The sequence below is a fragment of the Podarcis bocagei genome (genome assembly GCF_964188305.1).
Source record: "Podarcis bocagei genome assembly, chromosome: 7".
Taxonomy (NCBI): domain Eukaryota; kingdom Metazoa; phylum Chordata; class Lepidosauria; order Squamata; family Lacertidae; genus Podarcis; species Podarcis bocagei.
Window position 1 is genome coordinate 37,465,475 of NC_138132.1, and position 220,769 is coordinate 37,686,243.

At 47.4% G+C, this 220,769-nt stretch overlaps 6 protein-coding genes and 1 long non-coding RNA gene across 24 annotated transcripts; 3 read left to right on the forward strand and 4 right to left on the reverse strand.

Moving 5' to 3' along the window:
* The first annotated feature begins 15,383 nt into the window (after positions 1–15,383).
* Positions 15,384–57,764, forward strand: ADGRG1 (adhesion G protein-coupled receptor G1). Of its 8 annotated transcripts, none has more exons than XM_081203667.1 (15): positions 15,408–15,492; positions 27,301–27,409; positions 36,839–37,036; positions 38,216–38,668; positions 40,539–40,677; positions 42,617–42,764; positions 43,296–43,439; positions 45,508–45,633; positions 46,639–46,684; positions 47,403–47,506; positions 47,608–47,726; positions 48,380–48,648; positions 50,044–50,152; positions 51,110–51,369; positions 53,860–57,764. In XM_081203667.1, the coding sequence occupies exons 3-15, from the start codon at positions 36,997–36,999 to the stop codon at positions 53,976–53,978; spliced, it is 2,076 nt and encodes a 691-aa protein (XP_081059793.1). In that variant the 5' UTR covers positions 15,408–15,492; positions 27,301–27,409; positions 36,839–36,996; the 3' UTR covers positions 53,979–57,764. The 8 variants fall into 8 exon arrangements, with proteins under 8 accessions (XP_081059797.1, XP_081059793.1, XP_081059792.1 ...); XM_081203666.1 differs by having other exon boundaries at positions 15,487–15,621; XM_081203665.1 differs by lacking the exon at positions 15,408–15,492 and adding an exon at positions 15,499–15,621 and having other exon boundaries at positions 27,186–27,409.
* A 1,215-nt stretch (positions 57,765–58,979) lies between these two features.
* Positions 58,980–73,715, reverse strand: LOC308592317 (uromodulin-like). 2 transcript variants are annotated; one of them, XM_081203692.1, is made up of 9 exons: positions 73,520–73,715; positions 67,373–67,444; positions 66,564–66,734; positions 65,024–65,229; positions 64,554–64,714; positions 63,287–63,532; positions 62,250–62,409; positions 59,457–59,592; positions 58,980–59,133 (listed from the first exon to the last, which is right to left on the reverse strand). In XM_081203692.1, exons 2-9 carry the CDS (start codon positions 67,440–67,442, stop codon positions 59,042–59,044), a joined length of 1,242 nt encoding a protein of 413 aa, XP_081059818.1. In that variant the 5' UTR covers positions 67,443–67,444; positions 73,520–73,715; the 3' UTR covers positions 58,980–59,041. The 2 variants fall into 2 exon arrangements, with proteins under 2 accessions (XP_081059818.1, XP_081059817.1); XM_081203691.1 differs by lacking the exon at positions 73,520–73,715 and adding an exon at positions 70,292–70,698.
* Positions 73,716–73,768: 53 nt separating this feature from the next.
* Positions 73,769–97,376, forward strand: DRC7 (dynein regulatory complex subunit 7). Of its 3 annotated transcripts, none has more exons than XM_081203659.1 (18): positions 73,769–73,787; positions 76,397–76,575; positions 77,946–78,120; positions 81,895–82,020; positions 83,013–83,207; positions 85,611–85,769; positions 86,387–86,605; positions 87,489–87,617; positions 88,351–88,423; positions 89,632–89,760; positions 90,198–90,326; positions 91,835–92,061; positions 92,460–92,675; positions 94,264–94,374; positions 94,834–94,944; positions 95,820–96,014; positions 96,337–96,476; positions 96,782–97,376. In XM_081203659.1, the coding sequence occupies exons 2-18, from the start codon at positions 76,436–76,438 to the stop codon at positions 96,873–96,875; spliced, it is 2,568 nt and encodes an 855-aa protein (XP_081059785.1). In that variant the 5' UTR covers positions 73,769–73,787; positions 76,397–76,435; the 3' UTR covers positions 96,876–97,376. The 3 variants fall into 3 exon arrangements, with proteins under 3 accessions (XP_081059785.1, XP_081059784.1, XP_081059786.1); XM_081203658.1 differs by lacking the exon at positions 73,769–73,787 and adding an exon at positions 73,790–73,901; XM_081203660.1 differs by lacking the exon at positions 73,769–73,787 and adding an exon at positions 73,844–73,862.
* A 2,039-nt stretch (positions 97,377–99,415) lies between these two features.
* On the reverse strand, positions 99,416–100,200 carry LOC308592355. Its single transcript, XR_014010481.1, has 2 exons — positions 100,071–100,200; positions 99,416–100,036 (listed from the first exon to the last, which is right to left on the reverse strand). It is a non-coding gene; the product is annotated as an uncharacterized lncRNA (long non-coding RNA).
* A 10-nt stretch (positions 100,201–100,210) lies between these two features.
* On the reverse strand, positions 100,211–113,894 carry LOC308592314 (cell adhesion molecule 2-like). Of its 4 annotated transcripts, none has more exons than XM_081203681.1 (7): positions 113,605–113,894; positions 110,380–110,706; positions 108,441–108,761; positions 104,356–104,658; positions 103,503–103,706; positions 102,927–102,973; positions 100,211–100,735 (listed from the first exon to the last, which is right to left on the reverse strand). In XM_081203681.1, exons 1-7 carry the CDS (start codon positions 113,645–113,647, stop codon positions 100,592–100,594), a joined length of 1,389 nt encoding a protein of 462 aa, XP_081059807.1. In that variant the 5' UTR covers positions 113,648–113,894; the 3' UTR covers positions 100,211–100,591. The 4 variants fall into 4 exon arrangements, with proteins under 4 accessions (XP_081059807.1, XP_081059808.1, XP_081059809.1 ...); XM_081203682.1 differs by having other exon boundaries at positions 103,503–103,664; positions 113,605–113,889; XM_081203683.1 differs by lacking the exon at positions 104,356–104,658 and having other exon boundaries at positions 113,605–113,893.
* Positions 113,895–125,421: 11,527 nt separating this feature from the next.
* On the reverse strand, positions 125,422–144,163 carry ADGRG5 (adhesion G protein-coupled receptor G5). 5 transcript variants are annotated; one of them, XM_081203947.1, is made up of 15 exons: positions 143,635–144,163; positions 143,356–143,445; positions 141,929–142,054; positions 140,480–140,595; positions 139,524–139,656; positions 138,921–139,068; positions 136,736–136,870; positions 135,270–135,386; positions 133,833–133,875; positions 133,066–133,175; positions 132,712–132,833; positions 131,213–131,481; positions 129,442–129,541; positions 127,665–127,939; positions 125,422–127,560 (listed from the first exon to the last, which is right to left on the reverse strand). In XM_081203947.1, the coding sequence occupies exons 4-15, from the start codon at positions 140,538–140,540 to the stop codon at positions 127,469–127,471; spliced, it is 1,605 nt and encodes a 534-aa protein (XP_081060073.1). In that variant the 5' UTR covers positions 140,541–140,595; positions 141,929–142,054; positions 143,356–143,445; positions 143,635–144,163; the 3' UTR covers positions 125,422–127,468. The 5 variants fall into 5 exon arrangements, with proteins under 5 accessions (XP_081060073.1, XP_081060074.1, XP_081060075.1 ...); XM_081203948.1 differs by lacking the exon at positions 141,929–142,054; XM_081203949.1 differs by lacking the exon at positions 141,929–142,054 and having other exon boundaries at positions 140,480–140,618.
* A 6,974-nt stretch (positions 144,164–151,137) lies between these two features.
* Positions 151,138–188,432, forward strand: CCDC102A (coiled-coil domain containing 102A). Its single transcript, XM_081203675.1, has 9 exons — positions 151,138–151,854; positions 168,349–169,276; positions 173,042–173,268; positions 173,364–173,472; positions 174,052–174,168; positions 175,647–175,856; positions 177,806–177,976; positions 179,322–179,425; positions 185,789–188,432. The coding sequence occupies exons 2-9, from the start codon at positions 168,674–168,676 to the stop codon at positions 185,913–185,915; spliced, it is 1,668 nt and encodes a 555-aa protein (XP_081059801.1). The 5' UTR covers positions 151,138–151,854; positions 168,349–168,673; the 3' UTR covers positions 185,916–188,432.
* Positions 188,433–220,769: the final 32,337 nt, after the last annotated feature.

A 220,769-nucleotide genomic window follows, 5' to 3' on the forward strand; every position in this document is an offset into this window, starting at 1 on the left:
AGCCCAGCTGATTCCTCCCTCCCCTGGTTAGAGTCATTTCTTGTGCATTCACATGATTTGTGTTCATGATGAGATTGGGGTGCTGGTCACATGTGACCCTGTTTGCCCCTGCAAAACGTTGCTCCATTTCTGGTCAAGGCAGACCTCTTTCTACTGAAATCCTATAACTTTTCACACCACAGACATTCAGTTTTTGCTGTTGTCCTGCTTTTGTTGCACTATAGCCACTCCAGACAGCAATAATGTGGCAGGATTGGAGAACAAATAATAAAGTAGAACAGAACAAAGCCACCACTGATACGCTAGGATTGTGTCAAGAACATATTGCAGAATATACCTGCAGTAAGTACTTCAGTGTGGAGGTGCTCAAAGCAGCATGAGGAGCTGCTTCTCCCTTGAGAAAGCCTGCTCTTGCATCTATGCTTTTTAGCAAATGCAACATTGGAGCCGGATGTCTCCACAAAGAATATGCATCTCCATCCTAGGAGTGAGAAATGATGGTCTTTCTGAACTGGAGAAAATATGGACAAAACAGTGAAGTCTCTGTCAGGAGTTCAGCCTACACTCGAGTAGGACCCTGGTAGAGACACATGCCTGACTGGCATGTTCTCTCCCTCCTGGTCAGTCATTCAGGAGCTTCAAAGGCTTTCTTCAGCCCGAACATCACAGTGACCGATGCCAACCAACACCAGCACACTTAGGGATCTGCAGAGTTTGTGCATCTTTTGCGTAACAGACCTCAGCAACTCAGCATTTTGGCTAATCTACTTTATTTACATATAAACACACCCGGAGCACTGCAACATGGCTCCCTCTCTCTCTAGCATCAGACAGCTAAGAGAAAAAGAACAAAGGACAATAGTCCCACTTCACGGAACACAGTAACACAAACATCCTGCCTCCGTCACGTCCCATACTGTGGAGTCAAAACATACCACGTCATGTGAAAGACAAAAATCCCATGACTGCAATCATGGAGCAGGAATTCTAAAAGTCTCTGTTTAGACAATCTGCAGTGGGATCTTCTTCTGATCTATAGCAAAGGTCACAACATGCGAAATATGAATTGAATCATCTATATTCTGCAAGAGATGAATTCAAACTGGCATATTTGCAGCAGACATAATTGCAGCAGAGCTATTAGGAGAGAGGCTGGGTATAAATTTGGCTTACTGCTTATAGTAAAAAAAAAAGAGAGGATTTTTATTCCCTTGATTAATGATGAATGTAATATGGTATACAGTATACAACACCAAAAGAAATAAAATTAGAATGTTAAATGATACAGGAAGCCTAAGGAGCCTATCAGGTGTGAGTTTGAAAAAACATTTCTTGAAGCTGGTTCTCCTGCACCTAGGAAACCCTTTTAAAACCACGGTAGTTAAGCCAGCTGTAGAAGAATTGCTGATAAAATTATTGGATCTGGCTGAGATGGCAAAGTTAACATGTTTAATTAGAGAAAAGTCATTACTGGCATTTGTTAAGGATGTGACATTTCATATGAACTGGTAATGAAAATGAACTGGTAATGTCAGGATTTGAATATTGAAAGAATACTGGTTTATAGAAGATGGAATGGTTGTATTTTAAGTTGTTCTAGCAGAAGCCACCGAAGCCACTGCCTGCTGCTTCTGGCTTTTCAGGCAAATGAAGTGCTTTGAGTCTGCTGGTAGCACTCTAGCAAAGGAAGTGGATTGAACAGGTGGCATTGCTCTATGCAAAGAGGCGGTTCCTCTGAACTCTCCACTAGAGCAGTTATTTTTTCTCTGGAAATTGCTCCACTTGTTTCCTCAAAGCCCTGGAGTGAATCAAAAGACAACCAACAACCCCAGGCAGAGTTAGGAGTTAAGTTCTTAAGGGGAGGAATTGGATGGGCACCAGGGTTGGGCAAATCTGTCAAGTTCGCTTAAAAAAAAAAAATCCTCATAGGAATTCTTCAGCATTTTAGTGCAAATTTCTTCTAATAAATGTATTGTTATTATTTATTTATTTATTGAATTTCTATACTGCCCTTCACCCAAGAAGCATGGGGAAGTTCACAATATACAAACACAAAAATACATAGCATAGCATATAGGGCTGCCATACATCTGGATTTTCCCAGACATTGTTGGGATCTCAAAGGCGAAACTGACATCCAGGAAGAATTTCTGAAAGGTGGCACTTTGTCCTGGATCTTAGGTAAGTCAGTAGAAAAAAACACAGGTTTTTTTGTTTTGGGGTTGTTGTTTTTTTGCATTTTTGTAAGAGAAAGCTCAACAACCTTCGGGGTGTCCTGGTTTTTACTTTTTGAAATATTGCAACACTAGTATGGTAACAAACAAAATCAATACCCGCCCTAATAGTTTAAAAGGCCATACTGTAGATTAATTGGTCAAAGGCCTGGGGGAAGAGAAAGGCTTTTGCCTGGTACATAAAGATTTGAAAGGAAGGCACCAGGTGAGCCTCCCTGGGGAGAACATTCCACAAGCAGGGAGCCACCACAGAAAAGGCCCGTTCTCATGTTGCTGCCCTCCACACCTCCCGTGGAGAAGGCACATGAAGAAGGGCCTCAGATGATGATTGCAGGATCAGCTCATAAAGTATTGTGGTCCCCAGCCACTTGATATACACATTTTTGCAAGCGATTTCTCTCAGTACGATGAAATGTCATGTGCTACTTTTCGCTAGCATATTTATTTTTATGCACACTTACCCACTAATATGCATTTTTGTATACACTGTTCAGTTTGAGAACTTCATTGCAAAATTCAGATAAGTGTGAATTTTGACGGATGACTACATTTGGATCTTGCATTGTTTTGGAAAGTGTGAATTTGATTGATTTGACCTCCAATGTGAACTGAATCCAATTTCTCTCCCCATCCCTAGCCTCACATACCTGAAAGACTGAATACTCTCATATAGACCAAACTGGGAGGTAGAGAGCCTCTGCTGCCCCCAGAGGCTGGAGGGGAGGTTATCCATAGCAGAGACTTCTAACTGGTGGCCCCCCAAGCTCTGCAACTCTCTCCCTCTGGGTGTGAGTCTGAAGAGCATGTGCCTTTCCACCCATGCATTTGGGGACTGGTGAATTTGAGTTTGTTCTTTTGTGTATCTAAGGCTGCATTGTTTTGTTTGAATAGAGATTTATGCTCTTAAGTTTTGGATACAATTGTATTCTTATTCTTACTGCCCCCTTTTGTGTAGGGCAGGTAACAAGCCACATTCTGCAGTGGAGATTGTGATAGCGATGGTGAATTACTGTTTACATATCTGAGCTCTCTAGGACACCTGATTCTGGATGCAATGCTGAAATCCGTCTCCTGAGAGTTGGCAGCAACCATTCCCATTTCAAAAGGCTAAGAACATAAAACACTTGTATTTACCTTCCTCAGAAAGCTATAGCCTTAGTTCCCTTTTCTTCTAGACTGACTTCTCCACAAACCTGTTTCTGACCACCATTATGCTCTTCCTCAGCCTCATTGCCTGTCATTTCAAAATATTTAACTTCCCAGTTTCTTTCAGACAAGCTGAGTCTCTTTACATTTTCCAGCACCCCTTCCCTGGGGGGGGAGGGGTCCCTGACCCTTCTCAGGGCTCATCCCTAATGTTGCTTAATGTGGTGAGCTTCCTGCACCTTCATTGATTCTCTGTTGTCCATATGAAGTCCTCCTCCAAGTCACCACATTTCCATGCTTCTAGTTCCTTTTCCAAGCATCCCTGGTATTAGGCTATCCAGATTAGGGAGGGGAAAGTGTGGGAAGGCAGTGATTTGGGGGAGAACACCATATTGTTTTGTGCTACCCCAATTTCCAAGCGATGAGAGACTCCTGGGGTTCCAGGCATTTGCCCCGGTTCAGGTTCCTTGGAATGAAGGTCTTATGAGACTGTGCTGTCTTTAGGATAGATGGTTTTATTCACACATATACCCAACCTGAGCATAAGATGGAGGGGCTCACAGCATTGACACCCCAGCAGATCTTGCTTCCCCATCAGTCACAGCTTCGGATCCAGCACAGATCAAGCATGGCTCTATGTCTCCAGCTTCTGGCCTGCTTCCAGTTCACACACCACACTGGCTATTGTTCTTCTACCTAGCAGTTACGGTAGGTGTTGGAGTTGAGGAAAGGCCCATTCAATAGCCTAGTGGACACCATCACTTAGCTATAGCTCTTGCACCCTAATTTGTTCTTTTGCGGTTGCTTCTTTTGAGGGAATGCAACCTTTCCCCACCCCTGTAGAGCAAGCCCATCAGATTGATTTAGGGCAGCAGCAAAATAATGTAGGCTACCTCAATGCCCCTGACTCTACAGCTTTTGGAGCATTTTCTTTTGCCTTCTGGTGCAAAATCAACCTGCACTCTCACTTCCTTGCTTTCCTTCCCTCTTAATTCTTACAGACTCTGACTCTCTCTCTCTCTCTCTCTCTCTCTCTCTCTCTCTCTCTCTCTCTCTGTGTGTGTGTGTGTGTGTGTGATGGGGGTGTCCCTGGCAGCCCCCTCCTTCCCACAGGCCAGCCTGTGCCCCTCCCTTCCAAGTCAAAGTGCATTGTCCCCAAGGCCAGTCAAGTTATTTTGGCCAGAATAACCTTTCCCTCCCATGGCTTCTTTGGGTAGGATATAAATTCAATTATTAGCCTTGCACTCAAAGGCCCATTCCCAGTTTTCATTTTAACAGCCTGATATAGCTTGGGAAAGGCATTTCACTGCAGCTATGAAACAACTGGGAGTCAGAAACTCTTGCTGATCTTGCTGATCTACTGCAAATTGGTCTACTTACTGCTCACCCGTCATGTATGGTGAAGCTTAAGGCTGTCTGCAAACCCTCCATCCATTTACTTGGGGTGTAAAAGCTGCATTGGACAAAGTGAGACTTACTTCCCAGTCCACATATGTAAGACTGGGCTGTAGGATTGCCAGCCCCACCCTTGGCTGTGTAGGTTAGCAAACAGCAGATCTGCAAGGCAGAATGAGGAAGACAAGTTCAGATGCGGTGCTGGTGTAAACAGAACCATCAAAGTCAGATGGGTCTGCAGGCTACACCATGCTTTGTTTTGGCCCACAGAGATTTCAAGGCTGAATAGGGGAGCTTTTCTCAGCTGGAAGGCTGGACAGCAACCTCATGCCAGCTCATGGTTGCTAGGAACCAGAGACAAAGGAAGGGGACACAAGGCATCTTTGTTGGTTCCCCTATTCTTGAGGCATCCGGGTAGACCCACAGAGCTTGCTCAGAACTGAATGCAGAGCAGCAACACGTCAGACAGAGATTTCCAGAAAAACCTCAGAGCCTAATGCAAAAACACACAAATACCGCTGACAAGCAAAAAAAGGGAAAATGTCTATTTTTGATGCAGAACAGGCTCACACTTTTAAGAGCAGGTTTTGCTTATTGAGTTTTCAGACATAACAACATACAAGCAGAAGAAACGGTAAGGAAACAAAGAATAGCAACTATTTGGGGAATAGCAACTATATTGCAGTAGGGATAAAACAGAGCAAAAAGTTTGGTACACTTTTGCAGACATTGTAATGAAAGAGTCCATGAAGGGATGTTTCACTTCCGAAATGTCCCTTGATAGACTTTGTTTCATTACTATGTCTGCAAAAGTGTACCAATATCATATCAAGTGCACCAGTATCAACATATCAGTAAGGCAGTCTCACAGTAAACAGAGACCTGTGTCGTTGGGGGCTTCTGCCGCACTCTGTTTTTATTGATAAAGGATATAATCAGAAACCATACAATGTTTGGATCTAGGTTTGATTCTGCTATCCCTGCATGGATTTTTCCTAATTTCCCCAGGTGGCGTAATTTATTTTTAGATGTCCAGATGGGACAAATTCCCCCCTGCTTTGTGCCTGTGGTCTGCCAGGGAGCAGCTGTTGATGCCAGGAGACAGGCAAAGAACATGCCACCTGCTAGCATTTGCTGCCTGAGTAGCGATGAATCTAAGGAGCCCAATGCACTTGTGGCTGTGGTGTTGTTGCTGACACAAGGTGCTGGATGGATGCATCATAACATGCGTGACTAAGATATACAAGAATACTTAAGGTTAGGTTTCTCTTGAGATATCACTTCCTACCCCACATTTGCCAAGACTCCAGTTATGTTCAGGTGGGAGGAGACATCAGCGGGGATGGAGTCACAGGGAGGAATCCCTTCACCTGCCTGTGGATTCTATCCTGCACAATAGTGGCTGGTGCCTGCTGGGACTGGCAGAACAGAAGACAGAGTGTCAGGGAGAGCTACTTGCTGACCACAGGGTTGGCCCAGGATGCTTTGCTGCATGAGGGAAACCCCTGCTGCTACCTCACGTTCTCTGCCTCCTCCTGGAGGCAGCCTGGCTTGCTGAAGACAGTGAAAGGGAGAAAAGGAGGCAGGCAGCTGTCTTTGTTTGCAGTATCCAATGCTGAATAATTGCTGAAGCTAAGCCAGAGATGAGAGTCTAACTGGGCCATGGTTCAAATTCTTTCATTTATAGCTGTTTGAGTTGCCATCTCTATGGTTCTCAGGGTCTTTTCAGTGATGACCCCCAAATAATGAAATGCTTGGGGAAACGGCAGATGTCTTGTTTTAAAATATTTTTGGTGTTTTCTTGCTTTTTTAAAAAAAGTTGCTGCTGAATCCTAACCATGTCTGCTCAGAAGTACGCCCTATTAAACTCAATGGTTATTTCTGCTGAATATACTCATCAGACCTGGGTTCTATTTCTGCCTTGTTTCTGCCTTCCAATTTGCGTCTCACGTGACCGGACGGTGCTAGCCATGATCCTTGTGACATCAATGTGGTTCTGAGGTTGTTAGAGCTACGGTTTCGGTTCTGCTGCTATGGTTTTGGCAATGTCTATTCAGGGAGATGCTTTGTAGCTCTGCTTGAATGTTGGTCTCTATGCTCTGTCTACTATGACAAGAACATGAAAGTATAAGAATAGTTGGCAGGATCAGGCCAGTGGCCCATCTAGTCCAGCATTCTGGTCTCACAGTGGGAAACCAGCAAGCAGGACCTGAGCACAAGAGAAATCTCATCTTCTGCAGCTTCCAGCAACTGTGAAGGCAGAGCACAGCTATCATGGCTAGTAATAGGTTGATGAGTTGACAATGAATGCACATATCTCAGTTGGTTTCCACAAACAACAGGTGTTTCTGAACTAGACTGGATTAGACTCCAGGTGGGGACAAATAAGGATGTTATTCCATGAAATGAAATAAAAATCTGGCCTAGCCTTCCCCCACCAACCTAGCTTTGTGTGCACGTGAAGCATTCAATTATGCAAGGCCCCACCTGCACTCTGAAGTACCCAGATATAGAACTGGATCCAACTAGCCCCACTGAAATTAATGAACCTAACCAAGGCCACATGCACATCACACATATAAAACACTACAATACTACTTTAAACAGTCGTGCTTCCCAAAGAATTCTGGGAGCTACAGTTTGTGAAGGGTGCTGAGACTTGTGAGGAGACCTCTATTGCCCTCACTGAGCTACCATTCTCAGAGTGGTTCAACAATCAAGCCCTCTTCTTTTCAGGGAACTCTTGGAATTGTGTCTCTGTGAGGGGAATAGGGATAACTCACAGTACCCTTAGCAAATTAAACTTCCCAATATTTTCTGGGGGAAGTCATGTCTGTTTAAAGTGGTCTCATGGCGCTTTAAAGGTATGGTGTGAATGGGGCCTTGGTCATGCTCATTAATTTCAATGGGGCTACTCTAAGTAGAACTAGCATTGGATACAACCCATAGCTTTTGACCTTGAAGGGGAATTAAGCCTGCAAGTCAAGCCAGACATGGCAGTTTCCAGGGTAAGGTCCGAAGGACCATGAAACCACTGCCTAGCTGATGGGTCTGGTCAACATCTGTAAGTGCATCTGCTTATGCCATTGATAGCCTTCTGCTCCAGGAGTAAGCTGAAATAAATCCCTTTTAAACCTGGAAGTGAGAGCTGGACCATAAAGAAGGCTGATGAAGGCCAAAGAATTGATGCTTTTGAATTATGGTGCTGGAGGAGACTCTTGAGAGTCCCATGGACTGCAAGAAGATCAAACCTCTCCATTCTTAAGGAAATCAGCCCTGAGTGCTCACTTGAAGGACAGATCATGAAGCTGAGGCTCCAATACTTTGGCCACCTCATGAGAAGAGAAGACTCCCTGGAAAAGACCCTGATGTTGGGAAAGATTGAGGGCAGAAGGAGAAGGGGACGACAGAGGACGAGATGGTTGGACAGTGTTATCGAAGCTACCAGCATGAGTTTGATCAAACTGCGGGAGGCAGTGGAAGACAGGAGTGCCTGGCGTGCTCTGGTCCATGGGGTCACGAAGAGTCGGACACGACTAAACGATTAAACAACAACAAGTTGCTGGCCATCACTACAGCTTATGGTAACGAATTACAGGGTTTAATAAGCATAGGTAACAAAGCCACTGTGGGGTCAACAATACTGCTCAGTACATTTCCAGTACAGTAACTGCAGAGTTTTGACAAATGTGCAAATTCATGCAAGCAGTTTTCATGTGCAACTTACATCAGTGTATGCACTTGAACCTAACGTATACTTTCTCTTTTTGTACACATCATTTGGTTGGAGAACAGCATTGCAAAATTCAGGGAAGTGCAGCTTCCTAAGGAGAGCTGCATTTAGTTCAACAAGTGCAAATCAGGTAGTTTCACATCCACCGCCCCTGCATAGCACCCACAGACATAAGTTACTCAACTGACAACTCTTTTGTCTTCAGACCAGATCTTCCCATTATTTCCTCATTAAGAGTGACAGATGCTCATGGGAGAAAGTCCGTACTTCAATGGTGCAATGATTTGGTATCTTGTTCTCTTTCTCTTTCTCTCCTCCTTCCTCCCCTCTCATCCTTTCCCATGGAAAAAGAAGAACCAAAGACAGAAGTTTGAACTCATTCAAGCACAGGTCCTTGTGAGGGAAATGTGGTGCATTTGGCAGCATGCTTTAAAACAGTTTTTGGAAAGAATGCTTCCTGCACTGGGAAGGAGGAAAAAATAAGCTGTCCCATATTAAACAAGCTGTACCTGCACTGTATGCAGATAGTGAGGGGAGAGCAAAACCTGAGATGAGAATGGAGGACAGCAACCCTGTAATGTAGGCCAGGCTTATGTCCGCCACGCTGTAGGGGGGCTGGAGATGTTTATGACAGGGGTCAGCAAACTTTTTCAGCAGGGGGCTGGCCCACTGTCCGTCAGACCCTGTGGGGGGGGGGGCGGACTATATTTTGAAAAAAAAAATATGAACGAATTCCTATGCCCCACAAATAACCCAGAGATGCATTTTAAATAAAAGGACACATTCTACTAATGTAAAAACATGCTGATTCCTGGACTGTCCGCAGGCCAGATTTAGAAGGCGATTGGGCCAGATCCGGCCCCCGGGCCTTAGTTTGCCTACCCATGGCTTATGACAACCTTGCAGTGCAGTTTACTGTTATTATCCCATATATTGTGGTGGTGACAGGGGGAGGAGGGAGGGCTAGAGCTGAGGGAGAGTGACTCATAATGACAACCACATAATGTGCTGTAGTACAGACCACCATTAACAACCCCCATATTGCAGGTTGCAGGTGTGAAGCATCTTACACATGGGTCCATCTAGCTCAGGATTGTCTACACTGACTGGCAGCAGCTCCCCAGGGTTTCAAGCCAGGGTCTCCCCACAGCTTACCTGGAGATGCCACAGGGGCCATCAGCATGTATAGCAGCTGCTTGGTGGGATGGGGCAGACAATGAGAGACAGCGGCTTGTGGTGGCGGCTAGGGTTGGTGGCAAAATTCAAATCAGTTTGCTTTTAAAGGCAAACATACTGAAACACAACCACAGCAACAGCCCTCCTCCAAACAACACCTCAGCCCAAGAGTGTGTTCAGCAGCCTCAACCTTTGTAGTTGGAGTCAGTCAGGGTCCCACCCTCCCAAGCCAGGTGGGAAAAGACCTGTAAGGCAGGGAACACGTCTTCCAGGACTCGCAGCCAAGATTCTCTTGCAGGTCAAGGTTGCCCACTGAGGGTGCCTCATTTGAGCAATGTCAGAGACAGCAGTGGCAATGATGCAGCTATTTGGCTCCTCCTTCCTCTGGTCCCTGGCACAGTTGCTCCCCTTGATCTCTCTCCATGTGGACTTGACCCTCAAGCATCGTAATCAGAGGCACAAAGGTCCAATTGTACCCAGAGTGGACATGAAAAGCCATCATGTTGCATTCGTCAGTCTGTTTCCACATTAGGCCATCTGTTCAAAGGAAGATGCATTATCCACGGTCAAGCTCCATTTCTGGGTGGGGATGTGTGTGTTTTTTCGGTCATGTTCTTTCAGCCGCTGTGTTCTGCAAATCTGCCCTCAATAAATCTCAGCAGGGGCTGGTTCTTTTTTCCCGTGGGAACAGAAGCATTAAGTTGGCACTAAGCAAGCAGCACTGCCAGACCTCAACTCGAGGCGGGCAGGTGTGGGGGACTCCCTGGTCCTGAATGGGGTAACTGTGCCCCTGAAGGACCAGGGGCACAGTCTGGCAGTCATTTTGGACTCACAGCTGTCCATGGAGGCACAGGTCAATTCTGTGTCCAGGGCAGCTGTTTATCAGCTCCATCTGGTACGCAGGTTGAGACCCTACCTGCCCGCAGACTGTCTCACCAGAGTGGTGCATGCTCTAGTTATCTCTTGCTTGGACTACTGCAATGCACTCTATGTGGGGCTACCTTTGAAGGTGACCTGGAAACTACAAGTAATCCAGAATGCGGCAGCTAGACTGCTGATTGGGAGTGGCCGCCGAGACCATATAACACTGGTCTTGAAAGACCTACATTGGCTCCCAAGTATGTTTCCGAGCACAATTCAAAGTGTTGGTGTTGACCTTTAAAGCCCTAAATGGCCTCGGTCCAGTATACCTGAAGAAGTGTGTCCACCCACATCATTCTGCCCAGACACTGAGGTCCAGTGCCGAGGGCCTTCTGGTGGTTCCCTCGCTGCGAGAAGCCAAGTTACAGGGAACCAGGCAGAGGGCCTTCTCAGTAGTGACACCCGTCCAGTGGAATGCCCTCCCACCAGATGTCAAAGAGAAAAACAACTACCAAACTTTTAGAAGACATCTGAAGGCAGCCCTGTTTAGGGAAGCTTTTAATGTTTAATAGACTATTGTATTTTAATATTCTGTTGGAAGCTGCCCAGAGTGGCTGGGGAAACCCAGCAAGATGGGTGGGGTATAAATAATAAATAATTCTGATTATGATGATTGGGGGGGGGACTTATTCTGTATTTTGTGTTTTTATACTGTAAACAGACCCATGATCTTCAGATGAAGGGAAGTAAATAAATTTTAACAGCAACAACAGATGGGATGAAGTCTCTTTAGTGCTAGAATCCCACACTTTTACTTGGGTTCTTCTGTAAAAACAGCATGTGTATTGATGTGGCAATTTCAAAATGCTTTGCAGCTTCCTGGAGTATTTTTGCCCCATTGAAATGATCTTTTTAATGCTGATAATGCCTCTGGTTTGCTTTAATGGAGGGCTAGAGAAGTGTGTGTGTGTGTGTGTGTGTGTGTGTGTGTGTGTTGTAGAAGCTAGCCTGCTGCAAAAAGGTAAAAAGGCACATTTATTGCTCCACCCATTTTTGCCTCTGGCACTGCCACCCACTGGCATGTGGCCCTGGGAGGTTGCTCTGGACTGGGAATCTGGCCTTCAGGCTGAAAAAGGTCCCCAGGCCCTGTTTTAGAAATGAAAAGGTGAGGTTTTTGGTGTAGAGTTCACATTTGGTGCTTGGCTCCGTAGAGAACCACCTGCTCTGCTGCTGGTGGGAAAACTCACAGCAACCTCCAAAGACTGTTGAGGCAAACTGTGTGGCTTCAGGCAACAGGCACTTGCAGGTGTGATATCAAAGGATGTTCAGTAGACCAGTGTGAGCAACTCAAACAGGCATCCTGCAAAACAGCGGCACTGAGCAGTGAAGGCCCCAGGCCCCCAACTGTAAAACAATGGATCTCTACACATGTGTTTTGGGAAGCAAGTCCCATTGAGTTTAGCGGGTCTTATTCACAGATGACTTGGTATATGATTGTAACCTCAGCATATCTTACTGCATTTGCTTGCTTTCATCTTTGGCAGCAAGAGCTGAAATCTGTAGTGCCAACCTGGTGCCCTCCAGATGTTTTGGACTGTCCCATCAGCATCTGTAGGGCACCAGGTTGGCGAAGGCTGATCTAGCAGAGTCACTTGTTAGAAGGATTAAGAATATGAGAAGTCCCTCCATATTAGCTACTGTAAGAATCTGGTGTGAAATTGAAAGCAGGATATATGTGGGTCTATTGCCTTTAACTTCCCCATTTTATAATGAATTTCTAAATCTGGAATCAACAATAATGGCAAATTTCCAGCAACGGCAAAATACTGGTTTAGAAAGCATAAAAATTATTCCACAGGGTCAAGTCATGGAGAGAAGGAAGCTTCCACTCTTCCAATGTTTTCAAAATAGAGGTACAACCTCCTCTCCTACACAAAAATTTGGGGAGGTCAGGAAAGTGAACAAATAGTTAAACTTGGATATCTGAGAAAATGGGTGTGAGATTTGGATCAAAGAATGACCAGGAAACAATGGACTTGGATTTGGGACAAGTTACATTCTAATATATTCTCAGCAGACCTAAATGATAACTACTTTATAACCATTTATCAATGGTATTTAATTCCTTATAAACTGAATTGGATAAATGTTGGAGATGTGGTTTAAATAAAGCATACATATATTTTGGAATTGTTCTCCAATAGAGATATTCTAGAAACCCATTCAGGCTTGGATATGTTAGGATATCATATACTGTACCCCTGGAACCTAAAATATTTCTGCTTGGTTATCTAAAAGTCGTTATTCTGGAAAATGATCAATAAATAGTGTTCAACCTTATAACTACTGCTAATATTACAATAGCTAAAAATGGGTGGAGCATATCTCCTACTACATCTGAATGGACTGAGAAAATTTAGTTCACAATAACTATGATTAAACTAATTTATTATAAAATATACATATAAGCTAGCCTAACAGGTTTATGGAAAAACGGGTATTTTTGTAGTACTTTGGAACACGAAGATCAGTGATAATGTCCAAAGTTATGCTGCTTTCAACCAGCTGTAACATTATTTCTTTATGCTCTATCTTTCATTTATTTTGTTTATTATAGGGACACCGGTGGCATTGTGGTCTAAACCACTGAGCCTAGGGCTTACTGATTGGAAGGTCAGCAATTTGAATCCCTGTCACGTCAAAGTGCAAGTAGATAAATAGGTACCGGTCCGGCGGGAAGGTGAACGGCGTTTCCGTGCGCTGCTCTGGTTTGCCAGAAGCGGCTTAGTCATGCTGGCCACATGACCCGGAAGCTGTACACCGGCTCCCTCGGCCAATAAAGCGAGATGAGCGCCGCAACCCCAGAGTCGTCTGCAACTGGACCTAACGGTCAGAGGTCCCTTTACCTTTACTATTTTGTTTATTAATACAATAAAATTTATTAAAAAGAAAAATGGGGGTGGGGAGAACATGGGAAGCATCCTGCTGAAACAGGCCAATAGCCCATCTAGTCCAGCATCCTATTCTCATAGTGGCCAGCCAGATTTCTATGGGAAGCCTACAAGCAGGACACATGGACCACACAGAGAGAAATCTCCTACTCACAGTCCCTCAACAGCTGGTATTCAAAGGCACACCGCCTCCAATATTCGCCTTCCATAAATTTGTCTAATTCCCTTTTAAAGTTGTCCAGTTTGTTGGTTACCGCTACATCTGGGTAACTGTTTTAAGACGTACTTTGTTGTGTCTGTCTTGATTCTCTCACCATTCAGCTTCTTTGGGGTTTATACCTTGACTGATCTAAAAAAACCCTCAAACATTGCCACCTTATATTGGTAGTTATTGAGTCCTCACAACCACAGGACAAAACCAAAACATTCTCACCTTAATCTATTCAGAACAATTTCAGCAATTAAGGAGGTGTCTCCAGTCATACAGGCAGCAGGTTTGTATATATATATATATATATATATATATATATATATACTCAATGTATTGATGTTTTTAATACGAGTACTTGTCAAATCATTTTAGAGAAGGAATCTTCTCTCAGATAATTTTTATGTTGCTAGTTGGACATCACATGTACTTGAGAAACCATGCTTCCCTCCCCTATCAGAAATGTAGGGTTTTTCCCCCCCCCCCACATACAGTTTTATTCATATTAAAACAAGTCATTAGTTTTTTTAAAAAAAATTCCCTCACACAATTCATTAAATATGTGTGTTCTCTGAAAGTGGGTCATTCCCCCGCTTTGCTTAAACCCTTCTCCCTCTGTCTTGTCTTTCTTCACTGTAGAAATTAAAATTGTAAACTCTTTGGGGCAGGGACCTGCCTGTTTGGGGTGAGGTTGTTTATGAAATTTTGCAAAGTGCTTTGTTCACTGATTGAGCAAGGAATGCATTAAACGTACCAGCCAGCCAAGGATGTTCTCTTGGGCAGATCTTGCAGAAAGAAACCCCTTGACTGAACCTCATCCCTATTGTGCGACGGGCAGGGAAATGCACTCTGCACATGCTTTGGGAGCATGGATCTATTCTCATTTAAAGCACGGGGCCGTTGCCAGTCTGCACTGAACATGCCTTGCGTTGGCTGAGCACAGTGGCGTAGCGTGGGTTGTCAGCACCCGGGGCAAGGCAAGTAATTTGCGCCCCCTAACCCGTGGATTTGCGCCCCCTAACCCTAACCCCCAGATGTTGCGCCCGGTGCGGCCGGCCCCCCTGCACCCCCACGCTACGCCACTGGCTGAGCATCGACCATGAATTTATTCCCACTAGATGCGTGGGAGGGCGGAGAACGCAGCGCACCCTGCACTGGTTCCAGAGCAATTCACATTGATTCTTACATTTAAGGAGTCGGAGGGCTGACAGAGCCAGCACCCGGGGGTCATTTTAGATCCTGTAATCTTACGGGGAAAGGGATTGGGGGCTCTTCCCTTCCTCCGGCACTTGAGGGCCTCCTCTCTCAATCTCCTTTCGTGAAGCTCCCAAACCCTGCTGGCCCCACTGCACTCTGCACATGCTCGGCATTGGCGCTCTACTTTCGCAAGTCTGAAAAAGCCCGATCAGTGACGAGCGAACACGCACGGGGATCGAGTGCCCCCGGAGGGGGAAACATCCACCCAGACGCCGCCGCCGCTGCCACCTCCGCGGCCGCCGACGAGTCATCCTTTCCCCGTCAGCGAGGGACCTTGTTCCACTCCCTGCGGACGAGAAGAAGCGCGTAAGAGGAAAGTCCAGCCCCGGGACGCGCGGAGCAGGAGCAGCAGCAGCCCTAGCGCAAGGAGACGCGCCAGAGCAGGTGGGCCGCGGCTGCTGGAGACGCCTCTTTCTCTCTCCGAAGGGGCGGGCAGGCGGGCGGCTTACCCACGCCGAAGAGCGCCGCGCCCAGCGTCTCCTCCGCCTCCTCCGTGCACCCTTTGCGAGGCGCGTCGCAGGCGGGCAGCAGGTGAGCCGGTTCAAGGGGGCGCGCGCTGGACGTCGGGGACGGGCTGTGTGCGCGCTTACTCGCTGGGGTTCCGCGCTCGCCTTCTGTCAGGCTTAGGATCGGGTTGCCCGGTGCGTCTGTTTCAGTGGGGTAAGTGCGCCGAGCCCCTAATTGCGTGCATTGCAGTTAATTATTCTCACCCCCCTTTAAATTAATTCTCAACCCCCCCCTCTTTAAATGGAAATGGCAATCGCGGAGCAAACCGAGCAGGGGGGAGGGGTGGCGTGCTTGATTCGTCCCCACCCCACGCCACCGCTGTGCTTTGCAGCCGAAGAGAAGCCTTCAAATCCCGGTGGAAACGGAGAAAGGTGGGTGGGTGGCATGTTGAATTTCTCTCCAGGTCACACCCACCTTGCCCTTGCCTGTGCTTGCATAAGAAAAGCCGTTCAGTTTAATTGCGCGCAGCCGTGTAATGATTAAGCCGTGCCCAAGTCTGTTTTGATCCCAGAGCACCTTTCGCCACGCGAAACCTGGGGAATTGTTCTCTAGGAGGCTGCGTTATGCTTTGAGCAGCCTGATCCTGTTCCTGTTGTCTTGGGTTCCGTCGGGTTTGTTCCCCAAGTGGATGGCAGCCTCGCCACTGCGACCGTAAAGTCTCTGGGATTTGGGTTGATTTTAATTTCTGGTTTACCTCCGATTAAGGGTGGCAGGCATCTTGGAATGTCGTGGGCAGGATCCAGCCAAAGTAGGGCTTTGAAAGCCTCGTTTGGAAGTTGAAGAGGTGTGAGTGTTTTAAATGTTGAAGTCCTAGGCATGCTTTAGTTCATAGAATTACATAGAGTTGGAAGGGGACCCCCCAAAGGACATCTAGTACAACCCACTGCAATACAGGAATCACAGCTCAAGAAGCCCTGACAGATGGCCAACCAACCTTGGAAAATGTCCAGTGAAGGAGAGTTCACCTTTTGAGGGAGTCTGTTTCGCTGTCAAACAGCTCTTACCACCAGACAGTTCTTCCCAATGTTGGGAGTCTGCATAGGATTATGGTGCATTTCTCGCCCTTCAAAAAGAAATGTCGTTTCAAAATGTTTAAATACTTGGGGTGGACCATGTCCTTATCAGTATTCACCAGCCAGACAACGAATGCAAACTGGTTTCCATAGCTACACTAGGGAAGGACCAATCACCTTGTGATGTGGTGGTCAGAACAGGAACTCATTCATGCCTCAGCCTAAAGACTGTAAGTAGCCTCATGGCCAATTTCATTGTGAAATCTGTAGTCTATTTTTATATTTTAGTGGGTATGTTAGGGACTTTCTTTTCTTTGTTTTATACAGTTGCGGCATCTCCTGTTTTGTACCGTTCTAATCCTTTGTAAACTGCTTTGGGTCTTTTTAACAACAGCAGCAGCAGCAAATTAATCGGGATTCAAACAAATAGTAATAACTTAAGACAGCCCTCAAGGTGGAGCAGGGTGAAATTCTAAATAGATAAGTAAAATAAATGGGGGTGGGAACCTAAATAGGATTATTCAGTCCTATGGAGGTAGTTGCTTCAATTTCAGCTCAGAACTGCTCTTTGTTTGGGTGTGTGAGAAGCCAGTCATGGCATTATGAAGCAGGGAGACGAAAGGACCCCCCCCCACGGACCCCCCTCAATGTACACAATTGCTCTCCTCAGTTGATTAATGCAAAATTCATGTGTGTGAGTCCCGCCCCCACTCCAATTTTCAATTCTTAATCACTAGCATGGCATTCAATCCCCACTGGTCTCATAACCTGCATTGTGCAGCTGAGGTCCGGGCGTTCTCTGCCAAAGCGCCGGCAATTGTTCATACGGTGCCGGGAAGTGAGCTAAAGAGAGATATTTGACTGTTTTACTTTAGCACTGGGGAAAGTGACTGATGATATGCGTAATAAAGGGAGACTAAATGGGGGGGTGCGGCGGGGGGGGGAGAGATAGGAAGACCCTGAATCCAGATCAGAGACCCTGGGTAACCAATTGCTACAGTTACAGGTAGGTAGCCGTGTTGGTCTGCCGTAGTCAAAACAAAATAAAAAAAATCCTTCCAGTAGCACCTTAGAGACCAATTAAGTTTGTTATTGGTATGAGCTTTCGTGTGCATGCACACTTCTTCAGATACCATGCACACGAAAGCTCATACTGATAGCAAACTTAGTTGGTCTCTAAGGCGCTACTGGAAGGAATTGCTACAGTATATGCCTCCCAAAGGACCCCCCCCCCCCATCTGCTGGTCTATCCAACATGTAACATTTGCTGTGCTGGGCTGTGTTTGCTTCTTACATTCAAAATATGTACCGTATTTTTCGCTCTATAAGACACACTTTTTCCCTCCTAAAAAGTAAGAGGAAATGTGTGTGCGTCTTATGGAGCGAATGCAGGCTGTGCAGCTATCCCAGAAGCCAGAACAGCAAGAGGGATCGCCAGTGGCGTAGCGTGAGTTGTCAGCACCCGGGGCAAGGGAAGTAATTTGCGCCCCTAACCCGTGGATTTGCGCCCCCTAACCCTAACCCCCAGATGTTGCGGCCGGTGCGGCCGGCCCCCCCTGCACCCCCCACGCTATGCCACTGGGGATCGCTGCACAACGATCCCACTTGTTGTTCTAGCTTCGCCGTGCGAAGCCTCTTCAGGGCAGCAGGGAGCCTTCATCCTGCTGCCCTGAAGAGGCTTCGCGCGGCTATCCCAGAAGCCAGAACAGTGAGAGGGATCAATCCCTCTTGCTGTTCTGGCTTCTGGGATTCAGAATATTTTTTTTTTCTTGTTTTCCTATGGTCTGCTGCTTCTTATAGAGCGAAAAATACGGTATCTTGGGAACTGTAGTTTACCCTTCACACAGTTGCAGTTCCCAGTGCCCTTCGCAAACTGCAGCTCCCGATTCTTTGGGGGAAATCATGTGCTTTAAATGTATGTTGTGCGTGCAGTAATTAGTACAGTAATTTGCAAAATCAGAATTGCAGAGTAGGAGGGATCCCAAACTTCATCTAGTCCAACCCTCTGCAGTTCTAGAATCATAGGTAAGGACTCTCTGACAGATGGCCACCCAACGTCTGCTTAAAAACCTCCAATTCCAACCAGCTGTCTTGGCAAGAGGGCCACATCTCAAGTCCAGAGTCTGAGACCATGCTGTTCTGGTTAGCTGGTGCAGTGTAGTGAATTGGTTAGAGTCTTTGACTACTGCATCCACACACTTAGGTCTGCGTACACACCATACATTTAAAACCCATTACTTCCCACAAACAATCCCGGGAACTGTAGTTCACCTCTCACAGAGCTACACTTCCTAGCACCCATAGCAAACTACATTTCCCAGGATTCTTTGGGGGGAAGTAAATGTGCTTTAAGTGTTTGCACACAGCCTTAGATACAGGTTATGCTCAGTGACCAGAGTGTGGTGAATGTTGACATTTGTGTCTTGTGAGTCCTAGATGAACTCTAGAAGTTCTACAGACAGAGAGGTGGTTCCTTGCTGCTCGATCATAACAGTGATTTTAAGCTGACAATATTTAGGTCACCTGAGTATCTATGAGTTTTCAAACATTTACAAAGACTGTTTTGTGGCTGTCAGCTTTCACCACCATGTGTGAGAGAGACAAGCACACACACACTAAGTGTGGTGCATTCTAAGGACTGGATTAGATGTGATGAGAGCAGACCCCTGAGTCAGAATTTGGTCAATGCTGATTCTTTTTGAAGGGGGTGGGGTGGGTGGGGGCTTGCAAAGCACAGCTTGGTTGAACGCAGGGGCAGCTGAACTCCTTGCCTGCATCACCCCCTCCCTCCAAAAAATCTGGTTTCCACCTGGTTGAGCTCCATAATTGAAAATAATGTTTAGGCGGAGAAAAGTTATTTCAGCTCAACTCTCCCCTCCCCCTTGCATCCACTGGTGCTGTGTTTAAAGTCCCTCTTTCCCTTCTACTTTTATAGGTATTTGCCATAACCAACCTGGGTCATGCTCCCAACACCTCTAGTTATGCCCTCTTTCATACATTACATTGGGCAAACTATGTTTCCCCAAATGGGTACCTGCCACTTGATACCTGAGTTCGTTTGGCATCCTCCGTGATGTATATTGCATGTGTCATGTGGACCTCAGTTATGGCACTGTTAAAATGCGCAGTTCTGTGTACCAACTAGGGGCTGTGCCCCTGCTCCCTTCCCTCATCAACTCCTCTACCCCCACTTGCCAGCCCCCCTAGCCTTTGCTCCCCCTTCCCTCTCTTTTCCACAGTAACCCATTGACCTTCCTCATCTCACCTCATGCTGCTGCTGCCGCCACTACCACCACGGATTTCAAGGCAGCTGCCTGAGGCAGAAGTGAGAAAGCCACCAAATCAGGTGCCTCTGAGCATTAACAGAGTGCAGGAGGGAATGGCTTGAAAGGCATGAAGGATAGATAGAAGCCTTCTTCCTCTTAGACCTTCTGCGAAGGGATGTGGTGGCAGGAAGTCCAGGTGAGCTGCAGAGAAGCCCCCTCCCCACACCTTTTAGACCTTTTCCTGTGAGAAGGAGGAAAGTGGGACAGCTCAGGTGAGCTGTGCAGAGCCTCTCCCTTTTAAATCTTCTCCTGTGAGGAAGATGGAAGCGGCCCAGGTGAGCTGCGGAGGAAGAGTGGTGGCAGGTAGGGACAGCTCCTCAGCAGCCATCCTGATCATAGGAGAGGGCTAAAATGATGGTGTCAGTGAGCTGGGTGGGTTTCTGAGGAACTGCCCCGGCATATTGCAACTCTTCCTCTGTGGCTCACCTTGGCTGACTGCCACTGCCCTCCAACAATGGCCCAGCAACTCTTTGAAGGTTGTCATCATGCTGCATTTCACAGTGCCACCTATCTGTAGCCAAGCAAACTGCAGCATGATGACACTCTTACATTTTTTATTATATGGTAAGAGAAGATAGTCAACTGCCAAGCTTTATAGGAAGGAGAGAAGCTTTTAGCCTTTCTGAGTTGGTCAAGCTGGGCCTGGATTGTACCACTTCAGGCTGCAGGTGGGGCAGGTATATGATGACATGCACCTCGGTACAAAAAGCATTCACTTCATGTAGAAAATTGGCACCTTCTCTCTGCCATCTTATTCCTGAATGTGCAGGGAGGCGGGAGGGAGGGAGGAGGAGCATTCCTAGAGTTGGCCATCTCACTGAGAACTGGAACATAGCTTGACTGCATCACTGAAAGCTATAATTTATGAAACATGGGCCAGTGCTCCCTCTTGTTGCAGAGGGATGAGATCCTCCAGCAGGAGACCTGACTGTTTGATGTTGGGCCTTTCCTGTTCCTGTCATGAGGAGTTTCAGTACCTTCCCTAACTTTTGTGCCCTAGATGCACTGGGTCATGCTGGCTGGGGCTTCTAGGAGTTGTAGTCCAAAACAACTGGGAAATACAGCTGGCAACTGGCAGCCCATGAACTCAGTCTGGCCCCTTGAGAGATATTTCATTGATGTGCATCTTCAAACACAGCGGGTGGAGGAAGAGGTGGACAGGAGTGGACAAGAAGAGGAGAGGGACTTCTTGCCCCATCTTCCTTAACCCAAGTCTGTTTCCTTGCTGACTTGTACTTCAGGGTTTCCCTTCGTCACTGTGACCAGTGGGTTGAGTGGCTGACCTTTGCCTTTTCCAAGCAGCAGACGTTGACCATAGTGGGTGCCAACCACATTGTCTGTGTGACACAAGGCATGATGTCAGCCTCATCCTCCCACACAATGTTATGTTCCGCTCCTCAGGAATGTCTCCTGAAGTTCTGGTTTGACAAGTCCAGCACTGCACTTGGCTCAGGAGAAGCTCCCACACGTGTGCCCTGAAGTGGCTGACATGGAGTGGGAAATGGAGCAGGGTCCATCAGCCTCCCCTTTCATTGCCTTTAGATATGACGAGAAATGTGGTTTGTGTTCCTTTGGAAGAAGAATAGTCCCATTCGCTCCCAGAAATTGTACACTGAAGTTGGTCTCCTGTTGGTTGGTTCTTGTTGGTTCTTGTGCCTCCCCCCTGCAGTTTTAACCCTCTGTTTGTAGTTATTGCCTCTGCTTTTGGCGAGAGCCTGCTTTCCTTTTTTTGTCATTTTGCTATTTTCAGACAGCGTGCTAGCAAGATCATTCTTCATGCAGCTGAGATGTGGCTTCCTTCTAATGCAAGATGGTTCAATGCACTTTGTTTCCGACTCCTAGATGCTTTCACGAGAGTGACGTGTTGGGCTTGGTGACACGGCATTTCTGTGATGTTTTTCTGTGACGCTAACAGAAAGTGTCACTTCGTTTCCTAGCAGAGCAATTTGTCACCCCAAACAAGGAGTCCATTCACCTCAACCCTGGGATAACGATTCATTTGCAAGGCAAAAGGTTGCCAAAATATTAAAGAATTAGCATAATAATTTCCCAGCAGCGTGTTGGACAAGATTTGCTAGTGCATTGTGAGAACCAAATTTAATTAATAGATCATATCCAACCAAATTCCCCATGCCCAGAAGAGGCTGCCAACTACACCCCTGTATGGTTTGTTGTTCTGGCTTTGCCTCCTCCCGTTCAGCACTCACCAGGTGCCAAGTATGACTTGGAGCATTCAGTAACGGCCACAAAGAGGCGACAGAATTAGTCCTAGGAGGCTGTCTCCTGTACCTCTGAGAACTGCCGATCTTACTCCAGTTGAAGGAGATACTTCTTTTGAGTTGCAAATAAACACAGGTCCTTGGCTCCTTCGAAAGCAGACAGCCATTATATTTTAAAAGTTAGAACTTTTTGGGTGTCTGAGTGGAGCCTGTCTGCAACTACAATTAAATAGATTAAATAGCAGAAGTGTACTCTCTGCTATTTAAAAGTTTGGCAAAAACTAGGTCACGGCTTGATCAGCCTGGGATGGGAGCCAGTACCAAGTCTGAGATGTGTGGTATCCACTGTGTGGTATTACTGATCTAAGTAGCTTCTTTCAGCATGGACCAGCCCTCCCCCAGCTGTTACCTTCCAGATGTTTTGGACTACAACTCCCATGCTGGGGGAGGTATCTGCTTGGAGAAGTCTGCTGTTACTGGTAGAAATAATTTCAACAAGAATTAGCGCTTATTAGTATCTAATGAATTGTGTTGCCCTTTGCTGTGAGCCTTCATTGTGGGCTGAATATTACAGTGGCATAGCGTGGGTTGTCAGCACCCGGGGAAAGGCAAGTAATTTGCGCCCCCTAACCCGTGGATTTGCGCCCCCTAACCCGTGGATTTGCGCCCTCTAACCCTAACCCCCAGATGTTGCGCCCGGTGCAGCCGGCCCCCCCTGCACCCCCCACGCTACGCCACTGGAATATTATGTCAGTTGTCTGCGGCAAATAAATAAATAAATAACCGTAATCAGATGCAGCAGAAAGGCCCTGCTGGATAAGGGCAAAGGGACCCCATGATGTCCAGCATCCTGTTCTTACAGTGTGGACAACCTGACACTCCAAAGGGGAAGCCTGTAAGCAGGACCTGAGGGCAACAGCTTGTGAATCCCAGCTACTGGCATTCAGAAGCAAGCTTCCTCCGACAGTGGAAGGAGAACATTGCCATGGCGGCCAGTAGCTACTGGTTGCCTTATCCTCCATGAAGTGAGCTGGCACCCTAGAATTCCTGCATTGCAGGGGGTTGGACTGGATGACCCTTTGGGTCCCTTCCAACTCTACAATTCTATGATTACATGCTGTGCAAGTAACCCCGCTTCTGTCTTGGTGCCTGGCAGGAAGAAAAGGGCAGTGCTCAGTTGGAGATTGCGCCAATAAGTTCCTTTCTCCCAGCTGCAGTGGAGCCCTCCTGTCTGCCCTGTCTGCAGTTTCATTCTTCCTTTCTCAGCTTTGTGAGAAAAGGGGTGTGTGTGTGCTTGCAGAGAGAGGAGCTAAGGAGCGAAACACAGTGACAGGCCTCCTCTTCATTTGCAGTTACTCTGAAGAGGGGATTTTCCTCTGGGCGTTCAGTCCGAGGTGAGGGAAGCAGTTCCTGCTGGGATTCCCTTTCCTGCTCCCCCCCCCCCCACTGCCGCCACCGCCACTTTTCCTTTGTATCTGGTCTCCCAAGAGGGCATCCTGCCTGAGGCACTTCCTTGCTGCTTCCCTTCCGAAGGCTGTCAGAGAGGGCAAGTTGACAGGAGCCCAAGAGTTGCACATGCAGCCTTCCTCACCTCGCAGCTGCTGGGCAGCCACCCGTGCAGCGTGGTTTGGAGTGGGACTGGGAGCAGTGACTGCTAGTCGAGGCAGCTGGGGAATAGGGGAGGCTGTGTGGTTGTTTTCTAAAATAGCTCTCCATCTAGAACCCAAACATCGAAATACCACTTGATCTAAAAACAAACACAGCTGCAACTTCGACATGAGAGGAAGGCACAGTCCCATATCTGTTTAGCACAGGGCCCTCCAGGAATCTCTGTCTGGCCCTTGGGATTCCCTGTAGGCTAGACTTTGCTTTTCACCCTCCTTGAGTGCTTTTGCAGCCATAAAGGTGTCCCTTTGGATTTTGTCTGCATTCAGGTAGTGTCCTCACATCTCTCTCCCTGCCTCCCCCCAACCCCCCAATTTATTCTCCCCCCCCCCATCACTTGCATGCACACACTAGCACAGGCAGGCCCCACAGCTCTTGCACAGAATAGTCTGTGGCTGCAAAATGTTACATATTTGGTTGTGATCCAGGTTTTCAGCGAGTGCTTTGAAGGGAGAGGAGGGGGCGGGGAGGTCGGGATGCAGCAAGGCTGCAAACAGCCATAGGGTGGGAGGGTCGCAAGAAGCCTCTCCTCCACACAGTCCTGCTAAACCGTGTAGGGATTCAAACCCAGGTCTCCCAGGTCCTAGTCCAACACTCTATTTTTTTTTTTATAAAATTTTTATTGGTTTTACAGAATTTTAAAGAACAAACAAACACTTAAAAAGAAATACAAACACGTATAATTTCATAACATTTTTTCATAAACCTCTTTTCTAAGACTCCCCCATACCCCCCCTTTCTGCATCCCAATGTCCATAATTTTATAGCAACTCCCAATTGTTACTTTCATCTAGTCCAACACTCTAACCACTACACCACCACTGGCCTACTGTTCCGTTTCAATTTTCTGCGAATCTCAGGGATGGGGGATCCCATGCCCTCCCACATGCCCGGGAGGTAAACCTGGATGCACGTCTTTTGGGGCTGCATTCTTGGGCAAGTCATGTGACTTCCACGAGAGCATGGCACCCTAAAACACATGTCTTTCAGGGCCATGCTCTTGTGGGAGCCAAAACGGGACATCCCAGGAGCCAACTGGAAGCCAGGGTGTCTTCTGTAATTTCTAGGATGTTTCGTTTAAAATGGGCCAGTTGAGGGGTATGGGATCCTCAGGTCCAAATGCCACCTTCCAGGCCTCTCTGTCAGAATTCCACCCAGAATTCTACACACCTCACCAGCCCTACTTCACTGCCTCCCACCTAGTCTTTGCTTGGCTGGAATATGTCCCTGAATTCTGACTATGCTTCTTGCTTGGCCTGGAAGGAAGAGAGGAAGAGCTCTCTCTCTGTGTGTGTAGGTGTGTGTAGAAACTAACTACTACACAAGGGTAGAATTAAAAATAATTGGTCTACCCGCCTCTGGCATGTGGCCCTCAGAATGTTGCCCAGAAGGGAGTGTGGCTCTCTGGCTGAGAAATGATTCCCAATCCTTGGCTTTATCTCTCGCCCTCTCTCCTAAAAGGGTGCCTGGAGCACTCCCCAGGTGGGTTTTTCCACAGGGAATGGCCATGCAGGATGCAGTTGCCAGCTTCCCAGCTGCCCCTCAGAACAGCTGTCATGTGGCAAGCGCCTCTGACCGTGGTCACCCAGCAAGATGAGCAACATTTGGCAGGGAGGGTGCCCCAAGTCTTGCTTGCTTTGTGAGCAAACCAGTTGTGGCCACTCCTTGGTGCAAATTGCGCACAGGTGTCTTCAAAAGTTCAGTCTTCTATTATAACACTGCGTGCAAATCGGTTTATCCTGAAGGAGGAAGGCTGAAACAGGCAGAAAATCAAGTGAATGGCAGAAGGTAGGGACTCCCCCTCCTCTGCCTTTTCTTCAGAAGCAGAATTTCACACTGAATATGGTATGGATTGCAAGGCGTGCTGTGGGGTCCTGAGACCCGTGGCTTTCATTTACAGCAGAAGAACTGCTGGAGAAGTTAGGAAGAACAGGCAGAGCATTCATGCCAAATTCCCTTAATTCTGTGTGCTTTTGTGACTGCCCTGCAGCTGAAGAAGAAGAACGATGGAGATCCAAAAGTATGGTGGGCAGTCTCACTTTTTATCTTTCAACAAAGAATCTCCCATTTAAATTGAACCTCTGAATTTTTCGTTAGGAGGGAACCTGCCCTGCCCTCGTTCTTCTTTCAGCAGGATTCTGTCAGTCCAGAAAGTTATTTGGCTAGGGAGGGGAGTTAAGTTGTCTTCAAGCTGGGTATGGGTGTGCGGGAGGTTCCTTGACATACGTTTTCTTTTATAAAGAGAGTTTTAAGGTGGGTAAGGGAGAAAATGCAGTTGGAAACGGGGTGGTGGGAGTTGCAGTCCAGAATATCTGGCGGGCAAGTCTGCATTCATGGGCTCCTCCTTCAGCGATGGGCACTTCACTTTATTTCATTTGTTGGATTTATCTTCTGCTGTTCAACCTCAAGGCAGTATATAATATAAAGGCACAAAATAGTACCAAAAAAATTCCACAAGGCCAGCAATCTCAAACAAATACCAGAAAGCAAAATACTGAATTATCCAATTGCTCTCTGTTAGGTGAAGGAGAGCAAGGGGAATCTGACAGGGACAGGCTTGTCATGCTTCAGCACTAAGAGATGAGGAGAAGCTGCATTTGCCCCCAATTCCTGAGGGTTCTGGGTACTGGCATGCCTGCGGAAGCTGATCCCCTCTGGTTTTGTAACAGAGGATTGCTGGGTTTATCCTCTTGTAATGGATGTCATTGATCCTACAGATTTGCCCCTTCCTGGTGCCTGTCCAGCTCCTCCGTGTAACTCTGCCTGGGATCACACAACAGAGAGCAATTTGATAGTTTGATGCCCCATGCAAGCAGACAGTTCCTCTGACCACCTCTCCACTGGGACAGTTCAATTTTCGCTGGAAATTGCAGCACTTAAAGCCCCAAACCCTAGAAGAGAATTATGGGGAGGAATGAGTGGGGGACCAGGGATGGGCAAACTTGTCCATTTTGGTTCTCTCTGTTTCCTAATATTAAGCCCAGTTCTCCACATTTCTGCAGCAGTTTGCTTGTTTTTTTAAATCATGAAAATTCACACCCTTTTAGTGCTAATTTATCCTAATAAACACATATTTGTAGCAGTCTTTCCCTAATAGAATGCATTTTTGTATGCTATTTTCACTGATAATGTGTGTTTTCATGCACATCTCCCCTAACACTTGCATTGCAATATTAGTAGACATTTGAATTTCCAAGGATATTTGCATTTCCGTTCAAATTAGGTGGTTCCTAGTTTAAATGCAAACATGGTCAGATTCCTCCTCCCACCCTCTTGGGCATCCTGGCCGGCCCCTGGGGCTTCCTGGGGCTTTACCTGCTGTTTCCAGAGTATTACATCATGGGAGGACAGCTCATAGGGACCGGAAGGTGGGGGAGGCAGGGTGCCATTTGCAGCGGCATTCCCCTTGCTTATCTAATCCCCCTGGGGAGCACTCAGTTCTCTCTCTGACTAAGCAGAGACTTCTTTTTATAATGTCCTATTGTTCTCTTTAGCACAGCCCGTTGAAGTAAGGGGCTGGCTGGTGTGCCTTCTAAATATACCCCAAGGCCTGCTTGGAACAGCCTGCTTAGGGTGGAGATAAGGCTGTTTGTTCTGCGTCCGTTCCAGGATGTGTGGCTGCAGAAAATAAAGAAATGGCCAAGGAGGAAGCCATGCCTGACCTTCTGAGATAAGACTGCTCCCGCCACAAGTGTGTGCCTGCGCTTCTGCTGCCAGGGTGAGTTTTGACGCATATTGGTCTGGATGCTGTTTGGTTTCTAAGAACAGGAAAGCTTCTAGAAACCACAGCGAACTGGCTGGCACAAGATATGATGTCCTCCTATGACAGCTGCCAATGGTCTAGCTTGTGTGGTATGGCCCCAGAGGAGAGTGGCACTGGAGCAAATCTGCTGGCTGCCAGAAGGAGCCTATTCCAAGAGCTTGGGTACACACGATTTTCATATACAGTGGTACCTCTGGTTATGTACTTGATTCGTTCTGGAGGTCTGCTCTTAAACTGAAACTGTTCTTAACCTGAAGCACCACTTTAGCTAATGGGATTCCTGCTGCTGCTGCTGCGCCACTGGAGCACGATTTCTGTTCTCATCCTGAAGCAAAGTTCTTAACCCGAGGTACTATTTCTGGGTTAGCGGAGTCTGTAACCTGAAGCGTACATGCAGAACACTTGGAACCGAACCCCCGTGTAAGATGTGGCCATATTATGCTTCCTCCTGCCTGCTGTCCTACCAGGAGCAGTGAGCATGTTTTGACTCTCTTTCTGTGGCTTTGTCCCATTGATGCAGGAGGTTAACCCCTTCCCTGCCTTGGTGACTCACAAGGATGGAGCCTTCCTCTCCCTGCCCATCTCAGGCCAGAGTTCTCTTCCACACACACAACCTGCCCCTTTGGGCTGTTTCTTGTGGTTCTCCCCCATTGCGCCTTGCCCACAGGCTCCCTCCTGAGCATGGTTGGCCCAGGACACTTGGATCCATGAAGGGGAGCCGCGAGGAAGACCACCCACTCAGCTCAGGCTGGTGCTTTGAATGGCTTGCTTGGTTCCTCCCCTTGTTTTCTTCTGCATCTCAGGACCAGCTGTCTTGGAGCCCTGGCTTGGTTTTTGCACCCATCATGGATACACATTGCCTCCCACAGCCTTCCCCAACTTGATGCCATTCAGGTACTGTTGGACTATGGATCCAATCAGTGCTGGCTGTGGCTGGTGGGAGTTGCAGTCCACAACTTCTGGAGGGCATCGGGTTTGGGAAGGCAAGCATACTTCAGCAGGGCAAGTATAAAAGAAAGAAAAAAGTTGTTACAGGAATGATAGACCCTGCATGGAATTATTACACTTGAAAAGAGTCTAATTGAGTTTGGCTGGCAGGCAGTGCCCTGATTGCAGAGATCGACTCAAGTCCTATTTTATCCTGACTAAACTGCAAGGACTAGTTTGTGCAGAAAAGTCCTCTTATCTGCCGAACTCTTGCCTCTTCTCCCCACCCACCTCTTTTCTCTCTTCATTTGACATTTCTGTCTCCGAATTTATGCTTTTCTGCTGGGTGAGGAGGAGCTGTTTGCTCCAGTTTCAACAGGAGTTGCTGGCTTGGTCCTTATTTAGAAGGCCAGGGATGCAGAAGGGATTAACACTGAGTCTTTGCACCATGAGCTCAGCTAGGTAGGTGCAAGCAGAGCTAATGCAAGGCTGGTTGGAGACAGGCAGAGGCAGAGGGTGGGGGAGATGAGAAGCTTGTCCAAGTCCTTAGCCAGAACTTCGCTTACCTGCACTAATGAGCGTCATCCACCCCAACCTGCTCCTCTTTTTCACCACGTTGAAGGAGAAGTAAAACTGGGTACTCCGCACACCACCTGAACTCCTGTAGGATGCACAGCCCAAGAGATTATTTTCCAGCTCTTCTGGGGCTTGAGCTTTCGGGTGTCTCCCCAGATTCTCAACCATTTTCTCTCATTGCTCATACATTCCACCTTCCATTGAAGTAGACCCTCAGTTGTTCTTCTGGAGAGGACTATCCCAACTTCTGAAACATATCGTGGGATGGGCAACCGGTGGCCTTCCTGGTGTTGCTGGACTCCTAGCAGCCTGCATGACCAGTGATCAGGGATGACAGGAGTTGGTCGGCCTTCTGGAGGGCCTCAGGATCCTCATCTCTGCTGAACTTGGTGCAGGGCCGGCATCACTACTGCCGGTGTTGTGGTCATGTGGCTTGCTCTCAGCCCCCGATTTTACCTTGCTGGGGTGTAAATAGGAGCAGAAGAAGCTGCTTCCTCCAGAGTTGTACAGAGCATTGGCCTGTCTGCAAGAGAGGGGTGCTTTGTTCCACAGAGCTGTGGCTTTCTTCTTCTGAAAGCTGAGTAATGCAGTCCTGCATGCTGACTCCTGTAGAGAGTCACCGCTACATTGGCAGAAGCACTCAAGCTGCTGACGCCATTTCTTGCATGAACCTCTTCCTTCCCATGGAGATTCACTAGAGTTCAAGGATGCCAACTTGAATGAAATATTGCGGGGGCCCGGGTAACCCCCGCCCTGCGTAATCGATCGCATGATACAGGGCACACACCATTTGAAAGGGAATGCCCATCAACTTTGTGGGGGCCCAGCCCCCTCAGATATTTTATTGTGGGGGCCAATGGCTCCATGGCCCCTGGTGGTTGACTCCTATGCTAGAGTTCAAAAGAGAGCCAGAGGCCTGCTAAGATGGGCACTAAGAAAAACAAGACCTGGATGATGAGAATTTGGTTTGAATCAGAGAATGAAGAATGGAGGAATCTCCCTATGGGGAGATCTGAAGACCTATGGATTACAAATCTGATCAAGGCGAAAGTTGGAGCTTTTGGGACATTTGGGACATTTGGACTTAAAAGGAACAAGAAACAAGATTTGGGCTCCACTTTTGAATATGGAGGTCTGGTTGGAAGAAACATAGACCCTATTGGGACAGAGCTTCTCCGAGACTTGATGTCTAATATAAAGGACTACCAAAAAAAACGGCAGAGAGGGACTGAGAGAGATTTGAGGGCCTCGGACGTGAGATCTCCAGGCTGATAGGTGACAGACTGAGGGACATTTTTTGGGGATCGAAACCGGGAAAGGGGGGGTGAGAGTTTTGGAATCCAAAGGGTGTATAATTATATGTTGTCTCTCTGTTATTTTGTTTTGTAATTAATATAATTAATTAATGTAATTAATATAAAAATTGGGAAGGGAATTTGGGTCGACCTTAGAAAAGGGTGTAAAGAATGAGTATTGTTGTTTAAATTGAGGTCTATAAGTTAAATTTGGTTAATTAAGATGAATAATAATAAGGTAAAAGTTGGGGACAAGAACTTGCTGAGCTAATTATTGGAACTGGAATACAAGAAGGGGAGGTGTGGGGAAGTCAGGGAAAGATGTTAAAAAAATAAGGATCCGAAATTATACTTGTTATTTGTGTTGTGTTTGTGTTTTTGTGTTTGTTTAAAAATTTGTGAAACTTTAATAAAAATGTATATATATATATATAGAGAGAGAGAGAGAGAGAGAGAGAGAGTTCAAACCTTCCTCTCTTCAGGAAGCTCTGAGAGAAGACCTTCTCTTTAGTCCTAGCTAGGAATAGTTGCCCCACTTGAATGTAAGAAATCTGATTTATGCTTAGTCAGTCTTTTGTTCCATCTGACTCAATGTTGTCTACACCAGGGGTGGGAAACCTCTGGTTCTCCAAGCATTCTGGGGCTCCCAACTCCCACCTGCCCCAGCCAGCATGGCCAGTGGTTAGCGATGATGGAGGTTGTGGTCCAGGAGCATCAGGAGGACCATAGGTTTCCCATCCCTGGTCCAGAAGAACATTGTTTTTTGGCCTGTTTCTTCAGCCGTGCTCCCTTGGTTTCTATTTCAGGTCACTTACAGGAAAAAGGACTGAGATAGCTGTCAAGGGGTACATGCCAAAATTCTGTGTCCAGAGTTTGCAATTCCAGGACTTACCTTAGAACAAGAAGTTGGTAAACATTCTCCTCTGGAGTTGCCCAATCGCCTGCTGATAACAAGATCTCTTCTCCTGAGATAGGAGAAGAGAATCGCTTGCAAGGAGAGCAGCAGTGGGGCAGGCATCCAGCCCTCCTCATGTGCTTGCAGTATTGGCGCACATCCTGCAACTGTGAGGGATCACTTAAGTGGCCTTCTTGTATGTGCATTTTGAGCAATTATGGGGGGGCACATGTAGTAATGTATGTAGCAATTATGCCTGGTTGTTTTAAATCATCACTCAGTGCTTAATGCCACAGATGTGCCTACAGGGTCCCCTGGATTAAATTGTAGCAGTTTTGGTTAATTCTTCTTGATTTTTATTTATATTATTTTGTTACGCTCAGTTAATTAGTTAACTAATTAAACAGAATTTGTGTACAACTGAATGGTGAAAAACCTCTAAGCAGTTTACATAAAATGAAATATACATTAAAATTATCAATTAAAGTTAATGGCAAGTTAATCTCCCCCCAAGAAATATCAGTGATGATGATGATATAATATAATTTTATTATTTATACCCGCCACTTTGGGTGACTTACAGCATATCTAAAAACATAATAAAAACATCAAGCCTTAAAAACTTCCCTCAACAGGGCTGCCTTCAGATGTCTTCTAAAAGTCAGATAGTTGTTTCTTTCCTTGACATCTGATGAGAGGGCATTCCACAAGGAGGGCGCCACTACCAAGAAGGCTCTCCACCTGGTTCTCTGTAACTTCACTTCTCACAGTGAGGGAACCAGCAGAAGACCCTTGGAGGAGAACCTCAGTGTCTGGGCTGAACGATGGGGGTGGAGATGCTCCTTTAGGTATACTGGACCGAGGCCGTTTAGGGCTTTAAAGGCCAGCAGCAAATAAAATCAAAAGTTTAAAAATATTCATTATAAAATAATACATGAAAATATATGCCAACTTTACATATCTCTAGGTGTGCTTGCCTAAACCAAAATAGTTTTTAGTCGGGGTGAAAGCTGCACAGCCTTTTCCACCCCATTTGTCGCCTGCAAAAGTCTAATTTGTTTGCCCCCACTTTAGTGCTGCTGGGGAAACCCCAGCTTCTTTTTGATGTGGTTTTCACTTGTTGAAATCTGACTCTTGAGATCATTACATTGCTGGAAAGCCCTGAGAGGGGACTCCTGTTCTTCCTCAGCACCCTTCTTCCTTCCAGCCTTTGGGTTTTGTGATCCATCATGGGGCATTTAGCATGTGCCCCAAATTCAAATGGCAAGTGAGCCCATGTGATTTAGCAGTGCTCTAGAAAGCCGTGGGAAAGTAGTGGGGGAAATGGGGAAACCAGCCTCGTGACTGAAGCGTTATCGCCTGCAACCCGTTTGTGGGCACCTTTTTGACAGGGCAGCACTTGCAAGTGAGAAGAAGGATTTCCAAACAACAGCATGAAGAGAGGGCATGTGAGTTCTGACAGTTAAGCGAGGGGTTTCCCAACAGCAGCAAGAAGTGAGGGCACCTGACTTCTTGCTTGTGGAATCCTATGAACTTGAATGGATCCCCACTTGTTAAAATAAGTCGTTCCTGTTGGCTAATCTTTCCATACATAATTTTGTCAACATATGCTCAGTATCTTTATTTCTTATTTATGGCACAGTGTTTCTAGAGTGAAACATAATTGAAAGGGCAGGGTCTCTGCCACACAGGTGCTACAGTCTGAAGTTTTGAGTGAGGAAGAGGCCAAGAAAGAGAGGTCAACAGACTCTGAGGTTATCAGTGAACGCAGTTGCATAAGTGGATAGAAATCAAAGATGAACCCAAGAACCTCTAAAGAGGGGCAAAGGGAAGCAGACAGTTGGGTCCAAGCTGGTGATCCACACAAGTTTGCTATTTATGGCTCTGTGAGGAATTGAGGGGCCTGTGCTTACAAACTGATGCTTAAGCAGACATCAGGATAGTCAGGATGCAGTGCCGAGGGAGGCAGGGATGAGACTGTGAAATCCCGCTACAGTCAAACTTTGGTTGTCAAACATAATCCGTTCCGGAAGCCTGTTCGGCTTCCAAAATGTTCGACAACCGAGGTTCGGCTTCCAATTGGTTGCAGGAGCTTCCTGCACTCAAGCAGAAGCTGCATCGTACGTTCGGTTCCCAAAAAATGTTCAAAAATCAGAGCATTTACTTCTGGGTTATCAGTGTTTGGGAGCCGAAACGTTCCAAAACGGAGGTGTATTTGGGGTTGTTGGGTTCTTAATGTCTTAAGTAGAGAAGAAAGTGCTGTTGACTTTTTAGAAAGCCACATGCACACCTAATAACTGGCAAGTTGAGGAAACTTCTATTTTAGTCTTGATCAGAGAAAGTGAAGAGCCCAACCAAGAAGCTGGCAAGTGATATGGGTTTGCATTAACCATGGTTTCCATTGGTGCACGTGTGACATGAGATTAATCTTGCAAAGGGAGCTGGGTTCACTTCGGGGACAGAACAGGGAGGGAGGGAGCGAGCGCACATCTCCATGACTGACTCCCAGTTTGCTGATGCGCTTGGCAAGGTGCCAGCATTGCACCTCCACTGGTCCCACAAATGAACTACATCTGGGTGGGAACAGTGCTCCAGGATGATTAGAAGATATACAATGAGCTTCTGATATGTTGCATGAGTGAACAGTTAAAAGACCAAGTTTTGCTTAGCAAAAAAGTGATGGTGCATTCTGAGTCGCTAATGTCTAAAGTTTCACTGACATGCTTTCATATCAAATGATTTGCATTCATTGATGGCAGTAGAAGCTTGGGAAATTCCTGTTGCCAACATTGCAGCAGCAAGAAAATTTCCCACACCCACAAATACTCTATTTCTATGTGCCAATCAAAGTGAGAATGTCTTCTGAAATTTATGAAAAATGTGAAGTTTCATTCTGATACTGGGGTAGGGAAAGCAAGCAATAGGCTGCATTCATTACTAACATCTAGCCAATTTCTATACAGGCTCTATCACCTTGTGAAACAATGTTATGTATGATCTGCTTTTAGTTTTGCCCACAAACACCATTTTGAAGGTAGCTGTATTGAACAATGCCCCTGTTTCTCATCAAGTCAGTATTGCAAGGAGTTTATTATTCTGACGAAGTTATCTTGGCCTTAATGAATGAGAGAGCAATCCAGCCAGATTGCTTTATGATATGCAGGGGGTTGGACTTAATGGCCCTTGGGGGACGTTTTCAACTCCATAATTCTATGATTCCCTACCAGGGATCTCAAGAAACCAAAGCTGTTGCAGTCCAGCAAACACAGATAATACAGAGAGGGATTCTTGTGGCTTCATCCTCCATCTCTAAAGCATCCTTCTTCTGAATATCTGTCAAGAAATTATGAAAGCTTTTCTCCTGGTTGTTGACAATTACATGCAGAATAATCCTTATGGAATGGTTTCATCAACTCCTTAGTGAGCATATTTGCACATGACGTACTTCTTGATGCACGGACACAGTGTGAGATGGTCACACATCCAAGATATGTGGTGAATAAATAGAAAGAATCGAGTGGATCCAAACTCTTGCACCAATTTAAATTACCATGCTAGCACCAGGGGGGCCAAAGACTGGGTGAAATGGAAGGTTAGAAAACAGAGGACATCACACACCTCATGCAAACATTCGTCCACACTGTTCCAAACCTGTGCTGGAAGTCTAGTATTGACCAAGTCTAGTACTACTGAATGCAGTAGTTTGTTTATTTCAGGGAATGTGTGTTTTCCCCGAGTGTCAAATTGAAACATCACGTTTCCCATCAAACTGGGTACACATTTTTGCTTTAGTTATCTTCTGTGACATAATCTGTAAACCTTGGGATGGCTCAACCGTTGGTTATATAACATTTCCCAGACCTGCACATCCCCTTTGGTTGATTCCCACAGGAAACTGGAAGCTTGCCAGCAAGGAGCTGAATCTTAATCTCAGATGGGGGTGGATTTGGTTTGGATTTGCATTTTAATGTGAATCTACCTAATTTGCACTTCCTGAAACAATTCAGAAACCAAAACACTGCAATGTTTCATATTTGCACTTCTTTGATATTTGTGGCGCAGGCCTCCAGCCAAAAGTGTGTACGAGAATGCATGTATTGATGCGTTATATTAGGCAAAACTGTATATAAAAATCAATTTTAGGAGAAATGTGATGTAAGATGCTGACAAACTTTTGTGAAGACTTATTTTTTATAACAACAACAACAACATATTTATTCCCCACCCATCTGGCTGGGTTTCCCCAGCCACTCTGGGCGGCTCCCAATAGAATATTAAAAACACGATAAATACATCAAACATTAAAAACTTCCCTAAACAGAGCTGCCTTCAGATGTTTTCTAAAAGTCAGGTAGTTGTTTATTTCATTGACATCTGTTGGGAGGGCGTTCCACAGGGCGGGTGCCACTACTGAGAAGGCCCTCTGCCTGGTTTCCTGTAACCTCACTTTTCGCAGAAGACCCTCGGCGCTGGACCTCAGTGTCTGGGCTGAACGATGGGGGTGGTGACACTTCTTCAGGTATACCGGGCCAAGGCTGTTTAGGGCTTTAAAAAGCACAAACTGCTGCAGAAATGTAGAGAGCTGAATTTGAGGTTGGAAACATAAGCAACTGCACGAAAGCTGGTTTGACAGATCTGTCCACCTTAACTCTCAGCATGTTAACCACTGCTGTATATTTGCACCCCAGGAAGTCTTTGATCACACCTGTCTGCATTGCAAACGGGGTCAGGGTGGAGATTGTGGGGCCAGAATGGGAGGGGGAGGCAGCCCCAAGGAACAGTGTACAAATCTCGCTCCCATTGCACTGATGTTGTCATTCCATGCACAGTCTGTATGGCTGACTCAGACTGGAACCAGACAGATTTCTATTTATTTGTAAAAGCTGCCTACAGCTTCCATAAACTTACTGCTAGTGTCTGGTGGGGCTAATGGAAGGATGCCCTTTGACAGTGGGTGGGGAGTTGAAACGTGGGCTCCTGGTTCCAAGTTATTCCAAGACTGGGCATGGTTGACATGTTATGAAAGAAGCTGAAGTGTGTTTTTGGAAGGGAAAAACTCACCTCTTGGATGCATCCCTCAGTCTGAGGTTCTCAGCATGAGAAGGGCTGCCCTGATGGAGCAGAGTTGAGGAGCCTCCAGCCCTATGAACTGAGGGGAGCCCCTGCGACTGTATGGGACTGTGCCAGAATTTCCAACCTGGTGATTTCCAGATGTTTTGAACTACAGCTCCCAGTAACCCCCACCCAGCACAGCTGTGCTAGCTGAGGCTGATGGGAGTTGTAGTCCAAAACATCTGGAGGGAACTGGGTTGGGGAAGGCTAAACTATACTGACAGCGTAATTCTTTATATGCCTCCTCAGAAGCAAAGTTGTGTTGAAGTTCAGTGAGAGGAAAGTTAGTGTACTTGAGGAAAAGCCCTGTGGAACTCAGTGGATCCCATTTCTGTGGTGACATGTTTAGGATTTCAGGGTCAATTCATAAAATTAACCCTCTGCATGCATTAAACACGCATCTAGATTATAGTGCCACACACCCCTGCTTCCATGGAAAGGTTAAGCACCCAATGTCAGTGGGGATTGAAAGCACTTAACTGCATATTGTGCCAATGAAGCTACCAAGAGCATCATTTTAAAAGGGTGTAGGTAATTCCAGAACCCAGAACTCTTTACAATGTTCCCTTCCCTTTGCAGACTCGGGGCAATGAGTTTTTAACTTCCACGATTGCTGGCACTTCCAGCTGGGCTGAGGAAGACAAGAGTGTTCATGGGGCCGCATGGAGAAGCTTGAGGGGAGCCCTCTGTCGTTGTAAGACCTTGACTGTGAAATAAGGTCTTCAGAATCACTCAGAATGCTGTTCTTCTTGTTGCCTCTCCTCTTCCAGTCCCAAGGTAATGTATATGTCTTGTTACCACTATTCATGGAACAATCAGGCCGCACCCCCCCTGTCCTCACAGTAAAATGATTCCCTGCATTTGTGTCAGGGTTCTTCCTGGGATTCTGAGGCTTCTTCCAATGCTGCTATTTTGGAGGAGGGGGTTCAATCGCATCCCAGCAAATTCAGGTTGTGTTAGTTAAAAATAGATATGGGACTCTGGTGCAACAAACTTGCTCCCTCCACCAAATCAGGTGTGGGGTTTTTGTGATCAGGAAATGCACTGGAAAGTGCTTAATGCAACATCATACAACCTCTGCTTTAATAAAAAATCAGAAGGAATGCTGGAAAAAATCTGACATTTTCTAACCTCCCCACAAACTTGGTGCAAAGAAATCAGGATGAAGGCTTGGTAAACAGGTCATCCAGAAGTGTCCTAAATTGCTAATGCAGAAAGTCCTCTCCAGAATGCTGCTGGTTGATGTAACTGTGTAACTGAGGGCTCATCCAGACTTCCTTTTGTGCTGTGTTTCTAGGCACAGGTCTGTGTTTTAAAGTGTCATGTCCAAGTGTCCCCCATGCCACCCCTCGCGTTTTCCGCATAAAAACCCACTCTTTAGTGATGAATCTGAGCAAATGGCATTCCACGGAAAACCCAAATTGCCGTTTGTTCCATTTCAGCGTCAAAGAATGGCTTTTGTGGAGCAACAACAAAACACTTGGACATGGTGCTTTAAATCATGGACCTATACCTAGAAAGTGCTGGGGAGAAGCTAACTGTGGATGAGCCCTAAGAATCCCTTGTAGGGCTGGTCGATATCTGGCTTTCAGCATCGTTATATGTCACTGGCTAAACAACACAATATACCAAAATATCATGATGTCTGGATTAAGGATGTAGAAGCATTGACTGGCTTCACAGTCTTTCCCACATTGTGATTTTTGCATAGCATAAATACACATCATGATTCATGATAAGCTGCCAGGTCAAAAATTATGAAACTGATATCACAATATGGACTTCAAACTGGTTTGGGATGATAGATGGATATATTGTCCAGCCCTAATCCCTTCCACATTCCTATATAACCTAGGACTTCTGTTTTAATAATACAGTCAATGCAAATACTTCTGGGAGTTTTTCTCATGTCCTGATACAATGTCTTGTGTTGTTTGGCGGATGTCTGTGATGCAGGTATTTGTGGGATCAGCAGCGATGAAGGAGACTTCCAGTTTTGTGCAACCAGGAATCAAACAAAGAAAAGCAATATCAGCTATGAAATCCAGAGCGATGGCATCAGCATTATAAACAGTGCAGAGAAACTGATCCTAAGGGCACCTTTCACTCCAGAAATTCAGTGTGGACGTTTTACAGGATCCAAGGAGTGTCCTCTGCCACAACAATTGGGGCCTTATCGCATCTGTTTGCACTGGTTTCGGCATGCCAGTCTTTTGAAGATCACCTATGGGAAGTCCCAAACGAATTTCAGCCTGACTAGCCAGGCATATACCTTGTACTGTCCCATTACAACTGAAAATTCTTCTCAATATGGCCCAAATGTGCTTTATAGGGTCTCCTATGCCTTTAATAGGGGTGTCCACAACACATCCCTTCCGGACATGCCTGCATATCATTTCTACTTCACAGGTAAGCTTGCTTCTTTTTAGAAGATGTAATTGTGGAACCCAAAGGTCCAGCAGGCCCAGGCCCATTCTTGCATGGCAGCACCTCCTCCCCAGAAAACCAACTTTGCAGCCCAGAGCACAGTGGGCCACAAGCTGGTGTGCAGCTGAAAATTTCTTGGTGTCTCCAGACTGTCAATATTTTCTGGGAGGGATTCCAAGTATTGGAACTTTGGGTTTGCACAATTAAAGTGGATTATCCCTAGTGTAACAAGCCACTTAAAAAAACAACAACAATTTTGTTGTTGTTTGGAAAGTAATTCATTGAAAAGTGAGGGATGAAGGGGTGATTAACTGGGAAACTTCTAAACAGCCTTACAAGCAAATTGGGATGAATTCAGGATGAATGCTCATTGTCGTATAACTGCATCATGAACAAATAATAATAATAATAATAATAATAATAATAATAATAATAATAATAATTTATTTGTACCCCGCCCATCTGGCTGGGTTTCCCCAGCCACTCTGGGCAGCTTCCACAAAGACCAAAAATACACTAATATGTCATTCATTTAAAACTTCCCTGAACAGGGCTGCCTTAAGATGTCTTCTGAAGGTCAGGTAGTTGTTTATCTCTTTGACATCTGATGGGAGGGAGAATGCTCAGTGAAGACCAGATATAGTCTCACTGTCACATAAGCTTTGTATAATCAAATTGGGGTGAATGCTGAATAAACCAGCCATCTAGAGGAACCCACCAATAAGCAATCTTGGTTATATAGCCATATTTCATAGAAGAGTTTGGATTTTATATCCCGCCTTTCACTCCCCTTCAGGAGTCTCAAAGCGGCTAACATTCTCCTTTCCCTTCCTCCCCCACAACAAACACTCTGTGAGGTGAGTGGGGCTGAGAGACTTCAAAGAAGTGTGACTGGCCCAAGGTCACCCAGCAGCTGCATGTGGAGGAGCGGAGACGCGAACCCGGTTCCCCAGATTACGAGACTACCGCTCTTAACCACTACACCACACTGGCTCTCCGCCACCTGTTCACCAATTCCTCGATTTGCCAAAGCCTTGGCTATAAGCTAGCCCATCCATGTCTGGAGAGCAGGAGGGCATGGAGACCTGAAAGATCTTGTATGGGGAATCATAGGTGGAAGTACTCATTTCCCCTAATTCAAATTCCTCCCCCCCCCCCACTCCCTCTATCATCTCATGGTCCAGCGGCTTCTCCTCTGGGTATACCAGGCCTGTGCGTGGAACGAACGCTGAGGGCAGGTGGTGGGCTGTTGTATGCACCTAGAGGGGGGAGAGAGGAGGAAAGAGGTGGGTGTGCATGTGCAGGGACGTGCATCGAGCAGTCCTATGGCAGGAAGTGGAAGGGGAAGAAGGCAAACCAAATACGACAAAATGATGAGTTTGTTAACCAAGGAGAAGTGGCGGTGGAGGTTTGTCTTAAGACACACAATGATCAAAGCTGTCTAATGAGCTACTATAACCAGGGCTATATGCACTGCAAAAAGAAAATCAGCATGCCCTTTCCCCAAAGAAAATAACCATTCCCAATTATCCAGAGAAATCCAGCTAAAGTATGGATAATTTATTCTGTGGACAGAGAGCTGTGCAGGACATTGAGGCCCTGCCTCCCTTGACCACTGGAAACCTTCCTGGACCCCTGGACTCCTGAGAGTTTGTGAGGCTCAGGTTATGTTTCTGGACATATGTTTACATATGAAAGCTGGGACCTTATTTTTAAAAAACTAAACCCGAGTTTATCTGGATGCAGAATCCGTGCCTTTTCTGCTGCTTTCACAGTGTGAGTAAGGAGTCCTGTAGCCTGGAATGTAGTCCCTAATGAGGCTGTTCCTTTTTTGTGTTTGATTATGGGAAAGGTGATCAAGGAAAGACGCCTGTTCGAGTATGCGATATGGAAGGAAAAGTTAGGAGCGTAGAAGAAAAGCTGAAGACCCTGGAAAAAGGTGGGAAGCTTGGCAAGAATGGCAGGAACGGCCTTCGGCCAAACCCATTTGAGTAAGTATTCATGAGCCAGTCAACATTCTCTGCTGGTGAACTACTTATTTAATAAATCTGTATGCCATCCTTTGTCAAAAAGCTCCAGGGCAGTTTACAGTGTCACAGCATAATAAACAACGTAACATACATACACCGCACAATAGCCATAAATTACAAAATAATAAAAAACAACAGTGTCAGATTATTCGCAATGTCAACCCAGCAATAAACTTCACAGCTCAGTCCCTGGGAAATGCGACAGTCTAGAAACCTGTTATCATCTACTCCTGTCAGGTGCAACTATAAAAAAATTCTGTGTGACTCTGTGAATCCCCGCTACAGCTTCTCTGTGGCAAAGTGGGGGTGGTGGGGGAGCAATGTGTACAAGCCACAGGAAGTGTACGTGTGTGTCTGTGTCACTCTTCCCACACTTGAGGAGGCTTTGTATTGTCTGCATTTTTAACCAAGCAGACCCTGATTCACACAGAGCAAAATGCCATTCTCCTTAGCTTTTGCACATCTCCAAATGTTGTGATACCAATGCTCATTTCTGAAAATTCACAAAATGTGTATTTTTAGGTTAAAATGCCTACACAAATACACATGTAGAAAAATGCAGTTCCAATACTTTCAAAAATAATGTATTTTTTCAAAAAATAATAAATATTGGATTGATTCACAAATGGGGACTAACACACCAAACTCTGAACTAAGGCAACCAAAACTGACATGGACAGGAAATAACCACCTGTCACTCCTGTTGCTCACTGTGGCTCCCTCCCCATGCCCAACATAGAAGATGTACACCTGGGAATTCCAGGTGCAGGGAAAGGCTAAGCAATCTCCACCTGCTGCTCCTCTTCAGGAATGGTCCCTCTTCTCCTTATGCCCAGCTGCTTTGCAGGGAGAATTGGTGAAGACTAGATTCCAATTTGTGTGTTTGCCACCGAATGCAGAGATCCACTTTGAGTGAATCCCATTCCTCAGCTCAGCACACTTTCCCAGCAGGTCACTGTAGCTGTGTCCCACCCTCCCCATGATCTTCATCAGATGCCCCTCACCCACTGTTTACACTGGAAGCACAGCTTTACCTTGGAGCTTTTCATCTGATACGCATAGCAAGTGCAAGGCCCCAGACTGTGATTTGTGCAGTATGGAAAAGGGTTACTGCCCCCTACTCCCTGGCAGGGTCTGATCTGGCATGGGTTCCCTGCACCTGCAGACTCAGTGAGCAACAGGTGTGATGTAGCAATATTACAACCAGACCTCAAAGTAGCACCTGCAAATATTGGAAATGTGCCATCATTGCATAGGCAGTCTACTCTCTACTGCTGCGTCATCTTGTTCAATATTGCTTATGTTTATGTTCACCTTCACTAATCTGGCGCTGTCCGAATGTTTTGGACTACAGCCCCCATCATCCCCGACCAGCTTGGTGACGGCTGGGTTTCCTGTATGGGTTTTTCACCTATCTAGAGGAGCCAAAGACTGAACCTGGGGACCATCTGCATGCGCTGGTCTTCAGATCCTGACTATGTCCAGATACTCTGAATATTGTGGTTTGCCAACTATGAAACATATCAGTGACTCAATACAGTTCCATGCTTCCTATCGGGTACAGTCAATTCTGAAACAGTGTCGCATGCCATTATGCAAATGTTGAAACCACACCTTACCAGCTTTCATTCACTGACACCAAATATTAGCTGAATATTAATCAAAATGCAAACATTCAGAAAAATAGCCTGTGATTATTTGACAGCAGCCTTTGACAAGGTTTCTGGGAGCAAATTTGTTTTCAACTCTAAAAGCAAAAGTCCACAATACCAAACAGACTTGAAGGCTAATAAATGACCAAGTTGTATCAGCTATTTTCCTTGCCACATATAGTTACCCAGGAAGTAGCTGTGTGGACCCTGGTATCTCCAGCCATACTCAGTTAACCTTTTCCCGACAGGTTGCTCCAGCGTTTGGAGACAGAGTTGGGAGAAGCAGAATTCCAAGGGAAGAACAAGACTTTTGGGAAGGGAGCACTGCTACATGCAAGTGTCTGGAATTTCCAGTCCTTAAGTCATCAGAATATAACTTTTGGACCCAAACTGGAGGTGAGTAAAGGGAGAAAGGGCCATTTTAAATTACCTGCTGTACAAATTATTGCTCCATCCTTACCTCCCCATTGCAAGAAGTTTCCTTCTCTGTAGGGGAGAAATTCAGTTCAGTTTGCAGTTAACACCAAACTTACCTCATTCACATTTTCTGACGCAGCATGAAAACCGAAATGCAGCCATCCTTCACAGCCCACACTTTTCCAATTTTTGCCAAGTAATGTGTACAAAAGTGCATATACCAGGGCAAAGTGTTCATAAAAATGTCCATCTTACTGAAAATAGCACACGCCAACATATTGCAGAAATTGCTTTGCAGTAAGTTCACATTAAGCAAAAATGCATACAAGCGTGTACATCGGGATAAATTAGCACTAAAATTCTGATTAGTTTTCATTATGATTTTTAAAAATTGCAAATTGAAAGGTGGAGAACAGAACTTAAAGCTGGGGAAATGAGAAGCTGAGAGAAACCCTAATGGACCTGCCCCCCTTTTCCTTTTCTACAAAGCATTTTATTTTATTTTTGCAGGAGGACAAAGAGGTTCATGGCTTTGAAGTGATGCTGCCCAAAGCGGTCCTGGACAAAGCCGTCCTTGCAAAACCCAAACTCGGGCGCAGGCCTGCTACACCGAGAGCAGTGCTGCTGGTGGTTTCAAGCTCCACCCTCTTTCAGGTAAGGATGTGCAGAGAGGCTGCGGGTACGTTCTCCGAGGAAACTCACCTATCAGGCACAGAGATGTGAAGCTCCTTCAGGGGTGAGTTTCTGCAGCAAGAGCACCAGATGCTTCAGCACCATTTGGCAAAACAATTCCTGCCCAACTTATTGAGGTCTTTCGTGAACTAGATGGTGGCATCTTTAAACTATAGGGTTTCTTTTTGGGGTGGGGTGGGGAATCAGTCTGTATGATGCCCTGAATGCCTTCCAATTTTTTGGTTTCTGTGAGGGTAGACAGTATGGGGACAAGCCTGCTAAACCAGCCCCTTTCTCTAGGAAACTGTAAGACAATGGCCGTAGCTGACTGCTTAAACACCATGATGAGCACAACAGATGAAGTCTGTGCCAAAGGGCAAATGGGTGGGCCTTTCCCCTCAGCTGCCTGGTACTTAGAAACCAGGGTAGTTGTGCGAGAACTGAGCAGCAAGAAAGCAGGCTGAGGAGCTGGACACAGACCCATGCTTGATTTGTGCTTGCATCCAAGGCAGTAACGAAGGGAAAAGCAAATTCTCTTAGGGTGTAAATACACTTCCATCTTAGGCTCAGGTTGTATATATGTGTAAATAAACCATATATCCAGTGCTTTTTTTTCAGAAGGTACTCAAGGGTACACAGTACCGGCACCTCTCTTTTTGTTGTTGTTGTTAAAAAGTGTGGCACTTACTGTAACAACTTCATGGTGAGTACTGGCACCTATTTTTCTAGAAAAAAAAGCACTTCATATATCCTAAAGGCACCACAAATCTCAACCAACCCTCATTCAAAGAAAGCCAAAGCTGGGTAAGTGCCTGGAACCCCAGGAGTCTCTCACTGCTCAGAGATGGGGGTGGCGTGGAACACAATGAAATTTCACCCCCTTCTTGTTCTGTTATATCTCATCCTGGCCCTCCAGACTACTTTTGCAAATTATCTGCTGGTGCGACAAGGAAAGCAGTTGCTGCTTTGAGATTCTGCATGATGCCCATGCTTATCTATGTGGGCTTTCATTCTGCTTGGTTGGTTGTATGTCGCTTTGGGTTGTCTTGGGCTTGATAAAATGACTAACAAATTTAATAAATAATAACAAATAATAATAATAATATGTTGAGAGGGAGGATATGCTGGAGTACTTTTAAGTGGCTGTTTATGCACTTGTGGCCAGGGAGAGGCAGAGAGTGATTTTTTTCACCAGGTATTATAGTATTCACTGTATAATTCCCCTAGGGGGAACATAGACATTCTCCAGACAGTTTATTCTTTTTGAACAGTAGGCTGAAAATCTGCTGCCTAATGGTTGATAGGGCTAAATATGTTGCATATAAGGTTTCTGTGACCTGATTTGTGCACACAGTAAGCCAGTCTATGGCTTAGCAAGACCACACAAACCTGCAAGCTATCAGGGACAAGTTCACAGCTACTTTGTTGCTTTCTAGTCTTTTTTTACTGTTGCACTGCACTGAACTAATAGCATGTTGTCCAATTTGGAATTCTCCTCACTAGCCAGGAACTGTAGCCAGAAACATGACCTGCTTGCCTTGAAGTCTCTAGGCCCCATCCCCGGCTGATTTCCCTTGGGTCCAACTTGTATGCTCCTGGATGAAATATGGAGCACAGGAAGCTCCAGACTACAAGGGAACAGACTGGTCCTGCCAATAAAGCATCACTTAACTGAAAACTGAGCAGTTAGCTTCCTCCTTTAGGGCATCAACTGAAACGTCTTCCAAGCCAGGGATAAATTCCAAACTTGCAGAAACATCAGCTGCATTCCAACAAGCTCAGGTCATGGCATGAAGTTCTTGGGTTCTGCTGCTGTTGGGAGAAAGAGACTCAAATTCTGCATGTGATGGTGGTGACTGTGTACAGGCAGGATCAGGTCAGCATGGAGGGAAGGTTGGGCAGAACCAGGTTTCATGAAGCAATACTGCCCCAAGAGGACAGACATGCAGGTGGACTTTGGAATATCTTGGTATGCACAGACTACACAAATGGGCTGTAAAAATGAGGTGACTTGGGTGGTCTCAAATGCTCTGATCTTTATTTCCTGCAGGACCAAAATTCTTCTGACCAGATCCTGGGTGGGAAAGTGATTGGCCTCTCCATCTGGAAGACTTCAGTCCATGGCCTGCTCAGAGAGGAGCGGGTGGCACTCACTTTCTGGCACAACAGTCTTCCGGTAGGCCCTGAAAACCTTCATTCCACTCAGAAGATCACGGCATCTGCTGGTGTCCCTTCTGATGTGACTAAATTCTCCCTAAAGCTCAGCTGTTTTCCAGTACGAATTTACAACTCAAGTTTTAGCATTGCATGTGGAACCTTCTAAAAATCTTGGCCTGGTCACTTTTGCAAAGAGAAAAACACCACCAAGTGACAACTTCCTGTGCTGAAATTATACTATGGTTGCTTGTTCTTGGAACTGAACCCCTATTTTCCAATCTCCTCCCTACAGTCAGGATTCTGTGCCCACTAAGCATGCCCAGTCCTCACAGCGCTATTTTTACTCCTCATCCTAAACATTTCTTGCACTCTTGCAAAAACTGTGCTTCCTGCAATGTAGGGAGTTGGACTAGATTGGTCCCTTCCAACTCTTTGATTCTGTGAAATCCTTTTGCACTTCTGTAACCTGCTAATTCCTGCCTCCTGTGCAGATTTTGCCTTTTGCTTCCATAAGGTTTCACACGGAACTGAGGTTGCTATCACTAGGAACATAGGGGGCTGCCTTATACTGAGTTAGATCATTGATCTATTTAGCTCAGTGTTTCCTACACTGACTGGCAGAAGCTATTTATGTTTTCAGGCAGGAGTCTCTCCCAACCCCACCTGGGGATGATGATGATGATGATGATGATGATAATGTTGCTCATCTGGCTGGGTTTCCCCAGCCACTCTGGGCAGCTCCCAACAGAATATTAAAAACACAATAAAATATCAAACATTAAAAACTTCCCATGGGGGATTGAAACTAAGACTTTCTGCATGCAAAGCAGATGCTCTTACTGCCTGTTTCCCAAAGTATATTGCTCCTATCTTTCTATCTCTGCTTCACTGGGTGGAAGTATATTTAAGAGAATGTGTAGTTGTGAGGAAGCTGTAGGGACATCTCACTTAACAGCCATGTTTCCCTGTTTTGGCTTTTAAATTAAATCACCTGTGTTAATTTCACCCTCTGGTATTCTTTCAGGCGAACGTGACTCCCCAGTGTGTGTTCTGGGACACTGGCTCTGAAGGTAAGTTCCTACAGTAGCTGGGGTGGGTGAGATGCTTGGAAGGAATTCCCCTGAGACCTCCTTCCACATTCCCTGTACAGTATTTGGTTGCTCCTTGGGAGCATGCGAAACCAGGTGTGTAAATCACACCCTCCCCCTGCAGTAGCCCACATTAAGGACGGGCTATTTGCACCAGAGTTTCCAAAATTTCTGAGAGCTGAAGCAGACTTTTCTCTGTGTTAAAAATTGGAGGGGCCCTTTTTCCACCTGAAATTATGTACCTTGGCAGCATGTATGAATTATCACTGTCTGGAATTTCTGCATGAGTCACAGTTCTGGACATGCCTCTTGCTCAGAAACTGGTTGAGACAAAAGCAGTTCAAGTTTCAGAGGCCTGCCTGAATAAAAAAAGCTTTTTGGGAGACATCTAGGAGCAAGCAGGGACGATTCCTAAGAAGCCTCCACTGTCACGAGTTCCACAGGACAGCAGTCCTGTCCACAAAACCCTCGGTCCCTAGTAAAGGCCGACTGAATCTTACAGGTGCAGAGAACTTTCTGTCTGGATTAGTAGAACCCAACAGACCTCTCCCACACTGTATATGTTGTAGAACCATAGAACTGTAGAGTTGTAAACGACCCAAAGGGTCCTCTAGCTCCACCCCTTGCAATGTATGGCCTTGCTCACTTCCTTTATGTGGGGACACCCACCTGCAGTGAGGCTTCTCCTTTTCACCCCTAGCTGGCCACCCAGGCAAGTGGAATTCATCTGGCTGTGAAGCAGAACGAGGAGCGGACCGAACCATCTGCCGCTGTGACCATCTCACCTTTTTTGCTGTGCTAATGGTGAGTACTGGGGGCTCCCATGCCAGGTAGACCTGCGCAAAGATTTTCCTACCCCGCCCCCCATTCTCTGCCCTTTTTAAACCATCTCCTTCCACCTTCAGGTGTCCTCCCCAGAAATCGACCGCAGCCACCAGGTCTACCTGACCTTGATCACTTACATTGGGTGTATTGTTTCGGCCGTGGCATCGTTCTTCACCATCTTCTTCTTCCTCTGCACAAAGTAAGGCAGATAATTTTTTTTGCTCCAAATAGGGCAGAAGTCCTGGGGGATTGGGGAGACAGCCCAGGAGGAAGACCTGCTGGATCCTAGAAGGAGATCCAAAAGGGAATCATGGACTGAGGGGGGGGGGGAGAATAATCAACAGAGGATGAAGGAGAGATGCAGTGAAGGTGAAAAGTCAGAACAGGCTTCCACAACCTGGTGCCCTCCAGATGTTTTGCACTGCAACTCCCAACAGCCCCTTAGTTCAAGGAACCATGGCTTTGTGTTATGTGCGAGCCAGGCCATTGTCTCACTAGTGAGCTTGGTTGTGTTTTTTACTACATTGATCTCAAGCCACCAAAATAGAAGCATGGAAGAGGTGTATCCCAGGAAAAGGCGAGTAGGTCTTTCCTTGGGAATACCTAGCTTATGGCAGTCTTATTCTGGCCACCAGCTGACGCATCTGTGGAGGGGGACACCATGGAGAAAAGCCTATGGACTGCTGGAGCCAGGTGTGCATATGACAGACATGTGTGGCTTGTATTGAGAAAGAGTATCAAAACTTTGATTGAAGCCATATCCTGGGAGACTTAGTGTATGGTTTGACTGAAGCTTGGGGTAGGGATCCCACACACGATTGGGAAAGAAATATCACACTCTTTTCTCCCCAGGAGAAAGCAAGGGGACAACATTGTCTACGTTCACATGAACCTCCTCTGGGCCATCTTCCTCCTCGACATGAGCTTCCTCATCGCAGTGCCTCTGGCCCCTACCGGTGGTGACGTAGCTTGCAAATCTGGCGCCATGTTTCTGCATTTCGGGGTGCTGGCCTGCCTGACCTGGATGGGTATCGAGGGCTACAGCCTGTACCTCCTTGTGATCAGAGTCTTCAATTCCAACATCAAGCACATGCTCCTTAAGCTTTGCCTGGTGGGCTGGGGTGAGTGGCCAGGGGTCGCTGGGAGTGGTGCAGGTCTCTTGTGGACATAGCCAAAGAAGTTTGTGACTAGGTCCATTAGGAAGCTGGGCTGCAAGAGAAGAAGACCGATAAGCAGAAAGAAAGCATCTGATGCAGTGGAGTGGCTCAGAGTGTGGCCAGATTGCTGGGAAGCCCCCAGTTCAAATCTGGCCTCTATCACAAAAGAGGCTGGTCCATTTGGCTCAGCATTGTCTATGCTGACTGGGTGTGGGTCTCCAGGGGCTGGTATTCAGCTGAGTCCTACTCAGAGTAAACCCACTGAAATTAATGAGCTGAAGGTAATGCTGGCCATTAACTTCAGTGGGTCTATTCTGAGCAGGACTAATGTTAAATGCCACTCAGGGTCTTCCCTATCTCTACCTGGGGATGCCTTTCGGTATTGAACCTGGGACCTGATCCAGCCATTGGCCTAATCCAGCAGGACTCTTCTTAGGTCAATTGACAGGAAGTAGCTCTTTTTTTTTTACATAGGGGAATATTCAGAAGTGGTATCCTCTCCCTCTGCTTTGAACTGGAAACTTTTATCTATGGTAAAAATTAAATAAATTCAGGTATAGTGCCTGAAGTTGGGGTGGGAGTGACCTCATAGAGCAGGGATGGGGAGCCATTTTCAACCCCAGGGAACCCTTCCAGGGAACTTCCCAGGGAACCCATGTCAGTTGCAGATGGGGGCAAAAGTGGGCAGAGCTAGAAATGTGCATTTTGCCTTTCTGCAATCTGCTGGCTTCCACGCACAGCCCTCCCTTTCCTCCATTCAGTCTAGCAGAGTTGAAGGACACATCCCAGCCAGGCCAAGCCACTGTGGAAGGGTGTGGCTTGGGGAGAGTCCTGAGGGCCAGTTAAGAGAGGCTTCAAGGGCAACATTTGGCCCCCGAGAAGACTGAGGCTTCCCATACCTCTTCTCAAGCTTGGGGAGCAGCTGCTGCCCCTTTTCCTTGCTCCACCCCAAGATACATTTCTGAGTTGTGGGACATGGGAGGGCATTCTGTCTTTCCAACTCTGTTCCTGTTGACCACTCACAAAAAGAACATTTGGCCCCCTTCAGAACCCCTTGGGTCCAACAGGAGGGCAGAATCCATCCTCATTTTGGATCCACTCATTTTCCTGTCTGCTGTTCAGAGTGATTTCATTCTGCTGCTTGTGGTTGTGTTCCTTTTTTTGCTTTTTTACTGGTTTGAAATTTTTATCTAGCATAGTTCACTTTTGCCTGCTTTGGAGATTTTTGTACGTGACTTGCAAATACTTAGAAGTAAAATGTATGTGTGCATGGGGAGGCAGGGGGGTGGATGCAGGTGCCAAGGACCACCCAGGGAAGTGGGGTATAAACATTAATGCATATTGTCCTCTGCCTTGCAGGTCTTCCCCTATTCATTGTTCTGCTGATCTACGTGATCAACCAGTCGCATTATGGACATTTCCCCATTAAAGTGTATGAATCCTCTGGGGAATATACCGATACAACAATGTAAGTGGCTTTTTTGTGGGGGGTGCAAGTCCTCTCACAGCCAAGTTGATTCAGATAGCTGCATTCACAGTTTAGCCATAACATAGAAGTATAGAAGCCTTTTCCTGGTAGTGGGCAGGGCAGAGACAGGAGTGGGTTTTCTCTCTCTCTCTCTCTCTCTCTCTCTCTCTGTGTGTGTGTGTGTGTGCCACCCTATTTCTCCACATTTCCAACCCCTGCGTGCTCTGCTCCTGATGGTTCCTCTGCAGACACAATGTGCATTCAGCCCATTTAAATTTAGTGTCGCTTGGGCCCGGGGTGGGATCCACCTATCAGATGTGGCCTGTGGAGGGTTGGCCACCATTTGATCTGGCCCCAGGTGGTTTTCCTACTCCTGCCATCCATGTTCCTGCTCCACACAGGTTCCACACCAGCAAGGTACCAGCAAGCACCAGGCAGCTTTGTCCCTAAGGGGTGTCAGGTAGTTGGGCTGCCTGCAGCTCTCTTCCCGGTGGCAGCACTGGGTGGGTGGGTGGGCGGAGAGGGTGTAAAATGGGCTTTCTTCTGCCCTGAGATGTTTAGTGAACTTTGAAAGTCCCACAATGGATTGACAAAAGGGCATCCTTTTGTTGTGTCCCTCACCCAAGCGGATGTCTCCAGAGCGCTACAGTCTGGTCCCCAAAATGTTCTGACAAACACACCTCACTCAAATTTTTGATTAGCAACCTTCCAAAATGCAAGCATGGGTGCCCCTATTTCAGTTATTTCTGATCTCAGAAGAAGGAGGAAAGAACATTCTAAAGTTCCTAAGCTTGTTTCTCTGGACTTGATGTTTCTGGTCGGCCACTGCGTGGTCAGGATGCTGGAGTAGATGGGCCATTGGCCTGATGCAACAGGGATCTTTATATGTCCTTATGAACATGCTTTGGGACACTGTGCCACATCCCTCATGCCTGCTCCCTCCCTCTTCTTTTCCAGCTGCTGGATCACCAAAAAAGAGATCAACAACTTCCTGAATCTGGGCTTTCTAAGCCTGGTGCTCTTCTTCAACATCATCATGCTGGGCGCGATGGTGCAAGCGATCCTCAAGCTGCGATGTCAGTGGGGATATGTCATGATGCTCCTGGGGCTGAGCTGTGTGCTGGGCATCCCTTGGGGGCTGGCCTTCTTCTCCTTCGCCTCTGGGACCTTCAAGCTGGTGTCCATGTACCTTTTCACCATCATCAACTCACTCCAAGGTCAGTGGGTGGCAGCTGTTTCCTCCCTTCACTTATTTGGGTTGTCATTTTGTCACTGTTTCTTCTCTCCACTGGAATTTGGTCTATTAGGGTGAACAGGCCACTGCCCCACCAACCTTAGTCTCTACCTGGCTGCCGCCTTCATTTCAACCAGTCCAAGGGGTGGCTCTCCTTGTCGTTGGCTCTAGCGCCACCTACTGTTGACCCCCTCGCCTATTGCCCTATACCAGTCCCAAAGGGGAACCAGCCGCAATCAGTGCCGGATTTACATAAAAGCTAAACAAGCAATAGTTTAGGGCCACACTCTCTTGCCCCCCCCCCAAAAAAAATTCACAATATACTACTTCTTAATTGTATTTCAGTTCAACAATTACTTTGATAAAATACATATTTTGTCATGTGCAAATGGCTTTAGATACCTATTAGGTCCATAAATTACCATATAGCATAGATTCACCACAAAAAACAGTGACAATTTGTTGTTGACAAAGGACAGTTGGACATATAAAGGGACCCATTACCTTCAATAGCTTAGGGCCTCATCAAACCTACCGTATTTTTCGCCCCATAAGATGCACTTTTCCCCCTCCAAAAATGAAGGGGAAATTGGGGTGCGTCTTATGGGGCGAATGCCTGCAAGCCTCGCGCGCCCGGCAGGAGGTCCCACCGGGTGCGCGAGGCTTGGGGCGGCAGCCTGTCGCCCGAAGCACGGGGAGCCCTCGGGAGGGCTCCCCCTGCTTCGGGCGAGTGTCTGCAAGCCTCGCGCACCCGGCAGGAGGTCCCACCGGGTGCGCGAGGCTTGGGGCGGCAGCCTGTCGCCCGAAGCACGGGGAGCCCTCGGGAGGGCTCCCCCTGCTTCGGGCGAGTGTCTGCAAGCCTCGCGCACCCAGCAGGAGGTCCCACCGGGTGCGCGAGGCTTGGGGCGACAGCCTGTCGCCCGAAGCACGGGGAGCCCTCGGGAGGGCTCCCCCTGCTTCGGGCGAGTGTCTGCAAGCCTCGCGCACCCGGCAGGAGGTCCCACCGGGTGCGCGAGGCTTGGGGCGGCAGCGGACTGCTTGCGCGCACCTAGAAGCTTGGGGCGCGCTGAGCTCAGCACGCCCCAAGCTCCTGGTGTAGCGCAGCGATCCGCTAGCCCTGGGAGAGCCCCGCGGCTCTCCCAAGACTAGCGGACTGCTTGCGCGCACCTAGAAGCTTGGGGCGCGCTGAGCTCAGTACGCCCCAAGCTCCTGGTGTAGCGCAGCGCACCTGGGGGGGAAATAAATATTTTTTCCTTTATTTCCCCCCCCCCAAAATCTAGGTGCGTCTTATGGGCCGGTGCGTCTTATGGGGTGAAAAATACGGTAAATCCAGCCCTGGCTGCCATTGAAATCACATTCTTCGGCTTGCAGTTTATTTATCACCAGGGCAGCATCTTCAGAATCAGCCCCAGGGCCAAACTACATGTGATATTAGTCAATAGGGTTGTGGATTTTGTTTTGTTTTTTTGACATGGGGCAGGGAGACAGATCTTAATATGGAGGCTTAGGGTTTTTAGCTCTTTTCCTCCCTTGCTACAGTACTGGTGCAGATTGGGGCCTTCACGCTTGCAGTTTGCACTGCATAAAAGAAAAAAAGTCCCCCTCATTTCAGTGGGATCTTGTTTGACCACAAAATTGCAGGGTGTGGGTGGGTGGGTGGGTGGGTGTGGGTGTGGGTGTGTACAATCCAAAGCAACTCTACCAAAAGAAGCAGAGGGCTTCTTAAAGTCCCCTCTACCCTCCATGTTAGGGTTCACATTAGTAGGAGCAGAGGAAGCTGCCTCATTCTGAGCCCTAGAGCATTGCTGCAACCATCACAGCATCATCAGCACTGACTGGCAGAGGCTGCCCAGGTTTTCAGGCAGGGACTTATTCTCAGCCCTACCTGAAGATGCCATCAGCGATTGAACCTGGGACATATTTCATGCAAAGCGGTCCTTTAGCCCACCTCTGCTCCACACTGACTGGCAGTGGCTCTTGGGGGCTCTCCAACACACAGTCCTTCTCAACCCTACCTGGACCTTGTACCTGGGACCTTTTGCCCTCTGGTGGCTGGTCCATTGTGATGCATGGGGCTCCCTTGGAAGGTGGTGGACGATCCTTCCTTTGAGATTTTTAAGCAGAGGTTGGGTGTTGTTGAAGTTGTGATTCCTGCATTGCAGGGGGTTGGGCTAGATGACCCTTGGGGTCCCTCCCAACTTTATAGTTCTATGTTTCTAACCTTAGCTTTCCCCTCACTTGCCTGCACTCTTGCAACCAGTTGTCTCCACCTCTTGCTGGCCTCCCTGCCTCTCACTAAGCAGTCTCTAGGGACACCACCCACTGCTGCTTTTGCATGCAGAGTGTGGGCTCTGTTGCTGAGCTGTGTTCTTCCCTGGCACTGCCACAGGGGAGGTGCACACAGGAGGACAAGTCTTGGCATGCTCTCCAACTCCTCCTTTCATGTTTCCCTCTCCTCCTTCTCTCCCCACAGGGTTCCTCATCTTCCTTTGGTACTTGGCAAAAACCCTCCAGTCCCGCAGGTCTTCCTCCTACTTCTACAGCACAAATTCCAGCAGTATCAAGCTACAGCCGAGCAGCACCAGCATATGACCCAGTGAGGAGTCACATTCTGCTTGGATGTCCTGCCTTGCCTCCTGTGGAACCAAAGGCCTCATCCCTACCTGCATCGGAAATCCAGGCTTTCAGGGATCACTTTGCCCTTTCACTGCTCATAGCTGAGTGGTTGGCGTACAGGCTATTTTAAAACCTGGAACCCTCCATGCCTATCTCTCCCCTATTTATCAGGGGTATCCTCACCTCTAACCTCCGTCTCCATGGAAAGTGCTCATACCTGTTGAGCATGCACAAGGGAACTGTTGCAAAGAGGAAACCACGTCCACAAATGGTTTAAATGCAGTATTTCGTTCTATATATATTTATGTAATTTTTTTAAAGGGGAACTCTTTTTTTACTCCTTTTCCTAACAAAAAAGGACCGCTCTCCTTTTCTGCCATCGGTTATGAGGCATGTCGGGGTATGTGATGGCAAAAAAAATTTGGATAGGTATTGAGAGCATGGATAAAAAAAGACCCTGCAGAAATACAATGGAAACAAGTTAGAAATTATTCTGTTGCCCAATCTCCGAGCACTGCGAAGTTCCAGGCACTTACCCAGGATTCGTGTTTCCTTCACAATGGGGCATGTGTAGACTGTGGTGTCTTTGTGATATACGGTTTATTTACACACATCTATACAATCTGATCCCATGATGGAGGTGCTCACAGCATTAACATCCCAAAAGGATCTTGGATTCAAACAGACATCAAACATTGCTCTCTGACCCTCTTCTGGTTTACATCACAGCCCCCAAACTCTACTCCAGACTCTGGCATTTGTCCTTTTCACTATCTGCAAGTTGAAGGAGGAGCCCTGCCTATTTGTCGTCTCGCACAGAGCTTCAGTCTCTTAATCTGGAAGCCTCATCTAGAAACTAGCCTGGCATATATTTTAACACATGCTGGATCCAGGCATTAGAGGGATCTGGTACCTCCGAACTCATAACAATACTATAATTTCCAGAAAGAAAGAAAAAAATCCTTTAAAACAACTTTAACTCTCACTAACAAAGCAGAAGCGGCCAAGTTCACTCCCGGACTTGCAAATAGGATTAAAAGACCTAGCAGAAGGCGTGGAAAACTGGAAGGAGTGAAAACAACCACTTTGGAAAAACAAATGCAAGAAGGCCACAGGACTGCTGAGTGGGCTGACTCTCTTTGGATTTTCCTGAGCACAGAGAAAGTCTAGATTTATGGAGGCTAAAGTGTGGGACAAAAGTAGCTGAAGGAGAATGTTGCATGGGCGAGGCGGAATTAAATGGATCACAAGGGGTGCAAAATCCACATTCTGCCGAGGTGTGGACAGACCCCGAACAGTCCTTTCTCTGTGTATAAGAACAGCAGCCCTGTGGTGTGTCCAACCATACAGGCATTTTCATCCTGAAACAGTAGCTTTTTTTCTCTCTTTTTTAAAACTGTAGTGTGGAAAGCTGATAAAACTCCTTTTGTAATTCAAAATGCATTTGTTAGAAATCCTTTGCGGCAGATGCTTTGCTTCACTTCACCTGGATCAAGTAACTCTTTCAAGGGTGGGGTCCCTCCGACGATACATTCCTCCCTGGGGGCTGCTCTTTGAAAACACCAGCTGCTGCAGAACTAGCCCAGCAACACGCCCCCCCCCCCGCCGTTCCCTTACTGGCTGTGCCCCACCCAGAGCAAGTCCCAGCAGCACTCTCTCACCAGCTTGCAGGCTTCCTGTTCCCTTCTGGGCACAATTCAGAGAACAATAAAGCCATTTTCTTCGGGATCAGAAAGTACTGACCAAAAATAATCGTCATTCCGTGCCATTTGGCAGGATAAAGGAGGAGAGGTGGGGAAAGCAGGCATCAACTTACGTCACAGGACTCCAGAATGATCGCACTTGTTTTTAGTACCAAGATCACACAATATATTGGGGGGGGGCACCCTTCATTTTTGCTTTCTCCCAGCCTTCCCTAACCAGATGCCCTCCAGTTGTTTTGAACTACAACTCCCATCAGCCCCAACGAGGGGCTGATGGGAGTTGTAGTCCAGAACAGCTGGAAGACACCTGATTGGAGAAGGCTGCTTTTATCAGAATATAATGTGATAGCCCAGCAGGCTTTTCTATAAAAGTAGGCCATACATTTTGACATCTTCAGTGGGAGAGAACAGCTTCTCAACTAAGTCCCAGTACATTTCTGAGCACAATTCAAAGTGTTGGTGCTGACCTTTAAAGCCCTAAATGGTCTCGGCTCAGTATATCTGAAGGAGCGTCTCCACCCCCATCATTCTGAGGTCTTCCTCCCAGGGTCTTCTGCTGGTTCCCTCCCTGCAAGAAGTGAGGTTACAGGGAACCAGGCAGAGGGCCTTCTCGGTAGATGTCAAGGAAATAAACTACTATCTGACTTTTAGAAAACATCTGAAAGCAGCCCTGTTTAGGGAAGTTTTTAGTGTTTGATCTTTTATCGTGTTTTTAATATTCTGTTGGGAGCCGCCCAGAGAGGCTGGGGAAACCCAGTCAGATGGGGGGGTATAAATAATAAATTATTATTATTATTACTAAGAAAATAGAATTGAATGTATTGGTAAGGGAGACTCCAGCATGAAACAGTTGACCATTATTTATATGCTGTTGGAAAATTAGACTTGTAGTGGCAAAGCAGAGTCTACAACCAAATTTATGCCACAAAAATGTAAGCACATAGCAAACCCAATAGGCGTCTTAGGGCAAGACTCATACAGCTGCCCTGCTGGACAGTTTTGTTTTGTTTTTTAACATACAAAAATTATATTTATTGACCCATTTATAACTAGGGGCTGTGCCCCAGCTCGCACCACTTGCCAGCCCCCAGCCATTTCCCTCACAGATTGACCCACTAGATCTTCCCACCACATTTCTGGAGCTACTTTTCCATTCTGCACCCCCATGCACTAGCCTCACCCCCCCTTTTGTGAAACTGCACCTTGCACACAAACCGCCCCATGGTAAGTTGTATCTCCCTCCCCCCTTAGAATAATAGAATAGTAAGTTGGAAGGGAATCAGAGGGTCATTTAGTCCAACTCCCTGCAATGCACAAATCCTGCCCATAGCTGTCCCTGGGTGGGCTCCAAGCATCAACCTTCTGGTCAACAGTGACCCATTGCACCAGCAACCAAGCACCCTTTTCACCTTCTGCCCAATTTTGAAGGCACCACCTCTCCAGTTCTTTTGTCCATGCTTTCATCTTCAACCCCATTTCCATGCCTCCTACTCTTTTTTTAGCCCTCTTCGAGCCCTCAATTCCCCATTACTTTTCTCAACTCTTCCTTGCACACAGACCCTCCCCCTCATTCCCATGCTGCTTTTTCTCCAATTCCACAGCCCCTTTTTTCACGCTCACCAATTCCCCCATGCTGATACATGCTACTGTATCTTTAAGACAAATAGACTCTTAAGAGCAAGCTTGTCAGTTAGTGTGTTCAGTTACAGAAGATTAAGTTCTGTTAGATGGCTGGTGTACACCTATGGATGCTTGGTTGTTAAAAAAAGAAAAGTATTAACAACTGTTTTGATTGTTTTTTTGTGTGGAAAAAAATCAAACAAGTTGGTAAGGCACAGAGTATCTGAAAGGGGCCATTAGGGCCAGCAAACTATACAGGTCCATACAGTTTCATAAGGGGTATTCAAAGTGTGTACAATGAATGATTCCTAAATAAGCAGGACCAGCCTGTTGTATGGCAGTGCAGAAGGCGAGAGGAGCTATTGCCCCTGTTAGCACCTTGTATGAGAGGCTACCGAGACTCAATAAAGCTATCCACCTGGACGATTCCTTGACAAAAGTCTATTTTGTTGTGTCAGTTTCTCTGAAAGAACCAAAGACCATGATCACTAACCACCTAGTGTGAAACGCGAGTTGTGTTTCCCGTGTGTAAAAGAAAGAGTAGAAGTGATATGTGAGTTAATTGTGGCAGGTCTTGTGGGGAAATAGATAATGTAGCTAACTGAGGAGAACGTGGAAAATCCTGGTCCAAAATGATGGTACAACTGGACATAGCCACCAGCACATACTGTATGGTAGACAGCCCCAACCAAACAGCACCCCCAGCAGCAGTCTTCGGATTGGGAAGGCTCCCTGTGTCCTAGTTTAAGAAGCTTCAAATGCCACCCTTGGCCCTCTTTCAGCACAGATTCCAGCAGGGGATGAGCTCAAGCTCAATTCTCCGGCTGCCAGGTTGCTCCAGGAGTCACACCTGTGCTCTAACCTTGCGTTGCTGCAGCACTGCACATGCATAGCAAATGATGGGGAGAAACTGGGCAACCTGATGGCTTTCCCCACCACCTGTATTTGCCCCGCTCCCCTTTCAGACGTTAATGGAGCAACGTGCCAGGATCAAATGACAGGCTCCCATGCCGCTGTTACAGCGCATAAGCCAGGCTGCAACGTGCAAAGGTTGGGTGTGTTTGTGAGATCTGCTTCCACTTGCATTATAATACTGCAGGGCCTATGCAGCCCTTACTTGTTGGATTACAACACCCAGCAGCCCCAGCCAGCATCACCGATGGTCAGGAAGTCAGAGTCGTGGTCCCAACAACATATGGGGACCCCGGTTGATGCTAATTGGATGGAGGGTAGCATATACATGGATCAAATAAATACATACGATGGTAAAATCACAAAATACCTGGTAGTGGCTTATCTACATAGTGAACTGGCCAAAAGATGCTGCTGATTGATTTAAACTATGCTGTCTCATTTAACCTTAAGCTAGGAATGTCTCATTACCTTTCACCGCAAGCCTGTTGGACCAACCTCTCTTGCTATGTTGGCTAGAAGGTATCTGGGTCCCTGAAGCTCCCTTCTTGGCCCTGCAGCCTCCTGCCACCCAGGAGATAGTCCCACAGTAGTATCTCAACCCAAAGAAGTTATTTCACTGCTTGCTTTGTGTGTGAAATGGGACAGCAAAGCTGAGAACAAAACAGTTCCATCATACATCGTATCTCTCACCCCTAAATTGACTCCCAGAGTCAAGCAAGCTAGTGAGTGAGACACCACATCTATTTGCAATTGTATTTATTTGGAATTCTGCTGCTGCCCCCATTTGTTTTTACAACTTGCTCATTTCTTCATGGCTTTTGCAACAGCAATCAAAATGATGGCGACAGCAATACTTGCTGAAACCACGGCACCAGGGATCCACAGCTGCATTTCTGAGGGGAGGAAAGAGAGAGTCAGGCAGGTTAGTGTACTGGGGATGGGGGCTGTGGCAAGAGAGAATGACCAAGACTGGGTGGGAATGATGGGAGATGGAGTCCAGCAGGGGCCCAAGGCCAAACACCAGTGGCCCAGATCAACCTTCCCCAAACTGGTGGTGCCTTCCAGATGTTTCAGACTACAACTCCCATCACCCCTGACCATTGACTGTGCCAGCTAGGACTGAGTGAAACTGTGGTCCAAAGTATCTGGAGGGCACCAGGTTGGGAAAGGCTGGTCTGGGCCATTCATGACCTGATCCAGGAAAATAGGTACATACTCCAGATGAGCTGCTGGTCTTCAGCATCCCGCACTTCCAGGTGTGATGAGGCCAGGAAACGGATGGGACCATAGGAGATGATCTTCTGGTAGTCATCAACCAGCTCCCTCTTGCTTCTTTGCTTGCTGGGACATTGCTGCAGTCAAAAGCAAGAGGGGAAAGGTGTGAATCTTACTCCACTGCTGAATGTGTACAAAGATGCATCATCTTATATAACACAGAATTATAGCCACATAATGAGCCATCTCTGCAAGCCCATCAACCTGCGGTTTTCAAAGACCATTTAAATAAATTAAAACAGATCTCCTCTTCCCTCCCAAGGGCCACAAGGAAGGATACAATACACAAGCATCTCATTTGACCTTTTGCAACAAGTCTTGGGAAAGGGAAGAATCTAAAAAATTTGTTGTGCTGGATCAGCACATGGGTTACTGTAGTCCAACATTTCAGTTTCCAGCAGTAGACAGATCAGCCAAGCTCTGCTCTGGGTCACTTTCACATGTTCAATCGTTAGTCTGTCCTGCCCTGTTTGTGCATTACTCTATTACAAATGACTGTGCAGATTTTTATTTTATTTTTTTAAAGGTTGAAAGAAAGACTATATACACATCACACATTTAAAGCACAAGACTTCCCTGCTGCAAGAATCCTGGGAGCTGTAGTTTGCCAAGGATGCTAAGAATTGTAGCTCTATGAGGGGGTAAATTACAGTTTCCGGGAATCCTGGGAGGGGTGGGTGCTTTAAATGTATGGCATACCTGCAGCCAAAGTACGTTTAAATGTTTATTAAATTACTAAATTACTATTTTTGTTTAATTGCCATTTTTTAGATTATTAGTCTCACAAAGCTGTTTACAAGCGCTAAAATATATCAAAAATTATTGTTAAATTTTACCTCCCCCCCCCCTAGAAACAGTTGTTTGTTGGGCTATTAATATCTTAAAAATTGATTATTTTATTACTTGACTAGTGCATAAAACATAAGATGAGTCTGCTGGATCAAGCTAATGGCCCAAGAAGTCCCCTTTTCACAGTAGCCAACCAGATGCCCATTATGGGAAAGCCACAAGCAGAAGCTGAGCACAACATCACTCTCCACCTTTGCAACTTCCAGCAACTGGGATTCAGAAACATTACTGCCTCTGACCATTGTCGTTAATAGCCACTGATAGCCTTCTCCTCTATGAATTTGCCAAGCCTCTTTTAAAGCCATCCAAGTTGGTGGCTATTACTGCCTCATGCACGAGAGAGTTCCATATACTTTAACTTTGCAGTGTGTGAAGAAGTCCTTTATTTGTCTGGAATCTTTGAACATTCAGCTTCACTGGATGTCATCATCCCACTCCACCACCACCACCTCCCCGCCCTGCAACCTTGACCTTAGTATTTAGCTTTGCATGTGCACACATGCTCCTAAATCTAGTCCTTCTCAATCCAGGAGTTTAAATTCCCTGCCCTTTCTTTTCTCATCCTTCCTACCCTTCTACAAAATTGTTTGTTGTTCTTTAATAGTTAAGTAAAAGGTAAAAACAGAAAAAGTAAAGGACTCCCCACCGCAGGAGTACCTATTTATCTATTTGCACTGGTGTGCTTTCAAACTGCTAGGTTGGCAGGAGCTGGGACAGAGCAATGGGAGCTCATTCCATCATGCGGATTTGAACCGCCAAACTTCTGATCGGCAAGCCCAAGGGGCTCAGTGGTTTAGATCACAGCGCCACCCATGTCCCTATTAGTTAAGTACAATACCCTTGTCCCCACCCATCAAGGGGCATTAGCTGTCTTCTTTCCTCTGAAGCAGTGGCTGGGTTTTATACCGTCGCCTCTCCATCCTTTCATAATATTTTGCTAAATTGTATTTTAAAAAATTGTATCTACTTTAGCATATACCTCTGCTGTTTGCTCACTACTGTACTGGGCATCAACAGCAGCTTCATAGCTTACAATTTTATTTTTAATTTCCAGTCACTGGTAAGCAAATATCTCACCTCTAGCAGCCTCACCCTTGCCAGTGGGTTTGCTCTGCTTCTACCCACTAAGCAAGTGCATTTCAGAATTTCCAACCACTCTATCTCACCTTTGCACTAGCAACCCCACCCTGACAATGGTTTGCTATACTTCTATATACAGCTGCAGCAGCAGCAACCACCAACTAATGGGTACAGTTATATTTTTTGCAATACCTCATCTTTAAGAGTTGCACCCTTATATGCATATATTTTTTGCTATACTTCTGGGCATTAGCACAGCCTAGTGGACAAATGTTTGTTTTTAATTCCCCAACAACTAGATCTCTCAAATTTAGTATGCCACCAGCAATTATTCCTTTATTATCAAAATTGTGGAGTCAGACCACAACCCCTGCAATGCAGGGTTATTACTCGCTTGCGATACTTTTATATACCGGGCATAGCAGCAGCCTAGCAGATTACACAGTTCTATTTTTAAATTACAGTGTCAAGTTTAGTACACCAGTAGCAATACCCTTATTCCAGTTTACAATCCTTTGTTTTGCTCTTCTACATTTCTTTGGTGTGATTGTACACACAAAAACACACATACACGTCATTATAAAAGAGAGGCACTCATTATAAAACGATTTCACTGGTGGTGGGGGTGGGGAGAGGCTTCCATTGACTAAAGAAGATATTTTCAGCACAAGGGAGGGAAAGGTCGATGGGACCCTGCTAGCATCTGAGGGTACATGCGAGCCCAGGAGCACCACAGTGGTGACCTACACCCTACAGAGATGCAGAAGAGTGGCCAATATCCTAATGACACACAGAGAGAGGTTACCTTGGCGCAGGGCTCTTTGTTCTCCGGTACACAAAGGCGCACTTGGCAGTGCAGGTACACCTCCTGGAAGTTTTTGAACTGGAACATCTGAAAGCTAAACTTTGCCACAGTGCTGTTACCAATGGCATTGAGGAAAGTCAGCGTCTTGTCGTATGGGCACCTGGAAGAGACCAAGCACAAGCTTAAATGCCCAGGCTCCCAACTTAACCCAGGCTGTAAGCATTCAGTCCTGGAACATAATTTTTTTAGAAAAAAGAGTGCATTTGATAATGTGCAAAGTGCCTTTCACCCCACTGGTAACCACAGGCAGCTTTAGGAGCATCGTTGGTCATACCCTGCATTGGCAAGGCTCATTTGACAACGGTGAGAAACCGAGCCTCCAGTGTCATCGGCTCAGTCCAGTGGAACTCTCTGCCAATGGAGATTCAATAGGCGCTTTCTGTGCCAGCTTTTATTTTTATTTTTTATAAATGATTTTTATTGGTTTTACATATAATCACATTACATAACATCGTATCCTCTTGTTTTATCTCTTTGGATCGACTGAGCCTAACAACTTCCCTCCCTCCCATCTGATGGTTTACAAAATTAAACTTTACATCTTTACATTTCGCTTCAATTCCTATCCTTGTTGTATCATTACCTAAAATATTATATGACACATCCTGAATAGGTAGCAATTTCACCTTACAAATCCTCAGATAATTCTGTGCCAGCTTTTAAATGGCTGCCGGAAACATTTCCCCTCCACCAGGCCTATGCAGGCAGTTAAGAATACATCTTTCCCCAATAGTTAACTGATGCCTGCTTTTAATTTTTTTTATTGTATGGTTTTATGTTTTCATTGCTGTAAACCATTTTGATATTCTTGTTTAGGATATAGTGGTATGAAAATATATTTTTTATAAATAAATAATGGAGGGGGGAGTTTACTTGTAAAGCCCGCAACTCACTTGCAGAGGCTTTGCAACCCACAGGTTGGGGAAAGCAGATATACAGGATCAAACCCCTCAACAAATGCCATGCCAGACTCTCACCCCTTCATGATCAGGAAGTACTTTGTGCTGTCCTGTGGGGTAGCTGTCGGAGTGCCCCAGCAGTCCTCCATGCCGAGGAAGAAGTACTTCGCCTGATCCCGCCCTTCTATTTTCACGAGGACGTAGAGCATGTCTGTTACGAGGAACGTCAGTTGTGACTCGGGATAGGCACGAACATAGCTGGCGTTTTCATACAGCTGCATGTTGACTCTGAAGTCCCCTTCCTTGACCGTAAACTGGACAATCCTAGGAAAAGAGGCAGCCACACACAAACCCCGCCAGAGTCAGTCAGGGATTCACCTGGACAAACCTAACCCACCTGCCCATGCTTATCCGCTCTCCCACAAGCACCACCTTTCCCCACCCAATTCTGGAGTCCCAGGACAAGATACAAGGAAGTTAAGTATATCTAATAGCAAACACAGGTGATGAATGCCAGAAGAAGCAAAGACAAAATGAGAAGAGGGAGATTCCAGCATGCCTAGGGAGAACCCATTTTCAGAAGTACCAAATCAGACTATTGGTCCATCTAATTGGCCCACTTCCAGACCGGATTGTCACAATAATCTCCATGTGGGGCTGCCCTTGAAGACTGCTTGGAAACTTCAACTAGTCCAAAATTCAGTGGCCAGATTACAACTGGGGATCCATTTAGATCTCATATAATCTGGTACACTGGTTTCCAGGCCCAATTCAACAATGGTGTTTAAAGCCCTAAACAACTCAGGTCCCAGATACCTGAAAGGCCCCCTCCTTCCCTATAGACCCCCTCAGGCATTAAGATCCAATTCACTTCCAGCAGGGTTTAAAATATCCTCATGAAAATTCACAGCATTTTAGTATGATTTTCTAATATACATGTATGGAATTGTGTCTCATATACACATTGTTTTCAAAAACATTTTCTCATTATGTATTTTTGTTTCATATTTTCACTTTCCATTTCTACGCACACTTTACCCTAGTGCATGCGGTTTTGTACACATTACTCGGCTGGAGAACTGCATTGCAAAATTCGGAGAAGTGTGAATTTTGAGGGGCGGCTGTGCTCTGGTTTGCGTCTTGCTTCAGGAAGTGAAAATTAGATGGGTTTGCCTTTAAACTGAACCAAAGTTCTCCCCCACCTCCCTTGGCCAGCCCTGCAGCACATGCCACAATGGAGCAAGGATGGGGGAACAGGCCAAAAGCTGTGGCTATCAGAGGAAAGCCCCTGGCCAGAGTCATCACAACAACAACAACTACTACTACAACAACAACCACCACCTACTTGTCCACAGGCCTGAGTCCGTAGCCCAGGCCAACCACCTGCTTGGAGGCATACATGCAGGAGAAGTGCAAGCGGATCTGGACGCTCCTGGTGATGATACTCTGGTCGTTGTCACTGCCGGACTCAATCACATTGGTGTAGGACACATGAGTCTCATTGATCTGAAAATGGACCAGAAACTGGATTAGGGGGTTCAAAACCACATGTGGATAAAGAGGACAACAATATAAAATCTTGCCACAGTACTTCATGCATTGGTTACTTCAAGATTGAATTTCTGTAATGTAATGGATGGAAGGAGGAAGAGGAAAACGAACACGAAGAAGAGAAGGAGGAGGAAGACTATCAATGGCAGTGAGCATGTCCATATATTTTTTGTGAAATTGCTCCAGATTTGTATATGAAATAAAAATAAGTAGTTGCACACTTGTGTGGATCTTCTTCTTTACGAACTGCTCCAGAGCACTTACATTAGTGGTGGAGCCACAGGTGGTGTGGTTCTCCCCAGTCAGCTTTGCACCAAAGTAACTGACTCCGTCTTGCCATTGCTCGGAGACCAGGCAGGTACGGCTACTCAGGTGGAGAGAGGCCAGGGGGATCTTCAGCATTTCAAATGCTTCCTTCCTCACCAGCATCCTCATGAACTCTTCCATGCATTCCAGTTTCACCACAATTTCTGGGAGAGAAAATCCATCAATTAGAGTAAGTGGGGAACCTCCCTACCTCTGAGCAGTGCATGCAGTGGTGGATGGGTGCTTGTGGGTGCATGCCAGTGGGCGTGGCCAGTGCTGGAGATAGGAGGGGCCATTAAGACCACATCCACACTGTACATTTAAACCAGTATCATACCACTTTAATTCTAATGGCTTCCCCCAGAGAATCAGGAGAACTGTAATTGTTCGGAGCTAAAATTCTCAGAGTGGTTTCACGGTAAATTCCTTTTTGCAGGGAACTACAGTGGTACCTCGGGTTAAGAACTTAATTCGTTCCGGAGGTCCGTTCTTAACCTGAAGCACCACTTTAGCTAATGGGGCCTCCTGCTGCCACTGCACCGCTGGAGCACGATTTCTGTTCTCATCCTGAAGCAAAGTTCTTAACCCGAGGTACTATTTCTGGGTTAGCGGAATCTGTATCCTGAAGCGTATGTAACCTGAAGCATATGTAACCCAAGGCACCACTGTATAGGAACTGTACCTCTCTGAGGGGAATATGGCATCTCCTAACAACTCTCAGCACCCTGAACAAACAATTCCCAGAATTCTTCGGGTGAAAGTGGTTCAAAGTGGTTCAAAGCGGTTCAAAGTGATATGAAACCATGGTGTGCTTTAATTTTATAGTGCAAATGGGGCCTACAACACACACACACACACACACACACACACACACACACACACACAGTTTTATCAGGTTGCTAGGGTGGGCAGTTAAGCACTTCAAACAATTCCAGTGCAGCCCAAATTTGCTGTCCTGTTGCTGCAGGGAACTCTCTAGAGTAGCAGGGCTCTGTATGTGCACATCTGTGGGCTGAAAAGGTTTGGGTGTGTGAAAGAGTGTAGACAGAGCCCTGTCCTATTACAGCTCTGGCCCCGCCCACTACTGGCATGTGGCCCCACAGAAGGCTGGTCTTAAGCAACCATGGCCCTCAGGCTGAAAAAGGTTCCCCACCTCTGCTTCAGAAATACCCCGGAATCCTTCGTAATGTAAAATATGATTTGGCAGATCCTTCAGGAGTTTTTTTGGCAAAGTGCTATGAAAGGAAGGAACTGTGAAAGCCTACCTCAGAAGGCAGTGGACTCTCCTTCACTGGAAGCTTTTAAACAGAGGTTGGGTGGCCATCTGTCAGGGATTCTCTAGTTGCAATTTTCGCGTTGCAGGGGCTTGGACTAGATTGCCTTCGGGACCCTTTCCAACTCTACCATTCTATAATTGGGACCAACCACACCCAGGGATGCAAGGGGAACGGGGAGAGAAAGAAATACACTTCCCCACAGCACAGCAGACCTGTGTTACCTTTACAGCGCAAGCCAGTGAACCCTGGCTTACAAGAGCAGCTGGCATTGTTCCCAACTGCAGTGCAGTCTCCCTGGTTCCAGCATGGGTTTGGGAAGCAAGGCTCTCCCAGATTCCTCCGAGGACGTGGGGCAGCTTCTCCTCTTGCACTGGGAAGCTCCGTCAGATGACCTACAGCAGAGGAAAGCCGTCAATCTCTTGGCCAGTGGAGGGGTGGGAGGTCAGGTAACCTACTTTGCAGAGGACAGTCCTCAGTTGGACGGGCTGCCCTGTCCCCAGTCTGGTCCTGAATGGGGTAACTGTGCGAAGGACCAGGTGCGAAGGACCAGGTGCACAGACTGGGAGTAATTTTGGACTCATAGCTGTCCATGGAGGCACAGGTCAATTCTGTGTCCAGGGCAGTTGCCTACCAGCTCCATCTGGTATGCAGGCTGACAGGGCCGTCTTAAGCATATCCGGCACTGTGGTTCAAAGATCTCTCAGGATCCCCCTTTCCCAGAGTTGTCGACCTTTCCCCAAGCCTCTGTGGGGATCACTCTCCTCCCACGGAGGCTTGGGAAGGAAGCTGCATGCCTGCCAGCCATATAGTTGGTGGGGCGCAGCTTCCATCCTAAGCCTCTGCAGGGATCGCTCACCTCCCACGGAGGCTTGGGAGGCAAGCTGCATGCCCACCAGCCATATGGTTGATGGGGCACAGTTGGCAAACTGTAAACTCAGTTTTCAATGACACATCTGTGCCATCTTATCTATTGCCCTGATGACGTTCCAGCAGCCTCTTTGTTTTCCAGGAAGGCCATCAGGAAACTTACTGTGATAAGTTGTCTCAGTAGCAGGCAGGAGGAGTACCAGAACTAGGAGCAACAAGCACTTCATGGCCATTTCTAAGGGGCAAAGAGAAAGAGAGAGAGACCTTGGAGTCATAGGCGATATTGCAAATATGTCAACCCAGTGTGCAGTGACCATGGGGGGAAAAAAGCAAATTCCATGCTAGAAATCATTAAAAAATGAATTGAAAATAAAACTCGCAGTATCATACTGCCATTATGCAAGTATATGGTGTGACTGCATTTGGAATATTTTGTGTGGTTCTGGACGTCTCACCTCAAAATGGATATTGTGTAGTTGTGAAAGGTTTAGAAGGCAGCCCTGCTTAGGGAAGTTTTTAATGTTTGAAGTTTTATTCTGTTTTTAGTGTTCTGTTGGGAGCCGCCCAGAGTCTGGGGCGTAGCAAGGGGGTGCGGTAGAGTGTCCCACTGAGGGGGGTGACAAAATGGTGGGCAGCACTCACCGCGGGGCCTGCAGTGCTCCTGAGCCACATGTCTCTCTGAGGAGTGACACGGTGGCTTGGGCACCCACAGGCTCCGCATTGCCCCAAACGGTCCACCTGCCACCTCATCCTCAGCGGTAGGGCGGCTGAGTGGGAAGAGGCAGGCAGACTCCTCAGAGGCCCCTCTGTGACCCTGTGGGCGGCTGGCCCAGTCCCTGGGTGCAGGGCAGGCGCGCCACACCAAGTGCCTGATCGGCTTGCTCCGCCACTGCCCAGAGTAGCTAGGAAAACCCAGCCAGATGGGCGGGCTTTAAATAATAAAATGATGATGATGATGATGATGATGATGATATAATGAAAAGGGCAAACCAAATGAACAACTCCCCTGTGAAAAAAGACTGCAATATATGGGACTTTTTAGTTTAAAGGTGAGGAAGAGGCAACATTATAGAAAGGTATAAAATTATGCATAGCATTGAGAAAGTGGACAGAGAAATATTTATCTCCCTCTCTTATAGCACTGGAACTCAGGTACACCGACGAAGCTGATTGTTGGAAGATTCAGGACAGATAATAGAAAGGACTTGTTCATGCAGTGCAGAGTTAAACCCTGGAATGCTACACCTTGATGGGGCTTGTTGCATTTTTAAGGTTGGTTGTTATCATGCTGAACAGGTGTGAGCAGAAGGATTTAAAAAACCCTTGGCTAATTTTAAAGTCAGCCAATGACCAGGGATGATGATTGCAGTCCAACAAGGTCTGGGGAACTGAAGTTGAAGATGGAAGGGCTGTTCAGTGTGGTAGAAAGTCTGGTTTAAAAATAAGGAATCCTAAGGAGGAAAGTATGGGTGGAGGGGTGTCTTGAAATAGCCAACCAGCTGTGAGCAACAGGACCCGAGCAGGTACTCAGGTCAAGAGTTTTCCCCTCTATGGTTAGATATATGCATTTCTATTTAAAATATAGTAAATATTTCTAAATTTGAAAACATTATGGAATTCTATGTCCCCTTTTGTCCCCATTTCTGATGACACCTCTCCTGGTTTGGCAATGTGTGCATGCCCCCCCCAAAAAAAATCTACCCACCAACAAACTGCAGCAGCTTGTTGTAGCAATTGTGATGTGCAGTGCTAGGTGCTGTATGATTTCAGCGGCACTTTATTGATGCTTCTATTTCTCATACATTGCATTTTATTGCATTCAGTATAATTTATAACACAGTATATAAGTAATAAAGGAGACACATTAAAATACTATTAAAAAATGAATATGCTATGGATGTGCCATCTTCCATCTTCAACCACAAATCCAAAGACACCATGCAGATAACCTGAATGAAGCTAAGGGAAGACAGTTTGGGAACCCCTGGGAAATATTAATGGGTGGGGAGTGGGAAACAGTGAAGGAGCTCTCCAATACTGAGGGGATGTAGAGTTGGAGAAAGTGCCACACAGGTACCAGAAAACCAAAATGGCATTGAGGGATAGATGGGAGGCTGTCTTAAGGGTAGCAAGAAAGAATTGTAGTAAATAATACAATAGGGTTATCCACAGAACTGGTTCTACAATTATTATTTTTAAAAATAAATGATTAACCAAGCAGTTAAACTTCCACAGTCTCCTTCATATTATAAAGGGGGAAACAGACTGTTTTGCCTAGCAGTGAATAGAACCTTTACCCAGTTGTTTGCAAAATTAGCAACTTCAGAGAACTTGAGATTCAAGCTTAGATAGGATTGCCAACTTTTTTTGCAGCTAAGATACCTATGCCTTTAAGAGCTGCATCTCACAGGCAGATGTTGGGTGGATCTAACTTTCTCAACTAAAATGTGTTTCAGGCACCTGTTAAGACATAGGATCCCTGACTGGGGAAAAAATTGCAAACAGACATGGGAACAATTATATTCTACATTTAGAATGCCAGTTTCCAAAATTGTATCACCCCGGCATACTTTGGGGGGAAAGCAAAACAAATTAGCTATCAGTATCACCATTTAAACACCAGCATCTCAAAGACATTTACCAAGCCTTTTGACTGCTCATTGCTTGGGAATACATATTAGGGTTGTCATATGCCCAGAATTTCCCAGACATAGCTGGAATAAGGCAGTCAGAAGCAGTGTCCAGGTGGAAATCGCTGAAACGTCTGGGAAAATCCGGACGTATGGCAACCCATGTCAGAAGTCAACAACTTTGTCCCCCACATAAAAACCTCAACAAACTCACATTTTGAAATACAGCAACTCTCATATATATTTATATAACATTGCCTTCTAACATAGCAGCTTGAGAGAAAAGAAAACAGAATTGAGACTTTTTTTCTGAAGGGAGCACTTGAAGACAGAGATAGGATACTGCCAAAACTAGTTAGAGCTCTGTGCAGTCAGCCTAAAATGACAAAACAATGATAATACAACACATCCCTTTCCAAAGCTTTTAAGGGTACAAGCCATTGCACACTTACTTGAAAGTAGGCCCCTTTGGCTAGAGATGGATAAAGGATACCAGGCTGCATCCACAACTTCGCTGCTCAGTCTCTTACTCGCTTTAGCCAGCTTCTTGCAACCTCACAGCTCCTCCTCAGCTGCCACACAGACCTCCCTTTCACCCACCCAGCTCCTTATATTATCTCTCAGCAGCTGACCCTCTTCCAATCCCACCAAGGCTTCCCTAGAGATTGTTTTTGTGCCATTTCGAGGTCTTCTCATTGCAGCTGCCAACAGAAAGTTTCATCTTCCTGCTTTTAATTTCAGGTCTCCATCAACCGTCACCCAAGGTCCAAAACAACTGTCCGGTTTTGCTCTTTATGTTATTTTATTATTTTCTGCTACACATTTAGAGAATTATTGGTATCCTCCCTCTCCTCAACTGTGCTTTGAGAAAAGTGCTTTCTTTGTGGGGGGGGGGTGTTCCAGATGTTCCTCATAATGATCATTGAATGGAAACATTGCAGGTGTTTAACTACATCTTTGCTTTTATATCTAAAGGGCAGAAGCAGACACAGATAAGATTTCTGCATGAGTTTTCCTCCCCAAAGCAGTCAGAAAAATCTCACGCTTGTACTGAACTGGGGGAAGAGGCAAGAGAAAAGTTCCTTATGAAACTGATTCCAAGAGCAGCAGTTGCCCATTATCTTTATTAAGACCAACTGGAAATCTCAAAACAGTTAGTTACCTTTCATTCTGCACACCTGTGGTCCCCAGTAAATGGTATTCAGTAGCAGATGAGGCTGGTGGAAGTTCCACAGGGCTGTGATTCAGTAGTAGAGCACATGACCATTGGGAGAAGCGCAGAAAGAAGATTTGCCATGGTATATCCAGGGGCGCAGGAAGAGGGCAGTGGGGGCAGACGGCCCCAGGTGTCAGCTGAGGAGTGTGTGACAAAATGCCCCCTAGGTGAATCGCTGCTGTGCCAATCGCCGCCCCCCCCCCAGTGCATCGCCACCATGCCGATCGGCCCCCTGGGCGGATTGCTGCGGTGCCCCTGTGCATGAATCGCCACAGTACCCCCATGGGCAGATCGCCCTGCCCCTGCTGCTCCGGGTGCCGGAACAGCAAGCTACACCCCTGGGTGTATCTGTAGCAGCACAATCAGATGCCTTCATCTGCCCCAGCTGCAGCAAAACATCTCTCTCCTGCATTGGTCTCTACAGTCACAGCAGGCGCTGCGACTGTCCAACTGCTTGACCTCACCCGCAAAGGCACATTCCTCCATTGTCTCCCAAGACAGATGGATGCCAACCATTCCATGTTTTGCATGTAGCAAGACCCAGCTACAACCCCTGATTCCCTGGCACCTCCAGATAGACATGGGAACATCTCCTGCCTGATATCCTGGTATTCAGTGCTAGTCCTACTACTCAGAGTAGTTCCATTGAGATCAATGGACATGTCTAACTTGGGTTCATTAATTTCAGTGGGTCTACTTTGAGTCAAATACCACCCACACTCTTCAGCTTCATCGTGGCTTCCGTTTTCTAATTGGATGAAGACTGGTTTGAGGGGAAGCAAATAAAACTGGAGTGTGTCTCAAGAAGCTGGAGGATACCAGTGGACTGTGGCTAACATCACTGGTACTCGGCTTCAAATACCAGAGGTGGGAGCTAGGGGTGGGGAAGAAGTTCGGCTCACATTTAAAGCCTAATTTATCAAATTCACACTTTCCTAAATAATGAAAAAACGAAACACAGCAAAATTCACACTTATCTAAATTTTGTTATGCTGTTCTCCAACCAAATAGTATTTACAAAAATGCATAAGATATACATAAAATGAATATATTAATGAAAACACAAAAATGCACATTATTAGGAGGAATTGCTTGCCAAACAAATATGTTTAATAGGAGAAATTTGCACTAAAATGCTGAAGAAGTTTCACAAGGAAGTTAGAATAAGTGGCAATGTGTGCACAGTCCAGCTTCCCACAACTGGCTTCTGCATGTTCCTTGGGAAAAGGTGCCATCTTGTCTTGCACCTCAGGCAGCAAAATAAACTGAGCTGGCCCTGCTCCTGCTTGACTCTTAATGATAATTAACACCACTTGAAATAATAGCAGCAGTTTTCCATTGAAAAGCACCCCGGTACAGATTAAGTGACAGGCAGAAATTCAACTTATAAGGTATCAGGATGAAGAGTGTTACAGTTTTGTAGGAGCAAGGAGTGTTTAGAGTTGCTGGTTTGCATTGATCACGTTTGTATCTGTGAAATGAACTTGTAACTTTTCTTCAGGAAACAATAAAAGTTATTAACCAGAAAAAAATGAAAATCAAACCAATATCATTTTCCCCACGAGTGCATCTCTCTGTTTTGGGCATGCTGTATTTAGTCATTTATTTAATGGATGGAATGATGGAATGGATGGAATGATGGAAAGAAAACCTCAAAGCTGTTTACAGAAATATGGAAGAAAACATTATCTTTATATATAGATATATATAGAGAGAGAGTTTTACAAAACATATTTAAATTCAAACAAAACATCCACCTCATCATTTAGGATTCCCAGAATCCTTTGACTCCCCTCCACCCTTCCATGGTTACCATTATCAATCTCCCTCCCCCCAACTGCTTCCCTTATTTTCTCTTTTTTTCAAAAGAAAAAGAATCCATATTTACCATAGTTTTTCATACATTACAAGCATTACTCAAACCCTGCCAAAGTTTTTAGTTGTTTTCAGTGTTCTTTTAAATACATTATAAATTTTTCCCATTCCTTCTTAAAATTCTTCTCTTCCTGATTTCTGATTTTCCCAGTCAATTTCGCCATTTCGGCATAGTCCATCATCTTCATCAGCCATTTGTCTCTGGTCGGAACTTTTTCTTCTTTCCATGTCTGGGCCAGTAGTATCCGTGCTGCTGTTGTCATTTACATTATCAATAAAAACAGGTATTTAAAATATAGGAAAGTTGATGAAAAACAACAGTAGCTAAACACATGTTATATTCTGCATGTCTGGATAGGCTGGCCTAAAGAAAAATGTTTTAAGTAGGTGCTGAAAGGGATAAGGTAACCTGCCTGCAGGGAGTTCCTAGAGCTGGAATTGTGGGATGGAGTGGCCGGGGGAGGGGGCTTTAATGTAACCAAAAAGCCCCACTGCCTGACTTTCCCCAGTTGTAGCTTAATCTTAAAAATAAAAACGCAACTAAGGGAACCATCAGAAAAACCATCAGGCCCCCCAATAAATTACGCACTGGGGAAGCTGCGCCAGCTGGGTTTCTGCCTGTTAGGTTTTGCATTCTTCCAGAATTGAAAAACATGGTTCCCATGCTAAATTGTTGGGGGCGCGTTGCCCGTCGCAAATGTGCTCTTTCTTTGCAAACTTGGGAAGAAAAGACAACTCAGAGGTAGTTTCTGGACGAGGAAATGGACACAGACGACTACAACTCCCAGAAACCTCAGCTTCCAAGGAGGTGGTTGCCATGGAGACAGAAATCAACAGACCCAGGAGAACCTGGCGAGGTGAGTAAGTGGGAAGGGCGACCGGTCTGTGCGGCTGCTGCGTGTGCAGCTTCAGAAAGGGAAGAGAAAGAAAGTGTGCGCACAAAAGCTCATCTACACAAACAGGACGTTTTGGTAGATATTCTATCCCTGGCTTAGCTCCCCAAAGAGGCCGGGGTGTGTGTGTGTGGAGGGGGGGAATGTTAGCTTGAATTCTTTGCGTAATGCGCACTCTAAACCTCCTCTCCTGGGCTCCCCTTCAACTGCTTTTCCAGTGTCATTTACATTTGGCAGCCAGGACAAAGCACTAAAGCAGTGGAGCAGATCGTTTAATGGCTGCTCAGTGGATAGAACAGATAACTGACTTGAAATGAAACCACTTCCGATCTTAACCACCTGGCCAGCAGTATTTCGTTGGGCCAAGATTGTGCCATTGTTTCTAACTCAGCTCCCCAGAGCCCCTGGGTATACCCTGGAAAGGTAAATCATCTGAAATAAAAATGAGGTGAAATAAAGTTAAATGGGGCAGGTTTCAAAATGCTGAGTGTTCAGTTGGGATCTAGGTTTGTATGATGGAGAGGAGGTTGAAGCGGGACGCAGTCATGAAATCAGAAACCATTATGTGACATTACGGATGAACTGCCTTTGTGTGTGAGAGAGACACACAGAGAGAGAGAGCGCACACTACATTACCAATTCTTGGTCAGATGATGGTTGTCTGTGCACAAAGCATTTTCCTTTGCCTGTTACATATTTTTTATATTTTCTGGCAGTATTTAAACTTTTTTTGTTTGTTTAAATTCACGCTGATTTCTATTAAATTGTCAAACTTTTATATAATCAATGTTCATCAAGCAAATATCTTGCTATTGGTTAACTTCTATTTTGTCAAGACCATGTTAATCAAGTAAATAAATTCTGCAGCCATTAAAAAAACACACATTGCCAGTTCTTTGGCTTAGTTCTGAGCAATACTAGATGTCCTCCACCTACCCACGCAAAGCATTTCAGGGGGCAATCCAGATGGCCTTCTGTCTTGGTAGGGCTTGGTTGAAGGAACAAACACTGACATGTCCTTGCATTTATCTGTGTGCATAATTCTCATTCTTTCCCCCAAAACAAGTGGAAGTAAAGGGGATGTACAAGGTCCTATTGTCATTTGGTTATCTGTGCCGAGCACAAAAACAAAATCAGAGAGCAGTTTCCCTTGTCGGCCCTTCTTTCTCTTCTGCTCATTACCCATTTTGTTTACATTCTTGGAATTGCCTCTCTAATAAGAAATTTTTTTTGGGAGAATGGTGACAGGGGGATCAGCATTCCCATAGTTCCAGGGCTGAAAAAGTGTCTTTTCAACTCAGTTTCTAATTTAGGGCTGTGGAATTTCCATTTCACAATCTGTCCAGGGATGTTTGGGGAAGGATATGGGGAACATCCCCCTTCTCCCCGATTGTAGGCCATGCATGATGGAGCCTCTCTGATCCTGGCCAGCTCATCACTGCAATTCATGATGGTTTGAAACAATTGAATGGACCAAGGTAAAGCAGAAACTCCATTGATCTCTGCTGACAATCTTCTCATGTTGCACTGTAAGGATGTATGAAAGCAACCACAGCAGATGTTCATAACAAATGCACTCTCTCTGTGTCTGTGCATGCTCACACAGTTCACAGTGCAATCATATGAAGTCTATTCAGAAGCAAGTCCCATTAATTTCAACTGGGTTCATTCCTAGGTAAGCAGGTATAGGATTCCAGCAGATGTCACCAACCTTTTGGAGCGCATTTGTGGACCAGAGAAACTGTTGTGGACCTCACACACACAAGCACACCCTGTAATCTCTTCTATTGGCTACATCAGAATGCTTCTTTCCAGCCCAGTTTGAGCAGGAGTGTGTGCCAGAGGACCCAAAGAAGGCCTCTGTGGGAGTATGTGTGCCACAGCTCACTGGTGGAGGAACAGGGGTGCGGGGGAGTGCCCTGCCCCTGGTGGCATGATCTCGGTGGGGTGCCACATCCCCAAGATGCGCACCACGCCCCTGTGGGCAGCACGCCATGTACCCAGGACACACGCCACGCCCCTGCAGGCAGCATGCCACACCCCGGGACTCGCACCAGTCATGCCCCTGCCTGCTCTCCACCCCACCCCCGCCGGAGCTCGAAGCTCCGCCACTGCCACAGCTGCCACCTTGATGACCCCTGGTTCAGAACATGCTGAGCTAGATGAACCCATGACATAGCCCTGGGTAAAGAGAGCATCCATCAGGCCATGCCAGCCTGAAGCTCTGATGTCCTTCAGTGGGTCTTACACAGGACAAGTTTAATGGGCTGCACTCATTGGATGGAATCCAAATGAAGTTGGACTTGTCCAGACAAGTCAGCAAGACTTGTCTAAGGCTAAGTTAAGCCCTGTGGATTTCACTGCAGTGTTAACCCCATTGATCCTCAATTCAATAGGATTGACTTCTGACTAGACGTGGTTAGGCTTGGACTCTAAAGCAGCACTAAGAACCTCTTGATCCAGCGTGTTGGCCTGCAGACATTTTGTATTAAGTGGCAGATAAATAGAAATAATATTGGTAATAATGCAAGAGGTAAATTATTTTTAAACACTTCCCTTCATTACTGCCCTAGGTCTTCTAAACGCCGACGTGTGCAGCCTCTAGGAGCAGGATGGAGAGCAGTGAGGGGAGCTACGTCTCATCAGGAGAGGAGGAGGAGGAAGAGCTCTCCTCTTTCCAGCTCAGCGATGAACTTCAAGATCTAGAGAAGCAGCTGTCCCACATCCAAGTCCATATTCCTGAAGTTGTATTGTAAGGCGGGTCTTAAAGTCCATCTCTGTGTGAACATGGAAACACCAGCTTCATCCACACCTTCCTGGCTTAGTCTTTGCTACAGAAACCCCAGCCCAAAGCAAAAGATTTTGCATTCTTCTAAATCAGATGGGGAGCCTGTGGTCCTCCAAATGTTGATGGACTCCAACTTCCATCATACCCAGGCATTTGGCTGGGGCTGATGGGAGTTGTAGTCCAGCAACATCTGGAGGGCACCAGGTTGGGTAGGACTGGAATATGTAGACAGTAACTGAGCTAGATGGTTCAGTGGTCTGGCACAGTGTAATTCAGCTTCCTATGTTCTTAAAGCAGGAGAGGGGAACCTCTCACTATCTGGCCCTTAGGACTCACTCCAGGCCACACACCCTCTCCACCCACACCTCTCACCAGCCTTATTTCACATCCTCCTTGTGTGATTTTGCCTGGCTGGGATGTGTCCTTGTGGGTGAATGACTAAGGGACTTGGGAACAGTTGAGGGAACTGGCTGTGTTTAGCCTGGAGGAGAGGAGACTAAGAGGTGATATGACAGCCACCTTCAATTATCTGAAGGGCTGCCACATGAAAGATGGAGCAAGCTTGTCTACTCCTGCTCTAGAGGCAGGGGCCTGAGCTGTGGATTCAAGTGGCGAGAAAGGAGATTCCAACAAAACGTTAGGAAGACTTTTCTGAGGGTAAGAGTTCAACAGCAGAATGGACTCTCTTGGAGGTTTGATGGCCATCTGTCAGGGATTCTTTAGCTATGGTTCCTGCACATCGGGGTTGGACTAGATGACCCTTGGCGTTCCTTCCAACTCTGCAGTTCTATGATTCTATGAACTCCTATGATGCCTCTTGCTTGCCTGATGAAAGGATAGAGAGGGGTGTGCCAGTGTGTGTGAAACTAGAGTACTGTAGAAAGGAAAAATGTTCACTCTTGAGCCGACCCCACCTGCCCACCCCACCCCACCCCAAAGTTGCCCAGGAGGGAACATGGCCCATGAGCTGAAAAATGTTCCCTGCCTTTGTCCTAAAAGAAGGAGCTTGCTTGTACAGTGGTACCTCTGGTTACGAACTTAATTCGTTCTGGAGGCCTGTTCTTAACCTGAAACCATTCTTAACCTCAAGTACCACTTTAGCTAATGGGGCCTCCTGCTGCCACCACGCCGCCGGCGCACAATTTCTGTTCTCATTGTGAGGTAAAGTTCTTAACCCGAGATACTACTTCTGGGTTAGCAGAGTCTGTAACCCTAAGCGTTTGTAACCCGAGGTGTTTGTAACCCGAGGTACCACTGTATTGAATGCTGCAAGGATGGTGCTAACCCATTGCTCTACAAATGGCCCATTTATCCACTTGTTCTTCTGCATACAGTGAATTTGACTGGAGTTCCGTTGACACCAGCAACCTACCTGAGTCCTACAAGACAAACTCTCCCAAGGAGCAAATGCTGCTGCAGGTGGCTGACAATTTTCACCAACAGTATGCGCATCTCTGCCCAGACCGCGAGCCTCTCTTCCTCCACCCTATAAACGAATGCCGTGTGGAAGTAAGTGGAAGGGCTGGGATTGGTCCAAGAGCTTTACTCAGCTTACAATTACAATTACATGGACAGAGTTTTGCATGAGGTAAGGCTCACCATGCCTTAGCTAACAAGCTCTTTTCAGAACCAGCCTCAGACTCTTACCTTCACTTACCACATACTTCACTGGGTGGCCTTCCAGATCTGGGACAAGGTTACTTTGCATTGTTTCTGCATACATCCTCCCTGTGTAGAAAATAAAATTCTGTTTAGACATTTTGAGTTCTCACAAGGAGTCCTGGGAAATGCAGTGTAGTGAGTTTCCCAAGCACCCGCCTTCACCAGTTACAGTACTCCAGGAAGAAGGACTCATAAGCCAGTTTAATACTGTAATGGAGATATGCACATATTTGTGCTATACCTAGTGCTGGTGCCAGGCAAATTTGCACCCTCAGCAAGGCTAACTACTTGCACCCAGGCTCAAAGATTGCTCACTTCAATTTTCAGAAACGTATGTCTTGTATAAAAAATGAAAAGGACATAACTTGAAGCTGCTAAATTTATTTTAAATTGCAAGAATAATTAAAACAACAATCTTTGATTGTCTTTCTCAAATACAAAAGAAAATGTAGCACGCAAATCATTTTGAATAATCCTGTAGACCACGGGTGTCAAACACAAGGCCCGCGGGCCGAATCCGGCCCGCCAGACCTCATCATGTGGCCCGTGTAGCTGCCAGCCCGCTTCCCCCTGCGAGGCGGCGCGCTGTGGGCGGGGATGGGGGGCTGGAAGGCGGACGGTGGAGAAAGCGAAGGCGCTCCCTTCCCGCGCCGTTACTCGGCCAGCCTGAGAGAAAAATTCTGAGGCGGCGGCGGCCTTCATCCAGGCTCGGGGGGCTATGGCGGGACTTTGCCCTCTCGGCGGCCTGGAGCATCTGGAGCTGGGGCGGCTGCGGGACCCGCCAGGCAGCAGCGGCGGCGGAATCGCCGCCACTTCTTCTCCTTCTCCTCCTCCTTGCTCGCCGTTGCCGCCGCTCTCTTCTTGCTCGAGGCAGGCCTGGAGCCGGGACAACCCGGGGTTCGAGCCCAAGGAGGAGGCGGGCGAAGCGGCCAGGGCGGCTGGCGGGAGCGTGGCGGCGGGGGCCATGCTGCAGATGGGCGTGGTGGAGTGGGGTGCCTTCGCCCTCAGAGCCCAACGCCCGGGAGGGCCTGCCGAGAGCGGGAGGCAGCGGAGGTGCAGGCGGCGCGGCGAAAAGGAGGAAGGTGGGGGGGGGAGGCAGGCCAGCGGCCTTGCTCCGCCGGAGGCGCCCCGCCGCTGCCGCCGCGTTTCCCTCACGAGGAGACGGGCAAGGAGATCGCTGAGCAGCCGCAGCCGCCTCGCCTGAGCCAAAGGGATGGCGCACCGCCTGCGAGGTGAGTCGCCGCCCGGCCGGGCCCTTCTGTCGCCCTTCCTGGCTCGCATCTCTCCTGTTTCACCTTATTACTCGCGAGTCTTCTGCTCTGAAGACAGATGCAAGTAATCCGTTCAGCTCCTCTGCAACCTCCTTTCCCACCTTTAGCACACTTTTGATTCCCTTGTTGGCCAAAGGCTCTACCACAGACATGTCCAAAGTCCATTTCGGGGGCCTAATCCGGCCCCTTCGGCAGTTTATGGGGTAAAATCCTCAAAAAACCCCTCAACAACTTCAACCCTAAAAAAAAAAGCTCAACAATTTCAATCCTAAAACTTTGGTTGGCCCTCACGGCCCTTCACTTCATCAAATCTGGCCCTCCTTGAAAAAAGTTTGGGCACCCCTGCTGTAGACTGTGGTGTTAAAATTTAAGGCTCTTAAAAGTCTCAGTTTCAGGCACGTCAAAATCTTACTTTACATGCCTTTTCCTATGCAAATTTTGTCACCAATTCCTTCAGGTCGAGTGCTGATACTTGGGCATGTTCATTTGATATACAGGTGACTCCCCACTTATGTGGGGGCTACATTCTGAGCCCCACACATACATAAGTGAAATTGTATAAAGTGGGGAGCACCCTCTATACACCCTTTAAACGCCCTCTCTGCCACTCTCTTCAATCTATACCAAAAATACTGTGTCCAAAAATATCCACAACTAGAATTGAAACCCTGGAGCTGGCAAAATGCTGGAGGACATACAGGTAAGCTGCTACTACTGCTGTGCTACCCCCACACCAGCTGTTAGGCAGGGAGGCTGGGCAGCATAAACAAAGCCCTGCTGCATCTCCAGTCTCTTTGGGGCTTCCTCTGCCCACAGTGACATCCTCTTCAGGCTCCGGGGAGGGTCTCCTTGCAAGCCACAAGGACTCTCCAGGTCTCTCCTACCATTTCCAAGTTTGAATTGAAGTACTGTATTTTTTGCTCTATAAGACTCACTTTTTCCCTCCTAAAAAGTAAGGGGAAATGTATGTGCGTCTTATGGAGCGAATGCAGGCTGCACAGCTATCCCAGAAGCCAGAACAGAAAGAGGGATAGTTGCTTTCACTGCACAGCGATCCCTCTTGCTGTTCTGGCTTCTGAGATTCAGAATATTTTTTTCTTGTTTTCCTCCTCCAAAAACTAGGTGCGTCTTGTGGTCTGGTGCATCTTATAGAGCGAAAAATAGGGTATTTCATTGTTTTCCGGCGCTGCGCATATATGCAGTGACGTGCGAGTCGATTGCACGTAAGTGGGGGAACATCAGTAGCTGCTAAGTCAATTAGTCCCTTTTGCCGCCTTATTGAGCATATGTAAGTTTTTCATAAATTTCAGCTTTGAGAAATTGTGTTCACCACTCGCCACTGACACTGGAAATGTGAGAAGGATCCTTACAGAAACAGAAAATAAAGGCACATTATCCAGGAGTTTTTGTACTTGTAGCAGCATAGACTTTGGAAGTCTTTGAGCTACTGCTATAAGTTCACACCATCAATATGTTTTGTTTCCACTGTGCATCAGTGATTTTTCCAATTTCTTGCAGGCCTTTAGTACATCTTCAGTAGATGTTTTGTTGATAGTGTATATATCATACAGGAAGCCAAACAGGGAATTGTGTTGTAGCAGCTGGAATCTCCCTTCAACAGATTGTATAGCCATGATCTAAGATAGCATAGTAGAAACCTACTTCGGATTTCTACTTTGAATTTCAGCTGTAGCTCACTAGAATAATGAATACATTTTCTAAATTAAATTAAGATGTGATAGTAAGATTTAAAATTAAATGAATTTTCACTTTTTATGTGGGTGTGTGGGTGTGTGGGTATGTGTGTGTGAGAGAGAATAAAGTTCTGTGCAATACATAGTGCAACAGTTGCACTAGCAGAAACTGGTTGTGCATAATCTGCATATCATTTGCACAAACGGAGAAAATCCCAAACAGCAGTTGGTGAGTATATGTTTGCTTTGCCAGATGGTCATTTGGAAATTATTGATCCAAATGGGGAATTCCTCAAATTAGTCCCCCCCCCTCTTTTTTTTTGGCTTTTAAATGATTGATTTATGTATTTATTATTTAAATGGCTTAATTGTTTTGCAGAGTGTGTTGTTTGTCATACCAACCACAAACGAAGAGAATATATTTTACTGAAATCAACATGCTTAGGACTAGAATATAGAAACTTTTTTTTAAGTGAAAGCTGTGATTTTCACATATGCAGAAGCAGCCACACAGCTGTGCTTCCAGGGCCATAAGTAGCCCTCTGCGGGGAGTGGGGTTGGAATGTATTGCTCTCTGCTGAAGCCCAGACTCCTTCCTTGTGATCAACTTTTCTCCTTCCCTGATACATCCACAAACCGGTGCTCTTTTCTTGCAGAAATTTGTGAGCACCACTGTGCGCCCAACTCTGCTTCCTTACTCAGAGTTGTACAACTGGGATGGCTGTGCCCGCTTTGTGGCAGACTATCTCACCATGGAGCCGCTTCCATCTCCTATAGCGCCGGTAAGAAACAGGGCCTTTTGGCATTATTTTCTTCACTCAGATTCTTTTAGGCCATGTTAGCCAACAACACTAGGGTGTGTGGGTTCTGCTGAGGAATTTCTCAAGGTCAGAGCAATGCAAAGAACAATTCCGGATGCTGGTTTTGACTTGGGATCAAGTCAGACAGGATGCTAAGCGTGTCATTAACAACCCTACCTGCTTCTTCTGGAAAATTAATAGCAGGTATGGTGTGGGTGGGTGATTTTCACCAAGGTTGCAAAAAGAAGGAATGTTTAATCCTTTCCTCCAATGCAACAACCCATTGCCAGCTTATATTAGCCCCAGGTAGCAGGAGGAATGGAGGAATCTGTCAGTTTCTCTCTGTTTCTCATTTCTTCCAGTCTTAAATTCAGTTCTCCACATTTCTCCAGCAATTTGCATTTTTGAAAATATTCTCATGAAAATTCACCAGTATTTTAGCGTGAATTTATCCCAATGAACACATTTCATATGCAGTTTTGCCTCACATGCTCACTTTTGCAAAGCAACATCTCCTGATAGAATGGGTTTCTGTATGTTATTTTCATGAATCAATGCATTGTTAAACGTACTTTCCCCCTCGTATATTGCATTTTTGGGGAGTCACTGTAGGATTGGCAAGCTGCATTCAAAAATTTGAAGAAGAGAGTTTCAAATGATATCTATGTTTCGGTTCTCACTTTGTTTCAGAAAGTGTGAATTTGACAAATTCAGCTTTGAATGTGAACCAAAAGATACTCTCCCCATTCCTGTTCAGTATAAGGCAGCTTCCAACAACAACAACAACAACAACAACTTGTTGCTTGTAACCTGCGCATCTGACTGGGATGCCCCAGCTACTCTGGGCAGCTTCCAACAGAATATAAAAGAACACATAATGCATCCTGTGTCCCTAACCCTTTCCATGGCTATTTGGGCTGCAGGAATAATGCAGGGGGCTATTCCATTGAAAACATGGTCTTTTGTCTACACAGCCCAGTTACCTGTACTCCCCGACTACGATCCTGCGCTACCAGCGGGGGAACTGCTTTGACTTCAGCATCCTGCTGTGCTCTCTGCTAATTGGTGCAGGTTATGATGCTTACTGCGTCAATGGCTATGCCACCCGGGAAATATGCATGATGGATGAGTCCAGGGAGGTGTGCCCACTCTTGAAAAAACCAGAAGAGGTGAGAGCTGTGGGTGTTTTCAGAGCCAAGCAGTGTGTGAGGGGCTTTAATTAGGATCAGGGGGTGGGATTTGAAGGGCCAAATATCAGTTGACTCCTTGGCCGTGGCTCAAAAAAGCTTTGCTAACTGTTCTGCTGATACTCTCCCAGCAGATGGCAACAGGAGCCGCTAGGAGGCAGCAGAGGCATAATTTTAATGGGCATCAGAAAGATTTTCTCTCTGTCTCTTGTGTATATGTTGATTACTTCTCTATATTTCTTTTTCAAATTTATAAATTTTATTTAATCATCCATATACATCCCTGCATTTCAACTGCATATTCTTAGGCATATCTAAGATATCATACCACATTTATATGCTTATATAGAAACATGTAATTTGCACGTGGTCTTTAATATATACCGTGCATAAATACCACATGCTACTTACACATTTCATCAGTACGTTTGCTATACTATGAAATGCCTAAGATCCTATTTGAAAAGGTATAAAAACTGAATATTGTGTATTATATAATAATATGTAAAGACTACATGTGTGCATGTTATGTATTAACTGTGGCATAATTAAGAAAGATCAATAAATAAACAAATGAATGGTGTATCAATGTTCATGTAAGAGCACACAAAATCATACTCATAATAACATTAAGTCAACCCGAATCCCAAAAAGTTAGACTAATTTTTTTATATTGGTGTCTTGCCAAATGCAAGGGGGTTCTTTTAATGAGATTCAGAAGCAATACAAACAAAAGTGAGCGAGAAGATTAAAGATTTTATTCTAAACAGCAAGCAATATATACATTACCAAGCAAGCACTTCAATCTGCCACTGGGAAGCCCTCAAGAAGTGGCGAGGTGACCCACAGGTAACCTCAGGTTGCACGAACCTGCAATCGATCAGTCCATGTATGAGCTTCTCAGAACTATGCCCCAAAACCATCCGATTTATTGATAGCTAACTTGTTAGTTTACATGCATTGCCCAACTAGCTAGCGCAGATTATTAATTGGCTATCCTCCTCTTCCAATACCACACATTCCTCCAAACAATGTCGAACAGAATGTACCCTGCATTATCACTGGCCTAAGAAGGTCAGAATGTACCCTGCATTATCACTGGCCTAAGAAGGTCAGAATGTACCCTGCATTATCACTTCCTTCCAACAAATTAAAGGTTCTCAGCCATCAAAGAACAGAACCAAGAGATAGAGAGGGGAAGTAAACAGAGGCAGGAAGAAATGACCATGTCAGATCACTAAGTTCCTCGAAATACAAATATCTTCCGGAAAAGATTGCCCCTACAATCTTTGTTGACTGGAGCAATTCTGGGAGCTTCTGTGGGCAAGGACCCTTCTCTTCATGGAGTGGAAGGGGTTTCATTTCTCCAGGGGTGGGTTGGCCACCCCTTCCCCCAACGTTTTAGTCCCATAGGTTCCTACATCAGCTGATGAGAAGCAATTTTCATCTTGGGAGTCTAAGCATCTGCTTGCTTTCTTGCTTACTTGCTTCTTCTGCTTCCCTTTTAAACATACCTCTGCCTTTCCTCCAAAGGACTCATGGCAGCATACATGGTCCTTCCTTCCATTGTCCTCCCAGCAGCCCTGCAAGGTAGGCGAGGCTGAACAATTCTGGCAGGGTTGCCCAGGTGAGCAAAGATTTAAACCCAGGTCTCTCCAGACTAAGTCAGACATTTCCTTTCCAGTATACCACATTGACTTATACAGCAAGATCTTTGCTCATAGTATGGCAAGTCCCATACCTATCCACCCCCACCTCTGGCTCATTCATGAATTGTAATAAGCCCACACTCTTCACACTGCCAGAGACTCCCAAATAAACACACACAACCTTGCCCAACTGCATACAGGCACCCTCCGCTTAATGGCAGTTCATTTAATCTGAGGGTAGGCAGAATGTGATTGTAATATTCTGGCAGATGAAAGGCAGTGTAAATGAATGAATGAATGAATGAATGAATGAATGAATGATGTAGCAGCTCAGTGGAGGCTGCTGTGATTGACACAGGTAGGAGGGAAGGCAGGGAGTCCAACAGTAGGTAGTGCCAGAGCCAATGATAGACAGAGACAACTAATTCTGGTCTTGTCCCCATCCTCCTCCCTGCTGAGTTCTGTAAGGGCAACACAGACTGAGGAGCATAGCTGTCAATGTTTCCCCTTTTTTAAGGGAAATTCCCTTATTCCGAATAGGATTCCTCACAAGAAAAGGGAAAAGTTGACAGCTCTGCTGAGGAGGAGGAAGTGCTTTCATCAGAACTCAATGTAGTAAGAAGGCAAGGAGTGTGGGGCTGGCCAGGAGGAGGGTCAGCACAGAGGGTCAGCATCCCACTTAACTGAAAGGACTTGCCTCCACTGGAACACCTTCCTTTTTGATTTATGACTACAGGTCGCAGTAGAGGCTACAAAACAGAAGCCCAAGAAGTACGCCATCAAGCCCCCCCGGGATTTAAGCAGCAAATTTGAGCTGCGCCAGGAAGCCAAGCAGGAGGCAATTGTGCAGGCTGCTCTGGAGAAGAAGCGGAAGGAGGAAGAGGAAAAGAGACTGGTGAGCAAGGCTTGCAGAATTCTGTCTTGCTGCAGGCACACAGCCTGGATGCGGAGAAGGACATCCACCCCCTGGGAAGAATCCTGGGTGCTGAAACATTGTTCCCCCCAAACGTTTTCATTTTTGCAAAAATCACTCTACACACACACACACACACACGTTTGTGCATTCATTAGGATTGCCCTTCACTTGATCTTACTCAAAATTGCCTTCAGTGACATAATCCTCATTTAGCGACAGCATGGTTTGTCTGAGCATCTGACCTCAGCCCAGCCAACTAACCATGGTTAGTTTTCTGACAACAAACCATGATGTGAAGCCATGGGTTTTTTTGCCAACTTACAAACCATGGCTAAGTTTACCCAACAGCCCAACAGCCTTGTTCAGCTGTGATGATTTCTTTGGCCACCTCAAACATTCATCAGACTGCGGTGGCACAAAGCAAGAACAGCTAGAAAACAAACCAGGTTTTGGAGAAACAAACAATGGCTTGTTTTTTCATCTCTTGAACAAACCATGATTAAAGTAAACCATGGCTCAGTGATGTGTACAAAGGGGAAGTACAATTGCTTTTAGTTGTATTATAGTCATTGCTCTTCTTTGTTTCTGTGTGGCAGGAAGCTGAGAAGCCCCCGCCAGACAATCTGTATGGTCTCCGGGTCCATGCCTGGGTTCTGGTTCTTTCAGGCAAGCGTGAAGTGCCAGAGAGTTTCTTTATCGACCCTTTTACAGGGAAAAGCTACAGTACCACAGACGATTACTTCCTTGGTATTGAGAGTGTCTGGAACCACCGGAATTACTGGGTCAATATGCAGGACTGTTGGAATGCCTGTAGGGTAAGCCAACGGAATGACTGGCTGGGTCTGAGTGTGGAACAATTAATTGCCTTCTGGCTAGAGGGGAAATGTTTCCCTTCACCAGATCTAGCCTGAATGATACCCTCTAGTCGTTGTTAGACTACAACTCCCATCAGGCTCAGCCCACACAAGTGATGGCCAAGGATGATGGGAGTTGTAGTCCAATAGCATCTGGATTTGTAGTGGTTGGCTATGTAAGCTTGGTACCACTGACAAATGGAAGCTATCAAGCAGTCTAGGAGTGTTGAGAAGTGGGATGGGGAATCCTGCAGGCCCTCCAGATGTTGTTGGACTCCAACAGCCACAGCCAGCAGACCAGTGGTTGGAGATGATGGGATGTGTAGCTCCTGAAGCCCTCCTTGGATCCATCACAAGGCACATACCTCTCCAACATAGTCCTGCCTTCGGCACACTCTTCCCATTCTAAATCATGGATGGCCAAAACATGGGTTGTGAACACCACCAAATGCAATTAAACCATGACACACAGGTGGCTGCCCCCTCTTTCCACCCTGGCAAAACAGAAGGGGTGTTCACACATTACATTCAATGACTGTACAATCCATTGAGCTGCACCCCCCTGCAGTGATTCGTTCAACAAATGTTCAGTCTGCGTAACTGTGAGCATGATAGCGGAGCTGCCCAAATCAGAACGCGTCCATGCATAGAGACAGCTTATTATACCTGTCTTTGGCGCAATGTGTGAAGGAGCCTCCAGGGAAGGAAAGGGAAAGAGGTGGAAAAGAGCAAATGGAGGACAGGGTGGGGGCACAGTGGCAGCGTCTCTGAATGATCTGGACTCAGAGCATCCCTTGCAAAGTTCCTGAGATCTGATTCCTTTGGCAACTGATTGTTTTTCCAGGATCTCCAGTTTGACCTCGGGGACCCCGTGCGGTGGGAATTCATGTTGCTTGGCACTGACAAGCCCCTCCTGTCACTGCCAGAAATGGAGGAGGAAGAGGACCTTGCGGAGGACGAGGTGGATGACATGGTGAGCCATCCCACCTTCTTCCTTGCTTGCCCCTCAGTGGCAGATGATTCTGTGCTGTGCACTAGCTCTTCCTGAGGATGAGCTCATGCCTTCCAGCAGCCTTCCCCAACCTGGTACCCTCCATATGTTTTGGACTACAAAGACCATCAACTCTAGTTAGCAGGACTGTGCTGACTGGGGCTAATGGGAGCTGTAGTCTGTTGACATGATGTCAGCTATTTACATAGGATCAGAAGTCACTTGAGCAGCAAAAGATCCTAAGAATGCCCTCAACCCCCCAATCCTTTCTCCTACCTCAGAGCAGGCTTGGTGAGTTCGTTGTCCCCATGACATGGACTCAGATTATCACTGAACTTTCATCGTCTCAGTTTCCAAGAGCTTACACTCCTGGTAAATGGGGTGGCGGGTTGGACCTGAAGTGATGCTACATAGCTGTGGTTGATCCCAGGAAATGTTCTTGCCTTCCTTGTTGGACCAGACAGCAGGTGGGTGGCAAAGGGGAAAGAAGATAACCTGAAAGATTGTTTGGTGTTCAGCAGCACAGGATCAAATAGAGCAATGCAGGAGATCAGGAAGAGGCTGGCTGACTCAGTGGCAAGTCAAGACAGTGATTCCTTGCTATATCAGACATAGAAAGTAGATGGGGTTTGCCCAGATGAATATGAGGGTAGGTGTTTTGGGCAGAGCAGGATTCAGCCTCCTAATGGCTTCTTCTCCTGGGTCTTCTTGATAGATGAAGGAAGAGGAAGCAAAGGGCTTTGACATGCCTGCATCTTGGGTGGAGCAGATCCAGATATCTCCAAGAGGTATTCTTCTCCCCACCATCACCGCCTTGACTGTGTTGTGAGTGGCCAAAGTATAGATCACTGATGCAGCTCCTCGGTGCTTCAGGGATTGCTTCTGGAGAATTTAAGAGCGAGGCCATTCAAAATTGTATTATCCTCTTCCTCCTCCCTATTATTCCTGAGGCTGAGAGAGCTTGAGAGAAGACAAAGGTCCTTGGATGTTTTTAAACAGAGGTTGGATGGCCACCTGTCAGGGATTTTTTAGTTGTGATTCCTTCATTGCAAGGGGTTAGACAGATCTTGGGGTTCCTTCCAGCTCTATGATTCTGTAGGTCCTGCTGGCCTCAGTGAACAGTTGGGAGCTCATGGGTTGGGGAAGGAAAAGAGCAGGAGGATCAGCTGGGGATCAGGAAGCAACAAAGGATGAAAGGACTACAGAAGGTTCAGACCAGGCAGAGTACAGCAGGCACTTCAGGCAGCAGATGAAGGGGCCGAGGAGCAGCAGCAAAACATTGGAGGATGAAGCTGTGTATATCCATGGCCTGACACCCCTCTCCCCCCCCCAAAGACAGCTGCTTGCACTGTAGTCAGGCGCAGCTGCCTGTCCATTTGGCTTCTGTACATGGAATGGGAGGGCCACCATCTTTGCTTCAGGCAGCAGAATGTCTTGGGCTGGCCCTGTGAGGGGGCTGAGAGGAGCCACAGCAATGTCTAGGCTGGTCTCTGGTGAGCAAGTGAAGATGTGAAATCCAAGGAAGTTGATCAGCTGACTGTTGAGGTGTAGCACCTTGCATGGAACATTAGAATTATAGAATTGCAGAGTTGGAAGGAACCCCAAGGGGCCCTGTAATGCAGGCAGAACTAAAAGACTTCAAAACTTTAACACCAGCTCTTGGACCACCTAATGTAGCACTACAGATAGTGTATTCCAGTGAGAAGTTTAAATGGGGATTTGTTTATTTATTTAGAGCATTTGTGCCTCACTTTTCAGCCCAAAAAGGCTCCCAGAGTGGTTTACAGGCCGTCAGTTAAAACTAGACAGTCCCTGCCCCTTCAGGCTTACAACCTAAATGACATCCAAGGAGAAAGTGAGAGAAGGAGGCAGGGAGACGAGCTCAGGTGCCAATTCTTAAATACTTACTTGTTCTTATGATTTGCAGAGCATTTTGTACCATTAAAATGCATGCTCCATGGCCAATGGTCATCTTTGTTCGTCTTCTTGCTCCTAGAATTCGAGACACGTTGTCCCCAAGGCAAGAAGGTGATTCAGTACAAGAACGCCAAGCTGGAGAAATGGGCGCCGTATCTGAATAGCAACGGACTGGTCACCCGCCTCACCCTCTTTGAAGATCCAGACCGTGAGCCAGCTCTCTGGGGTTCTGGACAGGGGTCTCTCCCAAGCCCACCTAGAGATGCTGCCAGCGATTGCACCTGCTGGGGGACATCTGCATGCAAAGCAGATGCTGTACCCACTGAGCCACCATCTTGGCATTGCCGAAAGTTGCCTGAGTTTATGGGGCTGATAGGAATTGCAGCCCAACACCACCTGGAGGGCATCATGCTGGGGAAAGCTGGTTTTCACAACACAATCATTTACACCAATCCTTCATTGGGTTCTCATTTACTGTAGTCAAGGTCTGATTGCTCCCAACACCCTTCTAGCATAGTCCACAAATGAGTGGAGGGGTTCATTTATTATTGCACTTATATCCTGCCTTTCTCAAGCAGCAAAACATCCAGGGCCACCCCATATGTAAGCCGCCATTGCCATGGATTGTTCTCTTCTCCTCCTAAGGCACCAAAGTGCTGGAAGTGAAGGAATGGTACAAGAACCGGGAAGACGTGTTGGATACAAGAGAGCTGAATAAGAAAACGGAAGTGACGAAGGAGTTCTTCATGCCTGGACATGTGCAAGGCCTCAAAGGTGTGTGTTTTTGTATTGTAATTTTATGTTGTGAACTGCCCTAAGATCTACGGGTATAGGGTGCCATACAAATTTGAATGATAACAATAACAACGGTAGCCAAGCCTTTTCTCAATGTCCTGGTTCAGGCACTGAAGTCTGGGGCTGTTTCTCCAGCAGCATCTCATTCCTGAGTCTCAGCTTCCTTGGTTCTCTGCCAGGTCCTGATCCAGGCAGGCACTTTCACAGCCTTCTCCGTCCTCTGAGTAGACTCACACACGGCTGGCAAGGCTCTTCACCAGCAGATCCAAAGCGCCTGCCTAGGGTCGCAGCTTCTCTGCTTGTGTGGCCCTGCAAGTGACTGGCAGGAGCATTACAATTCATGGAGGAGAGGGCTATCAATTGCTACTGGCAAGAACTGCTATGCTCTGCTCCACAGCTGGAGGCATCAATGCTGCTGAATACCAGTTGCTGAGAATCACAGGAGGGGAGAGGGCTCTTGTATTAGAATACTGCTTATGGGCTTTCCATTGGGGCATCTGGTTGGCCACAGTGGACTCGGTTGGCCTGATCCAGTGGGATCTGTTGATGTTCTTACTGGCAACTGAGCTATGCTTCCAGAGCGGTTGTGCTGCTGTGCCAGTGGAGGGGCCCTTTTGCCCCATCCAAAACTCTCTCAACTTGCTTTCTGTTAAAGTGTGTATGCTTCAGCCCACCAATTGCAATAATCATGAATGTGTTTGCCGGTTAAGATATGCCCCCAGAGGCTCTGATCTGGTTACCCATCAGTAGCCCTGGGGAGTTACTGAGATGGGGCATTTGCAGTGGAGCTATAATAATTATAATAATTGTTTATTTATACCCCGCCTATCTGGCTGGGTTTCCCCAGGCACTCTGGGTGGCTTCCAACAAGAGATTAAAATACAATAGTCCTTCAGATATTAAAAGCTTCCCTAAACAGGGCTGCCTTCAGATGTCTTAAAAGTCTGGTAGTTTTTTTCTTTGACATCTGGTGGGAGGGTGTTCCACAGGGCGGGCGCCACTACCAAGAAGACCCTCCATCCCCAGATGTGTTTTGCTGGTGTCTTCTCTCTGCTATCCTTTAGGCTGTAGGAGAAAATCATCCCATCCTTTAATCAGATCATCTGTTGCTTCTCAATTGGGCTCTTAATTGCAGATTTTATTATGCATAGAACTGTAGAGTTGGTAGGGAACCCAAGGACCATCTTTTCCAACCACCAACAATGCAGGAATCACAGCTCAAGAACCCCTGACAGATGGCCATCCAACCTCTATTTAGAATTCTCCAATGAAGGAAGAGTCCACCACCTTCCAAGTGTTACGATATTGAAGCAATGCAGCCTGCTGGTAGCTTGAAAACAAAACATAATGGGAATGTTGGGACTGTTCCGTGGGAAACAGAGGGACAGTCAATTCACAGTGCAGAGGTAACACATCAAATAAATAAAAATAACACACCTTCTTTACCTGGCAATTCACCCTATTGGGCTTCTGTTTTGGGTTCCTAGCACATGACTACTTGACGATGGACCCCGAGACAGATCGCACCATGGAGTTTTATAGCGAGACGCGGGTGGATGGCCTTCAGAAACGGGTTGAAACTCCCAATGAAATGGAGGAGTATTTTGAAGGACGGTCGGATTTCCTGTATTACCGGCACGCTGAGTTTGGCAAAAGAATAAAGAAACCAGGCAACGCTGCGGCCATCACTGAAAGCAATGCCCGACCTATACTGGTAAGTGGAGCACGGGGGCTCCAAGTACAGCTGGGGTAGCACAGTGCCCCCGAGAAACAGAGCTGCAGATCAGGAAGCCCTTGATTGGCTCTGGTGCCACCTACTGTTGGCCTCCTTCCTTCTTCCCTAACAGTCCCAGTGGGCACCAGCCACCACTACACACAGGTTAGCCCTCCCATCTCTTTGCCATTGCTCCCAGCATCCACTGACTCACTCTAATGCTAGAGCCAGCTCAGTGTGGCATAACATCGCCAACTGCTGCTGTGCCAAAAACTTGAATTTCCTCCTCTCCCTCGCTCTCTCTCCCTCCACCCACCCACCCACTCCCTCCTGTTAACTTGGTGGCTAGGAGTTTGATTCCGGCTGACACCCTTTTTCTCTCCACACGTTCTTCCCAGAAAATCACTGAGAGGTTCCACAGGAACCCACAAAAACCAGCTGACGAAGATGTGGCAGAGCGCATCTTTTCGATAGTGGAGGAGAAGATCTTCTTGACCTACCACTGCAAGGAGAACTACATCACCCCCTCAAAGAGGGACTTCAACAAGCGGGCAGATGTGGACAGCATGGGAAATAAGATCATCATGACCCCTGAGATGTGCATCAGCTACCAGGTAAAAAATAGATGGGGAGATCTGATTGTTGCAGAGAGCAACTAGAGAAGCAGCTGAGATGGGGCAGAGAACTTAATGGGTCGTGGCTGGCAAGGAAGCCACTGGCAATAAACCTCAAGGCCTGGTCTTGTTTTTGTCATAGAATTAACTTCAGTGTGTGCATTTGGGGACATGTATTTAAACAGATTTCTTTTTTAAAAAATATGGCAGCTAATTAGCTGGGTAAGAGCCACATGGACTACCACTCACCATACCTAACAGCAGGGCTGGCCTTTGTCCTCACATACTTCTTCCTCCCCTTCCCTTAATGCACTGTGATTCCCTCCCTCTTTCTTCATACAAGGCAATCCATGGTTTCGCGTTGCATTCAAATAAGGGAAACAATGGTTTGCTATCATTATAATGATTACTTTGATTTCTTACCCCTTGTTCACCAGAAGACCCCAGGGCAGGTTTCAACCATTTAAAATGCAATATTAACAACAGTTCAAAACAAGTGACAGTCACAGGAATAGAGTGAGTCCTGAAAATAGGTCGCCCTGAACATCAGGATTGGAAATCATGGTAGGGTCGTGGTTTGCAACTTGGGACATGTGTGTGGCAATCTCAGGTTTCTCTCAAAACAGGAAGCAGAGGAAGAGAGAAGAAAACAGTGTGTGAGGGGAGGTGTGAGCTTGAGGCTCCTGGCAAGGTTATGCTCTTAGTGCCCAGCTGTGGTTTGGTGGTGTATCTCAGTGGTGTATCTCAGCTGAACTCATGTGCTGTAGCAGATTGCCTGTTCAATGGCTGCCAGCTGGGCTATGAAATCCCAGGTGGGTTATGAAGCCCTACAAGTGAGCTTGGGCCAGCCAACCATTTCTCAGCCCATCCTGCCTTACAGGGTTGTTGTGGGGAGAAAATGAAGGTGACCCTCCGTCCCCCACAGCTACTGCAGCTTCTTGAAGGAAGGGCACTGTGGAAAACTAAGTAGTAATAGGATTATATTTTAATGCTGCCGCTGGCTGACCTTTTTTGTATGCTTATCAATGACTAACTTTTAGGTTAACTTTAAGCTCGTTAGCATCCTGTTCTTACAGTGGCGAACCAGACGCCCCAAAGGGAAGCCTGCAAAGAGCTCCTAGTGCAACAGCACCCTCCTGTGAGTCTCACAACTGGTATTCTGAGGCATACTGCCTCCGACAGTGGAGGGACAAGTCACCAGGAAATTGTCTGATCCTCTTTCAAAACCAGTGAAGCTGCCTTTTTGAGGATCCTGGACATATGAGCGAGTTGATGTGCAATGCCAGAATCATATGCCTTCAATGCCTCTAAGAGTGACCCTACACTGTTTTGAGGTGGGGGGGGGGAGGTTTACAGTCAAGTGGTCTATACATTTTATGAAAGAAATAACTCTGAAATTAGCTGCGATTCCTGCATTGTGGGGGCAGGGGGCCAGATGTTGCATTGGGTCTCTTCCAGCACTGTGGTTCTGTGATTCTGTGTGCCATCTACACCTCTGAGAGTGACCCTCCCTTAAACCCAAGATGTCTTATGTGTTTTGGAAGGGCTGGCCATTCCTCCCCTTCCTCACAGGCTCCTTTGCCTTTAGGCAGGGTCCACGGAGAAGGAAAAGAAGCTGTTCCACCTGTATGAAATGATGATGCACCTGATAGAGGACGAGAAGAAATCCCGGCACCTGGTGTGGGAGTCAGAGATGGAGGTAATGGGAAAGGAGTGGAAGGCGGGTCATAGCTTAATAGTGGCTAAAGGCTTTGTCTACAAGCAAAATAGCTTGCAGAGCAGATTTGGGAAAGACCCCTGCCTGGGGCCCTGCAAAGCTGCTGCTAGTTTGAGGAGGCAGAGTTGGGTTTTTAATACATTGCGTTCATTGCTCTGCTCACCACTGGCATATGGCCCTCAAAAGATTGCCTAGAAGGAAATGTAGCCCTCAGGATGAAAAAGACTCTCCCCGCCTCTATTCTAGAATATAATGTGTGCCATTAACTATCACATTCGCTAAACACAAAACCACCTACTCTCCTTTTTCAGATGTGGTGGATCTTTTGTTTTGTTTATTTCTAAGCTCCAGCGATCTCTCATGCGCAGAGTGTGCTATACGCACTGGCCGAAGGGGTGTGTTGGCAACAAGGTTATTGCTAACATTTCTATCCCATCAAAGGTCCTGGATATTCTGAGGATTCGAGAGGAAGAAGAAGCAGCCAGCAAGTTGACCGTGTCTATTTATGATACTGAGAGGAACGAGAAGAGCAAGGAACAGCGAGAGGCAATGGTAGGTGATGAGGGTCATCTTTAAACTCAGGAACATTTATTCATTCATTCTTTACATTTATATCCCACCTTCCCTACAAGGAGCTCAAAGTGGTGTACAAAGTTCTCCCCATTTTATTCTCACAACAATCCCGTGAGGTAGGTTAGGCTGAGAGGCAGTGACTGGTTCAAGGTCGCCCAATGAGCTTCATGGCCAAGAGAGGGTTTGAACTCTGGTCTCCAAGGTCCTGGTCTGGCATTCTTAACCACTGCATTCCCTCTTCCCAGGGAACCCTCCCTCTGCTAGCGATGGGTGGGGCCAGAGGCCAAAGTGGGTGGAGCAATGGATGCCACTGTGCTAGGCTCATTCCGGCCATGCAAAAGTAAAAGGTTTCTGCACACACAAACCCAGGCAAGCAATTCTGACAGTTCCAGCTGGCCAAAGCACTCAAGGTGGTTGTGGAGCAGGGCGGGGAGGGGGGTGTGGCTTGTGGAGCATCCAAGGGCCAGAAAGAGAGCTCTGAATGCTTGAATTCTGCCCCCAGGCCCCTGACATGGAACATACAAAAGGCCCCCACTGAACATACAGAAGGCCCCACTGAACCAGGTCCTGTTCTCAGGGTAGCTGTGACTCATAAGAAAATAAAAGAGCTTCCTGGGTCAGGCCAGTGGGCCATCTACTCCAGCATCATGTTCTCACAGTGGCCACCCAGATGTCTCCCACCCAGGTGGGAAACCAGCAAGCAGGATTCAAGCACAGGAGCCCTCTCCCCACCCTGTGGTTTCCAGCAACTGGTGTTCAGAAGCATTGCTGCCTCCAACTGTGGAGACAAAGCACAGCCATTGTGGCAGCAAGTGTAGTAGCCACCGGCTCGCTCTTTTTATCCCCTCCTCCAGGAGCGCCAGCTGCAAGAGGAGCGCCAGCGGCAAGTGGAGCAGGATCTGGACTACCTGGCGCCTTTCCTGATCCAGATTGGTGGCATCGAGAAGATGACCAAGTGGCTGGCTTTGCGCCTGAAGGAGGACTGCCTCAGCGATTTCAAGCACCGTCTCGTTGACAAGGCCAACCTCATCCAAGCACGTTTTGAGAAGGTGCCTCCTCTTTCCTCCACCCTTTGGCTATCTAGGGGGGAGGGCCAAAGCCTGATGAGCTTTTACTGCCTCTTTGGGGCAGAGAAATTCAACTCGGTTCACTTTTAAAGGCAAAGGTACGTAATCCACAATTTCCGAAACAACCGAACCAGCACAGCTTGTTATGGACCACACCTCAGCTTTTGGTCCAAATGGATTGACAGCCAGCTCCTTCTCCTCCAGACCTAAGCTGCCCAGTGCCTGACCCTTGCTAAGCCCTGGTACAATGCCCCTCCTTTCCCTCTCTCCACAATCCTTTCCCTGCCTCTCTCTCCCTGCACAGGAAACTCAGGAGCTCCAGAAGAAGCAGCAGTGGTACCAGCAGAACCAGCTCAACATGACCCTAGAGGATGAGGATGCCTACCTGACCTACTGCTCGGATGCCATGTTCCGCATACGCATCCTGGAGCTCCGCCTCAGCAGGTACAGCAAGCAGATTTTTATAGATGAGTTGTATGAACCTGCCCAATGGTTAAGGTCTGCCTCAGAGTCCCTGCAGGTGTGCCCGCCTGCTAGCTCTATGCTGCTGGCAGGCACAAGGGTCGGGGGCTTTTCTGTGGTGGCTCCCAGGCCTGTAGAACTCCCTCCTTGAAGATGGGTGCATGGCTCTGAAGCAGTAGGCTTTAAATCAGGCACAACATCCCAAAGAGCATAAATGTCTGCACCGTAGAGGATTTGCCTCTATTTTCCTCATCTTCTTCTTCTTCTTCTTCTTCTTCCCTTCTCAGGCACAAAGAGAGAGCTCCGCTAAAATACATAGCATTGGAAGAGAAACTATGCAAAGACCCTCGCCTGTCTGAGCATCTCAGATTTTATCTGTGACTTTGCTCCAAATTTGCACAACCGTAGCTGGGAATGACCCCTTGATACCTCTTGACGGCTTCCTTGATCTGCCAGTGCAAAGTATAATGACCAAAGAAGACTTTTATTCTATATTGTTTACCATTGGCCTTCCTTTTCTTCCTCCTCCTCCTCTTCCTCCTCTCACTCTCTCTCTATCCCTTTCTCCCTCTCTCCCCCCTCTCTCCCTCCCTCCCTCCCCAGAAAACACTGGGAGCTTCCAGCCATGCAAACACCCAGTGAATTGTGGTTTTTTTTCCTTTGGGTGTAACTACAGCTAGCAATTCTCAGTTTGGTCAGGTGAGCACAGCTGCCCCTCCACACCAATCACCGCTGACCGCTTACAGGCCCATGTCTGTCACAAAAGCCCACTAGCGGCAGTATGGCTCTTCTTACATCTGTATTCATGTGAAGTGTCTTTAGGCTCCCTTCATGCCTGTTTCATTTGCCAAATGCGCTCCCAGTAAATGTCTTCCTCTGGCATCTTTTGTTCCGCATCATATAATTGTAGAGTTGGAAGGGGACGCTGAGGGCCATCTAGTCCAGCCTCCTGCAATGCAGGAATCTAAAAGACCATACAGTACTATTGTTTAAAGGTTTCACAACTCTTCGCTGAACCCCTAGCTGAGGGCTCAGGGTGCTGGTCTCAGCTCCACTTTGCAACCCTCAGGACCCACCTACGTATTGCAGTCCAGAAGACCTCATAGTGGTGAGCAGAAACTTCAGAGCAACAGGAATTTCCTCTCTGCCCTCCACATGCCTCCAACGCACACAGAAGAGATAAGTGAGAAAGTGGTCAGGGCCAATGACAAGAAGGCAATGCATGGGCATATTTGTGTTGTGTCTACGGCAGTTGTAGGAAGCTTGAGCAGCCTTGGGACCAGGGCAAGGAGGAGAAGAGTGGAGAGTGGGGTGGGGAAATTTCTTTGTCCCCCTGTCAGTAAAAATAACCTCTCAGAAGCTCCTATTTGCATTTCAAGAGAAGCCTCAGTTACCACCACTGGAGAGGCTTCCCTCCAAATGCAAATAGCAGCCTGTGAGAGGCAATTTTTACTGGCAGGGGGGCAGGGAGTTAAATTTTCCCACCTCACTCTCCACAGCTGCTCTATAACTAACAACAGTCATGCATAGTAATTGCATTCAAGCAATTAACATCACAGCAACATCGACCCTGAGTCTGCCTTTCGGCTGCAAATTATCATGCCCTTCTACTTGTCTGTATCATCGAACCAAATTTAAAGGTCCTTGGGTTGATGGCATTATGGGGGCCTTCTACTTGTCCATATCATCGAACCAAATTTAAAGGTCCTTGGGTTGATTGCATTATGGGGGCCTTCTACTTGTCCATATCATCGAACCAAATTTAAAGGTCCTTGGGTTGATGGCATTATGGGGGCATTGCGGTAGATGAAGAGTACAGGCAGGTTGCTTAAACCAGACAGAATAAAATCAGTCAGACCTGAGCAGCCAGACAGTGCAAAGGATGTGTGGCTCTGTGGCTTGATCAAGCTAGCTTCTAGGGCTGCATGTGTCATTCCTCTCCTCTTGTTTGAAGAGCCAGGGCTGCACCAGGTTCACAGACCTTGAAAGAGCGCACTCAGCTGTGCAAGTGGGCTTCCTCCACTTTCCCTGTCTCACCCTCCCTCCTTTCCTGCCAAGAAGGTTGATGGGTGAAGCATCTGTGCACACAATCTCAGCTACTCCAAATAAACTTGGATAGGTGGGGGTCATGGGATGCAGATTATCTATATTGGGGGGGGTTCCAAAAGGAGGCAAAAAGGATCTCCTGGGCTGGGTGGTGCAATTGGGTGTAATTTCAGACTATGGACTTGGTGGGGTTTTTTTTTCTTTTGGGGGGGGATCTTAATAGGGTGCTACTTCAAATGTCTTGAGCCAGCCTTGCTACATTTGAAGACCCTGCTTCTCATTCTGCTCTGCAGGCCCTGGATGTCTGCCTCAAAACTCTGCCCTGAAGGCACCATGGTCTGGGGGAGGGGGGCAGGCAGGGTGTTGTCAAATATTTGAATACTCCCCTCTGGAAAACACTGTACAGTGGTACCTCAGGTTACATACGCTTCAGGTTACAGACTCCGCTAACCCAGAAATAGTACCTCGGGTTAAGAACTTTGCTTCAGGATGAGGACAGAAATCGTGCAGCGGCAGCGCAGCAGCAGCAGGAGACCCCATTAGCTAAAGTGGTGCTTCAGGTTAAGAACAGTTTCAGGTTAAGAACAGACCTCCGGAATGAATTAAGTACTTAACCCGAGGTACCACTGTATGTACATTAAAAGACTGGATGACGCTGAAGCATACCCTGGCCTTGACACACTATGTGTGAGAAAGGGTCGCTGTTGGTTTTCTAACATGAGGAAGCAATGAAACGTGGTTTTCCCCAGCTGCAGTCTTCAGTGTTTACAGTCCTATGAATTCTGGGTAATGTACAGTTACTGTGGCATGACTCTGCACAATATATTGTGACAGCAGAAGGGCTTCTTCTGAACCAAGGTAAGACACTTAGGTGGTTGGCATTAATAAAACTGCAGCATTTAAACACTTTCATTGCAAATGAAGAGGACAGGGAGAGAACCGGACAAGTGGAGGCCACACAACTTGTATCCCAGCAGAGAAGCAACTGTGCCCCTTCTGAACCAAAGGAAAACATTTTCCAGTTTAGTTAGGTGCTAACGATCTGTAAAACAGCAATGCTTAAGTGTCCACAATATCTTTGCAAGGGAGGGAGATGGGGAGAGCACACCAGAACTTGGCCATGTCCATGACCTCTAGGCGGCAACACCCCATGTCTTTGTGGCCCTACTAGATCCAATAAGCGCCAGCTGCCACTGGCTGTACCACACAGTTGTCCATTGTCTGAATGTGTACTTCAGTGCATGGCTCTGGCAAATGAGAAGCAGAGAGCTGGTAGAATCGTACAAGTGTTGAATTAGAAGGCACCCCAAGGGCCATCGAGTCCAACCCTGGGCAATGCAAGAAATCATTGCTCCTCATTTGACATGACCCACAAATCCAAGCCTCTTCTAGTTGATAGCTCCCTGGCCTTGGGGATGGAAGCTCTTGAGAGCAAGAGGGGAAAGATTATATACGGAGAATTTCAGCCGAGATCTCCAGTTGCTTGACAAAGGCTCCTGTCGCACTCATTCATAACAGCATTGCAGCCACTTCTCTGCAACCAGATCAGATGCACGGTCTCTCTCACACACCCAGTTGTTACATTTGCTTGTGGCAGTTGCGGGAGTATGACCCACGCAATTGGCCCCCTCCCACATGGTAAATGTATTCACAAATCCACACGGCAAGGGACCTCACCCTAGTCAGTCACCCTCTATGCAGCAGCAGCCACCACATGCTTCCTACACCTGCTCCTTTGGAAGGAGGGAGATGGCTGAGATGGCAAGGGTCAGTGATGGCGAAAGCCAATGATGGCTTCAGCAGCATCCCAAGAGGCAGACATCATGACCAAAGATTCAGGCTGCCCAGGAAAAGATGAGGAAGAAAGGTGGATGAGGGCGTCAGCAAATCTTCCAGAATGTGGGTCGTCAAGGCAACAGCTCCGTTGTTTCTGAAGGGACCAGGAACAGTGTCATAGGGAATGGGTTTCAAGGGCTTTTGAAAGGCAGCTCATGCCTTGCTCCCATCCTGTTTCATTTCCTCTAGTGCAAGTGGCTTGGCTGGTTTGGAGGCTAGATCTGGCTGTTGCCAGCTCGCTGTTTCGGTTTTGTTCGTACTTCCGCATAGATCACCCCAGCATCTGGTTCCACTTCCTTTTTGTTGAAACGAAGGCTGGCATAGGTCAACTCTTTCTGCCGGCTGCTTAAAGGAAGATGCTGTTAAGAGAAAGGGAGGGGACGGGGAACAGAAAGTTTGTTTCATTCTGTCTGTGGTGGTCTTGAAAGCATATTGTCTGCAGATGGCAAAAGAAGCTGCAGAAATAAATATATACATCGGGAGCTTTGGAGCAGGCGAGAGGGGAAATGGATACAGTAAGCAAACTTTTGACAACCTGGTGCCCTCTGGATGTTGTTGGACTGCAACATCTGGAAGGTACCAGGTTGGCAAAGGCTGCCCTTCCTCAAAGAAATAGAAAGAGAAAATTTCACCATCCTGGGGAGGCAGCACCACAACAGGTGTATCGCCGTTTTACTCCCCCTCTAATAGTGAATTCGTGTGATAAGTGCAAACAGAACTAGAATCAAAACCAGGCCACAAAGAAACAAGAGGGGATGGGAAAGGTATCAATCAGCATGTTTGGGGGAAACCCAAGGTTTGCAGAAATACATTTCGGGGTAATTTATCAACACCCTAAGGGATCCTTAGGGTGATAGATATAGATATAGATATAGATATAGATATAGATATAGATATAGATATAAAAGACTTAACACAAATCACAGTCCAGTGATGACTAACCACAGTGGGTTTTGGGGGGTTTTTTAAAAATGAGTTGCCACTACTCATATCTTGATTAAAGTGCCAAGGGTGACAACTTAAAATGACTGCCCTGGGCAGGAAAAAAAAAGTGACAGTACTCCATAGCAGTGAGTAATGTCACCCAAAAAAACCCACTGACTAAAAATATTCAGTAGCTACAGAACACTGAATCTTAATTGAGAGAGAGAAATGAAATGAGGGGGAATAGAAAGGTGAGTCTGAGGACAGCATGAATGGGCTGATGAGCTCTCTGCTGGAAGAAGGAGACCCAGCGGCCAGCCAGATGCCTGTGGGAAAACTGAAAGCAGACCTTATTATCTCCAGCTCTGTAGGCAGCATAGGTGCCAACTCCCTGGGGCCCTGGGTGCCTGCGCACCCACAAAATTCCCCATGAAGGGGCCGGGCACCCACAAATTTCAGTGCCAGGGCCAGTCATACTGCATGTCACCCATGGCCCCGGGCACCCATGGTTGCGGGGCCAAGTTGGCACTCCTGGTAGGCAGAGCAGTTATCATGGCTAGTAGTCATTGATAGCCATCTTTGTGGGAAATTAGTAGCCAAATCTAACAATGTGTATTCTTGCTAGTTAGCATGTGAAGGGGTTAAGACTATAGAGCTGTACTGCTGATAGGCAGACCCAGGCCATAAAAATGTATTGGTAATTGGTAGAGAAGGCTCAGTGTGATGTCATTTCCCTGCCTCTCTTGAGTAGGAAGGAGCATAGAGTATTTCCTGTTCCTTTCTCTCCCTCCTTTTCTCTTTGACCAGCAATGGAAGCAAATGGATCTCCAATTGCCCCGGTCGAGGCACATGCATGAGGCTACTTTTACTGTAAATTCAGTATTTTGCCTGCATTTATTTTACTGCTGTTGCTGCTGAGAACAAATGCGTGACTATGAGTGAGTAACTCATATTTTAAACTTACTTCTCAGTCTGTTTTCTGATTCTTTGCTAAGTGGGGTAAGAAAGGGGTGCCAGCTTATTTTGCAATTGAATTTCAATAAAAGAAGGCTTCACAGCCTGATTCCTATGCTTCATTTTTCTTCTTCTACGGATGGGGCTGCATTTTAAACAAAGCAGTAAGCTGATCTCTTTCTATGTCAAACCCAACCATGTGAGCACCTAAATTGCAATTATTACGTCTTCTCTTACCTATTTAAACCATCCAGAGTTCCAGAGTTTAGCTATTTCCCAGTTGGGAAGTGATAGGATGGTAGGGAAATGCAGGAGTAAATAAAGATGAGCAGGGGTGAAACAGACTTGTCCAGGAGTGGGATGAACCCAAACTATTCCAACCAAACTCTAGAGTGGATAGCAACATGTGGAAAAGATCCTATGATCCCTTTTAGGGGTGTTAGGCTGCCCTGCACAAGAAAGTGACACCTAGTGCTCCCCACTGTGAACAGAAGGCCATTTGGGCAGACAAGATGACACTCAGGGTGGACAAGAGTGGACATCCCAATGCACCAGATACCTCAGAGCAGGTGCGGGGAGAAGCCTAGAGTGGCCCTGGCAAAGCCTAGCACAGCCTGGGAATTTATAGGAGCAGGATATGTGTGTTCATTATGTAACAATAATCCCTCTTACCGTTCCTGCTTCTTTGGTTGAAGCACCTTCTGTCTCTGTTGTGCTTTCTGGAATGGAATGATGAAGAGAAATTTGAAAGTGGTTAAGCATTAAAGAATCCCAAGAGTGAATGAGTCAAGAACACATGTGATTGATGACACATTCCACAGAAATTCCTTGTTAACCATCCTGGGTGGAGATGGGCACTAATTTGCATTTCTGAGACTTCTGGGGGATGGCTGTAGTCAGTGCTTTTTTTCTGGGGGGACGCAGGGGTACGCATCCCCCTAAACATTTTGTGAATCTAAGTTTGGGTACTGTTCTTCATCATAAGATCTCAGGACAGTTCACTCAATGAAGGACTCTATCTGTGGAACATTGTACCTCATGGTCATTTATTTTTTCCTCCTCCCAAGCTATCCCTTTTTTGTGTTGTGTCTTTTAGAATTGCAGTTCTTCCCTATCACAGTTTGCAACACCTCCCTGGCATGCCCAGGGAAGCATTTGCAAATGCACATTGTGGGAGCTAATCCGTTTACCTCCCATAAGACCTCTCCAAGGTGCTTGGCTTAGATCTGTCAGGGGAGAGAGCCTTACCTTTAGCCCTCTTCTTGTATCTCCATGCTAAGACACTGAGCAGCAACAAGAGGAGGAGGATTCCTGTGGCAGCTCCAGCTCCAGCTCCAATTCCGGCTCCAATTCCAGGTCCAATTCCAGCTCCAGGACTTCCACTATCAGTTTCTGGCTGCTTGTCACGTTCTGGTTTAAAAGGAATAGGAAAAGGAAGACCCCCTTGGTGGTCTGTGGAATGAAACAGGCAGGCAAGATTCTGCTGCTGCACAGGGCTTCATTTGAGGGTATGGCTGACACCCCAAACTTTTGCTCATGCCCAGGTTCCAATTTCAAGAAAATTAGCATGGATATAGGACCAGTGGGTAGTGAATCATCAAGTTGTTTTGATAACTGGTCACTAAGTTGTTTTGTATTTTATGGCTTTGCTAGCCACTTTGAGACTTGTGGGAAATGATGGAGGTTTTATACCTAGAAAGTGGAAGTGGGAGCAGTGGAGACACATTCACTGTCCCTCAGTCTTTCAAAACATCCATCAACTCATCAGCGATAACAGAGCTGAGTCCCCAGAAACAGCTATTTATTTGTTATGTATGAAACTGAAAATAGAACTTGCAACCTGCTGAGAAATGTTCTCTGCTCCCTCACAACAGTGGGGACTTTGAGCAAGAAGGGGGAGGGCAGAGGATGGAGCAATTGGAAGCTCTTAACATCTGGTTTGGGTCAAAAGTGACCAGGAATTTCTATCTTTCTACAACTGGAAAATTTCCTTTTCATTTTCTTTTATACCCCTGTACATTTCACACCTATCAGTTCCAAACACCTTTGCATCTCATTCTCTGCAGAAAGGAAATCAGGGGGGAAAAATGATTCTGTTTACCAGAGATTGTCACCATGGTCCCATTTCCTCGGCCATTACTACCGACAGCACATCGGTACATTCCAGAGTCATTCCTTTGGACACTGGGCAGAATGAGAGAAGCCAGGCCTGTGGTTGCGCTCAGAGTCCTGCCTGCACCTATCACCTCCTCCTCATGTCCATCAGTGCTATTTTTATACCAGGTGACACTGTACGGGAGGAGTCGCACATTCTTGGCAACTGCAATGCTACAGTTTATAATGAGTGTTTGCCCTTCCATTCCTTGGATGAAAGCAGGTGACTGGATAACTGACAGATTAGCCGCTGTGGAAAGAGCAGAAAAAGCATTTGACAACTTCAGTGTGCAACCTTCAAATTGCCAGAGGAGATAAAGTCTGCATCTGTGAGACTGGGCAAATAATGCCAGATTTTGTGGCTTTGAGTTAAATACGCAGCCATGGAACTTGTGCATGAACGATTGACTTCTTTGAAGTTTGCGTTCTTGGCTTTTCTCTGGATCTTTGTTGGGCTGAGTACTGAGGGTGCCAAATGGCTTTAGGAGCGGCTGTGAATGCAGCCTTCAGTGTGGGACAGGGAACAGCCCTCCAGTTGTTTAGGACTACAATTTCCATCATCCCCAGCTAGCACGGCTGCATAGCGTTGGAGCTGATGGGAGTACAGTTGCGCAGGCTGGGGTTCCCGAGAGTTGTAGTCCAAAACATAATGAAGGTCAGCAGGTAGACAAATGGAGAATGAACCTGTTGGAGTGCTATTGCTGAAGTCTGAAGCTACATGAGGCAGACAGAGAGAGATTCAGATCTGTTTCATCACAACTGAATGCAAACCACATTTGCACTTCCCCCAAATATATACAGACCCAAATGCAGCTACATGTTGAAATTCACACATAGGCGCCGACTCCATGGGGCTTGAGGGGGCCCGAGCCCCCTCAAAAATTCGTTTGGGGGGGCTCAGCCCCCCCAATAATCTCGGGCGGCGGTGGGCGCGTCCGCGGCTTTTATAGGGCGCCCGGCGCGCACCAGCTCAATAACGGGCACCGGTGCGGCGGGGGGCGCCGGGCCGGGGGAGGGGGCGGCCGGCCTGTCTCCTTGGCAACCCCATTGAGCAGCGCCGGCTCCCCCGGGAGGGCCATCCCCCCGCGCCGCCGATCGCCAACACCGCCGACGCTGTGGCTGCCCGAGCCCGAGCCCGAGCCCGAGCCCGAGCCAAAGCCAAAGCCAGAGCCCGAGCCCGAGTCAGAGCCAGAGCCAGTCAGTCAGGAAGGAGAAATGGGGAGGGAGACGAGGGAGGAAAATTGCGCGCAGGGTGAAGAAAGGAGAAGGGCGAACGAGACGAGCTTCCAACCCAAAAAAGGGCTGGAAGACTGGGAGGATGCAGGATCGGGAAAGAAAGCGACGCCTTCCCCGCCCGCGACGTCGCCCGCTTGTCATTGGCAGCGCAGCGGGCGCCCAGAGGGGCTGGGCACCGGCGCAGGGCCGCTCCGCAGCCGCGGAGGACAGCTGCGCGGCTAGCAAGGTGCGCCGCGTAGAGCGCGGCCCTTGTGTGGCCCGGTGGCCAGGCAAGCTCGGGCGGGGACCCCCATGCGAATCTAAGACGGGAGAAGAGGGCAGAGCAAAGGGGGTCCCTTCCCCAACCTCCGGCTCTGAGACTTCCCTGCGCCCCAGAAAAGCGAAAGGATTTTCTCTTCTTTTTTTTTATAAATATTTTATTAAGTTTTCAAATACAAAGTTAGAAACATACACTGAAGAAAAAAGTAAAAGAACAAGAAAAAGAAAAAAAGAAAAAGAAGAAAAGAAAACCAACCATTCAACACATTTTTTATATAACTAACTGGACTTCCTCGCATCTCCCTTACCCTGCATTCTTTATAATAAAGATATCAGCAAATTATTACCTTGTTTCGTACCTTATTTTGTACTTTTCAAATACTATACCTCTAAATTTAACATACTTTTCATCAGTTACTTATATCTTAAATTAAACATAGTATTACCTTAGATTTTGACCTTTTCTTACTTAAAATATAATTTCCTGTTTCCCAAATCTAATTGCTGAAGCTATAGTTTCCGAATCGTGTAAATTTTTAACATTCATACAACTTATATTGTTTTTGTAAATAGTCCTTAAATTTTTTCCAGTCTTCCGTTGTTTCTTCTCCCAAATCTCGGATTCTGCCAGTCATTTCAGCCAGTTCCATGTAGTCCATCAATTGCGTCTGCCACTCTTCCAGTGTGGGCAAATCTTGTGTCTTCCAATATTTTGCGATAAGTATTCTTGCTGCTGTAGTTGCATACATAAAGAAAGTTCTATCCTTCTTTAACACTTTCTGGCCAACAATGCCCAAGAGGAAGGCCTCTGGTTTCTTGGGAAAGGTATACTTAAATACCTTTTTTAATTCATTATAGATCATTTCCCAGAAGGCCTTCACTTTTGGACAAGTCCACCAGAGGTGAAAGAATGTCCCTTCAGCCTCCTTACATTTCCAACATTTATTATCAGACAGGTGATATATTTTTGCAAGCTTGACTGGGGTCATGTACCACCTATAAAACATTTTCATAATATTTTCCTTCAAGGCATTACATGCCGTGAATTTCATTCCGGTGGTCCATAACCTTTCCCAGTCCTCAAACATGATGTTATACCCAATATCCTGAGCCCATTTTATCATGGCTGATTTGACTGTCTCATCCTGAGTGATTTTCTCTTCAACCTGCCCTCCATCCTCTTGCAGAAAACTCTTTGCCTGCCCTGCCCGTATCTCGTTTTTGCTTTTTAATTCCACACACGCACCCTTCGGACTTCGTGGCAATCGGGCGCACGGGTGCGTTTCCTAAGAGAGTGAGGACCCCCGCCTCCTCCCCACCTGCTCCCTCGCCAGCCAGCCAGCCGCGCGCCCTAGCCGGAGAGCCCCGGCCGTCCCTGTCGCGCAATCGGCTGGATCTCCCTTCAGCAGGCCGTGCTCACAACTCGGCCCAGGGACCCCCAGCAGCGGATCTCCGGCTCAGCTGAAGAATCCGGCAACAAGCCCCCTCCTCCCCAATCGCTCCGCCGAAATACGCTCCAAAACCCCCCAGATAGGCCGCCGGCCGCCAAGTCTAGTGGCGCCCTGAGCGAGGGTCTCTCCCCAACACCGCCACCTCGAACTGCGTTCTCCCGGCTACCCGAGCGAACCAGCGGCAGGACCCCGGTATGGGCCCCCCCAATATTTTTTATAAGTCGGCGCCCCTGAATTCACACGACCCCAAATTTGGCAAAGCAGTGCTCCAGCGATATAGTGTCTACAAAAATGTGAACATTAAGGGGGAAGTGTATACAAAGATGCATATATGTGTGAAAATAGCATAGAAAAACTCATTAGGATAAATTGGCACTAAAATGCTGACAATTTTCGTGAGGACTTCAAAAAAAAAAGTAAACTTGTGTGAAGATGTGGTGAACTGAACTAAAGACTGAAAAAATGAGACACCGAAAGAAACTGAAATTGAGGGATCTTCCTGCCTTTAGCACAGAGCAGAGGATTTGATGGCCTGTGGTGGACCAAGGAAGATCCAGTCTGTGCCTGATGACTGTGAAGTGTCAGCCTGCCAAACATAGGGTGGAGCTAAAAGCAAACACTCTATGGTCCACATGCTGAATTTAAAGCACATGGGTGCCCACCGACGCCCCCAGAACCTTGGGAAGTGTAGTTTGTTAAGGGTGCTGGGAATTGTAGTTGTGCAAGAGGTAAACTACAATTTCCATTATTCTTTGGGTAAAGTCATGTGCTTTAAATGCACAGTGTGGCTGTGACCTATATGCTTCCCCCTTAAATCTGGACATTTACCCTGTGATTTTAATTTTTTCCCAGGAGACCATGTGAAAGGGATTGAATGACTGAAAAATTGTGTCAGCTTCTGACAGCTCAGGCTGTAAAAGGTTTCCTACCTCTGCATTATGGAACAGAAATACAGACTTGGGTCTTGGAGGGACCTACAAGGACCTCTGAGATGCTTCAAATGGAGAGTTACTATCCTCTGGGGTGCTTTCCTATAACCTTCTCTGCTCATTGCTTAATAACCAGATAGAAAGTTCCCAGCACTTACTTGTGATGACAACATGAGATGCAATTCCTGATGATTTTGTTTGATTTCTTGGTTCTCTCCCAACGTTACAGACGTACAACCCTGAATCACTCACAGTAGCATTTGTGAGGGTGAGAGAAGCAAATCCTGCTGTCAGGTTCTGAGTGATCCTGTACGAGTCTGTCTTGTTAGCCTGCTCAACCGCAAGCCCATCTTTGTCCCAACTGACATACATGCTGCTGTTCCTGCCGACTGTCCTGAAGCGACACTCGATGGTGACATCCGCCCCTTCCACTTCATGGATGGATCCAGAAGTCTGGTTCACCTCAAAGTCGGTAATTTCTGCATGAAAGAGATGTCATAATCTAGACCCCCTACTGAAAGCATTGGATACTGAGAAGGTAGCTAGAGTGGAAGAAGAGGGATTGACGCATTCAGAAAAAGCACCTTGGACAGTCCTAGGACTGGACTGCTTTGAGGAAGAGATGGATATCTCTCTCTCTCTCTCTCTCTCTCTCTCTCTCTCTCTCTCTCTCTGTGTGTGTGTGTGTGTGTGTGTGTGTTTAATTAATTATCTTTTTAATTAAGATAAAACAACTATGTACAGTCAGAGAATCATCTCTGGATACTCCAAAGAACTCTGCCAAAGTATATATGCTAGAATCATCACAATCTTAACAAACACAACATTATACATAATAACCTCCATTGCTTGGATTATTGCCCACAATTAAAAAGATATATTGCATCAGCAGCAGTCCTAGTCTGCAGAGTTTATATACAAAGGCAGGAGGGGAAAATAAAAATAAAATATGTGCTTCAAGAATGCCAAACTGTGCTGTAGACCATAGGCACCATTCTGCTATATGTATCATTGTTTATATGATCCATAAAATTGCCTCAGATTGCATAAAAGTTATCATAGTTCCTCTAACCTCTTGCTGTCTTCAATTTCCATGTCAGTTTTTTCAATAATGCTACGTGCCAGATTGCTCTATACCGCTGGTCCATGGTCAATAATTGCAATGATTTCCATGCCCTGGCAATGGCCGTTCTTGCTGTGGTTAACATCCAAATTCATGGCGTAACCTGACAGGTTAAGCAGAGCCTGTCCTGGGGTCATGGGTACTATCTGACTTGTGATCAAAGATATCTCTGTAAAAACATTTCCCCAGAACTTTTCAATTTTTGGACATGCTCACCACATGTGTCATTATGTCCTTATAGTGGGACACCCTCTCCAGCATATGGGAGAACTGGTTTATAAAGGCGAGTCAGCTAGGTGTTAAGTACCAACCATGTATGGTTTTAATGGATCTTTCTCTGTTTGTTGCTAATACAGTATAGATTTAGGTGTCTATGTGTTTGTGTGCTCTGCAACATAAGAGAGGCAATGGGAGAAAAGGGGCCTCTGCATCAGCTCTGCTGAAAACTGGCAACTTTTGACTGCTTTTCTCATTTTAAATAATCACAGTAAACAAGTTTATGGACCACAGTGCAGCACAAAATGATCAAAGCAGTGAACACAGCAAAAACAGGATAAAACACAGGCATACGAGCTCTAAGAAAAATAAAATGAATTGATGAGAATGGGTATCAGATGAGTGAAAGTGTGGCAATGCTGTGGCTCTGACTTTACCCCACACTTTGTTTCAGAAGACTTTTTACTCACATGGCGCCCCCTCAAATGTAATGTGTGAAGGACGCTTTCATTTTGCACATTTCAAAGAAAAATGGACCCCACTGATCAGTTACTGGAATATTCCCGGTGCTCCCATTAGACTAGAGAGGCACTGATTTTTATCTAAACTATTGTCTTACTTTGGAAAGCTAAAGTGGGTTTTCTGAAAAGTGTTGAGCAGCCTCAAATCCCCACAAACATTCTCCAATCCACAAACTATACAAGTGGACTGAAGCTACCCTGTTAAAACAGATTTTGGAAAGAAATTCAAGTATTTACCAATGATGGTCACTTTTGTCCCATTATTGAGAGGTTGAAAAGCTGCATCGATGACAACGTTACACAGATAAGTTCCTGCATCCTTCAAATCCACAGATTTCAAAGTGAAATTACTTAATTTGTCTTTTAGATGTGTAGATATGTAAATTGGGCTTGAGTTAAGCAATTCCACCTTTTCCTTGTCTTTAACTTTATACCATTTAATAGACCATTTGGTGCTGTCTCCACTGAACCTGCACTGCATATTCAGTGTTGATCCTTCCTCCACAGTCACAGTGTCAGGTGTTTGACTCACTGAAGAATCTGGAGTAGCATTCATAATAGACCCTAAAATGGCAAGGAGAAAAACGGTGTAACAATATGAAAGATTAACCTAAAAGCACAATATCTATCATTGAGCCACAAACTTCCCAATGAAATTGCATCCTGAAAATTGCATGCATGCAACTGCAAAGTGCATGTATGCATTCTGCATATCTGCAAGGAACACAAGTCTGTCTCTCTCCTGAGACATGTTCCCCTCTGCTTTGATCTTCTTGCAACAGCACATGGTTGGGCTAAATTCAAAATTGCAAACAGTTAAAGCAAAATACCATCACAGGAATAGGGCGGTTCCTGAAATACACCTTCCAACTCTATGAGCCTATGAATACTGGAAATGGGCTGCTGAGGGGAAGGTCCTTAAAGTAATGGAAAGCGGCAAGATAAGGTTGGAGACAAATGAGAGGTCCCTACTTTCCACATTAGGTGTCACTAATGGAATCTGTGATTATTCCTTCCCTCCTCATTTGAGCAAGATTTGTATTTTTAAGGGAAGTTTTCTTGCCTTTTATAGCTGCCTTGGCTAGGCTCATTAGCCACAATGGCATGTTTTTTGACACTATATACATTTAAGCTCAGCTTCTATAATTCTAGTTTGAAATAACCTCCAACCACCCTGAAGAGACCTGACTTTTCCAACTCCCTCTCAACTCCCTTCTAATGACTTCCTTGAAATTTGTTGAGATTTTTCAGCATTTGCTCTTGTGAAATAAACATGACCTTGCTGAACTTCCTGAGGAACCTGCCACATGCAGAATTGGTTAATATGAAGAGAACTGTGGCCACTGGTTCCGAAAGGTCAAAACGACTTACAACTTTCACAGGATCCTGGACACCGCTCAAGATTAGGTACATTTTGTGTGTAGGTTTCCCCCCCCCCCCACTGGGGAGATACCACAGAGGGGAGAGTTTGGTTTATTGGATCTGGCTTGTGACAAAGAGCTTATTACAGGCACACATGACAGGAATGAAGAAGAATGGACAAAGGGCAGGCTGATCAACTTTCAACATAAAACAGGACAGGGGATTAGGTACAAAGTTGTACCTGATTAAGAAGAATGGGCAGAATTAAGAAGAATGGGGTGGGCAGAATGTCCTTGGCCAATCACTGTCTGGTTTGCAGTACAATGGAAATGATTCCCATCCAGTCATTTGCTGAGCATTCAGCTCTATGGATGAACACAGTGTGTGGAGCCAGATATACTGGCCTCAGTCCAGTATATCTGAAGGAGCTTCTCCACCTCCATCGTTCTGCTGAGGTCCAGCACCGAGGGCCTTCTGGTGGTTCCCTCACTGCGAGAAGCCAAGTTACAGGGAACCAGGCAGAGGGCCTTCTCGGTAGTGGCGCCCGCCCTGTGGAATGCCCTCCCATTAGATGTCAAAGAGAACAACAGCTACCAGACTTTTAGAAGACATCTGAAGGCAGCCCTGTTTAGGGATGCTTTTAATGTTTGATGTATTACGGTATTTTAATATTTTTTGGGAAGCCGCCCAGAGTGGCTGGGGAAGCCCAGCCAGATGGGCGGAGGATAAATAATAAATTATTATTATTATGTTCAAAAAATCTGTCATTACTATGCATATGACTGTTTCCCCCCCTATTTTCATATCCTATTATCTATTTATGTAAAATATTTATTAACCCCGCCCCCTCCCCCAGCTCCCTTCACTAAAAACTCCAGGTCAGTGAACAAAAGTGTCAGAGGCACCAACTTGCGCCGAAGATTCTCCATCTCCTTCATTTTGTGGGCTTGCTTAACTGTCCTGGGCAGCTGGAGCTCTGGAAAGCCCTCCCCCAGAGGCTGCACAGGACAAATGGGCTGGTTTCTGCTATGCCAAGAAGGCACTCTTTCCAATTGCTTATGGACTCCTCTAGAATCATTCCAAAATGTTGCCCACACATTCTGTGTGGGAAATGTCTCTCGGAAAAAAGAAACTTGCCCATATGCAATAAAAGCCGTCTTGTGTACTTTTGTACTGCTGTTTCTACTACTAATATCACAAATGGCAGTAAGTTTTTGACCTGCTAGAGCAGCCTTTCCCAACCTTGGGCCCCCAAGGGCTGTTGGACTACAACTCCCATCATCCATAGCTAGCAGGAGAAGCAGTCAGGGATGGTGAGAGCAGTAGTCCAACAACTTCTGGGAACCCAAGGATGGGAACGGCTGAGCTAGAGACTCTCATGGCCTACACCATATCTGCCTCCCTACCTGTCTATTTTATTCCATTTCCTCCAAGGACCTCAAGGTGGCATAGCCAGTTCTCCCTCATTTTATCCTCACAAACATGTTAGGCTGACAGGCAGCAACAGGCCTAAGGCGAGTTCTGGTGGGCTTCATGACCAAGTGGTGATTAAAACTCTGGTCTCCCAGGTTCTAGTCTGACATTTTAATCACTATACCACCCTGACTCTAATCTATCAAGCTATCTATCTAAGAAGTCTTGTACCTGGCATTGCCAACAACACAGGAGTCACTGTAGCACCATTTTTTCATGAGTCACCAAGGCAATGTGAATATCCACTCTGCAAGCCAGTTGGCAGAATGAGAATGAGAATGAGAATGAGGAGATGGTCTGAACCCAGCCTGTTCCCTTTCAGGTTGTAGGGACAGGAATCATATTTCTGCCTCTGGAAAAGTTAGCAGGTCTGAGAGGGAATATTCAGCATCGTTTTCTGCTTCTAGCTTGCTACAGACAGGGTTTTATATGAATATATATTTACATGGAGGTAGCATCCACCACTATGCCCCCCGCCCCCCCCCCATTACGATATGAAGAAAGCACAGCCCAGAATTCTACAACCTCAGTCTACTGCATCTTATTCTGCATAATGTGCCAATAGGCTGTTAGAGGACCCGGGTTTTCTGAAAGCAGGAAAAGACATCTCTTGGAAAGGAAACTCACCCACATGCAGGAAAAGCAAAAACAGCAAGCATGGCAGCCACATTTTGCCCTGTTGGAGACTCCTCTTCTTGCAATCTATCTTTCCAAGCGGAGATCCAACTGCTAACTCCACAATGCCAGGAATCCACCATGTGTAGTTGGCCGGTGGTGATTTCCTCTCAGTCAGACCCACCCTGTAGGGAAAGAGAGGCTGCTAGATTGCTGAATAACCTCTTTCTACTGCACCACTCCCACCCTCTGAACATAGTTCCTCTTTATTCTCTCTCTCTTTCGCTTTCTCCATCTCCATTCCATCCATTTTGCAAACTGGTATCTGTTCCCTTTTACATTTGCCATTTGTTCAGCTTCAGGAACAAGAGGAACACAGAGGAGACATGTTTAATAATAATAATAATACCTTTATTGTCAATGTACAACCTGTGTACAACTTCCTTAGGGAAGTTTTTAATCTTTGATGTTTTGTTGTGTTTTTAATATTCTGTTGGGAGCCGCCCAGAGTGGCTGGGGAAACCAAGCCAGATGGGCAGGGTATAAATAATTTGTTGTTGTTGTTGTTGTTGTTGTTGTTGTTGTTGTTGTTGTTGTTGTTGTTGTTGTTGTTACTGGGTTGGTATTTTTCAGGGACACTCCCTGAAATAACCTCATGGTGGAGGAGATGGGGGAATTATCTTCCATACTTCGTAGTTTCATGCAGATTTTTGCTAATGCTTTTGAAAATCAAACCAGATGTGCACCGTTGCCTCAAAACAATCTATTTGCAGGCCTCCAACAGATCTTTGATTGGCTACAGTGAGAACAGGATACTGGAGTCGATTTGCTCCCTTTGGCCTGATCCAGCAGAGATGCTCTTATGTTCTTACAAGTCTGAGGAAAGTCAGTGAGAAGACTAGGGGAAAGAGGGAGGGAGATGACTCTCCAAAAGCAAGAGGCAATAAAAGTTGACTGTTCCTGACAGCACTAATAAAGCAGACAAGAAATCAAGGGCTCATCCAGAATTCTTTTGTGTCACGTTCCTAGGCACAGATCTGCATTTTAAAGCTCTGTGTCTGAGCTAAAAAGTTGTAACATCACTTGGGAATTCAAAAGATGTTTTTATTAAATTAATATAATTTATTATTGCTTGGTAAATAAAATTTGTGTAAAATTGCATAGAAATAATTAAAAATGATTGCCAAGTACTTGCAGTTATATTATATATTAACATTCTACACACACACACACACACACACACACACACACACACACACACAGTGCTTTTTTCTACTAAAAATGTTTAGGGGTACTCTCATTTTCCTACTCATATTGAAATACTGCCCCTCAATGAGGCCAAACTTATTCACAAAATGTTTAGGGGTATGCGTACCCCTGCATCCCCCCAGAAAAAAAGCTATCATCTTTCTATCTATCATCTATGTCAGAGCTGCTTCCAGATCCTAGCTCACAGAGGATCACGCTAGCCAGCGATCATTTTGTAAAAGTCTTTATTGAGTTACAGTTTCCATTCTCAAGCTGCTGCGTGCAACTCTACGTCTTATGGGTTAGACCGGCGAAGCTCCGTCTGAGTCTCCGCCCCCTGTGCACCAGCTTACTAACCTAGCCTTACTCCACCTTTTCCGCCTGACCGTTCTTCTCTGGGTCCCTCTGCCCCCCGGGGTCTCTTCCTTCCGGGATTCTTCTGACGCTGACCCCCCGGACCCTCCTGTCTCCTTGCGCCGGGCTTTAGGACCTGGCTCCCTTTCCGGGCTGCTTACTGCGCCACCTTCCTGTGCATTTGAACTTGGCGCGCGCGCCCAACCTTCCACTTTCCGCCTGACCGTTTCTTCGCTCCCCGATGGAGGTGTGGCCACTCCTGACTCGTGCCCTCCCTCCTGTTGTGAGCTGCCAGCGCTTGATACCTGGCCCCCTTCCTCTCCCCTGCTCTCTGTTGGTGATGCTGGTCCCGATTTCCAACTGCTCCCCTCTGAGTCCCCTCTGGCCCTTTCTTCCTGGGGTGTCCCCCTAGGCTCCCCCCTTGCCCTGGCCACTGGTGCTCCTTTCTGTGAATCTTCTGATTCACTGGAAAGACTCGGAGATCTCGGGTCATCGTCATCACTCATCTTTTCTTCTGCCTCCTCCCCCTCACCTCTGTTTCCTCCCTTGCCCTTGCCTCTGCTCCTGAACCCCTGAAATCCATCCCCCCTCGAAGCCCCCCCTTCCCCCCTCCCCTCCTTCCGGTGCGGGAGCTGGGTGCTGCCGTGTCAGGGGGACGAATGTCGGATACAGTTCGCTTCCCGTGGCGGGCCTCCATCTGAAGGCTTCCGGTTCTTCCTCCCTGCTCTTGTCGACGACGGTCACCTCCGCTTCCATCTCTGTGCCGCCGTGCTCGAAACCCGGGTCGTCCCCGAACACGTCCATGTCCGTCTCTCCCTCGGTTCCTTCTGGGGACGTTGCTCGTCCTGGACCCTCCAGCCACTTCGTGCGCCACTGCTCCTCTGGTCTATCGTCCCACCAATACGAGGGTTCTGAGGCAGATCCCGAGGGTGACCCCTCCGGGGAACGGGCGTCTCGTGTCGGTTCCTCGTCCGAGTCGAACCCCTGGAACGTGCTGGCTGAAAGCGTGGGCGTGAAAAGCCAGTCGTCGAAAAAGTCTGGTGGCATGGGCCTATGTGGGAAGAGGGCATGAAACTCTTCTTTGAGCAGAGGTTCCTCTAAAGCGTAGCCCGGCACCCAGCTGTTGGCACTGGCCGGGGTGCCCTCCTTGGCTAGAAGGTATTCTACCCCCTCTTCCCCCCATCTGGAGTCCAAAATCTCTGTGACTTCGTTGATGTGCTCCTCCTGTGCCACTCCCCCTTGCTCGGTTCTCTCTCGGAGCGGACTTGGTGCCGTTCCTGGTTCCTGAAATCTGTGAGGTGCCTTGTAGGGAGTGAGCACCGATCTGTGGAACACCGGATGCATCCTGGAGCCCTCCGGAAGCGCCAGCCTGAAAGCCACCGGGTTGACCTGCTCTTCGACTTGGTAGGGCCCCAGTTGTTTATGCCCTAGTTTCTTCTTCGCCAACGACCTGGCCGGCACTGCGTGGGCTGCTAACCAGACCCAGTCTCCCGCATGGAGCTCTTCGCCAACCCTCCTGTGTTTGTCCACTTGTACCTTGTATGCGTGTTTAGCCAGCTCCAGGTGCCGCCGAAGCTGATCGTGGACTTCCTGCAACTCCGACGCGAACGCATCTGCTGTCTGCGGCTCCGCCTCCCCCATTCTGTCCAGTCCCGGGAAGGTTCTGGGGTGCCTCCCGTTGTTGGCGAAGAACGGCGTGACCCCTGTGGACACGTGCTTCGTGTTGTTATAGGCGAACTCGGCGAGAGGCAGGTAATCCACCCACGTCGCAGGCTGTTGATTCGCATAACATCTCAGGTACTGCTGCATGATGGCATTGACCCGCTCCGCTTGCCCGTTGGTCTGCGGGTGTCTAGCCGAAGCCAGGTTGATCTTGACGTTCAGGAAGCTCATCAGCTTCTGCCAGAAGTTCGAGATGAACTGCCGCCCCCAGTCGGACAGTATAGACCGCGGCAGACCGTGAACCTTGAACACGTGATCTATGAACAGTTTGGCGGTTTGTTCCGCCGTGGCCACCTTCGCACACGGGATGAAATGTGCCATCTTGGAGAACAAGTCCACCACCACTAGCACTGCCGTCTTGCCCCTCGAACTGGGCAGATCCGTGACAAAGTCCAGGGCCACTCTCTCCCACGGTTCGAACGGGGTTTGCAGTGGTTCCAGCAGTCCCGCCGGCGGTCTGTGTACTGGTTTGGCCCTCTGGCAGGTGTCGCACCTCGCCACGTAGTCCGCGACCTCCCCTCTCATTCTGGGCCACCAGAAGTCCCTGGCGACTAATTCTATCGTCTTCTCCTTGCCAAAGTGCCCGGCAGTGGGTGCGTCGTGCAGCTGCTGCAGTACCTTGGCGTGAAGATCGTCCCCCAGCACGTAGATGGCCCCTTTACGGAGGAGTAATCCATCGCGAACTTGGAACTCGCCGGTCGCCGCCGTGCCCCTTTGCGCCTCTGCCATCTTGGCTCGCGCGAAGGTGTCGCCCTGCAGCGCTCTCCTCACCGCATCCAGGTCAACTGTCGCCGAAGCGCACGCCCACACCGTCGGTGCGAAGATGTGCATGGCAGCCGCTGGCGTCGCCTCCTCCAGGTACTGTGGTTTACGGGATAGGGCATCCGCCATGACGTTGGTGTCCCCCGGGACATACTCTATTCGGAAGTCGAAGTTCGCAAAGAATTCGGCCCAACGTATCTGCCTCTGGTTCAGGAACTGCGCCGTGCGCCAGTGCTCCAGATTCTTGTGGTCCGTGCAGACCTGCACCGTGTGCTTGGCGCCGATCAGGAAGTGCCTCCACGCCTTGAAAGCTGCATGAATGGCAAGCAACTCCCTGTCCCAGATGGTGTAGTTCTGTTCAGACTTGCTGAGCTTCCTGGAGTAAAACGCTCCCGGCCTCCAGGCCCCCTGCGGGTCTTGCTGCAACAGGACTGCTCCCACGGCTCTGTCTGATGCGTCCGTCTCCACCCTCATAGGCCTGCTGGGGTTGACATGCAACAGCTGCTCTTCCGACGCGAAGAGACGCTTGAGTGCCTGAAAGGACTGCTCCGCCTGCTCCGTCCAGATGAATTTCTTCTTCTTGGAACTGAGCGTGTCTGTGATGGCCGCTGTTTGCATAGCGAACCCCTTGATAAACTTGCGATAGAAGTTCGCAAAGCCAACAAACCGCTGGACCTCCTTCCGGTTGCGCGGGCTCTTCCAGTCCAACACGGCACGAACCTTGGCGCTGTCCATGGCGAGCCCCTTGTCTGACAACCTGTAGCCCAGGAAATCCACCTCCGTCACGTCGAACTGGCACTTTTCCAGCTTGGCGTAAAGCCTATGCTGCTGTAGTCTGCTCAGCACTTCCTTGACGTGTCTGTTGTGATCCTGCTGCGATTCAGAAAATATCAGGATGTCATCCAAGAAGCAGACGCACGTCTTGTAGAGGAGCCCCGCCAGCACGTGATGCATGAAAGCTTGAAAACAGTGGGAGCCATTTTGCAATCCAAAAGGCATAACTCTGTATTCGTAGGTGCCCAGGGGCGTGAACATGGCTGTCTTCCACTCATCACCCTCCCGCATGCGAATGAGGTTGTACGCCCCACGCAGGTCCAACTTGGTGAACACGCGGCCCTTGCGTACCGTCGCGAGGAGGTCGTCGATCCTGGGCATGGGGAAGTCCGATGGCCTGGTCACACTGTTCAAGATCCGGTAGTCCACTACAAGTCTTTTTTGGGGCGTGTCCTTCTTCTTAACAAAGAATACAGGACTGCCTCCCACCGCCTTGGACTCCCGGATGAAGCCGCGCTCCAAATTATGATCTATGAACTCCTTGAGTTCCTGTAGTTCGTCCTCTGACATGGAATACAGCTTCCCTTTGGGCAGCGCCGCCCCTGGCAGTAGGTCAATCTTGCAGTCATATGATCTGTGGGGGGGTAGCTTATCCGCTTCCTTCTCGCAGAAGACCTCCAAAAATCCCGCGTATTTGTGGGGGATTGCTTGCAGCGTCCCCAGCTGCAGCTGCGCTTCCTCCTCCTCTCCCTCCTGCCGGGGCAGGATGCAGTGTTCAGCGCAGTATGAGGAGCCAAAGACTAGCTGCCGCTGGTACCAAGCCAACGTCGGACTGTGTCTGTCCAGCCAACTCATGCCCAAGACAATAGGCGTGTCCGACAGTCTGGTGACATTAAAACTGATGATTTCCCTGTGATTTCCAAGTCGCATCACCATTGGTGGCGTTTGCTTCACCACCTGCCCCCCTAGCAGCTCCCTGCCATCCACCGTGACGACCTGCAGGAGCAGCGTGGCAGGCAGCAGCTGTATAGCGTGTTTATCGACAAAGTCCTGCCCTATAAAGTCCGCATTGCTTCCTGAGTCAATGGTGATTGGCACGTCCATGGTGAGTCCATTGGGTAGCTGGAGCGATGCGGTGAGCCTCACCACTGGTTTGGGTGGGAGGGGGTCTGTGGGCTGCAAAATCTCTGGGGACTGCTTCACTGACACGTCTGGCTGGGCCCCAGTGCCTCTCTCTCCAGCCAGACTCCGTCGTTTCCCTGCTGTGGTTCCCCTTGCTGAGTTGCTGCAGTTACCATTGCTGAGGCTGCAGTGTGCTTGTGGAGCCTCTGGGGACACTCTTTCGCCATGTGCTGCGGATTTTCGCAGATGTAACACTTCCTGTTCCCTCTAGGAGGCTTCGCTTTGACTGCTCCCGGTGCTGTGGCTCTGGTTGCTGACTGAGCCCTGGCACCGCCAACCTCCATCGGTTCCGCTCCCCCTCCTGGCGGAGGCGTGGATTGCGCACGCGCAGCTTCCCTGGGAACGAAGGAGAACCCTCTCGCTGGTTCGCGCCCTCCACGTCCTTCGTCCCTGCTCCATGGACGTTCCTCCAGCCGCACTCCCACCGCCAGCGCCCTCTGAACGACCTCCTGCGTGGTCCGGGGTCTCTCCCCCCTTGCAATTTCGTCTTTAACTGCACTGTTCAAGCCTTCCCAAAATAGATCTCTGACTGGAGCTGAATCTCTGTCCCATTCCAAGGCACTGACTAATGCAAAAAAGCGGGCATGGTACTGTCTTACGCTGGCCCTCCCTTGCTTCAGCCCATGCACCTCCTTCCGGGCAAGATCCACGTCTATGCTAGATAAAAAGCACCCATCCATCGCTTTAATAAAGGCATCCGTGGTTTGGAGTGCTGGATCCTTATCTCTCCACAAATTGTGCAGCCATGCTTTAGCATCTCCATGCAAATGGGACATGATGAACCCCACCTTCTCTTGCTCATCTCTAAAGTCTTTGTCCAGCAGTTGCAGTGCACACTGTACATCTGCTCTAAAGTTGGGGTACAGTTGTAAATTCCCATCGAAGTGAGAGACTAGACCGCCTGTTCTTCTCCCCAACCCAATCCCCTCCGGTTTGGGTGGCAGTTGCCCTTGCTTCGTAAGCACTTCCAACCTGACCTGGAGATCCCTGTAGGCGGCAGCTGCGTCCTCCTCTCTCTTCCTGGATGCAAGTATTTCGGCATTCAGACGTGTCACTGCTTCTCTGAGTTCTCCTATCTGCTGTTCGGCCGTCATATTGTCTGCCGTTCGTGAGCTGAGTCGTAGGCACCCTCCTTCTCCTCTGTCCGCGAGGCTGTAGATGCCCACAACGTGAGACGGAGCTTACTGTCAGAGCTGCTTCCAGATCCTAGCTCACAGAGGATCATGCTAGCCAGCGATCATTTTGTAAAAGTCTTTATTGAGTTACAGTTTCCATTCTCAAGCTGCTGCGTGCAACTCTACGTCTTATGGGTTAGACCGGCGAAGCTCCGTCTGAGTCTCCGCCCCCTGTGCACCAGCTTACTAACCTAGCCTTACTCCACCTTTTCCGCCTGACCGTTCTTCTCTGGGTCCCTCTGCCCCCCGGGGTCTCTTCCTTCCGGGATTCTTCTGACGCTGACCCCCCGGACCCTCCTGCCTCCTTGCGCCGGGCTTTAGGACCTGGCTCCCTTTCCGGGCTGCTTACTGCGCCACCTTCCTGTGCATTTGAACTTGGTGCGCGCGCCCAACCTTCCACTTTCCGCCTGACCGTTTCTTCGCTCCCCGATGGAGGTGTGGCCACTCCTGACTCGTGCCCTCCCTCCTGTTGTGAGCTGCCAGCGCTTGATACCTGGCGCCCTTCCTCTCCCCTGCTCTCTGTTGGTGACGCTGGTCCCGATTTCCAACTGCTCCCCTCTGAGTCCCCTCTGGCCCTTTCTTCCTGGGGTGTCCCCCTAGGCTCCCCCCTTGCCCTGGCCACTGGTGCTCCTTTCTGTGAATCTTCTGATTCACTGGAAAGACTCGGAGATCTCGGGTCGTCGTCATCACTCATCTTTTCTTCTGCCTCCTCCTCCTCGCTCTCTGTTTCCTCCCTTGCCCTTGCCTCTGCTCCTGAACCCCTGACAATCTATCTATCATCTATCTATCTAATACTTTAGATTACCTGACACTTTTAGAAGGCAAAATTAAAATTCTTCAGTTTTCTGAGAGTAATTTATTTGCTTCTTAATTTAAAAAAAAGACTTACCAAGGTAAATGTCTTCCAATCACAAAAAATTAGCAGATTTGAATTCCTCACTCCCAAAAACATATTCTTAAGACCCCTTACTGAAGAAATTTGCAAAAATTAAGTTTCATCCTCTAAAATGACACACCCTAGTGGATGAGCTCTAAAGGAAGTCAAGTCGGATACACAAGTAAGAAGAGATAAGAAAAAAATTCAGCTCAAATTAGACACAGAAGTCCTCTCTACATATTCTTATATCCTCTTTTTGATGTTGCATTTCTGATAAAGCATAAGTGGCTACAGTTATATTGTTTCAAGCACTGTTTAAATGTTTCTGTGAGTGGTGGGGGGAAAAACATAAAAAGCAGGGGAAATGGAACGGAGGATCTGGAAAGAGCAGGGAGTGGTTAATTTTCTCCCTTCATGTCCAGGGGAGGCTTTTCTCTCAGTCTCCAAATTGTTTCAACTATGATATTAAGTTTTACAGCACAGAGAGCAGCACAGGTACATCCACCATTCTGTAAGGCAAATCTGTAGAGAAAAGCACCTGCCATGTGGAACGCCCTCCCACCAGATGTCAAAGAGAAAAATAACTACCAAACTTTTAGAAGACATCTGAAGGCAGCCCTGTTTAGGGAAGCTTTTAATGTTTAATAGGTTATTGTATTTTAGTGTTCTGTTGGAAACTGCCCAGAGTGGCTGGGGAAACCCAGCCAGATGGGCGGGCTATAAATTATTATTATTATTATTATTATTATTATTATTATTATTATTATTATTATTAACCAAGTTCCCTTATATCTTAGTATAGGACTTCTGTAAATAAATTTCCCCTGCATACTGAGGAAATGGGTGGCGTGTGGGTTGTGCTGGAGACCCCACAGGATTCTCAGATTCAAATCTGCCATAAATGGTGGTAGTTCCATGAGTTCCTGGGGAAACCCAGCCAGATGATGATGATGATGATGATGATGATGATATCTCTTCTGGGGTTCTCTCACCAAAGAGTACTTGACCCAAACTTGGAGCTTAGCATCCAGGTATTTTCCTTTTCATATCTATTTTTATTCCTGAACCAACAGGAAGTTCTCCTTAGATGGGAAGTGAATTGCAATTCTCTCCCATCTCTGTTCGCAATGCCCTCTCACCTGGCATGCCTAGAGAACTGTTTGCCAATCCATACTGAGTGAGTTAATCCATTTACCGTATTTTTCGCCCCATAAGACGCACCGGCCCATAAGACGCACCTAGTTTTTTGGGGGGGAAATAAAGGAAAAAATTTTTATTTCCCCCCCCCAGGTGCGCTGCGCTACACCAGGAGCTTGGGGCGTGCGGAGCTCAGCGCGCCCCAAGCTTCTGCGTGCAGGCAAGGTCTCCGCTAGCGTGGGAGAGCTGGGCGCCTCTCCCAGGGCTAGCGGACCCCTGCGCTAATCCAGAAGCTTGGGACGAGCTGAGGTCAGCGCGCCCCAAGCTTCTGCGTGCGCGCAAGCAGTCCGCTATCCTTGGGATAGCCGCGGGGCTCTCCCAGGGCTAGCGGATCGCTGCGCTACACCAGGAGCTTGGGGCGTGCTGAGCTCAGCGCGCCCCAAGCTTCTAGGTGCGCGCAAGCAGTCCGCTGCCGCCCCAAGCCTCGCGCACCCGGTGGGACCTCCTGCCGGGTGCGCGAGGCTTGCAGACACTCGCCCGAAGCAGGGAGAGCCCTCCGGAGGGCTCCCCGTGCTTCGGGCGACAGGCTGCCGCCCCAAGCCTCGCGCACCGGGCGGGACCTCCTGCCGGGCGCGTGAGGCTTGCAGGCATTCGCCCGAAGCAGGCAGAGCCCTCCCCAGGGCTCCCCGTGCTTCGGGCGACGGGCTGCCGCCCCAAGCCTCGCGCACCGGGCGGGACCTCCTGCCGGGCGCGCGAGGCTTGCAGGCATTCGCCCGAAGCAGGGAGAGCCCTCCGGAGGGCTCCCCGTGCTTCGGGCGACGGGCTGCCGCCCCAAGCCTCGCGCACCGGGCGGGACCTCCTGCCGGGCGCGCGAGGCTTGCAGGCATTCGCCCGAAGCAGGGAGAGCCCTCCCCAGGGCTCCCCGTGCTTCGGGCGACAGGCTGCCGCCCCAAGCCTCGCGCACCGGGCGGGACCTCCTGCCGGGTGCGCGAGGCTTGCAGGCATTCGCCCGAAGCAGGGAGAGCCCTCCCCAGGGCTCCCTGTGCTTCGGGCGACGGGCTGCCGCCCCAAGCCTCGCGCACCGGGCGGGACCTCCTGCCGGGTGCGCGAGGCTTGCAGGCATTCGCCCGAAGCAGGGAGAGCCCTCCGGAGGGCTCCCCGTGCTTCGGGCGACAGGCTGCCGCCCCAAGCCTTGCGCACCCGGTGGGACCTCCTGCCGGGCGCGCGAGGATTGCAGGCATTCGCCCCATAAGACGCACCCCGATTTCCCCTTCATTTTTGGAGGGGGAAAAGTGCGTCTTATGGGGCGAAAAATACGGTACCTGCCACATGAACTCTCCAAAGTACTTGGCTTAGTTTTGTCAAGGGAGAGAGAGCTTTACCTTGAGCTATCTTCTTAATCTCCACACTAAGACACTGAGCAGCAACAAGAGGACAAGGATTCCTGATCTGGCTCCATTTCCAGCTCCAGGACATCCACTGTCAGTTTGTGGCTGTTTGTCACATTCTGGTTGAGAAGTGAAAGGACATGCAAGACAAAATCAAAGAGGAATTATATTTACCCACTTAGTGGTCTGTGGAATGAGGTAGGCAAGTAAGATTCTGCTACTGGACAGGGCTTCATCTGAAGGTACGGCTGAGATCCCAGACTTTTGCTCAGGCCAGACTTCCATTTTCAGGAAAATTAGCATGAATTTAAGACCAGTGGGCAGTGGATCATCAAATTGTTTTGATAACTGATCTTTGAGTTGCTTTGTATTTTATGGCTTTGTTAGCTGCTTTGAGACATCTTCTTGTGGAAAATGATGAATAAATGTGAATGATAATTATGATAACAACACAGAGAGAGCAACCTTCTGGGACTTCCTTTTCAGAGGAAGAGTCATTATACTGCCATGCTGGTTGGGGGAGCTGATGGGAGCACAGCTGTGCTGGCTGGGGGCTGGGGGGCGGAGTTTAAGTCCAAAACATTTGGCGGGCACCAAGCTGGAGAAAGCTGCCGTAGTGAATGCCTGGCACAATGAAATCACACTCAGCTTCTCTCTGCCCACTGCAAATAACAGCCTGGAAGGTGGAGTGAGAAAGTGCTCAGTGGGTCTGAGTTCCAGGGAGTGGAATGGATGTGTAGTCCAAGAATGGTAGCCACATTTTGCCCTGCTGGAGACTTCTCTTCTTCTTTCTGATGGAAGCCCCAGCTGCTAACTCCACAATTCCAGGAATCCACCATGTGTAGTTGGCAGGTGGTGGTTTCCTTTCAGTCAGAAGTGAGTTGCCCAACCCACCCTCCCTGTGGGGGACAGAGAGAGTGGTGGATCACTGAATAACCAGGTCTTTCCCCCTCTTTCTACCTGACCACTCCCATCCTCTGAATATACTGTAGATCCTCCTTTCTTTCTTTCTTTCTTTCTTTCTTTCTTTCTTTCTTTCTTTCTTTCTTTCTCTCTCTCTCTCTCTCCCTCTCTCTTTCTCTCTTTCTCTCTTTCTCTCTTTCTCTCTTTCTCTCTTTCTCCATCCAACTTGCAAACTGGAATTTGTTCCCTTTTACATTTTGCTATGTGTTAAGCATTGGTAATATTGTGGAAATCAGAACACAAAATAATCATTTGAAACATATGCCAGCGGCATCACTTTATTTTTCTGATATGCATGTCAGGAGAGTCACCTTGAACATCTGTGCCATTGGTGCTCTGAACATTGTACAAAGTGCAAAACATTTCTACAGTAGTTGGCACACAATGAGCATAAGAGTTACTTCCTCAAATATGTTGGAAGATTACAAAAATTGAAAGAAGATTTCAAGAAGTTACTAAAATAGGTTTGTCCTTTTAAATCAGCTTACATAGCACTTGTTTTGCTTTACTGGAAGTTTGAAGTGAGAACATTTTTGCTGATATCACTAACAGAGCAGACAAGGAACGAAAGGAAGTCAAGTCAGATATAAAAGTAAGCAGAGATAAGAAAACTGTCCAGCTCAAAGCAGGCACAGGAGTTGAAGTCTACACATTATCTGCAGTGCAGCCTTCAGCTAGATGGTTTACTTTTTGGCAATCATGACAAATCTTTCCTATAGGAACATAGGAATCTGCCTTATACAGAGTCAGATCAGGCTCTCCTGGCTGCAAATGAGGCTGTCCTTCATTCAAATCTCACCCTTGCTGTGAACTCCCAAGGTGGCCTCAGGCTTGCCACCCTCTCCAGTCCTATATAAGGATGCTGCCTGCCTGCAAATCCTACATACAGGTAGGACAAAGAGAGAGAAGCATGCTACAAGTTGGAGGGTGGAAGTCTGATGTGGTGAGTACAATATGGGATTCAGCAAACAAACACATATTTTTTCCTGTGTTCACCATTTTTCAGTAGCACCCCATACCAGGTTGCAGAGTATCGGCCTTCATAATCTCCTCCTTCTGCCATTTGACATTTCCTGCTAGCTCACTGGAGCATGTATTCAACAATGTCAACACTAACTTCACTGGGTAAGAAATTTACAGGAAGGAGCTCTGAGGATAGGAAATGCTTCAGTGACTCTGATGCATCTTGCCTGAGCAATGGCACAAACTCATGAGACAACCCCAACACTCTACAAATAAGTGTGTGTTGCTGGAAAAGATGGCATTTGTGCATAGGTTCATTGCAGTTCAAAGCAGGGTGAAGAGGAAAAAGGTCATGAAGCAGAGGTGGAGTGCCTCCAGGTGGGTGTCTTATGACAGCTGTATGCAATGACCATCCTTTTACTCTCACAGTGTGGATGGGGATGGATTTGTACTTGACCCTCCGCTGCTCCATCCACCAAACCGGAGATGTGTCATTTCTGCCCCATGGGCTCAAGCCACCCGGAGGAATGCCTGTTTGCTTGCCTGGTCTTGAGACTCCACCTGTTTACCATGCTAAAGACTGTGCCCACCCCGTCCTTCAAAAACTTGGTGCAGGGGCCATGTCACCTGTTGGATCAACATCTTAAGCGTGTGCTTGCCCATATTTCTAATCCTTTTGCATAACTACTGAACCTTTCAACTGTTGCCTTGATTTTGTACCGCTCTGATTTATGTTTCTTTGGTGGAAACCAAGCTTTGAGTCTGAATTCTTCAGCTGACAGTGAGGGCCAAGACAAGTGTCCCCTGCAGCTATGTAGGATTTAGATCAGGGATTGAGAAACTGTGACCCTCCAGGTATTTATCGGTTGATTATGTATTTATCCCACCTTTCCTGCAAGGAGTTCAAGGTTGTGCACTTACTTCTCCTCCCCATTTTCTCCTCACAACAACCCTGTGAGGTAGGTTAGGCTGAGGGGCAGTGAATAGTCCAAGGTCACCCAGTGAGCTTCATGACTGAGTGGAGATTTGAACCCTGGTTCTCCCAGGTCCTTGTCCAGCACACTGACCACTACACCACTCTGGCTCTCTGTTTCTGGACTACAAGTTCCATCATCCTTGACACTGGCCATGCTGGCTGAGGCTCATGGGAGTTGGAGTCCAACAACATCTAGAGGGCAACAGATTTCCAATCCCTGATTTAGACCACATGGATAAACTTGCCTTCCTTCCTCCTCCTATGAAGATTCGCTTTTGGAAGGCAACACCCACTAAATTTCCAGAATTTGGGCATCCTTTCGTTCCAAGGCTTCGCCAGTCATGTGATGCTGCAGTCACTGAGATGAACGAGATAAACGAGAGCCCGTTGAGATGTTGTCCTGCGAATGGGACCTCAAGGTGCAGTACCAGAGGCAGATGAAAAGCCCTGTGAGCAAAGAGAGCAGCTTCAGTAGGCTTGGAGGGGCTGCAAATTGGGAAGCATTAAGGGAGAGAAGCATTGGCTCCCAGCAACATGCTGAGCTCACAAACCTTGAAGTGAGTTGAGGACAGTGAACAGGAAGATCTGTGGGACTGAGAGCACCCCGAAGGAGAAGAAAACCGACGCCCAGGTGGCACCCAGGAGGCAAGTCAGCCCCAGAACTGTCACCATGTCCTTACAGGAATGCTCTTTCCCCTGCCGAGGACTGGCTCGGAGCTGCCTGAGCCTCCAAACCACCAAGGTCAAGACAGCCATATTGAAGACTATGGTGCCACTGCAGTAAATCAGGTTGAAGTAATGCACTGTGGGAGAAGTGACCCAGCACCTGCAGGAGGAGAGAACTCAATGAGACACTTCCAGATTCTCTTTCTTCTTTTCATATGGGTGGGGGGAGAGAATACAAGAGGAGATTAGCCCCAACGCTTCCCACAGCCCTCACAGGAGGAGGCTACAGTGCAGAAGGTCCTGTGTTCAAACCCCAGTATCTCCAGGTAGGGCTGAGAAGAAGCAGATTTAGGAGAGTGCAACCGTTTCAGTCACAACTGGGCACAGAGCCTCAGGGGCACCATAAAGGATGCTGCAACAATGATATAGAATGGAAGATGGGAGGGACTCCATATTTTCAGTAGTTAGCTGGCTATCATGGCTCTCCTAGTTCGAATTAGGATCTTTATTCAGCACACACAAGGAACGAACACACACATGCTTAAGGACAGGTATCCTCTTTTCTTTCTCTCTTGCTCACTCTCTCTCTCTACACATACACACAAACAAAACAAAACAAAACACTATTGCTTAACTTACTATTAGTATGGGATCTCTGGCAAAATTGCCAGGCCCACATTGAAAATGGTTAGGGATTTTTCCACTCTTTAGATCAAGGTATGTGCATGTTGCTGTGGGATCTGCTGCCTGCTTAAATTGCAATTTTGCCGTCACAAGCAGCACTTATATATTCTGTCACTTTCATTCGTTCTTTCTTTATTCCTTCGTTTGTAAGAACTTCTCGAGGGCATAGAGTCAAGGGCAGACACATATTCATAAAAGGATGGACGTCATAACTCCAGCAAAAGACCCCAAAGCTCTTGTAGGGGTGGGTTCAGGCACATACTGCAACAACTGCACAACTGAGGTAGGTGCTGACAGAGGCTCTAAAGTGCAGATGAGTTCCAGCCCTCCTCCTGAACCTGGAGCTTTGGGGGGGGGGGGCAGAGCAGCAGGGGAGGGTCACCACAGAGGCACTGCAAGTGAAACTAAGCCTAAGTGCTCATAACTGCATTTCCCCACTAGATATGTGGCTGGGAATGATAGCAGCCTAAACATCTGGAAATCCCCAAGTAGGATAAGACTGCTATATTTACTCACATGAATTCCATCACTTTTGCTTCTCCCTTCCCTCTCCTCATCACTTCCTCTCAGATTGTAAGCTTTGTGAGGCAGAAACCTGGTGTTACTAAATAAAGAATGGGCAGGCAAACTAAGGCCCGGGGGCTGGATCCAGCCCAATCGCCTTCTAAGTCCGGCCCACGGACGTTCCGGGAATCAGCATGTTTTTACATGAGTAGAATGTGCCCTTTTATTTAAAATGCATCTCTGGGTTATTTTTGTGGTATAGGAATTCGTTCTCCCCCCCCCCTCCAAAATATAGTCCAGCCCCCCACAAGGTCTGAGGGACAGTGGACCAGCCCCCTGGTGAAAACGTTTGCTGACCCCTGAAATAAAGCATCCCACTCACTGATGGCACTACATAAATCAACAATACCCACATAATGAAATAATTTGCTACCAAGACCATTGGTCCACCCCGCACCCCACCCTGAAACTCACATGGTACTGTTGCGGTGAGCAGAGCTGGTTTTGATACCATAGCGGCCATAAATTTGGCTGTTGCTCAGGAAGATGATCACCACTGCTAAGCCAGGGAACCCTGTTGGATCCAAGAATGCACAGTGGTAAAGGCACAAAGAAGATTCATGAGCACTGCCGTCCTAAGCACAACCACACATACAAGATAAAAGGCACACTCGTTGCATGTTCTACAGAGCTCAAGCCTATCCAGATCTCCTGCTACACAGCCTATGCCCGGAATAAATAATGTCATTTCAATGTCTGTAGCCATAAGAGATGCTCAAAGCCAATGTAAGTTAAACCAGCCTAAAGTTACACCAGATCCAAACTCTGCTCAGCAGCAGGGCTAATGCTGGGTGGGGGAAACAAGCCTTGAAAATAGTGTTTGGGTTACACCACCCTTTCTGCTGGTTTAACTTACATGGGGTTGCCAGGTCATGTGGCCGAGATGAATGGGCTTAGGATCCAGCCTCTGGCCTCCCACCCCTCTGGCCACGCCCCTGCTACACCCACAGAACGCTTGTGCCAGCTCAATCAATCAAATCTTTATTATGGTCATAGACCTGCATAAGTAGGATGGGGAAATCTAAAAAGTATTAAATCTAAAAAGTATTAAAACAGAAGGTATATTTAAAAGACGATAAGAATCTAAACGAAACTAAAAGACTCTAAAAGAAGGGCTAGGAGCATTAAACAGATGTGGAAGAACATGAAAGGTTAGTATATAAAAGACTACAGCTTTCAATTTAGAGAGCACTCTGATGTGAGTGTTCACTAAATCTAGTTTGTGACTCAGATCATCATCCAATGAATTTTGAACACTGCTGTGGAGAATCTGGCAACATTGTATGTTGTAGCAGGGCTGGTAATTGTCCTGGCTTAAGATCTGGTAGGCTCAGCTCAGCCAGCTGGGTGCCAGCTAAGTCAGGATGGAGGAGTTATATGCCAGAGAATCTCTGGGTAAACCAAGGATGAAGGAGTTAACTCAGCCAACCTGATCCACACTTTCCAGACTAATACACGGTTATCCTTCAGTTTTCACACTCCTCTGAATTTTATGAGGCAGTTCTTGCCTCAAACAATACACCAAAATCCATACTTGAGGTTAAAATGTGTTTTTTCTCTCTCTCTTTTTAAGTGTGTTTTAGGACAAAAGGCATTCAAAAAGTGTATTCTAGGGTAAAATGCTAAATCTTCCTTGTAGGTGTGGCATAAATTTCTGTCCTCAAGCTGCCACCTTAAACAAGAAAGGGGCCGCCTAGTGCAGGCCTAGATGCTTCAGTCGAATGCAAAGCAGAAGGTCATGCCCAGATTTTATGTTCAGGGAAGCACTGGGCAAAAATTAATAGGTTCTCATTTTTTCTGCAAACCTACCTAATTCACACTTCCTGAAGCAATGCACAAGCTGAAACACAGCAAGACTTCAAAATTTGCACTTCTTTGAATTTTGTGATCCAGTTCTCCAAGCAACATAGGCAAATACAAATGTGTATATCAGGCTTCCTCAACCTCAGCCCTCTGGATGTTTTTGGCCTACAACTCCCATGATCCCTAGCTAGCAGGACCAGTGGTCAGGGATGATGGGAATTGTAGTCTCAAAAGATCTGGAGGGCCGAGGTTGAGGAAGCCTGGTGTATATTATGGGGGAAATCTGCACACATTGCTGTTTTAATGTTTCGTTTGCTGTTTTAAGCACACCAGAGATGGTTATTAAAAAGATATAACAGAAAAAAATCATATTGATCCTCACCCCAGCCAACTGAACACAGTTTAAGGAGGTAGCGCATGATGTATGAGTTGTAGACTCGGATCACGAGCAGGTAGAGGTGGAAGCCTTCGATGGCCATCCAAGTCAGGCAGCAGAGCAGAGAGTAATGGAGGAAGGCGGCTGTGGCTGTGCACGGCCACGAAAGGCTGGCTGATGCTGGGAAGCTGCTGCCCAGGAAGGACACGTTGAGAAGGAAGAGGGCTCCCAGAAGGTTCATGTGGATCTTTGTTGTGGAATCATGCTGGATTTTCCTGCAAAAAGGTGTTAAAATGGAATATAAACTGGAGAGTTTTGCTGACTCAGTAAAAGACAGGGCAGACTCTGTGCTGGTATACTCTTCCTAGTACTTAATGGGATCTCAAGGCTGTGGAAGTGGCTTTAGGCATGAGATCTTTGCATCCTTTACAGCAGAATGTGATGTGTATCTCCTGAGTTCAACGAGACCTACTCTCAGGAACGTGTGCATATAATTGCAGTCTTAAAATCGTAAGGATTTTGAGGGGTGGTTTTTTTTTTAAAAAAGGTCAAGTTACTAGATCTCATGGGGTGAGTTAAATACAAAAGGAGGAATCTACAGACCAGATCTTGATCAAGGTGTCCTTCCTTTGGGAAGAAGGGTGGGATATAAATGTAATAAACAAAAATTTTAAAAAGAGAGGGTTTGCATGCATATGAGGGGAACCATCTACACAAATCTAGAGTGGAGTCCCTAAGACAGTTGGATGGCACCTTGTATGTCTCCTTCCAGCAACCAAGCTGGTGCCAAATGTATTGCTCTGCTTTCCTTTGGACTGCATCAGCAAAGCCAACAGAGGGGTCTTGTGATCTGGGCAGCCCAGGACTCCATACGCATTGCCTAGGCTTGTGCCCCAGGGAGAACAGTTCAGTGCTGCTAACTCAGCAGTTTGACTTCACCCCCAGAGGCGCACTCCACTGACTCTGGAGACAGACCGATGCCAACAACAAATTATGTGTACAATGTTATGCAGATACTTTCAATGGAGCAACAGCTACCCCTAGTGGCAAGCAGAGGCTGGGATAATATTTTCAAAGAGGAATGTTTTTGTCAATCACGTATCCATAAATTTGTTTACAGAATCATTTTATGAAGAGATGCTGAAGTTTTCAAAACAGCTATGAAATCCCACACTACCAAAACCAGCATGGAAGAACCCCAAACAACTATAATTTTATTCTTCATAGTCTGGGGCTGGAAGCAGACAATAGTTTTTCAGAGGTTTGAAGGAGCGACCATTACCCATGGTCCACACAGTCATCCCCTCTTCCGTCAGGTCAGACAGGTGCTGCAGGTATTTGCAATGTTTCAAAAACCTGCACTACGTATTTGACAGAAGCGTTTATACCACAGGAACCAAAATGCACTCCTAAACCACTATCAGATCTTATTTTTAAAAATATTGCCTGCCTTTAATCCAGGAAGAAACTTTCTTAGGTATTGGCTGAAGGAGCGCTGTACTTACCGGGATAAAATGTAGAAAAAGATAGTGAGCAGGCATGCAAAAGCAGAGATACTGCAGCCTATGTTGGTGATATAGGTCAGAGGAGCCAGCAGAGATTCATCCAGAGTAGTTGGGGAGATTTGCTGAATGAGCAGAGAAGGAAGAGGATGCAAAGACGAAAACAGAAGGAATTCAGATGAAACGGATATGTATTCTCCCCAACAGGCTAGTTTTCTAGGTGCAAGAGGCATTTTTTCATGGAGGAAAGTTCAGTCCTAGGAGCCTGTCTCTGCTCCCCCACCAACCCCACATCAGCTGCCTGAAGTGTTGCAGCCCAGAGAGAGGACCTGGGCCACAAGAGAGCCCCACACTTACCACAAGGACAGCAAAGTAGGTGAGGTGGTTGCACTGGCACACAACCATGCCCTCCCAGTTGATGTTAGTTGTGCAGCCTTCCTGGCTCCAGCTCCCCATGCTGCCCTCTTCTGCCAAATGGGAGAAACCCAACCACACTCAGAAAGCAGCAGGAACAAGGGCCAAACTAGACAAGGGGCCACTGACAAAACAAGCAATTGCATGCATACTTTTTTAAAAAGCAGGCAGCAGGATGTGAAGGAGGGGCACATGTGTGTAGAATCCATAGGAGGACCCTAGCAGAAAGGAGAGGAGGGCTTTGTCCCCTACTGTAGAGTCCTAATTCAGAGGTCAGGCACCCCATGCCTGCTATTTGCATTAGGGAAAGAGGGCATTTCGACTGGCACAAATGAGAGGTTTCCTTCCAAAACAATGGGGGGGGGGTTTAAATCCAAATCAGGGTCAGTGCAAGAGGCAAAGGATTACAGTGCCCCACCTTCATCTCCCCATGTTGTTGTTGTTGTTTTAAAAAAAACCATTCACACATTGGCTAATTGTGTGAATGGAGTCTCCTCTAATTTGGTACTAATTAAGGCTGATGCCTCCAATCCTGTGAACTGTTCCATTCAGGATTATCACAGCAACAGTATCACAGCTTTTTTTTAAAAAAAAATAATACTTGCATTTGTTCCTTTCCCTTGCTTATATGCTGCTTTTGTTAGTTTGTAAACCACTGGTGTGGAAATAGGAAGGGAAGAGGATGGATAAGAGGCAAGTTCTGGCCTTACCTGTTCCTTCCAGCCAAAAAACACAGGCCACGCTGGCATTGGCCTAGAAGGGAACAGAGACAAGTTGATGAAAACACTTTCCTACCTCTAGGGCAGAATTCCTTCAGTGCGACTGAAGAGTGCTTGTCAGGCAGATGGTGATGCCCAGCAACACAATTCCTGCCCTCCTCAGTCAGACAGAGCTAATAATAATAACAATAATATAATAATAATATTCTTTGCCCCCTCTTTACAGCTAAAATATAGGAATGCTCAACCATGGCCTGTGCTTTGCACAGCAACCAACTCTTAAACTTTCTCCTGTTTTCCTCATGTCCTGCATTGGAATGTAAAAAGGGAGAAACCAGAAGCATGTGCCTTCCTCTGCAGAAGGGCTTCCTCTGCAAAACTGCCCCTCCTCAAAAATTATTAAGGACTAGAGGATTTACAGAAATACAACACTATTGGTGAAGCGCAACTGGAGATCATGGCTTGATCATCCAGGTAAATGAACACTGGAACATAAGGAGCCTGCTGGATCAGGCCAGTAGCCCATCTAGCCCAGCACCCTCTTCTTATAGTGATGAACCAGGTGCCTAGAAGCAGGACGTGAGCACATGAGCAGTTTCCAGCCTCTGGAATCCAGAAGCATTGCTGCCTCTGACTGCGGGTGCAGAATATAGCTACATCTCCCTGAATTAGCCTGTCTTGTATGGTGGAACAATGTAGTTTTGGAGGTCAGGCATGTTATGATGTGCACAGGGCTTTGCAGGCCCCCCCCCCCCGTTGTTGGTACCTTCAAATCCCCCTTTTGGCCCAGCCACACCTTTAGCTGCCCCACATTTGATGTCAGGTACAGGGCAAGTGGGCATGGCAGGGTCAAAACAGCCTCACAGGCCAAGTGGGGAAGCCTGGCTGAAGGTTCCCCTCTGCTTTGCTGCAATGTTGGAGCTGCAGCCTCACTGCCCTCCCAACTGCTTTTTGCAGAAAAGCTTTGCTTCATTCTCTCAGGAGCTGGTAAGAGGAAGGCAGGGGGCAGCTAATGGGGTGTCTCCCATGCACTGTTGGCCTGCAGTTCTCATCATACCTGCCAATTGGCTATTGGGACTGATGGGAGGCGGAGTCTGACAAATCTGATTCCTGCATTGCAGGGAGTTGTTGCTGTTGATTTATTTATAACCCACCTTTTCCCCTGACAGGGATTCAAGGCAGCTCACAGATAAATAAGAATAGCAAATAATAATAATAATAATACCCCACCCTTTTATCATTAAAAAACAAATAAACATTAATAGAATTAAAAACACCATATGGGTTCTATTAAAAACATACACATACAATAAACACAGCACAGCGCCAGCTGTACTGTGATTCCAAAACCTGGAGGGCACCACACTGACTAGTCCGGCACAGGATAAACGCTTACTGGGTGACAGCTGTGGCCACAGCACAACTCACCAGCGTATGGTTGTGCCAAAACCTGATCTCCACCGGTTGAATGAGTTGAGTAATGCTGATATTCCCAAAGGTGGCCCCTAAGATGTCATCATTCAGCAAGGTGTGGTTCTTTCTGTCCTATAAGATAAAAAGTGAAAAAGACTTGGCATGGGATCACTGGGGAGGGAGTCTTTAAACACCCCTCCTCACAGTCCCTCCCCTGTTCAGTCAGTAGAGTTGATCAGCAGCAGAGCAGTCCACTCCATTGGAAACAACTGCTTTAAGGCACTCCAGGCACCTCAGGGTGGTTGCTGCCAACAGACCTGGCTTTCCCCACCCCTGTCCTTTACAGATGGAAAAGATGAAAAGGGAGGGAAGCCGCTGGGAATCTGTGGCAGGGAGACAACAAAGGAAGTGTGAGGAAACGGATGCAGTGGTGAACAGGGGGACTCATTTGTGATGACTGCCATGATATTCAAGTAAAACTAGGCTTTGTACATACACTCATGAGGCCACCCATTCTGCCTTCTTCCAGGTCCAAAGGGACCCATGTGTTGGTGATTGGGTGTGAATTGGAGGTGCATAAAATAGTCACTGTCTGTAAACCTTTAAAGCACATTCTTTTCCCTCAGAGAATTCTGGGCACTGCAGTTTGCTAGAGCTGCTGGGAATTGTAACTGCGAAGGGTTAACTACAGTGCCCAGAATTCTCTGAGAGAAAAGAATGTGCTTTGAATATGCTGTGAAGGTACAGTGTATACACCACCTTAGTCACAGCAAGGCATGGCGACAGTAGTTGCACCCAAGTTTCTGTGGGAAGGGGGCTTTTGAGAAGAGATGTAAAGGATTAAAAAGAGAGAGAGAGTTGACATTGTGTAAGAGCCAGCAAGGGAGAACGGGTGGAGTCAACAGGGAAGCCCTCCCCAACACACTCGGGACCACAGCTGTGTTGACGGGTGGTGATGGGATTTGTAGGGCGCCAGAGAATGCAGTGACAGAGCAGGTGATCTTCAGATGCCGAGGGTAGACAAGGAGAGGTCAGAGGCAAGGATTTGTAAGATAAGAGAGTCATTAAAATGAGCCAGAAAGAGTCACATGAATTGGCTTACCTTTCCTCCACTCTGTAGGCACTGTCTGAGCTGAAAAGTTCCATGTCTCAGCAGAGTTTTATTGCCCCAGAGTTTTCCCCATGAAAATCCACTCTTTAAAGCTCAATCAGCTCTGACAAGCTTTAAAGAGCGGGTTTTTGAGGGGAAAGCTGGGGGCGAAACAAAAAACAAGAAAACCCCCCCTCAGACACAGAGTTTTTAAGCATGAACCTGTGCCTGGAGAGAGCAGGGCAAACGATAAGTGTGGATGTCCGCAGTGTAGCACAAATTAGGCTGGCTTTCCCATGACCCTTTTCGGAGTGTACGTGGCCACTGTCTGGGCCCAGTCTCCACCTCCGTCACCCCATTAACCAAACCTCAAGTTCCAGGGAGTGCCTACCTGGAAGAAGCAAGATGTTTTCAGGTAAATGCAGGTGAGCCGCATCTCCTTTGCAGCTGTGCCCTGGGCTCTCTTCGCTAGCTCAGCAGGGAAATGCATGGCATGTCGGGTTTGGTTCTTCACTGAGGTATTGCGCTGCTCAGAGCAAAACAGACATGTACACATTTTTCATTCAAAAGCATTTATATGCCATCCTCCATTTAAAAAAATAAATAATGTCAAAACAGTTTGCAATAAATAGTAAGAACAATGAAAACAGAAATTTGTAACTACAGGAACTAGGGCTTGTTAGAACTAGCATGGAAGACCAAGGAATGCCTGGGCAAATAAGCGCTCAATAACTGGTAAAAACTCATCACAACTGATAGAATCATAAAACTGCAGAGTTGGGAGGTGCCCTGAGGGTCATCTAGGGTCACCTAACCCCCTGTAATGCAGGAATCACAGCTAAATAGTTCCTGATATGTGGCCATCCAACCTCTGTTTAAAAACTTCCAATGAAGGAGAGTGCACTACCTCCCGAGGTATATCTATGGATAAAATAAATTTTAAAAAGCAGCCAACTGTTTTTCTTGTTGCATGTTGCTGTGAGGATCATGTAATGAGGCCCCTTTCCATTCATTAATTAATTGCAAACTGAGGCTATTTGTCCACATTCTTGAACCTGATCTGCAGGACACAAATACCCAGGACTGCATTCTGGAGGCCAGGTTAATGAAAAAGTGACAGAGCAGTCATGCTGGTGGGCCATCATCCAATGAGCAAGGAACGTACGTGAAGGGAAGCTGTGAAATAATAGCAACACATCACCGGGGTCTCATTTCACTTCCAAAAGGAGCATTTGAAGAAAAGCCCACAGCAAATCACTTGCTCAAATATTCTTAAAATCAGTCTGTTTGGAGGCTGTCAAAGCCAGACAATGTTCTCCGCGGTTGGGAATGGCATCCAACTGAAAGCAAACAGGGCCAACTTTGACCTTTCACTGAAGTTCTTCTCTGCATGGTTTTGTGAACATATTCGCATTCCTGGCATACCAAGAGCCATGCAGAAAGGAAGCCAGCCAGGACAATGGAAAATAATGTAGGAGAATATTAATAGAGCAGAATCATAGAAATGTAGAGTTCGAAGGAAGGAAGGAGCGGTGGTGTAGCAAGGGGGGCACAGGGGTGGTTGCTCCAGGCACAAAATTGTTAAGGGGTGCAAAATTTCAACCCCCGGGAGCTGCCTCAATACAGCTGTGCGCTTCCATCACTAGGCTCTGTTGAAAACGACTTCTCCATGCAAACCAGGAAGTGACCTTTCCAGACAACGGAATGTCTCTTCTTTTCTTATCTATATGGCTGTGATCTCTTGGGTCATGCGGACGCCGATAGGCAGTTGAATGCACATGAGTACTCTGTCCATTTCCCTCCAAGGAAGGAGAGTCCACCACCTTCCAATGCATTTTTTTAAAAATTGCATTTACATCCCACATTTTTCTCCCACCCACTGTCCCCACCTCTGCACAGCCTTGGGGGCTGGCAACCCATGCTACACCACTGGGAGTGAGTAGAGGAGGAGGCCACTGCTGCCCATGAGCGTGCTGCCAGAGTCAAGGAGCAGGAAGTAGTACGCACTGAGCAGCAGTGTTGAGCACCCAGCAGTGGCGAGTGTTGGGTGCCAGGTGGTAGCAAGGAGCAGGAGGTGGGGGACTGTGCAGGGGCTTTTGCCTCTAGCAGCAAAATGTCCTGGGCTAGTCCTGACCCCTTTCCTTAAAATCAGCCATTTGAACACAAATATAGGTGGTTCCAGCAATGGGAGCCCATCCACACCTGCCCAGAGACATTGTAGACATATACGTACCAAGATTGCAATTGCCACTTCCGTCTTCCTTCTCCGCCTGGGGGATGGGCAGGGAGGGAAAGACAGGGGCAATCTAACCAAGGGGAGGATTTTCAAGCACGTATCACATAACCACACCTAGCACTGTGGGCAGCAGGATTGCACACTGAGGTTGAGCATGCTTGAGTCTGGATTGAGGAAAAACTGTGTCTTTGCGCTACAGGTGGGTTAGTGTGTTCACAGCTCCAGTCAAAACTTGGTGCATTTTCAAAGCATGTCTACCACTCTGTGTGTCTCTGCTGGGTATTCATTCTAGATAGCAAGAATCAGCAGCAGGGTGTGAAGATAGGGGGAAAATACTAACCATTAAGCTGTCGCTGCTGACATTCAGTCCTCTGAAATCGCTAAGATTTATCCTGAATATTAATGTTTGAATATTGTCATGCACAACAGTGAGATTCTCTGTCAGCAGACTGGTTTGCAGCAGGGTCTTCTCCAAATTTTCTTTGGCTCTGAAAGTGGAGAATTGTTGAGAGAAAGTGTGTAAATGCTTAAGGGTTGCACTTGGAAACACAGAGCTGCCAAGGGCCTCGATGCCACAGATTGTGAGGATTATTTACATACCGTACTTATCTCATTACATTCCTCTTACACCTTTCCTCAAAAGAGCTTAAAGTGCTGGTCATGTTTTCCCTCCTCCTCAGAGTCGTTTAACCCCCAACCCCATTTCTTCTCAGGGCACTTTGGAAATTGTAGCTGTCTGAGAGGAATAGAGATGGCCTAACATTCTCAGCATTCTTAACAAACTACAATACCCAGGAGTCTCTGGGGGACGTCATGACTGTGGTACAATACTGCTTTTAATGTATCATGCAGATGGGGTCTGGGTTGTGTCTGGGTGGAGTTAGGACTTTCCCACTGCATTTGCTGAGGGAAAGAAACATTGGTATCTGAGATCGGAACTTACCTCATCAGCTCCTTCCTTTCAAAGACACATCCTTCTTTCAGGTGCCTCTCAAATATTCTCATGGCTTTCTCCACATCACTCTTCGCACCAAGATCCAAGGGCAGCCTGGTTGCTTTCCCGCTGGGTGCTGCCCCTTAGCAACAGCAAGGGAAAGACAGGCCATCAGTATAGAGGAAACAGCACATATTCCCACCATAAACGAATCAAAGAGTGCCCACATCACCTCCAGCAACAACACAGACCAGTGAGTCCCACACCATGCACAGGGAGAAGGGACACATAAATGTGGACCTTGGAAAATTAGGATTCCATAAGGACAGAAGAAGAACCTGCTGGATCAGGCCAGTGTCACACCTAGTCCAGCATCCTGTTCTCACAGTGGCCAACCAGATGCCCTTGGAAAACCTGCAGGCAGGATTTGAGCCCTCTCTCCTCCTGTGGTTTCCAGCAACTGGTATTCAGAGGCAGAGCATAGCCATCATGGCTAGTAGCCATTGATAGGCTTCTCCATTAATTTGTCTCATCCTCTTTTAAAGCCAGCCAAATTTGTGGCCATCCCTGCATCCTCTGGGAGTGAGTTTAACTGTGCACTATGTGAAGGACTTCCTTTTCTGTGTCCTGACCCTTTCAACAATCAGCTTCACTGGATGTCCACGGGTTGAAGCGTGATGAGAGAGGGAGGAAAAACTTCCCACTCTCCCCTTTCTCTATGCATTATCTTATACACTCCTATCATGTTGCCTCTTACTCCCCTTTTCTCTGAACTTAAAAGTCCCCAAAGCTATAACCTTTCCTCATGGGAGAACCACAAGGAAAATACAGAAGGATGTTAATTTGATGGCTATGCCATATGGAAAGAATGAAGTGTGGCACCCCTGGGTCTCCCTGACGCACAACTCCCTCTTAGGAAATCAGGGTTGCCCACCTCCTAGCCCCTAATAAGACATCATTCCTACCTGGTATCTGGTCCATAAAAGCTGCACATGAAAAGAGAAGAAGGCAAAATCCTGTGCCCATCTCTGTATTGCCGGAAATGTAGCGCAGGTCCCCAAACACCACAAATGGCTGGGAGCTGTTTACAATGTGAAGAAGAAACTGAAATGAGGTAGAGCAAGGTTACGGGCACATTTGTATATTTGGAAGGTGCAAGACAAGAAGAAGAAGAAACCCCCTTTCCAGACTCTTCTGGACTGCATTTAAAACAGGATAAAATATGACAAATAACATTAAATATATGGCGAAAAAATTAAAAACTGGGTCTGCAAATGCATGTTTGGGCTACCAGTGGGCCCCGCATCTGAAAAGTTTAAAGGCTGCTGCTGGAGTTAAAAAGCGGCCTTCAACAAATACGCTTGCCATGGCGAGGATGGTGCCATCACCTAGCCACAGAGAGCAGGATCATTCAAGCAGCTGCTTGGCAAATCCCTTCCCCGCCTCCAGCTCTGAAGCTGGAAGGAAGGGTGGGGACTGTTTGGCAACTGCATGGCAAATATGGAAAGCCCTAGCCACGCATGGCTAAACTGGCAACCCTCCTCTCTACTGGTCTTGCCTCTTCAGAGTGCTGGATACATCCTGCCTGAGAGCATCCTGTGCACCTTAGGGGAATGGTGCCCAACATCGCCCACTCCTAGCCTCTCAGGCCTTCCCCTCAGGAAAAGCTGGGTGACTTGGCAACCTGGATGTTGGTGACTTTATTTTTTGGCTTGGCCAACATGGCCAGCCAGAAACTGTAGACCCTGGGTGAAAAGGATCTTGGAAGAGTCACTTGGAAGAGTCAAATTAAACCATTCAGAGGAAACCCAAATTGCAAGAGACCTGAAAAAAGGCATTTGAAGCCGGTTTGGGCAGGATAAAGAAAACGAAAGAAGAAAGCTTATGAATGTGTGAAAACCAAATTGGGGCCTTCGGATAGAGCAGCCTATAAGCCTAATACTTAAACAATCAAGCACATATTGTGCCTGGGCATGCAGTTATGCTAAGGGGGTGGGAGGTAAGCAATCTACACAATGGAATTTTTGTGTCCCTGTGTGGGCAGTGGTGTGCCTATGTTCTAGCATCAAGGTGCCCGCAAACATGACATGAGGAAGGCAACATTAGCATGGTGCAGGGACTCAGGCTCAAAAGGGACATTGTGGCATTTGATAAGTTCCAGAACTTGCTTTTATCCACAGTAGATCAAATTGTGACACACATTCTCAGCTCAGAACTGCAAATCTAAGCAAATAAGAGATGCAATCTAGTAAAAAAAGACCACACTTTTTTTGTTAACTGATACAGATTTTGTCATATGCTTAACCTCAACTGTGACGCTGTACGAAAGCGAGCTTTCCTCATTAATAACTGCATTTCACAGAAAAAAGACTTGAAATGCACTTGTTAAAAAAAAGAAAAGAATTATGACTCATTTTTTCCTTTATTTCTTTTTTTGTGTGTGTGCCTTATTTCGCCTTAATGCACCTTCAATTTTCTGTGGCTGCATTTATTATGGCTAGGGGCCTCAAAAGCCAGAAGTGGTCCAGACCTCCAAAAACCTGGGATGCAAAGAAAGTAGAATTGTGGAGGCCTATGTGGAAAGGTTGGAGGAGTTGGTTATGCTTAGCCTGGTGAAGAGGCAATTAAGAGGCAAAATGAGAACCATCTTCACACATCTGAAGGGGTCTTGCCAACAAGATGAAGCAAATTTGTTGCTCCAAAGAATAATAAGACCAGAACCAACTAGAAAAGAGGAGATTGAGAGGTGATATGATTGCCATCTTCAACTATCTGAAGGGATGTCACATGGAAGGTGGAGCAAACTTCTTTTCTTCTGCTCCAGAGGGGAGGGCCTGAACCATGGATTCAAATGACAAGACTAAACATCAGGAAGAGTTTTCTGATAGTAAGAGCCATTCAACAGTGGGATGGATTACCTCAGAAGGTGGTAGGCTCTCCTTCATTGGAAGTTTTTTAGTAGAGATTGGATGGCCATCTGTCAGGGATGCTTAAGATGGATTGCTGCATCACAGGGGTTAGACTAGATGACCCCGAGGATCCATCCCAACTCTACAATTCTATGATTCTACGGAACAAATTGCAAGAAAGAGTATTTGGGCTAAACGTTAGGAAGAATTTCCTGATGGTATAAGATGTTCAAGAATGGGAAATACTGCCTCCAAATGTTAGGGATTTTTAAAGGAGAAACTGGATATAACATTTGGAATCCCTTTCAACTCTGTGAATCAACCTCGGGGGGAACAAGGCTGAAACCTGAAATATGCCAGGATGCTCAAATACAACTTCTAAAAGAGAACCTGAACATATTCCCCCAAAGCAAAAAATAGGAAAATGGATTTACTAGGGACCAGTATCAGTATAGTAGGGGTCGCCAACTATTTTGGACCAGGGGGCACTTCTTAATTTTGAGAGAGTTCAGGGGGGGGCACGCCAGTCACAAAATGACTGCCATGGGAGGATGGCATAATGCAAAATCAGAGAGAATACAATCATGGTGAAGTTTTTCCCATGATTGTATTTCCACACGATAATTCTGCCTAGAAAATAAGACAGAAGCAAGAAAAGTGCATTAAAGGGGATGGCGAAACAGCAGAACCAAACAACTAATTTATCAATCACAGCTCTGACTTCACTTGTTTGCTACAAACAGAGGTGGGAGTAGGCAGGCCTGTTCATTTCACAGAAATGACTTAAAAGGGTACCTGCACATTTTGTTTCATAACTTTCTTTCTAAGGGGGCAGGAGACTTGCTTAAAAAAGAAAGAAAGTGCAGTGCCTGGGGTGTAGAAAGACACCTGGAGAATATGATGACCTGATTTGGCCATGATAAAGCACTTACGTCCAACAGAGTCCTCAAGGAGAGTTAGGTCCCACCACGATGATTTTAATTTGTTTCTTTTGCTGGCGTTCTGCTCCCATGTCAGCCTCACTGTAAGGTGCATTAGCATGTCATTAAAAATTTTTAAAAAAACATTTCCTGGCCTATACAGATGGCTTCCTGAAGCAGGAAAAGGAAATTCTACATCAAACACTTGATCAAAATACACATCACTGTGCGAAAAGACTCAAATCTATCAGAGCTGAAAATGGGTGTGGAGGGCAAATGTTGACAACTCACCCGCACTCTGTGGAGTGTGCTGCTGCTTTCAGATGTTCAGACCACTGGAAAATGCACGTGGCTTGTTTCCTCTGCTAGCTTGTAAGCAAGTGAAGGCGGAGGCCTCGGATGCGATTTAGCAGCAGCAAATTTGGGACAAGCCACTCCCCTCGGGCCATAACTTCACCAGCTCCAGGACCTTGCAGAGAGATGTGATCTGAGGTCCATTCCCAGAATGCAAACCGCAGACAAGCAAAGGCTGTAAAAGGGGGAAGGAAGGGGATGGAGATGACCGAGATATCCGTGAAAGGACTGCAGAGCTAAGGAGAAGTTCAGTTGAGGAAGTTGAGGAAATGCAGCAAACAGGCAGAGCAAAGAACGTATCTGAAAGCAGCACCTGCACAGGGAGATCTTTGTCAAACAGAAAATAAAGGCTTTTTCTCTCTCCCTGATCTGTAATGGCTATATCACCTCTCAAGTGGAATGTAATGGGATTTTTCTGATATTAGGGAACAGATGAACTGGTTTTAATATTGCATGTGTACATTGTTGCTTAACTAGAGATAAGGGTGGGGAGAATCTGCCAAACTCAGATTTGCCTGATTCAGTCTGGGCACAACATGACTCTGAACTGGATCCAGAGCCCACCTCTTAGAGCCTAAAGCAGCTAGGAATTACACTTGGAATTACAATGGAGCAAGTCCCCTTGGGAATGACAGGAGCTGATTATGTTCTGTCACTCTCAGCAATAATTGTTTGAGGAGGAAACATGGAAAAAGGTAAAAAGCATTGATGGTAGCTCCAGGGGGCTGGCTAAGCTATTTTTGCAGCTTTTGAAAAAGCAACTGTGCTTTAGAGTGCAACGAGTGCAACGAGTGCAATGACACTCTATGGTTTACAGTTTCTGATTCTTTGTTTTTCTTTCTTTTTGTTATGTTTGCGTTTCTCTTTTTAAACAATCAATAAAATATGTAATATATATATATTAAAAGGCAATTCTAAATAAACCAAATATCATAAAGACACCGCAGGTTTCACTGTCCCTAATTCTGAGGAAACTAAACCTTGGGTAAGCGCCTGGGACCCCTGGAATTTCACACAGCTCAGAGATTGGGGCGATGTGCAACAACACTAGTCATATATCAGATCCCCTCTTAAAATCTCATTTCTGAGGTCTGGCAAGAATGATCTCCCCATTTTACTTTGCTAGCCAACATTCCATGGCTACTGAGCATGCTTGGGCTTCTCTGGGCAACTTTCTGGAGGTGTGGGAAAAGTGTTGCTTCCTAGGTTTTTAATTTTTTGTATTTCTGCCAAACCCAGGATCCCCCAAAGCATGTTGACAACTCCCTCTTGTTTCTCAGTGGCCCGATTTTGGCTACAATCCCTGTCAGTACTCACTACCCAAATTTGCTATTGGAAGAGATGGTGCTGCTAGGTCCCAGAGGAAGAGACCACTGCCTTGCTGAACTTAAGCGTGTTTAGCTCTGCTCAGTGCCTGGATGGGATGCTAGGTTCCATGAAGTAACAAAACTTGGATATAAATGTAAGAAAAAGCTTTGCATAGAGGTATGAAGTCAATAGAAGCCCAATCCATGTTACTGAATGCGTGGAGAGCACACTTCTTCCTACATGTGCAGGATCCCTCTCTCATTTCCAGGAAGGCAAGATTATGAGCCAGCAAAGCACTCCATAGAGATCCGGCATTCAGTATTACAGATCCAGGTGTGACACATGAGAAATCCAAATTGAATGACTGAGGAGATGGAGGATTATAAGTCAGGGGTGGGGAGCCTCTGGACCCAGGACTCCCTATATGGTCCATAGGGCCGTTCTGGCCATGCCACACACAATCCCCCCCCCCCCAAAAAAAATCAGCTGATTGTTGGATCTTCAAAAACTCTGTTCAAAGTGCAGGTCAAAGTGCTTTGAACAGGGCTTCTGAAGACCCCTAAAGCCAAAACAAATGTCTCCATGGTTATTATGATGCCAGGTGATTGTTGACAGGTAATTAATTCTGCCCATACATCACACTTGGCCTGTGAGGGGGCGGTGAGATGACCATAAGTTGTTTTTTAGAATTGTTATGAATGTTTTAAAGTGTTTTAAAGGTATTTTAGGTAGTTCAGATCCACATTGTGGTATTGTAACCCACTGTAGGATGAAAACAACGAAGGGTTGGCTTATTTGTTTATTTCCTTAGTTTTCATAAATGATAAATCGGAGAACCTGCCTGGGAACGGAGATGACACAGAAGAGTGGGGGGGCCGAGGAAAGAGAAAATGGCCTATTGTGGCTCTTTTTTGGTTCTTTTGAAAACCACTATCATCTGAGAAACCCAAGTCACACGTTGTGAAATATTGCCTGCATCCAGGGAAGCAAAGGATGCCTCCTCCATTGTGCAAAGAGTTACTGCACGTCCAATAAACACGGCTTGGAGGCAGAGGCATAAAGGAACATCTGCCAGCAGCTGGAGAGCTCCTCCCAACTCGGCCCACAGACATATCTTCACTTCTCTGAGCCTTCCCTTGAAAAGAATAGCAGGAATATCACACAAGGCAACCAGGAGGTATTGTTCACTTCTGAATTTTGAGTTGTTACACTGACCTCAGCTCCTGCTGCCCTGCCAGGCCATGGGAGAGAGCAGGGCTTGGAGGCAGAACAACATGGTCCCAGATTTAGTCACTGGAAGCATCTCCCATAAGGAGAAGGAGTTGGCAGGCAGGTGATGGAAAAGACCTGACCCTGGAGGGTTGCTGCTGCTGATCGCAGAAGACAATATTGGACTACATGAAGAATACTAGCCACCCTCTTCTGCATCCCCTGATGCCTGCCATACCTTGCCACCACAAAACACCATTCCTGTGGAAGAAGAAAAAGTGAGGAAAGGAGGCATTCCTGCACACACATGCCTGGCACTTGGTGCAGAGGCCAAACCTGCTCTGTGGTTGTTCCAGATCATTGGGCTCTCTGGGATGCTGCTCTAGGACCTGAGCTCTGTGGGTTTTCCACTGGACAACCAAGCTGAGGACGGCTGGCTCTGTGCTGGCTTCACACTGTTCAGCAGCACTACCTCATAAGTTGCTGGAGAGTTATCCTGGTTTACAACTAGTGGAGGCCCATTGGGCGGAAGGCAGGGAGACTAACACTAGGGTAGAATCTACACACATATAAAAGCCATGCTGAAAATGCTTTATTAAAAAATGCATTTAATTTTCCATAAGGCTCGCCATCGCCATCTAGCGTCACATTGTATATTGCACTTAAAACACACTGAAAACGTTTTATTTGCAGCTGTATAGCTGAGTCCCAGGTGGGATGCGGGTGGCGCTGACGGTTAAACTACAGAGCCTAGGACTTGCTGATCAGAAGGTCGGCGGTTCGAATCCCCGCGATGGGGTGAGCTCCCGTTGCTTGGTTCCTGCTCCTGCCAACATAGCAGTTCGAAAGCACATCAAAGTGCAAGTAGATAAATAGGTACCGCTCTGGCAGGAGGGTAAACGCCGTTTCCGTGCGCTGCTCTGGTTTGCCAGAAGAAGCTTAGTCATGCTGGCCACATGACCCAGAAGCTGTATGCCGGCTCCCTCGGCCAGTTAAGCGAGATGAGCGCCGCAACCCCAGAGTCAGTCACGACTGGACCTAATGGTCAGGGGTCCCTTTACCTTTACTAGCTGAGTCCCTGGGTGGAACTAGAACCAATGCCTGACAGAGCTAACTAAAGTGGCATTCAAACACCCATTCCCTATGCACACACTGCATTTCCAGTGCTATTTTGTAATTTGTGTTCACATAATGGTATTCAAGATGCATTTGCAGCTGTACTTTGTTATAAAATACTACAGATCAATACACACACTGGGGTCTTTAAGCAGTTCCTAACTGATCTCTAGCCAAGGTTTGAAAGCTTTATATAAGGTAAATACATCCCCACCAATGCCGAACTTCCCAGCAAACCAGTCAGAATCAGCGCTCCAGAAGTAGCTGTTGTCTAACTGGCCACAAGCCTTATGCAACCAGGACAAATGTCCAGTAAGTGACTGGAGACTGTTGAAAAAAGTAGGAGAAACTTAAGAGATAAATATCACCCCCAAAAAAAGAGCAAGACATGGATTAGTTTTCCCAGCAGTTTTTGCAGAGTTATGTGAGTTCTGTGTGTCGCAGGAAAAGAGGAGCCAGCCTTTATAAGAAAAAGAAAACTTGTCTTCTGACCTGCAGTGAATTATTGATAGCGCAAAGTCACACTCGTCTATGAAGGAGGAATGAAATGCAACCTCCACAAGGCCACATGTGTAAGCACATGCAGTTGAGCTCATGTTTGCCAACTCTGAAACCAAAGGAGGAGGTCCCTCAATAAAACATGCAAAATAAGCCACAAACCAACAAATAACAGATTAGTAATGAAATACATATATATATAAGGTACAATATGAGAATACACAACTATGTCTCACTGGAATAAATTTTATAGTAAGGGGGGAAAGCATCTGCCACTGGAATATAAAACTGTGCAACTGAACAAGTTTGTTTATTTCTATTCTGCGCAGGTCTGATTTTGCTAGTCAGGGGGTGGGACAAAAGGCCCATAAGTGTAGAGCAGCCTCCCCCAACTTGGTGTCCTCCAGGTGGTTTGGACTACAATGCCTGTGCTGGCCAGGGCTGACTGGTGTTGCAGTCCAAAAGAAATGGAATTGGGAAAGGCTAGAGTGGACAATGTGAACTAGGTAGACTGGTAGTTCTGACTTGGCTTCCTAGGTCCCTATAATAGAAAGGCAGAAATGACACAACTAATTTGAGTATTCTCTTGCAGATTGTGAAGCAGTGAGAGCAGCCAGAGGAACAGTCAGCAGGGACTGGGCGAGACACCCAAAATAGTTATCTGTTGATACAATTAGCTCTCCGTTCTGCATACTGGACGAACGTTACTGAAACTTGCCGAGAGAATCAGCGATGCTTCCTATGAACTGAATCTCAGAGGTTGGGACTTCATGTTCAATGTACATGTGCTCAACCCCAAAGTTGAGGCTTTCCTCCTTTTGCTCACGGGTGGCGCTGTGGGTTAAACCACAGAGCCTAGGACTTGCCAATCAGAAGGTCGGCGGTTCGAATCCCCGTGACAGGGTGAGCTCCTGTTGTTCAGTCCCTGCTCCTGCCAACCTAGCAGTTCAAAAGAACATCGAAGTGCAAGTAGATAAATAGGTACCACTCCAGCGGGAAGGTAAACGGTGTTTCCATGCGCTGCTCTGGTTTGCCAGAAGCGGCTTAGTCATGCTGGCCACATGACCCGGAAGCTGTACGCCAGCTCCTTCAGCCAATAAAGCGAGATGAGCGCCGCAACCCCAGAGTCGGCCACGACTGGACCTAATGGTCAGGGATCCCTTTACCTTTAACTACAGCAAAACAGAGCACTGTCGTCTTGCAAACTATGGGTGACACTATTAAAATGGGGGGAGCAGCCGGCCCCCACCTGCCTGCCTTGGTACTTACAACCAGTCCAGGGGTTTTCAGGCCTTGGCTTTCAGCTTCCTCCTTAGTCTCTGCCTTTGTAAAACTCAGCAGAGAAAAGGGGATAAAGCAAAATTAGTTGGCTCTGCCTGTCACTGACCCCAGCTCCCTCATATGTTGGTCTCCCTGCTTTCCACCCCACCAGCCCGAATGGGCACCAGCCATCACTGCTTGGAAGTAGACAGCTGGGCAGGTAGTTTTTCTTGGAAAAGTCATATGGGATTTCTCTTAGTCCAACCCACTGCTCAGCACAGGAACCTTACAATTACAGCACCGGGACAAGTAGCCGTCCAACTTCTGCTTATATGCTTCCAGTGAAGGGCAGCCCATCACTTCCCAAAACACACAGGCATAGGACTGTTCCACTTTCAACCAACCCTCACGGTTGGGACGTTTCTCCTCAAGTTTAACTACAACCTGCTTTCCCTGGTCATTTCCACCCATTGGTTCTAGCCCAGCTCTCCAGAGAAGCAGCCAGCTCCATTGTTTGCGTGAGAAAAGCCCTCCAGATATTTAAAGGCTGCTACCATGTCTCCCTCTTAATCCCCTCTCCTCCAGGCTAAACATACTCAGCTCTTTCAACCGTTCCATATAGGAGTTTTATTTCCATAATGGCATTCCAGAAAAATGCTGTAACTGCAGAGTACACACACAATCCCTAGAACACTGCCAAATACACTTCATAAATCTTCTCTTGTTAATGACAAAAGCATCGCTCTCTTGGAATGATGTTGCCTGGCCAAGCAGCTGCTAGACATATAGAGAGAGTGTGTGTGTGTAACACACACACACATATATATATGAATGAGAAATAGAGAGTGCTACATTGTGTATTATTGGCACGATCCAGCAAAACTGGGCCAGCCTAGCTGTGAGGGTGCAAACCACACCTGGGGTCCCATGGACAAGAGCCCCCTGGACATGCCCCTTCTTGTAACCTTGATGGCCATGCTCTGCCTTCACATTTGGAGGCAGCAATGCTTCTGAATCCTAGTTGCTGCAAAGCCCAGGAGGCAAGAATCCTCTCGTGTTTGGGTCCTGCTTGGAGGTTTCCCAGAGGCAACCTGTGATGCTGGTTGGATGTTGAACGAACTAGAGGAGCCACTGGCCTGACCCACCAGGCTCCTCTTATGTTTTCTTCCCCCATTGCAATCTGTCTTGCCCAAAGACCCTCCAAACCTGGAGCAGAAACTGAAAACATAGCTATGGTTAAACCATGTCCCACCGGTATCAGTAGTGGCTGGACATTACCCAAATAAATATTTGTTTTTACATTTATATCCTGGGACCTGTAGTTTGCCCTCACAGAGATAGTGCTATCACAAGAGATAGCACCCTTAGCGAAGTTCCCAGGATTATTTGGGGGAAGCCATGTGTTTTAACTGTATGATGTGCACACAGCTGTTGCTGCAATGCTATACATTTACCTGAAGCCATCCCCATTTGAAGTCAATGGTGCTTACTCCTGAGTAGGCATGCCTGAGATTGCTTTCAGCTTGGCTTAAGCATCTGGTGTGCCACAAGTCCCTGCAGCTTGGTCCCACACACAGGTTACCCAGAAGTGGCTCCTCTTCCACACCATCAGGGCTTCCTCTTAAGTGAGGGTGGCAGAAGTAGGAGCCATGCAGCCCAATTCCATCCACAAGTGCTTGGGAATAGCATTCCAAGGTGCACAAGCTTCAGATCACTCTTTTTACCTCCTCTGAAGTGATTTTGTTATCTAAGTATCTTTGGTCCTCCTCATATAGTGAGATGGTCACTATGGGCGTAGCAAATATTTTTGTTGGGGGGGCAGAACCGATGTGATTGGCCAGTTAGTTAAGTACTTCTATTGTTTTACTTGATTGGGGAGGCAGCTGCCCCCCCCATGCCCATGGTCATACACATAAGAAGTCTTTAATTTGAACAGCATTTGGACAGGAAGATGTATAAAGGAAGAAACAGAATGAAACACACGATATGCAAATATATTTTGAAGTGTATTTAATTCCCCACCAAACTTTTTTTTTTTAAAAAAAAAAAACCAGTTTAACATATAACAGGTCCACAATTGTTTGGTTAATTTCCATAGTCAACTTCCTTCTACTTTTTTTTCTATTATTTTGTACGTTTCAGTTGACAGTCCTCTCATATTCCAGTAATAGCAAAGAAATTTCTTGTTTGGAGTTGTTTTTTTAAAACATTTTCCTTTACACGAACTCCCCTGAGCATGGCCTTCTTCACGTCCCAGATAGTTTGGTGTTATAAACTGGTTGCTAAGATATCCGAAATGAGAAGACTACCCCAAGAGGCTGCCTATCTTGTCGCCACTTTGAAAAATCTCCAGACCTGAGGAGCACCCATTCTACAATACTGTAAATACCCGCCAGCGAAGCACCAGTGAAGTAAAAAGAAAAGAAACGGTTGCCAACGACCTATTTGCAAAGTCAGTCCCTCCCCCTACCCCCAAAAATTAATCTGGAAGCCCCCTCTTTTATTTAAACAGAAGAACTCGACCCTGCCGCAGCGTCATGTGTGAAGGCGCCCCTTCCCTCGCCTTCTACCTGCTCCTGGCTCAGCCTTCCCAGACAACGCCAAGCCCCCCTCCGTCTCCCCCCGTCTTTCCTTCAACTCCGAAGGGGAGGAGACTAAAAAGTTCTCCCTCTCCTCCAGCCGCGACGGCAGCGGCAATCCGAGCCACGGCAGCAAGGCGGACGGAAAGCGCGCGCCCGAGCCGAGGCGCCATCGGGGGCCGCCGAGGTGAGGGACAAGTCGGGGATCGGAATGGGGCGCCTGAAAGCGGGGCGGGGAGGACAGGCACCCCCACTTTCCTCGTTCTGGCGGGAAGGGAGGCGGGGAGGGAAGGCGCGGTCATCCTCCATATGCATCCTCGGCAAGTCTCGACGCTGCGCTCGCGGGTGGGCTTTTGGGGAGAGGTCGCTTCTCTCCCTCCCCCCAGAAAAAGTAGCCCCCTGTCTTTCTCTGCCCGGTGCCTGCAGCGGGGCGGGGGGGGGGAGGGAGCCGGGAAGAGCCGCCCGCGCGCGCGCGCTTGGAGAGGTTTCCAAGGCGCAGCGCTTGGGGAGGGCGAGGAAGCGCCGTCGCCTGTCCGGGCCGGCCCAGCTATGCGGGGAGGGGGGCGTTTGGAATGCGAGGAGGGCTGGCGGCGCTTCTCAATGGGGAGAAGCGCCCTAGGTGGTCACTCTCCTCGGCCAATGGTCGGGCGGGAGGACGGCGCCGGCCAATGAGAGGTTGGCGCCTGGGAACGAATGTAGCCAAAGAAGCCGCTCTCGGCCAATGGGAGAGCAGACGGGCAAGGAGTGTGAATGGGTGAGTGGCAGAGGCGCTTGCAGCCTTGTCCCTGCATCTGAGCCGAAGGTAGGGGCTTGTGGGGTTTGTTGTGTAATCGGCCCACAGCCCTGGAGAAGGACTTTTCTTTTTGGAAAGTTGAAGTCGGAGGGAAAGGGGTGACTCATGTGTGGCTCTGGTGGGGAGGCTGAAGCAGATGCTGAAGTCCCGGTATTTTTGCAGCTCTGGTTCCAAATGCCTGAGAGTGTTAGACAGACATGGGAGCTGATGTTTTGTATGCCTGAAGGTCCCAGGTTCACTGCGAGAGACTTCAGTGTTTGGAGCTGCTGCCAGTTTGTTTGTTTGTTTGTTTGTTTATATTTATATATACCAAAATGTATATATATACCAAAATGTATCAAAGTGGTTTACAACAGTAAAAGTAAGATAAAACCATATAATAAAGGCATGAAAAGTTGAAAACAACAAAGCTAGAAGCAAAGATCAGTAGACCATTGTGGGGGACATACTTTTAATTGCCTACATAGACCTGACAGAATAGAAAAGTTTTCAGCAAGTGTTTAAAAGTTGGCACAGAAGATGCCTGCTGAATCTCCCTTGGCAGAGAGTTCCACAGGACAGGGTTTGGTTTCTTCTTGTTGTCAAACAAGCCTCACCAACTCTGAGAAGGACCAGAAATGCTCCTGCAGGTGATCTCAGTAGTCAAGCTGGGATATAAGGGTTTAGGCAGTCCATGAGTGTCAGCAGTATTGAGCTGAATGAACTAATGGTCTGACTTGGTGACTATGTTGGTGGACCAGATGCATCTTTGGTCACAGATTTTAGCTGAGTGGTAGAGCATCTGGTTTGCGTTCAGAAGGCCCCAGATTCAATTCCCAGCATCTCCATGTAAGGCTGGGAGAAACCCATGTTTCTGAGCTGGTTGGGCCAATGATCTGATGTGGTATAAGGCAGCTCCTATGTTCCTAAATTCAGATTGTACAATCAGCATTGATTGGGAGGCCTTATGCAACAGAGTCACCTCCCCAAAAGTTTGGACTTTATGTGATAAGAAATGTGACATGAAGATGCACTGGATGGTGAGCATAAGAATAGCCAATGGCCTTTCTAGTCCAGCATTCTGTTCTCACAGTGGCCAACCAGATACCTGTGGGAAAGTGTGGGATGACCCCGATGCAACATCATTTAGCCTCCCCACATATATATGTGGACGCAAACTCAATAAGCAGCTTGTCATTTATTCAACTCTTGACATTCTATTTTTATTGCCATTTTCCTGCCCATTTTAAGACTCCAGTGCAGCGTTTTCATGCATACTTTGCCCCCATCACTTAAGACAATAAATTTGTGTGCCAGTAGTTCGTGACAGGCACTTTCTAAGCCCAGCACCTCAGACAATCACATTCAAATTTATTAATAAGGCAACTCAAATGCAGGCTGTGGCAAAACAAAAACACATGAGCATAAATTATACATAAGGACAAAAAAAAAACCTGACCTATACAATAGATAAGGCATACATTAAAAAAAAAAAAAATCCCTTGGGGCACCTGCCACTAGATCAGCCTCTGGATGAGGACTCCTGCAAATGCTATTTATAGCTGTGCCAGAGAAGAAATTGCAGGAGGTGCTGGTCTTTGTTCCTCTGTGCCTCTCTGAATTCCTTCTGAAACATTGTGCTGTATTTATTTGTGAATACTTGTATGCAGTTCTGTGGTCCAAGGGCTCCCAAAATGCTCTGCATAAAATGTTGCAATAACAGTTGGTCCATAAAAAAACACAATGAAAAATAAAAACAGCAAGAACATAAAAAGAGCCTATTGCACCAGCCTGTTGCCCATGGCCCATCTAGTCCAGCATCCTGTTCTCACACTGGCCAACCAGGTGCCCCAGGTCCACAACCAGGACCTAAGAAGAACAGCAGCATCTAGCATCCCTCGGAGGGAGCATCCCTCCCTCCGATATAGCAGGACTCAAGAGCATCATCACGGCAGCCATGTCCAGCAGCAGGTTCCTGCCTCCTTTATTCCTGTTTGCTGCGGTACATACATTGGGTTTAGGCAATTAGGCTGCCTTGACAGCGGTGGGCTGACCATCCTCCATGCCTTGTACTTATCCAATTAAGACTCTCCAGCACCCTCCCATTAAGGTTTCCTGAAGGACTTTTCCAGCTTGGCAGAGCTGTTGGCTGCTGCACTCTGGTTGCAAATCCTTCAGGAGCTTGAGTTAATTTCAGCTCTTGGAAGCAAGAGGCGCTCTGCAGAGGGGAGTCTATGAAATGCACAGAAGCCCCCGCAGAAGTATTTGAAGAACCCATGCATTCAGGGGTCAGTCACACTCTGCCACAGATGCCCTATGGCTATGGCTGCTGAGCATGGCTTGGGTTCTTCCACTGGCAGTGGAAACAGGGAGACCCACAAATCCTTCCTCAGTTTCTCAGCTGGTAACTAGAATTCTGTGCCACAAAAAGCTGCATTTTGTGACCTTTATAAATTATGCAGATTTGTTTTCTGATTTCTCCCACCTGCATTGTTGCTAGTCAGGGGATGAGAAAGAGCCCTGCAAAGCATAGACAGGGAGTCCTCTGGCTGCTTGGCTTTTCCTAGGCATTGACCACAAACTTTCAGGCAGCCCTAACGAGTAGAAGCTTTCCTTGAAAACAAAACAGAATCTGCTTAGGAAAAGGAATTCTATATGTAATGCCTTTTTAAAATAGCTATTCTGTGCTCCACCAACCTTCCCTACAGACCCCCTTGGGTGTTAAGATCAACAGAGAGACCATCATGGTATTTCTGCTGCCTCAGACTATTGGCAGATGAAGATCAGGAAAGGGAATTATCTGGCTGCCCCTAAGCTGTGAAATTCCATCCCCACAGAGGTATGGTTGGTATCTTCTAGTTTCCGTCATATGCTGAAGGAGTACCTCTTTACGCTGGCCTTTGGCATCTGAAATATACAGTAGAGAAATATTAGGACCCTTTGGCATCTGCAATATATATAAATATTAGGATCCAAGCTATTATTCTTACTGTACATTGTTTAAATTACCGGTAACTGATTTTAATATTGTTGTAACCTACCCTGGGACTATATGGAGAAAGAGAAGTAAGATATCAAATAAATGAATAGCCTGGTGCCCTCCAAATGCCTTGGACTACAACTCTCATCAGCCCCATGTGTGTTGGCTGGGCTTGATGGGAGTTGTAGTCCAAAGCATCTGGAGGGCACCAGGCTGGCATAAGGTATATATGATGCCCCGATAATAGGGTCATCTAGTCCAGCATCCTGTTCTCACAGCGACCAACCAGATGCCTGTGGGGAAACCTGCAAGCAGTCCTAAATGCTAAAGCACTCTCCCCTCCTCTGCAGTTTCCAGCAACTGACATTCAGAAGCATAACTGCCTCTGGTCGTGAAGCCAGAGCATAGCCATCATGGTTAGTAGCCAATTCTAACACCACCACCACCCCAATCCTTGTGTGTTAAAACACACCAGTTTCAGCCTTTGTGTGTTAGTCTCTTGTCTGCCTGTTGCGATATTGCAAAAACTAGAGAATCTTCAGGAGTTTCCACCATCTCTGCTACCCCACTATCTTGCTTGCATCTTGGACAAAGGAATAAGCAAAAGGGGCTGCCAAGCCTGGGCTGGTTGAGGGGGAGGGGTAGCTGTGAAAAAGGACTCCTTCCTTGTAGGAAAAGATGCTTTGTTCTCACAGCTGGTTTAGCCATTATGCGCTTGGGCACCAGCCAAACCAGGGTCCCTCTTGCGCTGCAGTTGCCTGCCACATGATGCCTCCCTTCTTTCCTTCCTGCATTTGTCTCTTGATCCCATAGCAGAGAAGCATCCCACCCCGTATCTCTTGGGGAAAGGTAGAGGCCTTGAGGTCACCTGCTAGATTTGATTTCTGGTATGGATCTTGTTCTTCTGCTATTGTCGGCAGTGATACTGAGCCTTCCTAATGGCCCATTTACTTTTTGCTAGGTGGGAAAATAATCAGCAGCTAGGTGTGCAAAGTCCCATCTATCCAAAAACCACGTGCGCATTGGAATGCAGAACCAAGTGCTGTTATCTATCAGTATTGCTCATTCAATAGCAGACCTGCACCTTTGGCTGTGCGCAGCAACCGAAGAGTGACATAGAAAGCTGCCTTATACTGGGTCAGATCATTTGACCATGTAGTTCAGTATTGTCTACACTGACCAGCAGCAGCTCTTCAGGGAGTCTTTCTCAACTGTCCTTCAGTATGGCAGGAATTGAAATTGGGACTTTTTGCATGCAAGGCAGATGCTCCACCACTAAGCTACAGCCCTTGCCTTAAAAATAAAGTAAGATTCCAATCATAGAATCATAGAGTTGTGGATTTGGAACTTGGATCAGTGAGGATAATCTAATGCAACATCCTGCAATGCTGTCCCATAGGGGGATTGAACCTGCAACCATGGTATTATCAGCACCGTCCTTATGGTTCCAAACAGTGGGCTGATTTAAATAGGAGCCATGGAAGTTGCTTATACCAAGCCAGACCATTGGTCTATCCCACTCTGTATTGCATACACTGACTGGCAGCACCAATGGGTCTTTCCCAGCCCTACGTGAAGATGCCTGGAATCGAACCTACGACTTCTGCAGGCCAAGCAGATGCTCTGCTACTGAGCGATGGCCCAACACATCAACTGGGAACACATCAATGGGCCTTGCATGTCTGGAATCTTGCAGCGCTGCAGAAATGCATAGAAACCCAAAAACTCTTCCCTCTTGTGTTCCCTTTGGACAGGAGCAGCTGGCATTGTGGAGTTTGGTGGAGGCAGTCTGGGGGCCTCTGAAGGGCTCAGTGGAAAATGAGCAGACATCCCGCCCCTGAAAATGAGTAGACCCCTGCCGTCCTCCTCCTCCTCCCTCCTGCAATGTCTGCTTGGTGTCTGGCTGCTAGCACTGGGGTCCTTTCATGTGGGCAAAGCTCTCTGCAGATGGGCATGCCTGCAAACAATTAGGACGAGCTGTGGGCGGCGCAATTTCTGTGGCTCTGGTGGATCCTTTCCAAAAGGCAAAAAGACACACACACACACCCTCCCCCAAATGGAGCAGAAACACTAATATGTAGAGGTGAGGAGATTTGGGGCATATTTTTTTGCTACCTCAGGCAAAATACCCCCCCTAACACTATTATTATTATTAGTAGTAGTAGTATTAGTATTATTAATATACCCCGCCAATCTGGCTGAGTTTCCCCAGCCACTCTGGGCGGCTTACAGAACATATAAAAACATAGTAAACCTTGTCTTGCAGCATGCTGAGTGATCAAGAGTGGTCAAGGATCTGATTTTTCTGCCTCTTCCTTCCTCCTCTTTGAGCTAGTGATGATCAAGAGGCTCTGGATTGTGTCCCCTAGAATACAGAGGATATCGCTAGGTTAATAGTAGTCCTTATCCTTTTCAGACCCATGATCCACCTGTTTCCCAAACATTGCCTTTCAGGATCCATATCTTAATATGTATCTTTTTGGTCCCTTCCAACTCTGCAGGTCAATGATTCTACAGTAAAGATGCTGTTACAACCCACTTATGTTAGGCAGCAACTGAGTGGTGCAGGACAGGGGAACGTTTTGCCCATGAGGGCCACGTGCGGTGATAGGTGGGCAGTCTGGGGCCACATGCCAGTGGGCATCATCCAAGCCAGTGATGGGCAGCGTGGGCTGGGCTGCTGGTGAGAGAAGGGATGCAGGGCCACTCCATCAATGCATCTGGGGCACAAAACAGCTTTGCCTTCTCTTTTGAACTTCACCTTTTTTCTAAATTGAAAAGCCCCAAATATTGTGGCTTTACCTGTAATGCAAGGCACACCTTCTGGAATTCCAGCTTCCAGCACAGAAGCCTTGCCTTCTTCTCCAACTGACTATCCTAGGCGAGGGGGTGCAGCCCCTGGTTATATTGCACTTACATTTCCATACTAAACATTACCCCCGTGATCCTGGCTCAGTTTCCTCAATGTCTTGTTCCTTTTATGTAAACAAGAGCAACTGCCATCCCTGCCACTCAGAACCAAATACTTCCTTCTGCTGCTTCCTTCTCCTCCTAGAACAGGGGTCTGCAACCTTTAAGACAAAAAGAGCCACTTGGACCCGTTTCCGAAGAAAAAAAAAACCTGGGAGCCGCAAAACCATTGCAACATTTAAAGCATGCATGCCGCTGCCCTCCGATCTGACAGCGGGCGGGAAGGTGACGTCAGGACGGTGCGTGACTAACGCACGCACTGCCCCCATGCGACGTCACAGCCAGTACAGCGCCCACCACAGTGGGGAGTGTCGGGGTGCACAATGCGCCTCCTCCCCTCGCTAGTATCCGTCCCGGAGCCGCGGCAAAGGTGTAAAAGAGCCACATGCGGCTCTGGAGCCACGGGTTGCAGACCCCTGTCCTAGAAAGTCCTAAAAGGATTAAGCAGCTCAGCCCTTCCCAGGTGATGCATTTCCAGAGCAGACTTGCCAATATGTCAGCATCTCCTGTCCTGTTTGATTTATTTAACCAGCTTAAACCATCATGCCTTTAGGCAGGCGGTGAGTTGGTGCTTAAGAAGGAAGGCAACCGGCACAAGCTGGGTGTGCCTGGATTTGCAAAGCCCCTCTTGAGACACCCTCAGCTCACCTCTCCCTGCCCTGAGCTTCCCCTCTCTTTAAAAGGGCAGGAGGGGGAATCAATGTCTGCTCTCCAAACCCATGGGATAAGGGGGTGCTATCCTGGCTCAAATATGTCTGTGAACTCCCATAATCCCTCTTGCTTGTCTGGATGGAGGGTAGAGGTGTGTGTGTGTGTGTGTGTGTGTGTGTGTGTGTGTGTGTGTGTGTGTAAAAACTAGACAACTGTTTGGGTGGGAGGTTACATTTATAGCTCTGCCCACTTCTACCTCTCTCTAGGAACCGCCACCCCCAGGTCCAGAAATATTATTGAAAAGCATTGAACTCAAGGTTCTGCCCCCTCCCCTGTAAAAGCCTTCAAGTTCTCTCTATTGTGTTCTGCCCGCTCCCACAAAATTCCTGGTTGCGCCCATGCTAATGTTTACATTGTCTTTTTTGTAAAGGACTATACAGTATCTGTGTTGGGGGGGGATAACAGCAGTTTTAAGTGCTACAAAAATGCTACCTTGGGAGAAAAGGCCTTGGTCCTATTCCAAAATAAGTGACAGTTGTGCATTTATTAAATGAAAAGGTCCTGTATTTCTGTGGAAAGGAGATCATGGTCTGTAAAGAAAATGCCATGCTTTGTAGGGTGATTTTGCCATCCAGCTGGCATTAACTTTACTCAGGAAATTCCTACAGGATCTTGAGAGGTTTTGGAGATGCCCACTTGTGGCTCCCTTTCAGCACTTAAAAACTGCATCTATTTGCTTTGATTAACGGATGCAAACAAGCAATGGCGGGCTCTCATCTCCCCCACTCTCACTTCTGGCACACATTTGCACATGTGGCAGCTCCACCACAGCTCAGCCTCATGGAGTCTGTTTGCTTTGTGCATGGGAAACCTTGACAGCCTTGGGAATGTCATACTCTTCTCAGCCTTACCTACCTGATGTAAATAAGATGAGAGTTCCAGAGCACATTGCGTACTGAAAAACGCTTCAGGAATGGCTAGCAATGGCATGCTTAATGTGAAATGTTGAAAGCTACTAAACAGCAGAGCATGTGTGTGTTTGGGCAGGGAGGGAGGTGTTTGCAAGATTGTTGGGCTGTGGTGGCCCCTCTTAGCTGCAGGAGCCCTGGGTGGGAGGGCAAAGGTCAGGCATGTTTATCTAGGCTTGCTCAGGGGACAAAGGCAGGGAGCCCCGGCAGCTGTTCTCCAACATGGAGAAGGAAGATTTCGGGTGTTTGAAGATTAGAAGGAAGAGATTAGTCATTTATCAGAACTGCTGGAACTGGGAAAAGATCACTCTGTTGGCAGTCATAGTATACGCCCCAGGAGCCCACATTCTGTAATTTTGCACAGAGGAGCCCCCGATTCCATTGTTCATAACTTACCAAATATGATAAATCTGGCAAGGGTCCTGTGTAGGCCCCTTCAAAACACATGGGGACTGTGCAGAAGTACTGTTGTGTTCTATGCATGAGAGCCCTCTCTGCTCCTGTGGTTTCCAGCAACTGGTATTCAGGAGCGTTACTGTGAAGGCATAACATAGGCACCATGGCTAGCAGCCATTGATAGCCCTCTCCTCCATGAATTATTTGACTAATTCTGTTTTAAAGCCATCAAAGTTGAGTTCCACAGGTTAACTGCACTGCATGAAGAAGTACTTTCTTTTCCTCTGTCCTGAAACACCCAACATTCAGCTTTATTGGATTTCTACAAGTTCAAAGGACGCGGGTGGCGCTGTGGTCTAAACCACAGAGCCTAGGGCTTGCCAATCAGAAGGTCGGCAATTCGAATCCCCGCAATGGGGTGAGCTCCTGTTGTTTGGTCCCTGCTCCTGCCCACCTAGCAGTTCAAAAGCACGTCAAAGTGCAAGTAGATAAATAGGTACCACTCCGGCAGGAAGGTAAACAGTGTTTCCATGCGCTGCTCTGGTTCGCCAGAAGCAGCTTAGTCATGTTGGCCACATGACCCGGAAGCTGTCTGTGGACAAACGCCGGCTCCCTCGGCCTATAGAGTAAGATGAGCGCTGCAACCCCAGAGTCATCCGCGACTGGACCTAATGGTCAGGGGTCCCTTTACCTTTACAAGTTCTAGCATTATGAGAGAGTGGTGAAAACTTTTCTCTATCCACATTCTCCATGTCATGCATAATTTTATAAGCTTCTATCATGTCGCCTCTTCCTTGCCTTTCTGTAAACTAAAAATGCTGCAACCTTTCCTCATAGGAGAGTCACTCCATCCTGTTTCTGAACATGGTCACAGGGAGGAGAGGGTCGCTTATTAATGATGATGTACATCCCAGAATCCTTTGCACCCTTGCAAGTGTTTCGCTTGGGCAAACCTCCCCCATTGTGCCAATGAGCCGATGGTCTTGGGTCAAACCAGCCTTGAAGCAGACACTCTTGGCAACATCTTCAAGCCTTCTTGGTCTGCCAGCGGGTCTCTCTGTGGCCATCTGCCATGTCCTGAATGGCTTCTATTCCCCCGACTGCTCCCCCTTCTTGGCTGTGTCTCCTCCAGTGATTTACACACATCTCTGTCCTTTTAACAGACACCCTCTTTCTTAGCAGCCTTTTCCTATTTGTTTTTTTAAAGGGTATAAAGATGTGAGAGGGTGGGGAGGAGCATACTAGGTAGCAATGGGTAGGGGATGTTGAATATCCTGGATGAATTTTGTGAACACCCCAACATTTTTCCCCTATATTTCCCCAACTCTCCTTACGCAACTTATAAGAAAAAAATGCTCCTTTTCCCTTATGGGGTACCGAAGAGTCCATATAGAGTCCTTTTGTAGGTTCTGTATTGGTAGGAGAAAATAGCAGAGGTCAACCAGAGAATATTGAGAAGCAAAGCAGCTAGTAAGCCTGATCTTTATTAACTGTTGCAACGGGTTGCTCACAACCACATGCAGGAGGCAGGAGGAAACCTGAACAATGGAGCAACAAACAGGTTGCTCACAACCACATGCAGGAGGCAGGAGGAAACCTGAACAATGGAGCAACAAACAGGTTGCTCACAACCACATGCAGGAGGCAGGAGGAAACCTGAACAATGGTGCGCAAGCCCTTATATAGACTTTTGAAATTGTCCACCCTGGAGCCCAAGACCACCACCCCCCATACATCATTCATACACCCATCAGAGAAGGGGCGATCTACAACAGAATCCTGTCTGGTAGGAAACCTGTTGATGGGTTTAGCTGGCTATTATTGGGTTTACCTGGACAGCCTGGTTATTCTTTTGTGATGATAAATACTTAATTCCTGAGTCCAGGTCACAGGCTCGCCCTATTCATATCTTAGATGTGCCCTTAAGGCAGGATTTGTGAGCAAACAGACAATGGGGAGGTTTTTCTCATTTCTTCCCTCCTTGCAGAGAAACATTTGAGATCAATTTGGGAGGGACAAAATGGTTTCAGGACTTTTTCCTGTACTGTTTCAGACTTACGGTTTATATATTTATTTATTTATGCATGTTTGCTTGGTAAATTTCTTTTATATCTTAGACCTTATAATTCTCATAACACAACTAATAATGCTAGCAATCGCATGTAGCTGATGCTCACAGGTGAGTCTCCGACTTTCTAGACGTTCACAACATTAGATTACAGCCATTTCATACCAACGCCAACAGCTGCTCTATTTCGGACATTCACTTTTAATGTATATCAATTACAAATTGGGGTAGAGAAATCTGTGGCCTTCCAAATGCTGTGGGAATCCCATCAGCCCTGCCTAACGTTGCCAGGAACAATTGGAGGTGTAGTCAAGAAACATCTGGAGGGCCACATCTGCTTGTTGCTGTGGAGGACCACGGCTTGTGTAAAAGCCAATTGCTTTTCAGCACAGTCTTGGAACATATATGCAGGAAATCAGCTGAGTTCGCAGTTTGATGCACCTTTGCTGGCAAATGCAAGGCTTGCTGTCTCCCTGTGGCTGTGTCAGGCTGCCTTACATCCATTCCACCATGAGCACCTCTTCAGCCAGGATTGAAAGCTTGCAGATCTCAGTCCAAGTACACGTGGAACCTCCAAATTGGCCCTTCCTCACATGGTTTTAGAGCTGGGCCCAGAAAACACTGGGAATTGCTGGAAACCATCTGGGGCAGTGGGGGGCAATGCGGGAGGAATAGGGCATGGGTTTGGAAGATCTCACAGATCTCTGCCTATTTGCCAGCCTCTTGAGACTGGGAAGGGTCGCCTGTCATCATTTAGGGGGCTTCTGCCTCCAGCTGCTTGTCTGTTAAGTAACTAGAGAGCAGCAGACTTCTGGACTGGGGCTGGGGGAAGCAGAAAGGCAGCCAAGGAATTTGGGTTGGAAAGATGTGTCTGGAAGACGCTCCATCTTTCCTTGTTTTGTTTTTTGGTTTCTTGTGGGTGGATGTAAACGCAAGCCAGACTTCCTGTGAGAGGGAGGAAAGGGGCCCAGGATTTCTCTGGATCATCTTTAGGCAGCCAAGAGAGTGGAGCAGTCGAAGCAGTAGATGGTGAGAAAGTGGTAGAGTTGGGATAGGTTTGGGGCAAATGCGGCAAAAGCTGAGGGTGGGAGCAGGGCAAGGTGCCGCCATCTCTGAGACAAGCTTCACTACTGCATGCATATATGAATGATTTAAACACACAGTCCCTCCTAACTGGGAGATTTCTGTACGTAATAATAGATTCCCAACAAAAAAACCACTTTTAAAAGTGACAACAATATCACACAACACTCCCTGCCTAAACTGCCCCATCCCAAGGCATCACCCCTGGTTAATGCTGGCAGGAAGAAATCACTTGTTTCTGTCATCCCAGGGACCAATTTCTTTTGTATTGAATCCAGACCCCGCCCTTCCTCCCCAAGCACCCCAGAGCAGCAAGCAAACACACAACTCAAAACAGAAAGCAAACACCTTCAGAACAGTTTATAGCACTGGTGAGGGCCCGAGCTTTTTTTAGGATTGAAGTTTGAAGTTGTTGAGCTTTTTTTAGGATTGTTCCCCACAGAAATTGTTGGGTTTAACTTACATTTACACTTAGGTGTTGAGGAGACAGATGAGAACAGTGACTGTGGTCAGACTTCAATGAAACAAGCTCTCCATTATTATTGGCATCTCCTTTCCTGGCCTTTAACTCCTGAGACTCTACAGCAACCTGTTGCCCCAGATGATGGAGACTAGAACATGCAGCAGCAACAGCAACAGATAGTATGAGAACTGAGGCATGATTTTATGAAGTGAACATGCGTGAGGCCCGACCATTTTGCCTGACATTCTTAGACTCATTAAAATTAAATGCAAATTTTATGCAACAATTTTATGCAAAGTTTATTGCAAATGGCATACTTTTCATTTCGTCACATGGATGACAAATCTATACAGGTGTTAAATCACTCTGCCTTTCATATCTGAAAGTCAGGTGAAAAATAGATCCAGAAAGCTGAAATACTGTATTTTTCACCCTATAGGATGCACTTTTTCCCCTCCAAAAATGAAGGGGAAATGTGTGTGCGTCCTATGGGGCGAATGCAGGCTTTCGCTGAAGCCTGGAGAGTGAGAGGCGTCGGTGCACACCGACCCCTCTCGCTCTCCAAGCTTCAGGAAGCTGCCCGCAAGCCTGCGGAGCCCAGCGGAAGTGCCCGCCGGGCTCCCAAGGCTTGTGGGCAGCAGCCTGCAGCCCAAAGCATGGGGCGCACTCCGGAGTGCGCCCCGTGCTTCGCGCAGATGTCCGCAAGCCTTGCGAGCAATAGCCTGTACTGGGGGCTGAGGTCGGGGGAAGCTCGGGCTTCCCCCACCCCCAGCCCCGCAAGCAAGCTCCAGGAGCGATGGCAAGGTTGAGCGCAACCTTGCCTTCGCTCCTGGACCCCCAGCCCCGAGGCTAAAAACGAAGCCAGGACAGCTAGCAGGATCCATCCCGCTCGCTGTCATGGCTTCTTTGCTCTTTGGGGCTCGAGGGGGAAATAAATTTTTTTCTTTATTCCCCCCCCCAAAAAAAAAATAAGTGCGCCCTATGGGCCGGTGCGCCCTATAGGGCGAAAAATACGGTATATGTCAGGAACATTGTAAAGTACATTACACAGTAATAAAGGTTGTCAACTTTTAAGTTCACAACATATGAACAGGAACATAACACCAGGTATACTTGTTTTGTCCAAATATATTTATACCTGATTTAGACCAACTGACATTAACTGGGATTTTACAATGTATTCATCTCATTTGGGGGGGAGACAGGCCTGCACTAATGTGAAGGGTGAAACAGAGATCTTCTGGACTGCAGCTGAGGGATCCCCGCCCCCTCCTGCTTGCACATAAGCAGGAGTGGGATTGGGGCTGCTCTGATGGGATCCCTGTCCCCTCCTGCTTGCACTAAAGTTGGAGTTGGGATGGGGCTGCTCCGATAGGAGTGCGAAGTCTCCCTTCCCAGCTGAGGGATCCCTACCTCCTCCTGCTTGCACGCAAGTAGGAATGGGATTGAGGCTGCTCTGATGGGAAGGGAGGCACCACGCTGCCCGAGCCTCGCCGCCACTGCCGCTCTCGGCTCTCCTTCTCCACCTTCCGTGCCTGACCCACTGCGCACCGCTTCCTCACCACCACCGAAGAACCAAGAACTCAGGGGCTGCCCAGGCTCGTGAAGAAAGGAGATAGAAGCCTCGGAGGAAGGGGAAACATGGTGGTTGAGGTCAAGGCGGCAGCCGCCCCTCTGCCACCTCCATTGCTGCAGCATCAACATCCCAAATGTGTACTGTAGTTTTCATTTATTTATTTATTTAGCCACGCCTGCCCCCCCCCCCGGCCGACCAGATTGGTCGACCCAAGGAGCCACGCAGCCGGGGACTCCCTAATGGCGCGGGAGCTCGCCACACCCCCTGTGCAGAGGGGAGAGCTCATGACGAACCCACAAAAAGGAAATGGCTTTGATGGGCAGGCACTTGGGGGCCGCAAGAGATTGCTTTTTCAAAATTGCCAGGGGAGCCATTTGAAACCAGCCCGGGGGCCGCAAGTGGCCCCCGGGCCGGACTGTGAACATGCCTGGTTTATAGTGTTTTAAGAAACAATTGCGATCAAAAACAGTCCAAAACAGTTACAGTTAAAAGCATTCTTCCATCCAGTAATCTCAGGGTTGCCAGGAACAGTATCCTTCACCCACCAAATGTGCCTAGGCAAGCTGAATATTCACTTCCTTCTCACAAGCTGCTCTGTTCATCAGCATTCTATTGTTGACACATTTCCCCTCAGCAGCTGGAATGTCCACGAACATCCCATAGCATCACAGGAACTCAAGTCAGTGGCTGGGTTGGTGCCTCATGCAGAAAGTTGTTTCAGCCTATGTAAAATGTGACTCTTTACAAGACTCCTGTTTTGCCATACTGTATGTGACCGGGAGTGAACATTTTTGGCTCCCAGGTAGGAAAAATGGTTCTCTCAAGAGCTGGTTCACTTCTCTGCCTAATGCCTCCTGCCTTATTTTTAAGCACAGGCCAAGGGCAAGTGATCCATTTTATCTTTAGCCAGTGGAGAAGCTGTGTGGGTATTGCTTAATGACAGTCTCTTGGTAGGCCCGCTGGCCTCAGTCTGTGCCTTTGTGGTTTCCAATTTCCGTTGCATGTATGTTTCTCTCCGTGTGTTTGTTTCAGTCTGAATGCAATTATCCTCCTTGCTTTTGTTTGTTCCCTTTCTTCCAGGCTAAAAATTTATTCCTCCGCCCCCCCCCCCCGCCCGCTCCCTCCAATTTTGTCCGTCTCCTTCCTACAATTTCCAGGCCAGGTTCCAAAAGGAGTTGGAAATGGCATGACGTCACCTTGTGCCCTGCTGCTGCTGCTGCTGCTGCTGCTGCTGCTGCTTCCCCCGGCATTACGTTCCTCTGAGAAAGGGGTAGATCCCTTTCCAGGCTCTGTTGCCAAAGCACAAACTGAACCCCTTTGCATTAATTTAAACAAGGAATGATCGTGTGCTTTTGCAGTTTGGGATATACATTTTCAAGCTGCTCTTGGAGACCACCCTTTCAAACCATTTTAGCATGTGTGGGGAGGCAGGGGGATGTTGATATGATCAAGTGAGATTTAGTAGCTCTGGCTTCCAGACAGGGACTATTGCACACGGGTCCGTTGGATCTTACTTTTCTGTGTGTGCATTTGGGACATTATCATGCACACATGCCCGGTTTTTTGGCCCTGGACTTCAATTGCTATTCTGCTGCTTGTCATCCACGTCAGTGGGAGGAACTTGATGGGAATGTATCTTGGATGCGCTTTCTGTCTCCCTCCTTAGTTGCTCCTCTCCCGTTCCACTACTCCCCCCCCCCCCATTCTGCTTATTTCTATATCTATGCATACAAACATTTTTATTTTAAAAAGCAAAAACCCAGAAATTTTAAAATAACTTAAAGAGTGCAGATATTATCAACCTAATCTTGTAAGTTACATTTCAAAAAAGACAAAATAGAGGCTTGTGCTTTTGGATGTGGAGGGGCAATATCAGTTTCCATTTTGGAGTGGGGTAGGGGTAATACTGAGGGTTATAAAGCTTTCTTGCTTTATATTATTGCTCCATATTATTGCTATTTTTAAAAACTTGAAGTACATACTGTGATTAAAATCTCCACACATTTCTGTGTGCAAATCTTGAGATACTTTTTATTTATTTCATAAAATTTCTACACCACTTGATTGTAAAATAAAAAAAATCTCAGAGCTTTTTACAAATATGTCCTCTTAAGTAGACATTAGGCAATCAGCACAAATAGGTTTATTTCCTTTGTCGTTGGGGGCTGCCAGAAACAAGGGGGCTAAATTGTGCTCAGTGAAGAGCAAGCATCATCATGTAAAGGAATTTGCCTGTTACGTTCCAAGCTGGCAACATGAAAGGCTGTTATTCCAATGAGCTCAAGGTAGCAGACATGCTTCCCTCTTCCTTCCAATTTTAACCTCACAACAACCCTGTGAGGCTGGTTAGGCTTAGAGGCAGTGACTGGCACCCAAAGTCACCCAGTGAGTGTCATGGCTGAGCAGGGATTTGAACCAGACCACACACGCAAAGGGCTTTGAGCACCTGAAAAGCGTTATGCAAATCATAAGTTTCTATTCTTTCCTGTGCACACACCTCATTCCCTCATCCATTGTGATGGAAGACTGTAATGAAAACCAGAGCTAAGGATGTCACATGCAGCCGTGCGCAAGTTCCACAGACCCAATGGTCTGACTCAGTATAAGGCATGTTCCTGCGGATTTGTAATATTTTTTCCTCCCTTAAAAAAAGCAGAAGCAATAACAAATGGTGAAAGGCTGCAACTGAGAATTGCTTGTGTTTTAGGCCACAATAGTAGATTCTGTTTTAATTCCTTTTTCTTATTTATTTAGGTCTCTCTATCTGCTGGTTTCCACAGCGACACTGGACTCACTGAGAGGGAGCCAGAGTTATCTTTCAGCCCAGAAGCATCAATAACATTCTCTTTGGACGTCTGGCTCCAACATGCTTGGCTTTCTATGAGGTGATTTTTGGAGAGGGAAGGTGGTGAGGCCTCGGTCATGCTGGCCTGAGTGTGTACAGTTGAGGAATTCCTTGGGGCAAAGAAGAAAACAACTCTTGCTGGGGAGCAAAATGGCGGCTTCTGCTCCCTCGCCATACACCTCTTGAACAGGCCAGGTGGCTGCCATTAACCTGAGACCACGTCCCAGACACGAAATGAGCCAGAACGCCAACTCCCACTTGGCTGATTCACCCCAGCTCTCCAAGAGCAGCCTGCTCAATATCCTGGGCAGCCCTCAGCCCGAAAGGATGAGCCTCTCCGATTCCCTGCCTGCCACCCCAAAGAGTGGCACCCCTTCGCCCGGCCCCCCTCCACAGCTCCCCTTGCTGAGCGCCGGCTGCCTGGACGGTGACTGGGAGAGCCGGGAGGAGCTGCGCTTGCGGGAGCTGGAGGAAGCGCGGGCCAGAGCCGCCCAGATGGAGAAGACGATGCGCTGGTGGTCAGACTGCACCGCCAATTGGCGGGAGAAGTGGAGCAAGGTGCGCGCTGAGCGCAACAAGGCCCGAGAGGAGGTGCGCCAGCTGCGCCAGAAACTGGAGACCCTGACCAAGGAGCTGACCAGCCTGAGGCGGGAGAGGCAGGAGGTGCTGAATGAGAACGAGCAGCTGGGCAAAGAGGTGGCCCGGCTGAAGGGAGAGGGCAAAGGGGAGAAGGAGAAGGAGCTGGACAACCGGGTCGCATCCGAGAAGGAGAGTGAGGCCTCCCCAGAGCAGGAGCCTGTGCGGGATGTGGGCTCTGAGAGGCTGCCGAAAAACAAGGTAAGTAGGGGGATCGGGGCACAAGTGGCCTCCTTCATATGGAGGACTTGTAGGGATAGAGGAAGCTGCCTCATACCAATCCATTTGGTCCATCTCGTACAATATTATCCACACTCTGGGATTTCAAGTGAGAGTGTCTCCCAGCCCTGACTGGGGGTTGAACCTCGGACCTCTTGCGCATGGCGCAAGATGCTCTGTCCCTGAACTGCAGCCCTTCCACTGAAAACAAATCAGGGTTCCAGACCTCATGGTTGTGAAGAAAGAGATGACTTATTTACTTATAGGGGAGAACAGTCATTGTAGGGTTAGGGGAAAGGCCTGTGTGTTTATCTCGTGCCCCAGTAATTGCACCAAGCAAGTCCAAAGTTTCAACTGCACAACCTTGCCAAAGTTCCTTGTGAGCAATTCTCAATAAATAGCCTGGAATTCAGAACTTGAACAGGTGGAGCTTTTCGCACCAGTTATTTCAGTGCCAGGAACAGCTTCAGTTAACTGCATTCTGCATATTTAAGGTGCAAGGGCTGTTTTAAAAGGTGGCAATCTTCTCCATGCATGACAGGGAGGCCTTGAGGAGGTCGCATGGAAAGTGGGGCCAGGCAGGATAATTGTCAGCAATCATTTAACCTGTCAGTTTACTTCCTCTTGTTTAGCACAACAAGCCACACCAACTTCTGGTATCCACATACTTTTCCTGTTTTATATCTTGATTTACTGAAATACAAGCAAGTAGAGCAAGACATTTTTGTGGGTGTACAAATTTCTTTGGGGGTTCTAAAAACCCAGCATTTTCACAGAAAGCCAGAGAAAGGTCTTTGCAGACCCTCATTTGTCTTTGGTTTTTATCAATCTTCTAGATGCCTTGCCTTGAATTGCTTGCCTTGAACGTCTGTCTGGCCTTTTTGTTCCCTCCCCCCCAAAACTGAATATTTTGGGGGGGATGAGGAGGCTTTTACAAAGCAACTGAAATGCAAAAGAATGAGGCGTTTTGCTGTGAGAAAGTGCAGGGATGGGAATTTTGGCTCCCATAAAGAGCCAGCTGGTGCACATCAAAAGGAAATTGCTTGGACTCAAAGGCAGAGGCCGATGGGAACTGATGGCTGAGAAGATAATTTCACATATGCAGAATATAGAGGGTAGAGCAATTTGTCGTCTTCAGAGTAGTTACAATTTGCTAAACTCCTCCCTGTTGCCTGTGCTCTAGGACGATGGAATCGCTCTGTGGTGTCTTGGCTTTACTGGCCAAGCACAGCACTTTGGGCAGAGAGTTGCAATCAGGGCTAATAGGCAACTCATTCACCTTCACATTTCGTTATGTTTATACTAAACACTCTTAGACGACGATTTGGCAGGTTTCATTGAGTACCAGTAAATTGCCTAGTTCAGGCAATCCTCCAGTCATTGTGTGAAATACCAGAAATAATCCTTAGGTTCTCTCTCTTTCTTGCATAGCTTCACTCGCCATTGTTTTGTTTTGCAGCACATAGATTCTGTGTTAAGTTTTCCCTCCTAGCAAATTTTTATTCCTTTACAGAATTTCAACACTTTCAAGTTCAATGATTCCTTCTTTGTAGATAGAATGTTCGTGAATATTCTGTGACATCACAGCAGTTCAGCCAATAGCACAGAAGCAGCTGTTTGCAAGCAAATGCTTTTTCTGTGTTTTACACGAGAAATTATAGATAAGTAATGGCCCCTGATCTGATGGGCATTGTCAGTTTGTTTGTATGTATGTCACTTTGCAACAATAAACATATACCTAAAGGATACACTGCTGATGGCAACTGCAGTCCAAAACATCTGGAGGGCCAGGGACGCGGACTTAGAAAAAATATTGGGGGGGCCCGGGAAAGCTCATGAATAATAAATAAGCTCATGAATATGCAAATAAAGTGGCTCCGGCCCTAAATAGGGCAAGCCACGCCCCCCCAGCCAGCCGATTGGCTGGCTGGGAGGTGTGGCCAGTCGGGATTCCCCTGTTCTCGCGGGATTTCCGGCCGGGGCTCTCCGATTAGGGCGCGCGGCTGGCTGGCTGGCGAAGGAGCAGGTGGGGAGGAGGCGGGGGACGGCGGCGGCGCTCTGCTGGAAGGGCGCCCGCCCGAGATTATTGGGGGGGCTGAGCCCCCCCAAAATTTTTTTTGAGGGGGCTCGAGCCCCCTCAAGCCCCATGGAGTCGGCGCCTATGTGGAGGGCGCCAGGTTGGCAAAGGCCGTACTAGCATAGCATTAGTTAGTGAAATTCCTGGCAACTGGCAACATTCAGTAGAAAAATCATAATAGCCCCCTCCAGTTTCTCCCATGCACATTGTTTTGCTTTGTTTATAAACTGCCAACTAAGTAAAAGCCATTATAAGATCATGAAGCGATCATTAATATCTGCCCATATCCTGTTTTACTTGTGTGTTTCACCTTGCTGTGCATGTCTAGAGCAGAAATCCTGCTATGCAAGCCTCGCTTTTCCAGAACGCATCGATTTGGAGGACTAAAACAAGTTCCGCTCACTCATAGACACTTCTCAGAGAGGTGGAAGCAGCTTTTCCCTGAGGAGAGCGAGCTCTGATGTTCCAGCCCTGGAGTTAGTGGTGCATTCCTGGCCAGGGTTGCCGCTAAGCCACCCACAGGCTTAGCCGTAATCCAGGGTTGTCCTCAGGGTAAGGTGAGAGTGGGAGTCGAAACCTGCACTCTGGTAATCAGCTGTCAAGCCCTGTGTGACTTTGTCATTTCAAAAAAGCATTTTATTGCTTTTTCACATATAATAAACATAATTTGAAACGCAAAAAACAATTGCAGCTAGTCTCTCATCTGTATTGAGAAAAAAGCACAACGTTTTAGAGCCTGTTTATAATACATGTTACAGTCTCTGATCCAGTAGGTCTCTGCTTCCGTGGGTCTGAGGTTGTCTCGATTGACCATCACATCTCATATGGGGAATGAACAGGGTGGATTTGATTTAAATCAAATCGATTTAAATCACGATTTAAATTACTAGTCAGTAAGACTTGATTTAAATCTTTTTCTTTTTTTTACAGAAAAACTCATTCTTGGTAGTATAATCTTAATATTTAAACCAGATAAAGGTTTTATTTTTGGAATAATAAATTTTCAGAGTAGTTTTTACAGTTATGTCAAAAATTACTGATTTGGTTATACTATAAGAAATACATAGACAGATAATTATGAAATTGTTGTGAGGTTTAATAAGTTAACTGTATACATTTGGACAACTTTTCTGCTGCACCTTATTGGAAAGAAATATAATCATTTCCGTAATAACAATTTAAACAATTTATTTAAGTAAAACAGTAACATTATAGCATATGTACCCATGTTTGTTAACTGATGTGTTAAACATTTAAAGAAAAAACTTAGAATGAGTTTTAGCACACATAAAAAACTTAAAACAAATCCTTATTTACTGATGAATAGCCTTTGGACAATAAGGTATCTTAAATAGAAAACTACAGTATAGTTAGAAAGATTTTTCCTCCAAAAGCATTTTATTTTAAAAATCCAATGTATTTTTTTTTTAAAAAAATCCAATGTAAATTTTAAAAATCCAATTTTGTGGTTGTTTTTTTTAAAAAAAATCATTGATTTTTATCCACCCTGGGGATGCATGTGCTATAGAAGGATAAAGTACTCGCCTTGCCTCTGGCTGCCCTGACCTGGCAAGTCAATTTCTCGGCCAGAACAACGGACCACACCTGAGCATACCATGAGTCTGTAGACAGGCCTGACTTTGGCATTTGTGACCTCTTCTTATCCGCAGTCGCTACAGGAGTTTGAGCTGATGGAGAACCTCCTGAAGAGCAAGCAAGAAGGGCAGGAGTGCTGGGACCAGCGGAGCACGGTCAGCGTCCGCTCATCTTTCGCCCGGCAGGAGAGGAGCCGGCTGCTCTGGGAGGATGTCTCCGTCATCGAGGAGGACGCCACCAAGATCACGGCCCTGAAGCTGAGGCTGGACGAATCCCAGAAAGTGCTGCTCAAGGAGCGGGAGTGAGTGCTGCCTGTGCCACCCCCCTCGCTTGCTGAGGATGCGCCCAGAGTGTGGCCCTCAGCCTTGCCCTTTGTGTTGTTGTTGTCTCTTTCAGGGACAAGCTGTCCCTCAGCAAGAACATTGAGAAGCTGGAAGGGGAGCTGAGCCAGTGGAAGGTCAAGTATGAGGAGCTGAACAAGAACAAGCAGGAGGTGTTGAAGCAGGTGGGCAAGATCTGTAGCAGAAGGCGCCAGGTTCAGACCTCAGTGGCATCTCTAGGTAGGGCTGGCACAGTCCCCTGCAGGAAACTCATAGCTAAACTGGAATTGCATTGTTCCAGCAGTTGGCAGCAGCTACACTGGTGACTGGGAGTGACCGCTGAGACCACATAACACCAGTTCTGGAAGACCTACACTGACTCCCAGTACATTCCAAGCACAATTCAAAGTGTTGGTGCTGACCTTTAAAGCCCTAAACAGTGATTTTCTACTATCACCCTCTCCTGAGTCATCATTCTTGAGAAAGTGCCCTCATGCAGCCACTCCTGCAAATCTACATTTTAAAGCAAATTCTTTTTAAAACGTTTTTTAAATGTGGGGGGAAATGTATAAATATGAGCACGGGGGGGGGGTTCTGAAACATTGGAGAACTGCAGGAGATTTTCTTATCAACACAGCAGCTCCCTGCATGCCCCTGCTCTTAATGTGGCAGAAGTCTGTTCTCCGGCCTTTAAAGTGCTGCTATTGATTTTCCCCACAGACACCAGAGGTAATTTCCAACTTCTCTTTTCAATCTCTCTACAGCTGAACATTCTCAAGGAGATCCACCAAGACGAGTTGGGGCGCATCTCTGAGGATCTGGAAGACGAACTGGGGGCTCGATCAAGTATGGACAAGAAATTAGCTGAGTTGCGATCAGAGGTGAGAATTAGGGGGAAGTTGTTTCCCCATTGCTCACTTAGTTGCCCCACTAAAGTGTGGTGTAGTGCTTAGAGTGTCGGACAAGAACATGGGAGATCAGGGTTCGGATCCCTACTCAGCCATGAAGTTCACTGGGTATGACCTTGGGCGGGCCAGTCAGTGCCTCTCAGCCTGCCTAACCTACCTCACAGGGTTGTTGTGAAGAGAAAATACGGAAGGGAGAGGACCATGTACACCACCTTGAACGCTTTTGAGGAAAAGGCATAATATAAATATAATAAATAAATAAACTGAGCTCCAAACATTTCTTTTGTGGCTCTGCTAGTACAAAAGCTTTCAAACTTGTTCCTTTTGACATCTGGAGATGGGAGTTCAAATTCTGAGGCAGACGTGGTGATTTGTTTGTTTGTTTGCCGTGGTGTTTGACTTCAGACTTGGTTGCAGGCGGCCAGTGTTAAGTTGCCTTGTTGGTCCACACACAGCTTGGAAGAGATGTCACTGAGACACTGGGCTGCCCCAAATGGCAAAGTCGCAGAAAGGGGGGTGGAGGAGCATCCTTTGTAGATAGAAAGTCCCAGGTTAACTTCATAGAATCATAGAATCATAGAGTTGGAAGAGACTTCCTGGCACTTCCGCTTCAGAAGATTTCGGATTGCTCAGCTGGAAAAGATCTTGGCAGCGGCTCTCCAAGCAGAGTAGCCAGCATTTGCCTAGGTAGAACCAAAGTCTCCACCTTTGGAAAACTTCCTGTGTCCATCTCAGTAACCCTTGCAGCAACACAGATTTGCACATCACACATGGCTTTATTGGATTATATATATAATTATAGCCTCCTTGATATGTGTTCTGTTCAGACAGTGGAAGTACAGACCTTTTCACTGGTGGCCCCTTGGCTGTGGAATATTCTTGCCAAGGAGGCCCAGCTAATGCCAGCATTGTCCACTTTTAGATGGCAGACAAAGACATTCCTGTTCTCCCAGGCATCTGGAGACATCAGACAGCCTGTTCAGCTTGCTCTTTTGCACTGGCTACTAATGCCCCATGGGTAGTCTAACGAACTGACCAGGACCTTGCAGTCGTTATCTTCATGTGCCCCCTCCACAGAAGGCCAGAAGGTGGCAACTTGGGGAACGGGCCTTTTGAGTGGTGACTTCCCGCTTGTGGAATGCTCTCTCCAAGAAGTCTCTTTTTGCGCCATTGTTACATATTTTCAGGCACCATGAGAAAACATTCCTTTTTAACAAGGCCTTTGGCTTTTAATTATCTATGTCCTCTTAGAATGGGTGGGATTTTTCTAATGTAATTTTTTTCCCTTGGTTTTAATGTTATGTATGTTTGGTTCATTTTGTACGTCTCGTTGAGTCACCATGGCGAAAAAAGAAAAAGAGTGACTAACAAATTAAATAATGGAGAAGCTGGTTCCGCAGACATCTTTCCAGCAGCAAGGCTGATCCCCTTACACCTTCCTTTCCCCAAAGATGGAGCGGCTGCAGGCCGAGAACGCGGCGGAATGGGGCAAGCGCGAGCGCCTGGAGACAGAGAAGCTTAACCTGGAGCGAGAGAACAAGAAGCTGCGGGCGCAGATTGAGGATGTGGAGGAGGTTCTGGCCCGGAAGAGGAGGCAGACGGTCAGCGCCCTCGACACCGATTTCAAGACCATCCAAGCGGAGCTGTTTGAGAAGAACAAGGTGACATAAGCTTAAGGGAGGGAGATCACCCTGGGGCGGAAGGTAGTATTTCAGACCTCAGGGAACCTCACTTGTCAACGCTGACCTTTGGACACTGCAAGAAGCTGATCTCACTGCTGCTTTACTCAGCTGTGACGTTCCTAAATAAATAACTGGGACCCACAGCAAAGCACTGCAGCATGGAGCTCTTCTGTTCTTGTGTTCCAGCCTGTCAGCTATGTGTTCTTCCAGGATGGTGTAGTAGTTAAGAGCTGTAGACTCGTAATCTGGGGAACCGGGTTCGCGTCCTCGCTCCTCCACATGTAGCTGCTGGGTGACCTTGGGCTAGTCACACTTCTCTGAAGTCTCTCAGCCCCACTCACCTCACAGAGTGTTTGTTGTGGGGGAGGAAGGGAAAGGAGAATGTTAGCCGCTTTGAGACTCCTTCGGGTAGTGATAAAGTGGGATACCAAATCCAAACTCTTCTTCTTCATCATCGTCCATTCCATTTCACACACAAGTCAGTATTCTGCTGCCCCCTGAGCATGCTGGACTGTTTTTATTTCCTTCTCCATGCCAGGTATTTTTTCTAAAGATTTTTGCACCCACACCCACGCATTTCTGTTCTCCATCCAGACACGGAAGAATATTATCGGAGTTCGGAGACATATTTCAGCCAGGCAGAAACACTCAAACAAAGAGGAGCCAAGCCAAGTAGAGCATGAGACTCTTAATCTCAGAGTTGTGGATTCGAGTCCCACACTGGGCAAAAAGATTCCTGCATTGCAGGGGGGTTGGACTAGATGACCCTTGTGTTCCCTTCCAATTCTACAATTCTATGATTCTATGAAGGCAGATGGGGTTTATTTTAAGAGGCGCATTGAAGGTTGCTTTCTGATAGTCAACACCAGGGGGCAGCCAACCCTTTCCATTGCCAGAGACAGAGATAGAAAACCAGTTCAAAGTAATCTCCACAGGGCTGCTGCCTTACTCTGTTGCAGCAAAAACAATATAGAGCAGCCTTCCCCAGGCTGCTGCCCTCCGGAGATGCTTTGCACTAAAATTCCCATCTGTAGCACTGAATGAGACCGATGGGAGTTGCAACCCTAAACATCTCTGGAGAAAAGCTGACACAAGAGTCTTGTGGCATAAACAGGTGCCTCATTAAATCTGTTCATCTTTTAAGTTGCCACAGACTCTTTGGTTGTTGTTTTTCTGTGCAGAATAGGAGCTCAGTAAGAGACACTCAGGACTCCTCCAGATGACCTGTTTATTGAGCATTTGTCCAGATTTAATTTCACAAACCTTGCACAGAGGTTTATACAGTGGTACCTCGGGTTAAGAACTTAATTCGTTCTGCAGGTCCGTTCTTAACATGAAACTGAGGTACCACTTTAGTTAATGGGGCCTCCCGCTGCTGCTGCTGCCGCGCCGCCACCACACAATTTCTGTTCTCATCCTGAAGCAAAGTTCTTAACCCGAGGTACTATTTCTGGGTTAGTGGAGTCTGTAACCTGAAGTGTCTGTAACCTGAAGCATTTGTAACCCGAGGTACCACTATACAATATTGGCACTTTTGGTTGAATTTGTTTGCAGAAAGGTTACACGTCTTCCAAACAATCGATGGTTATCCCATGCTTTTTAATGCGTTTCCTCATCACTTCCCTAACTGCAAAAAACCCAACAACTCGTATTTCCAATATGCAAGTAAACTCCTCTTGCAAAATACTGATAGTTTGGGGGGTGATGCTCAGAGATCCTTAAGTATAAAACACACAAATTGCACCTCCTCTTTGAAGGTGGCACAAGAGTAGAAACCACCACTTTTGCCTTTAAAATGTGGGGGTGGGGCCGGGGAGACTAGGCAAAGTGGCACTAATTTTTGTAACACATGCAAAACACACCCTCAGCAGCAGGCTTCCTTACTCAGAGAAGGTTGAGTACTCCCTCACCGCCGTTCCCTCCCACAGGAACTGGCCGACCTGAAACATGTCCACGCCAAGATGAAGAAGCAGTGCCAGGAGAAGATGGCCGAGCTGGCCCACGCGAACCGCCGGGTGGAGCAGCACGAGGGCGAGGTGAAGAAGCTGCGCCTGCGAGTCGAGGAGCTGAAGAAGGAGCTGGCCCAGGCAGAGGACGAGGTAACCCTTTGCACCTTCCACGCTTGTATCCCCTTTCCCTGACCCTGCAGCTTCTTCTACTCTGGGGAACAGGTGTTCACCATTCCAAGATGGTTTGGGACCTGCTTCTGTTCTTCCACTCAACTCCCCACCCACCTCGTCCTCCTGCTGTTGTCCCTATATGATGACAGCACAGGCTGTTTCATCTGGACAGGCCTGCATATTTCAACACTAACACAGCAGCATCAGTTCCTCCTTGCTCAAATCTGGGTACTATTCAGGGCATGGCTTTTGAAACTCTAAATTCCTATGGAGCCTGGCATATTTTAAGATAATGTCTATTACCTCACAAGCCCAGGGAAGTGATTTGCTTAGGGTTACCCTCAATTTGAGTAGCTGGATTGGTAGAAATCATCCTTCCCCAGCCTGGGTGTCCCCTCCAGATGTTCTGGATTACAGCTTTCGAAATGATGCAGTTATGTGCCTTTGTATGCCACATTTTGCATGATCTGTGTGGAGAAGGGCTTGGCTCAGTGGTGGAGCATGTGCTTTTGCATGTGAAAGGTCCCAGGTTCAATCCCTGACATCTCCAGCTATGGCTGGGGAAGGGTCCTCTGTCTGAGATCTCAGGGTTAGGGCTACCAGCCAGAGCAAAAATATACCAGTGATCGGACTCAATATATGCCCAATTGTGAAAAGTCATATAAGAGTAAAAAAAAATTCTTGGCTTTTCCTATTGCCCATTTGTCTGCATGGCTGTTTTATCGCAAGCTGGGCTTGCACAGCTTGGTGACCCACAACTAATCCAAACACAGCCTTGCAGTTTGGTAATCCCTTCTGCTTTTTGCTGGCTGCCTGGAACTGCAAGGATGATGGGAGGGGAGGATATCAAGGAACTGGCAGGCTGGCAGACGTGGCTGCGGGGTTCTGCATTCTGCTTGGTACTGGCCTTGTTGCAAGGTATGGAGATAAGTGAAGATGGATTGGACCTTTCCCAGAACCCAGTCCCCCAAAAAACAATGTACTTGTGTTAGAGGACACTGTGTGTTGAGCCCAAAATTCATTTGAATTACCTGTGCACAAGCTACCGCTTCTGAAGAGGCAAGCAGTATTTCAAAACCAAACAGCTGATTGCCTTTTTGGGAGCGAGAGCTGTGTCAGAGCAAGATCAAACTGCACACAAGGTGTGTGTAAATTACCACTATGGCTTGTGTGCTGCTGATTCTAGCATCCAACTTAAGACTTAAGAGCTGCTGCTGTCTGGCTGACAATAAGGCAAAAAGCGTGTTGGTGGTGAGGGTTCAACTCCACCTTCCCCGGCTGGGTTGCTGCCCTCACTTCTCTTGTGTTTCTGTCTGCTCTGCAGCTTGACGAGGCCCACAACCAGGCACGGAAATTGCAGAGGTCGCTTGATGAGCAAACAGAGCAAAGTGAGAACCTCCAAGTTCAGCTGGAGCACCTGCAGTCCAGGTAGGGGGAAGCAAAGATCAGGCTAGGGAAGGTGAGAGATGAGCTCAGGGATGGAGGGAAAGGGACTAGAACGATGTGATGGGCATGATAAAGCAAGCGGTGGATCTACAGTACTTGGGGATTGATGTATTTAGAGGCAGAGTATTTGGGGCGGGGGAATGAAATTCCATCCCTGCAAAGTTGTCTTCCGCTTTTGCACTGTGGGCTGTTTATTTTACACATACACATTCGTTGTTTGATGACTGTGACATCAGGTGGCACAGCCGGTTGCAAAACCCAAAGTATTCATCTGTGCACGAGTAAAGATGCTGCGTACGCAGCCAGTTTTTCTTTTGAGGTTTTCTCTGCAGCAGCTCTTGAAGAGGCATGCCACTTTTAAGTGTTTTAGAAAGGCTTGCCTCTTTAGGAAGCTGCTGCAGAGAAAAGTCAAAATAATTTATTGCTGGACATGCATCACATCTTCTTCATTTGGGTATGCCCAGGGTAGAGAAATTGAGTGGCACCTTCCTCCTGTGTGCCTGGAGGCAGGGGTGGCTTTCTTCTGCAGCATCTAGCTTGGCTCACTTACTTGAGTGGTCTTTGGCTATTTGTTCTCCCCACACTTTTCTCTCTGCTCTCTGATGCGCTTGCTCTCTGTTCGTTGCATGCTGTGGTTCAGATTGCATAATCCAGGGCTGGTAACAGGGTGATCCATAAAGGCAGAATGAATGGACAACAGAAACACAGACTTCCTGGATTAGCAAACTGCTTTAGGTGGCTGCAAGCACAATCCTAACCTCCGTCAGGCACACCGAGCAGACCCCAATACAACCTCTTGCTCACTGAACCAGTTTAGGATCCAGTGGATTCATGGCTGTCTCAGCTCTGCTCTCTCCTTGCCTCCGATGGCTTTACACAGCTTTCTCTAACCAGGTGCCCTCCAGATGTTTTGGATTACATCAGCTGGCTGGGGTTGATGGGAGCTGCAGTCCAAAGCATCTGAAGGACAGTCTGTTGCAGATGGCTGCATTATTATTCCTTACATTTGTATCCCACCTTCTCTCCTCCAAAGAGCTCACAGTTCTCCTCCTCCGCATTTCAACCTCACAACAACCCTGTGAGGTAGGTTAGGCTGAGAGCACATGACTGGCCCAAGGCAACCCAGTGAATTTCTTGGCCGAGTGGGGATTTGAACCCAGATCCTAGTCCGAAACTTTAACAACCACACTAGCATCCTTTGCCTTTTAACTCCCTTCCTGGATTTGTTCCACGCATCCTCCAGTTCCTAATTTGAAGTTGAAATCTTTGCCTTTTTAGAAAAAGCATCCTCCTGAACCAACTCCTGGTAGTTTGCGAGCACAAGAGAACATGCAAATCAGCTGTGGGTTAATTTAGACTGCAAACGAGAGTGAGTGCTGGGGCGTTAGCTCTTAAGCGCTGTTCGAAGACTAATTGGACGAACTGTTGTCTCCCTGGAGGCCTTGCAGAAGCGGGGAGTCCTTTCCAGGAAAGGAAGGTTGAATCAAAGGGTTGAAAGGGGGTGGGAAGGGGAGCCAGGTGGGAGAATGATCTCATTGATAAATTGGAAGAGAGCATCAAGGGGAACTCTTCAAATTGCAGCCATCCGTTTCTCAGCAGCTTACCTGTCAGCCGCGGGCTGCGGATGAGAGGGTGGGAGGAGGGAAGGAATGTCGTGCCTGATCAGCAGAGAACAGTGATGGATGCTACAGAGCCTGGAGGGTGGCTTTCGGTCACCCTCGCCCCATTTCTCTCTGTCATGTTCGCTGGAGGCAGGTTGGGAGGTTAAATGTGGGGGGAACTCAATCCTTTAACCCATGCGGTTAGGGCCTTGTCAAATGCACTGAGTCAGTTCCAACCCCAAGGTTCCTTGCACTCTCCCTGTGGATACTAGGGTGGGCCGATTCCCCTTGTGCCCTTAAAAACATTCCCTCGGCACCACCGCCCTCAATGACAGCTGCAGCCGCTTCTGCAATCAGCTTGGCCCTGCCACTGGTTGTGAAACAAAACATACATGACTAAAGGCAGGGGAAAGCCGCTTGATTTTCAGGTGCTCGTATTTCGCCCCACTTAAAAGGGGGAATAAACGTGAGTAGGGCTTGTTTGCAGGTGCCCGCTTGGAAGTCTGGGGCTGGCTCCAGAGGCTGGCAGGCTTGGGCATTTTCCTGTGCCCCCAAGACTGGTAAAGGGCTCACAGACCCAGCATTGCTCATCAGTTTTACTTTGCATAGAAGAAATCATAGACTGGTTGGACACAGAGGAATGGTGGGAAGAACCAGCTGAGGAAACTGCAAGGGAAGAAGGCTCAGAGCCTGAGGGGGGGACAAGGACGAGTGGTCAGAGGGAGAGGAGGGAGCAGAGTGAATTGGACAAGATGACGCTCAGGGACTCTTTGGCCCGATCCTGCAGGTTTTCTTACAAAGGCCAAAATGAGCTCCTGTCTTCTGAATTGCAGGGATCTCATTCCTTCCAAGCGCCCTGGGGACAGCCCATTTTTTCATGCAAGATCTTGGCAACCGTTTCGGGTGCCGTGATCTCGCACTGTGCTCTTTTTCCAGGGCTGCGAGAGATCTTGCTCCCCCCCAAGTGCTTTGGGGGTGGGAAAGACAAGAGTGAGATCCGGGTCAAGTGACTCACCCGGGAGCACATCCCAGAAGACCCACGTCCCCAGTTTTGCGCTAGAAAAAGTTGGATGGTATGGAATCTGTGGGGTTCTCAACAAGTTCTTTTTAAAAAATGGGTTAGTTAGAGCGAGGGGAGATACAGTAAATGATCAAAGAGTTGGAGCTCCTTCCCTCAAGAGGTTAGGCCATAAAGGAGACTTGATAGACGTTTACAAGAGTGGAATATTGCCAAGGAACTGGAAACACTGGACCAGCAGAAGTCGGAAGGTGAGTGACAGAGGCCCCTTGCACATGCTGTCCTCTTCCACTAGAGGGAGTGGAGGGCCTTGCGTGGGAATGAAGAACAGCAAGGGGGAGAGAAAGGGGTCTCAAGGGCGCCACCCATTTCCTCAAGGAGATCTAGAAGCATGGAAGCATGAGGGTCAGAGGGCCCATGGCATGCTAAGTGAAGCACCTTTAAGAGATACTTTCATTTTATTGCCTTTAAAAAGTTTTTTTAAAAAAAATAAAATGCATGCATGTTTCTCTAGCAATAAAACACTGGGTTGCCTGCCAGACAAATCGATTCTGCTCGATCCAAAGAGCTTTTGAGGAGGCAGCTGAGCTCTAAAAGAAAGAAAGGAAAGAAAGCGATGATTTTTATCTCCTCCTTTTTATTGGGGAGGTTGGCATTAAATCATACGAGAATAATGGAGCCTTCCCTCCCCCTCCCTCGCCGAGCCCACCACCCTCTTTCCTTAAATAATTCATGCCTTTTTCCAGTAAAAAGCAACTGGAGTCAGAGGCTGCCGCACCTAGAGAATTATCGGAGCGGCGTCCTCCTTGCGAGCTCCTGCGTGGCTTCAGATGGGAAATCCAGCACATAAATTTCCATGGGTGGAATTTAATGCTGGGATGAGCTGACAATGCTGAGAATGCCTCACTGGCGAGGCTGAAGGGTAACAAAGCCCCCTATGAAGGGAGCAGAAGGGCTGAGACGCTGCTCTGCTGTCTAGGAACCGGCTACAGTCTCCAGGAGCTGTGGGATCCTCCAAAACCAGTCCCAGAAATTGCTCATAGCAGCAAACGTTTTCCGCGTTCCCACCAAAGCAGAGCCTTGGGACCCCTCTGCAGTGTCATGAGTCTGCCTGCCTCTTAGCTCCCAAGCCAGGCTCAAGGCCTTTCTGTTGACATGTAAAGCCCTAAGCAGTTTGGGACTGGGATACCCAATACAGGGAGTGTCTCCCCAAGTGCAGACCAGACTGAGGTTTAAAATCCGCTGGTTTTTAGTGGGCCTTCTTAGTGGTAGCACCACCACTGGCCCCTTAGGAATGTCCTCCCCTGGGTGGTTCGAAGGGCAGAGGCAGCCGTGAGTTTTAAATGCATCTTAAAGACCTCTATGTTTCCCTCAAGACTCTTGATTCCTATTTTTAAAACTCTACTGTCATGCAATTTGACCTAGGTTATACAGCAGGCACGGGGGCCCTCTGGCCTGCGGGCAAATTAGACCTCACCAAGCTTCTAATCTGGCCTACAAGGCTGTTTCCCAGCCCCACGGCCATGGCTACCTGTCACTCATCCGATACCATGTGTGGGGCAGGTGAATCCACAGCTGCAAAGGCACAAGCCTATACCCTCGTCTACAACAGCCAGGTTTGGGGATCTCCACAGGCTGCTGACAGGCAGGATCCTGCACATTCAGTGTCTGGAACAGGAAATTCCACACTGGCAGAGGGTGGCAGGACTGGCTAGAGGGGCACATCTACCCAATCCAACACCAGACCAGCACAAAGAGGTTTTGGACTACAGCCGAAGACAGAGGGAAGGCAACTTGCCCAGAGCTACCCAGTGAGTTCGTGGCAGAGGCAGGATTCGAACGAGGGGCTCCCTGATTCATAACTCACCACACTACACCAGAAAACCAAGAACCTCCCCAGATTCACTGTATATACACAGGTGCTACACCTAATGTGTCCTCAATACCCACTTGTTAACACCAGTCTTTCCTCCACCACTGTCCCATCTGTCTAAAAAGGACATCTGGGTAATTGCTTCTCTCTTTGGTTTACAACCTATCACACCACCAGTATTAAACAGCCATGATTTGTAGCAGAAGGGGGTTTTTTGGAGGGGGAAGGAGGGCGCAGGATTAGCAACAGTTCTAACAGAGAGGTTTTCTTTCCCTATTGTGTTGTAAAATGGGAAGGGTCACAGTTCTCTTCTACGCAGACACAAAGAATAAGAATCGTACAAATATAAACAATTCTCACATAAAGCCCTAATTACGTGAGACAACTAATTGCTGGTGGTGTTTATATTATTAGCGTATTATTGGACTACTGAATACGGGGGTGTTAGATGTCTAAGTTCAGCCCGCAGGCCCCTGTGTCTGCCTTCCCACTCCTTGATAAAAGCTTCCAGACAATAATGTGCTGTTGGTTAAGCACCCTGAATCTGAAAAGGGTTTCGAGTGAACTTTGCTTGCTTTAATCAAAAGTCTATTAAGTGCTGCTTGGAGCCGCTGAGGGACGGTCTGTCCAGATCTGCCTTTATCAGCATGTAACACCCACTTAGTTGGATGAAGTTTAAACATGAAGCAGTAGCTGGGGGTGGGGGAATAGATTTATTTATATCTCATAGACCTTAATGGGAAAGGTTAGTTTCTTGCTGAATATCTAAGCTAAAGCAAAAGGAGGGGTTGGAAATCGATGAATTATTCAGTCTCCTCCACAGCCTTCCTTCCCCAGCCTCTGAATGCCTCTGACCACAGTTTGCTGGGAATCGCAGGAGGAGAGAGTTGGGACCTACTTGCAGGTGTCCCATTGGGGCATCTGGTTGGCCACTGTGCAAACAGGATTCTGGGCTAGGTGGGCCTGATCCAGCAGGCTCGACTTGTGTTCTTAACCTGGTGCCCTCCAGATATTTTGGACTGCAGCTTCCATCTGCCGGCATGGGAGCTGATCTGCACATGCAGGAAAAAGAAGTCAAACGTTCGCTACCACTTCAGACTGCAGGGGGTGAGGGGGCAGGGCTCACATAATTCTATACCACGTACAGTGTTCTTTTATATTAAAAAAATGCCCTGCAAATCAAAAATGAGCACAACAGGAATGGTTCTATCCTGGCCTTTTGCCAGCTATACTGTTTTGCTACTTGCAGAGGATTTTTAACGGGGGAGCATTAAAAATGCGATTCCCCTACTTGTAGTTCAAAGCGATGCAATCTGTTATACTATATTTCAAATGTTCTGCCACTTCATTCATTGTGTAGGGCAGACCAAGGTTTATTCCCTGGTACTTAAAAAAAAGGTACTTGTTGGACCAGTTACAGTTCAAACCTCCTCGAATCAAGCTGTTGAGTTACACAGAATTCCTCTTTGGGAATGTACATTAAATTCAGAACAAAGATGATGTTACATGCCTAGGCAGGGGTCATCCTGCACTTGTGTATATACTGTGGAACAGAGAAGCATGCACAAAGGACTCCCCCTGGGAGCGCATACCATGAACATGGTTGCAGCATAGCACCAGTGCAAGGGGTGCATGGCCCAATAGCCCATATAGGGCTATCTTCAAACATTCCTGTTTACCCCGGCATTTGATAGCTGAAATATGCTGTCGCTGTTCTGTTTTATTGACTGTATCACATTGAAGGCCACTGGGTGATGGGAATGAAGGACACTAATGCAACACCACCACCAATCATCATCATCATTATTGTTTAATAATAATAATAGCCAAAAATCTCGTTTCTCCTGAGACAGGCTTCGCCGTCAGCAGAACATCCCCCTTTTTGGGAAGATTCGTGGTTCACGCTTTGGCCCTGACAACCCTGGCGATGGCAACAGTGACCTGGATGAAGACGAAGACCTGCAGATCCAAGTTCCTTAGCAGCTGCCACTGGAGAGACACTCCAGGCTGTGACAGAGACACCAGATGCTGGCGGAGCTGGGCAGGGCCTGTGGGCTTAGCACAAGTGACTGGAGGGGCAGAACGGTCTTTGGCCTCTTCTTTTGTCAACCCCAGGGAGAATGAATGTGAAGCTGTGAGGAAGACTTTGGGAAAGGGGAAGCCAGGCCTCCATGTTCTGGTCTCCACAGCAAAAAGGTTTGGTGACTAGGATGGGGGCAAAATAGAGGCCCTGGGGAGATTTCATGGAGGGAGTTGCTAAACTTTATGGAAGGCTCCCTTTCTCTACAGCTCCAGTCCATAAATCATCGCTGATACTTTAAAAAAAAGCAAGAATCATCTAGACCTGAGGGATAGCTCAGTCAGTAGAGCATGAGACTCCTAATCTCAGGGTTGTGGGTTCAAGCCCCACATTGGGCAAAAGAATCCTTCATTGCAGAGGATTGGACTTGATTTTTGTTCATACCCTTCCATTGCTCTGGCCTTAATTCCTGTCCAGCTAATGCCTCTCCACAGCTGACCGACACGGTTTCCGCAAACACAGCACTCCTCTGGAAGTTAACCACAATACCTCTGACCTCAACCCAGATAGAGGGAGATAATGAGTGATACAGAGCGGGAAATCAACACATTGGAGGGGGGAATCTCATTGTTGAAATCTCTGAGGTCCATCTGCCAAAGTGGTTCTTCCATGTCTCAGGAGTTGAACTGATGATTGAATAAAAGACCTAGTGGGAAGGTGATGGAAGAGACCAATGGTATAGGGAGAGACACCCCTGAAGATGCAGCTCATCCTCTGAGACTGCCCAGTGTGTGTGTGTGTGTGTGTGTGTGTGTGTGTGTGTGTGTGCGCGCGCGCGTGCGTGCGTGCGTGTTTATGTATTTGTATATGATTTGTATTATAAAACTTGACATAGCCATGGAATCCCAGCCAGCACTGCAATTATTGGTCTCACTCCCATGCCTTCCTGGTGTCACAAAAAGAAACAGCAAGAAACTGGAAAGTCTCCAGTCCAAATTTACAACAACCTCTACCACAAACCTGCAGGCTTCCAATTCTCTTATTCTGTGCAACGACTACAATATGGAGATGATCACACTCACATGCCTTTTGGCGTTGCAAGGATTGCAAGATAATATATGTGGAGCGCTTTTTAGGACTTGAAAGCTCTATATGGAGGCTAATTAATATTAGTATTGCAGTAACAGCCCCCTCACCCTATTTCTGAGTAGTTCCTGCCTAATGCCCTCTGCCAGTTCATGTGCATTCTGCTCCTAGGTATGTGGAGTTAAACAATGCAACTTGCTCCCACAGGAGATGCAGTGATGGCCACCAACTTGGTTGGCTTTAAAAGAGGATTAGACAGATTGGTGGAGGAGATGGCTATCAATGGCTATTAGCCACCATAGCTACTATGGTTGGATCCACCATGCCTCCACGTTTGGATGCAGCAATACTTCTGAATGCCAGTTACTGGGAACCACAGGGCGGGAGAGGGCTCATGTGCTCAGGTCCCTGCTTTCAAGTTTACCTCTCAGGCATCTGGTTGGCCACTGTGAGAACAAGACTAGATGACCCGATAAAGCAGGCACGTCTTGTGTTTTTATGAGTTCAAATCGTGAGAAGGTTGCTTATAAAAGGTAGCACAACCCAACTGAAGACCATCCATCAGTCATGTGTGATGGTCAGGGAGATGCTTGACAACCTACCCGTTTGTGTATCAGAACCAGGAGTACATGGAGCCCCTGCTGGGTGGCCACACATGGGCTGATGGGATGCGCTCAGCCTGGTAACTCACAGGTTCTGCAGGCCCCTTGCCATAGCATTGTGGACTGCAATAAAGGGGGAGCCTGCTCACCCCCCACCTGCTGAAATTTTGCCTTCTCTGCAATTCTGAAAGGGATGGAGACCATCTCAGCTTCTAGGCCCGGAGACCTGCTGGATAGTAATGCCTTCGTGGAATTTGACATCTGGTGTCAAATTTCCCATTTAACTCCATCTGTCCCCCCACCCACCCTTTAAACAAACTCTTGGGGCTGCGTTTGGCAAACTCAGGGCAGAAAAGGACTGAGGGGGACTTGTGGGACTGGGCTTTTCCTGTATGGGTCCCATTTCTTGGCTCCCTCCTTCCCGGCCTGTACATCTCTGGACCCTCTCTGTGTTCCCTCATCCCATGCTTGAGAATTCCAAATACTTTGTGGTTGCAACGCTGACTCTTGGAATCCAATGATCAAGTGCATGGAACTGCCCGTGGTTTGCATTAGGAATTCAGGCTGGTGGATTTGGGTTTCTAAATCGGACATCCTTAATGCAGAATTTGGATTTGTTTGGTGCAGAGTGTGAGTGGCCCTTCATTTAACTGAGCTGATCCTGATGTGATGAGAGGGGGCCGGGCGAGGCTCAGGGGGCCACAGCTGCCTCTGACAGGTATCATTTACAAACAGCACGGCAACCGTTCAGTCAACCTTTTGTAATAATAAAACAGAGTTTATACTAAATGCCTGCATGAGGTGTAGTTCAGTGGGAGAGTTGGATATTGGAGAATAAAAGGGTGGGTGTGTGCATGTGTTGTCATCTCTCAAAGCAAGGTTCCCAGCAACTAGACCCCAGGACTTCCCTGGAGCCCCAGGACTATGTTTTGTTCACAAGGAGGCTGGACTGTGTCCCTCAATGGCGTCATTTGGCTGCTGTAGGCTGCCAAACAAGCCTCTCCGCCTGACTCAATGCTGTCAGCCGACCTTGAGGACCAATTACAAGGCACCACCAGACCTCATAAAACCCCAGCCTCGGAGTTTGCTCTGCAACTCTGAGCAATTTGCCCTAATGGAGGGGACCACTTCTATTGCCACATGCAACCTAATCCTTGCCCTTTCTCATCTTGACACATTAGGAATAACTTTCTGACAATAAGAGCTGTTTGACAGTGGAGCGGACTCCATTGGGAGATGGTGGACTCTCCTTCACTGGAGGTTTTTAAGCAGAGCTTGTATGGCCATTTGTCAGGGATGTTTCAGCTGTGATTCCTGCATTGCAGGGGGTTGGACCAGATGACCTGAGGTCCCTTCCAGCTCTACCATTCTATGATCCCTCTCTAGGTGTGGTATTTAGTTAAGCATCTGGGGCAGCAGAAGCTGTAGAATGGAGAAGATGAGCAGTTCACCCCATTTTGCTTCATCTGGCAAGTATCTTCTTCTTCCCAGTCGAACATCATCTCCTGCACCCCTTGGACAGAGAGGTCTCTGGTGAAGAAAGAGCATAGCATTTGGGTGCCCTCTGCCGTCATCTAGCAGTGCCCTTCTGAGATCTGCTTTTTGGGGGGAGGAGAAACAGGGGTCTCCATTTGACAGCCTTTGAATCAATGTTCTGACAAAATCAAATCCCCTCTTTCTCCCCCCCCCCCCCCGCACTTCTGTGTGTGCACAAAGGATCTTTTCCATGAGTTGCTCCATGAATAAAACATCATTGCTTGCAATTACCAGGCTCACCGAAGCTCGTTTGGCTTTACGGCTAATATGGTTCTTGGAGATGAGCCTAAAACAATGGTTAAAAATTAAGCAATAATGGCCCGTGATAACAGTTTTATAGCAAATGTGAGGTTTATATTTCCATCATTGCCGAGTGATGTAATTGGCGTGAGCTCACTTCCTCCACACACAGAGACACACAGTCGCTCAGAGGCTCCCGCCAATCATGCAGGAAACCTAACAGGGTGGAAAAATAACAGAGTCTTGCGGCACCTTAAAAGACGAACAAATTTATTACGGCAGAAGCTTTCAAAGGCTAGTCCTCCATGGGAGTTTGCGCCATCCCAACATAGTGCCTTGCCAAGAAGGGGCACTTTAAGGGAGTGGAACAGGGGATGCTGACATCTACACTGGCCCCTGCATCTCCTGTCCAAAATCCTGATTTAATGGTGATCAGGCCCTTGTAAAAGCACAGATGGGCCCTGAGGGAAATATTTACTTTCCCCTTAAGAGGATCCAAGGTTTGATTCACATAGTATAGTGGCAGGGCGGGAGCTGATTCTGTCTGATCAGACCCTGCACTGCAGGGGGTTGGACTAGATGACCCTTGGGATCCGTTCTGAAAAATACTGCTGCTTTCCCCAGCGCTTCCAATATTGGACAGCTTTAGCATGCTCAGGAATCAAGTTTTGTGCCTCTTTAGTAGGAAGTGTGTGTGTGTTGTGCATTCTGTGATTTCCATTTTTGACACTGCTGGAAAGGAACCATTGCTTAATTTTATTTTTTGCATTTATAGCTCACCTTTTTCCTCGAAGGAGCTCAAGGTGGTGTGCATGATTCTTCCCCTCCTCATTCTATCACAACAATCCTGTGAGATAGGTTAGGCTGAGAGGCAATAACTGGCCCAAGGTCACCCAGTGGACTTCATGGCCAAGTAGGGGGATTTGAACCTTCATCTTCCAGGTCCTAATCCATCACTCTATCCACTACACCACACTGGTTCTCATTTAGAAGACAGGAGGCTATACAAAGTCAAACCATTGGTCCATCTAGCCCAATACTGTCTACACTGACTGGCAGCAGCTCTCCAGGCTTTCAGGTAGGGGTCTCTTCCAGCCCTCCCGGGAGACTCCAGGATTGAACCTGGGACCTTCTGCATGAAAAGCACATGCTCTGCCAGTGAGTTACAGCTTGTGGGAGCTCCTGTTCCCGCCATGTTTGAACTGTCATATAGAAAACCTTTGCCCACCTGCTTCTGATCACCCCCACCTGTAACAGCTGATAACGCAGAACCACACCTGTGACAGGCAGGTGGGCAGATCAGGCTGCCATTGCAGATGCATCTCAGAACAATTGCAGTCACACAAACCAGGTGGGCCACAGGGAGGCATTGCACACAGTACAGCGGTGACAGCCCCAAGTAAGCTTTAAATAGGGGTGATGAGGCCTAGGGACAAATATGCCCCCTGACTCTATCCAGACACATCAGGGATAAATGCTCATTAAATCCCACAATCAAGCAACATGGCTCCCCTAAAATAAAGAGACCCGTTTGCAGACCCAAGGTGGCGGCGGGACTCAGAGCTTAATGCTAAAATAAATAGGGCTGTTAAGTTCCTTTCTGTTCGAAGGCTTTGGGAGGAAGAGAGAGAGAGATAAATAAGTGTTTCCTCACATTTTCTCTAAGCTAAAATGTCCCAAAGGCTGAAACCTTTACTCATCAGGTAGTCACTTCATCCCCCTGATCATTTCGGTTGCTGTTTTCTGAACGCTTAAGTGTTGAGTGTTTGGAGGTGAGGTAAAAAGCCTTGCTCCTTCCAGTGGTGGCTGGTGCCCATCAAGCCTGATAGGGCAGAAGGTAGGGAGACCAACAGTAGGTGGCGCCACAGCCAATGCCAGGCAGGCAACAACAGGTACAATCAGCTAATTCTAGATGTGTTGTCCACCTCCTCCCTGCAAGTCCTACAAGAGCAATATTGAGACTGAGGAGGAAAGTGACAGACAGAGTTGCTTCCTGAACCAGTTGTATGTAAAAACACAGGCAGGTGGGTGCTGGCCAAGGGCACACTGAGGTTGGCAGGGCAGTGATCCATACGCCCTCTGAGACCAGCCTCCACTGGTTCCTTCCTGCCGAAAGGATAGTCAAGATGAAAGCAGGAGGTTTTATGGGTCCGCAGAGGGAGAGCAAAGCAATCCTTCCTTGGCAGGCTCATTTCAAACCCATTTTGCCTGGAAGGAGGAGGTCTCCTCATGTTTATGCCATGCAAAAGTGACAGAGAGGAAGAGAGAGCCACAGAGCCCTTCTCGAACCAAGGGCCGAGAGGAAGCAGGGAATGCAACAGTATTAAAAATTGATATTTCAATGAGATAATTCTGCTTGCTCTGGCTTTTAATTGATTGCCTAAAAGGAAGCGCCCTTGCTTGTTGTTCTTTTTTATAATACAAAAAAATTGTGGCAAACATTAATAAATTTTATAGCCAAGTAAATCAAGCCCAGAGTGGATGAGGTGTCCCCACAAATCATAAGCACCAGCTCAGACAGCTGCACAGAGCAAGGTTGGGAGGATAGTTTTCATGAGGTAAGCTGGTCTTGGGAAGGATGGGGCTCAGATTCCTTGTCCATTTGCTGTGGAAGCAATTCCACAGATGAGGAAGGGCCATAGCTCAGCAGCGGAGGAGGTCTTCTTCATAGAGGAGATCCGAGGTCATCTTTGAGAATTCCTGGAGAACAGGCGAAGTCCCGGCAGACTGGAGGAGGGCAAATGTTGTCCCTATTTTCAAAAAGGGGAAAAGAGAGGACCCAAATAATTACCGCCCAGTCAGTCTGACATCAATAGCAGGGAAGATTCTGGAGCAGATCATTAAGCAAACAGTCTGTGAGCACCTAGAAAGGAATGCTGTGATCACCAATAGTCAGCATGGATTTCTGAAAAATAAGTCATGTCAGACTAACCTGATCTTGTTTTTTGACAGAATTACAAGCCTGGTAGATGAAGGGAACGCAGTGGATGTAGCCTACCTTGATTTCAGCAAGGCATTTGACAAGGTGCCCCATGATATTCTTGTAAAGAAGCTGGTAAAATGGGGTCTTGACTATGCTACCACTCAGTGGATTTGTAACTGGCTGACTGACCGAACCCAAAGGGTGCTCATCAATGGTTCCTCTTCATCCTGGAGAAGAGTGACTAGTGGGGTGCCACAGGGTTCTGTCTTGAGCCCGGTCTTATTCAACATCTTTATCAACGACTTGGATGATGGACTCAAGGGCATCCTGATCAAATTTGCAGATGACACCAAACTGGGAGGGGTGGCTAACACCCCAGAGGACAGGATCACACTTCAAAACGACCTTGACAGATTAGAAAACTGGGCCAAAACAAACAAGATGAATTTTAACAGGGAGAAATGTAAAGTATTGCACTTGGGCAAAAAAAATGAGAGGCACAAATACAAGATGGGTGACACCTGGCTTGAGAGCAGTACATGTGAAAAGGATCTAGGAGTCTTGGTTGACCACAAACTTGACATGAGCCAACAGTGTGTCGCGGCAGCTAAAAAAGCCAATGCAATTCTGGGCCTCATCAATAGGAGTATAGCATCTAGATCAAGGGAAGTAATAGTGCCACTGTATTCTGCTCTGGTCAGACCTCACCTGGAGTACTGTGTCCAGTTCTGGGCACCACAGTTCAAGAAGGACACTGACAAACTGGAACGTGTCCAGAGGAGGGCAACCAAAATGGTCAAAGGCCTGGAAACGATGCCTTATGAGGAACGGCTAAGGGAGCTGGGCATGTTTAGCCTGGAGAAGAGGAGGTCAAGGGGTGATATGATAGCCATGTTCAAATATATAAAAGGATGTCACATAGAGGAGGGAGAAAGGTTGTTTTCTGCTGCTCCAGAGAAGCGGACACGGAGCAATGGATCCAAACTACAAGAAAGAAGATTCCACCTAAACATTAGGAAGAACTTCCTGACAGTAAGAGCTGTTTGACAGTGGAATTTGCTGCCAAGGAGTGTGGTGGAGTCTCCTACTTTGGAGGTCTTTAAGCAGAGGCTTGACAACCATATGTCAGGAGTGCTCTGATGGTGTTTCCTGCTTGGCAGGGGGTTGGACTCGATGGCCCTTGTGGTCTCTTCCAACTCTATGATTCTATGATTCTATGAGGTCCAATCACCAGTGAAGCAATGAGCTTAGCAGACATTTTGACCTCCATTGCAGGAGTAGCAGAGAGTTCAGTAAAGTTTGTGCCTCAGGCTTATGTTCTGGCTTCAGGCACCAGGCCCACTGGCAGACCAACTCTGTGTTACAAAGATGTCTGCAGCCGTGACATGAACGCTGGCAACATCCACCCCGCCACGTGGGAATCCCTTGCAGATGACAACAGCACCTGGAGACAGTCAGGTGGTGTAGCTACAGCAGTGACCAGAGGAGAAATGAGTGCTAGGAGGAGCGCAGAAAGAAGAAATGCACTTGTGCATCTGCAACAGCATAACCGGACGTCTTTACCTGCCCCACCTATAATAAAACATGTCTCTCCCTTATCGGTCTCTACGGCAACAGCTGTCACAGGCGCTCTAACGCTCTAAAAGTTTGACTTCACCCCCAACGGCGCACTCCTCCATTGCATAGCTGTCAACGTTTCCCTTTTTTTAAGGGAAATTACCTTATTCCAAATAGGATTCCTCGCAAGAAAAGGGAAAAGTTGACAGCTATGCTCCATTGTCTCCCGAAACAGATGCCATTTGTGCCTTGCAGTATTTTGCAAGGCTTGCAATACCAAAAATTACAGGTATGGTTCCTTATGACTCTATGCCTGTGTGTGTGCACGTGCGCGCGTGCGCGCACACACACACACACACACACAGTATAAAAAATACAGGCAATGCCCATAAACATGACTACACCTCCAGGTTTCCATGGGCACGGCTATGTTTGTTTGCACATGGTAGCCAGTGTAAACATGGCAACTGAGAGTGAGGTCTCAGCAGACACCTGTGGCAACAGCAGATAGATATACAGTGTGTGTGCCCCCCCCCCCACTGCCAACAAGTTAGTGGGTGGGGCTAGCCTGATGGTCACTTTAAATCAGGTGTGGACAACCCTTGACCCACCAGATGTTGCTGAACTACAGTTGACACCATTCCTATCCACTGGCGATACTTTCCGGGGCTGATTTCTTGGGATGCTTTACATCGTGGGTGCAAATGGGAGGCAGCTGAAATCTGAGTAGAGTTTTCTGCTGCGCATGTGACCATGCTTTCATATAAGGTCCATGGGGCCAACTGGGCCCAGTGGGCCTCCCCATTGGGCTGGAGAGGCTGTATTGGTCAAGCCACGGCCATCCACCCTACACCTACCATTGCATATGATGCCAGGCATGGGGCAGATAAAGGGGCTTTTCTATCCGAAAATAGAGGTGGTAGTATCTACCATCAGTAATTTGGGGGGGGGGAGTTTTGTAACTGAACAACTGCATTTGCTGATGGCTTTTTAGTGCTCTTGTCACTCTGCGTATATTACTGTTTTCCAATATGATGCTTGACTCAATTGTCTCCCTTTAAGGGCAATATCTCATGTCTGTCACACTCAGTCTCAATGAGCAACAGTAACTTAAGCCCACTGACTGCAGTGGACCTACTGCCTTATGACTTAGCTGGAGACCACCCTGAGCCTGCCAAGCGGGGTTTCCTTCTCTCCTCCTCCATTTTCCTGTATATCACATACAGGATGGTGTGAGAGGCCTCAGTTTCCGAGAACACGTAGAGGGGATGCCACACCTACGAACTCTGTCCAAAGGCTACCATTTGATAGTGGCCTTTCCCCATTCCTCGGGCGCATAATTCTGGGTGGGGAATCTATTCTATGTGCTGTGCTGAAAAATTATCTTACAGTAGTTTTTGTCTTTGGGCCATTTGCCAACAGATAATAAGAAAATAAATGGCAATCTAAAGTTATTAACAAAGAGTAAACATTTTGGTGAAATTCTGATGGGGGGAGCGTTGCTGAGTTTTTGTTGGCACTCACCTTCCTTTTGTGCTGCCAGAGAGGGGTGTTTGTGAACATTCCTTTCTTTCATTCTGAAATTCATCCCACCAGCGCTGTGGGCTCTGTAGCCTTCCTGGCTGCCTACGCTTCAGTTAAAGCCCAGGGTAAGATGAGAGCCAGTCTGGTGTAGCGGTTAGAGTGTTAGACTGGGACCTGGGGGACGAGGGTTTGAATCCCCACTCGGCCATGAAGCTCACTGGGTGACTTTGGGGAGCCAGCCACTGACTCTCAACCTAACCTACCTCCCAGGTACTTGGAGATGCCACTAGGCTATGCCCCTCCCTCAGGGATGTATCTCAACAGATAAACTTGAGCTGCCTTTAAAAAAAAGAGACATTAAGTATAACAGCCACCCTACTTGCAAGCTTACTCTGGGGCAAACCAGTCCATTCCAGAGCTGCCAATGGGCTGCCCCCAACTCCAGATGCTGGACAGCATGCGAAGGGTTAAGGGGAGAAATGCTTAGCCCAGTCTGCCTGTCACTCATTCTGGCCAGGCCTGTTTCTTTTCTCCCTGCACCCCCATCTGTCTGCGTTAAAGTGACAGGCTCTTTCAACCCTGGGAGTCTGACACACCCCCTCCCCAATGAGCTGGGGGAAATAGTCAACCCCCCAATGGAGCCTGGCTTGAGGTTTCTGATGAAGGCCTTGCCCTTGATCCTATGCCTCCTTTTGCTCTGCTTCCTCTTCCGCAGCAGCGTTCCCTAACATGGTGACCCCTCGAGAGGTTTTGGCCTACATAGCCAGCTTGGTGTTGTGTAGAGCCCATGTGGTGTAGTGGTTAGAGGGTCTGACTAAGACCTGGGAGACGAGGGTTCAAATCCCTGCTCAGGCATGGAGCTCTCTGGGTGGCACTTGGGCCAGTCACAGTCTCTCAACCTAAGCTGCCTCGCAGGGCAGGAGAGGATAAATTGGGTAGAACCAAGCACGCCACCTTGAGCTCCTTGGAGGAAAGGAGAAATGCAACAAATAAATGAATACAACTCCCATCAGGCCCAGCCAGCATGACAATGTAATAAAGATTATGTCACGTTTAAAGGGAAGACGTATAAACATCCTGAAAGCAAATTAATGCTACACATTGAAAAGGTAAAGGACCCCTGGACAGTTAAGTCCACTCCAAGGCAACTATGGGGTTGTGGCACTCATCTCGCTTTTCAAGCCCAGGGATCTGGCGTTTGTCCACAGACAGCTTTCCGGGTCATGTGGCCAGCATGACTAAACCACATTTACCTTCCTGTCACAGCGGTACCTATTCTTAGCACATCCAAGCGGTACTTGCACTGGCGTGCTTTTCAACTGCGAGGTTTACAGGAGCTGGGACAGAGCAACGGGAGCGCACCCCGTCACGGGGATTCGAACCGCCAACCTTCCGATAGGCAAGCCCAAGGGGGTCAGTGGTTTAGACCAGTTGTACAGCCAGCCCATAAGCCAATCTGGAAAAATCCTCAATAAACAGGTCTTTCGGAGATGCCCAGAGTAAACAGTTGCATGATTTCCAAAATGGTGGATTTGCCTCACGCTGTCTTAGGGTATGGTTGCTGGCCAGGACACAGAACATCTCCTTCTCCTCCTCCTCCTCCTCCTCCTCCTCCTCCTCCTCCTCCTCCTCCTCCTCCTCCTCCTCCTTCTTCTTCTTCATAAACACCACCAAAAATCCCTTGTGAAAGCCTTCAAGATGAGGCTGTGTGTCAGGTCCTCATTCCTCAGCTTCCTATTGAAAAGGTTTTCCAGGATGTCACAAGCTGTTGGTCCTTTTCCTTTTGGTTCCTTACAGGATGTTGCCAGAAATAAATGTTTCAGGAAGCATCTCCATGCTTAGTAGGGAGCCTGGGGAAGGGGAGGGGTCACAAAAAAACAGGCTTCCCAAGTTTCTGTCCCTGAGAGAGCTCTTCTGCTGTTAAGGCCTGCATAGAAGACAAGAGTTTTACAAAGTTAAGGCTTCCTTATCAGTGGCCACAGAAGATACCACAAGAAACTGGCGATATTATAAAATTAAACTTATTTTTAATTTTTTAGTGCTCAAGACATAGTGGGTTTGCAATGCGCAGCATCAAGATACCAGCAAATTATAATCTTGGCAGATCCTCCCCTTCTTATGTATTTGCAGCCATCCACTTTTCCATGTTCCAGAAACGACATAATTAAAGCTGTACAAGAAACCACAGGATGCTGCGATATCAAAGAGAAAGCAGAATAAAGAGTAACAATTAAAAAGAGGGATTGGAGGAGAGAACGTCTGGTCGGCGTGAAATGGTAGAGGAGTCAAATTTCAGTCAGCCGTCCCAAAACCATTCCAGAAATGATTCCACATACTACAACAGAGGTCAACCAGACTCCATTTTTAAAATGAATTCCCTACCGTTTGGCTACTAAACACCAAACAAACAAACAAAACCCAAAACCTCTATTAAAGGTACAGGAGTAGCCTCAGGCCCTGGGTCTGACAGCCCTAATTAAAGGAGGTGGGGAAATCAAGTTCCTGGCAACTTGTGATTTCACCAGCATGGCGTGGTGGTTGAGAACACATATTCCTTCGTGGGCAAACTTCTGGAAGCTGCATGTCAGTGGTAGGTGGGGCTTGAGGTAAAAGTGGGTGGGGTGATATTTATTTATTTATTGCACTGCACACATTATTCTGTATGACTTTTTATATGTGTACAGTTGGGTACACACTGGACATGCAAAAGCCAAAGGGTTAATACACACTCATTCAGCATGATTTTATCGTCCATCAAGATGCATTATCACAGTTCAGGGACACAGCCCAGCCATGCAAAAGCACTTCGAAAGGACACCAAGAAGGACCAGTTACTGGGTGCCTAGTCTGGGAACAGGGACGTGGCTAGCACTGTGGTCTAAACTACAGAGCCTAGGGCTTGCTGATCAGAAGGTCGGCAGTTCGAATCCCCGCGATGGGGTGAGCTCCTGTTGCTCGGTCCATGCTCCTGCCAACCTAGCAGTTTGAAAGCACATCAAAGTGCAAGTAGATAAATAGGTACCGCTCCGGCAGGAAGGTAAACGGCGTTTCTGTGCGCTGCTCTGGTTCGCCATAAGTGGCTTAGTCGTGCTGGCCACATGACCCGGAAGCTGTATGCCGGCTCACTCGGCCAGTAAAGCAAGATGAGCGCCGCAACCCCAGAGTCGTCCGCGACCGGACTTAATGGTCAGGGGTTCCTTTACCCTTTACCTTTAGTCTGGGAACAGTCCCTAGGACTGGATAGAGAAGCCTGGATAGCTTCGTTTGTCCTCTGGAACAGAAGATCCTCTATACTTGGGTTAGAAAACTGGTCATGGACATGAAGCTCACTGGGTGACCTCAGGCCACTTACTATCTCTCAGTCTAACCCACCCTGCAGGGTTGTTGTGAGGATAAAATGGGTGGAGACAAAACCATGTGTGCTGCCCTTAGCTTATTTATACTTAATAAACAAAGTAGCTGGTTTAGGAGAAGTTTTGACTAGAGAGAGCAGAGTGTCTTGACAGATTGTGGGAAGTCAGGGCCACAGCCTGCTAGATTTTGATGTGTCTCAGGTGGTAAACCCTGGTGAAACCCAGGTGTGTGGGGAGGCGATTAACAAACAAATTCAGAACTCCACAGCTCAAATACCTGATTAAGCAAAATATCTTAAAGCAGATAAAATATCCAGGTATTTAACCAACCCTGGACCAAGCTGGAGGTCTACAGGGCTCGTGCTGACACAGCATCCTCCTCCACCTTTTTTTCAAGATAAGTTTTCTAGTCCAGAAATGGAGGCCAAGCAGGTATGTCCTTACTGATAAGCAGGTAGGGTTGCGATGTGTCCTCTTTTTCCAGGACACATCCTCTTTTTCAGGGGTAACGTTTGAGACAAATTGCATTTATTTGCTTTGAATAGCCATCATAGTGTCCTCTTTTTTGCTCTTCAAAATATGGTATGTTGCCTTGTGGGTGCTCCTGTTGTCCTTATTTTTTATTGTGAAATCGTTTTCAGATACTTCAAAGGAAGGGGTTCATAAACAAATGCATGCATGGAGCAAAACTGCATGTGCTTCCCAATTGCGATGTGATTCCCAAATGCATGTGCTTACATGGAGGTAGAAGCAAATTCAACGCCAACTCTCTCAACGGTGATGATTTCACTGAGTTTAAAATGTGAAGCTGCACATGATCAGAGCTTACCCCTCCCATATCTTGATTGCCAAACCGATTTTTAAAATTATTATTTTTTTGCCCTAACTGCGAGAGCAGTTGTAGCACACGGCACAACAGTTGGAAGGTTTGTGAGGAGACGAAGCAGAGAAACGTTTAGCGGGGGCTTTGCCACTGAAGTCCTCCCCGTGGTCGTCTAAAAGCCGGTATCTCTCTGTGTGTGGTTAATAAGGCCAGGAGATTCAGGGCCTAAAAAGACCGGACCCTGGGCCAATTTCTGCAAGCTGCGCAGCCCGTGCAGAGCCTCGAGGGACGGTGCAAGAGGCCCTTCCCGCGATGCCCCTGCCAGCCCCCTCCCTGATGCCCCCGGACTGCTCCCTGTTCAGAGAATCCTGCCCGAGCTCGGCTGGGCATCCCCTTCTCCGCTGTGGGTGCCCAGGGCAAGCGCCCCCCCTCCTCCTTCCCTCTCCTTTGGCGCAGGCTTTGGAGAGCACAGGAGGCGCGGCGAGGCCAGGCGAGGGGCCCTCCCTTCTCCTCCGGGGCTGAGTCTCGACGTGTCTGGGACAGATTAGAGGCGAGCTGCGGAGCCGGGCGAGGCGGCGGCGGCTGCAGGCGGCGGAGCCCCAGAAGCAGCAGCGAGCGCACGCGCTGGCGCCGGGCTCGGCCGCTGCCCGCGCCCCTGAGCCAGGCCGGGCTTGCCACGCAGCGCGGGAGGAGGAGAGGCGCCCCGACTGCGCGCTCCGACGCCAGGGCGCACCACTGCGGGGACGCACTCCCGGAGCAGGGGCGCAGGTAAGCGCGGAGCTGCGGCTGTCCAGGAAAAGTGAGGAGGGGGGCTCGGCGTCTCCTCCCCGTCGCCGTCTTGCCCCCTCTCCAAAGGATGCTCTCCGGAGTCTTCACGGAAAGGTGGGGTGCTGTTTTCTCGCCCTCGCAGCCCGGATCCGGGACCTTCTAGCTCAGCTGCAAGCGATCAGAGGGATCAGTGATCCCCGAAGGGCTGGCAGGAGAGCCCCTCTTCCTGGAAACCGCGCGCATCGCTGCGCGTAATTCTCAAAAATCCTCCGTGCCGTGCGCTCTGTGTGCGTTTTGACAGGACTATAAAAAACTGGTCACCCCCAGCCGCAAAACATAACATGCACCCCACCTCTCCATGCCTTGTTTTTCTATCTTCTGCAACCCTCGTTTCCTCCAAGGAGATCAGAGCGACAGTCTAGCTTCAGAACAGCCCTGTGAGGTGGGCCATGAATACCCACCATGGTTCCCGCCCCCGCCCCCCGCGTAGACAATGTCACTTTCCGAGTCCTATCATTTGTGAAATGGGTATCCTGGCAACTTTAGTAGCATCGTTTGTTTGTTTCTTATTTCATTTATTTGAAAGCATTTCTAAACTGCTTGATTTTTTTAATGAAACCTTGTAAGTGGTGTACAGAATGCAACATAAAAACAATATACAGCTCTTTTGAAAAAACAACACAGTATGATAAAAAACAGCTGGGGAAAATAAGAATTCAGGATTAGTTTATGGGTTTGGAGAAGGCTGGGCAAAAAAATTCTTTTTACAAGCTGTCTGAAGCCATTTGAGGTGTAGAGTTTTGACACTTGAAATATGTATTGTTAGGACCCACTTTATTTTTGTGATGGTTGTTTTAAACTGTTTTTGAAATTGTGTTGTAACCTGCCCTGGGACCTTAGGGTGAAGGGCAGGTAATAACAATAATAACAACACCAACAGTAATGTATGGAAGTGGGAAGGGGCAATGGCATAAAAGGCTGTTTTTGAGTCATTGGTGTGATAATTTGTAGGGTGCGGTTCTTTGAGTGAACTTTCCCCAGATGATCTAAGTGATTTTACAGGTCTACAGAGGTACATACAGTGGTACCTCGGGTTACATACGCTTCAGGTTACAGACTCTGCTAACCCAGAAATAGTGCTTCAGGTTAAGAACTTTGCTTCAGGATAAGAACAGAAATCTTGCTCCGGCGGCGCGGCAGCAGCAGGAGGCCCCATTAGCTAAAGTGGTGCTTCAGGTTAAGAACAGCTTCAGGTTAAGAACAGACCTCCGGAACAAATTAAGTACTTAACCCGAGGTACCACTGTACTGTCTTTCCTTGTTGCAGAGGGGTGAAATAGGCCACTTTGCTGAACTTGGGACACGACGTAGATCCCCAAAAATATCAAGTAACAATAAATGAACAGGAGTTAGGAAATAACGCAAAACCACGTAGTGTTTTCTTTTGGAATAAATGAGTATGTTTTCAAGGTGGGCAGATGAACAGCCAAGTATCCATTTGCCCAGAGGCTTAGTATGGGCAGCAGACAAGGCAGATCAGCACTGCTGCAACTTCTCATTATTTATTTAAAATATTTTTATATTGCCCTTTGTCCAATAGATTCCAGGGCGGTGAGCAACACAATAAAATATGCAATAAAACCATAGCATGAGCAATGTAATGGGAGGCTACAGTTAAAATATACAACAGACAAAGCCATTACACATATTAAAATGTCTGAGAAGACGGTACTAACTTGGTACTTAAAAAACAAATATACTGTAGATGGCAGGCAGGTTGGAAAAGCAAAGGACACTTCTAATAAAAAAGGGGATTGGAGAAGAGCTTCAGCAGAATATCTCATGACACAGGCAGGCTTACTGGTCGTGTCCCTGCAGCCTAACACAGCAGAGCACATTTGGCTTATTTGTTAGCAGTGAAGGAGAAAACAGGAGTGGTAGGATTTTGCTTTGCTTTGAGTGTTTCTAGATGGGGGCTTAATTTGGAAACGGGACATTGGCAGCCTTAAAAAAAAAAAGGTGCTGTTTTTTCCTGGAAATGGTAAATCTGAATGAAAGAGAGAAAGAAATATGGACTGACATTTTAATGCCAACGACATCATGCAAAAATCTTGCTTGCATACGGAGCACTGATTGCTCAATGAACACTTCTACAGGTGTCCTTTATTTTTTCAGTATAGTTGCAGTCACATTCAGATTTATTAGTAAGGGAAGCAAATACAGGCTGTAGCCAAACAGAAACACAGGAACATAAATGATACATAAGAATCATACATAAAGATAAAAACTTGACCTGTGCAATAAATAAAACATACTTTTTTTGAGGGGGTCTTATATCACAAAGGAGGCCACATGGCCTTTGTCTGAGCAGCTTTCACTGCAAATTTAGATGTATTAGACATTACCTGTCAGAAGCGAACAACAGATATTTAATCTTATCACTATCACTGAGGGTAGCAACCACCACTAAAAAGATATTTTTGCCAGGGTGGTGCATACAGCTTACATTATAGCATATAGTGGATGGTGTCTTCTACAGTGGTACCTCGGGTTAAGTACTTAATTTGTTCCGGAGGTCTGTTCTTAACCTGAAACTGTTCTTAACCTGAGGTACCACTTTAGCTAATGGGGCCTCCTGCTGCTGCCGTGCTGCTGCCGCCGCCACACGATTTCTGTTCTCATCCTGAAGCAAAGTTCTTAACCCAAGGTACTATTTCTGGGTTAGCAGAGTCTGTAATCTGAAGCGTATGTAACCTGAAGTGTATATAACCCAAGGTACCACTGTATTGTATATGCAAAAGCACTGGTCCCTGGGAATTTTCTTGAACTGCTTCCAGAAAATTAAACTATAATCTGAAAACAACAGTACAGTAGTAGGCCCTCTGAGTAGTGAGAACTGGAAGTTCTGCTTTTGCTTAAAACAGTTTTATTTATTGGGTTGTATCCAGAGTTAGTCATACTCAGAATAGACCCACTGCAATTAATGGAGATGACTAACATAGGTCTATTCATGTTGGGTTGTCTACTCTGAGTAAAAGTTAGAATCGCTGAATCATACAATTGTCAAGTCAGAAGGGGGACATCTAGCCCAACCCTCTTCTAAGCAGGAACCGCAACTAAAGAATCCCTGGCAACATTTACCCCCCTGGGGTGCTTCACATGCTCCTATGTTGGAAGAAGATTCAGGACCAATAAAAGGCAGTCTTTCTTCATGCAATGCATAGTTATATGGAACTCACTCCCGCAGGAGGCAGTGATGGCCACTAACTTGGATGGCTTTAAAGGAGGATTGGAAAGGTTCATGGAGATTCATGGAGAAGAGGGCTATTGATGGCTACTAGCCATGATGGATGCGGGTGGTGCTGTGGTCTAAACCACTGAGCCTAGGGCTTGCCGGTCAGAAGGTCGGCAGTTCGAATCCCGCAACGGGGTGAGCTCCCATTGTTTGGTCCCTGCTTCTGCCAACCTAGCAGTTTGAAAGCACATCAAAGTGCAAGTAGATAAATAAGTACCGCTCCGGCGGAAAGGTAAACGGCGTTTCTGTGCACTGCTCTGGTTCGCCAGAAGCGGCTTAGTCATGGTGGCCACATGACCCGGAAAAACTGTCTGCGGACAAACGTCAGCTCCCTCGGCTAGTAAAGCAAGATGAGCGCGCAATCCCAGAGTCGTCCGCAACTGGACCTTAAGGTCAGGGGTTCCTTTACCTTTACCTTAGCCATGATGGATATGCTCTGCCTTCACAATCAGAAGCAGCAATGCTGCAAACCACAGTGCCAGGGGGTGGGGAGGGCTCTTGTGCTCAAATCCTGCTTGTGGGCTTCTAGTCGAGCCATCTGGTTGGCCACTGTGAGAGCAGGATGCTGGACTTGATGGGCCATTGGCCTGATCCAGCAGGCTCTTCTTAGGTTCCTTCCTGACTCTGTTGGCCCTGCTGGCTGGGCTTGTTGGGTGCTGCAGTTCAAAACATCAGGAGGGCACCAGGTTGGAGAAGGCTGGCCTGCCAACTTCTGAAAACAGTTTTAAGAACCACTATTCAGTGTTACGTTTTACCACCACCACCAGTCTTGCTTCCCCAAGATCGGCAAGAGCCGTGGGTTTGAGAAAATGCTGAAAGTTCTGCTTGGGGATCCTGGCTGCTTCACTGAACTTCCTTTCCTGGGGAAGATTCCTTGGGGAAAGTCTTGGCAGATGAAATTGATTAGACTTGTGTGATAGACATGTTAATTGTCACCAATTGTTGCGTCCTCTGCAAAGCAAGCCAGGAAATCAGTGGTTCCTGCTGCCTTGCATCTTGCTCTGGATCAGGCCAATGTCTTATTGTTCTCTGTTTTGCGTTTGTTTTATTTTAGTGGCTTTAATGGTGTGTTATATCTTTTTGGCCATGTTGTTGGTACCATGGTGTACCAACAGGAGGTGACTGCCTTGCTGAACTTAAGCAGGTCTGGGTCTGGTCAGTGCCTGGGAATGCCTTCAGTTCCCTGATGGAAGAAAGGCCGGATATAAATGTAACTAAATAAGTACATTTTAAGGCACCTTGAAGACTAATAATGGAAAGTCAGTACTGTATATTGTTTTTTAGAACAAACAGTGGATCTGTGAAGCATCCCATATCAGCCTAAAAATAAGCCAATGGGCACCCATATTGCCCCAGGGCACCCCAGAATCTGTGTTACGAAAAGCTGAATTCTTTGACCTGCACGACTTATAGAAATTGAGTATATTTTCTCTTACTTTTTATAATTCTGCTGGGAAATCCTTTGAGATCTCCTGAGTGGCAGAATCCATGTGTTTAGAAGAGGAGGGAAATGTGATTGTCCTTAAAGGGCTGCTATCAAAATTGCAGGCTTCTGTGTTTCCTTCAGTCTTGATTCTTTCCATCTACAGTGGGTCTGGGGGGGGGGGGGCGGGGTGAGAGAAAGAGAGACAAAAAAAAAGATCCTTGTTTCAAAGCAAGCCCTAAAAGGGCATAGATTAAATTCCTTTCCACTTTGGGAGCTGTTCATTCTACCTAAGGATCATTCTGGAAAGATGGAGTCGGGGGGGGGCCTTCCGGAGTCCTACGGCTGTCTATTTTTCACCCCCAAAACACCGATAAGATCCCACTGGCATGGCAGGCTTGGGCTTTGCATCTGGGAGACAACGAAGTGGGTGTGCGGTGGTAGCTCAGATAAGATTGACAGAGCTGCTCTGGGAAAGGGAACAGGAGATCTGCTGGCTTTTACTATCCCAAAGATAACATCGCAGGGGAGTAAGGAAGAGGAATGTGCTGCCCTCCGGCAGAGATAGCAGGGCTGCTGGTGGGGAGCAGATAAGATAAACTCCTCCTTCTTTGCTTTGTCTTACAGAGTTATTTGTTAACCCCGCAGGGCGTCTCTGCGAGAGTGCTTGTTCTGAAAACAATGTAAGAATGTGTGTGTACACACAAACACAGAGACCTGTGGCTGCTTTTAGCTACAGGTGAAGAGGAAGCTCAGGTGAAGTCAAAGGCATCACACCCTCCTGCTCCTAGCAGAATATTTGGGGCTGGTTTTTACCCCCACCCCCACCCCGGCTCATCTGCATTTTATTGCACAGTTAAACATGTAAGCCACCCTCTAGACATGTTGGTCCAAAGGGCAGAGTGATAAATCTTGTGATTTCTAACCTTTTTGGTTCAGACTTTAAAATCAAAGTAATGTGAATAACATTGTGTTTTAATTGTAACCCGCCCTGGGGAGCTTAGAGTGGAGGGCAAGTAATTAATAATAATTATAATAGGTTTAAGCAATGCCCCCCAATATCTTCCACCCCAAATCACCAGCTATCAGGCTTTCGTTACACATGCATTTATGTGTCATGTAGGTACGTCTTCATAATTAGAATGCCCTGGACTAGTTTTGGACCAAATTTCTGAGTGGTGCAAAACTAGCTTAATCATTGGCGGGGGGGGGGGGGGCATTCAATGTGCCCCTGTTTCAGGGAAAGATGTACAAATGCCCAGTGCTTTGTTTTTGGGTGGTTTTTTTGTTTTTTTGTAATAATGTGAGTGTCTTGGACAACAGATGTACCTAATTTCAAGGCTCCAATAACTATGGCATAGTTATTTGTGGCTGTGACACTCTCCCCTTTCTCCAAGGGAAGCCGCTTGCCTGAGCCAGAGCAGAGCATATGCAGAGCCAATCCTGCTTATCTTTGGCTGGAGAAGTGCTTCATGTGCCCTCAGAGCATTCTCCCTGGGATATGTTTTTGCCAACTGGCTGTGAGACCGTCGTGCGATGGCACGCAAGGGGGAAAGAGCCCTTCGGACGGGGATCTTTCCCAGGATAGGCAGTGATGTAGCTGTAGCCTCTGCTTGCTGGGTTTGAGAAGGGCACTGTGGCCTGTGGGGGACCACCTGGGCAGTGTTTGAAGGGATGGGTTGGTTTGCTGGGCATCAAGAGCACACAGTTAAACTACGGAACTCCCTCCCACAGGAGGGGGTGATGGCCACCAACTGTAGTGGCTTTAAAAGAGGGTTGACAAATTCATGGAGGAGACGGCTGTCATTGGCTACTAGCTATGATGGCTATGCTCTGCCTCCACAACTGGAAGCAGCTTCTGAGTACTAGTTGCTAGTTTCCTGCAGGAAGGAATTGTGCACTTGTGTTCAGGTCCTGCTTGCTAGTTTCCTGCAGGCCTCTGGGTCACCAGTGTGAGACCAGGATGCTCAACTAGATGGGCCTCTGGCCTAATCCAGCAGCCTCTTTTTGTGTTCTTATGTTAAGAGCTGATAGAACAGTTGCGGGCAAAATAGATATTTAATTTACACAAACTACAGTGGTACTTCTGGTTGTGAACGGGATCCGTTCCGGAGCCCCGTTTGCAACATGAGCAGAACGCAACCCGCGTCTGTGCGTGCGCAGGTAGCAATTCGCCGCTTCTGCACAGGTGTGTGACGTCATTTTGAGCGTCTGTGCATGCGCGAGCAGCGAAACCCGGAAGTAACCCTTTCCAGTACTTCCGGGTCGCCGCAGGACGCAACCTGAAAAGACGTAATCTGAACCGAACGTAATAAGAGGTATGACTGTAACATTGTTAGCCTGGCGGCACCACTACTCTAAACCATGGTCCCAGCTGAAATCAGGCGGGCACCTACAATTGTGATATTTCCTTGACTGCTGAAAACATTTTGCCAAGCATTTTCAGAGAATTAATTTGATTCACTGTTGGTCCTTTTGTTCTGTCTATTGTGGTTTTATAATTTTATGACAGTCTCATGATTTCATTATACACCACCATGAAATTGTTTTGTTGTTTTTGAGTTTGTTGTATATACACCTGTCCATTTGTAGAGGTATATTGTACTGGGTGCTGTCCCAGAGCATCAAATTTCCTGGTGCTCTGGCCTCATCTAGGCACCTTTCTTGGAGCAAGAGAGATGCCGCTTCAACTTCTGGGTACCTTTTTTAATCACATAGGTTATGGCCACAAACGTAAGTGATTGTTGTTGAGATTAATGCTTGCACTCTGGACTGCTGCTCCTCTTGATTGGTAAACACTAGCAGGGAGGGAACAACTGGCTGAGCCAGGGGGGGTGGTTCCTCAGGGTTCGTTTTTTATCTCCCATGCTGTTTAACATCTACAAGAAACCACTGAGTGGGGTCACCCATAGTTTTGGAGTTTGTTTTCTTGCCTCAGTAATGGACTGGATAAGAGCCAATAAACTGAATCTCAATCCAGATAAGACCGGAGACACTGTTAGTGGGCGGTTCCCTAGACCGGATGGCTGGGAGGTTGCCTGCTTTTGATGGGGCTACACTTCCTCTGAAGGAGAGGATACAGAGCTTGGGGAAACTCCTGGGTCCTTTGCTGTCACTTGAGGCTTAGAGGTGGTCTTGGTGGTGCTGAGTGTTTTCCATCAGCTTCAGCTGGTGGCCCACCTGAAGGACATATTTATGGAGGATGGGGCCATCAGTAGCTACTAGTGATGATGACCTCAAGGATCAAAGACTGCTGCGCAGGGTGTGTTTGTGTGGTGTGCAGGTAAACAGCAGGAGGGATTGTACAGAGAACTGGTTGGACACTAGTAGCAGGATGCTAGGCCAGGAGGACATTTTGGAGATGGTTTCCAAATCACGATAATGAGGGTCCATGGAAAAAAGATTGCAACCACTGTGCTCCTCACCCAGCCCTGCTGCTGCTAAGAGCTAAGCTATGGTTTGGTGTATGTAGTGTGTCACTTGAACCCAGGCTCATGTTTGTTTCCTCCAGACAAACACCATGAGGTGTAAACTCAAGAACAAACCTTACAGCTCAACAGTTTTGACGGTAGGCAGACAAACCACGAGCCGAATTCAGAGGACACGCTAATCCAAACCATGAGTTTAGCTCACCTTAGTGCCTCGGAAGCACTAAGGGGCAGGAGCAAAGCAGCCGCAGTCGCCTCCTCAAGAACTTTCATGCTCAGCACATTCATGCTAAACCATTAGGGCTAGTCTACCCATGAGGTGTGGCGAGGTGGTTGTCTCTAGTGGCAAACGTCTTGGGCTGCCCCTGTAAACCATAGCTTGGTTTACTATTACATAACTGCCAGCCATGTGTCTGATCCGACAGGGCTTATGTCTTACATGCACTTGTAAGTGACCTGAGTTTCCAATTTATATATAAGCAAAGCAGCCTAGGAATCGGGGAGCAGGTAGTTTTAGCTAACATGGCGCACGATAGTGTGAAGTTAATGTAAAGTCCTCAAATAAAAAAGAAAATGGTATTCCAGATTATTTATTTAATAGACCATTGTTATGCCTGTTCAGCATATGATAAGACATGGAAGTGGGAGCACAATAGTTCCTTCGGCTGGAGAAGCAGAGCATATAATACATAGATATAGATTATATAAATAAATCTTGGTCTAGCCTGAGGAGAAGGTGACCCTTAGAAGGTACACCTGACACTTTGTCCAAATAAAAAAATTCCTTCCTGTAGCACCTTAAAGACCAACTAAGTTAGTTCTTGGTATAAGCTTTCGTGTGCATGCACACTTCTTCAGATACACACTTCTTCAGATACAGATGTGTATCTGAAGAAGTGTGCATGCACACGAAAGCTTATACCAAGAACTAACTTAGTTGGTCTTTAAGGTGCTACAGGAAGGAATTTTTTTATTTGGACTATGGCAGACCAACACGGCTACCCATCTGTAACTGACACTTTGTATAACTCCTGTTCCTTTCAAGAGACCTTCCTGATTAATTTTGCGCTGTTCCCGACACAGCATCAGATTACAGAACTGTACGTGTTCCAAAGCTGGATTTTTGCACCAGACCAACCCCTTGCGGGGGATGTAGTTTTAAGGGAGACCCGAGAATCCCAGCCCTGACCCTGAGGTCAACCTAGGACAGGCATCTCTGGATGCAGGCTTAGAGGGAGGCCTGATATTTGTGTGTGTGTGTTGTATCTGTGTATTTTGTCCTGGAGTCTGCAGGCAAAGAGAGGAGTGTTTGGCTTTGGAGTGAATCTGTTAGTTTTTGTACGATTATCGCCGCATGAATTATTTAACTTGGAGACTCTGCAACTCATTGTACAAAAAGAGGCTCCAGCTGGGCTGACGCCTTTGGTGTGTTGATGGAGGCGGCATAGAAAATCACACAAGGGGGCGGAGAGGTGATTGTTTTCAGGCAGGGTGTGTGGAATTGCTCTCTGACTCCTAAAGAGACTTTGGTTCAGAGAAGATCAGAGCAGCGTGGGGAGGGTGAAGCAGCGGGATGGAGGGAGCCTGAGTTTGTTCTCAGAATGCATCAATTCAAGGTCATCTGCTGGAACTGAGAGGCAGCGGGTTTCTCCAAGGGAGCCCTTGGCTGGAGTCTCTGGGATTTGCGAGGGGAAGCTTTGAGCTTCTGAGGCTGGGATTTGATCTAGTGATCTACTCGGGAGAGACTTGAGTTCTTATAGATTCATAGAATTGTGGAGTTGCGAAGGACCTCAAGAGCCATCTAGTCCAACCTTCTTCAGTGTTTTCAGTCTTCTGCCAGCCAGCCAGCTGTGCCCTTTTCCAAGAGGCTTCATTACATTATCCCCCCACCCACCCAACTTTCAGTTCCCTACTGGCACTCAGCGATCTGTTTCCTCTGAGCATACAGCATCCTCACTGGCCTGTTTTATGGCCTCTTTAGGTTTGTTTCCTGAAGGGTTATTTAAAATTTTATTTAATGCATGCAAATCTTGGGGCATCCCCAGAGCATGTTGATACCTCCCTCTTGGTTCTCAGTAGCCCTATTTTGGCTACAGTTCTGTCTGCACTCAGCCCTGAAGTTTGCTATTAAAAGGCAAACATCATCCCCTCTGATTGGCAGGTAGTTTCAGCCCTCTGGATTGGCTGTGCTTGGTCGAACCACTGGGTGCCTGCCTTTCTACCTCTTTCTAGTTGCTGCACTTGATATTCATGTTCAAGCCTTTGTCTCGGCGCTTTCATTCTCATGCAGCACCCTTGGGTGGCTGCCATTGCTCCAGAACAACAGGAGTGCCCACCAGCGGGGTTCCCCAAAGCAGGCACATCAGTTTGTGAGCCGCTGCCTTTTTAATTCCCTACAAATCGCCCAAAGCAGGAGTCCATGGGGCCCCTCCTCAAGTACCTCCTGCAGAGTTGCCTGTGAAAAATCACAGCAAACATCCCCTCCAAAATCCAGATGCACAAGGAAGGGTTTGCTTTTTATGCTCAGTTTCTGTTTGCCTGGAGAGTTCAAAGGGCTTCCCGTATCCTGTGTCTGTGAATCCCAACAACCCTGTAAGATAGTTTAATCTTATTAGTATCCTGCTTCTGACTGACGGGGGGGGGGGTATCTTGCCTGTGGCCCCTTAGAAGTGATTTCAGGACAAATCTGAGATATCAATGGAAAAGAGGATGATCCAGGCTGTTGGCTCAGGCTGAAGTCCCAGCCGGTCCAGCATCTTGTTCTCACAGTGGCCCAACATGGTTGGTGTTTAAAGTCCTAAAGGACTCAGGCCCCAAATAACTGAAAGACCACCTCCTTCCCTACAGGCCCTCTCAGGGGCTGAGATTGGCAGATGGGACGCTCTTGGTAGTTCCTCTGCCCTGGAAGGCTTGGTGGGGCAGTGGTCCGGGGGCGAGGGCCTTCTCTGTGGTGGTCCCTAAAGCTGAGGAACTCCCCACAGAGGTGCATCTGGTGCCTTCATTGTACAGCTTCCAGAGAATGCTGAAGATGCGCCTCTTTACAGATGCACCTTTTGACACTTGAGGTGTATGTTTTTAGGACCCACCTTGTTTTTTATGGTAGTTTAGATTAGTAAATTGCTTAGATTGGTTTTTGATGCTGTAACCTGCCCTGGGATCTTAGGTTGAAGGGCGGAAGGTAATAAATGAATAAATAATAACAATCTCAACAACAACTCCCACTGGGAAACCCACGAGCAGGACCTGAGCGCAACAGTGCTCTTCTGCTTGTGATTTCCAGTAACCGGACATACTGCCTCCGACAGGGGAAGTAGCACACATCCATCACAACTCTGTCCGGTCACTGATATAGTCTTATCCTCACTGAAATTGTCTAATCCCTCTTTCCAGCTGTCAAAGTTGGCCGTAGCAGATTCCATTGTGTGTGTGTGTTTGTGTATGTGCGTGTGACAAAGGCCTTCCTTTTCTCTGTCCTGAATCTTCCAGCTAGGGATGTTCTGACTGAATAAGATTCCTCACGCCACCCCCACAGCCCCTCCAACGCCTGGACGACTTTTCGTTTCTGGGCCTGGTGATTTGGCTCTCTGCAGGCATTCCATCTGGCAAGGCAAATCCCTCTTTTTTTCTTTAGAGGGCGAGTTTCCAACCACAAGTGTCCTTAGTTTCCCGAACGCTGTGTGGGGCCCTGGCTGCTCACTACTAGACACTGCTGTTTTGGACGGCTGCCGGTGGCTCTTGCAAGAGATGCCTTTCCAGCGTTCCTCCTCTCTGGAGCCGAACAATGAAATCTGGAGCTCTGACCTAATTGCTTTCCTGCTCACTTTTGGATCAGTGCAAGTTGGTTTGGGGGAGGCCAGTGTCAGAAAAGGCCCCTTTTTGAGGCATTGCCCTGCAATAATTTGTAGGATGTCATGCTATGAATATTTTATTTTATTTTATTTTATTTATCAATTGATTGCATTTATATCCCAAAGGACTTAAGGTGGCATACATGGTTTTTTCCCCCTCCTCATTTAATCCCCACAACAACCCTGTGAGGTAGGTTAGGCTGAGAGACAGTAACTTGTCCCAAGATCACACCCACTTAGTGTCCAAGTGGGGATTTGAACCCATATCTCTCCCAGGTCCTAGTCTGACACTTTAACCACTACACCACACTGGCTCTCTAATATGATCCAAGTGATCTTACAGGTATACTGTACAGTGACAGGCAGTCTTTCAGGTAACCTGAGGACCATTATGGTGGATCAATGAATGGGTGAAGGGCTGATTCTGACAAGCGCTTGCACTCCACTTTCTTTGCATATGGTTCTGCTAAGCGTGATTTAATGAGTCTAGGATCCAGCTCACGAGACCACCCAGACAAACGCTGGAAGGAGAAAACACATTATGACATTAACATTGCTGTGTGCATACTTGCAGAAACCAGGGAAGAAAAGTCATTGCACAAATATGAACCATTCCACTGGAGCCTGAGGGATTCCAGTCAGTGGGGATTGACTGGAAAGAGAGCTGGAGTAGCCTTTGCAGTGGCAGGGCTGATGGGAGTTGTAGTCTGAAAAAATCTGGAATGGCACTGGTTTGGGGGAAAACTGGGTGAGAGTGATGGAAGAGCACCCCTTTCTGCTTGACAAGAGCCCCCCATTTTATCTATCTCCCTGGGTCCCACCCCATAGCTACCCAAATTGATTGCCACTTTTAAAAGAGAACAACCTGGATGCTGGGAAAAATTAAGTTCTAGGCACCAGCAACAACTAGCATAGGAGTCATCTTGTTGTCAGACTTCTTTACAGTTCAGCCCAGACAGAGCTGAGGAAATCTTTCACTGTTAGGTTCTATCATAAGATCTTAAGAAGTTCTGCCACAAAGTCCGAAAAGTCCACTGTGGTTTTCATCTGATTTCTCAAAAAGAGCTTTTGGTTATGGCTAAAGCTGTGGTTTGCTGGCATGCAGGGCTCAGAATGCTTTCAGAGAAGTGAGCATTGAGATCTTCTTGTTCCTCTCTGCCATCTCTTCCCTTTTCGCCTTGCCTGTACCTCCACGATCACGCTGTCCCTGCTCCAGTGGCGTAGCGTGGGGGGTGCGGGGGGGCCACCCGCACCGGGCGCAACATCGGGGGGGGGCTCACCGCCTCCGGAGTCGCCGAAGAGCCTCGGGCGCAGGCTGTAGCAGAGCCCCATGTCTCGCGGAACCGACAAGCTGGCAGCGGCTTTCAGCGCTCGCCGCAGTCCCCGCGCGTCAGGGCCGCGGAGGGCGCGCCAGGCAGCCCCTCCTCACAGCCCCGCCACCGCTGCTGCAGCTGCTGGGCCATGTTGCATTTTCCTCGCCTCTCTGCCCTCCTCCTCCTCCGGGCAAGCGGTGTCGTTTGGGCGGCAGCGCCAGCGGCAACTCACCTCAGATCACCTGACACAGACCCGCCGCCGCCGCCGTGGCTACCTTACCGTAAATACCCCAGCCCAGGCAGCAGCAAGAAGAAGCTGGCAGCGGCGGCAGGTTAGGGGTTAGGGGGCGCAAATTACTTGCCTTGCCCCGGGTTAGGGGGCGCAAATTACTTGCCTTGCCCTGGGTGCTGACAACCCACGCTACACCGCTGCCCTGCTCCGCATTTCTCACACCCTGCCATCTCTGTGCTGCTACTGCACCTTTGGTGTAGACACCCAGCTGCTTCTGTGTAGTACCTGCTGGTACATGGTTGGAATTAAGGAGCAGGGTGTTGCTCTGCACCAGAGAGCCTCACCCACACCTGTACAATTAGGGTTTGCGGTGTTATTGCAGGAACTGATGGAAGTGGTCTCTTGACCTATGATTTGGGTCCAAACATATTTTGGGCTGGCAAACTATCTATCTATCTATCTATCTATCTATCTATCTATCTATCTATCTATTGCATTTATAGCCCACCTTTCTCTCCAAGGAGCTCAAGGTGATGTACTATTTATTTATTGCATTTATAGCCCACCTTGCTCTCCAAGGTACATGGTTCTCCCCCTCCTATTCAATCCCCACAACAACCTTGTGAGGTAGGTGAGGCTGAGAGGCAGCGACTGGCCCAGGGTCACCCAGGGAGCTCCATGGCCAAGTGGGGATTTAAACCCTGGTCTCCCAGATCCTAATCTGTCACTCTAACCACTACACCACACTGATTCTCACTATAAGTCAGGCTGTATTTGCACCTTTTGAGTTTTGAATGAGGGGCAGCAAATAAGGAGCTAGGAGCCTACATCAACCTTGTCTGGTTGCAGGGGTATAACGAAATTCTTCCCTTCCATTTCTCCACCTCTCCTCCATTGGCAGAGAATTTTGCTAACAAATCAGAGCCAGGAGCAAACTCCCATCCTCCCCTCTGCTAATGTTCTTGGTGCTCTTGTCAAATAGGTGTGCAGTCTTGCTGTGTGACTGTCAGGGACACCTGCGGTGCCTGCAACTTTGCTCCTGACACCAGACAAACTCCCTCTAATGCTTCTCCTCCTCTTCTTTTGTTAAAATAATCTGTTTTATTTCTATAAAGAGTTATTGCCCATTTATAAGGAGCCCCTCATTTGGTTGCCAGTGGCTAGTGAGAATCACCTTCAGGGAAGTGTGGAAATGCTTTAATTTCCTTTTCTTCTTTTAAAAAGTGGTTTAACAACCAATCCCTCTTAAAAAGAACTTTGGGAATTGTAGCCCTGGGAGGGGGAGGGGAGTCTCCTCACAACTCTCAGCATCCTTAATAAATCACCTCTCCCAAAATTCTTTGGGGGAAGCCATGACTGTTGGAAGTGGTATTGTAGCGCTTTAAATGTCTGGTGTGGTTGTGGTCTAAGACAGGGAAGACCTGAGTTCAGTTCCTCACTCTGGGATGAAACGGACCTTGAGCCAGTTACTCTCTCCTAACCTCAAGGCTGTACCAACCATTACACAGAGTGAGGCAGACGCTTCAGGGGCCTGTATGGTGCAGTGATTAGAGTGTCCGGCGGACATGGGAGACCCGGGTTCAAATTCCTTTGAGCTCCTTGGAGGAAAAGGGGCTATAAATGCAACGAATAAATAATAATAAATAAATGGCGAGAGGCAAAGCAGCAGCGACTTGCCCCATACATATGGACCATGGCCATGCCCTCAGTTGGAGGTCAAAGTTGTGCCTACCTCACCTCACACCCCCTAAGCTAGCTGGCTACTCTCGGATCATGTCCTGTCACCACAAGTTTGAAGTAAGTTTCAAGATTTTGTCTTCAAAATGCATCTGATACCATTTTATCTTTTACCTCAGGCATCAAAATATCCTGGGTGGACCAACCCAGTCTAATGTACCTTGTAAGGTTGTTTGGGGGATAAAATGGGGTAGAGAACTGTGTATGCCAGCCTTGGAGGAGGTGTGGCATATAAGTGTGATAAATAAGGCCGACACCACCCACACTGTCATTTCTGCTCTAGACTGGTTTGGGTTTCCACTCTTAACTTCCAGTGCAGACTAGGCTTTCTCTAGGACAGTGTTTCCCAAACGTTTTTGGGCAACGGCACACCTGCTTTGGGCAACGGCACACCGGAAAAAAATCTCGCGGCACACCACCATTAAAGCCCCGCCCCCGTGACGTCAGCGCGCAGCGTCACGCCGGGAGGGACGCACAAAAATGAAAGTTTTTTCCCTCCCCCTTGCCGGGGTGGGAGGAGGCAGCAGAGCGAGGGCAGCTGAGGCGGCGGCGGCAGCTGAGGCGGCGGCGGCTGCGATAGCGGGCGGAGGAGGAGCCGTCGCCGGGAGTTGCTGCTGGTGCTGTTGCTGCTGCTGCCCGGACATGCCGGCCTCCTCCTCCTCCGCTGTCTCGCGCTCCTCCCTTTTGCGCGCGCTGCCCCGCCGCTCGGCACCACCACCGCGGAGCCGCCCCGGCTCGACGCGGATCCTCCCTGCCGCCTCTCGCCGCCGCCTCTCGCCCGCCTCCCTCCCACGGCACACCAGCCGGTGTCTCACGGCACACTAGTGTGCCGCGGAACACCGGTTGGGAAACACTGCTCTAGGAGAGATTTGAATGACTCCTTTCATTGAGAAGCTTGACCACTAATCACTCTCCATTTTTAGCAGGGATTTCAGGCTGTGTGGGTCTCTGGGCATTTCCTATCTCTGTGGCTATGTGTGGCAATCAATTTTTATCACAAGACGACTGTGCTAGCTGGACCCCCTCTTTGTAAACTGGCCTTCCGCAGCCTAGTGCCTTTCCCTACGTTTTGGACTACAGTTCCCACCAGGTTGCAGGGAGGTCTTTTTAAATAAGAGGAGGGTATTTGTTTGTTGTATGTGCAAGAGAACATATTGCTGTGTTCGTTTTTTAAGCTAAGAGAGGGAATCAGGCAGGTTTATCCACCGAACAATTTTCTTCCCATCCTATGTATAGAGTGAGGAGTGGATAAGTCAATTCATGGAATCATCGAGTTGGAAGGGACCCCCAAAGGTAATCCAGTCCAACCCACTGTTATGCAAGAATCACTGACAGATGGTCATCCAACCTCTGTTTAAAAACCTCCGAGGAAGGAGAGTCTGCCACTTTCCAAGATCATCTGTTTCACTGTTGACAGCTCTTCCCATCAGAAACTCCATCTTAAGGTTTAAATTTACTCCCTAAGAGGGATCCTTTTAACAAGTGCATTTTTTACTCCTCTTCAGCTTTTAAGCATACAGTGGAAGGGGGTGTAGAGGCAGGGGGACAAGGCTGCCAGGGAGCAGGACTGGACTATTTTATTTTATTTTTACTTGTTGCTGAGTTTGCCCTCATCTATTCCACATTAGGGACCTGGGTCCTCTGAGATGGAAAAGAATGCTGTCAACAAGGGTGGAGAGGGAATAGGGTGGCGCTGGCATGGAAACCACCATCCCTGCCCTCGCAACAGGAACCCCCATGTGGCTGGCAAGAGGGCCTGACACTAATGGCCTGAGATGGCTAAGAATATTTGGGTGCTTCCAGATTGGGCTTGGATTTGCAAAGGAGACTGAGGTGTTGCAAGCAGCCAGTTAGTTTTGCAACAGGTGTTTGTTTGTGCCCCCCCCCCCGAAAGGATTTGTCCGGATTAAGCAGGTGGGGGATACAGGCTGGCATTTTGATGCCAACAATGTTGTCTGGACGTTGCAAAACACTTCCATTCATTTAGAACTCCCTTCCCACAAGAAGCACGCTTTATGGTTATGACTGCCCAGAACTGGAGGAGCAGAGTGGTGTTCTTGTCCCTTTCGTTCCATCCTCCCTCTAAGCCTAAACCTTTTGAAACAGACCTTGCCTGGTAAGCTACAGGGGGGTAGGGGTGAGGGTTAGGGTTAGGCAGAAAGTTCTTCTCATATGGAAGGAGTGGTACTGCCTTGTTATTATTATTTGGTTGGTTTTGTTAATTATAAAAATATATTTTCAAAAATGGAGAGTAAATATAAGGAAAGAAAATGATATATGGAACAACATAGCAAAACAAGCAAAAAACAAAAAAACCCTCTATAGTACAATGAATAAATTAAAGAGAAAATATTGTCATTTACATTGTTATTCCAGAAATGTAAAAACAAGGCCCACCTCTCAGTAAGTTTGTTTTCCTCATTGCTAAGTATTGTGTTGCTCTCATTTGTAAGTTTTATCATTAAGACCATTAAATTTATTTTAACAGTGTGTCTGAACATAGCCAGGTGAATTTTGCCTGTTTTCTTGTTTGTTTGCAGGGGAGGGGGGTTTCTGAGGAGGTGGCATGCTGCCTGTTTTTTGGGGAGGGAGGGTTGTCTAAACGTTGTTTGCTTGGGGGAGAGACTGTTTTGCCTTTTTGTGGATAGTTTGTGGATAGTTTTACTCAATTCCATGAGCAAGCTTTTGTCTTTGTGACTTGGGAGGTCCCCACAGCCGCCATTTTGTGCTGGTGCCCAGGGCGGTTTCTGCTTTTGCCAAATGCACACCCCAGAAAGGATGGGGAACCCATGGTATATTCTGTTACATGCCCTGAGAGTTCCTGCCGTTTGCTTGAAGTGATTCTAGAGGAATTGCCAGATGATTTTGCAAACATCCTCTCTGTTTCTTTCCCCTTCCATCTTGGTATATTTTTATCAGGCTGTTGCAGTGGAAGGGTGCAGGGCCAATACTCCATTGATGCAGTTGAAACACCTGCAGGTTTTGTTTCCTCTTCTCTTTGAACTGTTTCCATCCTGCTAAATGATCTTGTAACTCAGAACTGGTGCCTGAGCTTGCACATTTCCTCCTCCCTCCTAATCCATTTTCCTTCTGTGATGTGTCTCTTTGGAATATAAGCCTGAGTACAGGAACCTTCTTGATTTAGTGAGCTGTAAGTCACTGTAGAAGTGGCTAAAGAGTGGGGTAAAAGTTCTTTAAATAATTAGAAGGATAAGGTGGCCTGCTTTTCCCTTCCGTTTGCAATAAGGAGGTGTGATTTCAAGGGTTCCCGGAGGGTGAAATGAAGCATTTGTGCAAACTGGGTGGAGATTCTGTGCAGCCACTGCGGAGATGCTTGTTATCCGTAGAATAAACCTTGTTGCTTCGCATTTATGCTGTCTTCTTCTCGCAAATGGCAATATTTCAGGAGTGGTTTGCCTAAGGCCACTCAGTGACTGCTTCATGGCTGAGATGAGATTGGCAAGAAAGCCCTTGCAGATCCTTGAAAAGGTCAGCAGGCCTAGAGAGGAAGCGGAGGCATCTCAGCTCCTTCTGGTGGAGCCCTAAGGTCCTTGCTGCCTCCTGGTGTAAATTTGCATTCTTAAAAAACAAACCCCAATCAGCCAGGGAGCCACCATGCATGTTGCTGAATTACAGTTCTTAGTCACTGGCCCTGCTGTCCAGGGCTGATGGGAGTTCAGAGACCGACAGCATCTAGAAGGGTTCAGGTTAGCCACCGCTGCCTTGTAGGTTCACTGTTAGGACAAACAAGAAGCAGCAGTGCTGCTTGCTCTGAGCTGGGGGTGGGTGGGCTCAGGCCAGGAAATAAATCCAACATCAAGCACAATCCGCACAGATCTGCCCACACATCCTTGGCGTCCGGGACTGTGTCTGTGCTGGAGCCAGCAATAAAATTCCAGCACCCAGCGCGGCATCCTGGGGCTTAGCAATTCAGGGTGGTCATTGTGGTCTCTCTGTGTGTTTGTGTGTGACCTCAGAGCCCCACCTTTCTGAGTGGGCAGCAATGTTTCCGTTGCTTATCAGACGGGAATCCTAACGTGTCTGTGCGATGTGCCTGTCCATGAAATGGGAAGCCTGACTCAGCAAGCCGGCGAGTCCTGTGCATTTCCTGCCTAAGGCTTAGCTGCCGACTCAGCTGTAGGTTGAGTGGTTCAGAAACAAAGAGCAGCACAAAGTGCAAAGCTTTTGCTGGAGTTTGCTGGTCAGAGAAGGTGTGCGGCGGAATTGGAGGCGTAAAAAAGCCCTGCAGGATCAGACGAAAGGCCCATTTAGTCCAGTATTCTTTCTCACAGTGCCTGACCAGATGCCCATTAGGGGAAACCTGCAAGTAGGATTTGAGCACATGAGCATCCTGGGATTTAGTTGATGGGCCTGGTAAAAGTAGTGGGAGTTTCAACTTTCAATTGTAAAGCCTTCTAATGCCCTGCTTATAAAGGTAAAGGTAAAGGGACCCCTGACCATTAGGTCCAGTCGTGACCGACTCTGGGGTTGCGGCGCTCATCTCGCTTTACTGGCCAAGGCAGCCGGCGTACAGCTTCCGGGTCATGTGGCCAGCATGACTAAGCCGCTTCTGGCAAAACAGAGCAGCGCACGGAAACGCTGTTTACCTTCCCGCTGGAGTGGTACCTATTTATCTACTTGCACTTTGACGTGCTTTCGAACTGCTAGGTTGGCAGGAGCAGGGATCGAGCAACGGGAGCTCACCCCGTCGCGGGGATTCGAACCGCCGACCTTCTGATCGGCAAGTCCTTGGCTCAGTGGCTTAACCCACAGCGCCACCCGTGTCCCTGCTTATAACCTGCTTCAGATTTGGTCTAGCCCATACCAGGGATGGGGAACCTGTGCCCCCCCAGGTGTTGCTAGACTCTAACACCCACCCATTAGCCTGGACCAGAAAGACCAATGGTAAGGAAGGATGGGAGTTGTAGTCCAACAGCATCTATAATTCTGGATTTTTTTTAATGGTATAATTTGGGGCAGGGGAGGGGGGCACTTGGGAGGACTTCACCCCAACTGACAGCTCAGGTGGGTGAGAACTGAGCAGTGTCTGTGCTTCAGATTGCCGTTGGCAACCTGGCCATGAGAGACCTGGGTCCCAGGAGAGTAGAAAGCAGCAGTGGAGCAAGC

Bases quoted from the DNA above. Each gene is read 5' to 3' on its own strand.
- ADGRG1 (XM_081203671.1), top strand. From the start codon at position 36,997: ATGCTGTTCTTCTTGTTGCCTCTCCTCTTCCAGTCCCAAG. The intron at 38,669-40,538 runs GTAAGCTTGCTT...ATTATGGGAAAG, and splicing joins ATATCATTTCTACTTCACAG to GTGATCAAGGAAAGACGCCT. The intron at 42,765-43,295 runs GTGAGTAAAGGG...TTATTTTTGCAG, and splicing joins CTTTTGGACCCAAACTGGAG to GAGGACAAAGAGGTTCATGG.
- LOC308592317 (XM_081203692.1), bottom strand. From the start codon at position 67,442: ATGGCCATGAAGTGCTTGTTGCTCCTAGTTCTGGTACTCCTCCTGCCT. The intron at 66,735-67,372 runs GTAAGTTTCCTG...CCTCTGCTGTAG, and splicing joins TACTGAGACAACTTATCACA to GTCATCTGACGGAGCTTCCC. The intron at 65,230-66,563 runs GTAACACAGGTC...TTTCTCTCCCAG, and splicing joins CACTGGCTTGCGCTGTAAAG to AAATTGTGGTGAAACTGGAA.
- DRC7 (XM_081203659.1), top strand. From the start codon at position 76,436: ATGGAGAGCAGTGAGGGGAGCTACGTCTCATCAGGAGAGGAGGAGGAG. The intron at 87,618-88,350 runs GTGAGCCATCCC...TCTTCTTGATAG, and splicing joins AGGACGAGGTGGATGACATG to ATGAAGGAAGAGGAAGCAAA. The intron at 88,424-89,631 runs GTATTCTTCTCC...TCTTGCTCCTAG, and splicing joins GATCCAGATATCTCCAAGAG to AATTCGAGACACGTTGTCCC.
- LOC308592314 (XM_081203681.1), bottom strand. From the start codon at position 113,647: ATGTGGCTGCCATGCTTGCTGTTTTTGCTTTTCCTGCATGTGG. The intron at 110,707-113,604 runs GTGAGTTTCCTT...TTGCCATTTTAG, and splicing joins TTTGCTTTTCCTGCATGTGG to GGTCTATTATGAATGCTACT. The intron at 100,736-102,926 runs GTAAGAGGGATT...TTCTCTTAACAG, and splicing joins CAACCAAAGAAGCAGGAACG to CATCTTCCTTTAAGCAGCCG.
- ADGRG5 (XM_081203950.1), bottom strand. From the start codon at position 140,540: ATGGGCACAGGATTTTGCCTTCTTCTCTTTTCATGTGCAGCTTTTATG. The intron at 135,387-136,735 runs GTAGGCACTCCC...TTTATCTTATAG, and splicing joins AAACATCTTGCTTCTTCCAG to GACAGAAAGAACCACACCTT. The intron at 133,176-133,832 runs GTAAGGCCAGAA...CCCATTTGGCAG, and splicing joins TTTTTGGCTGGAAGGAACAG to AAGAGGGCAGCATGGGGAGC.
- CCDC102A (XM_081203675.1), top strand. From the start codon at position 168,674: ATGAGCCAGAACGCCAACTCCCACTTGGCTGATTCACCCCAGCTCTCC. The intron at 169,277-173,041 runs GTAAGTAGGGGG...TCTTATCCGCAG, and splicing joins AGAGGCTGCCGAAAAACAAG to TCGCTACAGGAGTTTGAGCT. The intron at 177,977-179,321 runs GTAACCCTTTGC...TCTGCTCTGCAG, and splicing joins TGGCCCAGGCAGAGGACGAG to CTTGACGAGGCCCACAACCA.